Genomic DNA, 288358 nt, shown 5'->3' with positions numbered 1-288358 from the left:
ATATTTTTATCGAAAAGAAGGTCAGGGAGGAGCTTAGGGAGACTGTCAAGGATGTAACATATGAAATCTTAGCTGCTCCTGGTAAGTCGGGTGACACAGTGGTTTCTGAATTGGGACAGATTCGGTGGACACTTACACGGGATCTTCCTGAGTGGAAACAGCAAGTAGTGAACGAAGTCAGAATGCTGAGAAACTGGGTAGAAAATCCGCACACGCATACCCAAACTATAGGGAAAAACTCTACAGACGGTGACGAATGTCAGTCAACTCCTTATGGTTCACCGCCTGATTACATGCAAAACAACAGTTCTTTTGAGCCTCTAGTGGGGAAAGTAAATGATCCGCCCACAATTGTGAGTTTAATGCAAGAGGAAAGTGTGATTAAGCATCGCACTTTTCCTGTTTTTCATCCGCAGAAGCGAGAAATACACCCCATCGTGTTCCTAAAGAATTTTTCCGGCATATTTCCCAGGAGCTGGACAGACAGACAGCGTATTCAGTTCGTCACTGGATTTATTTCCGGTGATGCAGCATTATGGGGAACGGAAATGGCAGACACGTGTAGGAATTATGAAGAGTTTGAGAAAATGTTCTTGGCAAAATTTTGGAGTAATGGGGTACAGCAAAGATTAAGGAAGGAGGTGTATGGTGCGGAAATTTTCAATGAGAAGCATGGAAGTCTCCGGCGATACTTTGAGAAGTATCTAGCAAAAATTAAATTCTGGGATTCTCCGATTTCTTCCAAGGACGTAATTATGATTCTCAAAAGCAAACTCCCTGTGTCTATTAGAGAGAAACCAGTAAATGTGCCCGAAGAAGACACGGATGCATTCCTTTCTGTGCTGGATTCCTTAGATTTAATCAGCGAGGATGTGCGCTCCAAGGTTGGCAGCGGCAAATTCTTCCCTGGGAGCCAGCAGAATGCATCGCACGTTAACTTTAAGTATTAAATGTTAAGTATGGAAAAATTGTTTATAGTGATGGACATTGAACTGATATTTCTTCAAAAAGCTGTAGCAGGAATTTGAGGTTGCACCAAGAATTTCAATTTAATTTTAAGTTAGTATTAAAAAAAAAGTGCTTGCGAGGTGATTGCCCGGAGCTATATAAATATGTAAAGGTGAGAAATGGAGGAGGATGCGTAATTAAGCACTTCTCTCAAGGTACAAGAAGATTTATAGATTTATATTTAGTAATGTAAGTACTTGGAGTTCTGTCGTAAAAGCCCAAATTACCTGCTAAAAAAAAATACATATTCAAAACGTCCAGACAGTGAACAGGAGTGGAGGAAATAGCTTAAAGTGCAGTTAAAGCGTACTGTTAAATGAGAAAACAAGTGGTAAGTGTTCACGCAAGGGGACAATAAGCTGTAGTAAACTAAGTTAGGTGAAATACAGTACAAATAGAGGCAAACCATGAAGCATGAGTAATGTAGCGTAAGTACTCCACGAGGCCATTAAATGCCATGAAAGTAAACTGTTTCCCTGTGACGTGAGCCCAATCTAACGAGTATATGAGGAATGTTAGCTGACGAATTGATTTCAGTAGAATCAAGGTACTAAATGACCACACAGCAAGCCCCCTGTATCATAAACAAGTCCAAGTAAAGATCTTCAGAAGATTTGTAGTGTAATCTAGCGACCATTCAATACCCTAATTGAAGGCTAATCTAAAGAACAAGCAATGCAGTGATATTTAAACTTAATACTGACTATAACCAGAGTAAGACGTAGAAGTAGCGAAGCATGCTGTAATGAAAGAGGTTGAAATTTATATATGTGCCTATGTTTATTATGATAATTTTATTTACATGCAGATTTTATTGCAAAAATGTCTCCTAAGACACTCCTCTTATGAAATCCATTTTCCTTGTGCCCGTTCCTTTTGATCCTGGTTCATTAACCCAGACCAAGGGTCGCCTTCGCTAGCTTTGGTAATGTTTGTTATGGACAGGTTGCGTAAACCCAGTGAAATGTGGGTAATTCCATTCATGCGAAAAATAGTAGACACGCGTTACCCTATTTTTTTAGCAGAGAATGACTGCTGAGCACATGAAGCGAAGAGGGAGACCTATTGTTATCCAGTCTGCCCTCAAATATAAAAAAAAGAAAAAAAAATTGGCAAGCACGAAGGAAAGCACAAAAGAAAGGGTTCAGCGTTAAATGGGTACTCGTTAAGTAGTAGATATGCTGCGTGGCAGTAGAAAATGATCTTGGGTGCACTAAAGAATAAATGCAACGAGTGTCGCGAAAGCTGTAGTTTTCATAATGAGGAGATGAGCCCTTAAAAGAAAATTTGAAAGAATATTTTTAGATTCACTAGTGAAAGTAAACCTTGAGATATAAAGAGTCCATTCATAAAGCAGTTGTTCACTGGACTTAACAAAAGGAGTGACCATTAATTGTAAATATTAGCTCGTAGGTGATCTTTTGTAAATAGTAGAATATAAGTCTTTCAGTACCAATGGAGGAAACCTGCAAATTTGATTGTTTTGTAAATGAACGCTATCAACGAAGGAACTGAGCACGAATGCTGTGTGAAGATGCACACTGAAGTGCGACGTGCATAATAAAAATAACTGTTCAGTGTGTATTAGTGGTAGTGTTGTACTGCAAGTGTAAAAAGAAGTCAAGGCTACGACAACAGGTGCAACGCAAGGTTCCGTGTTGTTATAAATGCAGCGACAGCTAAAATATTCGTCGCCACTAACCTGTAAGCCTCATGGGAGGCAGTTGACAGGGAAGTATGGAGTCAGCTTCAGTGTCCGGCTCCTCCGATGGAAAACGCGCGCGAGGTGTTTATCGATGCACTCGCGTGATACGAAGTTCACAAAAAAAAGAGCGATCGACGACCAGCAGCTCTGTTACAGCCTGAGCGCGAACGGATACTGAGTATTGGAGCTCACGCAACACTGTGCAGCCGCTGTGAGTGGCTGACGTGTGGGTGACGAAACAATCCAAACTTTAAACTGCTAACCGCCATGACTTCAATCGTACATGCTGGAGGAGAGACATTTGCATACTTGTGTGACTACATTTTCATACGTAAATTAAGCAATTTTCTTGATTTGAAGTTAAGATGAGTGAGAAGTAGATTGTTAGATTACTCAGACCTTAAAGCCATTAATACCGGCACTCCTGAACACTGCTAAAATGAATTATAATCCTGTCTCTTGATGGACAAAGAAAATGAATGTGCACTATAGGAAGGCCCTGAACTCCAGACCAGTCCCGATCCTTAACCAATGTGTCCAATAGGTTGTAAGTTGCACTAATAATTTTCCACTTCTTCTGTTTCATATTGTAAATAAAAACCCGGGAAGCCACTTGAATTCCTGGCACCACAGTGGAAAGTACAGATGTACTGCATGATGAACGCCGTAGACAGCTAACACTGAAAGTGAAAGCATCGCCAAGTGTAGTGCTACGTTACTAAACTGTAACTGAACCACAATGAACCAAAAGAGGCTTGAACATTGTCCACTCTAGTTTAGTGAAAATAAGCACTCACTGTACTCATGTATTAGTTGTTAAGCTCAAGAGAATGTAATTTCTGAATTCTATCCCCTGAAGTGTGAAATGAACGTTCACTTATTGTTATAAGCAAATATGGACCAAACTTAAATATGCACATAAATGTTCATCTTGGTATTATGGAATGAAGTGACTGATGAACAAAGAGTGAAAAACTTTATTTTGAAAAATGATAAATATCTGATATATGTTTATAAATGTAATTTCAATTTAGGTACTTTGTACGCCAGTAACATTATGTAAGTGTCACACCAAAAATCACGAATATCTCATGAGGACATGAGGATCGAGGTAATCCTTCGGCATTCCCTCTCTCCTCATGGGAGGCAATGTGATATTCGCTATTTTTGACTTCATTAAAACAGCAAATACGAGTAGTTAATACTTTCAGCCAGAAGGCAAATACTTGTTTATAAATAATGATTAATGTAAAATAAGGCGGCGCATAGCGACAGGGGAATTTTCTAAATAATGTAATTCGTCGTCTTTGGGCGGCAATATAAACAGAAAAATACGGATAGATATGCGATCCTTCACTATTTTGTTCGCTGGAGAACAAATGAAGCGTTGAGCGCAAAAAGGTTCAAAATGGCTCTGAGCACTATGGGACTCAACTGCTGTGGTCATAAGTCCCCTAGAACTTAGAACTACTTAAACCTAACTAACCTAAGGACAGCACACAACACCCAGCCATCACGAGGCAGAGAAAATCCCTGACCCCGCCGGGAATCGAACCCGGGAACCCGGGCGTGGGAAGCGAGAACGCTACCGCACGACCACGAGATGCGGGCAAGCGCAAAAAGACTTGTACTGTTTTTCTTAAGTAAGACGGACGCAGATTTGTGGCGGTCTGATCTAATGTTTTTACTAAATAAATAAAAACGTGTTCCGTCTAAGTTTGAGTGAAGTGTAAGAAGAACTGTTATAACTTATCGTGACGACGCACGGGTGACTCATAAGGACAATGGCTATATAAAAGAGCGCTCAATGGACATGAAACGGACATAAAAAATCTACCGTCATTGTTGTACTAAGCTTAAGGTACGATATATGTTTTAGTTATAATAAATATCTGTTCTGAGAATACTGAATCATTTAGCAGTGCTCATTCCTATCATCTCCTCAGTATTATTTTCATTTTAACTATGCATTTTGCTAAGATTACAGACACCAAGATCAGCAGTCCAATGTGCGTGTTACATTGATAAAAATAAAACTGTTTTATCGTCATCTTGCATCAGCTTTAATATTGAATTTCCCTTTTGTGTGACGTTACAGTTGTTTTTGCGCCCTTAAGAACTTTCTGGTCCCTTAGGAAATTGTTTTGTCATAACAATAACGTCACAACCGAGTATGATCGTACCTACGATCATGAAGTAATTAGAAAGACGATAATGCAATTTCTTAATCAATAGGGCGCTAGTTGTGACTGCCTCAAGCCACGCGAAACTGCAAGTAAAAACTATTCACATATCATAATGCAATATTTTATGACAATGGTCAATCCATGATTCTTACGCCAATTGTGATTGATAAAACAGTAAGCGAAATCTCAATTTCCAACTGTCCGTTGAATAACAACATCACTTTTATTTTGTATCATCGCAAACTTCATATAGCTATGGGGCTGAAGCGGGAATATTCCACGATGTACCGCAACAAATTCCGCATATTTTCAATCGAAACTGGCGGAGAAAAAAATACGTTGCATTATTTACTGGACGTTGCTCGTAGCTAAAACAGGCATAACTTAAAATTTTACCTCGGAATTATGATAATTAAGACTATTACAGGTGTCCAGAATTTAATGGCTCCATGAATCTACTGTGACTTTCACCCCTGGATGCATAAGGTGGTGCGAAAAATCCTCTCCTCTAATCTATCCTAGCCGCGCGGGATTAGCCGAGCTGTCTGGGGCGCTGCAGTCATGGACTGTGCGACTGGTCCCCGCGGAGGTTCGAGTCCTCCCTCGGGCATAGGTGTGTTTGTTTGTCCTTAGGATAATTTAGGTTAAGTAGTGTGTAAGGTTAGGGACTGATGACCTTAGCAGTTAAGTCCCATAAGATTTCACACACATTAACGTTAACGTTAATCTATCCTGTCATCTAATTTTTCCTTAAAATGCAAATACTATAAATTCCTCTTCCATATTTATGCCATTTTTTGTTCAATAAATATAAAAGCTGAATTACACAAACAAAAAATAAGAGAAAAAAGAGAAAATAAAAAGTGTCCGTCTCTTCACGGCAGGTATGGGCAATGGTGTATGTGATGGTTTGGCATTGTAATGGCCTTTCGCTAATTCCTATCCACACTACCGGATAGGATGGCTAAGAGACACAAACGGTCAAAAATATGAAGTTAGGCAGTCGGCCACAAAAAAATAGAACAGCTATTAATAAATGGAAAGAAATAAATTAAAAATTAACCTTAGACGATCTGATGGAAGATAACAGGAAACAGTGACTCTCAAAATACATCTCTTTGCACCCCATGGAATCATGGTGCGGGGAGTTATCGGATATGGTGACAGGAGTGGTCTGACAATTGTTGAATAGCGGATGAATGCTCGCCATTATGTGGCAGGAGTGGTAAAACCTGTTCTCATACCCTTCAAAACGAGGGTGCCAAATGGCATACTCCAGCAGTATAATGCAAGATTCCACACTGCAGTCTACGTCAAAAACCGTCATTGAAGAATGTGCAGATCCTTGAAAGTCCCATAATTTGTCACCCATAGTACATATCTGCGATGGGATGGGAAGATATATACTGTCATACTAGCCTCCCCCACACTGTTTAATGAAAATTTTGAGATAGTTCCTTTTAACCCAACAGAGTAGCCAAGAGCGCTAATGCAGTGCTTCCTGGACTTGGGTAGGAGCGCCGGTCCCGGATCGAATACACCCGGTGGATTAACGACGACAGCCTGTTTTCCGGCCAGCCTGGATGTGGTTTTTATGCGGTTTTCCACATCCTGCTAGTTGGATACCGAGCTGGTCCCCACGTTCCGCCTCAATTACACGACTCGCAGACAGTTGAAAACGTTCACAATGTTTCACGGCTTACACTAGATGCAGACAGCTGGGGTACACTCATTCCATCCCGGGGGGTTCGGGGTGGCTGCAGGAAGGGCATCCGGCCACCCTCTGCCATTAACATTGCCAAATCAGTAATAACACGGTCGACCCTGCCTCACGCGGGACTAAAGCCCAAAGGAAAGGAATTGGGATAGTTCCTTTGGAAAGGAAATGGCCTATTCACCTCCCTTCTCCAATTTTAGCTTGTGGGCTGTATCTAACGATCTTATAGTTGAAGGGATGTTAAACCGTAATATTCCCTTTCTTTTAGAGCTAGTGGACAGAGGTGCGAATATTCTATTGTAACATTTCGAAATTCTTATGTGATTTGGTCGTTGAAAGACTAATTGGATAACGGATCTGTTTCGATTCAATTATTCTTTAGCGTTCCTTCGGTTGTCATGAAAAAAGCCTGTCAGATGTAGCAGACACCAACAAATAGGCAGAGTATTAGCTAAACCTCTAGGTGCAAGTAATTTGTAAAATTCAGTGTCATAAATAATGCAGACATGTCCTGAAAAAATTTAACATCGTTTTCTCAGTTATGTAACTACTAATAATACAAATTACGGATTTAAGTAGTGCAGGTCTAGTTTGATAGGCTTGGTACCATAAGGAGGCAACTTGGGGAGATTCAGCGACTCAGTCTTACGCTACCTCATCACTGTCCACCTGCTTGTACTGCCCTGGCTCTCAGCACGACAGTAGCTCTATGGTATGTGGTCAAATATGACGTGAGCACCTGTAACTTCACAAGAGGTCCACTTCTGCAAGTATAAGAACTGGTCACCCAGCCAGGTAGGTCATCGAAGCACAGACACACTGTCGTCGTGTCTGCTATCGCCTCGAGGCCACCGACGTTCTTCCGTCGTCTGGATGAGCCAGCTGCAGCCTTGATGGGGTGGAAGTTGAACTAATTCCCTCCCAACCCCAAGCCAGTGGTGTATGCAACGCCAGGCGCCAATGTCCAGCCATCAGTCTATGGTATGACACTGTACAAAACCACCATAAATGTGTGTGTGTGTGTGTGTGTGTGTGTGTGTGTGTGTGTATGTGTGTGTGTGTCTGTGTATGCCGGCCGGTGTGGCCGAGCGGCTCTAGTCGCTTCAGTCTGGAACCGCGCAACCGCTACAGTCGCAGGTTCGAATCCTGCCTCGGGCATGGATGTGTGTGATGTTCTTAGGTTAGTTAGGTTTAAGTAGCTCTAGTCGCTTCAGTCTGGAACCGCGCAACCGCTACAGTCGCAGGTTCGAATCCTGCCTCGGGCATGGATGTGTGTGATGTTCTTAGGCTGCCTGCATCTTCTGAAGCTCCACCACACCTCCACTCCCATCTACATCCTTACAGAATCAACAAAACAAATTGTCATTAAGTATAAACTTGCATTAAAATGCCTAGGATTACCTCCTTCTTTCTAGAGCGAAACAATTTTACACACTTGGCACGCGAAGTGATGCATTCACGTAGCGACCCAATGTCACAGAGGCAAGACTTCAAACACAGAAATGTTTTTCTTTTATCAGTATCTCGCAAGTATCGGATTTTCAGAAAGCTAACACGTACTTTTGTGCACCATATATTTCCTTATTAGGTACACATGCAGACGTTGAAAGTATAACGGCAGAGGCTAAAATCAGGACCCAGAGCCGTATCCCAGACTTAGCCGAAGCTAGCAGATGCAGCATTTCAACGCAATGGTCGCTTCCTCTGAGGCCAGACTTTAAGAAGAGTCGATGTTCCTGAAGTACATGGAAGTACTTATCGTCCACTTGACCAGGGAAGATCGACTACAGTGAAAATGTGCGGCAGTGCTTGTCTTGTTCATTGAAAAGCTCACTCTGACCGAAGACAAGGTGATATCATGACGATGTTACAAATTTTCAGGGATGATGGAGAAGGGTGAATGTGCTCAAGTCCGCCTTAGCCTCGAGTGAAGTTCGCCTTAGCCTCGAGTAGCACTGGTACTAAGGGCCCCAACCTCTGAACCTTGAACATGACGTACAGAATCCCGCTGAATTCTCCCCATATCCTTAGTAACGGCGCACGTAACTTGATGTCAGAGAGAGTGAAAATCCTAAGTCTACGATACAGTAATAAATAATTCTATTTACTTGCTCAAGTTTCACAGACTGCTACATCTACAACAGTTGTTCAAAATGGTGCCCCGAACGTCAATTCACGCATGGTGTCATTTCACAAAGTTCTGCCGTACCCTTTCTAACATCCCTGCTACTTTTGAACAGTGCGGCAGTCAGCTATAATTACTGCCAGGAGAGCCTCTTCAGTTTCGACAGGTGTTTCGTACGCAAGACTTACCACCTGGCCCCACAAAAAAAGAATCAAATGGGATCAGACCAGGTGAACGTTCTTGCCACCAAACAGGACCTCCTCTGCCTATCCACTTCTCAGGCAATATATGTTCCAGGTGTTCACAAGCCCTCAGGCCAAAGTGAAGTGGAGCTCCATCATGTTGGAACCACATCAGCTGTCGAATAATCAGTGGAATATGTTCCAGGAACCTGGGTAGTATGTCTTTGATAAACACTGTGGACAGTGCACTTAAGCAAGAAGAAAGAAGAAACGGGCCTAGTACAAATCATTGACTACGCCTGCACAGGCGTTCACTGATAATCTATACTGAAGTCTCTTCACAACTGTAACGTGGGATTCTCACTGGTCCAATCATGGCTACGGTGCCAGTACATTTTTTCCACTGTCAGAAAGATTTCTGCTTGTAACTTTCGACTCAATCATTTCCGGCGCAGGGTTCGGCACCCCAAATTGATACATTTACCTTTCTCCGTCATCCCTGAAAGTTTGTAACACCACCACCGAATCTTGCTGTATAAGTACCTGAGTCAGCAGAGCAGAGCATATCAGGGCTGAACATCAGCGCCATCCATGTACCAGTCTCTGTAGTGGAGCCGACGACGTCAACTAACATAGCTATCTTCGTCACAGCTAGACTGCGAACCAACGAGCACTGTCTGATGGCCTCGCACTCAGGCAGCCCTCTCTATGTTGCAGTCTCACTAAAGGAGACCCTTCCAGCTCCATGGTGCTGTGGTCGACACTGCCTGACGCAACGCTGCAATCAATGGTCCCGGGTTCATTCAACGGGCAGCCCCACTGTCTGTCGCACCAATGAGATACAGGGTTGCAATGCAAGTAGTCTTTGCTCAAATGCCGCTGGACGGCAAGCTGAGCCGAGTACCAGGACCACCGCCACCATGTCAGCATTAGTGGTGTCGGCATTCACCTACACTACTGGCCATTAAAATTGATATACCAAGAAGCAATGCAGATGATAAATGGGTATTCATTGGACAAATGTATTATAACAGAACTGACATGTGATTAGATTTTCACGCAATTTGTGTGCACAGATCCTGAAAAATCAGTACCCAGAACCCGTAATAACGGCCTTGATACGCCTGGGCATTGAATCGAACAGAGCTTGGATGGCGTGTACAGGAACAGCTGCCCATGCAGCCATTCGTGCACCCAGTTTCGTCGTTGAGTACACCATCGCAGGCGCTCCTGTCTGTGATGCTGCGGCAAGGGTAACCGCAGCCATGGTCTCCGAGCTGATAGTCCATGCTACTGCAAACGTCGTCGAACTGTTCGTGCAGATGGTTGTTGTCTTGCAAACGTCCCCATCTGTTGACACAGGGATTGAGACGTGGCTGCACGATGTGTTACAGCCATGCGGATAAGATGCCTGTCATCTCGACTGCTAGTAATACGAGGCCGTTGGGATCCAGCACCAGCACGGCGTTCCGTATTACCCTCCTGAACCCACCGATTCCATATTCTGCTAACAGTCATTGGATCTCGACCAACGCGAGCATCGATGTCGCGATACGATAAACCGCAATCGCGATAGGCTACAATCCGACCTTTATCAAAGTCGGAAACGTGATGGTACGCATTTCTCCTCCTTACACGAGGCATCTCAACAACGTTTCACCCGGCAACGCCGGTCAACTGCTGTTTGCGGATGAGAAACCATCGGTTGGAAACTTTCCTCATGTCAGCACGTTGTAGATGTCGCCACCGGCGCTAACCTTGTGTGAATGCTCTGAAAAGCTAATCATTTGCATATCACAGCATCTTATTCCTGTCGGTTAAATTTTGCGTATGTAGCACGTCATCTTCGTGGTGCAGCAATTTTAATGGTGAGTAGTGTAGTAAGCACCCTACCTCCCAGCTGCGAGCGTGAACTGCAAAGTGAATAGAAGCACCTACAACATCAATATGGGAACATCACATGTATTCTCCTTAGCTACTTTCATGTCATCTCGTTGTCTCTGTAGAGCTGTACCATGAGAAGCAAGGAGACAATGTTGGTTGCTGGCCGGTATCCTCTTTCTAGAACAAAAACTGGGTTCTTTGTTAATAAACTTAACTTAGGTTTCCATGTGCTGTGGTACAAGCTCTCTTCTGTACAGTCCACGTAGCCTCAATGCTGTTGAAGTAGAAGTCGGCTGTATTCACTATAAAGTTTCTATGTGCTGCCTGTCTCTGTGCTAGAGGCTAAATCTGCGGCTCCATCTAGGTGGCACGCCTGAACTCCTCGGCGTACAGACTCGAACTACTGAACTATCTGGAACGAACTAACTAGCTAACTCGGAGTAGCAGTCTCGAAGTAACTGGCTAAACCGACTGGCTAAACTCGAACGAACTGGCCCTCCAGCCCGCGGTTGCTATGTTAAATACTGGCGGCTGAGAGGGCGTTGGCGGCGTGTTTCCAGTGAGTGTTGTCGTTAGCCTCTATCGATACTCTCGTAACCTTTATGCCGCACGGTGTGTTGACGCCAGAGTACGCCAGCACAAAATGCTGGTCCCAGAGAACGATGCGCACTTATACCGGGTGATCAACTCTAACTTACCCGCGAAAGGCAAACGTCCCGCGTTCGAGTCTCGATCCGGCACACAGTTTTAATCCACCAGGAAGTTTCGTATCAGCGCACGCTCCGCTGCAGAGTGAAAATCTCATTCTGGAAACATCCCCTAGGCTGTGGCTAAGCCATGTCTCCGCAGCATCCTTTCTTTCAGGAGTGCTAGTTCTCCTTGGTTCGCAGGAGAGCTTCTGCAAAATTTGGAAGGTAGGAGACGAGGTATTGGCAGAAGTAAAGCTGTGAGGATGGGGCGTGAGTCGTGCTTGCGTAACTCAGTTGGTAGAGCACTTGTCCGCGAAAGGCAAAGGTCCCGAGTTCGAGTCTCGATCCGGCATACAGTTCTACTCTGCGAGGAAGTTTCATATCAGCGCACACTCCGCTGCAGAGTGAAAATCTCATTCTGGAATTCTCTAGGAATGCTGAAAGACAACATTTGACGCCAATGCCTCAACATTACTCCGGACATGTTTAACAGTGCTGTTAACAACATTATTCCTCGACTACAGCTATTGTTGAGGAATAATGGTGGACATATTGATCATTTTTTGTAAAGAACATCATCATTAGTTTGTCTTACTTTGTTATGCTAATTATTGCTATTCTGATCAGATGAAGCGCCATCTGTCGGACATTTTTTGAACTTTTCTATTTTTTTTTTTTTTTTGTTCTAATAAAACCCCATGTCACTCTAAGCATTTGTGTCAATTTGTACCTCTCTATCTACATTGTTCCGTGATTTATTCAGTTTCCAAATTTATACTGACTTTTTGATCACCCGGTACTTGTTCATGAGTAGGGGGATAATAAAGAATAATGTTTACCGACTGTTTTTCTGCAGCCACCAAGTATAGACTCCGGTCTACCTGCGCTTGCCCATCGAACCCAAAATGCTCCTGGTGGGAGCCAAATACCTCTTGACAACATGAAGAATAGCTCCTCCCACTCCGTAACAGTCTTTTCAAAAGATAGTATATTTTAGTGAAAGGTTTTAAATGCACGCCGATTTCCTGGAGGATGTAATAGTAAAGAAGAAAAGCAGTAGGAATATTTGCGGAGTGTTAAATTTTCTGGCACCATTTGCAGGGAGAAAATTTACAGCTTGTATGAAGGGAGGAATTATTCTGATTTTGTGGGTGTCTTATAAGGAAGTACTGCAATATCCAGATGATCTGCTTCAGACATTCTTTCAGTCATTGGCATAAGGCTGATAATCAGAGATTGGTACATAACGCTTAATCACACAGTTTTACTGTTTAGCCTATTTATAACATGGAGGACGATAACAGAAGAGAGAAACCTGTAAGCACACTCAATCTCTACGCACCGAGACCAGAGTTCTCCGTCCAGGAAGTGTAGAGATCAGTCACCTGTGCCCACGTGTACACTCTCACTCTGCTCTGTCAGTCACTTACGGCTGGTACACCATTCTGTGCATTATCTGAGCTTGGATTTATTTGTGATTTTGGGATATTTACAATGGACAGTACACAGTGTACATTATCTGATCAAAAATATGCGGACATCTATAACACATTGGGAATTAATATCATGTGATTGCACCCTTCACGTTTACGATGGATTGAATACTTGGGACACTTTCAATTAAGCTGTCTGAGGATGTCTTTGGAGGACAGAATTCCTCAAGAGCCTAACCCACAGAAGGTTGTTATGGTGGACTGTAGGGTCTGGAGCGAAGTCAGCTATCTATCTCATCCAGTGGTGCCTCATTTGGTTCAGGTCGTGGCTCTCGGCAGATCACTAAATTTCAGGACTGTTACAGTTCACAAACCATTGCCTCACAGATGCTGCTTCATGACAGGGTGCACTGCCACGATAATAAACATCAGTCATCGTCCCCGAACTGTTCCTCTACTGTACGCAGTACACAGTGTTGTAAAATGAATTCATATCCTTCCACATTTAGAGTTTACCCAAATGCAATAAGGGACTATACTGTAATACCGGAAAACCCACCGAAAATTAGGTACAAACAAATTAACTTTAAAAAATTAAATTTTCTTCTTATGAAACAAGATATGTTAGGAAACCGCAGCACCACCTCCTTCGTACTTCACTGTTGGCACTAGACGTTACAGCAGGCAGCGTTCTCCAGGCATTCGCTAAACCCAAACCCTTACATCGCATTGCCAAGGGGTACAGAGCGATTCTTCACTCCAAAACACTCGTTTCTAGTCATCCACTATCCAGTGGCATCCATCTCAAGCATCGCTTAGCATTCGGAATAGTAATATGTAGCTATTGAGGAGCTGCAAGACCTTTGTAGCCCCTTCTTTTTTATTCCAAACGCAAAGCCAATGTGTCAGATGGACTACTGGTAGCTCTTTGGAATTCACGAGTGATTCCTTCCGCTGATTTCGTGCCATGTTCTACAACCAACTTCTGCAACACTCGACCGTCCTTGTCTGTCAGTACAAGAAGTCTAGCTGTTCTTTGTTAGCTGTGGCTGCTCCTCCGCGTTTCGACTTAACGGTAACATTACTAACGGTTGTCCGTTTCCGGTAGCTGAATGGTCAGCGTGACGGATTGTCAATCCTCTGGGCCCGGGTTCCATTCCAGGCTGGGTCGGGGAATTTTCTCCGCCCAGGGACTGTGTGTTGTGCTCTCCTCGTCATCATCCTATCATCCTCATCGACTGCAGGTCACCATAGTGGCGTCAGATTGAAAGACCGGCTCCCGGCGAACGGTCTGCCCGACGGGGCGCCCTAGCCATACGATTAAATAAATTAAATAAATAAACTAACGACATTGTTCAGCTTTAGAATGGTTGAAATGTACCACATGGACTTGTTACTGAGGTGATAACCAATGAACAGTGCACCTTCGAAGTCACTGGGTTCTCCTGCCTCTCTACTGACAACACAGTACTTCCCGCCTCCTCTTATTCTGGCTGTCCACCTCTCGTGCCATCTGTCGGTCAGCTCTGCATTACGTGGTAATGTCCAGATAGTTCTCATCAGATAGTGTATGATTGTCAAGCATTATGGAGCCTTCATTCCTGCTTCTTATCGCCAACAAAGTAGATTTGGTATTGGAAATACGTACTGCTGTATGGTTTGCTCAGTGTGTGTACGGCCTTGGGAAGTAGCAAGAATAAACACTGCTCACGCTACGCTCTCGGGCCCTGAGATACGAGGTGTCCACACTTACGTCACACACGCACTCACGCCAAACCAACACTATTCGAAATAACTGTCCCCCTGTACTGAGTGGTCAACTTATATCGCTACTATGGAGAGAACCAGGATTCGATTCCCGATACTAGTGGGGTACTGCTACGGGACGTGCTCAGGGTCGAGAATCATCTGAGTACCTACCTGAACGAGTAACATCGGATCCACGGTCTGCCATGTCTGCAACACGACCGGAGAGCAGAGCGCTGACCTCATCCGCATGAAGCCGCAAGGCAGAGGATGACACGACGGTCGGTAGGCATTCCTTCAGTCCTCGCGTCCTCCAGGAACGGCTCGTAATTAAAAAAAATAAAGGAGATTACTCACGTACAGCGCAATTCGCTATGTGAGATACGGCTTGTGACAATTGCTATTCACGCTGCCTTTGTTAGTTGTAGCACTGTCAAACAAATAAATGTTCTGTTTCTGTTTTTCTTCTTTTTAGTTTTGAAGGAAGTACAGTAACTCGACGACGTGAGGAACGCACGACTACAGACCAACGGCATATTAAATGCAGTGTCAGAAAAGTATGCAACCTTTACCGTAGCTGTGCCACATTCCGTAACTCACAAAATGATCTTCTCAAGTCAAACACAGTGGATCCGACAACTTCAATAGTACAAAGTTTAATTAAAGATTTTTACACATGATTTATTGACAGACATAGATGACTCCACTTTCTAAACTTTCGTAAAGCTATAGAATTGGATCCATAATAACACCTTCTAACGTAAATACGTTCATATAGGAAATCGACGAATGTAACTGTACTGAAAACATATTGACAAACTGAAAATCGCACTGGACTCAGATATAGACACAGATCATATTGAGAAATGCCAGAAATGGAATATTATAATTCTTATCAATTACCTAGTCGAAATTAGCAGACAGCCTGATTGCCTTTGAGGTATCGTTATTGCATAAAAAAGCTGTAGTAGTATTAAGTTAAATCTTCACAAAATATCAACGGACTAAATAAACTATCAATAGTTCCTAACATAAATATGTTGTGCAGACTTTCAGTATGGAAACATTGACTATGTGGTTACCAAGTCACAATTAGAGTATTTCCCACAATGCAAATTCCCTAGTAGAAACATTGTATTGGGATTAGAAGTGAAAATCTCATATAACGTCAATTGTGGGTAAAGAGAGTGGCAGAGGAAAATTGCGGCTCCTCTGCGAAAATAGTTATTGCAACATTTATGCGTCGTTCTGGAACAGAGTCTACGTATATATCATCTGTTCAGACAAGATAAACTGGAGCCTAATGTGTATATAATGCACGATGCAGAACTGGACTGTCTGACTACCATGAAAGTACTTATTTTGTTTGCTGTCATTTATAAAAGAACTGTCACGTTGTTACTAAGACAGGTCATATTTTCACAACATGAAATTGTAAATATACAAAATGTTAAATTTATCTGATTTCTTCTTGTTTTTAATAAGATTTAACAAGATGGGAGGTTCAAATACTTAACCTAAAAGTAATTAATAAAAGGTAACACCTAAAATTTATGTATAGAAGATAGAAATTTAGGACGACGGAAAAGATATTGTGCCATATTACAGCTGTATGGTATATCATTAATTCTGACACAGATTTTTGTTAGAGATTCCACCACCTAGCTATCTCGGATGTGAGGACTCGGAAAAATTGTCGTGCCTATCGCATTCATGGTAGCATAAAAAATATATATTTAATATTCGTTTGATAAATTTGTGTGTATTCATTTGATAAATTTGTGTGTAAAGACGTGTATTTGTACAGTATTACTCTTATTTTACATTTGTTACGTGACATGTGTGCTTTACACAGGGCGTAATTGGTACATTATTTGTGTATCTTTGACTTCTTTAGTGGTACGTGTTGTGGGCATGGTGAATGTGTTTTTTACAATGTAAAACTTCATCTAAGCTTGGTAACCCATTATATTGTATTTATTATGGTTAGTACTCTAAACATAATAAACAATTATATCATTTACATTTCAAGTATTGTTGTTGTTGTTGTGGTCTTCAGTCCTGAGACTGGTTTGATGCAGCTCTCCACGCTACTCTATCCTGTGCAAGCTTCTTCATCTCCCAGTACCTACTGCAGCCTACATCCTTCTGAATCTGCTTAGTGTATTCATCTCTTGGTCTCCCTCTACGATTTTTACCGTCCACGCTGCCCTCCAATACTAAATTGTGATCCCTTGATGCCTCAGAACATGTCCTACCAGCCGGTCCCTTCTTCTAGTCAAGTTGTGACACAAATTCCTCTTCTCCCCAATTCTGTTCAATACCTCCTCATTAGTTATGTAATCTACCCATCTAATCTTCAGCATTCTTCTGTAGCACCACATTTCGAAAGCTTCTATTCTCTTCTTCTCTAAACTATATATCGTCCACGTTTCACTTCCATACATGGCTAACTCCATACAAATACTTTCAGAAACGACTTCCTGACACTTAAATCTATACTCGAAGTTAACAAATTTCTCTTCTTCAGAAACGCTTTCCTTGTCATTGCCAGTCTACATTTTATATCCTCTCTACTTCGACCATCGTGAGTTATTTTGCTTCCCAAATAGCAAAACTTTACTACTTTAAGTATCTCATTTTCTTATCTAATTCCCCCAGCATGACCCGACCTAATTTGACTACATTCCAGTATCCTCGTTTTGCTTTTGTTGATGTTCATCTTATACCCTCCTTTCATGACAGTGTCCATTCCATTCAACTGCTCTTCCAAGTCCTTTGCTGTCTCTGACAAGTATTACACAAGACATTTCCACATTTATTAATATGTTTAATGACAGTTGATCAATTTCTGTGTTTCTTAATTTTGTCTTATATCTATGTCTGTATATTAATATCACTGTTTGTATCTGTTTCAGCATATGAGTCTGTTTCTGTGTGTCTGTCTGTGTTTGTGTCTGTGTCATCCTAAGTATCCTATTTCCGCGTTAGTGTGCCTGCCCTTATTCCTGTATGTGATTGTTGTAAGGTACGTGGCAAATCATCGGTACTGACATTCAGTACGCGTCAGTCGTCCGTCTGGGGTAGAACTTGTCCTGCATTGTCATACTAAGTTCGGGACCATGTGTGTGCGAGTCTGTCACAGTGTAAAGTGACATGTTCAGAAGTTCCCAGTTCTCCGCAAGTACGTGTAGGTGCTCGGCTCAGATCAAACCGATGGAGGTATTCTTCATATGGACTGTGACCCGTGAGGAAATGGGCCATGACGTGCACGGGATTGATATTTTATAGCCTCATTCGTCCCTTGATGCTTGGGAAGAAGGTGGGACGTGACAACCCATTTCTGTCGTTTTCCCTGTCATGTACTGTTTCGGCAGCGGTTTAATTGAGTCCTTTCTATGATGTCTTCTCCTATAATTGCAGGTGCCTTGTCGCGTTTACCTTTCTTCAGCTAGTATGCTGCTGCTCTTTGACTGACGCTGATATCAATGGGGCACACGGTCATCACCACGGGTTTCGTCTACGTCGATGACGTGCCAAAGGCAGATTTCTTTCGCCACCTCTCCCAATGATGCTGTATGTCTGCTCACAGTCACATAACCGACAAAAAAAATGAATAATTAGAAAAATGTATCCAAGTAAAGCAGCACAAAAACTGGCACAAAGCGTACAAGCTAATGACACATTAAGGAAGGACTTTAAATTACTGTGACTCTTGTGTGGGACAAGCAGAGTGTGCTAAAAGACCGCACGTAAATTTAGATTTGAAAATATGGAATTTATGCCTATATTTTTGTCAGGTACGTTAGAGTCATGATGGAATAGCTACAGAATGAGATAAAAATTACACAGGTAGTAGAGCGGGCCGGCCGCTGTGACCGAGCGGCTCTAGGCGCTTCAGTCCGGAACCGCGCTGCTACTACGGTCGCAGGTTCGAATCCTGCCTCGGGCATGGATGTGTGTGGTGTCCTTAGGTTTAAGTAGTTCTAAGTCTAGGGGACAGATGACCTCAGATGTCACAGTCCCATAGTGCTTAGAGCCATTTTTTTAACAAAGCGGAATAAATATGTGGAAAGTGTACACAACAGTGACAGTAATAACTTAACTGAAGATACGTAAATTGTAAAAAGAGGTTCGTAAAGAAAATTAATCTTTTAGACAAAGAAAGGCGTATTTACTACAAGAATATTTGTTTGAATCAATATTTCAGTTAACACTACTAATAAGTTCGAAGCTTAAGTTGATTTTCAAGTACTATTGCAACATAAGAAGCAACATACTGAAACGGAAGTCTCTACAACCTGTCTGAATCTATCTTTTTAACAAATACTTTGTGAAATTGCATCTGAACAGATATGATTTTTCCCCTATTAAGTATTCATCAAAATTCACATGCAGTACATATTACACATGGTACCGCCGTCAACAGTCGCAGCAACGAAAGCAACAGTAATTACAACCAATATAAATAATCAAGAATAACCACCAACAGTGAGAAGGAAAACCTTACCATTAAATTCCAGAAACAACGCGTAATCATTTGTTTGCAGTCCAATCACAAGGAGTACACAAGTACACATGGAACAGCGTACAACTGTCCAGTCTAAAGAATTTAGGATATTATCGATATGCAATTCCAAAGTATATTGTCGTGACGTTGCAAGGGATCGTACTAAAATAACATTTATTACTAACATTGGCTAGACAGTTGGGTAACGGAGTCCAGGGCAGTAGGTAACACACTCTGAGCTGACAAAAGTTGAGGGATACCTCCTGGTACCATGTCGGACCTCCACTGTCCGGCGTAGTGCAGCAAATCCAAGTGGCATGGACTGCACAAATATCGAGCCATGTTGCCTCTATAGCCGCCCACAATTCCGAGGTCGACTGCGTCAGAAGTGCGTCGAGACGCCCAAATTTCGGGCATTACCTTTCACAACGAACAACGCGGTAACCCACACCCTTTACTTACCGATAGAGAAGAGTTGTGTTTGTGTAGAGTTGTCAGTGCTAATAGACAAGCAACATTGAGTGAATTAACCGCAGGAATCAATGTGGGACGTACAACGAACATGTCCGTTAAGGCAGTTCGATGTCATTTGACGTTAATGGGCTATAGCAACAGACGATCGCCGTGGTGCCATTGCTTGACAGTACGAAATAGCCTGCAGCGCCTCTCGTGGGTTCATGACAATATCTCGTGGCCCCTAGACGACTGGCCTGGTCAGATGAGTCCCAACTTCAGCTAGTAAGAGCCGATGGTAGGCTTCGAGTGTGGAGCAGACCGATGAAGTCATGGCACCTGGTTGTCAACAAGACGCTGCGCAAGCTGGTGGTGGCTCCATAATAATGTGGGCTGTGTTGACATGCAATGGACTGTGTTCTCTGGTCTATCGGAACCAGTCATTGACTGGAAATGGAATTTTTGGGTCCTTGGAGACTATTTTTAGCCATCCATGGACTTCTTGTTCCCGAAAAACGACGGAATTTTTATGGATGACAATCCACCGTGTCACCAGCCCACAATTGTTAGCGACTGGTTTTAAGAACATTCTGGGCATTCGAGCAAATGATTTGACCATCCAGATCGCCTGAATCCCATCGAATATTTGTTGGTCAGTTCGTACCGTCCGCATTGCACTTCAAAGTGGTTTACGATTATGCAAATAGATTAGATTTCGTTTAATATATATATATATATATATATATATATATATATATATATATATATGTGTGTGTGTGTGTGTATGTGTGTGTGTGTGTGTGTGTGTGTGAGTGAGTGAGTGAGTGAGTGTGTGTGTGTGTGTGTGTGTGTGTGTGCAGAAATGTAAAGTTGTGCACTTTAGAAAACGCAGAAAACTAATAATGTATGATCACAATATCAGTGACTTACAATTGGAGTCGGTCAATGTGCACAAATAGCTGCGGTGCAACAGTGATAGAGTTTTAAAGATGTTTGGAAGAATATGATCAAAACTTATTTCAAAAGAGTTTTTAAGTCATTATATATATGAGGGGGGCATGCAACTAAGTGTGTAGAATCTATGAGACTGGAGACAAGGAGGAGGATTATCTACATTATCCCTAATACACCAAGAACAGATAAACGAGAGAACCATCGCGCAGTCGGCTTGATACCTCATGTATCCCAGTTGCTGACCAAAATAACATACACAAGAACGGAAAAGAGATTTGAGGATCTCTTAGATGATGATCAGTTTGCTTTTAGGAAAGGTAACGAGATAAGACAAATTACACTAAAGAAATAGCAAGGAACCTTCACAGAACTTTTGTCTCAGCAAAAGCGTTCGACTGAGTAAAATAGTGATGTTTCACGTCCGCAGACACAGGTGTAGTCTACAGAGAATACTGAGTAATATACAGTGTGCACTGGAACGAAGAGGAAACAACACATTGAGATCACAAAAATCAAGGTACAGAGATACGCACACATACAGATAGCGGTAGTATCGTGTACTCAACGTATGAAAAGGCAGTGCATTGGAGCAGTTATCGTTTGTACTCAGATGATTTATGTGAAATTTTGCCACACTTGATTATGGCCTCACAGTCTTTGACCGCGGAATGTTATTTAAAGCTAGACGCATGGGACATCCCATTTAGGAAATCGTTAGGGAATTCAGTATCCCGAGATACACGGTTTCAAGAGTGTGCCGAGAACATTAGATTTCAGGCACTACTTCTCACCACGGGCAACGCAGGGGCCGACGGGCTTCACTTAACGAGCGAGAGAAGTGGCGTTTGCGGAGAGTTGTCTGTGCTAATAGAGAAGCAACACTGCGTGGAATAACCGCAAAATTAATTTGATGTTCGACGAACGTATCCGCTAGGACAGTGCGGCTGAATTTGACGTGAATTGGCTGTGGCAGCAGACAACCGAACCGAGTGTCTTTGCTAAGAGCGCGTCACCGCCTGTAGCGCCTCTCCTGGGCTCGGGACGATGTCGGTTGGTCTCTAGACGATGGAAAAACCGTTGCCTGGTCAGATGAGTCCCGGTTTCATTTGGTTGGAGCTGATGATAGCGTATGGATGTGGCGCAGACCGCACAAAGCCTTGTATCCAGGTGATCAACAAGGCACTATGTAAGATGATAGTGGCTTCGTAATGGAGTGGGCTGTGTATCTTGGAATTGAATGGGCCCTCTGGTCCAACTGAACCGATCATTGATTGAAAATGGTTATCTTCGGCTACTTGCAGACCATTTGCAGCCATTCATTGACTTCATGTTCCCAATGCGCCATGTCAGTGGGCAACAATTGTTCGCTATTGGTTTGAAGAACTTTCTGAACAATTCGTGCGAATGGTTTGGCCACCCAGACCGTCCAACATGAATCCCTTCGAATATTAATGAGGCATAATCGAGAGACCAGCTCAGGCACAACGTTCTGCACTGGCAACACATTAGCAGCTATGGTCGCCTACAGAGGCAGTATGGCTCAATATTTCTGCAGGGAACTCCTAACGACTGTTCGGTCCATACCACGTCAAGCTGCTGCAACACACCCAGGGAAAGGGGGACCGAAGCGATAATAGGAGGTATCCCAAGACTTTTGTCACCTCAGTATACGGGTGGAATACCAAAAGACAGATGTTCGGATTAAGATGGCGTAAATCGAAAAGCAATGAAGGGAATGAAAACAACGTCAAGAAGCAGATAAAAGCTTTACCGTGAAAGAACATCTGTGATGCGATTCGCTGATGTCACTGCTGTCCTCTGTGAAGGCGAATAATTTCAGAACTTGTTGAATGGGACGGAAAAGCCCACAGAAAACGAGTTGTGAGTAAATCAAAGAAAGATGATAATCATAAGGACTAGCAGAAATGATATTGTTGTAGGCCAAGTGAAGAAATTCTGCTACTTTAGGAGCAAATAGGAAGAAGGTTTGTAAGACGGGCACACGTAATTGTAGGTCTATATCGTTGACATCCGTCTGTTACAGAACCATGGAATACGTTTTTTGCTCATGTACTAGGACTTTTTGGAGAATGAAAATCCACATTGATTCTGCAAATAGAAACCTTGCGAAATGCTGCTCGCTCTGTTCCTCCAGGGGATCCACAGCGCTGTATAATCAGCGCTCAAGTTCATGCCTTATTTCTCGACTTCTTGTAGATATTTGACACTTTCGCGCAGTGGCGTTTAATGAAAAAAACAGCTTATCGAGTATCGGACCAGACTTGCGACTTGATTTAAGATTTCCTTTGCAGGCAGAACTCAACATGTCGCTCTTAACGAAACAAACTCGACAGATGTAAAGGTAATTTCTAGAGCACCTCAAGAAACTAGGATAGGAACGTTACTGTTTAGAAGTATGTAAATGATCTATCAGAATGCGTCGGAAGCTCTTTAACGCTGTTCGCAGGTAATGTGCATGTGCAAGGAGACAGTAACGATTTGCAGAAGGACCTATTGAGAACTGATGAATGGTGCAGGCTCTGGCAGTTGACCCTGGACGTAAGTAAATGTAACATGATCCTCATATGTAGGAAAAGAAATCCACTGTCGTACGGTTACACTACTGATGACAAATTGATGGAAACATTAACCACCATAAAATATCTAGGTGTGGAATGACGACACGAAACAAATAGTGGGAAAAGCAGATGACAGACTGAGATTCATAAGAGAAGCTTAAGGAAATGTAGTTCACTCTCTAAAGACGTGGTTTACACGGTGCTTGTTCGACCGATTTTTAATATCGTTCATCAATCTGCGATGCTTAACATGAAGGACTCTTAGAAGAGAGGGAAACAGAGAAAGAGAAAGAGAGAGAGAGAGAGAGAGAGAGAGAGAGAGATAGAGGGAGAGAGAGAGAAAATACCCATCTACATCTACATTTATACTCCGCAAGCAACCCAACGGTGTGTGGTGGAGGGCACTTTACGTGCCACTGTCATTACCTCCCTTTTCTGTTCCAGTCGCGTATGGTTCGCGGGAAGAACGACTGTCTGAAAGCCTCCGTGCGCGCTCGAATCTCTCTAATTATACATTCGTCATCTTCTCGGGAGGTATAAGTAAGGGGAAGCAATATATTCGATACCTCATCCAAAAACGCCCCTCTCGAAACCTGGCGAGCAAGCAGAACGCCTCTCTTGCAGAGTCTGCCACTTGAGTTTGCTAAACATCTCCGTAACGCTATCACGGTTACCAAATAACCCTGTGACGAAACGCTCTCCTTCCGAGACTGAGTTCCATAGATGACACTTAGGTGGATACCATTTTCTCTGATTTCCAGAAAGCTTTCGATTGGATATTGCACCATGTTTAGTGAACAATGCACCAGCTTACGGAAACAACTTTGTGACCTGGTTCGAAACTCGACACATCATTGTTCCATAGTCCACGGAGCGATAACTCCAAAGCTGAAATAACTTCAGAAGATACCCAAGCAAGATCTATAGATCCTTTACTGTTCACATTACATATATAAATTACCTGGCGAATAACATACGTAGACTGCTAAAGCAAACCATGGATGCCTCTGTTGTGTACAGCGAAGTCTCAACGGCAGTCTACAGCGAAATGCAGGTAGAAATGTGTACATCTTCGCTTGCTGCAAGACCTGGCAGATGAACCTCAACGTAAATAAATGTAATGTATTGCTATTAAATATAAGAAATGATGCATGAAAAGCATTTCTCTTAAGACTCATCAGTATTCGATTTCACCACTGGTGGTAAATTTATGGAAAATAGTAACAACCGCAAAATCTCTGGAAGTAACCATCCCAAGTGACACAAAGTATAAGGGGCAGTCATATGAAAACGGGACAGGTAGGAAAAAGTGACTAAACCGTTTTTTTTAAAAATGGTAGGCGGCGGCGGTGAATGGACCGGGTGTTGACGTTCGTTGAGTTACAACACCCGGTCCATTCACCGCCGCCGCCTACGATCATGGTATGAGGGTCTGAGGATGACCAAAACCTGACTGAAACAAGTTTCCAACGAAATAAAGGTTTTTGCGGTCGAAACTGTGTCCATTTTTAAAGTACATTTAGCCAGACCGCTGTTTCTCCACGAGAAATGTTCTCGAAAATTACTGAAAACTGTTTTTTATCTCAAAAGTAATCGACATAACTGTTAATACATTTATCGCAATTTGAGACAACACGGTCAACGCCCTCGTGGAAAAATGCTTGTGGTTTCCTACGGAACCATGATTGCATCCAGGTGTCAACCTCTTCGTCCGAAGCAAATAGACGTCCAAGAATGTTCTTTGGGGCTTAAAACATATGGAAAACGCATGAGGAGAGATCTGGTCTACGGAGGATGTGCAAGGGCTTTGCAGCGAAACTTCTGCTGCGTAGTCGAGACAACTTTGCCAACACGTAGGTCTGCCCCGCATCTTCTGTACTGTGCCGAATTCTCCACATGTGATTTACATATTTTTGGAGTCCTGAAGAATGACATTCGTGGTCGTCTATTTACATCGGACGAAGATGTGTACGCCTGGGTGCAGTCACGGTTTCGTAATGTAATGGTCGCCTAGTCGTAGATATTGCTATAATCGCACTATTTCACTCCCATTTACGGAGCTTGTTAGCACTTGATGTTAGGTTGCCGCCATTAAAATGCACTGTAGTAATCGCTGCTCCTTGCTGGATCGCTGCTGTGTCTCGATGCTGATACTGGCTCTAAATCTGGTTGTCTAGGGATAAAAAGATGAGGTCCCGTGTTTTTGATGTGCTTTTGATGATAAATAACGAGCGAAACCATCAAATATTTAGACTTCAAATATTTATTACTCTGGTGGCCATCTTAATTCCACTGTCCACCAAAGACAATGACACATCACAAAGTAGTACTTCTTTTACATGTTCTTTGCATTGTTTATCCACCTCGAACAATAACACACAAACACACTTTACCAAAGTGACATTTCGACTGCGCTCCAACCCTTCCTGCTGCTTGTATTTATGCCCTTGTCAAAGAACTACTAAAAAGAGATACAGTTTATAAGTCGCATGTACATCTGTTATTGTAATTTGTGCAGAAAAGTTATTAATTTACATCGAGTGACATAATTTAACAGGTTATTAAAATGACAGACAGATTTGTTGACTTGACAGAATAATTCTTTGTTTAAAAAGGCCGTTTTTTAGAAGTTTGTCAGTTGACTTCTCTAATTTGCATAAATAAGTAAATAACATGAATTATTAAGAATTACATTGGTTTTTGTCTAAAATAGGAGTGTTTACGTGAATACTGAGTGAAAACGGTCCTAGTGAACAAATAGGTTTCACTGGGCGATTTTTATTTAAGGAGATCCAAAATACTTGAGTTGGCCACTATTTTTCGTACTTCATATTAATTATTTAAGATGAACTTAGTGTTTTTGCATGATGACATTTGCTGTATCAGTGATCAAGTGATATTAACTTTTGTGTGGTCAGTTATTCAGTATAATTTAATGGGTTGACTGTTTATGGAGACATGTTATGCAATCATTGTTAACATACACAACAACTTTTCTATAATCATAAATACTCGTTAAACTGGTTGAATTTGGAGGTTATCGCATACTTCGGTAAAGTAAAGCCTTTAATTGGTTCCGTTATAGTAGGCAAGCGCAAACGTTTTTCTGTGAAGGCGTTAACCGTCTTGTCTCACAGAGGGATAAATGTGTTAATAGTTACGGTGATTAGTTTCGAAATAATAAACAGCTTACTCACTTTTTTCCAATCTGTCTCGTTTCCATTTGACTGCTCCTTATATGACGACCGCATAAAACTTTTGACAGGAAGCATACGGCAGGCTGAGATTCACTGGAAGAATCCTAAGGAAATTTTACTCATCCACGAAACAAGGAGCTTAGAAAGCAGTATGTTGAGTATTATGTGGAATAATTTATACTGCTGCAGTCACTTTTACTAACATTTTATTAGCACAATGCATTTCGGCAGCATGCTCCCATCATCAGGTGCATTATACAGTTACTTATACATCAGCTGATGGGTTATGTAGATTAGCTGTGTGTGGCAGTGGGGTTAAGAATCTAAAAATAAACATTTCTCTTGGCAATTTCATTTCTTGGTCCACGGTGCACAGTAACAGGTAAATCACAACTTAGCATTTTCACAAATGTTTAAGAACCAGGAAGAAAAGCCACAGTCAGTCAGCTGAAGAAGTCATTGCGACCGTAATAACACTAGGATAGTGGATTTGCCAAGTTAATTTGAGTTTACGCTAGCCAAGTTCTCACTGTAAATCGGTGTCGTAACATGTATCGTTTTAGTACAATTCACCGAAAGAGAACAGAATTTGCAACTGCAGGCAACGAAGAAATGCTATAATTACGCCACACTGAGTATTAATTTGGTTTTCTGCTCCATGACCTTCACTGTTCACATGTAAATGAGAGGCATTGCGTAACATGCGTCGACTGTGATATGACGCTATAGTGGAACAAAAGGATGTTAGTGTCTCACATTTCCGCTCGAGCTGCCAGGCCACTGTGTTCTCAGAGTGATGTAACACAGAGCGGAAAGAGCGACTCTGTGTGTGTGTTTTTAGATGTTCTTCAGCGCCAGCAACAGGATCCTACAAAGTGTGGTGTTCGTGTTGCCTTTTCGCAGAATTCACTACACTTAAATGGTAGCTTATATTGTGGCTGATGGCATACAGGCAGTAATTTTCCTGTCGCTTCATTTGCGAGAGGAGCAGAAAAAGGAATGACTTGCGTGGTACAAGGTGTCCTCTGCCGTGCACTGTGTTGTCGGTTTCGGAGGTCGTACGTGGCAGTAGATGATCAAATCGTGATTCTGTGTCCACAGTATGTTGCTGTGAATCATCGCCATTTTACCCACTATCCTAGTGTCCAGCATAAATACAGTGTAGCATTGTTCAGTATTAATTTTGTTGTAATAATTTTGAACTCCATATGAAATTATCGTAATTTTTAAATTTATTTCGTTTAGGTACATTTGCCATGCAACCAGCACCTTTCACGGATGGTACGTCTGAAGATACAAAAACTTCTGTAAGGACAACCTACACTCATGTTAACTAATCGTTAGAAAGTAGTTACAATAATAGACATAATAGGAAGCGATACTGATTTTGTTCTGTCGTGCACAGTCACAAGAAAGTATAAGAGAAAAAAAAAAAAACTTACAAAATATTCCCAATGCAAACACAACAGTTCCTTCTCACTGTCACCTTGTATAACACACATTTTTTATGAACGAATTGGCCCTCCACGTAATTGGGGACACTCCTGAATGCCGTTAGGTGTAGCCCTCATCAAACTGTCCAGATAAGGCTGTGGGATATTGTCCCATTCCTCGACAACGGCCTCTGTGATGCTCTGTAACGCTGTAAGGTCTGGTGAGACAGGACGACTGCAAACCGCTCGCTTTGCCATGGTGCATGCATTCTCAACTCAGTTGAGACCTGGAGAACATGGAGGCCATTTCATCCGATTGATTCTATGTCCCACTAGGAGAGTTTTCACAAGATTGTGATGAAGGGAACTTGCATTGTCGTCCATCAGCGTGAATCCCGTTCCAAAATGTTCACCAAATGGAACTACAATGCGTGCAAGGATGTAGCCCCGATACTTAATACCAGTCATCCTCCCATGTATTAGCACAAGGGGTTTCCTCCGACCATAAGTGACTCTACCCCAAAATATGACTGAACCGCCTCGATAAGAGTGGCGGTGTACGATACATTTGGGATGTAAAATTGCTCTCGTTGGTTCCGCACACAAACATCAGGATTGTTATGGTGCGGACCACCATGTATCTCGTCACAAAAGAATGTTGTGTCCCACTGTTGCCTACTATAAATCCACAAAGAGTGGTTTCGTCCCCTTGCCACATGAGCCCCTCTCCTTATCCGATTTAGAGGAGGAGCCTTGAGAAGCGATCCGGCACGTAATTCCTGCTCGTGGAGCCTATTTTGTATTGTATGTGTTGTCTCCTGCACTCCTGCAGCTGTTTTGAACTGCCGCCGTAGACACCTAGCGTTATACTCAGGGTTTTTGTTTGCAGTTACATGTAGATTTCTGTCCTGCACACCTTTTTTTTCTGCGGTTACTTCTGTGACGATCCTCAACTGGTCCTGTCGCTAGAAACTTGTTCCAGATTCTAGAGCAGCTGTTCCCAACCCAAGGTCCGCTGCCCACATTGGGCCGTGGGCGTTGGCCAAGAGTCGTAGACAGGGCATAAATTATGGGGCCATTGTGCGTTTCAGTCATCTGTTTATCAATGTCAGCGAGTACAGAATCAAATAAGAGCCATATCAGTCGGCTAAAAGCATACACCCCTACAGAGGGCGCAACAGGGCTCATAGCGTAAACACATAACATTTCACAAAAAATGGTTGACATGACTCTGAGCACTATGGGACTTAACTTCTGAGGTCATCAGTCCCCTAGAAATTAAAACTACTTAAACCTAACTAACCTAAGGGCATCACACACATCCACGCCCGAGGCAGGATTCGTACCTGCGACCGTAGCGGTCGCGCGGTTCCAGACTGTAGCGCCAAGAACCGCTCGGCCACCCCGGTCGGCAACATTTCACATTCGGCTCGTAATTCGTCGAGTTGGTAGTTTCTGGGACACAGTTCACAAGAACTCACTTGAATTAGCTCGTTTAATATCCAGACAACAAAGAAGAAAGGAAGCTCAGATTATTGTAGATTGTTAGAGAATGAGCTTGGCTCAGATTTCTTACTATTGGAGGGCAGGGAAGCGGCATCTGCACCGCTGACAGCAGGAAACCAATGTCTGGATGACCGACCCAAGAACTAAACCCGGGTCTCTCGAATGCCAGTTGAGGGCATTAGCCACCACATCATCTGGCTCAATTTCGGTAGAGATAATGCTGAGTTACTATTTACTGGATTTTCTTCATATTTGGTTGCTAATAGAAATTGTATTTGAGCATACTTTTAGAGCCGATATTGACATAGATACTGGCATTTTCACTTGTACAATAATTTTTATAGCTCAGTTGTTGCAAAATAATGAGAGAAAAGTGTTACTGAACTTCGCCTGTAATTTTCAGAGGTAAAATTTCAGAAGTCAATGTGTATATTACTTATGCGCTTTACAGTCGACATTCGACACCTTTGGGTCTCGTTCACTATATTCGACAGTTTTGTATAAAACTGCAACAGAGGAAGCATTAACGTCATCATGTACCGTTTGCAGACGCGGATTTAATGAGATTTGGAAACTTCAGAGACATAATGGAAACAGTATGGTTGACTATAATAACTGAGGTTTTAGTGATTTGAAAATACTATTTTCTATTAATTTCCTTAAAAATGCCTAGGTCTACTAACAATGGAGACAGAAGAACTCCCTACCAACTGAGGCGAGTTGTCGTGTAACTAGAATTTAACGTTGTGGTTTCCCAGTGTGTCAAAATGCATCTAGCAACGACACAGAATTTCTGGCAATATAAGGAAACTCGTTAAAGAGGGAATACGTTAATATGGAACGGAAGAGAATGAGTCACAGGTAGATACGACGACGGCGAGAGCACGTTTGGATTGTCTTGGTCACGCCACGGACGAGTGCGAACACCGCCATTTAAATTCCTACAAGAATAATATCTCCAAACATGTCGGTGGAATCACGGGCAAGTCACGGTACTGCTGTGTCAGTTATATGTGGAAATACACCATTCGTCAGTTATTTTGTGTTGTATCTTAGGGTTATATCTGCTGTTAGTTACTGGTACTTCACCTCAGTATGAACGCTCGTTTACGGACAGAACGAAGCAGTGCTGCGATGAAGGAACTGTGGCAATAGATTCTGTATGCAGTGTGATCGTCAAAGTCCAGTCTAAGTAGTAGCAAAATCGCAAAGAAGACTAAAAGATATTTTCGTAAATACAACTCCAATTTTTCAAATCTCGGATTTGTATGTTATGGTGCCGAGGTAGAACCTACACTATGTGATCAAAATATCCGGACACCTGGCTGAAAATGAATTACAAGTTCGTGTCACCCTCCGTCGATAATGTTGGAATTCAGTATGGTGTTGTCCCACCCTTACCCTTCATGACAGCTTCCACTCTCGTAGCCATACGTTCAATCAGGTGCTGGAAGGTTTCTTGGGGAATGGCAGCCCATTCTTCACGGAGTGCTGCACTGAGGAGAGGTATCGATGTCGGTCGGTGAGGCCTATCACGAAGACGCGTTCGAAAACATACCAGAAGCGTTCTACAGGATTCAGGTCAGGACTCTGAGCAGGCCAGTCCATTACAGGGATTTTACTGTCGTGTAACACCTCCACCAAAGGCCGTGCATTATGAACAGGCGCTCGATCGTGTTGAAAGATGCAGTCGCCATCTCCGCATTGCTCTTCAACAGTGGTAAGCAAGAAGGTGCTTAAAACATCAGTGTAGGCCTGTGCTGTGATAGTGCAACGCAAAACAACAAGGGGTGCAAGTCCCTTCCATGAAAAACACGACCACACCATAACATCACCGCCTCCGAATTTTATTGTTGGCACTATACATGCTGTCAGATGTTCATCGGGAATTCACCATACCCAGACCCTGTTATCGGATCGCCGCATTGTGTACCGTGATTCGTCATTCCACACAACGTTTTCCCACAGTTCAGACGTCCAATGTTTATGCTCCTTACACCAAGCGAGGCGTCGTTTGTCATTTACCAACGTAATATGTAGCTTACGAGCAGCCGGAGGACCATGAAATCCAGGTTTTCTCACCTCCCGCCTAACTGTCATAGTACTTGCAGTGGATCCTGATGCAGTTTGAAATTGCTGTATGATGGTCTGGATAGATATCTACCTATTACACATTACGACCGTCTTCAACTGTTGACGGTCTCTGTCGGTCAACAGATGAGGTTGGCCTGTACGGTTTCGTGCTGTACGTGTCCATTCACGTTTCCACTTCACTATCACGTCGGAAACAGTGGACGCAGGGATGTTTAGGACTGTGGATATCTCGTATGACACAAGTGACACCCAATCAACTGACCTCGTTGGAAGTCTGTGAGTTCCGCGGAGCGCCCCATCCTGCTATCTCACGATGTCTAATGAACACTGAGGTCCCTGATATGGAGTACCTGGCAGTAATTGGCAGCACAATGCACCTAATATGAAAAACGCATGTTTTTGGGGTGTCCGGATACTTTTGATCACATAGTGTATGTCTTAGTGTGTGACTTGGCTCGAAACGCTATCCAACGGATGTATCAATGAATCACAAGTTGGAATGCATCGATTAACTAAACATCCAGTGTTTAGGAAGGTCTTTATTTGTTTCAAGCTATCAAAAGAAATTTTTCTACGATTAAATCCACTATGTAAAAGCCCCCAGAGTGGAACATACTAACTTTCTTATGATCTGTTTCTAATTGCAAAGAAGACGTCAGCTCACACCGTTGGATAAGAACTTAGCACATCTGCATTAAAAGTAATAAGTAATGCAGTGTTTGATGGAAAATATGTACAAAAACTAAGTGAAATTCCGTTACCAAATACAAATTTGAAGAGAAGAATTGATGGTATGTCGGAAAATCTGAAATAAGCTGTCATTACAGCTTTCAAACAAAGCGAATACTTTTCGCTGCAGCACGATGCGAGTACAGATGTTGTTGGTCAGACAAAGTTATTAGCTTGGTCGATACGAGTTGAATGGCAGTACTGAAGAAGAACTGTTTTGCCGTAGTTTTCCAACAAAAACAACTGTCCAGGCGGTTTTCAAATCTGTTGACAAATTTATGAAAGACAATAAAGTAGATTCGAAAGAGAATAGATCTGACAACTGATGGGGGCACGTGCTATGTCTGTTATTCATACTAACTTCATCGCCAAAGTTAGGTCAGTTGCTTCCTTGGTTCAGGGGACACAGTGCAACATACACAGAGAGGCTTTAGTAGTTAAAGATATGGACGATTGTCAAAAAAGCTCTTGAAGATGCAGTAGAAATCATACATTTTATAAAAGCAACACCTAAAAACTGGAGTCTGTTTTGTGTTTCTCGTGATGAATTGGGCAGTGAACACACACAGCTTCTACATCGCTGTGAAGTTCAGCGGCTGTCGACGGGTAAAATATGGACAGGATTTTACTTATGGTTGGAGTTTGAGATGCAAAAGTTGCATGTTAATTCTTAGAGTGTATGACTTATGAAAACTGATTCACACTGTGGGATATTTGGCTGATATTTTCGGTGTCCTTAACATTCTTGTCCCGGAATGAGTGAGATCAGGTATGTCATACCCGAGGTGTTTTGAAGCTCTTATTACTGAATGTCATTGTTGCAACACAAATCTTGTTGTAACAGTAGCTGGACGTAAGGGAGAGGGGGGGGTTAGATGCAGTGTTGAGTTTATTGTTGCGTCAACGCCATAGGGATCTTTGATTTATTTTTAGATTTTATATTTCTCAAGATATCTTATGAAGAAAATGAACGTCGTCTACAAGAACTACTAGAAGGAGTTTTAGAAAACTGTCCAAATTCCATTTCCTGTAACTCCGAGAGCAATGAAGAGATTGACAAAGTTTCTCAAGGAAGTGAAGAAAGTGATTTGGAGCAAGGGAGTATTTTGTATGATTCGAAAGATACCAAATCTGCCTTAGTGGCTCCTAGTCAATTACCTGAGATACTTAGAATTTTTTATACGTCCTAAGATGGTACAAAATGGGTAAAGGATTGTCCTAGGCAAAGTGTTCGTATTCGTTCAGAGGATATTATTATCAATTCTCAAGGTGTGAAAGGTACTGCAAAAGATACCAAAACAGAGACTGAATGTTGGAGTCTCTTTATAACAAACAGTATGTTGAATGCTGTACTTACATACACAAATAATCGAATAAGGAATATCAGGTGAAAATATCCAAAAAGTAAAGAGCAGTAGCACATGAACGATGCTACTTTGGAGGATTTTAAGGCATTTGTGGGACTTTTGCATATAGTGGGCCTATACCGCTAAAATAGACAAAACTTGAACGATTTGTGATGTACAGATGGTTCTGGAGTTGCAGTCTTTCAGATTACACTGTTACTCCAGAGGTTTTAGTTTCTCCAGAATTGTTTGAAATTCGATGATAAGAACACATGGGACGAAAGGAAAAAGACTAATAATCTGGCTGTTACAAGAGATATTTTTGATAATTTTGTTGAAAATATTCAACAACACTATATGCCGTCTGAGAACCTTACTATTGATGAGATGCTGTTATCTTTCCGAGGGAGATGTAATTTCTGTGTATACACGCCGAACAAACCAGCCAAATACGGCATAAAAATATATGCTCTTGTAGATGCGAAGACATTCTATATCCTCTAACTGGAAGTATACTCGGGGAAACAACCACCAGGACCTTACCAGCTTAGTAATAAAGCATATGATATTAGAAACCGTTTAGTGAAGCCCGTAACGAAAACAAATAGGAATTTGATGTTCGATGATTGGTTTACTAGTTACCGCCTTATGATCTATCTCCTGAAAGAACATTCATTGACTTCTGTCGGCACAGTCCATAAAAAAAAGGCAAGTGTACCTGCGATTTTCAAAAAAGGAACAGAAGTATATAGTTCTCTATTTGGGCTCCAGAATGACGTAACATTGGTATCCTTTGTCCCTAAAAAGTAAAGTTGTGCTCGTTATGTCAACTTTACACCGTGATAAAATCATAGACCAATCAACAGGTGATAAAAGAAAACCGGAAATGATTAGTTATTACAATGCAACTAAATCCGGTGTCGACGTCGCAAATGAATTGAGTGCCACTTATGATGTTGCCCGCAACAGCAAACGGTGGCCTATGACAATTTTTTGTGGTATACTCAATATGGCTGCCATAAATGCCATCAGAGTCCACAGAGAAAATAACAGAGGTGACGAAACGCGCATGAAACACCGAGATTTCATCCATAATTTAGGATTGAATCTGATAAATGACAGTTTTCGCATTAGACAAGAAGGGAAATTAGAAAGAGGATTGCTGATCAACTGGGAGAAACTTCATCGCCAGTTCCAAAAAAAGACTGGTATATATGTCAGGTGTGGTGACTGTACTGAAAAAACTGACAGGAAATCAAAACATTTTTGCTCGAAGTGTGAGAAGCCAATATGTATGGAGCATGAGCTTTTTATATGCAGAGAATGTGCTGATCTGTAGGTGTAATTATAGTGCTGAGCTAACTGATCTCATTAGACCTTTTATTTTCTTTTTCTATTTTATAATTAGAAGATAATATTATTATGTTAATTAATCAAAGAAACTGTAACTTTGTTCGAATTTTGTTAGAAAAAATGTTAAACTTCTGAAACTTGTACTTTTTATGAGAAGGTATAGACAGTTCATTATTTCATCCAAAAAAGGTTTTGTATCTTAAACATAGTATTTTCCATACTCATCTTGTTTAATAGACACCATTATTAATATTCTAAGTAAAAAATACTTAATACACGACTATAGTATCAAAAATTCGTCATCAGATTCTCGGGTTACTCATACCCACGTCATAACTGGTGTAACAATTTCTACCTCATTCACGTCAGGTTAATTATGTAGGGCAAAGACTTTCACAAGTTTGTTGTGTACGACAACGTAGAAGCAAATATAACGAATCTTTAGCGAGGGCTTAAAAAGTGGAACACCGTTTCTTCTACGTATTTTCACTCTTACAAGATTTTTTGCAAACCAATGAAGTCAAAATCGACTAAGCGAAAGCTACACCCGAAACAGATCACCTCAATAATTTGACCACAATATGACCACCAGAGATAATTGAAAAGTACATATTTTTATAAATTTTATGCAAATATTTTGAAAGGCGGTCACACTCAAGCGGACAGAAAGGAAAAAAGCTCCTATAGAGTTCTCAGATTTGCCATCGGCAACTCAAAATCAACGCTACACCCGAAGTTTATTCGTCACGATCACCTACTACATGGAATCATAGTCAAAAGAGAATACATATCACGCAGGAAAGGTGAAGACGTCCGAAAGAGATATTTTCCAGTTTTACTGTAGACTGTCCTGTCGACTAGTATCGTTCTTTTTCTTTGTTAGAAAGAAAAGAAGCTTTTCTCCGCAAAATTTGTTACAGTTATCACATGTCGAGCACATGTTTCGTGTTCGCGACAACAAATCAGCGTGCAACATAAACATGGCACATTTTTTGAGTTTTCAGTCCACCTCCCTCCTTTCCTCTCAATCGTTTCTTTCGTATTCTGTGATTTGAATTTTCTGAAAATCGATCACATAACCTTCTTGTAAGTGGAAACGAAGGCAGCGATCTAACTAAAAAATTTAAGTCTTGACTATATAAAGTGTTAAATAAAACTGTCCAGTATTTTGAGAGGTGGTAGTACTCACCAAAAGAAGAAACAAAGTCTAGTAAACATGGGTTCTAAAATGTGTACCTTAAGATCTATGGGCACTTGTTCATCTTCGATACTATGAAAGAGATCTCTTCTAATGCAAGTTCTTTGCTTCCCATGTTTTAAGAAGTATTGCGGGCCAAAACAAGTAAAAAATGTCCAAGAAAATGGGCTCTAAAACGCATTCCTTAAGAGCTATGAGCAATTGTTCTTCTTAGATACTGTGAAACACATCTATTGCAGTGAACACGTGCTCATAGCTCTTAAGGTATGCATTTTAGAGCCCATGTTTACTGGACTTTATTTTTGGTTTTGGTGAGCACTACCACCTCTCAAAATACTGAACACTCTTTTTTAACACCCTGTATACTTCCTTTTAGTGTGATGACGCAATGAGTGAATGAACCATAGAGCAGAAGCACCAGTGACTAGTAAACAACGTATACTAAAATAATAGATTTTTTTGCTGTTTAGAAATTCTATGGTGGGTGGAACGTATAAATAATGAAAAGGTAGTGAAACGAGTCGAATCGGTGAGAAAAGAAACACAACTTGACTAAAAGAAGGGATAGCATCATACACACATTCTGTGACACCAAGGAATAGTTGATTTGGTTTTAGGCAGACGTGTGCGTGTGTATGTCTGTGTGTGTGTGTGTGTGTGTGTGTGTGTGTGTTGGGACACAGGGGTGGGAGGGGGTAAAAGTTGTAGTTTTCGGTAACTATACAGATATGCAATGATGGAGAGACCAGCTGTGGATAGTCTACCGTGGAGGACTCCACCAATCAGTTGAAGACTACCGCATCGACTTGGTACAGTCGTTCCTAATGTCATTTCTTCTCTGTGTTATCAGAATGTGTACTGACATAAATCATTACTTGTATCATTCTATATAGGAACCTTGCAAAACCGTATACACGAGAGATTCTGAAAATAAGTGAGTACGGTCGACAGGGGATGTCAGATTGATTCCGTATTTTTAGATTTCCAGAAAGCTTTTGACATCGTCACAAGAGATTTCTAATGAAATTGCGTGACTATGGAGTATCGTCTCAGTTGTGCGACTGGTTTCTTGGTTGCCTGTTAGAAAGGTCACAATTCATAGTAACTGACGCGAAGTTATCGAGTAAAACGGAAGTAGTACGTGGCGTTCCACGAGGAAGTGCTATACGCCCTTTGCTGTTGCTGATCTAGATAGATGATTTATGAGACAATCAGAGTAGCCCCCTAGGATTGATTGGAGATCATTCTGTTATTTATCGCCTTCGAAAATCATCAGATGATCAAAACCAATTGCAAACTGGTGTAGACAGATATCTGCGTGGTGCGAAACGTGGCAATTGACTCTAAATAACGAACATTGTGAAATGTCATCCACATGAGTACTGAAAAGAAACAGCTAAATTTCGGTTACACAACAAATCACACAAATCTGCAGGCTGTGGATTCAAATAAGTACTTAGGGATCCCTCAGTGCTATTAGGAATAAATTAAATTTATAAGATCGCATAGACTGAGAATTACTGGTTCAACACTTAAAAAAATGGAACTGGTCTCGCAAAGAGACTGCCCACTGTGTGTTGTCCGTACTCTTCTGGAAGACTATTATGGGATCCGCATCAGATATGATTGACGGAGAATATCGAAAAAGTTTAAAGAAGGGTAGTTCGTTTTGTGGTAGCGCAGAATAGGGCAGAGAGTGGCGCAGATATGATACGCGAATTAGGGCGTTTTTTATTTACTTTTGAATACATTATGGGAGTGATAGTGATCAATGTGTTACAAGTATTTACTATTAAAAACAGTCTTGATCACGATTTATTTATTAAGGTGACCGGTTTCGAACACTACTGTGGTCATCTTCAGACCATTGAGTAGGAACCTCTTTCTGCTGGAGAATCACTACTCATCATTCTCCAGCAGAAAGAGGTTCCTACCCAATGGTCTGAAGATGACCACAGTAGTGTTCGAAACCGGTCACCTTAATAAATAAATCGTGATAAAGACTGTTTTTAATAGTAAATAGGACGTTTTTGCTGCGATAGGATCTTGTGAAATTTTAATCACCTGCTTTCACCTCAGATTGTTAAGTTATTGTGTTCGCGCCCACGTACGTAAGGAGAAACGATCATCATAATAAAATACGAGAAATCAGTGCTCAAACGGAAAGACTTAAGTGTTAGTTTCTCCTACAAGCTGTTCGTGAGTGGAACGGTACAGAAATAGCTTAACGGTGGTTTGATGAGCCATCTGCCGGGCACTTAAATGAGAACCGCAGAGTAACTATGCAGATGTATATGTAGCAAGGCGCTTGTTTTTTATCTCGTAAAATATTATAATGTAGTGACTCTGGTGACGATCGTCCAACGTCCTTCTACACTCTTAAGGAATGTCAGGCAGCACTGCGACGTCTCAGGTTATGTCTAACGTTCGGTGAAGTGGAATGGCATGTTTGGCTGGGACACCCCATAGGGTAAGTTCAGTGCCTTCATTTGAAAGTTTTCCCTTCTTCATGGGTGTTGGCACTTATCTCTCGCGAAAGATGAGAGTTATGTTGTAAAATAAAACGCTGCCTTTGGTTTGCCTTTTCTGTGTGTTCCTTCCAATTTAAATGTTTGTAATTGTAATTCCTTGTTATTTAGTTGAATTTACGGCCTTTATATTTGACTGATTTATCCTGTAATCGAAGTTTAACGGATTCCTTTTGGCACTAATGTGGATGACCCCACACTTTTCGTTATTTAGAGTCAACTGCCAATTTTTGACCCATACAGATATCTTTTCTCAATTGTTTTGATCTTCTAATGACTTTACTAGTCGATAAAAGACAGCATCGTCTGCAAACAACATAAAACGGCTTCTCAAATTGTCTCTTAAATCGTTTATATAAATAAGGAACAGCAAAGGGCCCGTAACACTACCCTGGGGAACGCCAAAAATCACTTCTGTTTTACTCGATGACCTTCCGTCAATTTCTACGAATTATGACCTCTATGGCAGGAAATCACGAATCCAGTCACGTAACTGAGACGATATTCCATGAGCACGCAATGTCGCTACAAGCCGCTTGTGAGGTGCAGTGTCAAAAGCCTTCTGGAAATTTAGAAATACGGAATTAATTTGAAATCCCTTGTCAATAGCTCTAAACTCTTCGTGTGAGTGAAGAGCTAGTTGTGTTTCACAAGAACGATGTTTTCTAAATCCGAGCTGACTGTGTGTCAATAGACGGTTCTCTTTGAATTAATTCATAATGTTCGAATACAACATATGTTCCTAAATCCTGCTGCATATCGACTTTAATGATATGGGCCTGTAATTTAGTGGATTACTTCTACTACCTTTCTGAATATTGGCGTGATCTGTGCAACTTTCCAGTTTCTCGGTATGGATCTTTCATCGAGGGAATGGTTGTATATGATTGTTATGTTATTACTGGTCTCTGTTAACAGTTATTACTCACGCTGTATGTCCTCATTTAATCTTCAGTCGTACCACCTGTGTAAAAGGTATTGGTTACATGGTGAGTGCAGCAAGCAGCAATAAATAAAGAAATTACAATAACGTCAAAATAATTTCATGTATTTTACATGAACAAAGCTACACTGCATTGTTACATGTTAAGTGGGAGCATTATGATAAACAAGAGTGAAGATTTAGCGTGTGACTCCTTTATTGATGGCGACGAGGAAGAAAGGAAAGAAGAAAGCACGGTGTCGGAACCTAGCGTAGTCCTGTGGCGTGAAACAAAGGGGTCCTGCCGAGCTTAACGTGCCCACCCGGACAACAACTCAGCGACACTAGTGTGATATGACCCTACTCCATGAGATACTGCGGACATGTTTGGAATTTAATCCAGGACATTTGCACCAAGTCTGGTGACCACGTACACTGCTCCTTCCATCTCTTGCACTTGCAGGCCGAACACTAGCTAAGAGAAGGTCTCCCACCCGCAGCATTCAAACTGGCGCTAACGTAAGTCGGTAAATCCGGCTGGTGAGACAGGTTATGACGTTGCTTTCGTATTACAATCGATCAATGAAAAGATTCGCACCTAAATGGTGAAGCTGAAACCCAAGTGTCTCAAAATGTGTAATCTCTCTGCAGATACTACCGTCTATATCGGCACAGTTATAATCTGCGGTTGTTGCCGTGTGAAAGCTGCTCATCCAAAAAGCAGAGACCAGTCCACCACTGTACTGACTGCACTAGACAGCTAACATATCTATGACAACATTCTTGTTGACTACAAGATAGCAGCTGATTTAGTGTGTTTCTATCTTTCTGAAAATGTGATTACGACAATTGATAAAGTACATCACAGAAAGGTTTGTTCACCCCTAATACTACGAATGTTGACAGAGGAGAAAATAGACAAGAAAAACATTAGCTTTCAATTTATTTAACTACTGCAGAATTGGAAGAGATGGTTTCTTATGACTTGGGTGAGAAACGGGTTCTCTTCGAACGTGAATCTACATTCTCTGTCATATCAAATGTATAAAAATGAAGTCCGCTCTCTCTCCGCTTAGTCATCCACCTCCTTGTGAACAACGCAGGCAGTATTCGCTCTCGCACGCTTCTGTTTTCCGCACGAACTTCTTTCCTTATTGGAGTTGCATGATAAATGAAATTGTCGGAAGAGAATATAACGTTGCTGATAGAACTACAAGGTGTCGTAAATGCTTATGGTATCAATGAGATCCAGACAACATAACGAACAAAAATAAGTGGCTGGGAAGAAAATTGCCCAAGCAATCAAGTGACCAGTTGGAATGTGAGAAAGACGATAAATTCATTTCTTTTTTCCAGGAATGCACAAGATGGAGCTAGCTTCCAAGTTATTTTAATTTAGTAGCCTAATTGTTTTATTCTTTATTGTACGTTTTACAAGTATGTACATATTTGAGTATTGTTTGGCTAAGTTTTAGGTTGTAGGGCACAGTATTTTATTTGTCAAATAAGCGTAAGTACAACAGCTAGTTCTATTTTTATAAGCGCAATATCTTGCCAATGCACAATGCATTCTATATTTAAGTTCCTGCAACTCTTATACGGATACTACTATGTAGCACATTCAGTATCTATGTGCCGCTTATTTAATAAACTGTACATGGGCTATTTGGCTTCATCTGAAAAGCTAGTTTGATGAGAACGTATCTGTTCCCATGTAAATTGTATTGCACGATTTAACTGTGAATATTTATATTTTAAGAAAGTCTTTCTATAAGTACGAAGAGAGAGTAAAATACAAATCCATACATATTTTAAAAATGGCTGTAGGTGCCACATCTCCTCCTAACCTATTGAACCGACTTCAAACAGACCTGTTACACATATCCGTTATTGTCAAGCAACAGCTGTTTGGGGAAAGAACGACCTACCTATCATTGTTCAGGAGATATGACGTCATAAATACTGAGGTACGTGAGAAACTGCCGCATCATTCATGACGTCTAAATTTATCATTTCTTTGCGACTAACTTCATTCGCAACGTATATCGGGACAGTATCTGATGTGTTGGCAGAAGAGCCAACACCGTGTTGCTAGAGGAGGCCGAAATGCACGCGTTTAAATACACGCAGACTAGCGTGAGGTCTGGAACAGGACAATGTCTTGAGAATTGCAATAAAGTACGAAAATCTTGTAATACTTAACTTTAATCCATAATTGGAGAACACCGCTCTTGATGATACAAAAGTATATATAAACTGGTAATGGCGCCTTGCTAGGTCGTAGCAAATGACGTAGCTGAAGGCTATGCTAACTATCGTCTCGGCAAATGAGAGCGTATTTGTCAGTGAAGCATCGCTATCAAAGTCGGCTGTACAACTGGAGCGAGTGCCAGGACGTCTCTCTAGACCTGCCGTGTGGTGGCGCTCGATCTGCAATCACTGACAGTGACGACACGCGGGTCCGACGTATACTAACGGACCGCGGCCGATTTAAAGGCTACCACCTAGCAAGTGTGGTGTCTGGCGGTGACACCACAGTATCCACATATCCTGCTGAACGTACCTACACAAATATGTCATTGCACGGCACATATTTCAAGAGGTATGACGTCATAAGCAATAAGATGCGTGAAAAATACCGCGCCATGCACATTTAATCTTTACTACTGAGTCACTCCTGCAGTCGAGACAACTTAAGAAAATCCCTTACACTAGGCAACGCTTTTGACAGCTTTTTACTGCGAAACACAGGCTGCTGTAGACGGGAATAGCAGCACCTATGGACAGGCGTTGCCATAAAGACGTTTACAAAATCACGTTGCAGACACGTGAAGCAGCAGATTACAGAAACAGTTCGGGGTCATCTCACACCGAGAACACTGCAGCATAACATATACGGCTTCGTTTCCAATAGCAGACTGGCGGAATGAATACCAAGGCAATGCTAAGCTTGTCAGATAATATTGAGACAAAATTTGAAGCAATGTGGCTCCACACTAGCACCAACTGACTACTAGGACATGTATCTTTTTGGTGAGAATATTTTTTAAAAATATTTAACTTTTTTAACTTCTTCATTTTTCATCTTTTGTACCTTATTGTTGCATATAAAATTCTGTCGCTCTTTATGTGCCTCTAATCTTACCTGCAGATATCTGATGGCGGCAGCAGCCAAACGGCTTAATAAATAAAGAAAATAAATTTTCATTACGTATCTAGACGATTTCATTCACAAAATATTCACAGTGACATCGGACTTATACGGGAAGTTCAATCCCATTATTGACAAGAAGAGGTTCTTCTTTCTATTAAAAAAAAAGGAACAGCACAATTTCCTTGAAATTTACAAATATTTATCTGCAATCTTTATTAATGTAAAATTATAAATATACGAAATACCAGATCATTCTCTTGGCCCACGTAGCAGGTAGCTTAATTACATCACCGATGTGTTGCAGTTATAATGGAACCTCTTGATGTGATTTTTCAATAAATAAAAATCGTTTTTCTCTCGGTTACCCTATCTCTCCTATAAGTAACTACGTAGCGGTCTTGTGTGTGTGTGTGTGTGTGTGTGTGTGTGAGAGAGAGAGAGAGAGAGAGAGAGAGAGAGAGAGACAGAGAGAGAGAGTGAGTAAATCAAAGATCGATTGCAAGCATTCGAACTACTGAGTTGAGCGACTGCTACAGAAGGAAGACTATCCGTTCGTCATAAACAAAATTTCCGCGTAGTAAAAACTGGACCACTTCACCGATAGATCTGTACCTACAGATTGGAAAATTGCGCAGGTCGCACCAGTGTTTAAGAAGGGTAGTAGGAGTAATCCATCGAACTACAGACCTATATCATTGACGTCGGTTTGCAGTAGGGTTTTGGAGCATATACTGTATTCAAACATTATGAATCACCTCGAAGGGAACGATCTATTGATACGTAAACAGCATGGTTTCGGAATACATCGTTCTTGTGCAACGCAGCTAGCTCTTTCTTCGCACGAAGTAATGGCCGCTATCGACAGGGGATCTCAAGTTGATTCCGTATTTCTAGATTTCCGGAAAGCTTTTGACACCGTTCCCCACAAGCGACTTCTAATCAAGCTGCGGGCCTACGGGGTATCGTCTCAGTTGTGCGACTGGATTCGCGAATTCCTGTCAGGAAGGTCGCAGTTCGTAGTAATAGACGGCAAATCATCGAGTAAAACTGAAGTGATATAGGATGTTCCCCAGGGAAGCGACCTGGGACCTCTGCTGTTTCTGATCTATATAAATGACCTGGGTGACAATCTGAGCAGTTCACTTAGGTTGTCCGCAGATGATGCTGTAATTTACCGTCTAGTAAGGTCTTCCGAAGAACAGTATCAGTTGCAAAGCGATTTAGAAAAGGCTGCTGTATGGTGTGGCAGGTGGCAGTTGACGCTAAATAACGAAAAGTGTGAGGTGATCCGCATGAGTTCCAAAAGAAATCCGCTGGAATTCGATTACTTGATAAATAGTACAATTCTCAAGGCTGTCAATTCAACTAAGTACCTGGGTGTAAAAATTACGAACAACTTCAGTTGGAAAGACCACATAGACAATATTGTGGGGAAGGCGAGCCAAAGGTTGCGTTTCATTGGCAGGACACTTAGAAGATGCAACAAGTCCACTAAAGAGACAGCTTACACTACACTCGTTCGTCCTCTGTTAGAATATTGCTGCGCGGTGTGCGATCCTTACCAGGTAGGATTGACGGAGGACATCGAAAGGGTGCAAAAAAGGGCAGCTCGTTTTGTATTATCACGTAATAGGGGAGAGAGTGTGACAGATATGATACGCGAGTTGGGATGGAAGTCATTAAATCAAAGACGTTTTTCGTCGCGGCGAGATCTATTTACGAAATTTCAGTCACCAACTTTCTCTTCCGAATGCGAAAATATTTTGTTGAGACCAACCTACATAGGTAGGAATGATCATCAAAATAAAATAAGAGAAATCAGAGCTCGAACAGAAAGGTTTAGGTGTTCGTTTTTCCCGCGCGCTGTTCGGGAGTGGAATGGTAGAGAGAGAGAGTATGATTGTGGTTCGATTAACCCTCTGCCAAGCACTTAAATGTGAATTGTAGAGTAATCATGCAGATGTAGATGTAGAACATAAGCACTTTAGGCTACCACATCAAACTGATTAAAAGTCTCTACTCGTTCCGAGATTTAAACTGCTATTTACTTTATCAGGTTATTTGGAGTGATTCAAGTTTTCGTATTTGTTTTCTCGTTTAGATATTATCCTCAGCATTACTTTTCATTGGTAGCCAGAACCACCTCCTGTTTGTAGTGACGTAATAGGTTTCGTGTGGAACAGTTCCCATGAACTAATCACAAACAGCCTGACATGAGAGTATTGCTCAATCCACTGCTCCTTCTTTCAAAACTGTTCTGAAGCAATCAAGGTACCACAGTCGATGTACTCGTACAAGGACGAAATAGCTCGATACAGATAATTTGTCTCATGCAAAGAGCTATGTTTTTAATTAATACTGAAGTTATTAAAGCAGCGACACAAATGCATCAATACCTTATGAGATTCTTAATTCTGGAAAATCTGACGTCCAACTTTGTAGTCTTTGATTAAAATGTAAACTGCAATCTTTACGCTGTGTACGTATTCATACGGTACACAGCAGTATCACCAAAGGGTGCCACCATGCAGGCAATAGGGTTCATAAACGAGCTCTGTATACTCACTTTCAAATCGTCAGCAGGTCCTATGACGTCATCTCCGAACTCGCTGCCTCCGTTACGTCGGAGACACGACGCGCTGGTCTCTACAACTGATCTGTCCTTGTAACATCAGCCAGCTGGGCCTTGCTGTGCTGGTGCTCCAGGCGACCGAAAGCAAGACAAAACTACAGCCTTAATGTTTTCCTTAATACATACAACTCTATTCTATGGTTAAAAGATATTATCCCCTTGCGTAAAATGATGAGCTACACAACTGGCCATTAAAATTGCTACACCAAGAAGAAATGCAGATGATCAACGGGTATTCATTGGACAAATATATTACACTAGAACTGACATGTGATTACATTTTCACGCAGTTTGGGTGCGTAGATCCTGAGAAATCAGTAACCAGAACAACCACCTCTGGCCGTAATAACGGCCTTGATACGCCTGGGCATTGAGTCACACAGAGCTTGGATGGCGCGTACAGATACAGCTGCCCATGCAGCTTCAACACGATACCACAGTTCATCAGAAGTAGTGACTGGCCTATTGTGACGAGCCAGTTGCTCGGCAACCATTGACCAGATGTTTTCAGTTGGTGAGAGTTCTGGAGAATGTGCTGGCCAGGGCAGCAGTCGAACATTTTCTGTATCCAGAAAGGCCCGTACAGGACCTGCAACATGTGGTTGTGCATTATCCTGCTGAAATGTAGGGTTTCGCAGGGATGAAATGAAGGGTAGAGCCACGGGTCGTAACACATCTGAAATGTAGCGTCCACTGTTCAGAGTGCCGTCAATGCGAACAAGAGGTGACCGAGACGTGTAACCAATGGCACCCCACACCATCACACTGGGTGATACGCCAGTATGGCGATGACGAATACACGCTTACAATGTGCGTTCACCGCCAAGTCAAATACGGATGCGACCATCATGATACTGTAAACAGAACCTGGATTCATCCGAAAAATGGCGTTTTTCCGATCGTGCAGCCGGGTTCGTCTTTGAGTACACCATCGCAGGCGCTCCAGTCTGTGATGCAGCGTCACCGGTAACCTTGCAAATGTCCCCATCTGTTGACTCAGGGATCGAGACGTGGCTGCACCATCCGTTACAGTCATGCGGATAAGATGCCTGTCATCTCGACTGCTAGTGATACGAGGCCGTTGGGATCCAGCACGGCGTTCCGTATTACCCTCCTGAACCCACTGATTCCATATTCTGCTAACAGTCATTGGATCTCGACGGATGCGAGCAGCAATGTCGCGATACAATAAACCACAATCGCGATAGGCTAAAATCCGACCTTTATCAAAGTCGGAAACGTGATGGTACGCATTTCTCCTCCTTACAGGAGGCATCGCAACAACGTTTCACCAGGCAACGCCGGTCAACTGCTGTTTGTGTATGAGAAATCGGTTGGAAACTTTCCTCATGTCAGTACGTTGTAGGTGTCGCCATCGGCGCCAACCTTGTGTGAATGCTCTGAAAAGCTAATCATTTGCATATCACAGCATCTTCTTCCTGTCGGTTAAATTTCGCGTCTGTAGGACGTCATCTTCGTGGTGTAGCAATTTTAATGGCCAGTAGTGTAGTAAAATAGTCCCCCATTCGGATCTCTGAGCAGCGACTACTCAGGAGAATGTCACAAGGAGAAACAAAATTGGCATTTACTGATAGGGCAGTGGAATGTTAGATCCGTTAATCGTGTATGAAGGTTAGAAAATTTTAAAAGGGAAATGGATAGACTGAAGTTAGATATAATGATGCTTAGTGAAATTTTGTGGCAGGATGAACAGGGCTTCTGCTCAGGTGAGTAAAGAGCTGTAAATACATAAACAAATAGAGCCAATGCAAGGGTAGGGCTAATAAGGAAATAGGAATGCTAGTGACTTACTACCAAAAGCATAGTGAACGCAGCATAATCGTAGCCAAGACAGGCACGTAGCCAACACCTGCCACAATAATACAACTCTATATGCCAGAAAAATATGGTATGGGGTAAAGGACTGATAGAGGATCCTCCTGGCAGAATTCTGCACAGAGCATAATTTAATCATCGCTAACACTTGGTTTAAGAACCATGAAACAATGCCGTGTGAGTGGAAGACGCCTGGACAAACTGGAGGGTTTCAGATTTATTTTATAACGATAAGTTAGAGATTTAGGAACCATATTTTAAACTGTAAGACATTTTCATGGGCAGGTACGGTCTTTACCATAATTTATTGCTTATGAAGTATAGAGCAAAACTGAAGAATTTGAAAAAAAAAGAAAAGAAAAAAATTGAGTGGGGGGGGGGGGGGGGACCTGGATAAGTTGAAAGAACCACAGGTGTCTGTTAGTTTCCAAGGGAGGATTGGGCAACTACTGACTCCAAAAGGAGAAGGAAATACAACAGAAGACGAATGCATAGCATTGAGAGTTGAAATAGGGAATGCAGCCGAGAATCGCATAGATGAAAAGACAAAGCCTAAAAGAAATCCTTGGATATCACAGGAGATGCCAGATTTAACTGATTGCGCCGTCCCCAGCGAAAATTTTGAGAAAAAAAATCTAAACGCAAATATTAAAAAGATTTAATATGGACGAGAGCTTTTATCTCGATCCGAAATATTACATTGAGTGCGATACTAGCCCCACAGGCGGCACAAATTTTTCTCATTTGTATTATTATTATTATGTAAAACGTTGATTTCAATGTTTGAGTGCAAAGATTACTAATTATGCACAATATAACCTATGTAAGTTTAATGCGAAGAACAACAGCGTTCAGTTGTTCATATACTATGTACACTCCTGGAAATTGAAATAAGAACACCATGAATTCATTGTCCCAGGAAGAGGAAACTTTATTGACACATTCCTGGGGTCAGATACATCACATGATCACACTGACAGAACCACAGGCACATAGACACAGGCAACAGAGCATGCACAATGTCGGCACTAGTACAGTGTATATCCACCTTTCGCAGCAATGCAGGCTGCTATTCTCCCATGGAGACGATCGTAGAGATGCTGGATGTAGTCCTGTGGAACGGCTTGCCATGCCATTTCCACCTGGCGCCTCAGTTGGACCAGCGTTCGTGCTGGACGTGCAGACCGCGTGAGACGACGCTTCATCCAGTCCCAAACATGCTCAATGGGGGACAGATCCGGAGATCTTGCTGGCCAGGGTAGTTGACTAACACCTTCTAGAGCACGTTGGGTGGCACGGGATACATGCGGACGTACATTGTCCTGTTGGAACAGCAAGTTCCCTTGCCGGTCTAGGAATGGTAGAACGATGGGTTCGATGACGGTTTGGATGTACCGTGCACTATTCAGTGTCCCCTCGACGATCACCAGTGGTGTACGGCCAGTGTAGGAGATCGCTCCCCACACCATGATGCCGGGTGTTGGCCCTGTGTGCCTCGGTCGTATGCAGTCCTGATTGTGGCGCTCACCTGCACGGCGCCAAACATGCATACGACCATCATTGGCACCAAGGCAGAAGCGACTCTCATCGCTGAAGACGACACGTCTCCATTCGTCCCTCCATTCACGCCTGTCGCGACACCACTGGAGGCGGGCTGCACGATTTTGGGGCGTGAGCGGAAGACGGCCTAACGGTGTGTGGGACCGTAGCCCAGCTTCATGGAGACGGTTGCGAATGGTCCTCGCCGATACCCCAGGAGCAACAGTGTCCCTAATTTGCTGGGAAGTGGCGGTGCGGTCCCCTACGGCACTGCGTAGGATCCTACGGTCTTGGCGTGCATCCGTGCGTCGCTGCGGTCCGGTCCCAGGTCGACGGGCACGTGCACCTTCCGCCGACCACTGGCGACAACATCGATGTACTGTGGAGACCTCACGCCCCACGTGTTGAGCAATTCGGCGGTACGTCCACCCGGCCTCCCGCATGCCCACTATACGCCCTCGCCCAAAGTCCGTCAACTGCACATACGGTTCACGTCCACGCTGTCGCGGCATGCTACCTGTGTTAAAGACTGCGATGGAGCTCCGTATGCCACGGCAAACTGGCTGACACTGACGGCGGCGGTGCACAAATGCTGCGCAGCTAGCGCCATTCGACGGCCAACACCGCGGTTCCTGGTGTGTCCGCTGTGCCGTGCGTGTGATCATTGCTTGTACAGCCCTGTCGCAGTGTCCGGAGCAAGTATGGTGGGTCTGACACACCGGTGTCAATGTGTTCTTTTTTCCATTTCCAGGAGTGTATTTTTGTTTCTCTTGTCTGATGTGGTAGAGGTCGGACATGTTTCTTAATTGCTGACGAATGTAAGCTCATTTGTGATATTAATTCTGCAATATAATAGTTTAAATTTATTGTTCGCCTTTATTTGTAGAAGGTGAGCCCTGTGTCATGCCCGTTTCCGTTTAAAATCAGTATTCTGAGTAATTTTCAGCTCAACAGTTGCAGCCGCCGCTGCAGCAACAGACACCATTACGTGGCATTTTTAATTCACGAATTTAGTGGAAGAGAAGAGATCGCCCTCTCCAAACATAACAAATATTTTTTCCACAGTCGCGTGACGCAGCGGAAGAAAACATACTTTTTAAGATTTTTATTTTCAGTTACTAGCTGAGATCCAGATTCACGACTCGTATTTCAATTATTTGTTAACGGCGGTAAGAAGAATTCTCTCGCGTGTGTGGGGTGTTGCAAATTATAACAAAGAACTCATGCTTGTTCAAAATATTTGCCGAGACAAATACAAAAATATTATTTCAGTTTTCAGTTTAAATGCAGTGTGTTTCTAGACTGGCTCATATTAAAGTAACTATAATGTGAACAGAAAGTTTGCTCATCTTTATTTTATTTTAGTTTTTTCCCCAGGCTCTCTACAGCAGCAACCCAACTGCCTTGGACAGCAGTATGGCTAGGGTGAGTACTACAGCACCCGCCGTCGTCACCGCTGGGGAAAGCTCATCTTCTGGGTTCTGATGCTCTCTGCAAGAATTCTGGTAGCCATAGGCGCGGCTGGCGCTTGATGCATGGCGCCACGTTGTGCAAACAGGAATACGCATTGCTGAAAGTGTTACCATCGTTGGGAGTGGACGTCACAGCCAGCCATGCCACCAACATCCAGCTTCCACTGTTGTCAGTGGGGCCTCCATGCTGCATGCATGAGGGGGTGTGTCGCGACATCACAGCACTAGGAATATTGTAGCGTAAGTTGCATAAAAGCATTTTCCTTGCAGCTGCGTTTTCCTAGCTATACATCGCTGCACCTCAATTTCTACACTGTTGTGTTTTTTCGTGTGTAGAGATCACAGACTCTAGGCAGGAGATCAACTTGAATATGAGAGTAGTTTAGTTTAGCCGTCAGAACCGGTTGAGGTTTCTCAGTTTCTTGGTAATACCAGGGAGCTATACCCGCAACCCCGGAGATGCAGTCAGTGTCATTTGTTAGTTAATTTCGTCTTAGGTCTTTCAGTAGTCTGTTACCTTCTTCTCGAAGTGTCATATCATCCATCTCATACTCATCTACTATAATATTACCTTATATATGTCCGCCCCCGCCGGCCGGAGTGACTGAGCGGTTCTAGGCGTTTCGGTCTGGAACCGTGCGACCGCTACGGTCGCAGGTTCGAATCTTGCCTCGGGCATGGATGTGTGTGCTGTCCTTAGGTTAGTTAGGTTGAAGTAGTTCTAAGTTCTATGGGGCTGATGACCTCAGATGATAAGTCCCTTAGTGCTCAGAGCCATTTGAACCATTTGTCCGCCCCCGGTAGCTGAGTGGTCAGCGCGACAAAATGTCAATCCTAAGGGCCCGGATCCGATTCCCGTCTGGGTCGGAGATTTTCTCCGCTCAGGGACTGGGTGTTGTGTTGTCCTAATCATCATTTCACCATCATCGACGCGCAAGTCGCCGAAGTGGTGTCAAATCGAAAGACTTGCACCCGGCGAACGGTCTACCCGACCGGAGGCCCTAGTCACACGACATTCATTCACCTTCTGTATTCCTTCCACGTCCCAGCTTTCCCTTCTTTGCTTAGCACTGGCTTCCCACCTGACGTCTTGATATTCATAAAAATGCTTCTGTCTTCTTAAACGGGCTATTTAATCTTCCTGGAGGTAGTTTCTATCTTTCCCACACTTATACATATTTATGTAGACTTACATAACCCTCCAGCCTCTGCTGCTTAGCCATCTTGCACTTCATATCAATTTCATTTTTAGACGTTTGTGTTCCGTTTGTCAAGCTTCATTCTCTGCATTTTTACGTTTTCTCCTCTCATCACAAGCGACCATCAACCCTTTAACCACAAGGAACGAGCTTCTTATTGCTTCATTTCCTATAACAAATTCAACTTGCACCTGGTGCTTTATGATTTGCGATTGTGCACCAATTGCACTGTCACTCGACAATTTTTTACTGGCAATACTGGCAAACATCCCCCAGGCTGTGGCTAAGCCATGTCTCCGCAATATCCTTTCTTTCAGGAGTGCTAGTACTGCAAGCTTCGCAGGAGAGCTTCTGTAAAGTTTGGAAGGTAGGAGACGAGGTACTGGCAGAAGTAAAGCTGTGAGTACCGGGCGTGAGTCGTGCTTCGGTAGCTCAGATGGTAGAGCACTTGCCCGCGAAAGGCAAAGGTCCCGAGTTCGAGTCTCGGTCGGGCACACAGTTTTAATCTGCCAGGAAGTTTCAATACAGGTATGTGATTATTTTGGCTTATGTACTTGTAAAGTTCTAAACTCAGGACGTTAGTTGACGCACCTGTGTCTTCTTTTATTTGAATCGGTGCACCGTATATTTCGGCTTGTAATATCACTTGCAGAACATCTTTATTTGTTTGTTTACATTTTTGAGGTCCATTTACTTATTCCTCCTCTATTTTCACCCCGTCATTATACCTCAGCATACAGAGATTGTTATTGTCATTATAGAACGTGCCCTCACTACACCATCTCACAGCCAACAACGGAGAGCGGATTGCGGCTGTCTTTAGTTTGGCGGGTGAGTGACATTGAGTTGACAGTTATCTCTCACCTCCACTATCCTCACACAGTGACTCTGGTTGTTGCTGCTGTGGTTGGGTTGGCTGTCCTGCCTCCCCGATGGTGCAGTTTGATATCGCATTGTTCTGATTATGTGGCGGGCTGATATAGCCTCCAGCCATGTTTTGTTATGGACCTGAATTTGTATTCCACTGTGACGCTGCATTTTGTTGCCACTGTGCTGGTGATTCTTTATATCCGCGCCACTGGTTCCGGTTATTCCGCCACTGCGGATTGCCGTTACCATTCTAACCATTACTTATGCACCCGTCATGACGCCTTCTGTTTTGATCAGTATAATCGTTATTATTGTTTGGCCCCCGAATCGGTTGGCTATATTCTTGTCTGTTACGGTTACCGTTTAGTACTGGGTTATTATTATTGAAGTTGTAATCAGCTTTCTGCTGGTTACAACCTTCATGATTCCACTTATTTTCACTTTTCATAAACTCTATTAACAAATCCACGAAGTCAACTATGTCCATGAATTGTTCAGTGTCGTTCTCGGGTACGTTGATAAAATATTTCTTAATATCACCTGCTAATTTCATCTTCATCAGTCTGATCACATCACGATCAGACATGGGTTCGTCCCAATACCTAATCTTATTTATGTATTTTTCAAAGTACTTGCGCAAAGTTCCTACTTTCGGATTGTACATTTCAGGGCTGTATAGTTCTTTACGCAGTCTATCTTGTACACTGTCTGACCAAAATTTCTGCAAAAATGCGCACTCGAATTGATGCATGGTGTGGCTTATTTCAGATACATCTGTTTCCCACAGTGACGTGTCACCTTGTATATAAGAGACTACGAATTGTATGCGTTGCCTTTCTGTCCAACTCCTGGGAAAAATATTACGAAAGCTCTTGATTAAAAACAACTGAGTGGATATTACGCTTCTCACTATTGAAAGTCTGAAAGGTTCGATGTTTGATCACATTATCCTCAGCCGCGCGGAGTGGCAGCGTGGTTTGAGGCGTATGTCACGGACTGCGTGGCCCCTCCCGCCGGAGGTTCGAGTCCTCACTCGGGCATAGATATATGTGTTGTTCTTAGCACAAGTTAGTTTAAGTAGTGTGTAAGTCTAGGGACTGATGACCTAAGCAGTTTGGTCCCTTAGGAATTCACACACGTTTCAACACATTATCCTCCTTCTGGTACAGTGGATTGCTACTGCCCGTTTAGTTTCTTAATTCGTGTTGTGAACTACATGGTCTTGCATATTGTTCATGTCTGTTATTGACAGCTGGTTGTGTCTGCGAGTAAGCGCTTTGCACACTGTTTATGTTGTCGTAACTATCTGTACGTGGAGTCTGATTGGCTGTCAGTCATCCATTCTTTACTTGGTTTTCTAGCTTAGATAGCCTTCGTGTGACATCTCGTTGAAAAATTGGTAACTCTGCCGGCACACGTGACTTTATCTGCGCTAGTTAGACTTGTATTGCGACAGCGCTGGCGTCAGTGTTTACGCTCAGAGCCGCTGTCGCTTGCTCCACTGTTGACTTAACGTCGCTCTCTATCTTTGATGAGATTTCGCGATTTTTAAGTTCTAGCAATTCGTCAAGTTCCTTCTCAACTTTGGGTGCTTGGCCTTCTAAATACTCATCAAAGTTTTGAATTGTCTACACGATTTGTTAGGTTCTGAACATCGTCTTTGAGACTGGTATGAGATATTTGCGATTTCTGCATCTCACTAAACAAAATTTGCACAAGATCGGGTATCTCCTTACACACATCACGCATCTCAACAAGTTCATTTTGTATACCACTTAGTTTTGATTCTGTACGTTGTTCCCGCTCACTGAGCTTTTGAGCTAAATTTTTGGTCTCTTTCTCTATCTCTTTGTTGCTTATGCTCATGGAGCATTTGAGATAATTTCTACTCTCGCTCACCGAGCATTTGAGCTAATTTTTTATCCTTTTCTCGTTCTTTCTGTTCTAAAATTCGTTGCTTTTCCCGCTCTTTCTGTTCTAAAATTCGTTCCTTCTCCCGTTCTTTCTATTCTAAAAGTCTTTCCTTTTCTCTATCTCTTTCCTCAAGAATTCGCAAAAATTCTGCGAAAGTATCTGCGATAGGCGAGCACACAGATGCCCCACCTTGTCTAACACTTGGTTGCCCCCATCTGCACATGCAGAGGAGTCACTAATATTTCATTGTCATTCTGCTGTGGAGCATCATTTGGCGTCCACAGACCCTAACCCCCCCCCCCCCCCCCCCCCCCGCCCTCTCTCTTCGGAAGGTATGTTTTCCGAGGCGGTGGCATGGGATTCGTTTCCATTCTGAGTATGATTTTCACTGTCCATGTCGAGCAAATTTTGCTCGTCCGGTAAAAGTGCTTTAGTCTTCCCTACTTTACCTATAGTGCATTCAATTCGACACAATTACAAGTTCAAACATTAACACAAATGTACATATATCCCTTCCAAAATAAACATACAAATGCATACACAAATACACTCTCTTCAATTTTCACTACTTACTGTTCTGTACCAAAGGGATCTAATGTGTGTATGGCTTGAATATTTCGCACACAAATCTTTAGCATTCTTGCACAATAAGCCTTAGCTTTTCCTTTTTCTTTCAATCAATTTCGTTTTCTTTTTATAGTTTTTCTCTTCTCCGGTTAGCCTCAGCGTATGGTTTGGTGTACTTATAAGAAAATTTACACAAACAATTTACAATGGTTATGTATATAAATGTGCAAAATGGTTAAGCAGGGATGGCTAGAGGACAAATGTGAAGATGTAGTGCCTTATCTCACTAGGGGTAAGATACATACTACCTACAGGAAAATTAAAGAGACCTTTGGAAAAAAGAGAACCACTTGCACGAATATCAAGAGCTTAGATGGAAACCCAGTTCTAAGCAAAGAAGGGAAAGCAGAAATGTGGAAGGAATGTATAGAGGGTCTATACAATGGCGATGTACTTGAGGAAAATATTATGGAAATGGAAGAGGATGTAGATGAAGATGAAATGGGAGATATGATATTGCGAGTAGAGTTTGACAGAGCACTGAAAGACCTGAGTCGAAACAAGGCCCCGGGAGTAGACAATATTCCATTAGAACTACTGACAGCCTTGGAAGAGCCAGTCATGACAAAACTCTACCATCTGGTGAGCAAGATGTATGAAACAGGCGAAATACCATCAAACTTCAAGGAGAATATAATAATTCCAATCCCAAGGAAAGCAGGTGTTGACAGATGTGAAAATTACCGAACTATCAGTTTAATAAGTCACAGCTGCAAAATACTAACGCGAATTCTTTACAGACGAATGGAAAAACTGACCTCGGGGAAGATCAGTTTGGATTCCGTAGAAATGTTAGAACACGTGAGACAATACTGACCTTACGACTTATCTTAAAAGAAAGATTAAGGAAAGGCAAACCTACGTTTCTAGCATTTGTAGACTTAGAGAAAGCTTTTGACAATGTTGATTGGAATACTCTCTTTCTAATTCTGAAGGTGGCAGGGGTAAAATACAGGGAGCGAAAGGCTATTTACAATTTGTGCAGAAAGCAGATGACAGTTATAAGAGTCGAGGGACATGAAAGGGAAGCAGTGGTTGGGAAGGGAGTGAGACAGGGTTGTAGCCACTCCCCGATGTTACTCAATCTGTATATTGAGCACGCAATAAAGGAAACAAAAGAAAAGTTCGGAGTAGGTATTAAAATCCATGGAGAATAAATAAAAACTTTGAGGTTCGCCGATGACATTGTAATTCTGTCAGAGACCGCAAAGGACTTGGAAGAGCAGTTGAGCGGAATGGACAGTGTCTTGAAAGGAGGGTATAAGATGAACATCAACAAAAGCAAAACGAGGATAATGGAATGTAGTCGAATTAAGTCGGGTGATGCTGAGGAAATTAGATTAGGAAATGAGTCAGTTAAAGTAGTAAAGGAGTTTTGCTGTTTGGGGAGCAAAATAACTGATCATGGTCGAAGTAGAGAGGATATAAAATGTAGACTGGCAATGGCAAGAAGAAAAATTTGTTAACATTGAGTATAGATTTAAGTGTCTCAAAGTCATTTGTGAAAGTATTTGTATGGAGTGTAGCCATGTATGGAAGTGAAACGTGGACGATAAATAGTTCAGACAAGAAGAGAATAGAAGCTTTCGAAATGTGGTGCTACAGAAAAATGCTGATGATTAGATGGGTAGATCATATAACTAATGAGGAGGTATTGAATAGAACTGGGGAGAAGAGGAGCTTGTGGCACAATTTGACTAGAAGGAGGGATCGGTTGGTAGGACTTGTTCTGAGACATCGAAGGATCACCAATTTAGTATTGGAGGGCAGCGTGGAGGGGAAAAATCGTAGAGGGAGACCAAGAGATGAATACACTAAGCAGATTCAGAAGGATGTAGGTTTTAGTAGGTACTGGGAGATGAAGAAGCTTGTATAGGATAGAGTAGCATGGAGAGCTGCGTCAAACCAGTCTCAGGACTGAAGACCACAACAGCAACCACAACAACAACAACAACATGTATATACATAATTACAAGAGTCATAATAGTACCGAATTCGAGCCCCACGTTGGGCGCAAGTCTCATTGTAAACTAAAATGTGTGGGCGTGAGACTTTTTAAAGATTGTGATTTGGATTTAATTTTGAATTGAATTGAAATTACTTTTTAGATTTTATTTATACTTTTGAGTTTATGCTTTTAATAACTGGCTGATTAATAAACATCCTCCCCCTCCCTCCCTCTGTCTTTTTTCCCAGGCTCCTTCTCTGCCCCCTTCCATACTGTTTTCCACTCCTACCCTCTCTTTGACTCATGTCTCTCCCCCAAGTCCTTTTTCTTTCCCCACCACTGCTTTCCCCACTCCATCTCGCATCCACCCTGCCCCCTTGTTTTCTGTCTCCTCTCCTTTCATCGGCTCCCCCCTTTTTCTACTTTTCCTCTCCTCCTTCCTTTCTCTCCCCTCATCTGTCTAGGTCCCCCCTCCCCTCCATCTACATTTGTACTCTATAGTACAGTGTTTTTCGTGAGTGTTCAGTGTTGTGCGTCCTCCTTTTTAAGTGATGCGAACAGAAACCAGACTATCGTCGTGTTTTTTAATTGTGCCTGTCTAGTTACTACGTGTTTTAATCAGCATCACACATCCTTTGTTTTTTATATTTTCTTCGCAACTTTTCACCATATTCGTTTTAAGCAGCCACTGTTTTATCACCTATGTTTTTATTGTTATATCTCCTCATTATGTGTTTTAACTTTATCCCTCTGGGAGGGAATTGAAATACACCAAGAAAAAAATATCTTCCAGCTCAGTACGTCACATCGGGACTCAGTTCGCACTGGGCCTCAATGCGTCGCACTGTGCTCTAGTCTTCCACAGTGATAGTCATCGCCTCGCATCTTAGCTAGGTGAGAGGGAACATTAGTCATTGTATATAGTTGTGATACACACGCGGACAATATTCAGGAATTAGCACCCATTATTTGATTGCTCTCAACCACAGAACTTCAAATTGGCCAATAACGAAGTAAAGTACTCAGTTGCTTCCTGTGATGAATTCTATTTTAACGACATGTGCATTTTGTGTTGTAGTGAGAGGAAACCGGCCACCCACTTATCATACCACCCTCTGGTTGTAATTGTATGTTGGTTCAAATAGCTCTGAGCACTATGGGACTCAACTGCTGAGGTCATTAGTCCCCTAGAACTTAGAACTAGTTAAACCTAACTAACCTAAGGACATCACACACATCCATGCCCGAGGCAGGATTCGAACCTGCGACCGTAGCGGTCTCGCGGTTCCAGACTGCAGCGCCAGAACCGCGCGGCCACTTCGGCCGGCTTGTATGTTGGTGTTGGTGTAAACACTTACACCAACATAAAATTATAACCAGAGACCCAGACATGGAAATCATAAGGGTAAGCAACAAAAAACACCTCTCCTTACAAGAAAACTACCACATCCAAAAAACATAACAGAAAAGAAACAACTCCTAACGGATCAGATCAACTTGGCAAACCACACACTCTTTAAACTGATTGACCACTTAATATAACATTAAAAGTACATATATAACCACAGGCTCCATTTACCACTTCCATTCCCTCCCATATTCCTATAATCATTGGCCAGGCCCATCCCTGTCTTTCCTTTCCTCCCTCCTATCCCCCCCCTCCCACCTGCTTAAAAGAAAAGAAAAGAAACAGAAGAAAATCTCTCTCTCTCTCTCTCTCTCTCTCTCTCTCTCTCTCTCACACACACACACACACACACACACATACACATACAAATTCGTTTCATAGGTTGGCAACACTCACCAACTCAACGAAAACAAACGAGTAGGCATAAATACTGTGGCTGTGAAGAATGGAAAAACAGTTAAGAAAGTCAATTGTGAATAGTGCAACACAAAAAATAACGCAGAATCCCAAAATCTGCCAAGTGCAGATGTGAAATGAAGCCTGTCAACACCAACCGTCGCGTTGACTTTCAATTGGACACATATGCTTCTGTAACTTTGCTTAATTGTGCCACGTACCAACAGTTAGGCACACCACGCCTGTCAAAATCTAGCACGCATCTCACTGCATACTGCAACGGACAGGAAATCCCAGTACCTGGACAGTGTAGTTTGCCTACTACTTACAAATCTCACGCTACGACAGTGAAATTTACTATGTTGCAAACGAGAGACAGCGTAAATATTTTTGGCTTAGATTCGTTTGATTTGTTTGGTCTTAGTATCCGAGACAATGCACCTTCAGTGACTGCTTTTAATCCAAAAGACAGTGTAGCTAATTTGCTTAAGGAATTTCCTGAACTCTTTTCTGAAGACTTGGAAAAGCTAGTAATTATGTAGCGCAAATTACCCTAAAAGACAATGCACAACCTAAGCTTTTCCGGGCTCGACCCGTTCCCGTTGCTTTACGAGACAAAGTAGCCAGTGAATTAAAAGAATTTCAAGACAATGGTGTGATTGCTCCAATGCAAGCTAGTCAGTGGGCAAGTCCATTGGTTTTGATGCCCAAGCCTTCCGGTCGCATTCGCATTTGTGTTGACTTCAAAACTACAGTCGATCCACAGACAATAATTGACACTTATCCATTGCCTCGCCCTAAAGGAACTTATGTACAGGCTTGGAGAGGGCCCTTACTTTTCTAAGATAGATTTGCGTGGTGCTTATTTGCAAATACCACTAGATGAAGAATCACAAAAGTGTGTATTGTTATATTTGCGTTTGCCCTTCGACAGTGCCTCCACACCCGCCATTTTTCAACGTTACTTGGAATAGCTGACGGGCTCACTTACCGTTCTGTTCGAACTACCTTGACGATATTGTCGTCTCAAGCCGTACGCCAGAGGACCATATTGCCAAATTGCGTACTCTTTTTCGAGTGTTGTCAGATGCAGGACTCAAGTGTCGTCTCGAAAACTGACTTTTTTCAGACAGAACTTCAGTATTTGGGTCGTGTGATAAACAGTCAGGGTGTACACAACCTGCAAACTCATTTGCTTCCAGTCCGTGTCCTGCCCGTTCCTCGCAATGTACCTGAACTGGAGTCAGTGCTAGGCAGGTTGACATACAACAATCGTTTCATTTCAAACGCTTCACAGATCGCGGCCCCATGTCATCGCTTGCGTAGGAAATACGTGCCTTTTGTGTTACGATGCATTTCAGAAACTCAGAAACGCCTTGCTCAGGGCAAACGTTTAGTACAATGTGATCCTGACAAACCAGTGAGTTTTCAAGTAGACGCTTCCTCTCATGGAATCAACGCTGTGCTTTCGCACAGAATTGGAGCAACAGACAGACCTATTACTTTTGCCTCATAGTTGTTAACTCAAACTCAATGCAATTATTCACAAATTGAAAAAGAAGCTCTCGCTATTGTGTATGGTGTGACAAAATTGCATCACTATCTATTTGGTTGCAAGTTTTATTTAGTGACAGATCACAAGCCGTTGCATTCCTTGTTTCCAACACGTACTGCTCAAAAACTGCAACGCTGGGTTTTGCTTCTATCCCAGTATCACAGTATCAGATCTACGGCACAGCATGGAAATCCTGACACCCTTTCTCGCCTTCCGATCGGCCCCGAATCTCTGAATTGCTGCAGACTTTTCCACTGAATTACAGAAGAACTGCACAGGCCACGGAAGCGGACACTGATCTGAAGATTTTGTTGCATTACATTCGCACGTCTTGGCCCCCTCCTTGAACCTTATTCAGAAATCAGTAGTGCGCCGATACTTTGCTCGTCGGCATAGCCTTTCAGTACAACAAGATGTGATCCTAATAAACTCCGACAGTGGACAATCGCATGTGCTCATTCACAGAGTGTTGCAAAAGAATGTGATACAACTGCTTCACCAAAGACATGTCGCAACTGTACGCGCTAAACAGTTAGCGCGCTGGCACTGTACTTGGGAAGACGTGTTCACCCATATTGAACAGATGATGTCACAGTGTCGTGCATGCGCAGACAATCAATTAGCTCCGCCACAGACATTCGCAGCTTAGCCTAGGACTCAGTCACCATGGCAACGAGTGCACATTGACTTTGCAGGACCATTCCGGAGCACTCGCTGCCTTATTGTGGTATCCTCTTTTGGCAAGTTTCAATTTGCGATGCCTATGAACTCTACCACGTCACGTAGCACCATCCAAGTATTGTCCTCAATTAGTTTGCATTGAAGGATTGCTTGAAGTCATTCTTACGGACCTCAGTTCACGTAACGTGACTTTGAACAATTTTGTGAACAAAATGGCATTCGTCATCCAACAGGTGTTCCGTTCCACGCCCAGTCCAACGTAGAAGCAGAGCGTTTCGTACGCACTTTTAAATGTTTCGCACCTCTCACACACGAAAACAGGCGCTGCAACATTTTCTCGCCTTCTGTCTCTCACACTCACGCGACGGACCATCACCGGCGGAACTTCAGCACGGGCACCGCCATTGGACGCTGCTTCACTTGCTCCACCCACCGCAGCAACCGTAGTCGCCGATTGTCCGCAAGTATCGCTTTGCACCGCGTGATCTTGTTTATTTCAGGGTTTTTGGGGTGACACCAGCGCTGGGAGCGAGGCGAGATCCAGAAAGGCAGCGGCACATGTGTTGTGGCCTTCAGTCCTGAGACTGGTTTGATGCAGCTCTCCATGCTACTCTATCCTGTGCAAGCTTCATCTCCCAGTACCTACTGCAGCCTACATCCTTCTGAATATGCTTAGTGTATTCATCTCTTGGTCTCCCTCTACGATTTTTACCCTCCACGCTGGCCTCCAGTACCAAATAGGTGATCCGTCCTCATTAGTTATGTGATCTACCCATCTAATCTTCAGCATTTTTCTGTAGCACCACATTTCGAAAGCTTCTATTCTCTTCTTGTCTAAACTATTTATCGTCCATGTTTCACTTCCATACATGGCTACACTCCATACAAATACTTTCAGAAACGACTTTCTAACACTTAAATCAATACTCGATGTTAACAAATTTCTCTCCTTCAGAAACGCTTTCCTTGCCATTGCCAGTCTACATTTTATATCCTCTCTACTTCGACCATCATCAGTTATTTTGCTCCCCAAATAGCAAAACTCCTTTACTACTTTAAGTGACTCATTTCCTAATCTAATTCCCTCAGCATCACCCGACTTAATTCGACTACATTCCATTATCCCCGTTTTACTTTTGATGATGTTCATCTTATACCCTCCTTTCAAGACACTGTCCATTCCGTTAAACTGCCCTTCCAAGTCTTTTGCTGTCTCTGACAGAATTACAATGTCATCGGCGAACCTCAAAGTTTTTATTTCTTCTCCATGGATTTTAATACCCACTCCGAACTTTTCTTTTGTTTCCTTTACTGCTTGCTCAATATACAGATTGAATAACATCGGGGAGAGGCTACAACCCTGTCTCACTCCCTTCCCAACCACTGCTTCCCTTTCATTTCCCTCGACTCTTATAACTGTCATCTGGTTTCTGCACAAATTGTAAATAGCCTTTCGCTCCCTGTATTTTACCCCTGCCACCTTCAGAATTTGATAGAGAGTATTCCAGTCAACATTGTCAAAAGCCTTCTCTAAGTCTACAAATGCTAGAAACGTAGGTTTGCCTTTCCTTAATCTTTCTTTTAAGATAAGTTGTAAGGTCAGTATTGCCTCACGTGTTCTAACATTTCTACGGAATCCAAACTGATCTTCCCCGAGGTCAGTTTTTCCATTCGTCTGTAAAGAATTCGCGTTAGTATTTTGCAGCTGTGACTTATTAAACTGATAGTTCGGTAATTTTCACATCTGTCAACACCTGCCTTCTTTGGGATTGGAATTATTATATTGTTCTTGAAGTCTGAGGGAATTTCGCCTGTCTCATACATCTCGCTCATCAGATGGTAGAGTTTTGTCAGGACTGGCTCTCCCAAGGCTCTCATGTATTGGCACATATGTATCTAACTGCAGGTCCCTATGGTTTGCAGCGCCGTCACCAGAATCAAATTAGCGTTTGTCGCTTGCCCTGTGGTTCTACGGCTTTTCTTCCCCAGATTCACGGCCTCACTGGACCTCGCGGCCGTCGCAGCCGCTCGCTCGTACCGGCAGTGCAACCCAGGACGAGCCAATGGACGTCGCGCCATCGCCTCCGCCGTCGCCGCTCTCCGTCATGGTGGACCTGGACCCATACCACGGCCGTCGCCGTCGCCGTCATCGCCCCAGGAGGCGTCCTCATGATTGGACGTATATTCTAGAGCAGTGTTTTTGGGAGGACGTTCCTCCGCTCTAGTAAGCGAGATGGCGGAGCACGGCCGGGAGTTGCCGGCCGGAGTGGCCGTGCGGTTCTAGGCGCTACGGTCGCAGGTTCGAATCCTGCCTCGGGCATGGATATGTGTGATGTCCTTAGGTTAGTTAGGTTAAGTAGTCCTAAGGGACTGATGACCTCAGAAGTTAAGTCCCATAGTGCTCAGAGCCATTTTTTGAACGGCCTGTGACGCTGCAACGCATGGAACTGTTCCTATACGATGTATTGTCTAGTGGAAATATGTATTGTAAATACTATCTTTAACTTATGTAATATTTAACACTGGCAAGTCAGGGCATATTTAGTTAACGTTGAAGTTATAGAGATTGTTTTGTCGTGCCGCTGGGCGCGGGAGCGCGCCAGCGGGCAGTGGTAGCAGTGACGCCGTGCTCGGAGTAAGACGTACAGTCGAGTGCTGCTAGTCCTAGCTGTGTTACATCTAACGGCTAGTGTGTGGATCTAAGTACGACGGGAAAGTAATGGTCGGCATATCTGGAAGCAAGGCCGGGGAAGTCATTGTGGATTAATGGGCATAGTGCTGAAGAAAGGAGGGCTTAAAAGTGAAGCGCACTGTGGGCCCAAGTCGCAACAGTAAAAGCCCGCTGTTATATTGTGTTGCCGGCGCGGACTTCCTTCGATCCGCCGATCACGAGAGAAGTGAGATCTAATTAATTTTCGTAGGATAAAATTGTAGAATGCTTGCCAGTGACTGTACTTTTCTCTAAAGTTGAAAAATTAATAACAAGCACTTTATAATCGGAGTGTTGCAGTTACATTCGACCCTACAATAGCACCAAGTAGGATCCTTCCGATCCTTACCTTATTGAACCGAGTGTGTCACACCATTATCAAGAGCATATATGTTAATTATCAAATTATTTGCGTGTCAGACTGGTTTGAACGATTGGTTATTGTAGCTAATTGTTGCACTTAATAAGCTTACGCTAACCGTAGTAATTTAATAACAGACTGAAGTAATAAATTTGATCATTAAGATTTATTTCAATGCATATTCAGCTGAAGTTAGTTCAAGAAACTATAAAGCTTATTCCAACTGCCAATCGCCCAATTAATGAATTATTATCATTCAAAACATAGTTAATCAATTATTGGCATTATATTTCATTATCAGTAGATTAAACTGTGCAAAGTACGTAATTTTAAAGACAGAATGACAGTCCATTATTCAAAATCTCGATTGATAATTATCTGTGTTGTCAGCATTGCGCTTAGCTAACAAATTATGAACAAAATAACTTACTTATTGAAAGTTAACCGTTAATGTTTAAGTGTAGTTAGATTGTTATGACATTATTTTATGACTACTGAGCCTGACACAACACTTACGTAAAAGTTCCCATTGCACCTGCTGCGCTACAAACAGGTAAACTTTATTTTTGACACAATTATTCACGTACTTAACAGTACTGTCGCTCATCAGATGAGCTGGCGACCGACTTTCTAATTGCATTTACAACTTAGTCATGTCTTTCGGCAAAATTTCCACTGCCAAAATTTATTTCCAATTATTTCCATTATTTCATTTACCGATCGTTATTGAATGAAATTACTCATTCAATAACGATCAAGTTATAACGTCTCCTGTTTCCCGGGGAATAATCATTATTTAGTTCGGTTTCTGATGCCTTATCCCAACATGGGTCAAAATTCATAATGCACGGTCATTGTTAACTTGTAATTTCGAAAATACCGGGAAGCAAGGGGAGGGGGGGGGGGGGTTATAAGCCGTCCTCCACAGCTACGGCTCCGGTCTCATCTCTACGTCCAGCTTGCTGCCCCTCATCTCTGCACCCCGCACTCCCCCACCCTGTTGTCGTTCGCATCTCCAGTACACATCAACGGTGCGGCTTTTCTGGGGGGGGGGGGGGGGGGGGAGGAGGAATGTGCTGGCGTACGCTTTGACCAGGACACCAGTCGGCACTAGGAAACATTGTATAGCAGGCGCTGAACTAAGCGCACCTATGACAAGAGAAGACCAAGACACGACCCCAGGCTATGCGCCGATAACGCCCCCTGGGCAGCGTGCATATAGATCGAAGCCACCGATCGAGATGTCTCAGTCTCTCAATTCAATCTCAGTAACTGAGTACGTCGCATAGGGGCTCAGTTCGCATTGCACCTCAATACGTCGCACTGTGCTCCAGTCTTCCACAGTGATAGTCGTCGCCTCGCATCTTAGTTAGCTGTAAGAAAACGTTAGTCATTGTATATACACTACTGGCTATTAAACCTGCTACACCACGAAGATGACGTGCTACAGACGCGAAACTTAATCGACAGGCAGAAGATGCTGTGATATGCAAATGATTAGCTTTACAGAGCAATCACACAAGGGTGGCGCCGGTGGTGACACTTACAACGTACAGACATGAGGAAATGTTCCAACCGATTTCTCATGCACAAACAGCAGTTGGCCGTCGTTGCTTGGTGAAACGTTGTAAGGAGGAGAAATGCGTACCATCACGTTTCCGACTTTGATAAAGGTCGGATTGTAGCCTATCGCGATTGCGGTTTATCGTATCGCGATATTGCTGCTCGCGGTGGTCAAGATCCAACGACTGCTAGCAGAATATGGAATCGGTGGGTTCAGGAGAGTAATACGGAACGCCGTGCTGGATCCCAACGGCCTCGTATCAATGGCACTCGAGATGATAAGCATCTTATCCGCTTGGCTGCAACGGATCGCGCAGCCACGTCTCGATCCCTGAGTCAACAGATGGGGACGTTTGCAAGACAACAACCATCTGCACGAACAGTTCGACGACGTTTGCAGCATCATGGACTATCAGCTCGGAGACCATGGCTGCGGTTACTCTTTACGCTGTATCACAGGCAGGAGCACCTTCGATGGTGTACTCAACGAGGAACCTGGGTGCACGAATGGCAAAACGTCAGATTTTTCGGATGAATCCAGGTTCTGTTTACAGCATCATGATGGTCGCATCCGTGTTTGGCGACATCGCGGTGAACGCACATTGGAAGCGTGTATTCTTCATCGCCATACTGGCGTATGACCCGGCGTGATGGTATGGGGTGCCACTGGCTACACGTCTCGGTCACCTCTTGTTCGCATTGACGGCACTTTGAACAGTGAACGTTACATTTCAGATGTGTTACGACCCGTGGCTCTACCCTTCATTTGATCCCTGTGAAACCCTACATTTCAGCAGGATAATGCACGACCGCATGTTGCGGGTCCTGTACGGGCCTTTCTGGATACAGAAAATGTTCGACTGCTGCCCTGGCCAGCACATTCTCCTGATCTATCACCAATTGGAAACGTCTGATCAATGGCGGCCGAACAACTGGCTCGTCACAATACGCCAGTCACTAATCTTGATTAGCTGTGGTATCGTGTTGAAGCTGCATGGGCAGCTGTACCTGTACACGCCAACCAAGCTCTGTTTGACTCAATACCCAGCGTAACAAGACCGTTTATTACGGCCAGAGGTGGTTGTTCTGGGTACTGATTTCTCAGGATCTATTCACCCAAATTGCGTGAAGATCTAATCTCAGGTCAGTTCTAGTATAATATATTTGTCCAATGAATACCCGTTTATCATCTGCATTTCTTCTTGGTGTAGCAATTTTAATGGTCAGTAGTGTAGTTGTGATATGAACACGGAAAAGATTCAAGAATTAGTACGTGTTATTTGATTGCTGTTAACCACAGAACTTCAAATTGGACATCATTGAAGTACTCAGTTGGTTCCTTTAGAAAATTGGATTTTAACCACGTGTGCGTTTTGTGTTGCAGTGAGGGGAAAGCGGCCACGCACTTATCATACAACCCCTTCCTTATCCAGCGAGGAACTACAAAACATTACAAGAGGACGCAGCCACAACAGACGATACCGTCCCTCGTAAAGGTAAACTCATATATAAATAGGACGGTGACGGAATCCTCAGAACCATAGTGGCTAGTGCTACGAACCAGCGAAAACACCGTCGCCACGGAGACAAGTCTGTAGTAACGAGGCCTGCACGTGTGAAAGTGATATGGATAATAACACCTGTCGTGGAGACCCACACAGTCATTTGGCGTACCCCATGCTGGCGGGCTACCTGTCTAGCGCTGATAGAGAGGTCGTTTCCTACAGTGTTTGCCGCTTCCTATCTGCACCTTCAAGTGGGTACGACTCCCTTGGAACGTATTTGAAGCCATATGTCTACAATACTTCCTTGCGCCTTATCTCAGAGATCGTTTCCTGCAGTTTTTGCCCAATTAGCAAACCGCCCCGGATAAAACCTTGAAAACGAGTAAACACACAGTTTGTGGAGCGCAGTGTGTTGAAAATCGGGTCTGTATGTACGAAATAAGCAGGAGCCAAAAAACGGGAGAACTAAAAAATGATTTCTAATATAAGAACTATATTTTTGATTGCGTAAAAGCGATTTGTAAGAAAGAATTGTTACAGTGATCAGAGGCGATGCTTTAAATGAAGAGACACACGTTTGGGCCAAACAAGACTTCTTACAGACGCAAAAGGCGGCATAACACTCTTACTACTACTTATCAATATTACGTAAGGATTGGTCAGTCAGCTCCAGATTGAACAAAGCCACCTTCCGCCTAGTCCTGAAAACTGACTCTGGTGTCAGCAATAGACAAGGATGAGCTTAAGGATGCAGCCAGAAATGTGTTACATGATCAGTTTTCCTACCATTATTAGTGTTTAGATTTCATGACGTCTCTCTCGTCCCTTATGATTTAGCTTCTTCTTTACACTTCCGTTAATCTCATTTTTAAAGAACGTGCCCTGCTGGTTCGGCACTATCAAGTGAATAAATTGGAATACTACATCAAAATTTTATTGTCTTAAACCGTTTATCGTGAGTGGAAAATTATCCAGAATTGATGAAAATGATGTTGCTGTGCCCCTGTTACTCTGATTACGATACAAAGTTTCTTTCGACATGCATGCATGTCCAAATGAACCTTGTATCGTAATCAGAGTAACACGGACACAGCAATATCGTAAGTAGCTGCCGATACTGGGCAGGCGACTTTCAAGTACGACGTATAACCTGTATAGGAATAAACATTATGGATGTAAAAGTACAGGTCGTAGATGCATGGTTGACGACATATGGAAATTTGAGTCTGGCTATGAATCGTGCACGGATAGCCAAATGGTGCGCCAGTACGAGAGCTCAGTGTGTTCGGTCAGAGGGCTGGCTGCCATCTGTAATGAAAAACTGAGTGAACGGATCAACGACGAACTTTAACAGGTGTCATGGGACATCCGCCCCGATCGTATCCAACGAACAACTATAAAGAAATTGAGACCTTAACTTTTCCCGGTGAATTGAATGTTCAAATAACTTACGGGTTTGCTGCCGGGTGACGTCGTCGAACACCGCCGATATTTCGACAGGAGCACACCCTGCCATTCTCAAGGCACAAATGCAAGTAAGAAGAAATGTGCAAGCAAATTTAATACCTCGGTTCACAGAGGAGAAACAAGGAAGACACCACACATACCACAAGTGTCAACACAAACAAAGATAACCAACATCAGAAATATCGATAGTTACTATTAATCAACAGGTGAGGTAGCACTAATTCTGTCCCTCTGTTTTTTGATGAGAGACAGAACCGGATTCCAAGCAGGATTTAAACAAAATCCACCATCTCTGTTATTAAGGTTGCTTGATAGTCTGATTTCAACACCTTCCTTAATAACACTATCCCAATAGCTGGACGTGCAAGCCAGAATCTCCGTGTTGTTGTATTCCATAGGATGACCGATGTCAAGGCAATGTTCTGCAATAGCGGATTTGCTCGGCTGTTGTAAGCGTGTGTGACGCTTATGTTCAATGCACCGGTCTTCCACAGTCCTGAGTGTCTGACCAATATGCCACAACTGCAAGGAATACGATAGACCCCAGCCTTACGCAAACCAAGATCATCTTTTACGGACGCCAACAGGGCCTTAATCTTAGGTGGTCGAAAAACACATTTCACATCATATTTCCGCAAAATACGGCCGATCCTGTTGGAAATGCTTCCTGGTAAGGCAAAAAGGCCGTAGACTTAGGAGCCACTTCGTTTCTATCGTCACTCATCCGTTGCACAGAAGGCTGATGGCGCAACGCACATTTGATCTGCCTCTCACTATAACCATTCCGACGAAAGGTGACTTCGAGAAGTGATAGCTCAGCTGCCAAACTTTCAGGGTCTGAGATAACGTGGGCCCTGTGAACCAAGGTGCGAAGTACTCTTTCACGCTGAGCTGGATGGTGACAACTATCAGCTCGCAGATACAAGTCAGTGTGGGTACGCTTCCTATAAACAGAATGTCCCAACGTACCATCAGTCTTCCTTTTGACCAACACATCAAGGAAGGGAAGGCACCCACTCTTTTCCACCGCCATAGTGAACTGAATATTCGGGTGGATTGAATTCAGATGTTCCACAAACCGGTTTAAATTCTCACTACCATGAGGCCAAACAACAAAAGTATCATCTACACAAGTTTCATGGTCGTCGATTGCAGGGATTGCGTTTGAATGACTCTGATATTTTAGTCAGTTTTGATGTGGTTTCTCTTTTCACTCGCGTTCCTCTCTCTGATTCGTTGCAGCTAATTGGTGTCGAGTTAATAAATTTGTTCCGACATGTGCTGACTTCCACTTACTTTTTATTCAATGGTCAGTACTATGAACAGACTGATGGAGTTGCAATGGGAAGCCCGTTGCCACCTATTGTGGCCAATTTGTTTATGGAGGACTTTGAGGAACGTGCATTGGAGACAGCAACCATGAAACCTGCGTGTTTTTTCAGATATGTAGACAATACTTTTGTTGTTTGGCCTCATGGTAGTGAGAATTTAGACCGGTTTTTGGAACATCTGAATTCAAGCCACCCGAATATTCAGTTCACTATGGAGGTGGAAAAGAATGGATGCCTTCCCTTCCTTGATGTGTTGGTCAAAAGGAAGACTGATGGTACGTTGGGACATTCTATTTATAGAAAGCCTACCAACACTGACTTGTATCTGCGAGCTGATAGTTGTCACCATCCAGCTAAGCGTGAAGGAGTACTTCTTAGTCCGCAGCTCGTGGTCGTGCGGTAGCGTTCTCGCTTCCCACGCCCGGGTTCCCGGGTTCGATTCCCAGCGGGGTCAGGGATTTTCTCTGCCTCGTGATGACTGGGTGTTGCGTGCTGTCCTTAGGTTAGTTAGGTTTAAGTAGTTCTAAGTTCTAGGGGACTGATGACCATAGATGTTAAGTCCCGTAGTGCTCAGAGCCATTTGAACCATTTTTAGTACTTCGTATCTTGGATAACAGGGCCCACGTTATCTCAGACCCTGAAATTTTGGCAGCTGAGCTAACACATCTCGAAGTCACCTTTCGTCAGAATGGTTATAGTGAGAGGCAGATCAAATGTGCATTGCGCCATCAGCCTTCTGTGCAACGGATGAGTGACGATAGCAACGAAGTGGCACCTAAGTCTACGGCCTTTTTGACTTACGCAGGAAGCATTTCCAACAGGATTGGACGTATTTTGCGGAAATATGATGTGAAATGTGCTTTTCGACCACCTAAGATTAAGGCCCTCTTGTTGTTTGTTGTGGTCTTCAGTCTTGAGACTGGTTTGATGCAGCTCTCCATGCTGCTCTATCCTGTGCAAGCTTCTTCATCTCCCAGTACCTACTGCAGCCTACATCCTTCTGAATATGCTTAGTGTATTCATCTCTTGGTCTCCCTCTACGATTTTTACCCTCCACGCTGCCCTCCAATACTAAATTGTATTGTTGACTCAGAACATGTCCTACCAACCGATCCCTTCTTCTAGTCAAGTTGTGCCACAAGCTCCTCTTCTCCCCAATTCTATTCAATAACTTCTCATTAGTTATGTGATCTACCCATCTAATCTTCAGCATTCTTCTGTAGCACCACATTTCGAAAGCTTCTATTCTCTTCTTGTCTAAACTATTTATCGTCCACGTTTCACTTCCATACATGGCTACACTCCATACAAATACTTACAGAAACGCCTTCCTGACATTTAAATCTATACTCGATTTTAACAAATTTTTCTTCTTCAGAAACGCTTTCCTTGCCATTGCCAGTCTATATTTTATATCTTCTCTACTTCGACCATCGTCAGTTATTTTTCTCACCAAATAGCAAAACTCCTTTGCTACTTTAAGCCTCTCATTTCCTAATCTAAGCCGGCCAGAGTGGCCGTGCTGTTCTAGGCGCTACAGTCTGGAACCGAGCGACCACTACGGTCGCAGGTTCGAATCCTGCCTCGGGCATGGATGTGTGTGATGTCCTTAGGTTAGTTAGGTTTAATTAGTTCTAAGTTCTAAGCGACTGATGACCTCAGAAGTTAAGTCGCATAGTGCTCAGAGCCATTTGAATCATTTTTCCTAATCTAATTCCCTCAGCATCACCCGACTTAATTCGACTACATTCCATTACCCTCGTTTTCCTTTTGCTGATGTTCATCTTACACCCTCTTTTCAAGACACTGTCCATTCCGTTCAACTGCTCTTCCAAGACCTTTGCTGTCTCTGACAGAATTACAATGTCATCGGCGAACCTCAAAGTTTTTATTTCTTCTCCATGGATTTTAATACCCACTCCGAACTTTTCTTTTGTTTCCTTTACTGCTTGCTCAATATACAGATTGAATAACATCGGGGACAGGCTACAACCCTGTCTCACTCCCTTCCCAACCACTGCTTCCCTTTCATTTCCCTCCACTCTTATAACTGCTATCTGCTTTCTGTACAAATTGTAAATAGCCCTTCGCTCTCTGTATTTTACCCCTGCCACCTTCAGAATTTGAAAGAGAGTATTCCAATCAACATTGTCAAAAGCTTTCTCTAAGTCTACAAATGCTAGAAACGTAGGTTTGCCTTTCCTTAATCTTTCTTCTAAGATAAGTCGTAGAGTCAGTATTGCCTCACGTGTTCTAACATTTCTACGGAATCCAAACTGATCTTCCCCGAGGTCGGCTTCTATCAGTTTTTCCATTCGTCTGTAAAGAATTCGCGTTAGTATATTTCAGCTGTGACTTATTAAACTGATAGTTCGATTAATTTACATCTATCAACACCTGCTTTCTTTGGGATTGGAATTATTATATTCTTCTTGAAGTCTGATGGTATTTCGCCTGTCTTATACATCTTGCTCACCAGATGGTAGACTTTTGTCAGAACTGGCTCTCCCAAGGCTGTCAGTAGTTCTAATGGAATGTTGCCTACTCCAGGGGCCTTGTTTCGACTCAGATCTTTCAGTGCTCTGTCAAACTCTTTACGCAGTATCGTATCTCCCATTTCATCTTCATCTACATCCTCTTCCATTTCCATAACATTGTCCTCAAGTACGTCGCCCTTGTATAGACCCTCTATATATTCCTTCTATCTTTCTGCTTTCCCTTCTTTGGTTAGAACTGGGTTTCCATCTAAGCTCTTGATATTCATGCAAGTGGTTGTCTTTTCTCCAAAGGTCTCTTTAATTTTCCTGTAAGCAGTATCTATTTTACCCCTAGTGAGATAAGCCTCTACATCCTTACATTTGTCCTCTAGCCATACCTGCTTAGCCATTTTGCACTTCCTGTCGATCTCATTTTTGAGACGTTTGCATTCCTTTTTGCCTGCTTCATTTACTGCATTTTTATATTTTCTCCTTTCATCAATTAAATTCAATATTTCTTCTGTTCCCCACGGGTTTCTACTAGCCCTCGTCTTTTTACCTATTTAATCCTCTGATGCCTTCACTATTTCATCCCTGAAAGCTACCATTCTTCTTCTACTGTACTTCTTTCCCCCGTTCTTGTCAATTGTTCCTGAAACTCTGTACAACCTCTGGTTCTTTTAGTTTATCCAGGTCCCATCTCCTCAAATTCCCACCTTTTTGGAGTTTCTTCAGTTTTAATCTGCAGCTCATAACAAATAGATTGTGGTCAGAGTCAACATCTGCCCGTGGAAATGTCTTACAATTTAATACCTGGTTCCTAAATCTCTGTCTTACCATTATATAATCTATCTGATACCTTCTAGTATTTCCAGGATTCTTCCATGTGTACAACCTTCTTTCATGACTCTTGAACCAAGTGCTAGCTATGATTAAGTTATGCCCTGTGCAAAATTCTACCAGACGGCTTCCTCTTTCATTTCTTTCTCCCAATCCATATTCACCTACTATGTTTCCTTCTCTCCCTTTTCCTACTGACGAATTCCAGTCACCCATGATTATTAAATTTTCGTCTCCCTTCACTACCTGAATAATTTCTTTTAACTCATCATACATTTCATCAATTTCTTCGTCATCTGCAGAGCTAGTTGGCATATAAACTTGTACTACTGTAGTAGGCGTGGGCTTTGTGTCTATCTTGGCCACAATAATGCGTTCACTATGCTGTTTGTAGTAGCTTACCCGCATTCGTATTTTTTTTATTCATTATTAAACCTACACCTGCATTACCCCTATTTGCTTTTGTATTTATAACCCTGTATTCACCTGACCAAAAGTCTTGTTCCTCCTGCCACCAAACTTCACTAATTCCCACTGTATCTAGCTTTAACCTATCCATTTTCCTTTTTAAATTTTCTAACCTACCTGCCCGATTAAGGGATCTGACATTCCACGCTCCGATCCGTAGAACGCCAGTTTTCTTTCTCCTGATAACGACGTCCTCTTGAGTAGTCCCCGCCCGAAGATCCGGATGGGGGACTATTTTACCTCCGGAATATTTTACCCAAGAGGACGCCATCATCATTTAGTCATACAGTAAAGCTGCATGCCCGTCCGTAAAAGATGATCTTGGTTTGCGTAAGGCTGGGGTCTATCGTATTCCTTGCAGTTGTGGCATATTGGTCAGACACTCAGGACTGTGGAAGACCGGTGCATTGAACATAAGCGTCACACACGCTTGCAACAGCCGAGCAAATCCGCTATTGCAGAACATTGCCTTGACATCGGTCATCCTATGGAATACAACAACACGGAGATTCTGGCTTGCACGCCCAGCTATTGGGATAGTGTTATTAAGGAAGGTGTTGAAATCAGACTATCAAGCAACCTTAATAACAGAGATGGTGGATTTTGTTTAAATGCTGCTTGGAATCCGGTTCTGTCTCTCATCAAAAAACAGAGGGACAGAATTAGTGCTACCTCACCTGTTGATCAATAGTAACTATCGATATTTCTGATGTTGGTTATCTTTGTTTGTGTTGACACTTGTTCTGTGCGTGGTGTCTTCCTTGTTTCTCCTCTGTGAACCGAGGTATTAAATTCCCTTGCACATTTCTTCTTCCTTGCATTTGTGCCTTGAGAATGGCAGGGTGTGCTCCTGTCGAAATATCGGCGGTGTTCGACGACGTCACCCGGCAGCAAACCCGTAAGTTATTTGAACATTAACAAAATGAGTTAAGCAAAAAAAAAAAAAAAAAGAAGAAAAAGAAAAGTAAGGTGACTGCTTGCGCTAGGCGGGAAATCCGGCATAATTTTTTATTGTAGTCATATCATTCTACAGCTGATAGTTGTCCTTATTCGCAATTGAGAAAAAAAATTTAATGTATAAAATTGGTGAATGCTTGTGAGGACGCTGCCCATTTATTTTCAACTTATTAAACTGAGCGCAAATGCGGTCGTACTTCAATTGAAGATGGAAAGGGAAATACCGTGTGGGTAGGGCCTCGCGTCGGGTAGACCGTTATCCTGGCGTAAGTCTTTCGAGCTGACGCCACTTCGGCGCCCTGCGTGTCGATGAGAATGAAATGATGATGATAAGGTCAACACAACACCCAATTCCTGAGAGGAGAAAATCTCCGACCCAGCCGGGAATCCAACCCGGGCCGTTATGCATGGCATTCCGTCGCGCTGACCACTCCGTATTCAAATACAGAGATGTTTAAACAGACAAAATACGGCGCTCTGGTTGGCAACGCCTATATAATACAAAAATTGCCTGGCGCAGTTGTTAGATCGGTTACTGCTGCTAAAATTGCAGGTTATCAAAATTTAAGCGAGTTTGAAAGTAGTGTTATAGTCGGCGCTCGAGCAAATGGATACAGCATCTCCGAGGTATTGATGAAGTGGCGATTTTCCCCTACGACCATTTCACGAGTGTACCGTGAATATCAGGAATCCTGTAAAACATGAAACCTCCGACATCGCTGCGACAGGAAAAATATCCTGCAAGAATGGGACGAATGACAACTGAAGACAATCGTTCAAGGTGACAGAAGAGCAACTCTTCCGCTAATTTGCTTCAGATTTCAGTGCTGGGCCATCAAAAAGTGTCAGCGTGCAAACCATTCAAGAAAACATCATCGAAATGAGCATTCGGAACCTAAGACCCACTCGTGTACCCTTGATGACTGCACGACACAAAGGTTTTCGCCTCGCCTGCACCCGTCAACACCGACATTGGACTGTTGATGGCTTAAAACATGTTGTCTGGTCGGACTAGTCTCATTCCAAACTGTATCGAGCGGATAGACGTGTACGGGTGTGGAGATAACCTCATGAATCCATTGACCCTGCATGTCAGCAGGGGAATGTGCAAGCTGGTGGAGGCTCTGTAATGATGTGAGTTCAACTGGCTCTGAGCACTATGGGACTTAACTTCTGAGGTCATCAGTCCCCTAGAACTTAGAACTACTTAAACCTAACTAACCTCAGGAGATCACACACATCCATGCCCGAAGCAGGATTCGAACCTGCGACCGTAGCGGCCGCGCGGTTGCAGACTGTAGCACCTAGAACCGCTCGGCCACTCCTGCCGGCGATGGTGTGAGACGTGAGCAGTTGGAGTGGTATGGGACCCCTGATACGTCAAGATACCAGTCTGACAGGTGGCATGTACGTAAGAATCATAACTGGTCACCTCCAAAAAATGTTCAAATGTGTGTGAAATCTTATGGAACTTAACTGCTAAGGTCATCAGTCCCTAAGCTTACACACTACTTAACCTAAATTATCCTAAGGACAAACACACACACCCATGCCCGAGGGAGGACTCGAACCTCCGCCGGGACCAACCGCACAGTCCATGACTGCAGCGCCCTAGACCGCTCGGCTAATCCCACGCGGCTGATCACCTTCATCCATTCAGGTCCATTATGCATTCCGACCGACTTGGACAATTCCAGGAGGACAATGCAACACCTCAAACGTCCCGAATTGCTACAGAGTGGCTCCAGGAGCACTCTTCTGAGTTTAAAGACTTCCTCTGGCCACCAAATTCGCCAGTGATGAAATTTATTGAGCATACCTGGTATGTCTTGCAAGGTGCAGTTCAGAAGAGACCCCTACCCCGTCGTACCCTTACGAATTTATGGACAGCCCTGCAGGATTCATGGTGTCATTTCCCTCCAGCGCTACCGCAGACATTAGTCGAGCCCATGCCTCGTCGGGCTACGGCACTTCTGTGTCCTCGCGAGGGCTCTACATGATATTATGCAGATGTACCATTTTCTTTGGCCCTTCGGTGTAGCTATCCACTGTGCTCCTCAAGAGTAATGTACTGTCAACCGCACATCGTTTTCTTTTCCCGCTGTGCAACATAAACGGTAAATTTTACGTGATAAATTTATGGCTGACTTCCATTCGAGGTCAAAATGACTTAACTGGCCAGTACTCATGTCCTCAACGTTATTGAAGCTCCGTCTTGCTAAACATTGCAGGGGTTACAGTGTAATGTTGATGCATTAAGTTGTTCTAAAAGCGGTGCTGATATTCAAGACAATAAAAGCGGGTTAAAAGCTGTGAGCTATCTGGGGAAGTTAACCTTGCATTACTGAGCAACTGTTTCACCACGTATCCAGTGTAGCTTACCAAATTCCCAACCGGACTAACATTAATTATAATCTTTTAATAGTCATCTTACGACAACCGGTGATATATATATAAAAAGAGAATTTAAATAGAAAGAAATAAATCAGTTTATATTTGGACATTTATTTTAACATTGATCATTGTTCCGTTAAAATTTCAGCATATTAAACTTGATTCATAACTAAACTGGTTCCTTATTTAGGATTGTGAAAATGTGAGTTTGTAATCTTACAGAACACATCAAATATGGAGCCAAGATTGGGAGACTGCATAGAACACCGCATTCATAAAATAACACACGAAGAACGTTGAAACATATGCAAGAGGAAATTAACCACAACCAACCGATTCAATTTTCACCCAAAGAAGTTACGTTCGTAGCGCATCCTGTCTGTCATGAAATTACCACATACTGGTATACTAAATTCATACTAACTCTCTGTGAAATCTTCCCGAAAAAAACAGCTGAGGACTACTTTGATGATTGCACCACATGCTTCACGTGGTCAACTTGGTTTACACGAAGAGTGTAACTCCACAATAATTTTGATAATTAAAATAAATTACATCGAAACGCAATTTACAAAAGAAAGCCCTCGGACTGGTTGTTATCGTCTTACTATTAACCTGATGGGTCAGACAACTGTATAAGCACGTGGTATTGGTCTCACAAAGTACACCCCACGTGGGTTGAACATAAAGAAAAGTTGCTATATTGAAAAATATTGTCAAGACGAGACGTTATAATCTCACGCACATTCACATTTAAGATTGATGATCTTAGTTAGAGTTACGGATCGTCAACACGTGGTTCCACTTTACTCCCAAAATAATGACAAACCAACAACCAGAAGATATTCTGAACTTCACACTCGAATTACACTGCGTTGCAATTTAAGATAACATTAGATATTTTAGATCTAAACCTGAAATAAAGGTGATTAAATTTTCAGTTAAGCTGAACTTAAGAAATCCATTGTCCTACGGACACAGATACAAACGGAAGTGACCAGAGAGGCAGCTTCCTATACCAACATGAGAAGGGACGGACAGGACCATACTAAGAATAGAAACCTCTTTGCTTTTAGAAAGCGTAGATACCTGTTCCGACGTTGGTGCTACTGTTCTCTAGCAGACAGGCTTGTCTGCTGCCATCAAGCATGCAACAAGAAATACATTGGCTCATTCGTCCTTTCACACAGAAGGGAAGGGGGATGACAGTATCTTATCATGTACGGTATATAAAAGAAAGCAGATGTAGGTTCCATATGAGACTGTGTGACATGAATTACATATAAACTGTGTTTTAAAGTGCAGTAGTGCGACAGATCGTTCTTGTTTATGTGTAAAAGTAACACGTTCCACTGTCCAGTCTCCTCCCAGATAGTCAGAAACACCACAGTAAATTTAGAAGTGGAACGTATGCCGTAAATGACAACAGATTTAAGAAATTAACATGAAAGGAATCCAACAGAGACCTTTCAACAGTACGCTATAGTCGCTGTGCTCCTCGGCGCTGTTAGCGTTTGTCTCGGCTGCAACATAAACGTTCCCGTATAGGCAGACTCCCTCCCGTAGGAAGGGCTCCGTCGTCGCCTGCGCCCGGTTGTGAATGGAGAGCAGAGACTGCGGGCGTTTGCGTGGCCGTGAGGCAGGTCGGTCGCCTCCGCTTGGCACCGTTCGCGCACTGGTGGAGGTCGCGGTCACAGAGGATTGGAAGCCTTCGCGATCCGTGAGGCAGCGCCGGCCAGTGTGTGTGCGGAAGCCGGCCGGAGCGGACGCTGCTGGCAACTCCGTGTGTCGTCTCTAGCCGGGCAGGTAAGCCTACCAGCAGCCGGTCTGCTGCTAGCCGGCACATGTTACTGACCTTACAAACGCGCGATATACGTCCGTCTGTTTCATTTGAGGAGGTTAAGAAACCGTTTTTTTTTAAATTCTTTATTTATAACACAATAATAATAATTATACAAGATTGACCCACCACCTTATTCATTAGTGGGTCCTATGTTCCTACTTTATACAATAGCAGCTTCTACATTATACTTAATTACAGACAGTTATGTGGTTAGTACTAGGCAGACTACTTCTTATTCTAAGTTAGCTTGACTTCTAGTTACTACGAAAGGGTTAGTACTAACTGCCTGCAGCGTTACAATTGTGCCAGTGTAATTATATAAACCTACTTTGGAAGCGTTGCCCATAGAGCTAATCCCTATGGGCGTGCCCCTGGCACAAGGCAGGCGAGGATGGTTTGTCGCTGCAGGTTCCTAATTTACTATCCTATTCTAATTGCCTAAATCTACTTCCTATTCTACGTCATAGTTGGTGCGTTGTCCTATTCGGGATTACCCCAGTCCCCCTAGTCCCGGTCGTGGCGGATTCCAACTGTGAAGTCGACCTATCCACGAACGGGCGGTATGGGACCGGAGCTGTGGTCGCAATCAGTGTTTTTTATTTAACTAGGCTTGTAGGTCTCTCAAAAAAGCTTTTAATACTTTTTGTGATACCTCGTTGGCTAGTATGTTTAGTCTTTGAAAAGTCTCCTCTTGTCTCAAAAGGTCATAAGTATTTGTATTTGGTAGTTGTCGTCTAAGTGTCCCGGCTACATCATCGAAAAGGGGGCACTCGTAAACCACATGGTCAGGAGTACCCTCCGGTGCACCACAGTCGCACGCAGGCGTCGCCCTTTTCCCAAACCGACTTAGATAAGTCGGATATGGGCCATGACCGGTGAGGAGGTGGATCAAACCCCTAGTTGGCTCAAAATACTTCATTTTTAGTCTTTCCTTGACGTCTGGTAGGAACTGAAAGGTTCTTCTACCAGTTTCATCTAGCTCCCACATCTCCTGCCATAGATCTATCCCTCTTTCCCTTATCTCTCCCTTTTCCCTGACTATTACCCCCATAATTTCCTCTACCTTCGTGTTAATACCCTTTCTGGCCCAGTACCAAGCGGCCTGCTCCCTAATCTTAATATCTAAAGGGCAGAGCCCCATTATGATTAGCAGTGCTCCACCCGGAGAAGTTCTATATGCTCCTACGGACCTTAATATCACGTTTCTTTGTACTCTCCTCACCGTCATGGCAGGCACCACCCTCGTGAGCCTGTGAGCCCAGACTCCTGAGCCGTAACCCACTATGGATGTCAGTATACTATTGTGGTAGAGTTTGATTAAATGAGGCGGAAGGTGGAATCTCTTGTGTCCTATAGAAATCAGGTTATTTAATAATTGTAGGGCTTTCTGGGTTACGGTTTCTATGTGCCTTGCTAAAACCGTTTGCTACAAATTTACTATCGTTGCATTGTTCCACAGAATCGGCCATAACTGGCCGGATCTGGTCCGCCATTTGCTTAAATCCTGCTCGCGGAAGAAATTCGTGGGAGAGAGAGCGAGGCTCTGCCCGGTACATATTTTCGAACATTTCCGACGATGTCGGTTCGCCCCGCGTTTCCAGTTCATGACGCAGATAAGTGAAGGGCTTGCTTAGTCAGCGGATTTTCAGTGCCATTTCATCGCTGCTTAAGAACAATGAGAGACACCTTTACAGCCTGACAAGGAACCCCTTGAAACCGAGGTCGCAAGTTCAGTCTTTAGGAAGGCTCGTTTGAAAGTTTTTTGTTAACAATTATGATGAAAAAAATAGATGCTAATGAATGTAGGTTAATTCATACAAAGAAGAAGACAGCAACCAGCCACTATTAATACTGCTATTTATTTAGGTAAATAGCGCCGTCACCGGTTTCGAACTGGCAAGTTCATCATCAGACAGTTGTTCACATGATTTCCAAGATACACTTTACATTATCGTCCGTTTTCGATTTTTATTCTTCCACTGTGGCGAAGTATTTTTTGTGTGTTGTTGCCATACGGTAGAAAACAGTGTTAGAAGCGCCCTGTGTGAAAATAACTGACCTCCAAACGATGAAATACAGAGTAAATGCCGGCCGGTGTGGCCGAGCGGTTCTAGGCGCTACAGTCTGGAACCGAGCGACTGCTACGGTCGCAGGTTCGAATCCTGCCTCGGGCATGGATGTGTGTGATGTCCTTATGTTAGTTAGGTTTAATTAGTTCTAAGTTCTAGGCGACTGATGACCTCAGAAGTTAAGTCGCATAGTGCTCAGAGCCATATGAACCATTTTTAAGTTCTAGGGGACTGATGACCTTAGAAGGTAACTACCATAGTGCTCAGGGCCATTTTTTGAACCCCAGAGTCAATAAATATGTGAGGTTAAGTGGCTATGGTACTTACATCGAAAATTCCGCGCGATTTTGTTGCGAAGCTGCAGGATTGTAATTTCGAATATTCCAAAATATATCCAGCACTTATGTAATTTATACATCACCATATTGTGCAAAGCACCACACATACACACACACACACACACACACACACACACACACACACAACAAAAAGAATTTGCCACATGTGAAGTTATCACAAAGATTGCAGATTTACAACTACAACAGTGTCAGAGACGTTCTCTCTCAGAGATATCACAATATACGGATTGCTTTGATTTCACAGTATGACTGTTTTTAAAGAAAAACATAACATAATGAAAATTAAAATACAAAGATAAACCTTACATTATGAGCATATAATATTACCTAAATAAACAGCAGTATTAATAGTGACTGGTTGATATCTTCTTCTTTGTAAGAATTAACCTACATTAATTGTACACATATCTGTAATATTATATTCTCATAATGTAAGGTTTATCTTTGTGAAAATACCTGATTTAAAACAAAATACCTGGGGAGTACGCAATACACAGTAGTTCAACAAATTCTAACTTTTGGCCAGTGGTTTGTATGAAAATGTGAATCTCCGACTAAATCGACTGCGCTGATCATGAATCAGAACCCTGTTGCTCTACAGCAAGTAAGATTTTTGCACCGTTATCATCATATCATCATCATGATCATTATCATCGAAATATGTACCCAGTGAAATCGGATAGCAATAACAGGAAGACGGAGGCGTTATGGAGCAATAAGATGGTGGAAAAAAATAACGTCAGAGACATGTGAATGAGAAGAAGCAAATATGGTGATTTGGGACACTTACCAGGTGAAAGTATTACTTCCGTTTACACTTTTTCGAGAATGAAACCTTGATGTCCTTCGTTTGATGTGTCACTGTCATTCACCAGCAGTAGTCACACATTATGCTTATCTCAATGACCTTGATAACGACATTCCAGAGGCTTACGTTCTTGATGGAACCGTTCAGCATGTTCCTCCGATGTGTTACGCAATTTGTGCCGAAAATAGTCTAAGTATGATATTAGAGAACGTAGTTTTATGGCGACCTTGCATCCTAACTCTTTAAACGACTGTGGCAGGTCTTATACTGTTTCCTTTTAATCAGGCCGCTTATTCTGGCTGTGAAGACAATGCACAACATTTTTTAAACTTCTGCAAGCTTACTGTTCTATTTCCGTCATTGTACTTTCAAAGTGTTCAGCAGACAGCGACTTACATATATTGAGTCCAAGAAACGTCCCTTCTTTCAACTTTGCGGTCGATAGATTTTGGAATTGTCTGCACAGGGACTGGAAAAAATTTCCCGTTTTTTTCTAATGCTTTTGATGTGCAGTGGAGGCACAAAATGTGATCTAGATTAATCAAACGCTCATTCACAATGTGCTTCGATCTCACTGATAGGTTTTCCCTCTTAGGCCATTCTCTCCTACTACAGATCTCGTGATATACTTTACTGTCCCATTCACAAATATAGGAAGTCACCTTAATGTGTCGTGTTTATTGGCCGAATAAAATTCCAATCACTTAGTCACAACACCCAAGCCACTGGTGTTCTTCACATTTCGAATGAGTGCTTTAATAGTACTGCATGTATCTTTTAAGTGTACGGACACGCAAGTGGAACCGATGTTAATTCGTTTCCAGTATGTACCATTACAAAAAAATGGTTCAAATGGCTCTGAGCACTATGGGACTCAACTGCTGAGGTCATCAGTCCCCTAGAACTTAGAACTACATAAACCTACCTAACCTAAGGACATCACAAACTATGATGACCTCAACCCACAGGAAAAATAATTATCAAAATCTGAACTGTGAAGTCATTCAAAATTCTAGTTGGAAAACCAAACTCTTTGTTTTACTTCTCAATTGGTCACGATCCCACTTTGTTTATGAACTGAAAACTCTAATATTCACGAGAAACTGCTCTCAAATTAGCCTGAACCGACAAAATTGTGTATATATTCTCTGAAACTTCAATGACAAGACAATATCTGAAAGGAATTAGAAAAAGTGACAAAATTTCGTGAATCACACACAATACTGTTAATAATTTTATGACCACTGGGGGGGTTCACCATTCATCTACCGACTTTTGAGTATAACCAGTGTCTCTTAATACTACGACTCGTAGCAATACAGTATCAAAAACTTTTATTACTGGGTAAACAGTCCCTACGTGATTTGACAGCTGACATTTATAATACACGCTCACGTCAGGAAATGCACCAATACGGGCGTAGCAGCTTTTATGTTATTGGTCAGAACGCAAGCAATTATGGCGGTCGCCGTAACAGGCAGTTTTATAAAGACATCGGCAAGATGGTACCTACTAACTGGACAATACAGAGTATCGCGTAGCTCACAGTGTACATTCGTGGTTCGAAGAACACCAAGATGTGTGTAACGGACTCCCTGGCTACCAAATTTCCAGATCTAAGCGTAGTCGAGAATCTATGCAACCATCTCGTTTGGGCTGTTCACGCTATGGATCCTCAACTGAGAAACCTGGCATAGCTGGCCCCTGTCGGTGCCTTCCACAACCTCATTGACGCCCGTCCTACACGTCCGCAATGCAAAAGGCTTCCAACAGTTGGCCACATTAATGTGACTGGACCGTTATTACATCAACGACTCCCCCGAAAGAAAGAAACAATAGTCATAAGCAAAAATTCTCCTCCAGTCAACAGGATATCACAATTTAAGACCATTTATAATTTTAAACAATGACATTCATACACCTCCACAACTTTCTCAGCAAATAAAAGAATGCAATCAACCATAATTTTAGAAAAAGCGCTATAATAAAACAATATGCTTAAAACTCATAACCAATAAATCCCTCACTATCGATTCATGGAAAATACTGCCGTGACATGAACTGCATTAAAACTCTACAACACAAATTTTTACATAGCACAACAACCATCAACTTTTACGAACATGGCCGTGCGGTTAAAGGCGCTGCAGTCTGGAACCGCAAGACCGCTACGGTCGCAGGTTCGAATCCTGCCTCGGGCGTGGATGTTTGTGATGTCCTTAGGTTAGTTAGGTTTAACTAGTTCTAAGTTCTAGGGGACTAATGACCTCAGCAGTTGAGTCCCATAGTGCTCAGAGCCATTTGAACCATTTTTTTTTTTTTACGAACACAGTTTACAAAAGATATGCGGTATTGCTCATGAACTGTCATATGTCCGAGCTCTGATTAAATACAGGAGACCAGCAAGACTGGAGCCATCACGCTCACGAACTCTTGAAACAATCATCTTGCCTTAGGCCTGAAACACTAGCTGATTTCTGGGTAATAACCAAGGCCACCCAGAACTTTGGCGTATCCAACGAGGTATATGTGGGTTCACAACTCCCAACAGGCAACCTTAACAAAGCGATCACTCGACGCTAGCCGGCGCCATTGACGATACGGAGAGTTCGGAGTAAGATAAGATCGAAAATTGCATCCGAGACGGCGTGCTGTAGAAAGTCAGCCTCGCTTTGGATGTCGTCAGGATTTAGAAGTTTGGAATATTGGCTTTCAATTACGGTATGAATTTGGACATGGTACACATTCCAGTCTGCATGGGAATAATTCTGGATATGTCAGGGTGGATAATGAGGAGTGAGACAGATTGGGTTTGGCACACAGCATGAGATCTGCAGAAGGACCTCAAGAGGTCGTGGGACACATAATGCCAGGACAAGTGTGGTCAGGGATATGGATATCGTGGCCATTGAGGATGTTGAAAAAACTGATGCGACCGCCGTTTTGCGGCGGGTCTGCCGGAGTGAAAGTTAAGGTTGGGTGTGATTATGTATGTGATAAAGATTCAAACTACATGGGTTAGGAAATTGTAGTGGATGGAATGGTTAGGTTGGGTGTAGATAGGGGCAAGGAAAATGTATTTTAGGGGAGAGATGGCGCGGATGAAGGGATCAGTTGGATCATTGAGGAGCAGTTGGGGAGTAGAATGGGTGATTGGAGAAGGACGATGGCAACTCCACCATGGGCAACAGGATTGAGATTATCAGTACTTTGTAAGATGTAAGGAAGGAGACATGTATAAGGAATTGAGTGGTTGGATAAGGTTTTCGTTGAGAAAGAGGCCATCGATTTCATGTCGTCGGAGGGTCTGGATAAGACGATGTTCATCAGAGTGGAGGGAAATAATATTTTGGCATAGTTTGGATAAGGTTTTCGTTGAGAAAGAGGCCATCGATTTCATGTCGTCGGAGGGTCTGGATAAGACGATGTTCATCAGAGTGGAGGGAAATAATATTTTGGCATAGTATGTTGTATGTCTGCTGATCCATTTTCAATAAAACAATAATGTGTTTGAGAGGTTGTTATGGATAGAAAATGAACTGAGCTTCATTTTGGGAATGTCATGTAGGTGTTCATATGGAAGATGGTGTGGGTGGGTGGCAAGGTTCAAATGGCTCTGAGCACTATGCGACTTAACTACTGTGGTCATCAGTCCCCTAGAACTTAGAACTACTTAAACCTAACTAACCTAAGGACATCTCACACATCCATTCCCGAGGCAGGATTAGAACCTGCACCGAAACAGCCGCGTGGTTCCGGACTAAAGCGCCTAGAGCCGCTCGGCCACAGCAGCCGGCCGGGTGGCAAGGGTTATTTGTTGTAGGATGTGGGGTTTTCAAAAGGGTGTATAGTTTGCAGTATTAATTATTAATGTTACTGAGCGGATGTTGTCTTCAACGGTGGACGGAGGATGGAGACAGTTGTTTGTGTGGTTTGGTGTATTAATTGTGCGTATGTGGATGGTGAGTTCAGGCTTTTGAGTGTTTGTTCGAATAAGTGTGAATTTCTAAAGGTCCAAACTGCTGAGGTCATCTGTCCCTAGTCTTACACACTACTTACTTAAACTAACTTATGTTAAGAACAACACACACACCTATGCCCAAGGGAGGACTCGAACCTCCGGCGGGAAGAGCCGCGCAACCCGTGACATGGTGCCTCTAATCGCGCGGCCACTCCGCGTGGCCACTCCGCACGGCTCAGGGTTTTGAGAAGAGGGTTTGGATTTGCATTTCTGGGAATAAGTGGTGTGAGACTGGTCGCTGGTTTTGCAGTTGTGTGGGGAGTTAAGGTTTGGGCATTGTTTGTGAAGATGATTTTGCTTGCAGTGAGGACAGGCGGTTGGGTTCCTGCAATTTTCTTTTAGGTGGTCATTGTATTGGAGGTATCGCTGGCATTTGACGCTTGTGGAGATGATCGAAACGCTTCCACAGGAAGCTTCTTCCGCTAACTCAAGGTGCCATGTTTGATAAGTGTTTCTGTGTTGTCGAGTGATTCTGAGAATACTCATACTAAGAAGGAATTTGGAAATTTATTGTAAGTTCATATGGGACTGAACTGCTGCGGTCATCCGTTAATCTAACTTAAACTAACTTACGCTAAGGACACCACACACACACACACATGCCCGAGGGAGGTCTCGAACCTCCGACGGCGGGAGCAGCGCGGACCGTGGCAACGTGCCCAATACCACGCGACTACCCTGCGTGGCTACTAAGAAGGGAGATCCATTACCACTTTGAATTTGGGGCGCCTTGCGCATATTCATTCCTGGTTGCGAGTTGAGTTCACTCTCGATCTCTCGTCGGTGTACATTGAGTTAACCTTTTTGATGACTGCTGTGAATGTTGGGGGTCTTTCCATTGGTGAAATGAGGAACGAGCGGCAGTTGTGAAGTGGCCCTGCTCACACGCTGCCTGGTGCCGACTGAGGTGTGCCAGTACTCAGTGCACCTACGGCCGCTGTGGGGACTCAGGCGCCTGTGTGGGTTGCTTTGCGAGAGCTGTTGTCCCGTGGAGCTGTTACTGCTGGTAGCCAAGTCGCTGGGTGTCTGTACCGTTCTTCTCTACTCATGTTGGTCGGTCTCTTGGCTGTTTCTATCATCTCTCTAATCTTCCTCGTCAAGGTAAATGGTTGTTCCGCCAATCGCTGGCTTCGTGGAGTACTATAGGTTTGCCGCTCTCGTCCCGGTGCTCCGCCACCGCTAACCCGGTGTGTTGCCTTAGGCTGATGTATCTTTCATGTTCAGATAAACTTGTGCTAATCTGTTGCTTCGTCTCAACTACATATACTAGTCTGAGCCGTGGCGGTCGTTACTGGCGAGCCAGTCTCTTGGATGTCCATTATCGATCCTTCGATGTTTCTTATCTTTGCTTGTCTCGTTGTTTTCCACTTTCGCGGGGCGAGTGGCTACCTGCTGAGGCGCCGCGAGGTACGAGGTGGGAAGCGACCACGTATACGTGGAGTTGGTTGTACGCGGTCTGCCGGTTCAACATGAAGGATATGTGTTGGCTGCCTGCCTGTCTGCTCTCCTGATTTTGCTCGCCGTGCCTTGCGACCGCCTAGCTTGGGTTGCTTGCCTGGTGTATCCTACACGAGCCATACCGGACGTCCAGCAGAAGTTAAGCAGCCTTGTGTTTCTTTAAAGAAAAGGAGCAAATGTATAAGACCTTTTGTAACCAATTTTGGTGGCCTCCTAAATGTGGCCTTCGCGTTTACACTGCCTTTGGGGAGAGCTAATTCTTTTAGATTTAAATAGTTGGGGTTCCCTGTCCTTTATAATATTTTGGGGGTTTTATTTCAATTTTCTCTTTGGGGTTCCTTCCTTGTGCTTGGTTAAATGTTTACTTGTATAGCGGGAAGTGATTCCTGGTTAAAACTCGGAGAGGGTGTTTGATGTTACTGCCGCTTCCGGCATTTGTCTTTTCCATTAAGTTTTGTCATCCCTTCGAGCTGCCTCGTGTCACTCCTCGCTAATTAATGCTGATTTATGTGTACTTAATTTTGAATTGGCCATTTGAATTAATATTTTGGAGCGCAGTATAGTACTAAGGCAACCTCATTGTATACCACCTTGCGCCCCGGTCTAGTACCTTAATTTTCAGTGGCACGAGTTAACTCCACTACCGGTCTTTCTGATGTGCTCCCTTCAAAATCTTGTCTTGTATAAGTTTGCCCCATGTGTGTCTGGGAACACAGAGATGAGCTTTAGTGTGACTTCAGTGCTAGTCAGTTAATGGAATCTTCATTTCGGCTTGGCTTCCACTGAAGAGTTTGAGTGGAGCGTAGTGTGTTTGATTTGTTATTCATTTAATTACTGTAAGTTTGTTTATTTAATGGGGAGCAAGACATTTAAAGACTGTTGGTATTAACTCCCCTAGTTGCGGGGTGTTGCCAATTCGTTCCAAATGGCCTACTACTTATTCAATGGCAAGGCTGTTGATTAGTTGGTTACTGTACAAATTCACGCTATTTATTTGTTACCAAAATTGTTGAAGTGTCTGTGTCGTGATTCAATCACTAGCTACGTGTTGGAGCTATATTGGTATAAACCTTACATTGCCTCCTTAAAATTTGTTGCCAGCAGAAACCCTTAAGACAAATAAGTTTTGTCACTGCTTATGTTAGCCTTTACTGGGAGCAATATGTCATGTAGTTAAATTTTGTCTTAAATGTGTATTTCTCTGATGTAATAAACGAGTGACAAAAGAAAAAAAGCAAAGGGGCCTGGTCCTTCCCATTGTATTCGGTTTGTAACACGTATCATTATTGCTCCCCATTAAATAAACAAACTTAGAGTAGAATCAGATTTTCACTCTGCAGCGGAGTGTGCGCTGATATGAAACTTCCTGGCAGATTGAAACTGTGTGCCCGACCGAGACTCGAACTCGGGACCTTTGCCTTTCGCGGGCAAGTGCTCTACCAAGCACTTGCCCGCGAAAGGGAAAGGTCCCGAGTTCGAGTCTCGGTCGGGCACACAGTTTTAATCTGCCAGGAAGTTTCAAACTTAGAGTAATTAAATGAATAACAAATCAAACACACTACGCTCCACTCAAACTCTTCAGTGGAAGCCAAGCCGAAATGAAGATTCCATTAACTGACTAGCACTGAAGTCACACTAAAGCTCACCTCTGTGTTCCCAGACACACATGGGGCAAACTTATACAAGACAAGATTTTGAAGGGAGCACATCAGTAAAACCGGTAGTGGAGTTAACTCGTGCCACTGAAAATTAAGGTACAAGACCGAGGCACAAGGCGGTATACAATGAGGTTGCCTTAGTGCTATACTGCGCTCCAAAATATTAATTCAAATGGCCAATTCAAAATTAAGTATACATAAACCAGCATTAATTAACGAGGAGTGACACGAGGCAGCTCGAAGGGATGACAACACTTAATGGAAAAGACAAATGCCGGAAGCGGCAGTAACATCAAACACCCACTCCGAGTTTTAACCAGGAGTCACTTCCCGCTATACAAGTAAACATTTAACCAAGCACAAGGAAGGAACCCCAAAGAGAAAATTGAAATGAAACCCCCAAAAGATTATAAAGGACAGGAAACCCCAACTATTTAAATTTAAAAGAATTAGCTCTCCCCAAAGGCAGTGTAAACGCGAAGGCCACACTTAAGAGGCCACCAAAATTGGTTACAAAAGGTCTTATACATGTGCTCCTTTTCTTTAAAGAAACACAAGGCTGCTTAACTTCTGCTGGACTCCGGTATGGCTCGTGAGGATACACCAGGCAGCAACCCAAGCTAGGCGGTCGCAAGCCACGGCGAGCAAAATCAGGAGAGCAGACAGGCAGGCAGCCAACACATATCCTCCATGCTAAACCGGCAGACCGCGTACAACCAACTCCACGTATACGTGGTTGCTTCCCACCTCGTACCTCGCGTCGTCTCAGTAGGTGGCCCGAGAAAACGTCAACTGGCACTCGCCCCGCGAATGCGGAAAACAACAAGGCAAGCAAAGATAAGAAACATCGAAGGATCGATAACGGACATCCAAGAGACTGGTGCGCCAGTAACGAGCGCCACGGCTCATAGTCCTCATTTCGTAGATTCGAGCGGTTTTTAGCTTGTCGATTTCATCTTTCGTTGAGTCAATAATATCTTTTACTTTTTTGTTATTTCGGAAAATTGCTTCGATCCTGCTTGGCTCAACGAAAGATACAGTCGACAGGCCATATACAGCCGTAGTCTACGAAATCGGCACCGAGTGTGGACTAGCATATGTATGCGAGACGGGGCTAACGATTAGCAGAAGGGTATCTGAACATGAAAGACACATTCGCCTAAGACAACACACCAAGTCAGCGGTGATGTAACACAGGGACGAGGCCGGCAAACAGGAAGTATTCCGCAAAGTCCATGTACTAGCGAAACAGCCACTCACCTTGACGAGAAAAGTTAGAGAGAGGATAGCAATATGCAAGTCACCCGCCAACAGGAGCAGAGAAGACGGGTAGAGACTTCCAGCGTCCTGGCTGCCAGCAGCAACAGCGCCACAGGACGACAGCTCTCGCAAAGCAACCCACACACGTGTGTTGGAGGCCACAGCGGCTGCAGACATGCAGAGTACTGGCGCTGCGTCGCAACTGCCACCCGTGTCTCTTCGCCTGTTTTCACCAATGGCAAGAAATAAAGCAAGATCCAGTCCCACCAATAACAAGAAATAGAGCAAACATCAATAAAGAACGGATACAATCCCTCTTCCTCATCCTCAGTACCCTATCAGATCACGAAAATAGCTTGTTCCACTAGTATATAAGAAATTATGTTTTTCTCATTCAACATCTTGCACCAACTCATCCGCTTCTCACACCTTCTTCTCTTCCCACAGCACCTTCGGATTCGATACATTAATCGCAAAACCCAGTCCCAGCGTCCAAATTCCTATGCGCTAGTAACCAATGGCCTTGGGAGAGCCAGTCCTGACGAATCTCTACCATCTGGTGAGCAAGATGTGTGAGACAGGCGAAATACCCTCACACTTCAAGAAGAATATAATAATTCCAATCCCAAAGAAAGCAGGTGCTGACAGATGTGAAAATTACCGAACAATCAGTTTAATAAGCCACTGCTAAAAAATACTAACGCGAATTCTTTACAGACGAATGGAAAAACTAGTAGAAGCCGACTTCGGGGAAGATCAGTTTGGATTCCGTAGAAATATTGGAACACCTGAGGCAATACTGACCCTACGATTTATCTTAGAAGCTTGATTAAGGAAAGGCAAACCTACGTTTCTAGCATTTGTAGACTTAGAGAAAGCGTTTTACAATGTTGACTGCAATACTCTCTTTCAAATTCTCAAGGTAGCATGGTTAAAATACAGGGACCGAAAGGCTATTTACAATTTGTACAGAAACCAGATGGCAGTTATAAAAGCCGAAGGACATGAAAGGGAAGCGGTGGTTGGGAAGAGAGTGAGACTGGGCTGTAGCCTATCCCTGATGTTATTCAATCTTTATATTGAGCAAGCAGTAAAGGAAACAAAAGAAAAATTCGGAGTAGGAAATAAAATCCATGGAGAAGAAATAAAAACTTTGAGGTTCGCTGATGACATTGCAGTTCTGTCAGAGACAGCAAAGGACTTGGAAGAGCAGTTGAACGGAATGGACAGTGTCTTGAAAGGAGGATATAGGATGAACATCAACAATAGCAAAACGAGGATAATGGAATGTAGTCGAATTAAGTTGAGTGATACTGAGGGAATTAGACTAGGAAATGAGACAGTAAAAGTAGTAAAGGAGTTTTGCTATTTGGGGAGAAAAATAACTGATGATGGTCGAAGTAGAGAGGATATAAAATGTAGACTGGCAATGGCAAGGAAAGCGTTTCGTAAGAAGAGAAATTTGTTAACATCGAATATAGATTTAAGTGCCAGGAAGTCATTTCTGAAAGTATTTGTATGGCGTGTGGCCATGTATGGAAGCGAAACATGGACGATAAATAGTTTGGACAAGAAGAGAATAGAAGCTTTCGAAATGTGGTGTTACGGAAGAATGCTGAAGATTAGATGGGTAGATCACATAACTAATGAGGAGGTATTGAATAGGACTGGGGAGAAGAGACGTTTGTGGCACAACTTGACTAGAAGAAGGGGTCGGTTGGTAGGACATCTTCTGAGGCATCAAGGGATCACCAATTTAGTATTGGAGGGCAGCGTGGAGGGTAAAAATCGTAGAGGGAGACCAAAAGATGAATACACTAAGCAGATACAAAAGGATGTAGGTTGCAGTAGTTACTGGGAGATGAAGAAGCTTGCACAGGATAGAGTATCATGGAGAGCTGCATCAAACCAGTCTCAGGACTGAGGACCACAACAACAACAACAACAGTAACCAATCAAGGTACATGTTGCACCAATACATCCTTATTTCAGCTTCATGCACCTTCGTGTCTTATCCATCCTCTCCCATCGGATTTTCAACCAAGCCCCACTCACCAACAATGAAATCCAGAAACATATCCCTCTTTCCAATCCTGATCACAACGCTCCACCTGATACTATTCTTCCGTTTTTCCTTTTTCCCCCTTTCCCCTTCACCCACCTTCCTGAGTTTTAGCCACTACCTGCGGTTGTATGGGGCCCATAGTCACACTCATCATGACAAGTATTTTCACGTATCACCATCACCACCATTACACTTTGGCATCATTCACATTAAACCAGAGACTATATTCTAATTTTGATATAAAATTGTCAAAGAAATTTTTAAAACCATCAATATTTTGATCTATGTTCTTCTTACGAAAACCTGTTTTGTTGTCACTTGTTTTCATGTAAAAATCTTAAACATTATCCACTACCGTGTTTTTAGAAAATCCTCTGTTATTGTTTCTTTTTATACAGTTTAACCATCTTTCAAACATGTTGTATGTAATCTTTGTATGGATTTTATCGGTTGCCATCCTGTCCCCTTTGAGGAACTGAAATAACAATAAGGAAAAAAAAACTCTCACTCAGGAGTAAGCAAAATATCTTAAGGGTCTACTCGGTTTTCTCCTAGTTCAAGTTGATCTTACAATAATTGAGTGAGTTCGTGATATTTATATATTTAATTAAAATAAATTGTGATAACAAACATCGTACATGTCTACGATTTCACGTGTTTTACCCTCGGTACAGACTGTATTTTTCTGAATTTTTCTCATAAACATTTATTTTTGGAGTACGAAGACGAAATGGTGATCAGAAAAAATGGACACGTGACCTTTATCTGGAGTTGGATGAAGGACCTGACACCGAAAGACTCCCAGATAAGTAACATAAGTGTAATACGAACTACCGCACTGTGATCTCTTGACACGACAGGCAAAAATAAACGAATAATGTTACCAATAACTGGAAAATTATTTTTGTGACTTATTGCGTTAACACTTTCGAGAAAGAATATTTCTGTGTGAAACCCAACGGGCACGCGCGCTCATTTATATCTACAAACATAATAGTTACGCTACAGCACGGAACATGGTGCAGAATATCTTTTGTCCTTTCCGATTCCACAGGCAAATGGAACCAGGGGTAAAGGATTGTCTGTGCTTCTTAAAGAGCCCGGAATTCTTGTGTACCACCTTCGCGGCCCTTACGCAACATGTATGTTGGTGGCAGTAGGATCGTTATGCAATCTGACGCAAAAGCTTGTTCTCTAAATTTTCTCAGTAATGTTTCACGAAAAGATTTTCCTCGGGGAAATCCCATCTGAGTCACCGAACACTTCCGTAATACTCGAGTTTTGAGCGAATGTACCTCTAACAAAGCTACCAGCATGCCTGCGAATTTCTTCGACGTCTTTCTTTAGTCTGACCTATTAAGGATCCCAAACACTCGAACAGTACTCAAGAATTGTTCGCTTAAGTGTTATATATTGCGTCTCCTACATGATATACGCCTTCCTAGAAATCCCCCAATAAACCAATGCCGACCATTTCGCCTTGGCTAGGAACGACCTTGAGGAAGTACTCCTCTTTGAACGGATGAAAATATTCGTTATTTTTTCAAGTAAAATGAAAATTAATGCTAAACCTGATGAGATAATTTTATTTCTTACACTGTTGTCATCAAGAAATCGATCTGTGTCCACACCGTCGCTCCCTGTGATCGCCGCAACAGGTGTCACGATCCGTAGTAGCCAGAACATTTGTCATCTGCTGGAACTCGCGAAGCCCTGCTATTGGAGGTGTAACAAAATAGATTTGTATACGTCCTTTTGAATATATTTTCTGTCATCGTATGTCAGACAATCGAAAACTATTACAGTCTAACAAAATGGTGCAGTGTTGAAACAAATGCCATTTTCTTCACCCACGAAAATCGAGATAAAAGCCTGGGCCGAAATTAGACTTTTGAAGATATCGCAAAATCGCACCATCGCTGATAGAGAATGCAGTTCAGAAGGCCGGCATCAAATTCGTCTCAAAATCTTATCTACAGTGCTCTAGTTATGTTTTCTGCCAATCTGAGAAATATGCTTGGAGAAAAACGTATAAAATGTTGTGGTTACGTTTTTCGTAGTTACATTTCCAGTCATCGGTCAATGGACCATACAGCAAAGCTCCCAGATGAAGGGGAGACCCTCCTCTATCCTCCTCTGTCTTCTACCAGGCTATGGTGGTCCTGTGGACCTCTTTGGCAGCTGCTGTTGTCCACTGTTCGATGCCCTTATCGTCCGATTTTATGCACAAGTTGTAACAGGCTGGTCCGATCTCAGTTTGAGCACGTCAGTAATTTCCATAATGCCTGTTAGACCGTCACTGAAATTACATGTCGACTATTTTATCCCACTGTGAATAGTCTTCAGTGAGACTTTTTTACAAATCGCTTCGTAACTCGCTAACGGAGTTTCTGACGAACTTCTAAGGAACACTACCATAAAGTAGACAACGTAGAAATCACTTTAAGACAAAAAACATCGGTATGTTGAATTTTTCTAAGAAGACTATCCCCATAAGTGCTAGTTCCATTTCATAACGATTTGCAACATTACACCGAGATATTTAATCGATGTGACTGTCAATCAGTGCACCACTAGTAGTGTGTTACAATATGACTGTTGTTTTTTTCAACTAATATTTTTCCACATTTAGAGCAAGCTTCCATTCATCACACCAAATAGAAAGTGTCAGTCGTCTTGTATCGTCCTACAGTCTCCCAAAGACACTTTCCCATTCACAATAGCATCATCAGCCGTCATGTTGCTGCTCACCTTGTCCATCAGATTTTTTGTGTCTATATAGAAGCAGTGAAATAAAGGGGGTCCAGCGCACTTGATACAAATTAATGTTCTGGCTAAATGGTTCAAATGGCTCTGAGCACAATGGGATTTAACTTCTGAGGTCATCATTCCCCTAGAACTTAGAACTACTTAAACCTAACTAACCTAAGGACATCACACACATCCATGTCCGAGGTAGGATTCGAACCTGCGACTGTAACAGTCGCACGGTTCCAGACTGAAGCGCCAAGAACCGCTCGGCCACTCTGGCTGGCAAATTGATGTTCTAACTGATTAAATGTATGACAGCTGATTGATTTATGACCTTATTATATTGTTATGCTAATTGCTCAATGACTCCCTGGGAATACCTATTGTTATGATAATTGATTTGTGATCCCTGTGGATATTTCGTCCTTCTGAGAAACCCCCCATCTCTCCCCCTGTCCCCCGCCCCTCCTCCTAGCCCCACTCATCTGGGAAAAGGGACACTTTTTTTGTCTCTCCTACCCAGTTCACTTCTGAGTCACATCTCTCATTCCTGGGAAATCCCCCAGCCCTCCCCTACCCTTACCCATCTGGAAAATGTGCTGAGCTGCTGGACAAAAAGGGCATAGGGTACAGTCTGCCTTCATTTGTGTATTACCTTGTTGCCCTACAGCCATCCCCACTTCCCACTGCCACCTGTGCCCACTTGGAAAGTAGTGGGAGTAAGCGCCAGTTCATCCTGGAGAGGAAGGATATCACAATACGAAATTCAAATCAATGTCAGTACTATATCGTTCAATTCAATTTGCATATTCTCTATTTAATAAGTCTGTGAGAGCCAGGGCTCCCCCACTTGAGCAGAGCTCACATCTGTCACATCAGTACCCCACTGTCCTTACTGCTCAGATGCAGCGAGGAATGGAATGATACACGGTATATTAGCCGCTGTTTTCGGTCGCCCATACATGTGTCTGTCGTCCACCCACTATCACGGAGTTTGAAAACCGCCCAGTGACGTAATTCCGGATCGTGATACTAAAAACCACCGACCGTGGACTGGATATCGCCCACCTTGGTCTCACAGTCTCAAACAAAGCATCAGGTGTCGGCATCCTGTTGATTGGGAAATTCCAGACTCGCTTCCTGTCTCTGTCTCTCTCATGTGGTTTCCTCCTGTTTGTGTGAACACACCCATCAACCAACATGTCCAAACGTGCAGACGGAGGTTTCCGTCCCTCCTCACTAAAGATACTGTGGGACGTTGTTAGAGACTGTGCAGAAATTGTTCTGTAGGGTACTTGTTAGCTGACACCACTTGGTTGTGATTGGTAGAGAATACAGATAAGCACATTGTAAATACTGTTTGTTAAACAGTCTTGCACAGGGTTAAACACTCGATCCATTCTGTAACTGTATATTGCAGTCCCCAATCTCGTAACGCAGTGCTGTTTATCTAAGGAGGGTATAAAGTTTATAGTAGTCACATGTCCGGAAACTTTATAAAAATTTATAAGGTGGGTGCCAATAACTTCAGGGTCATATGTGAGCTTGTGGCCCGACATATATAAATTTATTACGCTACATTTAGTGGACATCTACGTTAAACAGTCTATTCCAACCGTCTTATCGCTGTCCAAGATCAGTTACTATTTCCCTGGTTCCCAGTGCTACCACATAGAGATTTTCTTTATTTATCTTGCTGTCAGCATTTTCCTGCATCAAGCAGACATGTAACTACTCTCTCACTCGCCCTCAATTTTCCCTCATTTGGTCGTATCTTCCCTCAATTTATACGTATTTTCCGTCAATTTTCTAAATTTTACCGAATTTATGTCCCTTTTTCCATATTTTTTCTATAGGTATATATTCATGCTGTTAACATAACCAGATTGACTTGATTTTATATAGATAATATTCGGCAGTCTACTAAAAACTCCTGAGAATTTCCATCTGCTAATGATCCACATGCATGCATTTCGAGTGAGACCAGCTTAAAAGTAATCGAAATATGTAGCTGAAAGTATGGTAACCCTCGTTTCGTAGCTATACGATACTGAGAGAGTGCTGCATGTGAAGGAAACAATTCAGTGTCCAACGTTGATACATCAGAGGGCATGTCCACAGACTAATGTAGTGGTGTAGTTGACGGAACCTCAAAGTCTGGAAATAGTTCTGCATGTTGACTTGATTCCCATTCCGATGTGTAGGGAGTTGACGTGTGTATGGAGCTGATTTCTCCTGCTGCTCCTGCTGCTACTTCAATTTTCCGTGAGTATATGCTCTTACCAGGTGTAGTCTGCTATTTCTATTTATACCATACATCTGATGCATGCCTCGAGCCCACCCAGGTCATCTTCAATCCGTAGATAAAACATATGTACATGGATCGCTATTTGGGGTTAGAGGGCTGACGTTATTCTGCTGTAAACATAACGCAATTACGTGTGCTGGGTTCCCAGGTGGGGACCTCTCTCCCGCACTCCACTGGCTCCGAATGTGTCGCCTGTGATGGCAGAATGTCCCAGGGCAGTTTCTCATATGCACGCGGGAGACACTGAGTCATGTCATGTAGGCAGTGTAACAGTGTTAATGATATGACCACATTTACATAGCACAAAGTAATAGATGGGGAGGTTTAGCGATGATACAGAAATTGAGAACCATGCTGCAATGTCGCTGGCTGATGGCATCAAGAGATCGGCGTTTTGCTGGCGAGAAGTTGTCGAGGGAAATGGTTTTGAAGTCGAGTAATTCGATAAAATGCGTTGAAATTAGGGTAAAAACATGATAAAATTGCGAAATTGGTGGAGAATGCGTAGAACTGAGGAAAAATACCACAAAAATTATTGTTGTAGAGTTCCAACCTCGGCAGTTGGCTCATCCATCATCGATAACAGTATCATAGACCACGTTCATAGTTTTACAGAGTTGGATGTTATGAAATAACGAGGAGGGAGGGATTTGAATTGTACCTTGCTGTCGGGTGTAAAAATGTCCGTTTGTTTTTCCGACGTGTAACTAGATAGTGTGAAAGCCGCTGTTCTGTATTGATATTTATGAATCTGAAATGTATGTCACACCCACATGTATGGCAATATATTTACATGACTGCCACACAAACTAATTTTGAGTTCTTGGGCTATCAGATGCTGCTGGAAGTGGATGGCAGCAGCAGAGGGTGTGTGTCAGGGCCAGCGAATAGAATAACGACGGTCTGCAGCGGCCTCAATGGCTGCCAGTCACTGGGCACGCCCAGTTACAGCTTCTGCTTCTCTGGAAAGTGCTTATTGTTATCATCACGAGGACCATAACGCGCTGTTGATAGTTACATGAAGTGTTTTGCTATGTTCCAGGGGGCGGCATTTCCTGGAAATATATTTGATTTCTGCAGACCTGAAGCGGTATATCATTCAGCCAAACACCAACCAAAGCAGACCATTGCTGGCAGATGGATCTCTTTGTGTACCATCAGTGAAAGTGTAGAACGGGCCTGAGAAAGGAGAACCACTAGCTATGGGAGGATCCAGCTGCAGACCGGAAGCGTTATATTATTCTCAACCCAACACTGACCAAAGCAGAGCACATGCAGTGGGTGGAGCTCTTTGTGTGCAGTTAGCGACAGGATAGAGCAGGCCTGCAAAACCGGTATTCCTACCTACAGGGGGAGGAGAGGGAGGGATGAGGGGAGGTGGGAGGGGAGGTAAGATCTGTTCGAAGCTGCTTGGTCTCTATCCACACATCAAGATGAAGACACATACAGTGTTCTGGTGAGAAACTTGTTTTTCGATAACTGTGTGATATTATTACAGTGTTTCGTCTTCTTGTAGAACCGATGGTGGAACGGACTCGTAGTGTAACTTAGTCATTGGTATTGTCGTTTCTTTTTTTAAGATTCGCTCTCATGTAAGAGAATTAAGTCTCTCTCCTCCTAACGCACTGTGGCAGCACTCACAAGAAAAATACGCCTATCCATTCCGAAATGTTCACTCGATACGGATTATCATGTTGTCACTTGTACCTGCAACCATTAAGTTATTGCTGAAGTCTTCTACCCACCACAGTGTGTGGAGCTTCTTAGTTGAATGTATTTTTAAGGACGACTGGATGGTGTTAAGTGCTTATATTGTAGCATATTCAAGTAAGATTCAATGTCCTTGCTTCAATAATCGTTGTAGCAAGCATACGTTGATACTGGAAGCGCGTAATTGTGGCATTATGCAACCCCCTCTCCCCTACATTCTACCATACCTCTTAAACTTTCAAATCTCATTTGCCCTAACCGATAGATTGGTCATAGCTACGATGAACGCTGGACCTCTTCCCCACGCGATATTTGGCGTTTGCATAATCTCGACATACTGTCGGTTGTAACAGCGGCCAATATACTTAGAAACAACATGTTTTAGTCTTTTAGTCTACAGGTGCACAGTTCTGTCCTCAGACCATCCCCTGGCACCCAGTCGTCAGGCTCGCTTCGCTAGTAGGTATGTCAAATAGTATTTGTGTCAAATAGTATTCGACACATTTACGTGGGAAGCGTGTTCGACGAGTGCGTGTCAGGGGCGGATGAATTGAGGATGGCACTATGTACCGAAACAGGCAGCCTCTAGGTAAAATAAAAATTTCGACTATAGACTGAAACATATTACTTCCAATGTGGGATTTGGATGAAGGCAAACATAAAAGGTATGGATAACCTAAATGTGCTGATAAATCCAACCATGGACATCATTGCTCTCAGAAAAAAATCTTAGAGATAAACGTGAGAGGGCGCTTAGCAGTTTTGGGTATCTTCTTCGAAATTTCATGCTATTCCATGACAAGAAAAATTGATACCTATTTTGGCTTACATCTACGCAGTTTTAGAGAAAAACTAATTTTTTACGAAATTGTTCACGTTTAAAGGTTGTGTGGAAGACTTCATGAGTAGTGACAAAATTCGTGTTTTCCTTTCTTTATCAGTTATGTTTATAATAATTCTGGCAGACAAAGGATAGGATACGTCTGGACGATATTCCCCTGGAACAGAGTACGGTGCAGCGGTGCAGACGTTTTCAGACGTGCTAATGATGTATTGAAAATGGCTCAAAGAACACTTATTGATGACGTTATGAGGGGTAGAATACTAGTGAGACTGGAGGCTAGTCAAACACAGCAGGTCGTAGCGCAGGCCCTCCGTGTGCCACAAAGTGTGATCTCAAGATTATGGGCACGATTCCAGCAGACAGGAAACGTGTCCAGGTGCTACAGTGCGGCATGTCCACAGTGTACAACACCACAAGAAGACCGATATCTCACCATCAGTGCCCCCAGACGGCAACGGAGTACTGCAGGTAAATTTGCTCGGGACCTTACCGCAGCTACTGGAACAGTTGTCTCCAGACACACAGTCTACAGACGAGTAAACAGAGATGGTTTATTCGCCCGGAGACCTGCAAGGTCCATTCCACTGACCCCTGGTCACAGCAGAGCCCGCAAAGCCTGTTGTCAAGAACATAGTACATGGTCATTGTAACAGTGGTCCCAGGTTATGGTCACGGACGAGTCCAGGTATAGTCTGAACAATGATTCCCGCCGGGTTTTCATCTGGCGTGAAGCAGGAACCAGATACCAACCACTTAATATCCTTGAAAGGGACCTGTATGGAGGTTGTGGTTTGATGGTGTGGGGTGGAATTGTGATTGGTGCACGTGCACCCCTGCATGTCTTTGACAGAGCAACTGTAACAGGTCAGGTGTATCGGGATGTCATTTTGCACCAGTATGTCCGCCTTTTCAGGGGTGCCGTGAGTCCCACCTTCCTCCTGATGGATGATAACGCGCGGCCCCACCGAGCTGCCATCGTGGAGGAGTACCTTGAAACAGAAGATATCAGGCGAATGGCCTGCCTGTTCTCCAGATCTGAACCCCACCAAGCACGTCTGGGATGCTCTCGGTCGACATCTTCAAACCCCTATGACACTTCACGAGCTCCGACAGGCACTGGTGCAGGCATGGGAGGCTATACCCCAGCAGCTGTTCTACTACGTGATCCAGAGTATGCCAACCCGTGTGCCAACGTGTGCGTGGTGATCATATCTCATATTGATGTCGGGGTACATGTGCAGGAAACAGTGGCGTTTTGTAGCACATGTCTTTCGGGACGGTTTTCTCAACTTATCACCAATACCTTGGACGTACATATCCGTGTTGTGTGTGTTCCCTATGTGCCTATGCTATTAGCACCAGTTTTGTGTAGTGCAACGTTGTGTGGCACCACATTCTGCAATTATCCTTAATTTATGAGCATGAGTGTAGTTCGCTATGGAGCTCCGTCACCGTGTACGAAAATCAGCGAATTACGTGACCTGTGCGTAGACATGTAATGCCACATATCTCCACAAACCTACCATCAAGCTTTCGGATCTGTGATACGCAGAATCAGTTATATATTTCGTTCCAAAGACGGGCAGACAAGCTATTAAGCAGGTGGTCATAATGTATTGTGTCATCAGTGTATGTGTTCTGATGCTTACCAGTCATTGCCACTTGAAGGAAACGGAGTGCAGAAACCTAAATAGCTCTTTGTAAGATCACCAACGAAACATGTTCTCCTGAGACACAGGCGTATTGCTGTGATCTTCCTGAAAATTGACTGTGAACGCTTTCATCTACATCTACATCTACATACATACTCCGCAAGCCACCTGACGGTGTGTGGCGGATGGTACCTTGTGTACCTCTATCGGTTCTCGCTTCTATTCCAGTCTCGTATTGTTCGTGGAAAAAAGGATTGTCGGTATGCTTCTGTGTGGGCTCTAATCTCTCTGATTTTATCCTCATGGTCTCTTCGCGAGATATACGTAGAAGGGAGCAATATACTGCTTGACTCCTCAGTGAAGGTATGTTCTCGAAACTTCAACGAAAGCCCGTACCGAGCTACTGAGCGTCTCTCCTGCAGAGTCTTCCACTGGAGTTTATCCATCATCTCCGTAACGCTTTCGCGATTACTAAATGATCCTTTAACGAAGCGCGCTGCTCTCCGTTGCATCTTCTCTATCTCTTCTATCAACCCTATCTGGTACGGATCCCACACCAGTGAGCAGTATTCAAGCAGTGGGCGAACAAGCGTACTGTAACCTACTTCCTTTGTTTTCGGATTGCATTTGCTTAGGATTCTTCCAATGAATCTCAGTCTGGCATCTGCTTTACCGACGATCAACTTTATATGATTATTCCATTTTAAATCACTCCTAATGCGTACTGCCAGATAATTTATGGAATTAACTGCTTCCAGTTGCTGATCTGCTATATTGTAGCTAAATGATAAGGGATCTATCTTTCTATGTATTCGCAGCACATTACACTTGTTTACATTGAGATTCAATTGCCATTCCCTACGCCATGCGTCAATTCGCTGCAGATCCTCCTGCATTTCAGTACAATTTTCCATTGTTACAACCTCTCGATATACCACAGCATCATCCGCAAAAAGCCTCAGTGAACTCCCGATGTCATCCACAAGATCATTTATGTATACTGTGAATAGCAACGGTCCTACGACACTCCCCTGCGGCACACCTGAAATCACTCTTACTTCGGAAGACTTCTCTCCATTGAGTATGACGTGCTGCGTTCTGTTATCAAGGAACTCTTCAATCCAATCACACAATTAGTCTGGTAGTCCATATGCTCTTACTTTGTTCATTAAACGACTGTGGGGATCTGTATCGAACGCCTCGCGGAAGTCAAGAAACACTGCATCTACCTGGGAACCCGTGCCTATGGCCCTCCGAGCCTCGAGGACGAATAGCGCGAGCTGGGTTTCACACGATCGTCTTTTTCGAAACCCATGCTGATTCCTACAGAGTAGATTTCTAGTTTCCAGAAAAGTCATTATACTCGAACATAATATGTGTTCCAAAATTCTGCAACTGATCGACGTTAGAGATATAGGTCTATAGTTCTGCACATCTGTTCGACGTCCCTTCTTGGAAACGTGGATGACCTGTGCCCTTTTCCAATCCTTTGGAACGCTACGCTGTTCTAGAGACCGACGGTACACCGCTGCAAGTAGGGGTCAAGTTCCTTCGTGTACTCTGTGTAAAATCGAACTGGTATCCCATCAGGTCCAGCGGCCTTTCCTCTTTTGAGCAATTTTAATTGTTTCTCTATCCGTCTGTCGTCTATTTCGATATCTACCATTTTGTCATCTGTGCGACAATCTAGAGAAGGAACTACAGTGCAGTCTTCCTCTAACTACAGCAAATCGTCGAATGTCAGAATTCATTTCAAATTGTGGGATATTTGTAACGTGATAAAGAGAAAACAAAAAAATAACGAAAAATTGTTTAACAATTAAGAATTGAGTGTTCATAGAGCCACTACCGCTTAGAACCAGAGGTTTAACACCGCTTAAGTAACATCGTTTGCATAGCCTTCAGCAGAAAGGCTGGGGCTGCGAATCACCTGCCAGCTGGATTGGTGCCAGAGCCACGGGGGAGACCCAGAGTGCTAAATGCGGTTGTAAATAGCATGCCCTGCGTAGTCATGTGTTGTGGCGTGCACGTACGTGGACGTGGTTACTAAAACGTTGCCCCCTTCATTAAGGAGGACTTGAATTCAGATATTCGCACTGTCATTTAGTTGTAGGGTTCCCTTAATTCCACTGTACTACTTCTTGCGTAGACTTTTTACTGTGATTTCCTTCCCAGTCCTTAAACTGTGAATGCTTTATCCCAACAGTATTCACGTCGACAAAGAATAAAGCTGCTTCATTTTTTCCTTCCTTCGGCATATGTACCGGGTGATCAAACAGTCAGTATAAATTTGAAAACTTAATAAACCACGGAATAATGTAGATAGAGAGGTAAAAATTGACACACATGCTTGGAATGACATGGGTTTTTATTCGAATAAACAAAAAAAAACAAAGTTCACAAAATGTCCGACAGATGACGCTGGACAGCAAAACGTGAGTGACTGCGCATGATAATCGTGTATAAAAGGAGCTGTAATGAGAGAGAGAATCAGATGCGCCAGCAGTCGCAGCATGTTGACGTTACCTGAAAAGGCGCTTTTAGTGAAGTTGTATTATCAGAATGAGGAATGTTCTAGTTCAGCGTTACGATCCTATCGCCATAGGAAGGGGATTCGAACGGGTAAAGGTCCGTTGACAAATACAGCTGTGGCGAGAATGATTTCGAAGTTCGAAGCCACGGGTTGTTTAGACGATGGACCCCATAGTGGCCGACCGAGAACAAGGCGTAATGCTGCTGAGACAGTTCAGGAAGAAATGGAGAATGTTGCGGGTTCGTCTATGCACGGGGAGCCGGCCGATGTGGCTAAGCGGTTCTAGGCGCTACAGTGTGGAACCGCGCGACCGCTACAGTCACAGGTTCGAATCCTGCCTCGGGCATGGATGTGTGTGATGTCCTTAGGGTGGTTAGGTTTAATTAGTTCTAAGTTCTAGGGGACTGATGACCTCAGAAGTTAAGTCCCATAGTGCTCAGAGCCATTTGAAACATGCACGCGGAAGTCAGCGCTCGTGCAGTCGCACGTCGCACCGGCATACCATACACTACTGTTTGGTTGGCACTTAGGCGTACCCTCCGATGCTATCCGTACAAAATCCATCGGCATCATGAACTGTTACCTGGCGATTTAGTGAAGCGGAGGGCATTTGCGGTGTGGGCGTTGCAAAAGATGGCGAAAATGACGGTTGGTTGAGTAACGTGTTGTTGACAGACGAAGCTCATTTCACGCTCTGAGGGTCTGTCAACGCCGACAACTGCAGGATTTGGGCTACCGAAAATCCTAGAACTGTCATGGAAAGTCCATTGCACGACGAGAAAGTCACGGTGTGGGCTGGATTTACCACGTCTACCGTTATCGGGCCTTTTTCTTCGAGGAAATGCGTGATTCTGGTTTTGTAACTGATACCGTGACGGCTGAGAGGTACGCCGATATGTTACAGAATCGCATCATCCCCAGCCTGGCTGATAAACATCTGCTGGAACGTACGATGTTTATGCAGAATGGCACTCCACCCAATATTGCTAGACACGTGAAAGATCTCTTGCGAGCGTCGTTTGGTGATGATCGTGTGCTCAGCCGCCACTTTCGTCATGCTTGTTCTCCCAGGTCCCCAGACCTCAGTCCGTCTTTGGGGTTACCTGAAGTCGCAAGTGCATCGTGATCGACCGACATCTCTAGGGATGCTGAAAGACAACATACGTCGCCAATACCTCACCATAACTCCGGACATGGTTTACAGTGCTGTTCACAACATTATTCCTCGACTACAGCTATTGTTGAGGAGTGATGGTGGACATATTGAGCATTTCCTGTAAAGAACATCATCTTTGCTTTGTCTTACTTTGTTATGCTAATTATTGCTATTCTGATCAGATGAGGCGCCATCTGTCGGACTTTTTTGAACTTTTGTATTTTTTGGTTCTAATAAAACCCCATGTCATTCCAAGCATGTGTGTCAGTTTTGTACCTCTCTATCTACATTATTCTGTGATTTATTCAGTTTTCAAATTTATACTGACTTTTTGATCACCGGTATATTTCTGGCATTTCACGGAGAAATAGTTAAATTATTCGCATACTGTACTGTTTTTAGTGGGTACCAGAGCGTGGTGACAACGTAATATCCAGCACATGACTTCACTACAAAATGCCAATGAACGCAATCAGAAATATGCTACCTTCTATCTTCACATAGTAACTAGTGCGGCTTTAACTGCTATGAAAGTTTAAACTGATTTTACCGACAGAAACGAGTTAAACCTTTCCACAGTATAATAATGATTGTTCGGGTTATGTAGCATTCACTTTAATATTTTTCGCTAAAAATTTGGTCAGAAAAGCATCGTTGTTGATGATTAGGAGACTACAGAGCATGCAGAGTATGCTGTTCAGATGAAGAGGAATGGACATCTCTTATAAAGCACAGTCACAAATGGTGGGCGGTCAGACATAGGTATAAGGAAGGTAACTGCGAAGAAACCTTGCATAAAAGTACTTCAGCTGATCGACAGGAGCAGGATGGTCAAAAATGTTCAGGGAAAGACAGGAACACAGCAATACAAATCCCTAAGGAATGACATAAATAGAAAGTGTGGAGCTGCCAACGCGAGATGTCTGCAGGAAAGATGTGAAGAAATCGAAAAAGAAATGGTCTCCGGAAGACCTGACTTAGCATATAGAAAAGTAAAAACAACATTCAGTAAATATTAAAAGTTAGGGTGGTGCGTTAAGAGTGCAACGGGAATACCATTGTGACTCGCAGAACCGAGAACGGATAGGTGGCAAAAGTACATTGAAAGCCTCTATGAGATACGACTTGTCTGCCGAATGGATATAAGTAGAAACTGGAGTCGTTTTAGATCAAACAGGGGATCTAGTATTAGTCCAAATGTAAGAGTTCCGGAAGATTTGAGGTCACATATGTCAAAAGGGATAGATAAGATTCCATCGGAATTGTGCAATCATTGGGGAAGGTGGCAAGCAATCGATTATTCAAGTATGTGTGTAAAGTCTATGAGCCTGCCGACGTACCATCAAATTTCTCCGAAAAAAATCATCCGAACAATTCCGAGGATCCGAGCATATCAAGAGCAGATAAGTGCGGGAACCATAGCACAACCAAGTTTTTGTATGTCCATCCTTTTGACAGGAGATCTTGGGGACGTCGGCCGTTTACTATTGACAGAAAATGAAACGCCTACATCCTTCCTTATGATTTCATTTATTTTGAAGCCACCAGTTCTGGCGCTTCAATGCGCCATCTTCAGGCTGTAGTTGATGCTGGATGGGTTGACACGATCCCTATACAGGGTATTACAAAAAGGTACGGCCAAACTTTCAGAAAACATTCCTCACACACAAATAAAGAAAAGATGTTATGTGGGCATGTGTCCGGAAACGCTTAATTTCCATGTTAGAGCTCATTTTAGTTTCGTCCACCTACGCTCAATGGAGCACGGTATCATGATTTCATACGGGATACTCTACCTGTGCTGCTAGAACATGTGCCTTTACAAGTACGACACAACATGTGGTTCATGCGCGATGGAGTTGGACATTTCAGTCGAAGTGTTCGTACGCTTCTCAACAACAGATTCGGTGACCGATGGATTGGTAGAGGGGGACCAATTCCATGGCCTCCACGCTCTCCTGACCTCAACCCTCTTGACTTTCATTTATGGGGGCATTTGAAAGCTCTTGTCTACGCTACCCCGGCACCAAATGTAGAGACTCTTCGTGCTCGTATTGTGGACGGCTGTGATACAATACGCCATTCTCCAGGGCTGCATCAGCGCATCGGGGATTCCATGCGACGGAGGGTGGATGCATGTATCCTCGCTAACGGAGGACATTTTGAACATTTCCTGTAACAAAGTGTTTGAAGTCACGCTGTTGCTGTTGCTGTGTGTTTCCATTCCATGGTTAATGTGATTTGAAGAGAAGTAATAAAATAAGCTCTAACATGGAAAGTAAGCACTTCCGGACACATGTCCACATAACATATTTTCTTTCTTTGTGTGTGAGGAATGTTTCCTGAAAGTTTGGCAGTACCTTTTCGTAACACCCTGTATATACCGCATTAGTGGCCAACATAACTGGTTACGCAGACTACCTGAAAACTTAGGTGTCAGCACTCCAACCATCAACTGGTTGGCTGTTAATATTTTCAAAGCTAAACTGATTGTCAGTTATTGAGATCGCTCTGAAGGAACATTTTAAAACATTCCTTGTGAACACTTATTACAAGAGAACTCACACGGCGGAACCATAAGATCCAGCTAAAATTCACCAATAATAACTCAGTCAAATACAGCAACGCACAGCTTAGTACAATAGGTTGTTCAGATTATAACTAATGACTTAGAAATTTAATTATAATCAAAGAATTGAACCAGTTAACATCTAATTCTAACCACAAGGCCCTTGTTTTGTTTAACGGCAACCTGTGCCCTAGTACAATTGTTCCGGCTGTATTTACAACCTGGAACTCATTCATTGGAACGTTAATGATCGGGTGTAAACCAAAAAGGAAATATAATGGTGGGACAAATTTTCAAATGACAAATAGTGTCTTAGTACAATACTACGGCCTATATTCACAACCACCAAAGAGCCGACCGAGTAAGACTCTGAGGGTCTACATCTACATGGATACTCTGCAAATCACATTTAAGTGCCTGGCAGAGGGTTCATCGAACCACCTTCACAATTCTCTATTATTCCAATCTCCTATAGCGCGCGGGAAGAATGAATTCCTATATCTTTCTGTACGAGCTCTGATTTCCATTATTATATCTTGGTGATCGTTCCTCCCTAGCCGCGCGGGATTAGCCGAGCGGTCTGAGGCGCTGCAGTCATGGACTGTGCGGCTGGACCCGGCGGAATTTCGAGTCCTCCCTCGGGCATGGATGTGTGTGTTTGTCCTTAGGATAATTTAGGTTAAGTAGTGTGTAAGCTTAGGGACTGATGACCTTAGCAGTTAAGTCCCATTAGATTTCACACACATTTGAACATATTTTTGTTCCTCCCTGTGTGAGTCGGTGTCAACAAAATGTTTTCGCATTCGGAGGAGAAAGTTGTTGATTGGAATTTCTTGAGAAGATTCCGTCGCAACGAAAAACGCCTTTCTTTTAATGATGTCAATCCCAAATCCAGTATCATTTCTGTGACACTCCCATATTTCGTGATAATACAAAACGTGCTGCCTCTCTTTGAACTTTTTCGATGTACTCAGTCAGTCCTATCTGGTAAGGATCCCACAGCGCGCAACAGTATTCTAAAAGTGGACGGACAAACGTAGTGTAGGCAGTCTCCTTAGTAGGTCTGTTACATTTTCTAAGTGTCCTGCCAATAAAACGCAGTCTTTGGTTAGCCTTCCCCACAACATTTTGTGTGTGTTCCTTCCAATTTAAATTGTTCGTAATTGTAATACCTAGGTATTTAGTTGAATTTACGGCTTTTAGATTAGACTGATTTATCGTGTAAATGAAGTTTAGCGCGTTCTTTTTGGCACTCATGTGGATGACCTCACACTTTTCGCTATTTGAGGTCAACTGCCACGGGTCGGGTACAAACCAGTAAATAATAATAAGGAAAGGCAATATAATAGCGGGAAAAATTTTTAAACGATAACTAGTGTCTTAGTACAATTCTACGGCCTATATTTCCGACCAAAGAGCCGACTGAGTAACTCTAAGGGTCGGGTACAAACCAGAAAATAATAAGGAGGCCAGGTAGACAATGACACAAATCACCACGAGGATTACAGAATGTTACTCCCCTTTATCAGCATGCAGTTCCATAGAGCCGGCCGAAGTGGCCGTGCGGTTCCAGTCGCTGCAGTCTGGAACCGCGAGACCGCTACGGTCGCAGGTTCGAATCCTGCCTCGGGCATGGATGTGTGTGATGTCCTTAGGTTAGTTAGGTTTAAGTAGTTCTAAGTGCTGGGGGACTGATGACCTCAGAAGTTGAGTCCCATAGTGCTCAGAGCCATTTGAACCAAGTTCCATGGATCCACGGTGTGTCGCGGCGGTTACTGAGTGGTGCCGATGAAAGGCAGGTAGGAGAGGGCAGCCAGGCCACGAGCGGTCGTCCGACACGAATGTTGCCAACCAACTGACGGGATGTCGGCCTACTGCTTGTAGTCGACGCTGACCCCGGTGAAATACTCTGGTATCTTCGCTCTGCGAAGGCTCCCCTTGCGTAGCTCGTGGCTTCGGCCACTCGAATCTCGTGACCACCTCTTGTCGCGACGCTACCGCCAATCCCCGAACTCCGTGCCCCCTAGTCGGGCCCTCGAGCCCCGTATATCAACAGAGACCTTCTAATGCTCGGTTTACACTAGCAAGTTATTGCAGCAATGTACTTGCGCGGAAGCACTTGCCGCGCGATTTGCGAGTGTAAACGTATCGCCAAGTCGACCTGCGACCGTAGCAATTTATTGCGGAAGTGACTTGCTGCATGTTTTCCGCTTCCAGTGTGAACACCACGCAAGAAGTATCTGCAAGTAACTTGCAGCTTTTAAGATTTATTTCTATTTCCTGCAAGTAGGAAGCGCAAGTTATAGTAAGTATGTCGTCTGCATAACACTCATATTTAACATTTTACTCTATGTGGTGACTTAATTTTATGCAACCAGCTTACGTATGTATTACATGCAAACAAATTTCAGAACTGGAGGAGAAACTGGAATGGATGAAGCAGGTTACAGAACATTTCATTAAAGCCGTGGAGAGCTATCCAGAAATATGGAACGTGCATAACCGAGACTGTAAGGATAGCGTGAAGAAGATGAGCGCATTAAATGAAATCTCGTCGATATTCGACCCATCTGCGAAAGAAGTACATAGAAAGTAGCATAACTTGAAGAGACAACCCCTTTGCCACCTACATCCGCTCGCTTGTTGTTTTAGGAGTCTAGAAAAAGACGATGTGTAATTATTACATGTTCTATTTAATTAGCTTGTCAATTTCCACTTTATGAGCATTAGAAAAAAAAAACATTTTTATAAGCATATCATTCTGGAAAATGCAGTTTATTTCAATAAAAAATTAATTTCATTGCTGTGTTTTCACATATCTTAAAATAATTTTCCCTTCGCAAGACGTTAAAAATGGCTCTACATACATCGGGTACGATTAGAGAAATCGAGCTGACGGGAATATGAAACATGTACATTAGGGACCTGTATGAGTCTCCTACAAAGAAAAGATTTCAAAATTCATACTTTTTTTGGTTGTATGTTTCACATAAATAAATGAAATACCTATTTTATTCGTAGCACACTGGTAGCTATAAATCATAGAGTGACTGGCAAACGTTCCTTTGCTGAAATAGCAGTACGGAAGTTTGTGTCTCGTTTTGATATGACGGGCGCTAATAACACCAACAAATACTCCACAGCATTTGAGGACATTCTGCAAAAGTTTTCAAAAGTATCCATACTATCGATACTAAGTTCTTGCAAAAGCTTATTATAGGCACCATTTTGCGATCTTCTCATTATGTTCTCTCTAACCCAAATACTTCTGTTTTTGTTTTTCACGTTTTCCATTACAATTACAAGAGCTGCAGCATATCTCACCCGCCTACTTGTCATTTTACACATCGGCTGTCACTCGTAGTGGTACTGCAAGCATATGTAAACAGTATCATCAAGTTGTTGACGCAAGTTTCTTGCCAAAGAACTTGCGCAAGTATCCTGCTTAACTCTTCCGCTGCTGTGTAAACACAGCTGCAGGTGGCTAGCAATAACTTGCAGTAATAACTTCTGCAAGCGACTTGCTAGTGTAAACCCAGCTTAAGGGCACAACCCACAGATAACAACTCTTCCTCATAGATATTGGCAATGGGGCCGCAAGTGGGATAGTTCATACTACACCTGAGCCAGGGGCGTCACACACAACAGTCCACTAACACAATGGCACCGCGGCTCACTGGGATTGGAGCGATTCAGACTCGTGCCTCTCTGCAATCCACGTGAAACGACGATGAGGCTCAAACAAGATATTACTACTGATATCAGGCGACTGCGCTCAAGGTCGCGGAAGGGAAGGTAACTGTGTGAAGGCTGACTAACGCTACACCACAGTGTGTAAAATCATTAGAGAACATAGGTACACTAATGTGACTCGCCGTGATTTGAGAGAACATTTGGAGGATGGTTTTCTGTAAATAATTACGTAAAACAGCTAATTTATTGAATAGATATTGTAGTATTTTTAGTTGTATAGGTGTTATACACATGATGATTGCAAATGTATTTTAAAGGCAGTAGTAGTTGATTATCACTTAAACTTTCGGGGCTGATAGGCCGTGGTCGAAGTATAAAACTCTCTCCTGAGGTTTCGTCTGCGACTGCGGGAGACATCCTCGGAGGTAAAGCGGCGAACTGTGAAGAGAACTCGAGAAAGCGCTGATTATATAGGCAGTACAGAGGCCGCCACTGTCGATCACGTGGCGTCGGCTATGGGATTGTCTCTGGTAATGCCAACATTCTCGATTGAAAGTAATCGATCGCCACGCTTGCGGTGCAACTCTGATATCCAAATTTTATCCAGTTTAACACCTTCGTCTTTCCTGTTAAAATTATTACGATGTTTATCAATCTCGATAGCCTCTCTATACAAGCGTGCATAATAATGCGAGGTTTTTGATATGACGCTCGTCTCGCTGAATTTTATTTCATGATCACCTTCCTGGTAAACATGTTATGCTACGGCCGATTTATCCGTGTGACCCAGGCGGCAATTCCTCTTATGTTCAACAAGACGGGTGTTCACACTTCTCTTTGTGGTACCGATGTAAACCTGTCCACAACTACAAGGAATTTTATACACCCCCGGTGTAGCCAAAGTGTGTCGTGCATCTTTTGCCGACCTTAAAAATTCTTTTATTTTCCTAGTGGGTCTGAAAATAGTTTCCACCCCATACTTGCCTAAAACTTTCCCAATGCGATCTGTGACCTTACTAATGAACGGAAGAAAAACTTTGCCCTTGGGCGACTGTTGTTCGTCGTTAGTCCTGATTCTCTGCCTAGAGGGAAGTGCTCGATCTATATCCTTGCTAGAAAAGCCATTCTTCACGAAAGTTGACCGCAGATGTTCAATCTAATCTTTTAAATAAACAGGTTCACAAAGTTTGTACGCCCTGTGTACCAAAGTTTTCATTACACCTCTTTTTTGTCTAGGGTGGTGGTTTGAATCTTTATGTAGATAACGATCAGTATGTGTGGGTTTTCTATACACCTTATGGCCCAACGTTCCGTCCCGTCGTTTAATCACAGACACATTCAGGAAATTCAATTGCCCATTCCTTTCCGTCTCCATAGTGAATTGGATTTTCGGATTAATGCTGTTTAAATGTGTCAGGAAGGCATCCAACTCCTCTGCTCCGTGTGTCCATACTACGAACGTGTCATCGACATAGCGATACCATCTGGCTGGTCTCTTACTGGCAGTCTGCAACGTTCGTTGTTCAAAAGTCTCCATAAATAAATTAGCCATAGCAGGACTGAGAGGACTGCCCATAGCCACCCCGTCAATCTGTTCATAAAAGTTATTATTGTATTGAAAGTAGGTTGTGGTGAGGCACTGTCGGAATAATGCCACAAGATCGGTAGGAAAAATATCCGCTATGCATAAGATAGCTTCGTTTACCGGGATCATGGTAAATAACGACACAACGTCAAAACTGACGAGGATATCATCCGGGCTCACGCTCGTTTCGTTTAACTTGTCAATGAAATGAGCTGAATTTTTAATATGACTGTCCGTCCTACCAACATAAGGCTGCAGCATTGAGGCGAGGTGTCTACCTAACTCGTTGTGTTGAGCCACCTATAGCGCTGACAATTGGCCTAACCGGCATCCCAGGTTTATGAACTTTGGGTAAGCCATAAAGTCTAGGTGGGTACGCTTCTGTTTTACAAAGCAGCTTCTTATCGTCGGAGCCAAATGAAGACGCTTTCACCAGTCGATTCGTCATTCTTAAAACCTTCATAGTCGGATCTTTCTGGAGTTTTTGTAATTGGAGGGTTACCAAAATATCATTGATTTTTCCAAAAATGTTTCAGATGGCTCTGAGAACTATGCGACTTAACTTCTGAGGTCATCAGTCGCCTAGAACTTAGAACTAATTAAACCTAACTAATCTAAGGACATCACACACATCCATGCCCGAGGCAGGATTCGAACCTGCAACCGTAGCGGTCGCTCGGTTCCAGACTGTAGCGCCCAGAACCGCACGTCCACTCCGGCCGGCTGATTTTTCCATGATAGTCCTTACTGTCCAGTATGACGGTGGCATTACCCTTATCTGCATTAAGAACAATAATGTTTTTATCTGTATTTATATCCCTCAGCGCCTTCCTTTGAGCCTGCGACAAATTACTTTTAGGTGGCTAACATGTACGTAAAATCCTAGCTGTTTCCATCCTAATTACGTCAGCGGACTGCGGTGCAAGCTGACGGATACCTGCCTCCATATTTGCTACAATGTCTTCTGTGGGTACGTTTTGGGCCGTCACAGCAAAATTGCCTCCTTTCACTAGTACAGAAATTTCAACTTAGTTTTAAATGAAGACAATACCGGCCGTGAAAGCTTACATTGTATGAATAGTTGATTAATTCCGCGATAATTCTTGATTCTCATGACAAATGATTTTCATCCCCACATGAATGTTAAGGTGCATAACATTGAGCACAAAACTGTACAGCAGAATTCTTCTGAATCAATAAATGTCCATTTTCAAAGGAATTTCACTTTCTTTTTTACCTTCAGATTTTAGTACTAACATTGATGTGCTCCATATTCATTTCGATATGTATAAAAGGCAAGTAGTTGTGGAGAAACAGTGAAAGATTTAACTGAACTAAAATCAAAGTTGAAAATTATGCTTGGTTTTTAATCTTCCAGGTAGAATAGCTCAGAAACTGGTTATCTGGTTTAAACATGCATGTGGCTTTCTATGAGCACAATTTCATTAGAAATATTATTGTCGTAACATATATCTTCGAAAAATGAACTTCTTTTCGTAAAAATTGAATAAAAGGTAAGGAAACTGAATTAACAAGAGGGGAAAGGGGATGCTCACCCCCAGAGGTGTTTTTTGCTACTACTCCTCTATGAGTGTTTTCCCTAAGTTTCAGAACTTCGTCAGTTACTTCTCCCATGTTTCCTCATACCAGAAGTACGCCTGCTTACGTAACAGGCCAGCTGCTCGACTGCTCGAGCCTCAGCTGTTTGCTACTCCCACCACTGTCCACTGCTTCCTACGTCCTGACTGGTTTGATATTGTCTACCGCAATTTCCTCTCCTGTGGAGACCTCAATATCTCAGGTAGCACTTACATAAAACGTCCTCGATTATTTGCTGGACATATTCCAAGTTCAGTCTTCCCTGACAAATTTGCCTTATACACCTCCCTGTAAATCCATGGAAGATGCTTCCTGACGTCTCAACACATTTGTTATCGTCTTGTCCCTTCATCTTGTCACTATTTTCCACATTCTTCACCTCTTCTGCTTTGAAGAGAACCTCCTCAGTTATTATCTGGCCAGTCTAACAAATTTTCAACATCCTTCGATAACACAGCGGAGTGGCAACGCGGCAAGTCCTCTTTTGGAGGCCTCGGGTTCGGTTCCCGATATTTACAGCGACTTTTCCTTGGTAGGAGATCTAGGATGGGTGAATTTAGTCTCGTGATGTCGACTGAGGGGCTACCTGATTGAGAGGTAGCGGCTCGAAAGTCGAAACGTCGGTAACGGGCAGGAGTGTGCTCTGCTGAGCACGTATCCCTCCATACCGCATCTGTTGATGCATGAGTGAGCATGACACGGCGGTCGGTCGACTGTCGGGTGGTCTTCGGGGCCTGATGGTGGGGTTCCCTCTTTTTCATTTTCTATAACATGTAATAAACTCTTAAATTCTCCCCCTTTTTTCCAGTTTTCCTAGAGTCCACGATACACCTCTAAACAGCGCTGTGCTCCAGACACAAGTTCTCAGAATTTTTTTTTCACAGGTTGAAACCAATATTAGATACTAATAACTAATTCAGTGCAGGAACCAATACATACCGCTCATCTCCAGATTTCGCAGCCTCCTAGGACTCATGTCTTCATTACTACATATGGAAGACTTATAGCATCAGTTCATCTCTATGCTATGCTCAACACTAGCTTCCGGAGGTCAGACGAAACGCACGAAGTACCAGTTTTCCCTAACAAAACCCAGTTTTGCAGACTAAAGCCTTCGCAGCCTAATCTTGAACTTTACATGAATAACCAGTTTCTCAAAGACAATGGATAAATCAAACTTTTAGCCTTCTCATATGGCAATAACTTAATAATATTACAGTTTTCAACACTACCATCAGCTGTAATTTTATAATAAGTGTGTTGACAACCGTTTTCGACGATACGTTTCACCTTTAAAAAAATGGTTCAAATGGCTCTGAGCACTATGGGACTTAACATCTGAGGTCATCAGTCCCCTACAACTTAGAACTACTTAAACCTAACTAACCTAAGGACATCACACACATCCATGCCCGAGACAGGATTCGAACCTGCGACCGTAGCGGTCACGTGGTTCCAGACTGAAGTGGCTAGAACCACACGGCCACACCAGCCGGCGTTTCACCATCATAACTCCCTCTAAGTACAGGGTGAATCACCTAAAACGTATTCCGCAAATATTGACGTAAATGAAAAGTGACATTGATGTGCGGTTTGCACAGAATTTATTGGTAGTCATGGGCTCGTATTGTTAGCCAATAAACAGACTGTAATAATACTTAAAAGGTGTATTTTTCCTCAAACACAAACCTTTTTTGAAAATGGAACAGTGCGTATTGACATTAACAAACTAAAAGCAAGGTAAAATAGAATGCCACTGGTGTTTGTTGCCGGATTCTGGTTCGAGTCGTTTACGAGATATAGTACTTTGAAAAGTTTCCTTAATGACACACGTTTGTGCCATTCGACCTGTGAAGTGGGAGGGTACAATGTTTGCTCACAGTGTGCTTGTGTGTTCCTTGTGTGCATTGCGACTTGCTAGTCAGTTAGTGTACAACAGATTAGCCGAGCGGTCTACGGCGCTGCAGTCATGGACTGTGCTGCTGTTCCCGGCGGAGGTTTGAGTCCACTCTCGGGCATGGGCGTGTGTGTTTGTCCTTAGGATAATTTAGGTTAAGTAGCGTGTAAGCTTAGGGACTGGTGACCTTAGCAGTTAAGTCCCATAAGATCTACTAAAAAAAAAGTGTACAACATTTCAAGGAGTAGGTCGTGAGTGGACGATGAGATTTATCAATGCAGAAAAATCCGGCATGCTCATGGCGTATGGAGAGTGTAGAAAGAATGCAGTTCTTTCTTGTAAGGCGTGTGCGGCAAGATTTTCCAATAGACATCGACCACCTCAGAAGTTATTTATCAATCTTTTCAACCAGCTACATGAAAGTGGTAGTGTAACACCTAGATAAGGTAACAGAAGGAAGAAAGTGACGGCAAAAAAGGGGGATACTGATATTCTTGCTGTTGTTGCAGTTGGTTCGCACGTTAGCTTCCGCGCAATCGCCCAAGGAAGTGGCATGAGTCCTTTGAGTGTCCTACGCATTGGTTCAAATGGCACAGAGCACTATGGGACTTAACTTCTATGGTCATCAGTCCCCTAGAACTTAGAACTACTTAAACCCAACTAACCTAAGGACATCACACACATCCATGTCCGAGGCAGGATTCAAACCTGCGACCGTAGCAGTCACGCGGTTCCAGACTGTAGCGCCTAGAACTGCTCGGCCACCGCGGTCGGCTGTCCTACGCATTCTCCAGTGACATAGGTTCCATCTCTGTCACATCTCTCTCCATCAAGAGCTGCGTAGAAACGATTATGGGAATCGTATAAGCTTCTCTACATGTGCATTAAGACAGGATAATCCAGGTGTATCATGTACTTGTTGTATCTTGTTTAGTGATGAAGCTACATTTACCAATCATGCCCAGGTAAACCGCCGAAACAAACACTACAGGTCAGTTGACAAACTCAGTTGGCCCCGTCGGGTGGAACGTCAGCGTCTATGAACTGTGAACATGTGGTGTGGGACAGCGAACTATCGACTCATTGACTCGATTTTAATAGATGGAACTCTGAAGGCGCACAAGCATAGCGGCCTCCTAACAGATGCTAGAAGACGTTCCTCTACAGACTAGGGGAAACCTGTGGACCAACATGATGGCTGTCCAGCTCATAGTGCACGAAATACTATAGCATGTCTTTACGAATTGATTCTATATCGTTGGATTGAACGAGGAGAAGCTGTGCCTTGGCCGGCCCGTACTCCGGATTTGCCGCGTGTAGGCTTTTCTATGGGGGGGGGGGGGGGGGAGGGGAATCTGAAAGACGCTATCTTCAACGACATACCAGCTACACGCGATGATGTGCAACAACGTTACATTGCAGCCTGATCGACCATCTCCTCTGAAACCGTGCCATGTGCGCACCAGTCGGCAAGCGTGTATTGCTGCTGCCGGTGGTCATTTTGAACACAACCTGTGATGGTCGCTTGTCTCGTTGCAGGTCAGAATCTACGTCACTAGTATATGAACTTGTGTTATTCTTTAGTATGCTATCACAGGTACTGTACAAGTTTAGGTGAGGAAACTTTTGAAAAGACGATATCTCGTAAACGACTCGTACTAGAATCCTACAACAGACACCACAGACACCATGATTTTAGTTTGTTAATGTCAGTAGACATTGCTCCAATAAAAAAGTAAGTGTTGTTACAATCTGTTAAATTGCTAAGACACTACTGGCCATTAAAATTGTTACACCAAGAAGAAATGCAGATGATAAACGGGTATTCATTGGACAAATGTATTATACTAGAACTGACATGCGATTACATTTTCACGCAATTTCGGTGCATAGATCCTGGGAAATTAGTACCCCGAACAACCACCTCTGGGCGTAATAACGGTCTTGGTACGCCTGGGCATTGAGTCAAACAGAGCTTGAATGGCGTGTACAGGTACAGCTGCCCATGCAGCTTCAACACGATACCACAGTTGATCAAGAATAGTGACTGGCGTATTGTGACGGCCACCATTGACCAGACATTTTCAATTGGTGAGAGAGCTGGAGAATGTGCTGGCCAGGGCAGCAGTCGAACATTTTCTGTATCCAAAAAGGCCCGTACAGGACCTGCAACATGCGGTCGTGCATTATCCTGCTGAAACGTAGGGTTTCGCAGGGATCGAATGAAGGGTGGAGCCACGGGTCGTTACACATCTGAAATGTAGAGTCCACTGTTCAAAGTGCCGTCAATGCGAACAAGAGGTGACCGAGACGTGTAACCAATGGCACCCCATACTATCACGTCGGGTAATACGCCAGTATGGCGATGACGAATACACGCTTCCAATGTGCATTGACCGCGATGTCGCCAAACACGGATGCGACCATCATGATGCTGTAAACAGAACCTGGATTCATCCGAAAAAATGACGTTTTGCCATTCGTGCACCCAGGTTCTTCGTTGAGTACGCCATCGCAGGCGCTTCTGTCTGTGATGCAGCGTCAAGGGGAAACGCAGCCATGGTCTCCGTGCTGATAGTCCATGCTGCTGCAAACGTCGTCGAACTGTTCGTGCAGATGGTTGTTGTCTTGCAAACGTCGCCATCTGTTGACTCAGGGATCGAGACGTGGCTGCACGATCCGTTACAGCCATGCGGAAAGATGCCTGTCATCTCGATTGCTAGTGATACGAGGCCGTTTGGATCCTTCACGGCGTTCCATATTACCCTCCTGAACCCACCGATTCCGTATTCTGCTAACTGTCTTTGGATCTCGAGCAACGCGAGCAGCAATGTCGCGATACGATAAACCGCAATCGCGAAAGGCTACAATCCGACCTTTATCAAAGACGGAAACGTGATGGTACGCATTTCTGCTCCTTACACGAGGCATCACAACAACGTTTCACCAGGCAACGCCGGTCAACTGCTGTTTGTGTATGAGAAATCGGTTGGAAACCTTCCTCACGTCAGCACGTTGTAGGTGTCATCACCGGCGCCAACCTTGTGTGAATGCTCTGAAATTCGTCTGTAGCACGTCATCGTCGTGGTGTAGCAATTTTAGTGGCCAGTAGTGTAGTTTGTGTGTAGCGAGCGAGAGAATATGAATATCTTCCACATGATATTTGAAGGTGTTTTGGGTTGCATCAAACCTATAGGTAGGAGAAGCTGATTCACCCTGTATATACGGTAAACTTACTAGAATAGAGCTCTAATGACAGAACTAGTTAAGACATCGGCGAATAATTTCTGTAGTACTAGAGAAGTAATAAGAGTCACTATTAACAGTTGCACAAGAAGTGGTAGAAGTGAAAAACTGCTATCTTTCCCTACATTGATACTTCCATCTACTAACAGATTTGATGCATTAGGGTGTGTCTTATCAAGCGATCCCCTGTTTCAGTTAAGTTTTGGAATGAATTTCTTTTTCCGCCTGTTGGGTTAAGTACTACCTCATTGGCTATTTTATCTACCAATCTGATCTTCAGCATTCCACCATAGCATCACATTTCAAAAGTTTCCAATGTCTTTTTGCTCTCGCAATTATCTCCCATATTTCACTTTTGTATGAGGAAACACTCAAGATAATTACTATAACGAACGACGTCTTAATTTGATATTACTATATTTTTATGAAATGTTCTTAGTATTGACAGCCTGTATTGTACATCCTTCTTACTCCTGACATGTCACTTTACTTCTTAACTAGTAGAATTTGTCCACTACTTTCACTGTCTCATGCCTCAATCTAGTTCTCTCAGCATTAGGTGACTTACACTACGTGGCATTATCTCTGTAATATTTTAATTCGTCTTCATATTATAACCTCCGCTGAAGATGGTATCCATTCTATTCAACCAGTTCTCCAAGTGGACTCACTAACAACAGCAGTTCTGTTCTTTTTCTTCTCTCTGACTATTCATTTCTCATCCGCATTTCTCCTCGGTTTTTTACCGCTTGGCGTAAGTTCAAGTCAACATCGGGCATCCTTAAAATACTGCTTTTGTTTCATGTTGGTTTCAATCCCAGTATTTAAACTCTTATCTGAGAATCTAAAAGAAATATGGGCGGACAACGAACCAAAATTAAAATTTGATCAATATCAGTAGCATCTCTGAGACAGAGGCATTATTGTTGCTTCAACACAGTGCATGATGTAACGTACTCAGCGTCTTCAAACAAACCACTGGTGGATCATATTACGTGATCACATGTGTCTCAGTACACTTCGTCAGCTGTGATAGTAATTATAGTTGTAAGAATCTCAGAAACTGTTAGGCTGACATGCGAGAGTTGCATAACCAGTGGCATCGCCTTAGGCAACGCTTTGTCACTGGATGTACCTCGCAATGCATAACATTTCAAGGACAGTCTGAAAAACTGATAGTAATTATAGCGCGCTTGTCAAACCGCGCGCGCGCGCGCGTATGTGTGTGTGTGTGAGTGTGTGTGTGTGTGTGTGTGTGTGTGCGTGCGTGCGTGCATGTGCGTGCTTTTTTTGGTGATAGTAGAGAGGCGGGGGGGGGGGGGGGGGGGCGGGGCGGATTAAAGATAGAGAGGTAGTGCTTATAAGCACCAGTTGCGACAATGAGAATCAGATAATGGACTTGATCATAATATGAACAGTGTGGTTGTGGAAACCAGTGATGGTCTGTTATTAGAGAAATGGAGGTGTTGTATTTTTCTTTCTTTTTTTTTTCAGACAAACCGTTAGCAACCTCACTCTATAATGCTTATGCTCTCGCCGAGTTTCCGTAATAGTTTGGCCAAGCGTTTCTGTATACCAAACTGTAGAGTTACTTCTGTCGGTATTACGTTTATCATCTTCTGTTCCATCCTACAAACTGAACAAACGGAGCTGTTACCATATCTGTACTGGGAATGCGAAGCCCAGACGTTTCAGAACTATTTTTCGTTTGTTCTACGTACCCATTTTCGCATTCGTACATCGGAACGCGTGCAAAAAAATGGTTCAAATGGCTCTGAGCACTATGGGACTTAACAGCTGAGGTCATCAGTCCCCTAGAACTTAGAACTACTTAAACCTAACTAACCTAAGGACAGTACACACATCCATGCCCGAGGCAGGATTCGAACCTGCGACCGTAGCGGTCGCGCGGTTCCAGACTGAAGCGCCTAGAACCGCTCGACCACTCCAGCCGGCTAAACGCGTGCAGCTAAAGTCGATTTTAAATTTCAGTGTGATGTCTTCGATAACTTAAGAATACTGTGAATAATGAGACAAAATTACGGAAGCCAAGTATTTGGCCATTGCAGTTTTTTTGTTACCGTCTTTAATCTAACTGGGGAATTATCTGTGAAAGAGTTACATCTTTAAATAACTACAATAAACAAACTACTCTTTTGTGGAGATATTTACAGAAGAAACCTTCTCCAGTTTGTGCAAGGGTCTCTTTGTAATCAAGTGAGACGGTAATACCTAAAATCTACCCAAGGACAAATCCTTAGTCAGAATTGTTATTCGCAAAGGGCTGGTCGTATACACACCCTGAAAACCGAAAACACTGGGCATACCTCCATGTCAATGATTTCCTTCTGGGTTAGTTTACTAGCAAGCGTAGTTTAATTTTTACAATTTTTTTTGTTTTTATTAAATCGCCTATGTATCCTTATTTGACTATTTTCTATAGCCTTTCTTTGTACAGTGTCAGGCCTTCACATGATAAACCTCAGGACTACGTCCAGAGAAGTATTCAATTGTTCTATCACACGCAGGATGATTCACATATGACGTAAGCCCTACCTCCGGCTTTACGTGGAAATACACCTGTAGGCAAGCTGCTCGGACGGTGGTTTCTTTATTTGTTAACAAACATGACAATAAATTATACGAGTACGAGTTAGGAGAGCTCTTGAGAAAATCGTAGCCCCATTTAGCAAGCACTTCGAACTTAGGTAGTAAAATGTGCTCACTGAACTGTGCAAGCTCATAGCGAAATCTTACAAAAGTAACGGTAGTACACTGACTGACGAATCTAGTTACTGATGCTCTAGGTCAATACTGCCACTGTCTATTGCACTCTGTGCATAACAGAGGTTGATCAAACTCTTTGTAACGCATAGCCAAGTGACATTAAGAGGCTAATCAATGCAGCAGCCTGTCTCGAATGTAGGTATTTGAGACTTTGCACGTAAATTCATGCCAAAAGAAAAGGTTGGGAATAAAAGATAAAGAAAATTAGACATCAGAGTATGGAATTGCATATTGGTTCAAATGGCTCTGAACACTATGGGACTTAACATCTGTGGTCATCAGTCCCCTGGAACTTAGAACTACTTAAACCTAACTAACCTAAGGACATCACACACATTCATGCCCGAGGCAGGATTCGAACCTGCGACCGTAGCAGGAATTGCATATTACTGGAGGGACTGTAAGTCGAAATAATCCATATGCATGTAGCTATCTAAGACAGTATAGTTACGGCGACGAAATTTTGGAAAGCGTTTACGGCAGGCTGAGGTATCCTTGAACAATTTTAAGGAAGCACAACTATCTTATAATGTACCATAATCGGTCAAAGGAAGAGAATACCGCGTGCAGATATCACATTCCACGAAAATTTCTTGAACTCTCTCTCTCACTATCTCTCTTTTCTTTTCTTTTTTTTTTTTTTTTGGAATCGTGTATCTTCTGACTGGTTTAATGCGACCCGCCACAAATTCCTGTCTTATGCCATCCTTTTCATCTCAGAGTAGCAACTGCACCCTGCAGCCTCAATTACTTGCTGGGTGTATTACGAGCTCTGTTTCCCCCCCCCCCCCCGCCCCCCCCCCCCCATAGTTTTTACTCTATACAGCTCCCTCTAGTACCATGTAAGTTATTCCCTGATGTCGTAACAGATATCCTACCATCCTGTCCCTTTTACTTCTCAATGTTTTCCATATATTCATTTCCTCGGCAATTCTGCGGAGAACCACCCCTTTCCTTACCTTATCAGTCCACATAATTTTCGACAGTCTTCTGTAGCACCACATCTCAAATGCTTCGATTCTCTTCTGTTGCGCTCCTCCCACAGTGCATTTCTCACTAACGTAAAATATTGTGCTCCAAACGTACATTCTCAGAAATTTCTTCCCCAAGTTAAGACCTATGTTTGACACCAGAATGTTTACTGTTGTGCTGAACAAAGTAATGGGAAAACCTTAAAAAGGTATGGACTGCACTGATACAAACGCATTAAAACTTAGTATGGTAAACTTAAGACGAAATTCTATTTCAACAAACAGTGTCTGTAATACGAGCGTGTCTTAATCATCACAGGAAACTTAGACATTATGCAATTTTGGCGTCGAAATGGCCTGCATCTAAAGAGTGACAATTATGGAACTATATTGAAAAAAATGTAAATTAGTTACAAACTACGACGTGCACATATTTTATTCAACATGTAAACGTCACTACAGATATCAGGAATTAGGTTATAACATGGTCGATGTGCTTGCCATCCTTGGCGATGATGTGGCGCAGACGAATAGCGAAATCCTGCATGACCCGCTGAAGTGTCGGAACATGGATGCTGGTGATGACATTCTGAATGGCTGTTTTCAGCTCAGCAATGGTTTTGGAGTTATTGCTGTACATCTTGTCTTTAACATAGCCTCACAGAAAGGAGTCGCAAATGTTCAGATCCGGAGAATATGCCGGCCAATCGACGCCCATGCCAGTGGCCTCTGGGTACCTCAGAGACAGAAAGAGGTCCCCAGAGTGCTCTTCCAGGACATCAAACACTCTCCTACTTCGATGGGGTCGAGCTCCGTCTTGCACAAACCACGAATTGTCGAAATCAGGGTCACTTTGGTAAATTAGGATGAAATCATCTTCCAAAACTTTCACGTACCGTTCGGTAGTCACTATACCATCAAGTAATAGCGCACCGATTAGAAACTGCACACCATAAACTCACCCGTTGAGGTTGAAGAGACTTCTCGATCGCGAAATGCGAGTTCTCAGTCCCTCAAATGCGCCAATTTTGCTTACTGTCGAACCCATCCAAATGAAAGTGGGCTTCGTCGCAAAAACCTAACCATGCATGCGCATACTAATTACCCTCATGCCCTCGGCCAACTGTGCAGTTTGAACGGCCTAACGCAAACCATTCAGACGTTATGACGATTTTATTACGTATAGTTCAATAATTGGCACCCTGTATGCGTTTACCTGCGTCATACTGTAATATGGAAAGGTGGAAGCTTCAGAAGAATCACGAAAAAACCTAGTTCCATTGTGTCACAATTGAGTATTCACAGAAAACAGAAAATGATCCTGCTAGAAGACGAAAAACACAGGTAGTATTAAGCGTGCAATATCATAGGATTTCCAACCTTATACTGCGGGGTACTGGAAGTAGCGTGAAAACGTATGATGGAGAAATTTTCTTAGGTTTTTCATTACTGATTTTGATGTGGCTGCCTTTAGCTCCGTCATAAAGGTAAAAATCTTTATCTGCTTTGAGACTGGAACTGAATGTCACAGCTAGCGAACAGTTGCAGTTGTTTTCTCCCCCATTGCCCCTGTAGTGGCTAATACAGATAATTCTCAGCGTAAAAGATGAACTTAGTTGTAATTTCTGCTTTAACGCCTTTCTTGCACTGAAAACCATGAATACTAAAGTGAAAATTCACTCATATTATTGACTGGAAATGAATATAAATTATAAGGAAAATTTAGCAGGACAATTCATTACCATCCAGGAAATAACTTGACAGTTGAAGAGTTGCCAGATATTTTCTGCTGTTTTACCAAGTCTATACAATAATAATAGCAGGCGGAATGCGTTTCCTCAGGCTATGTGGTCCCTGAGTGGATTTGGAAGTAAAGGGTACAGTTTGCGTCCCTGAAGTGGCTGCCGAAGGCCAGAAAACCGAATGTAAAAATCAGTGAGTGTTATTCCCATTTCTTCAGCTAGCTTAGGGGCTGGGGCGTAGTTAGTTACTAATGAACTTAGATATACCGACTGCAAATTAACCATCAGTTAATAACTGCCACAGCTATTTTTTTCTTTTTCTCTGTAGCGCATTCACCAAACTCCGCCCTTTTTTTTTCTTTTTTTTTCCGTCTTCAGTGGTGCCGTGAACATCACTATACACTTAAACAAGGTTTCCTTAAGGACACAGTTACCGTCGCTACTCCCAAAACAGAGGATCGCAAATGAAAAATCAGAGTACTGACTGCAAAGAGTGAACATCCAGAGCAATTTTGTTACTTACAAATTAGTTTTAAACTGCGGAAGAGTAGTGTGCAATGAAACCATTTGTAATGATCGAAAATGTGGTCTCACAAAGCCGTATGTGAATGAAACCAGCGAATGTGTGCAGCGCATGTTCGATTCCAACTTATGTAGAGAGGGAAGCAGAAGTAGTTTTCCTCAGAACGTGGAATAAGCAACACTCAAAATGCTGACAGTAATGTCCACAATGTCACCCCAAAGGAAAACTGTCAGTCTATAAAAACCAAATGAACGAAACTAACATGGTGGTAAATCAGGAATGTATAGTGATTAAATGATCTGTTAATCTTGTTTATCGCCTCCGCAACGAGGTGACAAGACTTCGGAAGAAATTAGATTATCAACAGAAAGGTGTAGCATTGGACATACTCCTGCGAATAACTAGCACACGTTTGATCCGCCTTTGTGGGCTACAGAACTGTAGATGCTTTTCACCACACACTGTTGAGCAGTTCATTCACTGCAGAAATTATAATCCGGCTGACAACTGCTATTAAGCCTGATGATGACTTGGCATAATAAATCTATAAAATGTGGATAGTCTCCACACTTTCCACATTTCAGACAATTTTAGCCGTGATGGTAATTTACACACTTCAAAATTCCACCCGCTGTATGCCTCGCGGGCAATGACCGCGGTATTGTTCCTGTGTAGTGTTCACTGAGTTTAATCAAAGTTATTTCCCACAGAAAATAAAACCACAATAACTAACAATTTTATGCTTGGCAATGCGAGAGCAGAAATATACCGTGGGTGCAAAATAATTTAAGCTTTGAAAGCATTTGTCCAGAGCGCGGGACTTCGATATCAGTGCAGTATTTAGTAGGACTTAAGAATTCCTATGAGTGGTAGTCTTCAGTCTAGTTCAGACTTGTCTCCTTGTGAATATCAGCACTGGTCCTGTTAAGTGATTTTATATAGTCAATTTTTATTGATGGGGCACTACATGTCCTTAAACAATTAATGATTTTAAATATTTTATCTAAATTTATATCGAAAACTTAGGCTTAGAGATACGGCGCGGCTGAACGTAAGTACTTCAATGTGTTTGTCATCGATTACATATCTCTGTTCTCGTTTTACTTGTTTCTGCCAGATGGATCAGAATATTTCAGTCAGTAACATTTCCCATTGCTGCATTGAAAGCCATTTCATACACTTTTTTAGTCACATGTAACGACATTTACCGCTTGGAACTGGTTATGGACCTCGATATCATAACAGTACATCACTGCATAATTTCCGAAAATCAGCAATCAACAATTTGTAATAAAGGAGATTACGTTTTGATTTACAACAGTACAGAAAATATTTACATTACCTGCATTTAATCAATTCTCAATTTTTCGTCCTCGTAATTGTGCGATTTATCTAAAATTCATCGAAATTTGTATTCAAAGCCGTTGATTTGATATGTTTCGCTTTCGATCGGGAAATTAAATACAATGAAGCCACATGCCTCTACCATCCCCTCCTCACTATATTTCCGTCGACTGTCATGTGGGTTACGAAGCAAATTGCTATTGTAAACAGAGCACACACAAGACATTTCGTGTAGCATCGGGAAAATGTGGTCTGAACTAGTGCGCTTGCCCTTATCAGTTTTCCTACAAGGGTCAGTGAGTTGCTCTTTTGACGTAATCACCGCGCATAAATTTTGTTCGTAGTATTGACGTTCCATCATGATACAGCAGTACCAGTTAACAAGAGTATGAATTTCATAACGGGTATGAAAATGTCCAGTAACGCTGAATGGAGAACTTGTGGATTAAGAGAACGAACGAGATTGCACAAGTGGTTGAAACATACATACTTAATGGTATAAAAGTAGCTCACAGAAGATATTTTTGAAGGGGCTTCATTTTCCTACTGGACAGTTATGAAATGTATTTATTCAACACGATCGTGATTTCTGCTTATTGTGCCATTAGCAAGTGATAGCTCTGCATGAAGTGAGTGAAAACATATTGTTCTTTTTAAAAGGAAATTTTTGCCAACCATGTTTGCATATAGCATATGTGCGACGGAAGTCCTCGTCATTTATATAAAAGAACATACCACTTCATGTAATAATTGCTACCTAATCACTGTTATCTGCGCTCATAATTTTTCGTCAAACGAGGCACGTAGTGGAAGCGTAGTGGCAATTCTGCGCAGATACCAATCTGGTCTCCTTTTTATAGGACCTAAAATCTTCCTCATGATAATCCTGCTACTTCTAGTTTGCCTAACATATAATTCCATGCTAGGTGCCATTTGCGCTGAGGCATCCTAGTTTCACTGCAGTGTTGTATTGTTTTTTTATTTATTTATTGACACGCACTTCTTATGGCACACTGCGGTGGCAAAAGTCATGGGATACCTCAAAATATGAGCGAGCGGTTCTAAGCGCTTGTCTGGAACCGCGCTGCTGCTACGGTCGCAGCTTCAATTCCTGCCTCGGGCAAGAGTGTGTGTGATGTCCTTAGGTTAGTTAGGTTTAAGTAGTTCTAAGTCTAGGAAATGATGACCTCAGATGTTAATTCCCATAGTGCTTAGAGCCATTTTGTACCTAATATCGTGTCGGACCCCCTTTTCCCCCTCGTAGTGAAGCAGCTAGACATGACATGGACCCAACATGTCGCTGGAAGTCCCCTGCAGAAATATTGAACTAAGCTGCCTCTATAGCCGTCCATAATTTCGGAACTGTTGCCGGTAGGGTATATTTTGCATGAAATGACCTCTAGATTATGTCTCATAAATGTTCGATGGAATTCATGAGCACATAATTCCCTCGAATTGTCGAGAATATTCTTCAAACCAGTCCCGAACAACTGTGGCCCAGTGACAAAAAAATGGTTCAAATGGCTCTGAGCACTATGCGACTTAACTTCTGAGGTCATCAGTCGCCTAGAACTTAGAACTAATTAAACCTAACTAACCTAAGGACATCACACACATCCATGCCCGAGGCAGGATTCGAACCTGCGACCGGAGCGGTCACGCAGTTCCAGACTGAAGCGCCTAGAACCGCACGGCCACACCGGCCGGCTGCCCAGTGACATGGTGCACTGTTATTCAGAATAATTCCATCGTTCTTTGGAAACATGAAGTCCATCAATGGCTGCAAATGGTCTCCAAGTAGCCGAACATGACCATTTTCGGTTATTGATCGCTTCAGTTGTACCAGACGACCCAGCCCATTCCATTTGACATTGTCCACACCATTATGGAAACACCACCAGCTTGCACAGTGCGTTGTTGATAACGTGGGTCCATGGCTTCACGGATTCTGCACCACACTCGAATCCTACCATCAGCTCTTAATAACTGAAATCGGCACTTATCTGACCAGGGCACGGTTTCCCAGTAGCCTATGGTCCAACCGGTATGGTCAAGAGTTCAGGAGAGGCACTGCTGGCGAGGTCGTGCTGATAGCAAATGCATCGCGTCCGTCCTCTGCTCCATAGCCCATTAACTCCAGTCCTAAAGGATACGTTCGTCGTATGTCCCACACTGATTTCTGCGTTTATTTCACGCAGTATTTCTTTTCTGTTAGCGCTGACAACTCTATACAAACGCCGCTGCTCTCGGTCGTTAAGTGAAGGGCTCTGCGTTGTTCGTGGTGAAAGGCAATGCCTGGAATTTGGTATTCTCGGCACACTCCTGAACCTCGGAATACTGAATTCCCTAGCGACTTACGAAATGGAATATCCCATGCGTCTAGCACCAACTACCATTCCTAGTTGAAAGCCAGTCAGTTCCCGTCGTGTGGCATAATAACGTCACAAACGTTTTCAAATGAATCACCTGAGAACAAAAGACATCTCCCCCAGTGCACTGCCCTTTTATACCTTGCGTACGCGATACTATCGCCACATGTTAGTGCATTTTTGATTAGTTACAAATTTGTTTTCTCTGCAGAGATTCGTTAACATATTCTATTGGTTATCTGTTCTAAGAGATTAATTTGCCCAGAATGAGATTTCACTCTGCAGCGGAGTGTGCGCTGATATGAAACTTCCTGGCAGATTAATTTTTATTTCTCCATCTACTTGATTTTTGGATATTACAACAAAATCGTCTGCAAATGGACGTTCAATATTTTCTTTGCTTACCACATTTTATTTTGGTAAGAGGGTGGATGTTAGTACTGTTGGATGGCATGGTTTCATTCGTCTCACGACGCCAACTTCTGCTGCACCTCCAGAGTGTGTATCATTTACTGACACATTAACTATTTCCTTTGCTTTCCTGTGTGAGATGACACACTAGCTGTTCATTTCGAATAACAGCTTGAATTTTAGTACTTTCTGTGCACTATCTTTTAGTTTTTTAACAGTTCAGTCTGTATTTAGACCTTTGAGAGTTCCGTACTTTTCTAAAATATCGTAATGTTCTTTAGGAGACACGATGCTTTCTTTTTTTCTGTAACACTTCTTAATTCTACAGAACACTCGGTCTGGAGACATGTACCTATGGCCACGAACAGGGAAGAAGTCACGAATATTATTGAATTTTGTGCTGTTTTCCAAGACCGCTGTAAGCATCATCATCATACAGCTGTTTTTATTTTGTCTGTTGGATGAATCTGAGAATAGATGTATAATATTGGTGCCGTCATTTAGTTGTTTTCTATCTCAGTCAGAAAGAAAGTCCGGCAAAGCCGAAGCAGCTGCAGTGCATCCTCTTGAAGATTCTGTTACCACGTAGAAAATGTTTCTTTCCCTTTTGTGCTTCTAGGTATGGGTCACGATGCACAGATTGTATAACCATACTTCAAATGGTTCAAATGGCTCTGAGCACTATGGGACTTAACATCTGAGGTCATCAATCCCCTAGAACTTAGAACTACTTAAATTTAACTAACCTAAGGACATCACACACATCCATGCCCGAGGCAGGATTCGAACCTGCGACCGTAGCGGTCGCGCGGTTCCAGACTGTAGCGCCTAGAACCGCCCGACCACTCCGGACGGCTAACCATACTTGTCTAGCATAGAAAACCTCATTGAATGATAGTTTTGGAATAGTCTGGTTTTGTTGAATGTCAAAGCAAATCTCAATGACAGAAGCACTATCTCCCTACTGTATCATGAAACCGCTTTGCACGAATTTTATGTAACCTGTGTCTAGTTCGTAGTTCATTTTTCTTCTGCAGATATGATTCAGCTTTTATTTTCATTAAGCCAACCTTACAAGTGGATCAGGTATCGGTGTAAGGTGTCCTGAATGACAGATTGAAATATTTGTAAAATATATGTTTGCATTTCGGTAAGGAACATTGTTTCAGTCCAATTCTTTTTCTTTCGTCATATGATCGCTTGAACATTTTATAGACTGAAGGGAAATAACATCTCGTAGGCCTTCCCCTTTCACGGTAGCTCTCTCTGCATTTATACTTTTTTACATTATTCTTAATGGAAATAGTTACCTCCTCATGATCCTTTTCTGTTCTGTCGCCTCCTCTCCTTTCCTTTGGCCACCATCCTCCTTCATGGAACCTGCTTGCTACATAGGATAACCCGTCCCTTGACCTGCCATATAGTCCCTGAAAAGTGGCATCACAAACAGGCACTACTTCACTATTCTTTTCTCTAATGGTGTACTTCAGTGTGACTATTATTCTCCTGTTTGCATTCTACTCTGCGCTGAGGTGAAAAAATATTAAAAACTTTTAACAGAAACTTATCTTGATCCATTTTATTGAATGATGCCATGGATGATGAAAGTGAGAAATATCTTCATAGCAGAATTCAGCAGATTTGCATTTTTTTTTTTTCATTTTTGTAGCTTTTGAAGGCGAAGCCTCAAGTTCATGATCGCATTTAATGATAACTTCCTTTTTACAGTTTTTGTTTTGCGTTTCAGGTCCATGTAATATGATCTTGAATAGGTATTTCCTCCCTTCGGAACATTCTTTAACCTGTGTGCCGTTTTCAGAATCACAAGAATCATCATCCTTTCTGATTTCGCGTGCAATATTCTTTGTAGACGTACGCGTGAGTCTCAAGTGAATACTTGTCTAAAAGTAAGTTGCAGGTGCTCCGATGTCAATGAAGTCTCGTTGCAACACTATTACTGCCGGTAAATATTGTTACAACAATGAGAAACATCGCTTAAACCAACCAGCATACTCCATTATTGTTAACTGCTTGTTACGGAAAGAGGGCCTAGGCACGAAAGAGTAATTATATTGCATTTGTCGACTTTTGCTGTTACTGTTAGATTGCATACAGCGTGTTTTGCTAAAACCTTTCGATTTTGATTGTTCATGTACACGGCAGTAGTCGATTTTTGCTAAAACATGGTTCAGGGGTTGATGTAAAATATCAACATTATGCCATTACCACACCTAACTCAGTTTTGAAGGTTTTTTTGCATACATCGAATTTTGAGAAAAATTCTCCTCAACTGTACTTGTTTTTGCCGGAGGTTATGTGGCCTAACACAAACCGGCTTTCGACTTGGGCAAAGCATAGAACATACTTTTGTTGCCAGAAAGGGAACAGTTTAACCGTATTATGCTTGAAGAGTACGCTTTGTAGGCACGCATGCATTCGGCATCGGATTCTGAATCGTTAATAATTGTGATTCGGTACGGGAAGAGGCGTGACGCCGTTGACGCATTTGTTTCGTATTTAGTTTACGAAGCGGCAGTTCTCGAAGCGGTCGGTATCCACCAAAAATTTGCGCTTTTTGCATGAATATTTTAACATTTCAGGACTCAGCGAAAACACTGCAACACATAGTGAAATCGTATCTTTAAACGAAAACTACTCGGCAGTTAACAAACTTGTTCAAAGAACGGGCCTTATCTACCACCGTTTTAGCGGTGATAGTGTACTGTTAGCCTCCAATACTGGAAAACAAAAGCATAGCAGTGTAAGTTTGAAAGTAGGCTAGTTCAACAGGTAAAACAAAACTAAAACAATGTATATACTGAAAATATGATAGTACAGATTAACGATGAGTTTAGAGAAGCAGAGGATGAATGTATTTAGGGCCATTGAAGGAAATGACTGACTGGGTGGAAAGAGAGCGCAAAAACATCCTAGCCTTTTCGTAAACTGAGTAGCTATTTCAAAACAATTCTACGGAAGTTTCGGGAAGGGGATGATTGGAACCAGTGTTGCCATTTTAATTCATGACAGCGCGAGATTGGCATTTAATGCAAAATTCATACGAAAACTGTGCATTACTCTGCTAACAAGGAAACGATTCGTGATATGAGCCACTGAGGAACACGGAAACAGATTGATCAGGGGACGGAAGACGTAATTATTGCCAGTAATGAAAATAGCATGGAGATGGGTGGTACTAATAGGTAGGTGAATGGATGGTAGGAGGAACGAGAAGGCTGATTGGTTGATCCGAAGCGTTACTGCAATGACGAACAGGTAGTTAGATACTATCAGAAAAAAAATGTAGCAGGAACAAGAATGAGACGTGACACGATTTTTCTTCCTTCAGGGGGACGAATTTCTAAAATGTTACCTAAGGCATGTCGACCGCTACGTCTTTGTCCCTACCAAAATAATCATGGACCAGTTGATGGGCATAATCCGCCAAAATAGCAAGCATACACATTAAACGCATTTACTTCCACAGGAACTGGGGTATAACTACAACAGGCTAATGAGCATACACGCATGGTAAACCAAACCACCAAATACAACAACAGAATGGACAATCTGGCAAAAAAATTATGTCACGATAAACAAGTACTGAAATTACGAGAAATCAAAGAACCGAGCACCAGACTTTTCAGTGGCTCTGTGGACCAGACACAGAATGTGAACGGACGATCAGTAAAAGACGAGTAACGTGCAAAAGCGTAAAATTAGCAGTACGAGCTGCTACTCTAGGTGCATACCTTTAGAAAAATTAATACCCTAAAATAGTTTAGTAATCTTTTCTAAAAACTATACATAGTAGAAATTCTTGGTTATGTCCGCTTATATTCTTCGTAGACCTTGAAATCCCTCTTTCTTAATTTGTTTTTACATTTTCAATTAATGTATCCGTTGTTGTTGTTGTTGTTGTGGTCTTCAGTCCTGAGACTGGTTTGATGCAGCTCTCCATGCTACTCTATCCTGTGCAAGCTTCTTCATCTCCCAGTACCTACTGCAACCTACATCCTTCTGAATCCGCTAGCTGTATTCATCTTTTGGTCTCCCTCTACGATTTTTACCCTCCACGCTGCCCTCCAACACTAAATTGGTGATCCCTTGATGCCCCAGAACACGTGCTTCCAACCGATCCCTACTTCTAGTCAAGTTGTGCCACAAACTTCTAATCTAATTCCCTCAGAATTCGACTACATTCCATTATCCTCGTTTTGCTTTTGTTGATGCTCATCTTATATCCTCCTTTCAAGACATTATCCATTCCGTTCAACTGGTCTTCCAAGTCCTTTTCTGTCTCTGACAGAATTACGAACCTCAAAGTTTTTATTTCTTCTCCATGGATTTTAATACCTACTCCGAATTTTTCTTTTGTTTCCTTCACTGCTTGCTCAATATACTGATCGAATAACATCGGGGAGAGGCTACAACCCTCTCTCACTCCCTTCCCAACCACTGCTTCCCTTTCATGTCCCTCGACTCTTATAACTGCCATCTGGTTTCTGTACAAATTGTATATAGCTTTCGCTCCCTGTATTTCACCCCTGCCACCTTCAGAATTTGAAAGAGAGTATTCCAGTCAACATTCTCAAAAGCTTTCTCTAAGTCTACAAATGCTAGAAACGTAGGTTTCCCTTTCCTTTATTTAGCTACTAAGATAAGTCGTAGGTTCAAATGGCTCTGAGTACTATGCGACTTAACTTCTGAGGTCATCAGTCGCCTAGAACTTAGAACAAATTAAACCTAACTAACCTAAGGACATCACACACATCCATGCCCGAGGCAGGATTCCAACCTGCGACCGTAGCGGTCGCTCGGCTCCAGACTGTAGTGCCTAGAACAGCACGACCACTCCGGCCGGCTAAGTCGTAGGCTCAGTATTGCCTCATGTGTTCCGATATTTCTACGGAATCCAAACTGATCTTCCACGAGGTCGGTTTCTACTAGTTTTTTGCTTTCGTCTGTAAAGAATTCGCGTTAGTATTTAGCAGCCGTGACTTATTAAACTGATAGTTCAGTAATTTTCACATCTGTCAACACCTGCTTTCTTTGGGATTGGAATTATTATATTCATCTTGAAGTCTGAGGGTATTTCACCTGTCTCATACATCTTGCTCACCAGATGGTAGAGTTTTGTCAGGACTGGCTCTCCCAAGGCCGTCAGTAATTCTAATGGATGTTGTCTACTCCCGGGGCCTTGTTTTGACTCAGATCTTTCAGTGCTCTGTCAAACTCTTCACGCAGTATCGTAGCTCCCATTTCATCTTCATCTACATCTTCTTCCATTTCCATAATATTGTCCTCAAGTACATCGCGCTTGTATAGACCCTCTATACACTCCTTCCACCTTTCTGCTTTCCCTTCTTTGCTTAGAACTGGGTTTCCATCTGAGATCTTGATATTCATACAAGTGGCTCTCTTTCATCCGAAGGTCTCTTTAATTTTCCTGTAGGCAGTATCTATCTTACCCCTAGTGAGATAGGCCTCTACATCCTTACATTTCTCCTCTAGCCATCCCTGCTTAGCCATTTTGCACTTCCTGTCGATCTCATTTTTGATACGTTTATATTCCTTTTTGCCTGCTTCATTTACTGCATTTTTATATTTTCTCCTTTCATCGATTAAATTCAATATTTCTTCTGTCACCCAAGGATTTCTACTAGCCGTCGTCTTTTTATCTACTTGATTCTCTGCTGCCTTCACTACCTCATCCCTGAAAGCTACCCATTCTTCTTCTACTGTACTTCTTTCCCCCATTCCTGTCAATTGTTCCGTTATGCTCTCCCTGAAACTCTGTACAACCTCTGGTTTAGTCAGTTTGTCCAGGTCCCATCTCCTTAAATTCCCACCTTTTTGCAGTTACTTCAGTTTTAATCTACAGTTCATAACCAATAGATTGTGGTCAGAGTCTACATCTGCCCCTGGAAATGTCTTACAATTTAAAACCTGGTTCCTAAATCTCTGTCTTACCGTTATATAATCTGTCTGAAACCTGTCAGTATCTCCAGGCTTCTTCCATGTATACAACCTTCTTTTATGATTCTTGAACCAACTGTTAGCTATGATTAAGTTACGCTCTGTGCAAAATTCTACCAGACGGCTTCCTCTTTCATTTCTTACCCCCAATCCATATTCACCTACTATGTTTCCTTCTTTCCCTTTTCCTACTGCCGAATTCCAGTCACCCATGACTATTAAATTTTCGTCTCTCTTCACTATCTGAATAATTTCTTTTATTTCATCATACATTTCTTCGATTTCTTCGTCATCTGCAGAGCTAGTTGGCATATAAACTTGTACTACTGTGGTAGCCGTGGGCTTCGCATCTATCTTGGCCACAATAATGTGTTCACTATGCTGTTTGTAGTAGCTTACCCGCATTCCTATTTTCCTGTTCATTACTAAACATACTCCTGCATTGCCCAAATTTGATTTTGTGTTTATAACCCTGTATTCACCTGACCAGAAGTCTTGTTCCTCCTGCCACCGAACTTCACTAATTCCCACTATATCTAACTTTAACCTATCCATTTCCCTTTTTAAATTTTCTAATCTTCCTGCCCGATTAAGGTATCTGACATTCCACGCTCCGATCCGTAGAACGCCAGTTTTCTTTCTGCTGATAACGACATCCTCTTGAGTAGTCCCTGCCCGGAGATCCGAATAGGGGACTATTTTACCTCCGGAATATTTTATCCAAGAGGACGCTATCATCATTTAACCATACAGTAAAGCTGCATGCGCTCGGGAAAAATTACGGCTGTAGTTTCCCCTTGCTTTCAGCCGTTCGCAGTACCAGCACAGCAAGGCCGTTTTGGTTAGTGTTACAAGGCCAGATCAGTCAATCATCCAGACTGTTGTCCCTGCAACTACTGAAAAGGCTGCTGCCCCTCTTCAGGAACCACACATTTGTCTGGCCTCTTAACAGATACCCCTCCGTTGTGGTTGCACCTACGGTACGGCTATCTGTATCGCTGAGGCACGCAAGCCTCCCCACCAACGGCAAGGTCCATGGTTCATGGGGGGGAGGGGTGGGGTGAGGGGGCTTAATGTGTCCATCTACGTTAAATTTTCTTTATTTTAAACATGGTTTCTCTGGTACCAAAGGCAGTAATAGTAATAATAATAATAATGTAGCAAAAATAATACATCAAAAAATTGCCATACAACAAAAATTAATAAAACAGCACGTTCCCAGATACAAGTATGCACCACAAATATACTGGAAAATGATTAATACAAATTATACTGGAACAGAACCATTATAACAGATAAAACAACACCACATAACAAACCTGACATCATACTCACCAATAAAAAGAAGAAATTAACTAAACGAAATATCCATACCCAATACAACAAATATACAGAAGAAAACAGGAGAAAAAATTGAAAAAATACATCCAACTGGCTGAGGAAGTCAAGGGCAGTGGCATCAGGATAAAGTTGACATTATACCAATTATACTGTCAACTACAGGAGTCATACCACACAATATCCACCAGTACATCAACGCAATACAGCTACATCTAAACGTATATATACAACTACAGAAATCTGTAATTATTGATACATGTTGAATTACCCGAAAGTTCCTAAATGCATTGTAACATATACCGTACAGTTAAAAGGAAGTCACGCTTGATCAAGGTCCGCGCCACTTTCCGTTTATAACCAGACATAACGTCTGAGAAAGGAGAGAAACAATAATAACAAATTGTTCATACTCCTTTAGATATTAACACTTTTTGGATGTGAAAGAAGTGAAGAAAATATCAAAAACAGAAAAAAATAACAGATAAACTTTCAAATGGGAACACACAACAGAATATACACTGAATGACATTTTCACTCTGCAGCGGAGTGTGCGCTGATATGAAACTTCCTGGCAGATTAAAACTGTGTGCCGGACCGAGACTCGAACTCGGGACCTTTGGCTTTCGCGGCCAAGGACACTACCAAATGAGCTACCCAAGCATGACTCACGACCCGTCCTCACAGCTTCAATTCCGGCAGTACCTCTTCTCCTACCTTCATAGCTTCCAAACTTCACAGAAGAGTGTCTATGAAGTTTGAAAAGGTAGGAGGCGTGGTTCTGGCGGAACTGAAGCTGTGAGGATTCGGCGTGAGTCGTGCTTGGGTAGCTCAGTTGGAAGAGCAATTGCTCGGGAAAGGCAAAGCACCCGAGTTCGAGTCTCGGTCCGGCACACAGTTTTAATCTGCCAGGAAGTTTCAGAATATACACTGACACGGGGAAACCTCCTAATATCGTGTCGCACTTCCTTTTGCCCAGCGTAGTGCAGCTACTCGACGTGGCATGGACTCAACTGGTCGTTGTAAGTCCCCTGCAGAAATATTGAACCAGGTTCCCTCTATAGCCGTCCGTAATTGCGGAATTGTTGCCGGTGCGGAATTTTATGCACGAACTGATCTCACGATTCTGTCCCACAAATGTTCGATGGGACTCATGTTGGGCGCTATGGGTAGCCAGATAATTCGTTAGAATTTTCCAGAATGTTTTTCAAACCAATCGCGAACAATTGTGGCCTGGTGGCATGGCGCATTGTCATCCATGAAAATTCCATCGTTCTTTGGGAACATGAAGTCCTCAAATGGCTTTAAATGGTCTCCAAGTAGCCGAACATTTCCAGTCAATGAGCGGCTCATTTGGACGAGAGGACCCAGCCCATTCCATGTAAACACAGTCCACACGATTATGGAATCACAATCAGCTTGTTGACAACTTGAGTCAATAGCTTCGTGAGACTGCGCCACAGTCGAACGTTACGATGAGCTCTTACCAATTAAAAATCAAAACTCGTCTGACCAGTCAAGGTTTTCGAGTCGTCTAGTGTCCAGCAGATATAGTCACGAACCAAGGAGAGGCACTGAGGGCGATGTTGTGCTGTTAGCAAACGCACTCGCGTCGGCCGTCACCTGCTATAGTACATTTTTGCTACATTTGGCCGCACTCGCCTAACGAATATGTTCGGCGTACTTCCACATTGGTTCCTGCGATTCTTTCAAGCAATGTTGTTTGGGTGTTAACACTAACAACACTACGCAAATGCGTTCCTCTCGGTCGTCCGTGATGAGAGGTAATGCCTGAAATTTGCTATTCTCGGCACGTTATTGACACTGTGGATCTCGGAACACTGAATTCCCCGAGTTGTGAAATGGAATGTCCTATGCATGTAACTCGTGATACCATTCAGCGTTCAAAGTCCGTCGTGTGGCCGCAATCACGTCGGAAATCTTTTCACATGAATCACCCGAGCACTTATGACAGCTCCGCCAGTCTACTGCCCTTTCTTAACTCCTTTAAGCGATACTACCACCACCTGTATATGTGCATATCGCTATCCCATGAGCTTTCTCATCTCAGTGTATGTAACTCTAAACCATTTGGTACAAAACTACATCTAATTTAAACAAAGTTATCTTACATCAACGAGTAAATGATGATCCTTCTGACTCAGAAGTAACTGTTAGGTCTAAATATGTAAACTATATATGACGGTAGTATCTGTTCCCGAAAGAACAGTTACCGTGGATGACCATGCAGCTTTGCTACAAATGAAATGATAATTAAATAGACACCCTAGCTGCAAGCAGGCGTTGATACACTTCATTGGGGACATGTTGAAAATGTGTGTCCCGACCTTGACTCGAACCCGGGATCTCCTGCTTACATGGCAGACGCTCTATCCATCTGAGCCACCACGGGCACAGAGGATAGTGCGTCTGCAGGCACTTATCCCTTGCACGCTCCCCGTGAGATCCACATTCCCAACATGTCCACAACACTACATTCGTAGTGCGCCTAATAAGCAGGAGATCCCGGGTTCGAGTCCCGGTCGGGGCACACATTTTCAACATGTCCCCAATGAAGTGTATCAACGCCTGCTTGCAGCTAGGGTGTCTATTTAATTATCATTTCATTTCTAGCAAAGCTGCATGGTTATCCACGGTAACTGCTCTTTCGGGAACAGATACTACCGTCATATATAGTTAAAAATATGGGTTCCCGGCCTTTGACCTTCTTGTGCGAACGCACACGCTATGCCCGAACTCTTACGGGACTTGGTAGATTAATCTGCCACGAGTAATGAGTATGATGGGCAAACATCTATTAGGCGCACTACGAATGTAGTTTTGTGGACATGTTGGGAATGTGGATCTCACGGGGAGCGTGCAAGGGATAAGTCCCTGCAGACGCACTATCCTCTGTGCCCGTGGTGGCTCAGATGGATATAGCGTCTGCCATGTAAGCAGGAGATCCCGGGTTCGAGTCCCGGTTGGGGCACACATTTTCAACATGTCCCCAATGAAGTGTATCAACGCCTGCTTGCAGCTAGGGTGTCTATTTAGTTATCATTTCATTTCTAAATATGTAACAATAAAATAAACATATTTTGGAATATGAAGAACAAATCGGTATTTCATTACGTAGCAATGGGCTTTGACAACAGCTGCTCATATATTTGGCACTGAATCCACAAGCTTTTGTTGTAGTTCACTTGGTAATCCTGAACATTCACCCAATAACGCAGCATCAAACAGATGTCAGTTCACTGTCTAAGTGAGAAGCAGTTGTTAGCATCTCACTTAGACAGTGAATTAACATCACGTTGTTCCAGTAAGATGGACGTAGAGGAAAAACAGGCAAAATTTAAGCAGATTGCTTCCATTCAATTTCTTGTTGTCCAGTCTGGTATGGCAGTTGAAGTCGTTCGCACAGGAGAATTGTCCAAACATGTTTCATTTGGCCATTCATTTCTTTTAGATAACGAAACAAAGCAAGTCACGATTACGTGGAAAACTGAGTGCGGAAGTTTCTGAAACTGCCTACGTCTGCCAGTATGCTGACAGTTTGTAACAGATAAAAATTACACTGAAACGCGAAAGAAACTGGTATAGGCAATGGTATTCAAATACAGAGTAATGTAAACAGGTAGAAGACGGCGTCGCGGTCAGCAACGCCTATATAAGACAAGTGTCTGGCGCAGTTGTTGGATCGGTTACTGCTGCTACAATGGCAGGTTATCAAGATTTAAGTGAGTTTGAACGTGATGTTATAGTCGGCGCACGACCGATGGGACACAGCACCTCCGAGGTAGGGATGAAGTGGGGATTTTTCCATACGTCCATTTCACGAGTGTACCGTGAATATCAGGAATCTAGCAAAACATCAAATCTCTGACATTGCTTCGGCCAGAAAAAGATCCTGCAAGAACGGGACCAACGATGAGAGAAGTGCAACCCTTCCGCAAACTGCTGCAGATTTCAATGCCGGGTCATCAACAAATGTCAGCGTGCGAACCATTCAACGAATTATCATCGATATGGGATTTCGGAGCGGAAGGCCCACTTGTGTTCCCTTGATGACTGCACGACGCAAAGCCTTACGCCTCGGCTGGACCCGTCAACACCGACAGTCGACTGTTGATGACTGGAAACATGTTGCCTGGTCGGACGAGTCTCGTTTCAAATTGTATCGAGCGAATGGACGTCTGTGGGTATGAAGACAATCTCATGAATCTATGGACCCTGCGTGTCAGCAGGGGCCTGTTCAAACTTATGGAGGCTTTGTGATGGTGTGGGGCGTGTGCAATTGGAATGATACGGGACTCCTGATATGTCTAGATACGGCTCTGACAGGTGACACATACGTAAGCATTACGTCTGATCACCTGCATCCATTCATGTCCATTGTGCATTCAGACGGACTTGGGTAATTTTAGCAGGACAATGCGACACTCCACATGTCCAGAATTGCTACAGAGTGGCTCCAGGAACACTCTTCTCAGTTTCAACACTTCGACTGGCCACCAAACTCACCAGTCAAGAACATTATTGAGCGTATCTGGTATGCCTTGCAAAGTGCTGTTTAGAAGAGATCTCCACCCCTCTCGTACTCTTAGGAATTTATGGACAGCCCTGCAGGATTCATGGTGTCAGTTACCTTCAGCAGTACTTCAGACATTAGTCGAGTCCATGCTCCGTCGTGTTACAGCACTTCTGTGTGCTCGCGGAGGCTCTGCACGACATCAGGCAGGTGTACAACTTTCTTTGGCTCTTCTGTGTATATTATGTCTTCAGCCGATCAACAGTTATTAAATAATACTTCAAATTTGTTCTGTTTTTGATCTGTGTTGTTGACAAATGTGAAATAGAAAACCAAGCAGTAAACAGTGCGACTGCTTTGCCATTTAAATGCGACGCTGTCGCAGTTTGCTCCGCTCAGACAGGGTGGAGCTGGTATGGGGGAAGTGTGCCAGCTAGGCTGAGTGCTATGGCATTTCAGCCAGGGTACGGGTGATGAGTCGAATTGTTGGCCACACATGCCTTAGACCAAACTGTAGCATTCCATATTTGATGTTTTTTTGCAAACTCTGTTCTGACCTTCGAATTTTTCTTTTCTTTTTTTTAAAAACAATTATGGTTGGTTTATGTAATGGTGGCCCACGATTTGGATCAACTGCTACTAGGCGATGTTTTACGGTACACACACGTACGTTGAGTCCATGAAACTGCTCCAGATCATCCCTAATTTGTGGAATTGATTTTCTTTGATCGGCAGTCAACTGCTTATAAAACATCCTGCTCTGCTCCTTGTTGTATTTCGAGGATCCAACCTTGGCTAATTGACTACTGGTCCCTCCTGTTTTTGTCGTCTATTTCACAGGCTTACTAGTTGTAGTGATATGCCATAGTGTCTAGGAACGCTAGTCTGCTGCTTTCCCTACATGAAAGCATGCGAAGCAGCTTGTCTTACATCAATCAAGTATTCTTTGTGTTTTGGCATACTCCTAGTTGTTTCTACAAATAAACGAATAGGTCTCAATGGTTAAGTGAAATTAGTTAATGAATACTGTACCGCTAAAGCAAGGTATTAAACACTTTTCAGCTAAAGAAATATATAATTACATTGTACTTGTATGACCTTGCTTGTTTACTAGGCATGTAACCAGAGTGGCGTGAAGCTCTTGATGGAGTGATACAGTTATATGCATTGCTCTGGTGTGATTGCATGCGTACACAACTGACGACATAACACCGCAACTACAAAATAGCTTTGAGCGCTACTGCATGTGCTTACCAGTTGAATCAGCGATTTCTTTGAATCGCTGGAAAAGAAGTCCGAGATGAACATATAAAATCTTTTTCTAACTGCAGTACAGTACTTCGTTATGAAATATTACAATATTGCAGCCATAATATTAATTCGTAGTCGACTTATTTCTGAGTATGTAAGTTTTCCCATCTTCCGCACGATGCGCCCTGTGTGGATGTTTCATACAGCTCTACAGTCACATTCTTAGAATGAAACCTTCGCATTTCCCTACGCACAAAATGGTGAAGGAACCTATTGGCAGAGTATGGCAATGCGTCATTGTTCTCTTGTTCTCTCAGACGTACAACTTTAATTATATTGGAACAAACTACATCATTTTTAACAAACCTTGGAAACAGAAAATGCTATGGATCAGGACTTAACCATGTTAAATATTAATTTTCGTTTCGCATAATATTACATCACAGGCTGCTCTATCTGTCGGGCACATAAAATTAGGATTAATGTTGTATCCATAATGAGCAAAAACAGTTTTTCATTGCTAGTGGATTTCTGTGATACCCCATGAACAGTGTGCTTGGGATGACTAAATTAATACAATTCTGGATTTCTAATTATTATTATATATTATAAATATGATGTGAGAAGTCGTAGTCTGCTTTTGAGTTTTTAGACACTTATGTGCTAGTGTTAACACTACTATGCAAAGTTAAACATAGTATTACAATCATGCTTTTTACTACTTTCTGCAAGAAGAGAAATATTGTTAACGATATTTAACATGGCCGAGTGTGTGTTTGTGCGTGAGTTATGAAACAGTTGTAAAAGTACTAAGATTTTAAGAGTTATTTATAGAAAATTGCAGCGTAATAATATCAGACGTATTTCATCTAACTCTTCTGCATTCTCTAGCTACGGCAAGTTTTCCCCGAAAAGATTCCATAACTTGTCGAACAAAAATAGCGCACTTTCTTTTATCACCAATAACATTAACCAAGGGTACTGAAAATGTGTTTCACCTCCAAACCAGATCTGTATCTACATCTAAATGCATACTCTGCGAGGCAGCGTTTGGTGCATAGCGGGGGGTACACTGCACACTTTCACAGCAGACGCTCTATCCAACGGGTAGAAACAATTGGAACATATATTGTATACATAATTATACAAACTACGTTTTCCACTGTTGCTAGACATCATGTGATATTCCAGGAGCACTGTGCCTATGTTGACAATATCAATGCATCGCAAAAAGATCTTCAGTGGTATCAGAAAACGGCACCTAACGATTCTTACGAAAGACACCAGTGAATCACGTAAGCTACTATTATAGGGTGGTCCATTGATAGTGACCGGGCCAAATATCTCACGAAATAAGCATCAAACGAAAAAACTACAAAGAACGAAACTCGTCTAGCTTGAAGGGGGAAACCAGATGGCACTATGGTTGGCCCGCTAGATGGCGCTGCCATAGGTCAAACGGATATCAACTGCGTTTCTTTTTTCTTTTTTTTAATAAGAACCCCCATTTTTATTACATATTCGTGTAGTACGTAAAGAAATATGAATGTTTTAGTTAGACCACTTTTTTCGCTTTGTGACAGATGGCGCTGTAATAGTCACAAACGTATAAGTACGTGTATCACGTAACATTCCGCCAGTGCGGACGGTATTTGCTTCGTGATACATTACCCTTGTTAAAATGGACCGTTCACCAATTGCGGAAAAGGTCGATATCGTGTTGACGTATAGCTGTTGTGTTCAAAATGCCCAACGGGCGTGTGCTATGTATGTTTCTCGGTATCCTGGATGACGTCATCCAAGTGTCCGGACCGTTCGCCGGATAGTTACGTTATTTAAGGAAACGGGGAGTGTTCAGCCACATGTGAAACGTCAACCACGATCTGCAATAAAAATGTTCAAATGTGTGAAATCTTATGGGACTTAACTGCTAAGGTCATCAGTCCCTAAACTTACACACTACTTAACCTAAATTATCCTAAGGACAAACACACACACCCATACCCAAGGGGGGACAGGAAACCTCCGCCGGGACCAGCCGCACAGTCCACGACTGCAGCGCCTAGAACGCTCGGCTAATCCCGCGCGGCCACGACCTGCAACAAACGATGTTGCCTAAGTAGGTGTTTTAGCTGCTGTCGCGGCTAATCCGCACATCATTAGCAGACAAATTGCGCGAGAATCGGGAATCTCAAAAACGGCGGTGTTGAGAATGCTACATCAACATCGATTGCACCCGTACCATATTTCTCTGCACCAGGAATTGCATGGCGACGACTTTGAACGTCGTGTACAGTTCTGCCACTGGGCACAAGAGAAATTACGGGACGATGACAGACTTGTTGCACGCGTTCTATTAAGCGACGAAGCGTCATTCACCAACAGCGGTAACGTAAACCGGCGTAATATGTACTACTGGGCAACGGAAAATCCACGACGGCTGCGACAAGTGGAACATCAGCGACCCTGGCGGGTTAACGTATGGTGCAGCTTTATTGGAGGAAGGAGAATTGGCCCTCATTTTATCGATGGCAATCTAAATGGTGCAATGTATACTGATTTCCTACGTAATGTTCTACCGATGTTACTACAAGATGTTTCACTGCATGACAGAATGGCGATGTACTTCCAACATGATGGATTTCCTGCACATAGCTCGCGTGCAGTTGAAGCGGTATTGAATAGCATATTTCATGACAGGTGGACTGGTCGTCGAAGCACTATACCATGGCCCGCACGTTCACCAGATCTGACGTTCCCGGATTTCTTTCTGTGGGGAAAGTTGAAGGATATTTGCTGTTGTGATCCATCGACATCGCCTGACAACATGCGTCAGGGCATTGCCAATGCATGTGTGAACATTACGGAAGGCGAACTACTCGCTGTTGAGAGGAATGTCGTTACACGTATTGCCAAACGCATTGAGGTTGACGGACATCATTTTGAGCATTTATTGCATTAACGTGGTAGTTACAGGTAATCACGCTGTAATAGCATGCGTTCTCAGAAATGATAAGTTCACAAAGGTACATGTATCACATTGGAACAACCGAAATAAAATGTTCAAACGTACCTACGTTCTGTATTTTAACTTAAAAAACCTACCTGTTAACAACTGTTCGTCTAAAATTGTGAGCCATATGTTTGTGACTATTACAGCGCCATCTATCACAAAGCGAAAAAAGCGGTCCAACTAAAACATTCTTATTTCTTTACGTACTACACGAATATGTTATAAAAATGAGGGTTTCTATTTTTAAAAAAGCGCAGTTGATATCCGTTTGACCTATGGCAGCGCCATCTAGCGGGCCAACCATAGCGACATCTGGTTTCCACCTTCAAGGTAGACAAGTTTCGTTCTTTGTAGTTTTTTCGTTTGATGCTTATTTCGTGAGATATTTGGCCCGGTCACGATCACTGGACCACCCTGTACACACACTTTCGCTGTCCTTCAAGTTATCTTCATTTTCGTTTCACTCGGGTGACTTTTAAGTCCTCCAACTTGTCTTTGGGCCTGCCAGTAACACTATATTGATATCTTTTTTCGAATGGGACTATATACAGTAGCAATTTCTTCTCTTAGTATAAACGTTCTGAATTAGAGGAATTCAACGGTGTTTCGTTATAGAAAATCTGACACGTATTTTTTGAGAAGAACTGTTTTGAACAATAAACATGTTGCTGTCTCACACAAGAGTTCATGGTTTCAAGTAGCAGTAAGGAAAAACGCTTTTCTTGAGGAGAAGTCAATGTCGCACAGCCAAAACACAGTTGTAAAAGAGGCAGAGTGGAAATCTGGTTTAGCATTCTGTCACTCCGGTACTCTGAACTTGTAATCGTCATCATTATCATCATTTATGACTGATTATGCCGTTGAGCGTTCAGTCTGAGGCATAGTCCCGCTTATGAAATTCCTCCATGATCCCCTATTCAGTGCCAGCATTGGTGCCTCTTCTGATGTTAAGCCTATTACTTCAAAATCATTCTTGACCGAATCCAGGCACCTTCTCCTTGATCTACCCCGACTCCTCCTACCCTCTACTGCTGAACCCATGAGTCTCTTGGGTAACCTTGCTTCTCCCATGCGTGTAGCATGACCCCACCATCTAAGCCTGTTCACCCTGACTGATACATCTATAGAGTTCATTCCCAGTTTTTCTTTGATTTCCTCATTGTGGACACCCTCCTGCCATTGTTCCCATCTACTTGTACCTGCAATCATCCTAGCTACTTTCATATCCGTAACCTCAACATTTTTGATAAGGTAACCTGAATCCACCCAGCTTTCGCTCCCATACAACAAAGTTGCTGGAAAGATTGAACGGTGTGCAGATAACTTAGTCTTGGCACTGACTTCCTTCTTGCAGAAGAGAGTAGATCGTAGCTGAGCGCTCACTGCATTAGCTTTGCTACACCTCGCTTCCAGTTCTTTCACAATGTTGCCCTCCTATGAGAATATGCATTCTAAGTACTTGAAACCGTCCACCTGTTCTAACTTTGTTCCTCCTATTTGACACTCAACCTGTTTATATTTCTTTCCCACTGACATTACTTTCGTTTTGGAGATGCTAATCTTCATACCATAGTCCTTGCATTGAACAGTGGACGTTACATTTCAGATGTGTTACGACTCGTGGCTCTACCCTTCATTCGATCCCTACATTTCAGCAGGATAATGCACGACCGCATGTTGCAGGTCCTGTACGGGCATTTCTGGATACAGAAAGTGTTCGACTGCTGCCCTGGCCAGCACGTTCTCCAGATCTCTCACCAATTGAAACCGTCTGGTCAATGGTGGCCGAGCAACTGGCTCGTCACAATACGCCAGTCACTACTCTTGATGAACTGTGGTATCGTGTTGAAGCTGCATGGGCAGCTGTACCTGTACACGCCATCCAAGCTCTGTTTGACTGAATGCTCAGGCGTATCAAGGCCGTTATTACGGCCAGAAGTGGTTGTCTGGGTACTGATTTCTCAGGATCTATGCTTCCAAATTGCGTGAAAATGTAATCACGTGACAGTTATAGTATAACATATTAGACCAATGAATACCCGTTTATCATCTGCATTTATTCTTGTTGTAGCAATTTTAATGGCCAGTAGTGCATGTAAAGACCTTTAATTGTTTGCAAAAGTTTGCCTCCCGTAGAACAGACAATATCATCCTCCTAGGAACCCGGTCATATGCCTTTTCTTGGCTTTGTAAGTAACATAATTTTGCATCCAGCCGGAGCGACCCAGGATCAGGGCGCTGCAGCTGCGAGCGTTTTGCGGCGCTGCTCTGAACGCCACGCGATGCGCTGCTGCGCCTTGACCTGTGCCCGCCGGGTGACACTGGCCCTGCCGCCACGAGCCCTTGGGAGGCTCAAGGCTGACCTATCCGATCTGCCCACGTGTCGAACGGGGCCAAGACCGACCGCGCCGCGACATCTCTTCCTGTTTGTCGCTGAACGCCGTCTTGCGCAGTGTAAATATGTGCGGCGCCTGTCCGTGTGTGAATCCTAATATGTTTCCCAGGAAAACACACAACGCTCACTCTTTGTATTTGTTGGTGAGTCTTCCGGGTTGTGTGGCAGTGATCCAAGAAACTTCTCGGTTCCCCACATTTCGTACAGAACTGTGCCGGACATAGTCGGTGCGCGCCGTTAGGTCTTGCTGACTCACTATTAGTGCTCTCGAAGGAAATGAAATGTTAAGACAGGTATGAAAATTACCGAACTACCAGTTTAATAAGTCACGGCTGCAAGATACTAACGCGAATTCTTTACAGAAGAATGGAAAAACTGGTAGAAGCCGACCTCGGGGAAGATCAGTTTGGATTCTGTTGGAACACGTGAGGCAATACTAACCTTACGACTTATTTTAGAAGCTAGATTAAGAAAAGGCAAGTCTACTTTTCTAGCATTTGTAGACTTAGAGAAAGCTTTTGACAATGTTGACTGGAATACTCTCTTTCCCATTCTGAAGGTGACAGGGGTAAAATAGAGGGAGCGAAAGGCTGTTTACAATTTGTATAGAAACCAGATGGCGGTTATAAGAGTCGAGGGACATGAAAGGAAAGCAGTGGTTGGGAAGGGAGTGAGACAGGGTTGTAGCCTCTCCCCGATGTTGTTCAATCTGTATATTGAGCAAGCAGTAAAGGAAACAAAAGAAAAATTGAGAGTAGGTATTACAATCCATGGAGAAGAAATAAAAATTTTAAGATTCGCCGATGACATTGTAATTCTTTCAGAGACAGCAAAGGACTTGGAAGAGCAGTTGAACGGAGTGGACAGTGTCTTGAAAGGAGGATATAAGATGAACATGAACAAAAGCAAAACGAGGATAATGGAATGTAGCCGAATTAATTCTTGTGATGCTGATGGAATTAGATTAGGAAATGAGACACTTAAAGTAGTAAAGGAGTTTTGCTATTTGGGGAGCAAAATAACTGATGATGGTCGATGTAGAGAGGATATAAAATGTAGACTGGCAATGGCAAGGAAAGCGTTTCTGAAGAAGAGAAATTTGTTAACATCGTGTAAAGAATTAAGTGTGAGGAAGTCGTTTCTGAAAGTATTTGTATGGAGTGTAGCCATGTATAGAAGTGAAACATGAACGATAAATAGTTTGGACAAGAAGGGAATAGAAGCTTTCGAAATGTTGTGCTACAGAAGGATGCTAAAGATTAGATGGGTAGATCACATAACTAATGAGGAGGTATTGAATAGAATTGGGGAGAAGAGGAGTTTGTGTCACAATGTGACAAGAAGAAGGGACCAGTTGGTAGGACATGTTCTGAGGCATCAAGGGATCACAAATTTAGCATTGGAAGGCAGCGTGGAGGGTAAAAATCGTAGAGGGAGACCAAGAGATGAATACACTAAGTAGATTCAGAAGGATGTAGGTTGCAGTAAGTACTGGGAGATGAAGAAGCTTGCACAGGATAGAGTGGCGTGGAGAGCTGCATCAAACCAGTCTCAGGACTGAAGACCATAACAACAACAACAACAACGGTGAGTCTTCCGGGTTGTGTGGCCGTGATCCAAGAAACTTCTCGGTTCCCCGCATTTCGTACAGAACTGTGCCTGCCTGACATAGTCGGTGGCGCCGTTAGGTCTTGCTGGCTCACTATTAGTGCCCTCGAAGGAAATGGAATGCTAATCCCAACCTTTTGAAGTATTTAATATTATCACGATCAGCGAACTACACAGGAAACATAGGAAGTAACAGCAAGGTTTACCTCATCTGTTGACACATTCATACTATAATTGACTAAAATTCTCAACTTCTTTGGAGTACAGCAATCGATAATTTAGAACTTATCGGTAGAAAATCTTATTCGAAACTTACATAAAAGAATATTTACTTTTAGTTACAGAATACTGTGTTTACGATGGACCTTCAGTAACTAAAGATACAAATTGATGTAGAAATGAAACAATTTGTATGACCTGTTCTGTACTTTCATGGGCGTTGCTGGAATGAACTGAGAACAGCTGACGGATAAAAGTGCTCTCGGGGGAAATGGAATGCTAAGGCCAACCTTTTAAAGTACTTAATATTATCACGATCAACGAACTACACAGGCAACATAGGAAGAAACAGCACGGTTTATCTCATCTGTTGACACATTCACACTATAATTGACTAAAATTCTCAATTTCTTTGGAGTACATGAATCGAGAACTTAGAACTTATCGGTAGAAAATCTTATTCAAGACTTACATAAAAGAATATTTACTTTCAGGTGCAGAATACTGTGTTTACGAAGCGAACTTCAGTAACTAAAGATACAAACTGATGTAGAAATGAAACAATTTGTATGAGCTGTTCTGTACTTTCATGATTTAATGTTGGCGTCACTGGGATGAACTGAGAACAGCTGAAGGATAAAAGCTGTTTTGTTCATTATCCAATATTGCATTTTACGAAGGAATTTTCCTTTGAACTTTCCACATTAACGAAACAATGTTCAGTGATCCGTTCTTTTTTTTGTTTCTGAAGATTAAAAACCGGCTAAATCCTTTTTCGAATGATTTAACATTATGGTGAAACTTGTACTAACCATGAAAGCTTCCGCGAGTGAGTAGAACAGTTCAAAAACGGTCGAACCTCAGTGATCGACGGGCAACGTCCTGGTCGCCCGGTTGAAGTGTCAACTCCTTTGCTTGAAACCCGCGTTGACGGCATTATTCCTGAAGTAGGACTATTATAGTTGAAATAGAGAAAAAACAGTTGCTGTAAGCGTAGGCACAGTTCACAACGTTAATATTAATAAGCTAATGTACAGTGAAATAATTGCCAGATGGGTCCAGAAAGATTTAATAAAACGTTTATAAATTAATCTGATGTGCCAAACCGAAGATCCATTTGTGCCATGTATGTACATCTCCATCACACTCCGCAAGCCACCTAATGGTGGCCAGTTACTGAGACCTCCAACACGGTTCCATTACCGAATAGCGGGTGGGAAATGTCAGTGCCTATTTAAAATCCTTGGTTTATTTTCGTTGTTCAGTTTAAAAAATAAGTGAAGCACTCATATACTCCTGAATATTGTCTTTCTTCTTTCGCCCGCCTTCACGTAAGAACGCATTTCCCTGTTACTTATGCTGTTACAAACAATAACAATAGTATTCGGATGTATTTGAATCATTATTTTATAGTATTCCTATGTTACTCATTATATGTCCGCATTTTATCTCTGTTTCAAATTGCGTTGGGAAGCGGTTGATTTGGTGACGTGTCGATTAGCGTGCCATGTCGATTAGCGTGCCATTCACGCGCCATTATATGCAGAGTTTCATTCTTTAAAAGTCGAACTGTGAAGTCTATATTTCTTGTCACGAAGTCCGATCAATGTTTTTTGTATAACGCAAAACATTTAGCCGTATTGTACTTATACTATCAAGGCCCACCGTCACCAAGCAAATCTGCTCCCCCAACAACGAATCTGAACCTGACCGCTAAAAAATCAGACAACGGAAAAGTTTCATTTTGATTTGGAAGTTTAATCAAAACTGGCTCTTAAAAGTGCCGTTGTGGGGTCGCTGCATGTCATTTTGGCCGTTAGAGATACGAGATCTAGTTCGACGTTGGTAGCCTTTAACAGTCCGTTGCATTGGATGCATCATCTTTGACATTGTCTACACGTTGCTTACGACAGAGTGTGGCTGGAGGACTAATGTTAAAGCTAAAGCGAACAGCTCCATGCTTAGGACTAGCAACACTGCTGTCCAACATGTTGAAAAATCGATATTTCCGAGTCTGTCTTCATGACAAAACTAGCAAGTCGTATAAAGTGAAGAACGGCCTGCGACGAGGATCAGTCCTGGCCCCACTATTGTTCAACCTCTACATAAGTTACATGCCAGAAACTATATCTAGGAAGTTCTGCTACGCTGACGATACCGCCACTGGGTATCAAAGTAAGCACTTAGAGGAGGGAGAAAATGTGCGCACACATGACCTTAGAATATTCGGTGACTATTACAGCAATTGGAAATTGTGCCCTAACCCTACAAAAACTGAAGTGACAGCTTTCCACCTCAACAACCGATTGGCAAACCAGCCACTAAACGTAACTTTCTGTAACAAATCAGTTAAAACCAACACCCATCCTAAGCATATTGCTGTCACACTGGACAGATCACTTACGTACAGGACTCACCTCACATCAGTAGCAGAAAAGTTAAACACCACGAACAACATGATCCGGAAACTAGCTGGAACTTCCTGGGGTGCACAAGCTGATGCTCTGCGTACAGCGGCCTTATCTCTCTGTGGCTGAATATTGTGCACTTGCCTGGTAGAGGAGTGTGCATGCCAGTAAGGTAGACGCTCAGCTGAATGACACCACGAGAATTGTAACGGGCACCCTGAGATCAGCCCCACTACCTTGGCTGTCTCAGTAGCATCGCCCCACCACATTTGAGATGACAAGAAGCAGCGGCCCGCGAACGGGAAAAGATGAATGACGAAAAGCTTCCCCATAGGCTGCCCGCCCAGGAAATACTGCTCAATCCACCCTGCACGCGTCTCAAATCAAGAAAACCATTATAGACAGCTCGAGAACCCAAACCATTCAAGGTTGAAGATGTGTGGGAATACCTAGTAAGCAAGAGATCCTGGTTCGAGTCCCGTTCAGGTACACATTTTCACATGTCGTCGCTGATTACGCATAAAGTCCCGATGCAACTGATATCATTAGTTCCCTCCGTTTCCTTTCCTTCCTCCCGCCCCCCTCCCCTTTCAGTTCACATAATATGCGAATTACACGTGGTCTCCGTCCTTCCAGACATATTCGAAAGGACAGACACCACGCATTGACATACTATCTTCCTTTATCATGCTCCTACTGTGACCCCGACTCCAAATAATTTGTTTTCGGAATAACTGAGTACATTCAGCACTTTTCAACTACGTTTCTTCCTTTACAACACAACACATGGCAACAATGGTTACAGACGTGAAAGAACGGTACGAAAGGGAAGGTGATCCGTTTCCAAGATTTTAATGACCGATATAACTTGGGTTCACCATTTTGAACTAGAGTTAAGAAGACAAAGCATTCAATGGAAGCACACCAGCCCACCTGTCAAACAAAGTCACAACGCAAGCATCAGCACGGGAAGTCATACTGATTGTCTGTTGGGCTGCCCAAGGTGTCGTTTTCTTAATTATTTGGAACATCAGCGTGCCTATTACTCAGACATGCTGATGAACAAAGTAAAGCCAGTAACGAGAGGCAAACGTCGAGGATTTCCAAATAATAAAATGAAATGAGCGTTTGGCGACATTCACCGGGAGGCCCCTTACGGAGCAGGTCCGGCCGCCTTGGTGTAGGTCTCATTACATTCGACGCCACATTGGGCGACCTGCGCGCCGGATGGGGATGGAATGATGATGAATACAACACAACACTCAGTCACTGAGCGGAGAAAATCCCCGACCCGTCGCGCTGACCACTCAGCTATCTTTCTTTTTCTTCATTTTGTTCGTTATGGTTCGTTATATTTCGTCGTAGCGGACGTCACATGAAATCCGTTGAAGTTCGTTGTTGATCCCTTCACTCAGTTTTTTTTTTTTAATTACAGAGGCCAGCCAGCTCTCTGACCGAACACACTGAGCTACCGTGCCGGCTTATCGGGGCGGACGAGGATCTCAAAGAAAAGGCGTGATATTGCTTGCCCCCCCCCCCCCCCCCCTCACCCAGCTGACCCGAGAAACCATTGAAAAAATGGGTTAGGACATACAACCTCATCCTCCCCTACTGTCCAGAATTGGCTTCCTCGAATTTTCCTTTGTTTGGCGCACTCAAGGAAGTATTACATGGAGAAAAGTTCCGCAATAACGTGGGCCTCAAAAAACTTGAGGCAAAGTGGCTCAAACAACAACACAAAGACGTATTTGCATCATATGTAGGGAAACTACTTTATCGTTGGGACAAGTATATTAATATTGGTGAGGATTGTGTTGAAAAGTAGTAAGCCTAATTTTCTAAAAATACAGCTTTTTTCTCCGTCAGTTTGTCTCTGTCTCTGTCCCTCGTAGAACAATCCCCAAGAAATAAAAATAAGATACTGAGATTAATTTGGAAGCAGAGTAAAGATGATAGCGTATGAAAAGATGAAAAATACTTTGGTAACGTAGGAAAGAAAGAAAAAGAAAAGGAAGATTTTAGGTTGGAACTCGATTCTAGCTGGATAATCTCAAACGAAGGAAATAAAGAGAGTCCTGTGTCCCACCAGTTGTGTCTGCGTGCTTCTGATGTTACCGTTAAATATACTCTGGTGATCGACACTAATGATGAGGTACCCCTATGATGAACGTGGCAGATTAAAACAATGTGTTGGTTCAGGAATATCCTGAAAACTAACCTAACTTGGAAAATGCCTTTGTGGGTAGTTGCTCTACTGAGGTATCCACGCGCCATCCTGGACCTCCCTCAGAGTTTTGCTTCAGTCGGTACGCCTCTCCTTTGCAGAAGTTGAGCATACCGTGTGGAGCTAACACAGGATTTTAATATTCCACGAAGATTAAAAGCAGAGTGAAATTCCATTCTGCAAATAATCCTTTAGGCTGTGACTAAGACATGTCGATGCAATATCCGTACTTTTCTAAGTGCTAGTCCCACAAGATAGGCAGGAGAACTGAAGCAGCAAAGAGGGAAGACCTCTCCCAACGTCAAAAAAAATGAGATGCATTGATAATTTTATGATTGTTTCTTTCATGTTCAATGGCCTACAAATCCTCTACAAGTTAAACTCCAACCTTCCTACGTCTTATATAGTGTATTTTAAAAGAATCTAAGTTACTACAAAATTATAATCTGTAAGACCCGTTTGACGTGTTAACGATCTGTATTATTATTATTATCTCATGTTCTGTTTCCAACACAATAACAAATGTCTTACGCCGATACATAGCACATGTTTTTGAGAACTTCTTGTGAGAAGAGTAGTGGTCATTTTGATTCGGGACAAACTTAGGAAGTTTATTACACCCTCCTACGTCTTCTGGAAGAAATGGTGATACTAATGTATTCTCGTTGTGGAGCTTATTGTTTTCGTAACCCCCATGAATCATGGACTTTGCCGTTGGTGGGGAGGCTTGCGTGCCTCAGCGACACAGATGGCCGTACCGTAGGTGCAACCACAACGGAGGGGTATCTGTTGAGAGGCTAGACAAATGTGTGGTTCCTGAAGAGGGGCAGCAGCCTTTTCAGTAGTTGCAGGGACAACAGTCTGGATGATTGACTGATCTGGCCTTGTAACACTAACCAAAACGGCCTTGCTGTGCTGGTACTGCGAACGGCTGAAAGCAAGGGGAAACTACAGCCGTAATTTTTCCCGAGCTCATGCAGCTTTACTGTATGGTTAAATGATGATAGTGTCCTCTTGGATAAAATTTTCCGGAGGTAAAATAGTCCCCTATTCGGATCTCCGGGCAGGGACTACTCAAGAGGATGTCGTTATCAGCAGAAAGAAAACTGGCGTTCTGCAGATCGGAGCGTGGAATGTCAGATACCTTAATCGGGCAGGAAGATTAGAAAATTTAAAAAGGGAAATGGATAGGTTAAAATTAGATATAGTGGGAATTAGTGAAGTTCGGTGGCAGAAGGAACAAGACTTCTGGCCAGGTGAATACAGGGTTATAAGCACAAAATCAAATTGGGGCAATGCAGGAGTAGGTTTAATAATGAACAAAAAAATAGGAGTGCTGGTAAGCTACTACAAACAGCATAGTGAACACATTATTGTGGCCAAGATAGATGCGAAGCCCACGGCTACCACAGTAGTACAAGTTTATATGCCAACTAGCTCTGCAGATGACGAAGAAATTGAAGAAATGTATGATGAAATCAAAGAAATTATTCAGATAGTGAAGAGAGACGAAAATTAAATAGTCATGGGTGACTGGAATTCGGCAGTAGGAAAAGGGAGAGAAGGAAACATAGTGGGTGAATATGGATTGGGGGAGAGAAATGAAAGAGGAAGCCGTCTGGTAGAATTTTGCACAGAGTTTAACTTAATCATAGCTAACACTTGGTTCTAGAATCATAAAAGAAGGTAGTGTACATGGAAGAATCCTGGAGATACTCTAAACATTCTGCGTGGTGTCTGTTTGTTCTATATCCTGTCTCCCTACCACTTTCGCGCAACGACGCTCTGAACGTGTTTTTTAGGGAATTCACTAGTTTGAACCTGGGACCTGTTGCTGGTAAGGAGACGCCAGACCACACGTGACATGTAGAATTCAGAAAATTTCAGTGAGACTAGCGATGATATAACCAAATACATAATGATTTCAGCGTCAGCTCCACTGCACTCCCTGTAAGGGAATCTTAATACTAACTTAATTTAGTGGAAGGGGTTCAAGGCTTTCCTATTTTTAGTTAGCTGGTAAAATAACGTCGAAAAAGCAGTTAAGTTTACCATTGGAAATTTTATTCTACTCACAAAACATCGTTTATAAATTGCACTTTTGATAAAAGGAAATGTTTTAATACAGGATGGTAAAAACCAACTGCGTTCAACAAAAATGTGAACGAATATTCCCTGAATGGGTTTCCAAGTTCTACAATGGATCGAAGGATGACCTATGCCATATCACATCTATAATCTAGGTTTAAATTAAGTTTCACAGGAGAGAAAACTATCAAAATGGTCTACAGTGACCCTCAATTATCTTTAATTACTTATCTAACTTGTCGTAAATTACAGTGGCTGACGTGGCTTCTCAATAACTATAAAACAGAAAAATCATCGCGTTTCAGATTTTTACTTCAAGTGGCAAATGTGAACACCATGAGCTTTAATTGACGATCAACACTAGTATTACGCAAAAAGGGGATGTAACAGATGAGACTTCTGCAGTTCTGAGTGAAGCCTTATGCGCTCAAAAATGCGGCATCGCGTGCGTTCATTACCTTGTCGGTGTTCGTCAGAGGGCGGCGGCCGGCGCAGCTCCGTGCAGCTCGCCCTCTCGCAAGCAACTCCCTCTAACTTCTCCTTACTACAATTTACCGAAGTTGGTTTAAAAAAAAAACTATCTGGCTGTGTTTTCATCTGACCAATCAGGATCTCAATGTTAACCTTAAGCTCCACCTACAAAAATTCTGTCTATCCAATGAGAAACGTTATACTTTTCGTGGTGGGGCAATATTTTTAAAGTTTGCAACGTAACAGAGATGCGCAAAAGTCTCACGCTAAAACTTGCAGCTGGTGTGGTCCTTTCAGCGTTATCGTAAGATCTATACTGTTCTTCTGGAGGGCTCTATCTTTTAACATGGGCTGGGGGGTGGTCCTAACGTAAGAGAGACGCGAAAAAGGTCTCACGCTATAACTTGCGGGTGGTGTAGACCTTTTTGTGTTATCGTAAGATCTATACTGTTCTTCTGGAAGGCTCCAGCTTTTAACATGGGCTGGGGGTGGTCTTGACGTAACAGAGACGCGACAAAGTCTCACGCTAAAAAACTTGCGGGTGGTGTGGTCCTAGCAGTTAGCTGGGCCTTCTCACTTAACACGGTTCTGTTCTCAGCTTCTGTTCTCGTTTCTCCCCACGGAACTGCGTCTGTCTCACAGTGGGAAGGTATGACATGCATTTAGGCATTCTTGTGTTAGTCTGTGGTATTCCATTTGCTCACTCGTTACTCGTATTACTTTGGTTAATTTAATGTCACGATTTATTCGGAGCTATGTGACATACTACTGGATTTGCTTATCATGTCAGGGTTTTCATGGAAGGTGTTGGATTTGCCTGACACCTTACGTATCACCACCCTTCGAACTTAATTTTTGCACTGAAGTTAGGCAATGATTGAATCGTTGTCAAAGTCAGTCAAAAATTATTGATTTATCTAAATTTTGTTGCCTACTGTTCAGCCATGTTATTCTGTTCTATGCTAGTTTGTATTACTAATTTATATTTTTATATTCTTCTGCATTATAATTAAAAATGACAAGAGAAGGATATTTTTATGCTATTATTAATTTTTAATTATTTTCTTTCTTTATTTAAGTGTGAAGTTTGTTTTTTAAAAAGTTCTCTTAGAAATATATTTTTTTTATAAATGTAGTAATTAAGTAAAATCTATTCCTAACACATTTTCTAAATACCATGTACAAGTAAAATGTTTTTGTTTCTTGACACTCATTTCAACATTGTGACACTAACAAATAAGAATTATTTCCAAGAATTGCTTTGACATACACAAGTGTTAAAGTCACACTACTGCTATTAAAGAGCACGCTGATGCACGAAACTGGAGGAAACGTCCACAAGTATTGAGATATTATCCTAACAAATGGTACAAATGTTAAAAAAAAAAACAAGGGAAAACATCCAACAAGATAAATTTTTATTCTTTGTTTTTGTAAGGAGAAAATAAGTAAAATATAGTTATTCTTTTATTTTTTATGAGGAGAAAGTAAGTGGCATATAGTTTTAGTGTTTATTATGCCTTACCTTTGTTCTTTATATACTGTCCATTTCAGAACTAATGACTTATTTTTATCGATAGTCTATTTTTTATTTAAGTCCATAGTCAATGACTGTTATTTTGTAGTTTATTAGCTGTCTGGTGTGCTTAACTTATTTAGTTTTTCACACGTTTCTTTTACACAATTTCTACATCACATAATTTGATTTCTCACATTCACACAATCCTATGAATGTTCAAGCATGAGGTTGGCGAATGTTTTTGCACGAAGGTGATGGACTTGAGCGAGATGGATGTGGGCAAGTATTTGATGTACAGCTTCGTTCGTCATTCCTTGTTGGCTTTGCAAGTATGTGTTGCTGTTGTGGAGGTCCCATAATGGAATGGAGCTGTGAGTGCAGAATCTCGTGGTTTACTGGCTTTCTATGCGTGAAAGTCATCGTTATGTGTCGCTGAAAGCTGTCGTTTTTCGTTGTAATACTCCGCAGACGACTAATTTACAATAGGATAGGGATTTGGGAAGGTATGTCATCTATTTTTCACCCATCTTCTTTCTTGATCTCAATCTTGCGAATCTTCAACTTCTGTTCTTCCTGCTTTTTCACTGCTTCTTTCTTGATTCTTGGTTCTTCTCTGGGCAGGATATGGAAATATTTATTGATAACTAGTCGCTTTGAAGTTCTCCTCCTAGTAACAGTTTGATAAATTGTTTGGGCATGTCATTTTTACTTTGTGGACGTTTCCTCCAGTTTCGTGCATCAGCGTGCTCTTTAATAGCAGTAGTGTGACTTTAACACATTTTTTGCCAGTGGTGGCTTGCCCAAGCGGTCTTCTCATTGGGCCGCTTTTTGCTCGCTCCGTTCATGCGGGGCGATCGGAGACCCAGCGTTCGCTGTCCCGTCGCGTCACTGCAGGGTGTTCCGTCCCAACAGGGTTCCACCTAGTGCGCAAATTTATTGCCCACTTCAGTTACAAGGGCCTTCTGTTGGTCTCACTGTCCTTTCCCTTCTCTCGATGCTTCTGCCTTGTAGGAATCATGTCTTGCTAATTACATCCTTTTCTTTCTTGATACTTCTCGTGTTGCAACTTGTGGGTCGTTGCATCTCATCCTTGCTGGAGTTTTTACAATGGTTCTTACAAAATGTTTTACTTATAGTCATTAAAATATGTCTAGTACCTACATTATTTTGCGCCTTTTTAAAAGCTTTACAAATTTCAGTGCCCTTTCTATGTTACAATTCTAAGATATTTTGAGTCTTAACTTATACAAGAAACCTCAAATTCGTTTTTTATTTTTGTGTAGTGTCGTGGTGTATGGCATTTTAGTATTTCATGCTGTTAGACTATCTATGCTTTATCCCTTCACCTTAATCTATGGTACTATTGGTGTTATAATTGAAAGTGCTTTCTTTTTCCCACCTACCTCTCTCTCCATTCTTCTTTCTCCTGACGATCTTATCTGCAACATAATCTTGAAATATTGTGCTGATTATTTACCAGTAATAAAATTAATCTTCAAACTTGTACTGAAAGTGTTTAACACTGCCAGTCTTAGGTAAAAATACCTCTGCTTTATCTCGTAAAATACCCTCTAATTCTCTTTTACTGTGTTCTGAAATACCTTGAACTTCTTGCAATTTTTTGTCTATTTCTTTATGGACTTCTAACATGAGTTGAGGCGATTCCCCCTTTTGTGCATACCATTCTAATTCTTCATCCTCTTCATCTCGCGTCATTCTTAATTGTTTTTTTATAACTGGTGTTTCTTCTAATTTAGCTTTTGCTCAAAGAGAAGTGTGACATTCCGAATGTTACGCTACCTTTCCCCATATCTATCATCGTTCGTCTCTCATTTAAAAAATCTGCCCCTAGAATCAAATCTACAGGTAGTTTAGATATAATCACGAAGTTGGCTTCGATCTTTTGACCTTGGCACGAAAGAGTTAACCTTGTTTGTCTCGTAACTTCCGCAGCATTGTTTCTAATAGGACCTCTTACTTTAATCTTACGTGTTTTCAGAACTGGCAATTCCTCATTGGCATTACACTGCATGAATAAATTTTCTGAGATCGCAGTCAGTTCACTTCCGCTATCAATTACAATATTGACTGGGATATGCTTTACCATGGCCTTCACAATTGGTTGAATTTGAAAGTGTTCGTTCTGTTCTTCTTCTTCTTGCATCAACGAATCCTCCACTGAATCATACATGAGTCTTTTTAGGAATTTCCCTTGTGAATTCGAACTTTCTGTAGGATAAGCCTCGACTGCTACTTCTCTCTCTTTTATTTCCTCTTCTCTATTTCTTCCTTCATTTACGCTTTCTTCAACATCCTCTACTTTTTCCTCATCCTCGTCTATCTTCTCCTTCTTCGTCGCTACTTCCACATAATCGCATCTAAATGCTCTAATTATCGCTTCATAACTTCCTTCATTATATACGTTGGGTTGTGTGCCCATTCGTAACTTATTTTCAACTTCTGTCGACTGCGCATTATCCTCATTGAATTCGCTTTTCCTGGTTTCCATCTCAAATAGCTCTGCAATACTCATTACTTCGTCCTTTCCTCCTACATTCGTTGTGCGTGCCTCTGGTAATTCATCTTCCTCGTCAGTATTCTCCCAATTAATTTCGTCCCAACACGATATTGTTATATTCTTGTCTTCGTTTTCATCTGGTCCCTGCGGATTTGTTTCTTCCTACTTCTCTTCTCGTGATAAGATTTTTACTTCTCTGTTCAAGGCGCTACAATTGTCCTGGGTCGGTGCGTCATTCTCTTTGGCATGGGCGCTTAGCTGTCAGTTCGAACGTTTATCGGGGTTTGGTGGTCTTACCTCCACCTCTTCTATCTTTAATCTCTTTTCTTTTTCAGCTTGTTGATAGCGGTTTCTTTGTTGATAATTTGTCGGTCTATTGGTTTTCCAGTACCCGTTCCGATTGTCGTTATTCCCTCTGTAATAGTTGTTGCTGCTCCTGGGTGAATTATAGTTATTGCCATATTCTCTTCTAAATCCATAACCGGTTCTTTGTTGAAATCTATTGTCGTTTCTTGGTGCGAAGTTATCACATGGTTCGTAATTATAGTTTCTTCGTACCGTGTCTTGTGGATTCCACTGCTTTTTGCTTTCGTTTTCACGTGCGCTTCGTCTTTTTCTCGCGTCATCTTCCGAAAATATGAACTCTAGTTCCCTTAGAATACCTTTAAATGCTTCGACGTCATTGCCTCCGCGACCTACTAATGATTGCTGGTATTTCAATGGTAGCTCCATCGCGCATAATTTAATCAACTCTTCGTCACTGTACGGTACATCTAAGCATTGATTTTTCTTTGCCATTAATTCGAAAAATTTTACGGGACTCTTCTCTCCTGAATTTTCAAAATATGGGTTCTGTAATAATTCGTACTTCACTCTGTTCTGTGCTTCGCTGGACCAATATCGTGAGAGAAACTTCTCTCTGAAATCTTCGTACGATCGGCATGTCGCTGCAACATTCTGCATGGTTTCTGCGACTGTTCCTGACATGTGTGCACATATAAAGTCTAATTTGTGTGCTAGCGTCCAGTGTTCTGGTAATCCTACTCGGAATTGATCAATAAAAGTTCGTGGATGTAATGAGTTTCCTTCTCGAAAGTGTTGAAATTTTCTGACTGTGAGGAAATGATCGTTGTCGTACTTCGTCATAGTTCCATATGATATTCGTGATTCTTCGCAACTTTTGTTTATGATCATTTCTCCCGTCGTTCTTTCCGGCTGTGGTAGATCCATTGGATATTGTCCACTGTAACTTTCGCCTACCCTTGCGTAGTATCGTTGGAGTGGTACGCAATAATTTTCTTCCATCGGTTGTGAACGTGTAGCTGAATGCATTGCACTGTACTCTTCGCGACCTGGCTTTCCATTGTCACGTATGTTACTTTCCGCCTGTGATTGGAATCGCAAATGCGTCATATCTTCGTTAATTGCTTGTTTTTCCGGTGCTGTTACAGATATGGATGTGGTTGCAGACTCTGTGCTTGTTCTATCCTGTTCACTACGCTCTTCAATGGTTTGCAACAACTCTGTTGCCAATTTCTGAAATTGTCGCTTCGTTTGCGCTTCTATTTTGACTATGCGGTTATCATATCTTTTCAGCGCTGCTTTTGTGATACGTTTGTGTAACACACCGTTTTCAACAACTTCACGCGCTGTACCTGCTGCTTGCCTAGTAATTACGTTTATCTGTTTCTCTAGTTTCTTGACTTCTCCCTGGGTGTTGTTACGTAATGTTTTGATCTCGTACTGAATATCATTACGCAATGTTTGTACGTCCGCTTGTACCTTGTCAATGTCTGTTCTCAATTGATTGTGACCTATTATTAAGTTTACTATCACTTCTCGAGATTCTTTTGCCTTGTCTTCAGTATGACTTAGGTGTAACCGCATTTTTTTGTTTTGTTCTTTAATCTCACGCATTTGTCTCATGGTTTCTAGAATTTGAATTTTAATTTGGTTCGCTATGTCTTTATTTTGCCTTGTCATGGTTTCCGTAATTTGTTGTAATAATTCTGCCAGACTGGTGGGTCCTATTGCGTTTTCTTCCGACGTCCTACGCTCTGTGTTTTCGCCCAAGTGTTGGTTCGCAACCGATTGCATTGAACTGTGCTGTGACGCGTTTCTGCTCGCATTCCTTGTACTCTGTAGTGAGGGAGCTCTGATTACTTGTACTATGGGTTCTACGTATTCAAGACGCAAGTTAGAATCCTCATCGACTGTCTCTCTACTTTCCCGCCCCTCTGTCGTATGCTGACTTAAGTTTTCTGTGCCTTGACGTAAATTATCCTCGTTATGGTGCGTTATATGTCCTATTTCTCGCGATACTGCATCGTCTGTTGTACTATCCTCTATTCTCTGTCCATTTTCATGCTGGGTCTCTACCTCAATTCGGTCAAGGTCTCGATCTGCCATTGCTGATCTTTCCGAATCCCTTATTTTCTGTTTTAAAAGCAATTCACGCGCCCTACTTCGAGTCAACATGCGCTCATACGGTCTCACGCGTTTCATAAACTTTTTTGTTCACACGACTTGACACTACCAAGACTGACAATCCATTCACTCACTTGTTGGGTCAGAACCAACTTGTCAACGATGTATCCGCCACCTGTGGGCATGCATTGAGAAGAAAACTTAATTCTAAAAAATGGTTCAAATGGCTCTGAGCACTATGGGACTTAACATCTATGGTCATCAGTCCCCTAGAACTTAGAACTACTTAAACCTAAGTAACCTAAGGACAGCACACAACACCCAGTCATCACGAGGCAGAGAAAATCCCTGACCCCGCTGGGAATCGAACCCGGTGTCCTGGGCGTGGGAAGCGAGAACGCTACCGCACGACCACGAGCTATGGACTAAACTTAATTCTAACAATTATTAAAATTCATAACTTAATTATGCTATTGTTCCTGCCAGACCCACTTTCTATTGAATACTTTTACTATCTATCGCTGCAGCTACTGTTTTCGACTATGTATAACTTTAGAAAAAAAAAATTTTTACTATGAAAATTTTGAACAGGATATTTTTCTGACCTAGTTAGTCATGTGGTCGACCTTCAATCATGGTATTTTACCATCCTGGCAGGGTCGCCATTTTCTAAGCATTCTGCATGATGTCTGTTTGTTCTATATCGTGTCTCCCTACCACTTTCGCGCAACGACGCTCTGAGCGTGTTTTTTAGGGAATTGACTAGTTTGAACCTGGGACCTGTTGCTGGTAAGGAGACGTCAGACCACACATGACATGTAGAATTCAGAAGAGTTCAGTGAGACTACCGATGTTATAACCAAACACTTAATAATTTCAGCGTCAGCTCCACTGCTCTCCCTGTAAAGGAATCTTAATACTAACTAAATTTAGTGGAAGGGGTTCAAGACTTCCCTATTTTTAGTTTGCTGGTAAAATAACGTCGAAAAAGCAGTTAAGTTTACTGTTGGAAATTTTATTCTACTCACAAAACATCGTTTATAAATTGCACTATTGATAAAAGGAAATGTTTTAATACAGGATGGTAAAAACCAACTGCGTTCAACAAAAATGTGAACGAATATTCCCTGAATGGGTTTCCAAGTTCTACAATGGATCGAAGGATGACCTATGCCATATCACATCTATAATCTAGGTTTAAATTAAGTTTCACAGGAGAGAAAACTATCAAAATGGTCTACAGTGACCCTCAATTATTTTTAATTACTTATCTAACTTGTCGTAAATTACAGTGGCTGACGTGGCTTCTCAAAAACTATAAAACAGAAAAATCATCGCGTTTCAGATTTTTACTTCAAGTGGCAGATGTGAACACCATGAGCTTTAATTGACGATCGACACTAGTATTACGCAAAAAGGGGATGTAACAGTTGAGACTTCTGCAGTTCTGAGTGAAGCCTTATGCGAACAAAAATGCGGCATCGCGTGCGTTCATTACCTTCTCCTTCTCCTTACTACAATTTACCGAAGTAGGTTTAAAAAAAAATATCTGGCTGTGTTTTCATCTGACCAATCAGGGTTTCAATGTTAACCTTAAACTCCACCCACAAAAATTATGTCTATCCAATGAGAAACGTTATACTTTTCGTGGTGGGGCAATGTTTTTAAAGTTTGCAACGTAACAGAGACGCGAAAAAGTCTCACGCTAAAACTTGCAGCTGGTGTGGTCCTTTCAGCGTTATCGTAAGATCTGTACTGTTCTTCTGGAGGGCTGGGGGGTGGTCCTAACGTAACAGATACGCGAAAAAGGTCTCACGCTAAAACTTGCGGGTGGTGTAGCCCTTTTTGTGCTATCGTAAGATCTATACTGTTCATCTGGAGGGCTCCAGCTTTTAACATGGGCTGGGGGGTGGTCTTGACGTAACAGAGACGCGAAAAAGTCTCACGCTAAAAAACTTGCGGGTGGTGTGGTCCTAGCAGTTAGCTGGCGACGTAGGTGTCCGTCCATCCCCTATCGTAGGGCCTTCTCGCTTAACACGGTTCTGCTCTCGCCTTCTGTTCTCGTTTCTCCCCTCGGAACTGCGTCTGTCTCACGGTGGAAAGGTATGATATGCATTTAGGCATTCTTGTGTTAGTCTGTAGTATTCCATTTGCTCACTCGTTACTCGTATTACTTTGGTTAATTTAATGTCACGATTTATTCGGAGCTATGTGACATGCTACTGGATTTGCTTATCATGTCAGGGTTTTCATGGAAGGTGTTGGATTTGCCTGACACCTTACAATACTAGAAGGTATCAGATGGATTATATAATGGGAAGACAGAGATTTAGGAACCAGGTTTTACATAGTAAGACATTTCCGTGGGCAGATGTGGACTCTGACCACAATCTATTGGTTATGAACTGTAGATTAAAACTGATGAAACTGCAAAAAGGTGGGAATTTAAGGAGATGGGACCTGGATAAACTGACTAAACCAGAGGTTGTACAGAGTTTCAGGGAGAGCATAAGGGAACAATTGACAGGAATGGGGGAAAGAAATACAGTAGAAGAAGAATGGGTAACTCTGAGGGATGAAGTAGTGAAGGCAGCAGAAGATCAAGTAGGTAACAAGAAGAGGTCTAGTAGAAATCCTTGGGTAGCAGAAGAAATATTGAATTTAATTGATGGAAGGATAAAATATAAAAACGCAGTAAATGAAGCAGGCAAAAGGGAATACAAACGTCTCAAAAATGAGATCGACAGGAAGTGCAAAATGGCTAAACAGGGATGGCTAGAGGACAAATGTAAGGATGTACAGGCTTACCTCACTGGGGGTAAGTTAGATACTGCCTACAGGAAAATTAAAGAGACCTTTCGAGAAAAGAGAACCACTTGTATGAATATCAAGAGCTCAGATTGAAACCCAGTTCTAAGCAAAGAAGGGAAAGCAGAAAGGTGGAAGGAGTATATAGAGGTTCTATACAAGGGCGATGTACTTGAGGACAATATTATGGAAATGGAATAGGATTTAGATGAAGATGAAATGGGAAATACGATACTGCGTGAAGAGTTTGACAGAGCACTGAAAGACCTGAGTCGAAACAAGGCTCCGGGAGTAGACAACATTCCATTGGAACTACTGACGGCCTTGGGAGAGCCAGTCCTGACAAAACTCTACCATCTGGTGAGTAAGATATATGAGACAGGCGAAATACCCTCAGACTTCAAGAAGAATATAATAACTCCAATCCCAAAGAAAGCAGGTGTTGACATATGTGAAAATTACCGAACTATCAGTTTAATAAGTCACAGCTGTAAAATACTAACGCGAATTCTTTACAGACGAATGGAAGAACTGGTAGAAGCCGACCTCGGCGAAAATCAGTTTGGATTCCGCAGAAATGTTGGACCACGTGAGGCAATACTGACCCTACAACTTATCTTAGAAAATAGATTTAGGAAAGGCAAACCTACGTTTCTAGCATTTGTGGTTTTAGAGAAAGCTTTTAATAATGTTGACTGGAATACTCTCTTTCAAATTCTAAAGGTGGCAGGGGTCAAATACAGGGAGCGAAAGGCTATTTACAATTTGTACAGAAACCATATGGCGGTTATAAGAGTCGAGGGGCATGAAAGGGAAGCAGCGGTTGGGAAAGGAGTGAGACAGGGTTGTAGCCTGTCCCCGATGTTATTTAATCCGTATATTGATGAAGCAGTAAAGGAAACAAAAGAAAAATTCGGAGTAGGTATTACAATCCATGGAGAAGAAATAAAAACGTTCAGGTTCGCCGATGACATTGTAATTCTGTCATAGACATCAAAGGACTTGGAAGAGCAGTTGAACGGAGTGGACAGTGTCTTGAAAGGGGGATATAAGATTAACATCAACAAAAGCAAAACGAGGATAATGGAATGTAGTCGAATTAAGTCGGGTGATGCTGAGGGAATTAGATTAGGAAATGAGACGCTTTAAGTAGTAAATGAGTTTTGCTATATGGGGAGTAAAATAACCGATGACGATCGAAGTAGAGAGGATATAAAATGTAGACTGGCAATGGCAAGGAAAGCGTTTCTGAAGAGGAGAAATTTGTTAACATCGAGTATAGATTTAAGTGTCAGGAAATCATTTCTGAAAGTATTTGTATGGAGTGTAGCCACTTATGGAAGTGAAACGTGGACGATAAATAGTTTGGACAAGAAGAGAATAGAAGCTTTCGAAATGTCGTGCTACAGAAGAATGCTGAAGATTAGATGGGTAGACCACATAACTAATGAGGAGGTATTGAATAGAATTGGGGAGAAGAGGAGTTCGTGGCACAACTTGACAAGGAGAAAGGATCGGTTGGTAGGACATGTTCTGAGGCATCAAGGGATCACAGATTTAGCATTGGAGGGCAGCGTGGAGGGTAAAAATCGTAGAGGGAGACTAAGAGATGAATACACTAAGCAGATTCAGAAGGATGTAGGTTGCAGTAAGTACTGGGAGATGAACAAGCTTGCACAGGATAGATAGAGTATCATGGAGAGCTGCATCAAACCCGTCTCAGGACTGAAGACAACAACAACAACGAAGAAATTATTGTGGTGGAAATCTCCGATGCCAGTTGGTATCTCAGTGGTACAGGATGCACCAAGAATGGAAGAAGAGATATATTGTTACAAAAATATATGTAGCATGGTTTTCCTTTAGCGCTAACCTTTATTATTGTTACTACAGTTATTTTGTTACAAACACACACAGACGCACACACACACACACACACACACACACACACACACATACACACACACACACACAGAATCGTCACAATCATTATTACCATTATTTTCCTTGCAAGGATCAGGCTTCTTCCTGTCCCCAACTCACAAACTAACTCATTCCCATCTTTTTGGAGGTCTTCCAGTATCTCTTTCCCCACTCAGCTTCTAATTCAAGCTCTTCAGCGTAATTCTGTGGCCTGGCATTCTCATGAGCTGTCGTCTCCAATCTTTAACACATTTTTGAATTGTTTCATTCATGTTGAAACTATATAATTCACTTTTAGTGTCTTCATTTCTAATCGTGTCGCTTTTTGTCCATCTTTTTCTTTATTCTCGTAACCCAGCCTCCGGCTTCCATAGAATAACACAGGAAGCGCCATCACTTAATAGAATTTCATGATGATCTCTTTTTTCTACTTTATGCCCTACCGTTCTGCTAATGGTGACACAGACAGATTGGAATTTGTGTATCTCATTTTCAGTACCAGACTCGAAATCAAAACTTATAGCACAGCCTAAATAAGAGATTTGAGAGACTTGCTCTAAGACTGAATTATCCAAGAGTTTTTAATCCGACAGGATATTTTCTTCAGAAATTCGTTATTTTCGTTTTACTACTACAAATTTTAAAGTTGTATCTATAGCATATTTCGTTCAATTGGTAGATTAGTCGTTGGAGATCATCTTCTTTCTTTTGAATAATAGCAATATCATATGCAAATTGAAGTACCTTCAGATATTCCTTATTCGTCATCTCAATTCCTTTCTTTTTTTCCACTTCTATTTACAAAGAGTGAAGTCAGTGTAAATGTCAAGAAGAGTGTGTGATAGTCCACACTCTTGGCTTACAATTTGATTAGTAATTATTTCTTCTAATCGATTCCTACCTCTGTTTATTACAATACGTGTCTGTTTCTGAAGACTTCTCACAATAACCATAATCAGTGAAATGATACCGCGCTATCAGTCAGGAGATACGAGAATGACAATTATTTGACACTTTGCCCCTCTAACATGGAAAAGAACTACTCTGTCAGTTATGGTGTATATGGGGTACACAAAACTCCTTCGCCGTTCGCTGCCGTTCTCCTTGGAATAAGAAATGCCAGATGGTGAAAACTTCCAGAAACGTTGCACCCTTAGTTCTAGATGTTTTTTTTTCTCATATTACCAGTCATAACTATTAAAAAATTGACTGTAGTATTAGAATGTATCTGGCAGTTACCCGTGATAGCAAAATACGAGACGGAAGAAAAAGTCGCAGCACCAAAAAATATTTCATGCAGAGTAAGTGATTACCATTACACTAGCAAACGTTGATGTACGTGCGAGATAAGCCATTGTAAATGTGAAATGCGGGCGCATTAATAATCTGTGTAAACCCCAGAATGTTGAATGAAAGCATGCAAATATGCATGCATTGCGTTGTACAAGTTCAAATTGTTCAAATGGCTCTGAGCACTATGGGACTTAACTTCAAGGTCATCAGTTCCCTAGAACTTAGAACTACTTAAACCTAACTAACTTAAGGACATCACACATATTCATTCCCGAGGCAGGATTCGAACCTGCGACCGTAGCGGTCATGCGGTTCCAGACTGTAGCGCCTACAACCGCTTGGCCGCTCCGGCCGGCTGTTGTACAAGTGGTGGTTGTCAGTTTGTGGGATGGAGTTCGATGCCTGTTGCACTTGGGACGGTTGTTAATGCTGCTTACAGATGAAGTAGCAGTTGTAGTCCGATGGTGTCCCTTATGTGCTTGCTTGGAGACAGATTTGGTGATCGAGCAGGCTGATACAACATTTGGACACTTTGTGGGGCGTGTCAGATTACAACAGCGGCTTGTGGTTGAGCGTTATCCTGTCGGAAAACACCGCCTGGAATGCCGTTAATGAATGGCAGCACAACAGCTCGAACCACCACACTGACGCACAGATTTGCAGTCATAGTTAGAGGGACAGCCACGAGAGTGCCCCTGCTGTCATAAGAGACAGCAGCCCGGACCATAGCTCCAGGTGCAGGTCTAGTGTGCCTAGGCCGCAGCCGACCGTTGCGGCGGTTGTAGGCGCTTCTGTCCGGAACCGCACTGCTGCTACGGTCGCAGGTTCGAATCCAGCCTCGGGCATGGGTGTTGTGTGATGTCCTTAGGTTAGTTAGGTTTAAGTAGTTCTAAGTTCTAGGGGATTGATGACCTCAGATGTTAAGTCCGATAGTGTTCAGAGCCATTTGAACCTAGTCCGCAGACAGGTTGGTGGCACACGCTCAACTGGTCTCCTTCTAAGCAACACACGGCCTTCACTGACACCGAGGCAGAACCAGCTTTCATCAGAAAACACAACAGACCTTAATCCTTTCCTGCAATGATCTTTCGCTTGACACCACTGAATTCGTAATTGGCGGCGGTTTGGGATCAGTGGAATGCACGCCAGGAGACGTCTGGCTTGGAGCTGTCGAAGTAACCGATTGGTAACAGTTGGTCGCGCCACTGTGCTGCCAGCTGCTGGTCATATTGTTGCTGTACATGCAGTACGATGTGCCAGATCCAAACGCCGAACAGACGGTCTCCCTCCCAGTAGTGACACGTGGCATTCCGGAACTCAGTCTCCTTGCGAGCGTACGTCCTCGTGACCACCGCTGCCAGGAATCGTGTCCATCAACTACATTTCTGCCAAGTCCTTCTGGAGTATTTCTACATCTACATCTACATACATACTCCGCAATCCACCATACCGTGCGTGGCGGAGGGTACCTCGTACCACAACTAGCATTTTCTCTCTCTGCTCCACTCCCAAACAGAACGAGGGAAAAATGACTGCCTGTATGCCACTGTACGAGCCCTAATCTCTCTTATCTTATCTTTGTGGTCTTTCCGCGAAAGTTGGCGGCAGTAAAATTGTACTGCAGTCAGTCTCAAATGCTGGTTCTCTAAATTTCCTCAGTAGCGATTCACGAAAAGAACGCCTCCTTTCCTCCAGAGACTCTCACCCGAGTTCCTGAAGCATTTCCGTAACACTCGCGTGATGATCAAACTTACCAGTAACAAATCTAGCACCACGCCTCTAAATTTCTTCTATGTCCTCCTTCAATCCGACCTGATAGGGATCCCAAACGCTCGAGCAGTACTCAAGAATAGGTCGTATTAGTGTTTTATAAGCGGTCTCCTTTACAGATGAACCACATCTTCCCAAAATTCTACCAATGAACCGAAGACGTTTTATTTTACGCATATTGGTTTTCGATCAGCGGTTAGTCAAATTTGATGACGTCATTGGTCAAAACGAATGGATGATACGGCCTTGTCAATAAATCCGGAAAATCCATGCAACCATCGTCAGGGTGTTCCACTCACTACTACGCAGATATAAGTGATTCAGTTGCTCATGAAAATAAGGTGTGGCCGCGGTGGCTGAGCGGTTCTAGGCCCTTCAGTCCGGAACCGCGTCACTGCTACGGTCTCAGGTTCGTATCCTGCCTTGGACATGGATGTGTGTGATGTCCTTAGGTTAGTTAGGTTTAAGTATTTCTAAGTTCCAGGGGACTGATGACCTCAGATGTTGAGTCCCATAGTGCTCAGAGCCATTTGAACCATTTTTGAAAATAAAGCAAACAAGATGTTCTGTAACGAGCCGGTTAACCAGCATTTTAAAATGTTATCAAGGGATGCAATACGTTTCGTTTGCAGAAGCCATTACTGTATAGGTTTTTATTTTTTTCAGATGGGAGCATCGCGGAGGGAGCAGATGGTGGCCATCGCGCTGTTGCTCCTGCTGAGCCTGCTAGAGGCTACACGTGCTGCGCACGTGCTGATGGTGTTTCCCGTGGGCTCGCCCAGCCACTGGAATCTGGGGCGAGCTATGGCCAAGGGTCTGCACGCACAAGGGCACCGCATCACCGCCGTCACGCCCTTCCCTGGGCAAGGACCGCCAAATAACTGGACAGATGTCGCGCTACCCAACACCATGTCTTTCTTTGGCCGTAAGTATGTTGTTAGCTACCAAATTCTGTCTGTCTCTCTCTCTCTCTTTCTTTTCCTCTTCCTCACCTCCTTCCGTTACCAGCCTATTAAACCGAAGCATCAGAGGCCGCTTACCAAGAACGTACCTTAGATTATTTCGTTGCGAGAATTTTTCTTCAGAACTGCGTGGTACAGTAAAGGGACAGTCTTCAGTAGACTGTTCCCCAATGTTCTTTCAGTGTGCAAAGTATCACATTGGCCTGCAACGTTCATCGAAAACACTGCAATGGTTACTAATGCATCAAGAACAGGTTATGGAGAAAATTAAGAGTTAGAAGACTTAAAAGGTTCTGGTTGAATATCCAGTACAGTGAAGCACGTACACATATCTATGGAGGCTATTTGGACACTACTGGTCACTATCAAGTGTGCATACACAAACAAAAGGCAATCACTTTTTGTTAAAACATCTAAAAAAACTGAAAAAATTGGTGACTGTTTTGTGAAGTCATTTGTCTAAAGGTGTTGTTGTTGTGGCCTTCAGTCCAGAGATTGGTTTGATGCAACTCCTCATGCTACTTTATCCTGTGCAAGCTTCTTCATCTCCCAGTACCTACTGCAACCTACATCCTTCTGAATGTGCTTAGTGTATTCATCTCTTGCTCTCCCTCTACGATTCGTACCCTCTACGTTGCCCTCCAATACTATATTGATGATCCCTTGATGCCTCAGAACACGTCCTACCAAGCGATACCTTCTTCTAGTCAAGTTGTGCCACAATGTCGCTTCTCCTCAATTCTATTCAATACCTCCTCGTTAGTTATGTGGTCTACCCATCTAATCTTCAGTAGCATGACATTTCAAAAGCTTCTATTCTCTTCTTGTCTAAACTGTCTATTGTCCATGTTTCCTGCCCATACAAGGCTACACTCATGCAAATACTTTCAGAAAAGGCTTCCTGACCCTCAAATCTGTACTAGATGTTATCAAATTTCTCTTCTTCAGAAACGCTTTTCTTGCCATTCGAGCCAAATTTTATATCCCCTCTACTTCGATCATCATCGATTATTTTGCTACCCAAATAACAAAACTGACCTACTACGTTAACTGTCTCATTTCCTAATCTAATTCCTTCAGCATAACTTGATCTAATTCTTTAAATGAAACAAATAGTTTAGTGTTACCAGTCACTGTTTATTTATCTCCACAACGTGTTTCAAAGGGTTAAACCTGTATGATCAGGTGAATTTACATTTGTTTGTATGACTAAATATTTATTGTAAATGTTAAGGTGTGTGTGTGTGTGTGTGTGTGTGTGTGAGTGTGCATTGAGAGTTTAATAACGTAGGCAGTTGCTGAAAACAGAGATGATACTATTGTAAATATTGTCATTTGTTTTGTTTGGTGTTTGTATATTTGGAGTGTCTCAAGAAGGTCTAGTTTTTTGCCTTTTGGTTGGATGTGAAGGATGCTGATACTAGTTACCATGGTGTTTTGTTTCATGCAGATGGATGGCTATTGCTGATATGTGGTATTTTCTGGTTTTTAGTGCTACCACGTGGTCTCTGAATCTAATTTTAAATGATCCGCCTGTCTGCCCTATGTAGAAGCAGTCACAGTTCCAACATTCGATTTTGTACACACCTGTATTATGAAGTGGGTTTTGTGTGCTAATATTGTGGGGTAGCTTCTGTCCAATCTTATTGTCTGTGGTAGAGATGTGCTTATGCCTTTTCGTTTGAAAACATTGACAATCTGATATAAAATGTTACCTAAAAATGGGATTGTGTGGAAGATGTTGTTTTCTTTTTGTTTCTTGTGATATGATTGCTTTGCCACTATTGAGTGGCTTAGGGTGTCTACTATGGAGCTGTTATAACCATTTGCCATAGCTGTTTGTTTTATTATTTCAATTTCTAGTTCACATTTCTCTTCTGAGTGTGGCACTTGGATCGGTGTATTGATCATGTACCGGAATGCTGCCATTTTGTGGGCTATGGGTGACAAGAGGAGTTGTGAATTGTAGTATGTGTTGTAGTAGGCTTCCGATAAACTTCAAACTGATGTCTGTTATTCTTTATTATAATGGTAAGGTCTTAAAAGTTTATACTGTCACCTACTTGGTGCTCAACTGTGAATTTATCGACATAAAAGTTTTCTGGAAGTGGTACCGCATCATAACGTATAAATCTACTGCCGCTGCATTATGACGCGGTACCACATCCAGAAAACTTTTACGTCGACTGACTCTGGCCACGGAAGCCTAAGCAATTATGTGAATTTTATGTTTTCATGTGAATTCTTGAATAATTGATTCAACTCATTGATGTTATCTTTTGTGCCTCTGATTAAAATAATGGTATCATCTACATGTCTGTAGTAGTAGATGATAGTTTTGAGGAGGCTGTGATTGGAATTCAGGATTTTGTCTTCTAAATTACTTACAAATGTTTCACCTGACAATCCAGAAAGGTCTGAGCCGACTGCGAGGCCATCTGTTTGTAGATTTTATTGTTAAATTTATAATGCAGGATGTTTATAAATGAATATCTGGGTTTTAACGCTTTATAATATTTATTGCATTAAACTTACAGTTAAAATGATATGCCAATTGAAATAACAACTCAAACAGTTTTACCAAGAACCTTATAAACGTTCAACGTGAGCACCATTTATCACACGGCACACATCAAGTCCATAGCCGAATTCTTCACAAACGATGATAAATGTGTCTTCAGAGATTGTAGCAACAGCTGCTTCAATCCGGTTTCTTAATTCAATGAAGTTTGCTGGTAGCGGAGACACGAACACACGATCCTTGATGAAGCCGCAAAGGAAAACATCGCATGGGGTTAGGTCGGGTGAACTTGGAGGCATGCAAAGCAAGCCCTGTCATTGGACCCCTTGCGGCCTATCCAGAGCTTGGGTACAGTGAATTTCCACCAGTCGCTGTTTGGAAAGTCTTAAGAAAACGCATACTACTACGTCCTTACCGTTTACAGTTATTAGAGGCTCTAAAGCCGGCAGACCATCGATTACGTACCAACTTCGGAAACGAAATGTTGTTTCATCACGATGAAGATTTTCTGGATCATGTTGTCTTCAGTGATGAGTCGAGCTTTCACCTTAGTGGACATGTTAACACTCACAATGTGCGCATCTGGGGCTCAGAAAATCCTCACGAGGTGGTACAGGTGCAACGAGATTCCCCTAAAGTGACTGTTTTTTTGTGCCGTATCCCGACGGAAATTTTATGGGTCTTTCTTTTTTGGTGAACCTACTGTAACTGGCACTTCTTACCATGAGCAATGGCTCTTCCCTCAGTTGAACTTCATTTTCCAGCAAGATGGTGCACCACCTCACTGGCATGCCGAAGTACGCGACTCGTTGAACTTCACTGTATCCAAGCGCTTTATAGACCGCAAGGGGCGCAATGACAGGGCTTGCTTTGCATGGCCTCCACGTTCACCCGACCTAACGCCATGCGATGTAATGTAATGTAACAAATATTATAAAGCGCTAAAACTCCGATATTGATTTATAAACACCCTGTAGTTGTGTAAAAGTGCGAATTCGAGCTGGCCCATTAGTAGTAATGTGAGTTGAAGGGAATTCTTTTTGCTTTTGTGGGTTGCCATTGATTATCTGTAGTGTGGGGTCTATTGGCACAGAGGGATAAAGGTTTTGTATGTCAAATGAAACAAGTGTGGCTCAATCAGGTACTTACATGTTTTTAACATGTATAAATTCTACTGTGTTTTTTAAGTGTTCTCCCATTATTGAATGTGTATGCTTCTTTGAGAATTTTGACGAGCATTTTGTTGAGTTTGAATGTTGGGCTGTTCCTGCAGTTCACTATCAGGCCTGCAGTGAACTGTAGGATGCAGCATAAAAGACCGTCGTTCGAACTGAATATTTCTCGTCGGTTTGGGATCTGTATCAGTTAGGATTGATACGGGACCCAAAGCAGAGTAGCACATTTCGGTTACAGGCTCGTTTAGTGTCCATGAAAGCGTCACGAAAATTATCAACCAATACCAGTGGAAGGCACTAGAAGAGAATCATTCTACATCTCGCAGAAGTTTACTGTTGAAGTAGCGACAGAGTATATTTCTAGAAGGAATCAAATATATTGCCTTGAAAGACCATGAATACAAAACTAGAGAGATTTGCAACCCACACAGAGACTTATCGGAAATCAGGCTTCCGTGAACCACTCGCGACTGGAACAGGAAAGAGGGAACGTGACACTGGTACGTAAAGTACTCTCCGCCACACACAGCAAGGTGGCTCTCGGCGTGTAGATCTATATGTAGATGTAGATTCAGTGTAGCTTGTGATAATATTTAAAAAAAACCTGCCGAACAGTTCACTAGCAAATAAATTGTTCAAAGAAGTATCGCACAAATCTTACTCGTAGTACGTTGTTACTACCCCCCTCCCCCACCACCGAGCTCAAGGGTTGTAATATACGCTGCTGGCCATTAAAATTGCTACACCAAGAAGATGACGTGCTGCAGACGTGAAATTTAACTGACAGGAAGAAGATGATGTGATATGCAAATGCTAGATTTTCAGAGCATTCACACATTTCTCATACACAAACAGCAGTTCACCAGCGTTTCCTGGTGGAACGTTGTTGTGTTGCCTCGTGTAAGGAGGAGAAATGCATACCATCACGTCTCCGGCTTTGATAAAGGTCGGATTGTAGCCTATCGCGATTGCGGTTTATCGTATCGCGACATTGCTGCTCGCGTTGGTGGAGATCCAATGACTGTTAGCAGAATATGGAATCGGTGGATTCAGGAGGGTAATACGAAACACCGTGCTCGATCCCAACGGCCTCGTATCACTAGCAGTCGAAATGACAGTCATCTTATCCGCATGGGTGTAACGGATCGTGCAGCCACATCTCGATCCCTGAGTCAACAGATGGGGACGTTTGCAAGACAACAACCATCTGCACGAACAGTTCGACGACGTTTGCAGCAGCCTGGACTATCGGCTCGGAGACCATGGCTGCGGTTACCCTTGACGCTCCATCACAGACAGGAGCGCCTGCGATGGTGTACTCAACGACGAACCTAGGTGCACGAATGGCAAAATGTCATTTTTTTCGGATGAATCCAGGTTCTGTTCACAGCATCATGATGGTCGTATCCGTGTTTGGCGACATCGCGGTGAACGCACATTGGAAGCGTGTATTCGTCATCGCCATGCTGGCGTATCAGCCGGAGTGATGGTATGGGGTGCCATTGGTTACACTTCTCGGTCACCTCTTGTTCGCATTGACAGCACTTTGAACAGTGGACGTTACATTTCAGATGTGTTACGACCCGTGGCTCTACCCTTCATTCGGTCCCTGCGAAAGCCTACATTTCAGCAGGATAATGCACGACCGCATGTTTCAGGTCCTGTAAGGGCCCTTCTGGATACAGAAAATGTTCGACTGCTGCCCTGGCCAGCACATTCTCCAGATCTCTCACCAATTGAAACTGTCTGGTCAATGGTGACCGAGCAACTGGGTCGTCACAATACGCCAGTCACTACTCTTGATGAACTTTGGTATCGCGTTGAAGCTGCATGGGCAGCTGTACCTGTACACGCCATCCATGCTGTATTTGACTCAATGCCCAGGCGTATCAAGGCCATTATTACGGTCAGAGGTGGCTGTTCTGGGTAATGATTTCTCAGGATCTGTGCACCCAAATTGCGTGAAAATGTAATCACATGCCAGTTCTAGTATAACATGTTTGTCCAACGAATACCCGTTTATCACCTGCATTTTTTCTTGGTGTACCAATTTTAATGGCCAGTAGTGTAATATATCGGAACGACTGACAGGTACGGTTTGGGAGAGAGGAGTGGCTCACGCCCAAGCATGCAGAGAAACACCGGCAAGTTTGTCACTGACTTTATTGCATCGCAGGTACATAATCGGCCTTCCCTTGATCCCGGTGATGGAGCTGCGCGGCATGCATACGTGGGTCAGCGCCAATGCCATGGCCGGAATTTGCGCATCGTCGTCTGGTCATGGAGCCTTGCAGACGCATCACTCCTAGTCACACGACGGCTAAGTGGTCGCCGCGTGTGCTGTGCGAAATTTACAAGAATTCCACAAATTCACGTCTGTATTTATTCGTGGCGCAGCATCATGCTTTTTTAAATCATGAACATATTTCACAATTCTGTTTAGGCCACATGAAAATTAGTTCCAATTTTGGACACCAGGGGCAAATCTGGCACTGTGAATGTAAGAAAGAAGTATAGAAATGATTCCACATGTAACGGATTAGGAAAAGGAAGTGGGCAGAAAAGGTCAAAGAAGTGACTAAGGTATAATGTTGATTTTATTATCAACTGTTGCTTACATACTTTGTTCAATCTGAGCACCAGAGAAGTCGATGAGATGCTGCATCCATAAAACGAGGTGATCAACAGTCGCTCTCGGCAGTTCCAGTAAAGTCTGAGCAACGTGTTTCTGTAAATTGGCCTACAGGTCAGTTAGAGGCGAAACGTGTCCCCTGGTAAACGCGTTGTTTTAGGTATCCCAAGAGCTAAAGTATCGTGGATTCAGGGTAGATGATCTTGCGGACCATGCATTTTGAATACCCTGTGCAGATGACACATTCGTGGAAGGTTGCATTAAGGAATCTTCCACTGGGCGAGCGACATGTTGTGCTGTCCCATCGTGCATGAAAACAGTGGTTTCCACACAGTTGCACTGTTTCAAAACAGGAATCACACACTGTACAAGGAGGCTTCTATAACACGCAGCCGTCACAGCGTGCTTGACGGGCCCTGTGGGTGAACTGTCTTCAAAGGAGATAGGACGAGACTGAAAGTGCTTGTGATTACACACCACACAGTCACATCCGGCGAATTCAATGGGCCGTCCGTTGCGGCCGAGCGGTTCTAGGCGCTTCAGTCCGGAACCACATGACTGCTACGGTCGTAGGTTCGAATCCTGCCTCGGGCATGAATGTATGTCATGTCCTTAGGTTAATTATGTTCAAATAGTTCTAAGTTCTAGGGGACTAATGGCCTCAGATGCTAAGTCCCATAGTGCTCAGAGTCATTTTGAATTCAGAGGTTCTTTGTGCACAATACGTGGCTGAACAGTACCCGAAATACTGTAGCTCTGACAATTCACTGCACCCTGTAGTGTAAAATGTGGCTCTTCACTCCATGGAATATCGCCCAGCTACATGTCAACAGTTTCAGGCCATGCCAGAAACCCAAGGGCAAATTTAAAACATTGCTACGGATCATGAGGTTTCAGTTGCTGCACCGTCTGGACATGCATAGCTACCAGTATAATACAGACTGCAAAATTTCCTGTACTGTTAACCATGGGATGGACGAGTCTTGCGACGCTGCAGGAGCGCTAGCACTACCTGGGGCATGTGCTGCGTGGTCAGTTACAGCAACAGCAACGTTGTCAGTAACTTCGACCGGGATAGGGTGCCTTCCTCTTCCAGTTGCACAACAAACTCACCCGTCTTTTCGAATTTCATTATCATCTCCTTTAAGGGGGGACGTTGGTGAAATTGACCAAAAAATGTCAATTTTCGATTTAGTTTTTATTTGTTAGTACAACTCATTGACATTAAGTTCCCAAAGTTTCAATGTTGAAATCGCATCCGAAGTGCCTGAAACTTAATTAAAAGTGTGACGCGGCCTCACTGCCACGCCCACGTTTTGAAGCAGCACTTCAATAAAAGCTCAGTGGTCAACGATTCTGTGTATTACTTTCAACCAAACGTGTGCGGGATACATCAAGCCCATTTACAGGTTTCTCGCCGAGCCTGCACTTCTCAAAAAGTGTGTTCATGGCAAAACTCAAAATCCAAATGAGTCTCTAAATTCACTCATATGGAAACGATGCCCTAAAAACACATTTGCATATTCTACAGTTGCCAGAATTGCAACTTATGATGCAGTTATTGTATTTAATGATGCGACCGTCGGGATGATGGAGGCATTAGAAAGAATGGGCTTCAAGATAGGAAATTTTATTCAAGATATTCTGAGAAAAATAGATTTACAGCGCGTCTCTGCAGCTGAAAAGTCAGTTGAAGACCGAGTAAAGGAAAGAAGACAGACAACAAGAAACCAGAAGAGAAGCCTTGAAGGGAAAGACGACCCAGAGTACATATTTCTGTAAACCTAATAAACGTTGTCTGAAGAGAAAATTTTGAAATTCTGATTACAAGCTGAGATATGGAGCAAAGTGCTCGGAATTTTGCATGAATTTAAAAATGTACTTGTGGAATTATAATTTAAAAATTATGAAAATTCTCCTATTTGACCTATTCCAAAAACCTCATAAGAGAAGCTTACAACATGTAAAGAGATGAAACAGAGAAATTTTTGTAGAAATCTCTTGAATACTTCCTGAGAAAAAGTAACATATATTATTTTTTGAAAATGAAACTTCAAATTTCATTCAAAAAAAGTTGAATATGTATAATGAAAGGATTTTATATGTAAATTTGTTACTTTTATGTAAAGCGTGGTACAAAATCTCATTGCGATATTTCCAAAACTGTGGATTTTGACAATTTTTTAAATACAGCGTGTTTTTCATCAACGTCCCCCCTTAAACTATAATGTTATCGGGTGCCTCCACAGACTCTTCAGTCGGCGACACTCTCTCAATGCATCACCGTAATTACTGTCGTTCGCATGAAACAGTTTCGTTCACAGTGTACGGACCCTCCTCTCCATAGACATACTGTTCACACACGGTATGGCTTGTCAAATGGTAGATACGCTAATGCGTTAACGCGGAACCGCTTTACGCTGGACAACAAATTCCAGTTGTGGCCTACGTCAGGCGCAAATCTGGTACTGTACACTGTTTGTATGACGGTACGATACCATGCTGTCGTTTGACAGGCCGTAACATCAGTGAGCAGTATGGCTATCGAGAAGAGAGACCGTGCGCTGTTACTGAGTCTGTTTTACAGTGCTGCATTGAGAGAGCATCGCCGACTGAAAGGCCTGAGGACGGGAGTGGTTTAGAGAAGACATGGCTGAGCTTGATGTGGCAGCTGGAAGAGGAAGGCGCACTACCTGTTGATGAGGATGCTCTCGCTGTAACTGACCGTGCAGCACACGTCGCAGTAGAGCTAGAGACTACACAGTTTACGAGACTTGTCCATCCTAGGTTCAACAGTAGAGAAAGTTATGCGATCGATTTTACAATGGTACCCTTTCAAGGTCCAGATGGTGCAGCAACTGAAACCTCATGATCGGCAACAATGTTTTAAATTTTCTCTTTGGTTTTTGGTACGAATCGAAGTTGATGACATGTAGCCGGGCATTATTCTATGGAGTTAAGAGGGTGCAGTGAATACTCACAAGGGGAGGCCACGACGTTTGGAACGCGGATTTACTGCAAACATCGTAGAACTCCATGAGGACAACAAAATGTGTAAACAGTAGCGCGTACTTTTAAAGCTTTATTGAGAAAATCGCAACATAATTTCGGTCGTCAAATATATACCTGTGCGTGGCCGTTATTATCATGAAGCGGCGGCAGCCGACTGGTTAACGTTCAAGTTCCGTAATCGCTGGATCGCAAGATCGAGTCCCGTTCGTCAGTTTTTTTATTTCTAACACAGTCATTTTCTTTACTATTTATATTACAGTTGATCTGATGGGAAAAATACTTGTAATCGGATGAACTTTTATTAAATTTACAATGCTATTTGGCAGTCTACAAATTTTTTTTATCACAAATAATATAATATTCATAACTATAACCAGTAAACGACCAAACGCATAAACTGATACTGAAAATGTATGCTTGTCCGTGTCTTCAAAATTGTTCGTATTTAATCGAAAGAGGACGACAAATTGCTTCTCGTGAAGGCGCTATTAAAATACACTCGATGCTGCATGACCCATTATCAGCGCCGATATTTAAGGAAATGCTGCGTTATGTATGGTTTGCTTCCAAATTATCGGCTGAAAGAGAGGTTTTTGAAAATGTTAACGAGGTTTGTTTTTCCACGGAAAACCTCAAAAGACCTTGCATATGCGGAAACATAGCATTTATTCAATGCCGCTGGTGCCGTTCAACTTTTCTGTTTTCCATGTTTTTACGAAAAATACCATCCTGCAACTTGTACTCGTAATGTCGAAAGCGACGATTAATTGTACATCTTTCGAAAGCCGTCTGTGCCGGCCAAAACTTGGAGGTAACAAGTCGTTTCGGGCTCCTTCCAGGTATAAGGAATTTCTCAAATCACGAACAAGCATACATTTTCAGTATCACTTTATGCGTTTCGTAGTTTACTAGTCGATAGTTATGAATATTATATTATTTGTGATAATAAAAATTGTAGACTGCCAAATAACATTGTAAATTTAATAAAAGTTCATCCGATTACACGTGTTTTTCCCATTATATCAATTGTAATATAAATAGTAAAGAAAATGACTGTGTTAGGAATAAAAAAGACTGACGTACGGGACTCGATCCTGCGATCCAGCGATTACGGGGCTTGAACGCTAACCACTCGGATGTCGCCGCTTCCTGGTGGAGGAGGAGGAGGAGATTAGTGTTTAACGTCCCGTCGACAACGAGGTCATTAGAGACGGAGCGCAAGCTCGGGTGAGGGAAGGATTGGGAAGGAAATCGGCCGTGCCCTTTCAAAGGAACCATCCCGGCATTTGCCTGAAGCGATTTAGGGAAATCACGGAAAACCTAAATCAGGATGGCCGGTGACGGGATTGAACCGTCGTCCTCCCGAATGCGAGTCCAGTGTGCCAACCACTGCGCCACCTCGCTCGGTCGCTTCCTGGTAAAAATGGCCACGCACGGGTATATACTTGACGACCTAAATTATCTTGCAATTTTCTCAATAACGCTTGAGAAGTACGCGCTACTGCTTACACATTTTGTTGTCCTCATGGAGTACTACGAGTGTAGGAAGTTTACAGTAAATCCGCGTTCCAAACGTCGTGGCCTCCCCTTGTCAGAACTGCCGAACTGTTCTGCACAAAGAGGTATTGCACTCGCTGGACGTGACTGTGTGGTGTGTATTCGCAAGCGCCTTTATTCTCATTCGTTCTTCCTTGAAGAGAATTCACCCATAGTGCCTGTCAAGTATGCTGCGACGTCTGCACGTTATCAAGACCTCCTTGTACAGTATGTGACTGCTGCTTTGGAAGAGTGCAACGGTGCGAAAACCACTGTTTCGATACAAGATGGGGCAACACCTCATCTCGTTCGTCCAATGAAAGATCTACTTAATGCAATAATCCACAAACGTGGTATTTCCACAGGTTATCCAGATGGATGGTCCCCTTACTGTGGCTAAGGAAACACTAAATGCTGAAAGGTATGAATCATCTTACAGCACTTTGCACTGTGTACAGTAGAGGGACAGTCTGGAGACGATGATTGTATTAGCAGTCACAAAGCAGCGTCTATGAGACAATGGTTTGTGGACAGCAAAATTCCTTAAACTGACAGGCCTGCCCACAGATACGACCTGAACCCAATGGAACACCTTTGGGATGAGTTAGAACGTCGACTTCTCTACAGACCACAGCGCCGAAGATCACTACTCCTCTGGTGTCAGCTCTTGTAGAATCATGGGCTACTCTACTTTCAGACATTGACACATCATAGAGTCGCTAGCAGAGTCGAAGCCACACTCCATATTAATGTCACTATTAGGTGCCGGACGTTGTGTCTTTTGTATACTATAACTACCTGACATGCCTATTACAAACGACTGATTTCCTATTTATCTTTCCAGATACAGCTGGCCTGTTTGACCTTGGCACCGCCAGTGATTTTGCAGTACTCCTCAAGTTGCAGAAATTCGGAACATACTCCTGTGAAACTTTTCTGCAACATGAGAACGTGAAGAAACTGTTTAGCTCCAACGAAAAGTACGATGTCATGATCATAGAAATATTCTTCTGTGAGTGCTTCCTGGCCCTGTCTCACATATTTAAGATACCAGTGATCCAGTTCGCCACTTTCTCTCCACCTGCGTGGATGGGCGACGTCGTCGGCAATCCAAGTCCGCCCGCCTACGTCCCCGAACCATTCCTGGAATACTCCGACCACATGACTTTCTTCCAGCGGCTGCACAACACGGTGTTCAGCGCTTACTGCAGGGTAGTTCGAAATTTGTACTACATGCCCAGCCAGGACGCCATCGTAAGACGGTACGTGCATGATCCTACCTTACCCAGTCTGCTGGAGATAGAGAGGAAGTCGTCGATGGTGTTGGCGAACAGCCATTTCAGTGTGCTGCACCCGAGGCCGCTCCTTCCAGCGATGGTCGAGGTCGGAGGAATGCATGTCAGCCCTCCCAAGAAGCTGCCAGAGGTGAGTGACAAATTAAATGCCAGATGTCCCTTTAGTGATGTTGGCATACTTAAATCCTAGCTTTGATACTTCACTGTATCGTTTACGCAAAAAGTGGCGTTACTTCCCATCTACCTAATAGACAGCTGTGTGAAGTATTCTTCCAAGAGCGTGTGTATGATGAGAAGGCCACACGTATATTTGAGCTGAGATTTAAGTGCCATTCACCGTATACGACCTGCGTACATGAAGCAGTGATATTATCCTACAGAAGCGATGTGAAATCAACCCGGCAAAGCTGGCGATTCTGTTTGCATAGCGTACCCCGTATCACATCTGACTACCATACACACTATGTGATCAAAAGTATCCGGGCACCCCCAAAACCAAACGTTTTTCATATTAGGTGCATTGTGCTGCCACCTGCTGCCAGGTACTCCGTATCAGTGATCTCAGTAGTCATTAGACATCATGAGAGAACAGAATGAGCCGGCCGCGGTGGCCGAGAGGTTCTAGGCGCTTCAGTCCGGAACCGCGCGACTGCTGCGGTCGCTGGTCCGAATCCTGGCTCGGGCATGGATGTGTGTGATGTCCTTAGGTTAGTTAGGTCTAAGTAGTTCTAAGTTCTAGGGGACTGATGACCTCAGATGTTAAGTCCCATAGTGCTCAGAGCCGTTTGAATCAACCAAGAGCAGAATGGGGCGTTCCGTGGAACTCACGGACTTCGGACGTGGTCACTTCCGTCATACGTCTGTATGCGAGATTCAACACTCCTAAACGTCCATAGGTCCACTGATTCCGATGTGATAGTGAAGTGGAAACGTGAAGGGACACGTACTGCACAAAAGCGTACAGGCCGACCTCGCTTGTTGATTGACAGAGACCGCCGATTGTTGAAGAGAGTCATAATGTGTAATAGGCAGACATCTATCCAGACCGTCACTCAGGAATTACAAACTGCATCAGGATCCACTGCAAGAACTATCAAAGTTAAGTGGGAGGTGAGAAAACTTGGATTTAATGGTTGAGCGGCTGCTCATAATCCACACATCACGCCGGTAAATGCCAAACGACGCATCGCCTGGTGTAAGGAGCGCACACGTTAGACGATTGAACAGTGTAAAAACGATGTGTGGAGTGACGAATCGCGGTACACAATGTGGCGATCCGATGGTAGGGTGCGGGTATGGCGAATGCTCGGTGAACATCAACTGCCAGCTTGTGTAGTACCAGCAGTAAAATTCGGAGGCGGTGGTGTTACGGTTTGGTCGTGTTTTTCATGGATGTGACTTGCACCAATTGTTGTTTTGCGTGGCACTATCACAGAAAAGGCCTACATTGATGTTTTAAGCACCTTCTTGCTTCCCCCTGTTGAAGAGCAATTCGGGGATGACAACTGCACCTTTCAACATTATCGAGCACCTGTTCATAATGCACGGCCTGTGGCAGAGTGGTTACAAGACAATAGCATCTCTGTAATGGACTGGCCTGTACAGTCCGATCTGAAGCCAATAGAACACCTTTGGGATGTTTTGGAACGCCGACTTCGTGCCAGGCCTCACCCACCGACAACGATACCTCTCCTCTGTGCAGCACTCCGTGAAGAATGCGCTGCCGTTTCCCAAGAAACCTTCCAGCATCTGATTGAACGTATGCCTGCAAGAGTGGAAACTGTCATCAAGGCTACCCCCATACTGAATTCCAGCATTAATGATGGAGGGCGCCACGAACTAGTAAGGAATTTTCAGCCAGGTGTCCGGATACTTCTGATCACATAGTGCACTGTATCATATTTCGATTCCCTATACTTTCTACGATATTTCTGTAGTAGAATTGGAACAGTTTTCTTCCACTCTCGTACGACCAGTTGGGAAGCAGCCTGAATGAGACGTATCGGTTCAGAGATCGTAAAGCAGTCAACTACAGGGGTGGGGGGGGGCAGGGGGAAGGGGGCGGGGGGGGGGGGAGTGCTGACTACATGCCCATCCGTGCCTCTCCTAAATGACGCTGAGAGAAGTCATCAGGACCTGACCGCAGAATTAGTTTTTCTACCCTTTTTGCTGGAATGTTGGAAACAAATGCATTGCATACAGGATCGTTCAGATTCCCTGTTATTTGGTGTTCTCAGTTAATATTTGGTTCTCTTAGTGTGTTATCACTGGATCAGATCAGAACTTAGAAAGGGTTATGTCAGAGGTTCCAATGACATCGGTAACCCTCTCCCAATTCGTCTCTCGGCGAACACATACGTAATATATTCCAGTAAATGTTTTGTGAAATACACTCTAAGACAGGAAAAACGATGGACCACCAAGGAATTATCCACACTGGATGGAAATCGATAGACATTCTGCACATGTAGAAATAAACAAATGATTTCAATTTCAGAAAAATTGGGTAATTTATTCAAGAGAAAGAGCTTCACAAATCGAGCAAGTCAATAGCGTTTTGGTCTTCCTCTTGCCCTCATGCAAGCAGTATTCGGCTTACAATTAGTATTGAATTGACAGAGATGTTGGGTGTCCTCCTGAGGGGTAGGCTGCCACTCGTTCTGTCCGACTGCTGCGCTGGATGAAAGGTGTGACATAGCATATAGAAAAGTCAAAACAATCTTCGGTGAAATTAAAAGCGAGGCTGGTAACATTAAGAGTCAAATGGGAATTCCACTGTTAAATGCAAAGGAAAGAGCAGATAGGTGGAAAGTGAAATGTGCATTCTTATAGGACAACTATCCAAGAAGTTCCACCCAATAATATCCAAACAGCAGACTCTGTACACTATTTATTAAATTACCAGTACTAATCTCCTTTAAATAACTTACAAAACTTAACAAATGGTTAAAGAGTGAGCTTTAAAAAAACAATAACGGCAGCTTGCCACCATAAAATCAGGAACCTTTTACAATAGTGCTTTTAGAGTTTATCCAAAAGACAAAATCCAATAATAAGTTAACTTGGCATTACAATTTAAAATGTTTTATAAAAAAAACTTTAAGATAATGGCGCTTGGCACCATAAAATGAAAGAAGCGCAACACACAACCAATAAATATAATAACAAAATAATTTGATATAACCAAAGGGCGCGGGCAACTCCCAACGCAATCACAGAAGAGCGAGCTCTCAACACTTCGGAACCATCCCACTAGAAACAGTCCCCGAAATAAACCGCTGAGAGCTCCCCGACATGCCGCCCACAACTGCCCATCACTTACGCGCCTTGGTTATGTTCTGTAACACACGACAGATAATATCAACACAAGATAAAATTCAAAAAATACAGTATAACATCCCGACAGCACATGATAACCACAGCGCCGCTAACTCGGGCGCTCTTAACAAGTGCCGGAAGCCAACACACACAAATCTTAATAAACAATTCTCGCTTCCTAAAACGAAACAATAAAAGTCAAGCGCACAAGAATAGTCAAACCACAGTCTTATAAGTGCCTTAACGACACCAAACGCGACTATTCCACCAAGTTAATAATAGCACAATAAAAAAAATACAGAACATACCACTAAATGCTTTTACACAACCAAATTGACTAGATCGTGTTGTTCAGGTCCCAGAAGATCCCATATACCAAGCAGCAGTAATTTACTATGTATATACTGTACAAAACCGCCCTTCTTGGGCAGACTTTACCTAACACATCGACTGCCAAATGTACCATACATGAACGCAACTCCGGGCAGGACTCCAGTTGAGCAAATAAATTAGTACCAACAAATATCGTAACGAGCCACACACACAGCAAAAGGTTCCAACAACACCGTCCCACATCAGAAAAGTTCAGAAAACGCTGCTGGAGCTTCCATAGGAAAATCTGAAGAGCCAACCGAGCCCACACCATAACCTGGCAGACGACTCCAAAATTCAGCAACTAGTTGTCTCCGGGCCAGAGTATCACAGGACCCCACCGGTCCTCCACATCAGACAGGCAGAAAGAACAAGTACGCAGACTCCAATTAATCACCATCGCATGGCCAGCACAGCGGCGAGTCGCCTCCGCCCCAGACCACTCTGCTCATATTGCGAGGCAGAACACCCTTAGCGCTAGTCACTAGCAGGTCAGGCAGAGCGAACTTCACGTTCCGTCCAGTCCCCGGAAAACCAACTACCCTCTCGCGCCGGCCACCGCAAAAACACGCCAGCGACGTCATAGCAAATCGCCACCGGAGCGCCACCCGCACTAGGACAGCGAACTATAGATTACAGTGCGCGCTCTGAACAAGATCACAGGTTAGCGGCGCGCGCCATATCAGAAAGAGTACATTCAAGGCCTCTTTGAGGAGGAAGACTTGTCTGATGAGGCAGAAGAAGAAACAGGAGTCAATGCAGATGATACAGGGGACCCAGTAATGTAAACATAATTTAAAAGATGTCTGGAAGGCTTGATATCAAATAAGGCAGAAGGCATAGATACCATTCCATCAGAACTTCTAAAATCATTGGGGGAACTGGCTACAAAATGACTATTGAAGTTGGCTTGTAGAATATACGAGTCTGGCGATACACCATTTGACTTTCGGAAAAACATCACCCATATAATTCCGAACATTGTAGGAGCTGACAAGTGCGAGAATTATGGCACAGTCAGCTTAATTGGTCATGCATTTCAGGAAAAGTATACTCAAGAATAGAAAAGAGAATTGAGGATGTGTTAGGTGACGATACGTTTGGCATTAGAAGAGATAAATGCACCAAAGAGGCATTTCCAACATTGCGGTTGTTAATGGAAGCAAGACTAGAGAAAAATCAAGGCATGTTCATAGTCTTTGTCGATCTCAAAAAAGCCTTCGACAACGTAAAATGTGAAGAGGAAAATGCAAAGGTTCAGTCTAGATATAGTGGGGGTCAGTGAAGGTAAATGGAAATAAGACAAGGATTTCTGGTCGGATGAGTATTGGGTGATTTCAACACCAGAGGAAATGGTAAAATGGAAGTAGGATTCGTCATGAATAGGAAGATAGAGAAGAGAGTGTGTTACTGTGAATAGTTCAATGATAAGGTTTCTCTCATCAGAGCCCACAGCAAACCAACACCGACAACGACAGTTCAGGCATAAATCCCGACGTCGCAAGCAGAAGATGAGGATACAGAAAATGCATATGAGGATATTGACGGGTAATTCTGTATGTAAAGGCAGACGGATACTTAATAGTCATGGGAGACTGGAACGGGGTTGTAGGGGAAGCAATGGAAGAAAAGGTTACTGAAGAGTTTGGCATTGGTACAAGGAAAGAGAGGGAAGAAAGATTAGTTGATTTTTGCAGCATATTTCACCTAATAATGGCGAATACTCAGTTCCATAATCGCAAGAGGAGGACGTATACTTGCAAAAGGCCGGGAGATACGAAAAAATTCCAGTTTGATTATATCATGATCAGATAGAGATACTGGATTGTAAGGCATACCCAGGGTCAGATACAGACTCAGATCACAATTTAGTAGTGATGAAGAGTAGGCTGAAGTTTAAAGAAATGGGATACGGATGTACGAAGGAATAAAGAGATATGATTGATACTTCTAAAGATATAGATACTGCATGGAATAGCTCAATAGACAGATCGGTTGAAGCGGAATGGACATTTCTAAAAAGAGCAATCACAAAAGTTGGAAAGAAAACCACCGGTACGAATAAAGGAAACTGCGAAGAAACTATGGGTAACAGAAGAAATACATCAGTTGATCGATGAAAGAAGGAAGCACAAAAATGTTCAGGAAAAGACAGAAATACAAGTCGCTGAGGAATAAAAATAGTAGGAAATGCAGGGAAGCTAAGACGAAATGGCTGCTCGCAAAATGTGAAGAAATCGAAAAAGAAATGATTGTCAGAAGGACTGACTCAACATATAGGAAAATCAAAACAACCTTCGGTGAAATTAAAAGCAAGGATGGTAACATTAAGAGTGCAGCGGGAATTCCACTGCTAAATGCAGAGGAGAGAGCGGATAGGTGGAAAGAATACATCGAAAGCCTCTATGAGGGAGAAGATGTGTCTGATGTGATAGAATAAGAAACAGAACTCGATTTAGAAGAGATAGGTGCTCCAATATTAGAATCAGAACTTGAGAGATTTTTGGAGGATTAAGACCAAATAAGGCAGAAGAATTTTTAAAATCATTGTCGTAAGTGGCAACAAAATAGCTGCTCACGTTGGTGTGTAGAATGTATGAGTCTGGCGACATACAATCTGATTCTCGAAAAAATATCATCCACAATTCCGAAGGCTGCAAGAGCTGCCAAGTACAACAATTATCGCACAATCAGATTAAGATCTCATGCATCCAAGTGGCTGACAAGAATAATATACAGAATAATAGAAAAGAAAATTGAAGATGTGTTGGATGATGATCAGTTTGGCTTTAGAAAAGGTAAAGGCACCAGAGGGGCAGTTCTGACACAGCGGTTGATAATGAAATCAAGGCTAAGGGAAAATCACGCCATGTTCGTCGGATTTGTCCACTTGAAAAAAGCCTTTGACAATATCAAATGGCGCAAGATGTTCGAAATTCTGAGCAAAATTGGATTAAGCTACAGGGAGAGACGAGGTATATACAACATGTACAAGAGCCAAGAGGGGATAACGAGAGTGGAAAACTAAGAACGAAGTGCTGGGATTCAAAAGGGTGTAAGACAGGGCCGTAGTCTTTTGCCCCTACTGCTCAATCTGCACAGTGAAGAAGCAATTATGGAATGATGGAAATAAAAGAAAGATTCACGAGTGGAACTGAAATTCAGGGTGGAAGGATATCAGTTATAAGGTTCGCTGGTGAGATTGCTATCCTCAGTGACAGCGAAGAAGAAACATAGGATATGCTGAATGGAATGAGCAATCAACTGACTACGGAACAGGGATTGAGAGTAAATCGAAGAAAGGTGGAAGTAATGAGAAGTAGCAGAAAGGAGAACATTGAGAAACTTAACATCAGGATTGATGGTCAAGAACTAGATGACGTTAAGGAATTGTGCTACGTAGGCGGAAAAATAACCGTTGACGGGAGGAGGACGGAGGACATCGAAAGCGGACGAGCATTGGCAAAAGAGGGCATTCCTGGCTAAGAGAAATCAAACATAGACCTTAATTTGAGGAAGGAATTTCTGAGAATGTACGAGGGCAGTTCAATAAGTAATGCAACACATTTTTTTTCTGAAACAGGGGTTGTTTTATTCAGCATTGAAATACACCAGGTTATTCCCCAATCTTTTAGCTACACAACAGTATTTTTCAACGTAATCTCCATTCAATGCTACGGCCTTACGCCACCTTGAAATGAGGGCCTGTATGCATGCACGGTACCATTCCACTGGTCGATGTCGGAGCCAACGTCGTACTGCATCAATAACTTCTTCATCATCCGCGTAGTGCCTCCCACGGATTGCGTCCTTCATTGGGCCAAACATATGGAAATCCGACGGTGCGAGATCGGGGCTGTAGGGTGCATGAGGAAGAACAGTCCACTGAAGTTTTGTGAGCTCCTCTCGGGTGCGAAGACTTGTGTGAGGTCTTGCGTTGTCATGAAGAAGGAGAAGTTCGTTCAGATTTTTGTGCCTACGAACACGCTGAAGTCGTTTCTTCAATTTCTGAAGAGTAGCACAATACACTTCAGAGTTGATCGTTTGACCATGGGGAAGGACATCGAACTGAATAACCCCTTCAGCGTCCCAGAAGACTGTAACCATGACTTTACCGGCTGAGGGTATGGCTTTAAACTTTTTCTTGGTAGGGGAGTGGGTGTGGCGCCACTCCATTGATTGCCGTTTTGTTTCAGGTTCGAAGTGATGAACCCATGTTTCATCGCCTGTAACAATCTTTGACAAGAAATTGTCACCCTCAGCCACATGACGAGCAAGCAATTCCGCACAGATGGTTCTCCTTTGCTCTTTATGGTGTTCGGTTAGACAACGAGGAACCCAGCAGGAACAAACCTTTGAATATCCCAACTGGTGAACAATTGTGACGGCACTACCAACAGAGATGTCAAGTTGAGCACTGAGTTGTTTGATGGTGATCCGTCGATCATCTCGAACGAGTGTGTTCGCACGCTCCGCCATTGCAGGAGTCACAGCTGTGCACGGCCGGCCCGCACGCGGGAGATCAGACAGTCTTGCTTGACCTTGCGGCGATGAAGACACACGCTTTGCCCAACGACTCACCGTGCTTTTGTCCACTGCCAGATCACCGCAGACATTCTGCAAGCGCCTATGAATATCTGAGATGCCCTGGTTTTCCGCCAAAAGAAACTCGATCACTGCCCGTTGTTTGCAACGCACATCCGTTACAGACGCCATTTTAACAGCTCCGTACAGCGCTGCCACCTGTCGGAAGTCAATGAAACTATACGAGACGAAGCGGGAATGTTTGAAAATATTCCACAAGAAATTTCCGGTTTTTTCAACCAAAATTGGCCGAGAAAAAAAAAGTGTTGCATTACTTATTGAACTGCCCTCGTACGTTTGGAACACAGCATTTTATGGTGGTGAAACATGGACTGTTTCAAACCCGGAACAGAATAGAATAGAATAGAAGCGTTTCATATTTGGTGCTAGAGACGAGATTTGAAAATTAGGTGAATTGATAGCGCGAGGAATGAGGAGGTTCTGTGCAGAATCAGAGAGGAAAGGAATATGTGGGAAACGCTGACAAGAAGAAGGGACAGGATGGTAGGACATCGTTTAAGACATCAGGGAATAACTTACATGGTACTCGAGCTGTAGAGGGTAAAGACTGTAGAGAAAGACAGAGACTTGAATACATCCTGCAAATAATTGAGGACGTAGGTTGCAAGTGCTACTCTGAGATGACGAGGTTGACACAGGAGAGGAATTCGTGGCGGGCCGCATCAAACCAGTCAGAAGACCGATGACTTAAAAAAAAAAAATTGCTGCCCTGCCTTGCTGAAACCAGATTCCCCAAAATAGTCACAAATGTTGTTATTTCAGTACAAACCAACCTGTAACAAGTTGACTGTTGACTGGTTCATCGAGGCTGAAGTAAGTCAGTCTTAAAAAGTGGGCCAATCGAATACAGTACCCTACAGCAGATTAACTTCCAGTTCTTCAAATAAATTGGATTCTCCTTGCAGCAAAATATAAATTTCTGTCTTTATGCGACAGTAAACGGCACATCTCTACATTTTAAAGCTGTCGTATACCAATTACTGCGCCTCAAGTATACCTTATCAGCAAACTTCACATCTGGAAGCGTTTGGAGGCTCTGAAACAGGTGAATAGCGTCTGAACCCAGAAGTATAACGTTGCATGGAGGAGAATGATTGAATTCCGTAGAAAATATCGAAAGAGGGTAATTTCGTTTTAACAAAAATTCCTTAATTCATAGTATATACGGACATTTAAGTAAAAGGACGTTACTGTTAACTTTTGCAAGCAGTGAGGGAATATCAAAGCATAGTGATCATGAGAATATTTATATATCACACTTCTTATTCCATGCTGAGATCACTTCTTTCAAATTTGGTTACGAATCCTTTTGAGCGCACGTTGATACCTACATGATTATACTAGGCGAAAAAAAAATATTTTTTTTATTTACAAGAACAATATACACCGTTTCTGTAATACAATTCATTCCTGGATTCAAGTATAATCTTAAAAGTTGTGTACCAAACTTAGTTTCACTGTAATAAGAGATTCTGTAAACGCTTGCTGCAGCCTATGTATTACAGGATGGTCTTTCAATAATGCACATATTTTTACAGCTGTTAATATGTATGTAAGAGGACGTCTGTTTAGGAGCTTTAAAGTTGATGTTTTTTCAGCACGCATGTGAAGTTCCGAGGAATTCAGGTAAATGACAGAGCTTTAGTGAGCCACTAAAACGGCGTCTACATAAGACACCTGTTTAGAAACAACGTGCTGTAACTTAATTCTTGGTAACGGAAAGAGAAATCGTAGTGAACAGCCATAAGCGTCAGTGTGTAGCGTGTAGCGTGTACAAATGGTGCAGTTGACAGTACAGTCGGGTGATGGGTCAAGAGAGTTAACGATTCAGGAAGTGGGGAAATTGAGCTCAGTGATCGGCCACGCTTACAAGGGAACCTCCCCATCGCACCCCCCTGAGATTTAGTTATAAGTTGGCACAGTGGATAGGCCTTGATAAACTGAACACAGATCAATTGAGAAAACAGGAAGAAGTTGTGTGGAACTGTAAAAAAATAAGCAAAATATACAAACTGAGTAGTCCATGGGACACATAGGCTCCATCATGGAGAATGTGGGCCAAGGAGCGCAGTGGTCCCGTGGTAGCGTGAGCAGGTGCAGAACGAGAGGTCCTTGGTTCAAGTCTTCCCTGGAGTGAAAATTTTACTTTCTTTATTTTTGCGTAGTTATTATCTGTCCGTTAGTTCATTGACGTCTCTGTTCACTGTAATAAGTTTAGTGTCTGTGTTTTGCGACCGCATCGCAAAACCGTGCGATTAGTAGACGAACGGACGTGCCTCTCCAATGAGAACCGAAAACATATGATCGCAAGGTCATAGGTCAACCGATTCCTCCACAGGAAAACAGATCTGATATATTCTATACGACACTGGTGACGGCATGGCGTCACATGACAGGAATATGTTGTCGACCCACCTAACTCGTACACTTGGCGAATGGGTAAAAAGATTCTTCTACCTTGCCCGATTTAGTTTTTCTTGTGGATGTGATAATCACTCCCAAAAAAGTGACGAAAACATAAGTTTGTCACATAAACTGAAAATAAAAAGTTAAACTTTTCACTCGATGGAAGATTTGAACCAAGGACCTTTCGTTCCGCAGCTGCTCACGTTACCACGAGACCACAGCGCTCCCGCATTCCAAGTCTCCTTGATGTTGCATATCTTCCCATGAACTACTCAGTTTGTATATTTTGCTTATTTTTTCACAGTTCGACACAACTTCTTCCTGTTTTCTCAATTGATCTGTGTTCAGTTTTTCAAGGCCTATCCACTGTGCCAACTTATAACTACATCTGAGGGGGGTGAGATGGGGAGGTTCCCTTGTTAGAATGTTAATTCACAGCTGCTGCTCCAAAATAGTGAATCGCGTGGATGCCATTATTCGCACAGACTGGGCCATCACGACTGAACAGTTAGCTTCATAGCACAGGTTCGCAAGCTTTTTCTCTCTCTGAACACTTTTAGAATCTAGGTATTTTGATGCAACACCTTGTTTATTTTGAAGTTAAATAAAATTTTAAAAAGTAAAAAAAACCTTGTTTTATTCAGTGATTATTTCCATTTTAAATCAAAACTAATAATTCACAAATCATAATAAAACTAAAAAATAATTAGTATCGCCAAAAAGTCGAAAAAACGCTATACCATTAACAGTTTCTCGCGGAACACGTATTCACTTCCCAGGGAATACCATTGGTTCGAGGAACACAGTTTGGGAAACTTTGCTCTACAGCTATTGGTGAGCATTCGAAGCGCACGTGAAATGACTGAGACTCTTGTGTGTGTGTTTTGAATTCCTAAGGAACCAAACTGCTGAGGTCATCGGTCCCTAGACTTTCACACTACTTAGACTAACTTACGCTAAGAACAAAACACACACACCCATGCCCGAAGGAGGACTCGAACCTCCGACGGGAGGGACCGCGCCATCTGTGACATGGCGCCTCAAACCGCGCGGCCACTCCGCGCGGCGAGACTGTTGTATACTGAAAGAAAATGCTCACGCCACACCACAGGATTCAAAGAAAAGGCATTTCAACTGAACTGCTGGAGCATATTGACACCAATGGAGAGGCCCTTCTGTCACAGTTCGCTACAGGTAGCGAAACGTGGGTGCATCAGTTTGAGCCATAGACAAAAATGCAGTCACCGAAGTGGCACCATCCGCAGTCACCATTTAAGAAGAAATTCAGCTGCCTCTGCTGGTGAAGCTATGACGACAGAGTTGTGGGATAATAGTGCTGTCATTCTAGTCGAAGTGTTACTAAAAGGGCCAACCACTGATTCAGAACCGTATGTATATACTCTCAACAAACTCAAGAAACGTTACCGTCTGATAAGAATCCCAAAGGAATTTTATCAAACACGACAGCGCCCCATGTACGTCTCAGAACCAGGGAATTTGGTTCGACATTATTGTCTCGTCTACACTACAGCCCAGACCTGGCTCTCTCGGACTACCGTTTGAGCCAGTTAAGAATTCCCTGTGGGAAACACTTTAAACACGATGACAACGTAACTTGTGCTATGAAAACAAGGTTACGAGCAGAGGACGAGAGCTTTCAGTAACTACTTAATCGAGGGGCAGCAGAGGCTTTTTTAAACCTCATTAAAGAACATGAGTGGCAGGATGTTCATACATGATAAATATGCTTTAACGAGTAATCTAGGTGGATGATGATTGAGATAAGGATATCATGTAGAAAAAACTGGGAACTATATCGAATCGTTGAAAGCTGCAGCAGACTATTACTAACATTACTGTAAATTACTTAAAAATATCATTAGCGAGTCCGAAAGCATGTGTTATGTAATCTGAATAACTAATTCTGAGGATAAAATTCAAACAATATGGCCAGTCGTGAAAAAAGTGTCTGGCCAACAGCACAATGTGGAGGATATAAAGTCAGTATGTAGTAAAAATGTAAGTGAGATGTGTGTAGAGTTCCTGAATATAGCAGGTAAAAGAAATAAATACTTAGTTCCTACAGGAAATCATATCTCCTAGAAAATGGCTTTCCAAGACAGCATTCTGAAATATACCTCCGTGATACGGGCGAGGGGAGACTGAATCAATAATTATATAGCCGAAGACCAAGGGCTCTCACGGATACGATGGAGTATCAAGCAGGATACTAAAGCACTGGGCTGCATATGTTAGCTCTGTATTTAGCTACATCTGTAATTTTTCCTTTAGGAGTGACCAGCTTCATGAGCGATTAAAGTAATCAAGAGTGAAACCGCCTTAGAAGAAAGGAGAAAGGGGTAATATATACAATTTTAGACATATTAGTATGCCGTATGAATTTGCTAAAGCTATTGAAAAGGCTGTATGTATCGGAGTGACAGATCATTTCAGTTCACATAATTTGCTACATGGTTTTAGAAAAGTTTAACAACTGAAAATGTTATATATTTTTCTCTGTAAGGCAATGGGTGGATTAAATGAAAAGATGTGAACATCAGAAATCTTCTCCGATTTGACTAAGGTGTTTGCATGTGTTGATCACAGAATATTACTCCAGAAGTTAGAGCGTTATGGAATAAGAGCAGCAGTTCAAAATTTGTTCCTCTCCGATTTTAAGAATATACAGTGAAAAGTCATTGCCTATAGTAATGAGAAAGACTACGACGGGCAATGCGCCTCAGGCGTCAGTGCTTGGACCCCTGCTGTTTCTGATATGTACTTTCTATGTACCTTATGATGCAATACGTGGCGATGGCCTTGGAATATAGCCAAGTCTGTCTGGCGTGTGCGAACTTGCAGGAGTTTATGATCTTGGCAGTGATGAGTCACCTAGCACAGAAGTTCTCAAACTTTTTCCTCTGGGTCCCCCTTCGCGAGGAAAAATTTGACAGCCCAGCAGCCTTTTTCAATTACAAAAATACCCATTTTTATGTTTTCTTTTCCTTATTCTCTGTTTTACAAAATTCAGTTTAGAAGCATTTTACGCAACAGAAACCAAAACTACATGAATTATTATAATGAAAACACGGAAAAAATTGTTTACTTTCATCAAATTTTCATTCAATCAAGAACTATGAAATGGACAATACTTACAGTTCATCAGACAAGGATTTCAAGAGCATTAAAATTTAAATTACAAAGTACGTCGTTGCGGATGAGCGCTCTTTTGAGAAAAAAGTTTTTCAACATTTGGTGCAATAGCAGGAACAGCCCCTCGAAGTTATTTGCTTAATTTTAGCTTTGAAGTGTAGTTCGACATCAGAGCTGCCAAAACTGAAAATCCAGTCTCGCAAAAGTATGTTGTCGCAAAAGGAATCGGAATCTTCATTGCTTTTTGGCTCTGGGTTGGGAATTCCTTGCTAATGTGTATCCAAATCTCCAAAAAAAGACACTTTATTGAATTTACTCTACAGTGAAGTGTCACGAATGACATCAGTAATTTGTCCTTACTTCTTTATATTCTAGACCTGATGGTGTAGCTGACCTTTTGAATGGATTTTAATCTAATTAAATTTATCAAAATCGTCGCTGAAATACTTTTCGAAGCGAAGTTTGAGTGTTGCAAGGTGATGGAGAACGCAAGCTTTTATCTTCATGGAAATATCGGATTATGTGCGTCCTCTAACAGTAACACTAGAGTAGAGAACAAATTTAGTATGCCACTTCCCATTCGAGTTTGCCACAGCTCTATTTTTTTATGGACGCCTTAACTTTTTCGTTTCAAGATAAGATAATTGCCTGATTATCTTGAAGAGTTAAGAATATTTATTTTCTCATGAAGTTAAGCAGTTTTCAACAGAAAATAGGCGTCACTGAAACCGTCTGCCATAGAGTGACTTTTCGCCTTTATGAAACAGAATACCTCATTCCTCAGTACAAACATTCTTTTTAGTGCTATATCCCTTGAAAGCCATCGGGCGTTACTAAAACAGAGCAGGTGAGTGTGATGTGGAACCATCTCCTCCCATGGCACTTTACAAAGCCTTAAATTTATAGATTTTGTCTCAGTAATATTAAAAGAGTCTGAAACCGTTTGCAGCACTTCATGAAGTGGTGGGAAGTTCTTTAGCAGCCAGAGCATCCAGATGTTTCATGCAGTGAGTCTGTACTGCAACATGAACTGCAGCCTTACCTTTCACTTGCAACCCACCATGTATTCCAGATACTGAGCAAGCTCCATCGGTGCATACTCAAATGCACCTATCCCATGTTGCCCTGTTTTGATTATAAAAAGAGTATTGATAATGTAAGAAAGGTTTTGAGCTGTAACTGCTTGCAGTATCGAGTCACAGAAAAGCAATTCGTCTCGAATGTTTAAGTCATCAACGAAATGAACATAAGCAATCAAATGAGGATCTTTATGAATATCAGTCGCTTTGCCCACTTGAAGTGCAAAACAATTATTACGCAATTTATCAATTAACTGCTCGAGTAAATCGTCAGAAGAGTCTAAAATTCTTCTACGCACTATGTCATTAAAGAGAGGAATACTTTTCAGCTCTTGACCAAATGAGTCGCCAAACATCGTTAATAACTACATCAGTCGCTGCTAGGAGAACCAGAGTTTCTGTAACCGTGTGTGGTTTCTTGCATTTAGCAGTCCTATGTGAAATCTGGTAACAGGCTAACTTAGAAGTCACATTCGTCATTTTAGCTAAGCTCTTCTGGTTAGACAATAAAACATTTAGTTTGGTTTTACCGTTAACAGAGGATGTTTGGTTTAAGCATATGTCTTTAACTTGTTAGGCTACATGCTGTTAGCAGCTAAAATGGTTAAACGAATTAAACATTGGGGACGTTCGTCGCCAGTCATTGTAGTTTACGTGAAGCCTAGCAATAAACGGTTCTCATCATAAATTTTCGTTTTCGCGTCGCCCCTTCTTGTTTTCGCCTTCGGAGTATATACCTCCCCACCACCGGCAGACGGACCACTGGTGTCTTCATTTCGTTCACTAACCAGGAAGCGCTTCATGCTGCAGTCAAGTCTTCCTCGCGAAGTCGGAAAGGCTGTAAAGAGGAGACGTCGAGGTACACGAGCCAAAGCTCGCACTGCGCATTTTAGTTACGAACACAGTCACAGTGCAGCCGACAACGGGCGATTCTGCCGACGGCCGGCCCATTTCAAACAACGCTAAAAGTATGACGGCGGTTTCACAGTCGTCGACCGAACGACGTTGGACGAAATTCAGTCCAGATCAACAGCACCTTCTTTGTTGGAAGGAAAGGATAAACGTAATTGTTTGTTACTAAGATTTTTTTAAAAATATACCGCCCCGCCCCCCTTGCACTCCAAGGGTCTTTCCTGTTTGACGTGTTGCATACACTGCGCGAAGTGGACTCCCGTTCAGTTTCGAATAAATACTGCGGCACACGTGAAACATGCACGTCCCTTTCTTGAGGCCGACTGAACCTCGCTTGCGTATCCAACTTTCGTTTGAGTTGTTTGGTCACTTCCTTCCTGGACCAATATACCTAGTCAACGTTTGTAAATGCGTACGTGGCACGAAACCAATTGGGCAGAATTACAGAAGTATAATGCTTCAAGATTTTAACCCATTATATTGTGGAATTCTAGCATCTAGTTCTGAATCTAAAAAAAACAACGGTACTCTTCAGTCAGGAGCGAAATATTTAACTTTTATGTGTACAACAAAAGTCTGACTTTTTGTAAAATAAAGAGAAGATAGGAATCTAAATAAGTTGTTTATATTCCAGTTGAAGTCTGCGTTACCGTTCTTTTATTCCACGTGGGATCACCTACGTTTTTTATCTCCTGATGCAAAATGAGCTTTCTTCCCAACTCATTGAGTGCGAATGCGGTATGTTGCCGTATGCTGCGCTAACATTCTATGGAAATAAAATAGCCGAACTGTGAGGAGCTTGTATATAAACCCTTTTCTCCCCCTTCCCTTTCCTCCTCCTGTCTAACATTCTTCCCCTCATTCCCCCCCCCCTCTCGCCCCCTTCCTCTCCCACTTTGCCCCTTCCTCCTCCTTCCCCCTTCCCTCGAAAAGTTTCTGCGACCAGCCTTGACCGATCAATAGATTCCATAAAGGACTCGTTATCATTAAAAAAACAGTGTCATCTTCCTGAAGAAACGTAAAGAAAAAAGCAATGTCGCTACCAAGATAAACACTTTTCTGTCGTGAAGAAGAGTCAACCCCGTCACTCCCGAAGCTAAAAGCTCCTCCTGTTGCTTCGACAAATTTATATTGTGCGCATGATCTTTGAAATACTCTTGAGAAAAGGTATGACTATATGATTCACAGTAGTCTTGAAACGTTGTCGGCATGCATATCTCCTTTGTTGTCGTTTGCGTGTTCGTCACCGTATGAGTCTTCACTCAATGTCACATTCTCTTGGGTCACTGACATCGTCAGTTCTTCATTGTGACATACAAGCCTTGTAGCCTTGTAGAATGTTACACAATTTTCGTTGTTTTTGCGGTAATTCAATCTATTTTCGTATGGTCTTCTGATAACCTACAAATCGCGCAAGAGCAAAAGACAAATGACGTAATCTTCAACAGTCCAGTCAAGAATGTAGTAAAAGTGAATGGCATACGGGGAGGATCCAATTCTTGTCCTGGTCTAAACCTTATACCCGAAATCAGGTTAGTGTTACAAAGACTATCATGTTTTCTTTTTTGAAAATTCGCTGTTAGCTCTTCACAGATATAAGAAATCGTATTTACACTATTAACGCAGATACGAGCCTTTTCTTCTTCTGAATTAATACAAACTATAAAAACTGAAACAAGCAGACACTTGCATCAATTGTTAGAGCTGAGATGCAAATGGCAACAAACACAGCGTGATTCTGTGTGTTAAAGCGTGATTCATCATCGCTGATGCCAAACAATCACTTACTGGAGTTAGGATTCTGAACTAAGGGTCATATGTGATGATTTCTTGCACATATTTCGATTTTTCAACAATTAAATCTGCGGAATATCTAAGTTAAGTCACAGCAGAATCTTTAACATGCAGCGTATTCAAGGACTTCGAAACAAGGGAGAAAATCGCAAGAACACTAAGCCCAATAGCGTTAGAATGATTTCATTTTTCCTTATTTGTAACAAAAATATATTCACCAGTGGTATAAAATCGTATGTTCCAGTAATATGTCGTGCCTCGTCATAGTCAGTCCAGCAAAGCACTCTTCTACGCACCCTCCTCTTCCTGATTGAACAAAAATTATCGCATAATTATAGTCCAACAGTTTTGACATAACAGTCTAGAAGAACGAAACTTGTGGTAGTGAAGAGGAATTATATAATTTCATTAGCGACCCTATCCCTTTTAAGAATTCTGACGAAAATTAACCTCAGAAAACAGAATTGTTTTGTTTGGCGGTTCGCTGCTCGTCACGTTGGTGCTATCATTCAAACGTTTTCTTGATGTACTGCCAAAGCGTTAAATTCCAAATTTTGGCTGTAGTTCAATATTAATTCTGTTGAACGGTCCACCGCATAAATGACCACAAGGCGTTTCTCGATAACTCTCTTCACGCTGCCATGGATTGGCCTACAAAGAGTAAAGGTTTCTGTTAGAGTTTCAGTACGGTAGAGTATTTAACAAGATCGAGTAGTTGCATATGGATATACGGTTCATAGAAATTTTTGCACAAGTTTATAGCAAGTATAGTAAGTTTAAAAAACCAATTCTGTGAGCTCTAAAACATCCGTCCACTTAACTAAAAAATATCACTGGTAGTTTTAGACAGGAGGCCGCATTGCGCACCAACGAATGCGTTAAAGCGCTGCTTGCCGATTATACTTTAAGTGCCAACGTCCGTGCTAAATTTCCTGTTTTTCCCCCTCACTGATGATTTACGTTTGAATAATTTATCTGCACATTTTGTCAGCATAGCTTACTGCTAGATATGCGGTATAATTTATGATTTCCAAATAATTATAAAAAATAAAGTAAATTAATTTCGTAGCCAAGAAAGTTGAGAATCCCTTATTATACTTTTACAAAATTTGTTGCAAATATTTTATTTCACGTTGATTTTACGAAGGTAAACGACAAGTTTGTTTCGGCATTTGTGCCATTTTCAACTCCTGTTGACATTACATTTATAAATCATTTTATTCTACGTCTATGTAACAGTTATATGAGATTTTTGTCTTATATTATACTTACGTCTTGGAACGTAATTTCTTTTGTTTTCTGCGTTGTTAATATAGATCACGTATTTACCTTCTATAGAAATATCGAGCTACTTTAACAAATGATAGGTCGTTCTACTGATGCATTGTGTTTACAAATAAATTATATCTTAGGTAGTCAAATTTTTTTTGCCAGAGTTAATTTTGCATTATGTAGATAAGTGATCTTAATGTTGTGTAACTTTTGTTTAGCGTGTGTTCATCGCTTTTCTTTTTCTATTATGATAATAAAGTGTACCCGATAATTTTTATGTTTGAGATCCACGTTTTCGTTTAGGATTTCATTCAGATATCTATTTGTGTGTGTATAAGTTTCTACTTCTTCCAAAATGTTCCTAGTTTCACCCTTTGGTCATGTAGAATTCTCAAAGCGTTTTCCGTTGTGTTCACTGTGTGGTTTTTATTTTTTAGATGTAGGTAAAAGCTAGACAGGAAGCTTTCGCAGTCTTTTGTGTGTTCTTTAAATCTTATACTAAAGCTTCGTCCCGTTTGTCCAATGTAAAAACTATTGCGGTCGTTATAGGAAATTTTGTATACATCTGGATTAGGAAAGGTAATGAAGTCACTTTTTCCTGATCTCAGCGTTATTTGTAAGTTGTTGCTAATTCGAAATGCTTGTTGAATTTTCGTATTTTGAACGATTTATTTATTTTGTGTGATATGTTGCCAATACTTTTGTTGGTACATATATCGGTTTGACTTTGGTTTCTTATCTCTTTTCAATGTCATTTCTTTTTGTATGTTGTCTGCTTTAGATTTAGTATGAACTTGGTAGATTCAGAGTATTATATCTGGATCGTAATTTCTTTTTTATGCTGCTTATTGTAGTGTTGCAATTTCGTTATTTTATTACTTTTTCTTCAAGTGGTAAATTAATGATTCTGTTGATCATTGATTTGAATTATGCATACTCATGCGACTTGAGGTGGGATGAATTTTTATTGATGATGATGTCTGTAGTTTTAGGTTTTCTGCAAATTGTAAATTTGTGTTGGTTATTGTCATTGTTTATCTTTAGGTCTACTGCAAATTTTATTTTTGGGTGCAGATTGTTTAATTGCTGATGAACTGTTCCTATATCCTTTCTTTTCGTCTCCATAAATGGATATGACAATGATATACAAACAAGCTCATCCCGTACGTTTGTAAAAATAACAAGAAATAAAATATTTGCAGCTAATTTTGTAAAAGCATAAAGAAGATGTCATATTATGAGCTTTTGCAAGCTGCAGGCCCAGCAGAGAAGTTACTTGAGATTGTCTGTAAGAGGTAATATGTCTCTCTTTTATAATCCTTAGTCTGGAGACACTACTTTGTATTTGAGGTGGATTTTAATTTGCAGGATCTCCAGAAATTCTTGGACGGCGCGAAAGATGGGGCAGTTGTATTCAGCCTCGGCTCGAACCTGCGGAGCGCCGACCTGGGGGAAGACAAGAGGACGGCCATACTGACTGCCTTCTCCAAGTTAAAGCAGCGCGTTATCTGGAAATGGGAGACAGAGACACTGCCTGGAAAACCGGACAACCTCATGGTTAAGAAGTGGCTGCCACAGGCCGACATTCTCGGTATGTAATTCTTAGAGATTTAATATGTTTGCACTTAACGTTTAGTTTAGGTAGTTTCATGTTTCATGACTCATTTGCACGATAGATCGTAATTGTGTTTCTAGATCCTCCTCACTCACACGCTATTACAAAATTTTCGAAAATTAAAAAACGATTTTCCAAAGTTCTCTCGCACCGTGGTTACGTTGGAATTCATTATCCTCAGCTTCAATTACTCTGAAGATGCGGGAAGGGGGTCAGTAAATTATTTTCATTTGTAAAAGTCATTATAAGGATTTTAATTTATCTTCCTTCTCGACCAGTATCTATTATTGTTGGTACGGTAGTATTGGTGAATAATATTCTCCTGTCTGGATTCAAAAGTCGATTCCTGGTGTACTGATACCATACATCAAATGAAAAATATGCCGATATAAGCTTCCGAATGATCTTCGAAACAATTTTATTCCGTATTTTGGAAATACTTAGGAACAAATATATTAAGAAACTCTCACCGAATGCTTCCAACAATCACTTTCAGCTCATAACACATTGCTACACAACTAACTCGATGAAAACAAAGATAACGCAAAAGCGACCAAAGATGAATATCTTGAAATAGAAATACATTGATTCTTAAATATCGATTGTGCGTTCAGAACAATTTGCAAACGATTAATGATTTACATTTCAAATGTATTTTTCAATTATTTTTCAAAACAGCAGCAGAAAAATTAAATATAATCCTAATAATTTTAAAATCGGTCACTAAATTTTGAAAAATGTACAACTAACGAAAATAAAAAAATCACCTTCTACTTCTGTTTATAAAAAACGTCATTTTAGTTATGTCACCTAAACCACGCTGAAATTAAGTTTGCCATTTGTGCACTGTTGACTCGTGCTGTGAATGAGTATGTATTGAATTCTCCGCTACATGACGAAGGAAGGTGCAGTGATCAGCTCCACTACATTCATATGTAAACAGTAGTGGACTAGTAGTTCCTATTCACCATCTTTTAATTAGTATGAAAATAATTAATTCTACGGGATAACAGTAGTCAAGGAGAAACTTTAATTTGTTTCCAAATATAACTTCACTGTCACTCAGGCATTTTATATCATTCTATAAGTAATCAAAAATTTTGGTGGCAATGCACCCCTTTCTTCACTAACGACGATCTTAATGTGGGGTGATGATTGTCTTGTGTTGTAGTTATGTACATCAGTTTTCCCTTTGCAATGTAGTGGATTATTTCCAATAAAGTTCATGAGGAAATACGTATACTGTAAAGCAGTAGTCAGAATGACCAACTCTTCAATCAGATGCCTATTACATGATCGTGGGTGAGCATTACATATTATTCTTACAGCACTTTTTGAGCAATGAAGATGTTCTTCACTAAATATGAGAAACCTCAGGACATTAATGGATGGAAATTCAGTGTTGACTTACAGATTCCTCTCTCCAAGATTTAAAATTCGGAGCGCAAATGTGGCTGAACTGAGTTAAATTATGAACTCAGAAATAGGTGTTTCCATTTTAAATACCACCATAGAACCTAAAAATTTTGAAATTTATTCTCTAGTTATTACTTCCTCACCACGTGTTATAACTGTCAGTGGTGTAGTAGCTACAGATCTGCAGAAATACACGGGGGTATATTGTACTTTTGAAATTGGGAGTGAGATAATTTTCCGTGAAACGCTAGGTAATATTTGAGTAAAATCATTTTGAGTATTAGTCCGAATCATTATGAAACAAAACCAACTAAAATTCCGACATTCCGATCGTTTTTACAGCGGTCCTCTTCAAGGCGACTATTTGTTTTAATTGTTTCATAATTATGTTGCCTAATACCCAAAATGATTTTACTGATGTTGTCATTTGCCGTGGAAACCTATGAACGTAAACGAAATTATTATTTTTATTTATTTTTTGTCATACTGTGATGTTTTGTTCTACAGTTATTCTGAAATTCAATGCTTATGGCAAAAGATTTCATAAATAATAGTCAGTACTCATTCAGCCTATGAGTTAATCATAACCGAAATTACCTTAAATCATTTTAAATTAGCGATTTATTTTATGTAACGTGTAAGGTGAGTAAATAAACGTCTTGGTCGGTTCTATTCAAATATACGGCGCTGAATGTTGCCCACCCTTCTACTTTTGAAAGTATTCCAAAGTAGCCATTTTCCTGTGCATTACGTGCTCCTAAAGCAGAAAATACTATCGCTTTATTATTATTGTCGTAAAGATGAATGGAGCCGTAAGAATGTTTTACATTTAATTATCTTCTACTATTGAGTGCGTACTTCTGAGCCAGTTGTATTGCACGAAATTATTATTTTGTTGACGCTGAACATCCTTTCATTGTTGTTGTTGTTGTTGTGGTCTTCAGTCCTGACACTGGTTTGATGCAGCTTTCCATGCTACTCTATCCTGTGCAAGCTTCTTCATCTCCCAGTACTTACTGCAACCTTTACATTAGTATAAATTAAATAGTACCTGATTGTTTCCATATAACCACTTCTTACGACATGAAACTAATTATTGTGTATTATGGACTACGCTCTGCGATCTTAAGCAATGAATTAACGTTTCCTCTCAGCGCAGAAAAAATTGCTCTCAAAGAATAAGAATCAGCATGAAGTTTCATTTTCAAAAAATAATGTATGTTACTTTTTCTCAGGAAGTATTCAAGAGATTTCTACAAAAATTTCTCTGTTTCATCTCTTTATATGTTGTAAGCTTCTCTTATGAGGTTTTTGGAATAGGTCAAATAGGATAATTTTCATAATTTTTAAATTATAATTCCACAAGTACAATTTTAAATTCATGCAAAATTCCGAGCACTTTGCCCCATATCTCAGCTTGTAATCAGAATTTCAAAATTTTCTCTTCAGACAACGTTTATTAGGTTTACAGAAATATGTACTCTGGGTCGTCTTTCCCTTCAAGGCTTCTCTTCTGGTTTCTTGTTGTCTGTCTTCTTTCCATTACCCGGTCTTCAATTGACTTTTCAGCTGCAGAGACGCGCTGTAAATCTATTTTTCTCAGAATATCTTGAATAAAATTTCCTATCTTGAAGCCCATTCTTTCTAATACCTTCATCATCCCGACGTTCGCATCATTAAATAGAATAACTGCATCCATCTCCCTACAAGGCCGCGCAGCATTTCCGGTTTTGAAAATGTGGCTTGAGATGTCGCATTGTCCGTGCATAAACTTAACGCTTTAATTGAAACGAACGATAGGGTACTTAGCTACAATAGCTGGAATCGTAGTACGACGTGCATTCAAATTCTAAGGCCTCCAATTTTTTTGCTAATTGACTACTCACCCGAAATCGATGAAACTGGCGTTACTTCTCGACGTAATCGCCCTTCAGACGTACACATTTTTCACAACGCTGACGTCATGATTCCATGGCAGCGGCGAAGGCTTCTTTGGGAGTCTGTTTTGATTTCTCCTTTCCCAGTCCTTGCCCTCTCTCCCCATATCCTGCCCTTTGGTGTACTGTCGACTCCGCCTCTTCCCCCCTTCCTTCCCCCCCTCCTCCATCGACCCTCACCTCTCTTTCTTCTCTCCCTCCTCTCTGACCTCCCCTCCCTTGGTAGGCCCTTCAAATTTTAATGCAGTTACTTCGTCGAATTTTGGTACTCGCCGTGTATGTAACATATGTGCTACGTCTTCATCGAGTGCCATTTTAGCTGTATTTGGATGTTACGTAAACGTGCCTCGTCAAACTACCTCTTTTTTGTACATTTTAACTCCAATTTTTTCCCTTCTCCTGTGTAAATTTCATCTTTTATCCCTGTGTTTTATGTATGTACTGTTCTCCTGTGATATTTTATGTAATCCCTTGGCTGAAGAGCGGAGAATTGTTTCACTGCCAGCCCAAGCCTACCCCCATGGGACAGGGGAATGAAAAATGACAATAAAGAGAAAAAAATCGCGAATGCTGCTTCGATAGATGCGACGTTAGGGTGCCTCCTCTTATTGGTAACTCTTTCGATTACGCTCCAAACATAGTAGTCAAGGGGGTTCAAATCCGGGCTACTCGAATGGCCAGAACTCATTTGAACAGAACGTGTCAACGTTATCCGAGAGCCAGTTTTGGATTAAATGGCTCGCATGAGGTTGTCTGCTATCCGACGAATTGTTCGCTCGCTGACATTCAATACTGACGCCAATTTCCTCAGCGATTGCCCCGGGTCCCCCAAAATCGGTGCCAGAGCCTTTTCGATGACTGCCGCAGTTCGTGACAGGCGTTTCCTCGAACGACGTTTCCTCGCCGGGTTAGGGGAACCTTCCCCAGACTTCTCTGAAGCATTACACTTGGCCAAAATACCATAAACAGTTGATTTCGGGTACCCGAAGAAACTAACTATTTCAGTGAGCGAACGCCCAGCGAGAAGACTTTCGAAATCGCGGTTCTTCGGTTGTACTCCGCAGTTGTCTGTATCATCTCGGCGATTTTGAGGTTCTGACTGTTTGCTAGATGTCTATGGCTTTCAAAAACACCAATCGCGACCTCCGGCGGAACTGCGATATGGGGGTAAATTCAAACTGAAATTTGTCTGGGTTTAAGCGCCGCATCCTGTGCAGCGAGAACGCAGGTAGCAACACTGATGTAACACGGGCGCCTTCATTTTCGAAGTGTGCGAACCGCCATATTAGACTCTTACTCGCTCCGTTCCTGGTCTCTAGTTTGATAGAAAGTAAGTGGGGTGCGACGTAAATCGCGAGACAGGGTAGATAGACTCTGGAGATGGCGTGTCCCAGCTGTCACATTTAAACAGAAAACTGAGCCACTGTGATGGCGGGTTGTACCGTCAACGAAGTGACAGAGGCTATTTCTAGGGTTAGTAAGGCAACAAGTAAACTGAAGTGTTAGTGCGTGTGAAACTGTCATGGTAGTGGCTGTTTGAAGGAGGTGCAAGGGTTGAGCGGCCGAAATGGCAGGAACCGAGGTAGCTGCGATTTATTTCACAGCTACTGCAAGCATAAAAGCAGAGTAGTTACAAAATACGCAAGAGTACTATATGAAAAAGAGACGAGGAAGGACGTGTAGACAATAACAAAAGATAAAGAGTCAACGTGTGATCTTTGAAAATGAACTGTCCCTCAGGTCTAAGGTATCACACCATATTTATTTCTGTACAACATAGTCATACTTACAATTCGTGTAGCACATGACAAGTCAATAAACATGGTAGAAAATTCCAAGTTTTTCAGTGTAATGAAATTAATCCTTCATTAATGCTCTTTCACAATTCGTAAGGAATAGCGATGTCTAGCCCTGCAACAATAGAAAAAGCGACCTTCGCTACTCAGAATCAAAGCTGTCAGTGCGTCAGGAAGTAGTTAGTATAGCAGCGCCTGTAAGGTAGTAATTCAGGTTTAAAACCCAACTTAAAATCATTTCTTCCAGGCAACTCCACTCTTATCCCACACACAAGCTTTTATTTAATAACTGGCACCGGTAGCCTGAAAAAACGACTAAGCTAAGTGTAGTTGTATGAACAGGACTGAAAGACGTTGGCTAATGTTATATTAAGCCCAGTATGCCATATAAGAAATTAAAATACCCAATATGTACCCGCCCACTGAAATTAATTAAGTATGCGTATCCTATAAACTGACACTTTCCACATAATTTCCTTAAAAATTGTTCAAATGATCTATGGAACACGTAACTAACGAATCAACCTTTTCCTTTTTTCTGGGTCATCAGTATTCTGACTGGTTTGATGCGGCCCGCCAAGAATTACTCTCCTGTGCTACCCTCTTCATTTCAGAGTAGCATTCGCAACCCACGTCCTCAATTATTTGGTGGCTGTATTCCAATCTCTGTCTTCCTCTACAGTTTTTGCCCTCTACAGCTCCCACTAGTACCATGGAAGTCATTCCCTGATGTCTTAACAGCAGATGTCCTACCATCCTGTCCCTTCTCTTTTTCAGTATTTTCCACGTATTCCTTTCCTCTCCGATTCTGCTCAGAACCTTCTCATTCCTTACCTTATCAGTTCACCTTCGCCTGTAGTACCACATCTCAGATGCTTCAGTTCTCTTCTGTTCCGGTTTTCCCACAGTCAGTGTTTCACTACCATACGACGCTATACGCCAGACGTACGGTCTTAAAATTTTTTTCCTGAAATTAAGGTCTATGGTTGACACTAGTAGACTTCTCTTGGCCAGGATTGCCCTTTTGTCCATTCCTAGTCAGTTTTTGATGTCCTCCTTGCTCGGTCCGTCATTCGTTACTTTACTGCCTACGTAGCAGAATTCCTGATAAGTTTCTCGCTGTTCTCATTTCTGCTGCATCTCATTACTTTCGTCTTTCTTCGATTTACTCTCAGCCCATAATCTGTACTCATTAGATTGTTCATTCCGTTCAGCAGATCATTTAATTCTTCTTCACTTTCACTCACGATAGCAATGTCATCGGCGAATCGTATAATTGATATCCTTTCACCTTGAATTTTAATTCCACTACTGAACCTTTCTTTTATTTCCATAATTGCTTTTTCGATGTACATATTAAACAGTAGGGGGGGAAAGACTACATTCCTGTCTTACACCCTTTTAATCCGAGTACCTCATTCTTGGTCGTCCACTCTTATTATTCCCTCCTTGCTCTTGTACATATTGTATATTTACCGTGTCTCCCTATAGCTTACCCCTATTTTACTCAGAATTTCGAACTTCTTGCACCATTTTACATTATCGAAGCCTTTTTCCAGGTCGATAAATCCTATGAAATTGTCTTGATTATTTTTTTAGTTTTGCTTCCATTATGAACCGAAACGTCAGAATTGCCTCTCTTGTGCCTTTACCTTTTCTAAACCCGAACTGATCCTCATCTGGCACATCCTCAATTTTCCTTTCCATTCTTGTCAGCAACTCGGATGCATGAGCTGTTAAACTGATTGTGAGAAAATTCTCGCACTTGTCAGCTCTTGCAGTGTTAGGAATTGTGTGGATGATATTTTTCCGAAGTCAGATGGTATGTCGCCAGACTCATACATTCCACACACCAACGTGAATACTCGTTTTGTTACCACTTCCCCCAATGATTTTAGAAATTCTGATGAAATGTTATCTATCCCTTCTGGTTTATTTGACCCTAGGTCCTCCAAAGCTTCTTTAAATTCTGATTCTAATACTGTGTCCTCTACTTCTTCTAAATCGACTCCTGTTTCCTCTTCTATCACGTCATACAAATCTTCCCCCTAATAGAGGCTTTCAATGCATCCTTTCCACTTATTGCTCTCTCCTCTGGATTTAGCAGTGGAATTCCCGTTGCACTCTTAATGTTACCACGCTTACTGTAAATGTCACCTAAGGTTGCTGAGTCTGTCCTTCCGACAATCATTTCTTTTTCGATTTCTTCACATTTTCCATGCAGCCATTTCATCTTAGCTTCCCTGCATTTCCTATTTATTTCATTCCTCAGCGCCTTGTATTTCTGTATTCCTGAGTTTCCCGGAACGTTTTTGTACTTTCATCGATCAAATGAAGTATTTCTTCCGTCACCCATGGTTTCTTCGCAGTTACCTTCTTTGTGCCTATGTTTTTCTTTCCAACTTCTGTGATGGCCCTTTTTATAGATGACCATTCCTCTTCAACTGTACTGCTCACTGAGCTATTCCTTATTATTGCTGTATCTATAGCGTCAGAGAACTTCAAGCGTATCTTGTCATTCCTTAGTACTTCCGTATACCACTTCTTTGCGTATTGATTCTTCCTGACTAATCTCTTAAACTTCAGCCTACTTTTCATCTCCACTATATTGTGATCTGAGTCTATATCTGCTCCTGGGTACTCCTTACAATCCAGTATCTGATTTCGGAATCTTTGTCTGACCATGATGTAATTTAACTGAAATCTTCCCGCATCACCCGGCCTTTTCCAAGTATATCTCCTCTTGTGGCTCTTGAACAGAGTATTAACTAGCTGAAACTTGTTACAGAACTCAATTAGTATTTCTCCTCTCTCATTCCCTCTCCCAAGCCCATATTCTCCTGCAACCTTTTCTTTTACTCCTTTCCCTACAACTACATTTCAGTCCCCCTTTACATACTGTATTACCCTTTCAATATCCTCATATCCTTTACATACTGTATTACCCTTTCAATATCCTCATATACTTTCTCTGTCTCTTCATCTTCAGCTTGCGACGTCGGCGTATATACCTGAACTATCGTTGTTGGTGTTGGTTCTGATGAGAACAACGCTATCACTGAACTGTTCACAGTAACACACTCTCTGCCCTACGAGCTACCTTCCTGTTCATAATGAATCCTACGCCCGTTATACCATTTTCTGTTGCTGTAGATACTACCCTATACTCATCTGACCAGAAATCCTTGTCTTCTTTCCATTTCACTTTATTGACCCCTACTGTATCTAGACTGAGCCTTTGAATTTCCCTTTTCAGATTTTCTAGTTTCCCTACTATGTTCAAGCTTTCGACATTCCACGCCCCAATTCGCAGAACGTTATCCTTTCGTTGATTATTCAATCTTTTTCTGATGGCCACGTCGCTCTTGTCAGTCCTCTCACGGAGATCCGAATGGGGAACCATTCCGGAATCTTTTGCCAATGGAGAGATCATCATGACACTTTTCAATTTTTACAGGCCACGTGTCCTGTGGATACGCGCTACGTGTCTTTAATGCAGTGGTTTCCCTTGCCTTCTGCATCCTCATGTCGTTGATCACTGCTGATTCTTCCGCCTTTAGGGGCAGTTCCCCACCCCTAGGATAAGAGAGTGCCCAGCACCTCTGTCCGCTCCTCCGCCTATATATATATATATATATATATATATATATATATATATATATATATATTTTTTTTTTTTTTTTTTTTGCAAAACCGGTGACAGAACAATGGTGACTTCTTATGCCGGAAGTCTTCGATCGCCAATGCTGATTATTAATCAAAATTTAAGTAGTGGCGGGATTGGAATCCTAGAGCGAAGCCGGTTTGATTACTAATCAAAGACGCTACCCCTACACGACGGGTCCCAAGACTACCACTCCCCAAACAATCGTCGTAGACGATCGGATGGATGTCCACTGACAGCGTTGAAGAGAGAGTGCCAGATTTTTTTGTTAACGAAATACAATTTGAATTATTATTTTTCTTGGATTTTAGGAGTAACGCTTTGATTGATTAAGCAAAAGAATACAGAAAAAAGCGAGTGTCTCAGCAGGACACACCTTAAAAGCCAGTGAAATTCCCGTCGAGACTGATGAAAAATACTTGCGGCTGCAATAAGTTTTAATGTTTTTATACTTTATAAGAGTCGAGGGGCATGAAAGGGAAGCAGCGGTTGGGAAGGGAGTGAGACAGGGTAGTAGCCAGTCCCCGATGTTATTCAATCTGTATATTGAGCAAGTAGTAAAGGAAACAAAAGAAAAATTCGGAGTAGGTATTAAAGTCCACGGAGAAGAAATAAAACGTTGAGATTCGCCGATGACATTGTAATTCTGGCAGAGACAGCAAAGGACTTGGAAGAGCAGTTGAACGGAATGGACAGTGTCTTGAAATGAGGATATAAGATGAACATCAACAAAAGCAAAACGAGGATAATGGAATGTAGTCGAATTAAGCCTGGTGATGCTGAGGGAATTAGATTAGGAAATGAGACACTTAAAGTAGTAAAGGAGTTTTGCTATTTGGGGAGCGAAATAACTGATGATGGTCGAAGTAGAGAGGATATAAAATGTAGACTGGCAATGGCAAGGAAAGCGTTTCTGAAGAAGAGAAATTTGTTAACATCGAGAATAGATTTAAGTGTCAGGAAGTCGTTTCTGAAAGTATTTGTATGGAGTGTAGCCATGTATGGAAGTGAAACATGGACGATAAATAGTTTGGACAAGAAGAGAATAAAAGCTTTCGAAATGTGGTGCTACAGAATAATTCTGAAGATTAGATGGGTAGATCACATAACTAATGAGGAGGTATTGAATAGAATTGGGGAGAAGAGGAGTTTTTGGCACAACTTGACAAGAAGAAGGGACCGGTTGGTAGGACATGTTCTGAGGCAGCAAGCGATCACAAATTTAGCATTGGAGGGCAGCGTGGAGGGTAAAAATCGTAGAGGGAGACCAAGAGATGAATACACTAAGCAGATTCAGAAGGATGTAGGTTGCAGTAAGTACTGGGAGATGAAGAAGCTTGCACAGGATAGAGTAGCATGGAGAGCTGCATCAAACCAGTCTCAGGACTGAAGACAACAACAACATACTTTAAAAGCGCGTGCGCACGGGCTGTAAGATACACTAAAGATGTCCTTGGAAAACCCAATGGAAATTTACTGTAAAATGTCAGAGGAATCAGCGCTTGGTTTGACGTACATATATACCAAGTTTTTGTAGTTGCAGTAGCCGTAGTAGCAGCAAGATATTTTTGCGATTTTTGCCAAAGACAGTTTGATAGCTTTTTAGGGGTTGCGATTACATTGAGGAAGCGTGAGTGGGCTAGACCAGGTAGGACCTGTGATAGCCAACAGAGCATGGTACATGTGTGACATTTCAGTCGCTTCTAAGAGCGACAGTTTTCGTGCAGTAGTCTGCGTGCGCTCGTGAATTTAGAAAAAAATTTCTACAGCAGATTTTGCTGGCTCTAGCTACATCGTGTTGTTAAAGACTTAATAAGCCCTTCAATAAGTTCGACAATTTTTCGCAGTGTGCTTAATATTACTCCATGGTACAATAAGAGTAATCAGAACTTTAAATTAATTTTCAAAGAATCGGGGCGATAACTCGAGCACTGAATCCTAGGAAAGACTATCAGCTGTTACTCCCAACGTTTGAAATGAGAGATTTATTTAGTAAACTAATCCCATGCTGCGTCGAGAACGATGGTTTCCAGAGACTATCAGGGCAGTAATCACGCGATACGACGATTGTGTGACCAACCCTGTAGATACGAACGACGTCAACGAACTGTAAAGCCGTTCACATGCTCTTTTATGTAGCCCAAGCATGCATTGTATCTCAACACATATTAAACGGTCGCACCTTGAGTATAATGCCCAATAAAGCAGCTTGTCAATTTCCTACAAAGAATTTCAAAAGTGTTTCCGCAGTTATGTTTCGTACGACACACAAAACATGGTAATTCGTGCGTAGCATACACAGGGTCGCTTAATTTCAGTCTACAGTGTTGACTGTACTCTCTCCGCTAACTTTACAATCCATTTAGTGAAACTGTCCCCATAATTTTAATACATTCCTAGTAGTTTACGGCCATGGCTTTATTCTGTTCTATGACCTCCAGCACTCTGTATACCAGTCTTTCATCACGTTACACTATTTTATAGGAAAACCAACATATCCTAAGATGTAACTTTCTGATTTTATATAGTATTGCAATGGGTTCCTTAAAATATAAATCACTGGTTTTATATTATCCGAAACCGTTAAACAGACATTACCATGTAATGTTCACATTTCTTGGTATTTTTCGATATGGTAATGTCTGGGTGAAAATATACCTTAAATTTCACTACCCACGGGTTCAGTAGTTTCATATGATATATGGTGTCTGGAGGCACTGACAGTAAAGTAATGTAGTTTTAGCAGAGCGAAAAATATTTTACAGTTTGTTGATCAGTTCACACAAGGAGCAGATGACACGCACAGAACGTTCTGCTGCTTCTCGGTTTCATAGTAAGGCTGGGGCCAGCTTCCATACATAGAATTCACTTTCGTTTGATATTATAGATAATTTGCGTGTAAACAGATTACTTCTGTCTTCTCTATATTCCTAAACGGCTGACATCAGGTATGGTGCCAGACATGGGTTACCTATCTAAAGAACTGTTGGGGCAAGAAGCTGCTATCTTGAATAACATTAGCACAATGGCAAAGAAAATTGAGGATCTGATAGATGACGATCATTTTAGCTTTAGGAAAGGTAAAGGCATCAGAAAGGCAGTGCTGACGTTGCGGTTGAAAATGGAAGCAAAACTGAAGAAAAATCAAGACAGTCATACGACTTGTCGACCTAGAAAAAGCGTTCGACTATATAAAATGGTGCAAGATGTTCCAAATTCTGAGAAAAATTTGGGTAAGCTATAGGGAAAGACGGGAAATATGTAGTATGTACAAGAACCGAAAGGAAACAATGAGACTGGAAGACCAAGAACGAAGTGTTGCCGACCGTTGTAGCCGAGCGGTTCTAGGCGCTTCAGTCTGGAACCGCGTGACCGCTACGGTCGCAGGTTCGAATCCTGCCTCGGGCATGGATGTGTGTGATGTCCTTAGGTTAGTTAGGTTTAAGTAGTTCTAAGTTCTAGGGGACTGATGACCTCAGATGTTAAGTCCCATAGTGCTCAGAACCATTTGAACGAAGTGTTCGGATCAAAAATGGTGTGAGACGGTGATGTATTCTTTCCCCCCTACGTTCATTCTATACAGAGATTTTGTCTTTCGCCCGTACTCTTCAATCTACATATCAATGAGGCAATAACATATATAAAAGAAAAGTTCAAGAGTGGAATTAAAATTGAAGACGAAAGGATATCACTATAAGATTCGCTGATGACATTGCTAACTTTAATGAAAATAAAGAAGAATTACAGAAGTGTTGAATGAAATGAACAATCTAATGAGTACAGAATGTGGACTGAGAGTAAACCGAAGAAGGAAGAAAGTAATGAGAAGTAGCAGAAATCAGAACAGCGAGAAACTTAACATGAGAATTGGTGTTTATGAAGTAGACGAAGTCAAGGAATTATGCGACGTAGACGGCAAAATAATCCATGATGGACGGAGCACAGGGCATCAAAAGCAGACTAGCATTGGCAAAGAGGGCATTCCTGGCTAAGAGAAGTCCGCTAGTCTAGTATCACACATTGGTCTTAGAGGAAAAAATTTCGGAGAATGTACATTTGTAATACAGCATTGTATGGTAGTGAAACATGGACTGTGGGAAAACCGGAACAGAAGAGAATGGAAGCATTTGAGATGTGATGCTTCAGAAGAATGTTGAAAATTAGGTGAACTCATCAAGCAAGAAATGACTGGGTTCTCCGCAGAATCGGCAAGAAAAGGAATACATAGAAAACACTGAGAAGAAGAAGGGACAAGATGATAGGACAACAGACGATACTATGTGGAATTTCAAGAGCAAAGAAGATTTCAGGGAATAACTGCCATGGTACTAGTGGTAGCTTCAAATGGTTCAAATGGCTCTGAGCACTATGGGACTTAACATCTGTGGTCATCAGTCCCCTAGAACTTAGAACTACTTAAACCAAACTAACCTAAGGACATCACACACATCCATGCCCGAGGCAGGATTCGAACCCGCGACCGTAGCAGTCGCCCGGTTCCCGACTGAGCGCCTAGAACCGCTAGACCACCGCAGCCGGCTAGTGGTAGCTGTACGGGGTAAAAACTGTAGAGGAAGGCAGCGATTGTAATTCATGCAGCGAATAATTGAGGAAGTAAGTTGCAAGTGCTATTGTGAGATGAAAAGGTTAGCTCAGGAGAGGAATTTGTGGCATTAGACTAGTTCTAAGACAGCCAAAGAAACAGGGGGTAGGGGGAAAAACGTTTGATTTCAGTATGTCATACTGTTATTGACAAGGTTTAAAATGCTGTCGTAATCTGTTCAATACGAGCTACAATCCTGCGTTTAAGGTTTAACGCAGTAAGTCACGTATTAACTGTGTATATACATCTTCAGGCAGCGTTCGTTACTCATTGCGCGCTGATTACCCAGACTACATGCATCCAGCGTTTGAGAATGAGAGCACTTAGCGACTGCGAACAAACTTTATATACAATTTAAAACTGTTTCTAAGCTTTTTCTCGCTATCACACAATACAAAATGTTGTAAGAAAAAAGGTTTAGTACATTTTTGCTGTTCATACAGTAAAACTGCCTCATCAGGTATGTCGTTTCTATTTTTTACTTGTTTACTACTAACTCTATTCACAACGTTTTACATGCTGTATCGACATATACGAGGTGTGGCTACAGAATGAGTGGACTGATGGTGTCACAGACTAAGTACGCATGCGATAAAGGTGAGCGACCAATAGCTGTGGAGCATGATGCCTTCTTAGTGAAATGCGGCATCTCTGGCGTCTGTAGACAAATTAGTGTATAAGAGCTACTATTTTCTTTTGGAAAAACGATAAGTGTAATAACAGAGCAACGAACTGACGTGAAGTTTCAAATGAAACGTGGACAAATTGCTACTGAAACCTATCTCTTACTAAAAGAAGTGTACGGCGAAGATTGTTTAAAATGTACAGGAGTAGTTGAATGGTTCAAGAACTTCTAAGATGACCGAGAAGACACTGAGGACGACTCACGCTCTTCAGCACCAAAAACAAATCAAAATATCGAACAAGTAGGTAACCTGGTTCTACCTGACCGTCGGTTGAGTTTTCGATCGACTACTGAAACTGTAGGAATTAACGAAGAATATGTAAGGGAATTTGTATATGGCCAATTTAACACGAGAAAAGTGTGTGTGAAACTGGTGACAAAAATTCTCACGCTCGAACAAAAAAAAGCTCGTGAAAGTATTTGTACTGACATTTTGAATACCACTGAAAATGCCCACGTGATAACATGTGACGAATCAAGGTTTTCATTTATGATATACATACTAAGCGCCAGTCTATGCTCTGGAAGGACCCAACTTCATCGAGATCGAAAGTAGCGCGAATGACCAAATCGAGATTCAAAGCGATGATGATCGTTTTTATGTTTCGATATTCTTAGAACTATGTGTCTTCACTAGGTTCCTGAAAGTGAAACTACTAATCAACATTAGTATCCTACAGAACATAGGGTCCATAGCTAAGGAATGGCTCTTACACCTCTTATAATTTCTGCTGGTCTAACAAGACGGTATCTACGCTATGGTTGAAGGCCAAGGTAGTAGCCATCCCAAAGCCAGGTAAATCAGGAGATGATGCCAGGACCTATCTTGCAATATCGCTGCTGTGTTGCCCTTTCAAACAATATGAACGTGTTATCTGGAATAAAATAGGACCACAACTAGAAAGCCAAATCATTCCACAACAAGCACGATTCAGACCCGGTAAATCTTGCACTGGCCAGGTCCTCTGCCTAATACAATACATAGAGGACGGTTTTAAGAAAGGACAAAAAACTGGTGTGATGTTTTTCGAAACCGAGCGGTTCTAGGCGCTACACTCTGGAACCGCGCGGCCGCTACGGTCGCAGGTTCGAATCCTGCCTCGGGCATGGATGTGTGTGATGTCCTTAGGTTAGTTAGGTTTCAGTAGTTCTAAGTTCTAGGGGACTGATGACTTCATAAGTTAAGTCCCATAGTGCTCAGAGCCATTTGAACCATTTGAACAACACAAGGTGACAATAATTACAGACGTGAAAGAACGGTGATGATCCGTTTCTTAACAAGATTTTAATGTGTGATATAACTTGGGTTCACCATTTTTGTTTTTCGACTTATCAGCGGCATACGACACAATAAACCACAAAATCCTCCTAGGAAAAATTTTCAAAATGACGGGAAACTACCATCTTACTGAAATTGTGAGATCACTGATCTCCAACAGAAGATACTATGTGGAATTTCAAAGAGCAATGAAGTCGCTGGAGGAACCAGAAGAATGGGATCCCATGAGGTAGTGTTTTGTCCCCTCTACTTTTCAATCTGTATACAAATGACCAACCAGTTGGACCAACGACAAGAAGTTTTATCTATGCTGATGACGTAGCCATTGCCTGCCAATCCAGATCAATCAAACAGACTTAGAGAAACCTAACAGGTGCCTTAGAAGTACTAACTGAATATTACAACGGGAACCAGCTTCGTCCGAATACAGCAAAGACGCAGACTTGTTTATGTCATCTGAACAATAAGAAAGCAAACAGGGAATTACAATTGGAATGGACCTCAGTTAAACTTAAACACAGCCCAAACTCAGTTTATCTTGGAGTCACGTTAGATCGAACATCGTGTTACAAGAAACATGTAGAAAAAACTAGAGCGAAAATCAACACACGGAACGTATAAACCGCAAACTTACCAACTCACACTGGGGAACAAATTCTGAAATTCTCTGTGCAACATCCCTGGTACTGCGCTTTGCTCCATCTGAATATGCATGTCCCGTATGGAGAAGATCGACACATGCCCAGAGGCTAGATGCGGCACTGAATGACTCATGTTGATTAATTACGGGATGCCTGAAGCCTACAAATCGTGGTTTCCTTTATACGTGTTCTGGAATAGCCCCCCCTTCCCACAGATCAGACGGCAAACGTTGGAGATGGCCGAACGAAGCAGGCAGTGCGAAGATAGTAGACATCCCCTATACGCACATCAGCCAGCGGTGGCAAGACTTAAATCTAGAAAACATTTCATAAAAGTTGAACGTCCACTAAACGAAAGGCAGTCTATAACCAGAGAATCACTGTGGGAACAGAAATAGGATAAAGGCAACCTGAAAATATAGAACATTAATAAGAAAACTTCCTACTGGATCACAATTGGAATGGAGAGTCTGGAAGAGCTTAAATAGACATAGGTGTCTGATAGGAAGATCAAAGGATAACCTGTTCAAGTGGGGATACGTTAAAGAAGAGCCCTGCCAATGTGGAGCAAAATAAACGATGACACACCTGTTGACCTGTCCATCCTTGCTGGCCCTTTGCGCTTTCCAAAACCTGTGGTTGGCCAACGACGCTGCAGAGTAAAGTGCCGAAAACTGGAGAGAGATATGAGCTTTGCTGTAGGCAATAATGACGACTTACGATATGTGAAGATCATTATGTATATATAAATTTATAACTATTATTTAGTTGTATTTGTAACCTAGTAGATATAGTCTAATAGTTAATTAAAGATGTAGCTCAGACACGATTAAATAAATAAATAAAAACATTAGTATCTTGAGGTTCTTGCTCAACTCAGTGAAAAAATAAGAGACAAATAATACAAATTGTGTCATGGCTTCTGCATCAAGACAACGCACTGGCTCATACCGCATTGTCTGTTAAACGGTGTCTAGCGAAGCACAGAAACCCACTGTTAGGTCACCCACCTTATTGGCCTGATCTAGTACCATAAAATATCGTTCTTGCAGAACACAACTAGCTCTTTATACTCACGAAGTAATGAGTGCAACCGACAGGGGATGTCAAGTTGACTGCATATTTTTAGATTTTCAGAAGGCTTTCGACACCGTTCCTCACAAGCGTCTTCTAACCAAACTGTGTGCCTATGGAATGTCGCCTCAGTTGTGCGACGGGATTCGTGATTTCCTGTCAGAAAGGTCACAGTTCGTAGTAATAGATGGAAAGTCATCGAGTAAAACAGAAGTAATATCCGGAGTTCCCCAAGGAAGTGTTATAGGCCCTCTATTGTTCCTGATCTATATTAACGATGTAGGAGACAATCTGAGTGGCCCTCTTAGATTATTTGCAGATGATGCTGTCATTGGCCGTCTTGCAAAGACATCAGATTACCAAAATGAATTGCAAAATGATTTAGATGAGATTATCTGTGTGGTGCGAAAAGTGGCAATTGACCCTGAATAAAGGGAAGTGTGAAGTTATTCACGTGAGTACTAAAAGAAATCGGCTAAATTTCGATTACGCGATAAGTCACACAAATATGAAGGCTCCAAATTCAATTAAATACTTAGGAATTACAATTTCAAATAACCTGAGGTTGAACGATCACATAGATAATGTTGTGGGTAGAGCAAACTAAAGACTGCGATTCATTGGCAGAACACTTAGAAGATGCAACAGGTCTACTAAAGAGACTGCTTACACTACGTTTGTCCGCCCTATTCTGGAATATTGCTGTGGAGTGTGGGATCCGCATGAGGTGAGACTGACGGGTGACATCGAAAAAGTACAAAGAAGGCTCGTTTTGTATTATCACGAAATAGGGGAGATAGTGCCACAGATATCAGACGTGAATTGGAGTGGCAATCATTAAAACAAAGACGTTTTTCGCTGCGACGGGATCTTCTCATGAAATTTCAATCACCAGCTTTCTCCTCCGATTGCGACAACATTCTGTTGGCACCCACCTACATAGGGATAAGTGATCATCACAATAAAATAAGAGAAATCATGGCTCGCACAGAAAAATTTAAGTGCTCGTTTTTCCCGCGCGCCGTTCGAGAGTGGAACAGTATAGAGACAGCTTGAAGGTGATTCATTGAACCCTCTGCCAGGCACTTAATTGTCAATAGCAGAGTAATCACGTAGATGTAGATGTAGATGTGACTTTTGCCTATTTCCCAGGGACAAATCCCCATTAAAAGGAACAATATTTCAGTCATTTCAAGCAATGAAAGGAAAAGCCGCATGCGTCATCACGCAGCTCGCAGAGGAATACTTCCAGCACTGTTTCCGTCAATAGAAAATTCACGTGGACCGTTCTAATGATAGAGGACGAGAGTATATTGAAGGCGACAATAACTAAATATGTATGTTTTTGAAATAAAATGTTTTACAGCTACAGTGCCGTTATTTTATAGCCATACCTCGTACCACTGAATGTATCTGCAAAATAAAATTATTGTACGACACATGGTGTGGGGTATGTGACGTTTTGTACATGGGAGTTCGATTCTCTAAAGAATTGTGGACGAAGCTTTATTGGGTATTATGTAAACTCTATGTTACTAAAAGCTAGAAAATTTGTTACGGTGCCATTTACTGCATACGTTTTTCCTGTGAATTTTCAGCACACAAGAACCTGAAGGTGTTCATAACTCACGGCGGTTTGCTGAGCACATTTGAAGCTGTGTATCATGGCGTTCCCGTGGTTGGGGTGCCGGTGTTTGGCGACCAGGAGCTGAACATGATCAGGGCGGAGGAGAAAGGCTACGCGCTGAGGCTCCAGTTCAGCAACCTCACGGCGGAATCCTTCTTCTGGGCCATCACAGAAGTGCTCCACAACCCCAGGTAAAAGAACGTCCCACTTTGTATCCGACACAGTTATTGAGGGAAACAGTATAGTGCTGGAGTGCCTTTGCTGGCAGGCTTTTGGAGAGTGACTACAAACCCCATTCGGTCATAATGGTTCATACACGGCTTTCCCAAAAAGCTTCACGTAGAGCAGAGTTTATTTAACAAACTGCAGTGGCTGACAGTTCGCGATTTTTCTCAAAACACAACTTTTATTTATGTATGTTTACAAGGCTGATGACTGAACAACAAAAGAAAAGTGACAATAAGGATGCCAGTAAAAGTTTCCTAATTGAGGCAAACAAGAAGTTCACTTCTAATTTTCCACAAAGGTTCGTGGTAACATACACACACTATTAAAAGTCCAATTCAGCGGTCGAAGTCCACGAGGTCGGCTGGTTCTAGCCCCTAAATAGCTGTCTCCAGCCAATCAGGTTTTGGCGTAGTGATACTTCCTGCAGGCCGTGGCTTGAGCTCCCCCAGCGGGAAGTAGTGCTCGGAATGTCTGTTTCCATTATCTTTTACGTAAATAGCCAGTGTTTACTATGGTGCTTTTGGTACTCCTTCGACTTAGACAACCCTGTCCCTGTGGTGTAATATGGGTTGCTGTCCCTCAGGGGCTACCTTTGCTCCAGCATAACACAAACCCATTGATTCCTAGCCTTTTTCGTTATTTACTCATGGCTTTGTTCTGTTTCCATTTAGTGTGCATTACATCTACAACTACAATCTGAAAACCACCTTTCGATGTACGGCGAAGATCACTTGGCCTACTATTGTCACTTCCCTCCTACCCTGTTCCAACTGGAATTGTGCACTGGAAAAAAGGTTGTTGGAAGCTTCCATGTGAGCTCGAAACACTTATTTTACTTCCACGTTATTTTCATGAGGTAATTGTAGGAGGATGCAATATGTCGATTGATTCGCGTTTAAGCTCTGGTTAGTGCTATTTTGTAAAGTCCCAGTGAAAGTCACTGAAGTTCTGATGAATCATCATATAGGAGAGTCACTGTTTATCGTTCATAATACAAATAACCCTGCCACTTCAGCCACCTTGAGCTGTAACGGTACTTCCTTAGTAACACCTTATTACCAGATTTTTTTACGTGTTACCAATCAAGATTCTTCCTTTCATCACCTTCCCACTACTTACTTGTCATCTACATTAATTTCATACTTCATATTATCTAATATTCAGCGTAACTCTGACGCCACTAGAGTCTTTAGTCCACTGACTACATGAAATCACACTTCCTTTCGAATCAAAAATTTTGCAGTGCCAACACAAATATACTCAACATATGGCCGTCTTACAGAGAACGTGCTGCCCGGTGGATACGATGTGCTTAAAAGTGTAACATGAGGTTGCTGAGGATTACGTGGATAGACTACGTAACTAATAAAGTTACTGTAATGCGGCGAATCGCCGAAATAAGGGAATTTATGGCTCAGTTAGATAAAAAAAGAAGTTTGGGCTTTATATTGTTCAAGTAAAATCTCTATTTTATTTCATATGAAACATCTTTAAATTTTCAGTAACTATTAATTAAAAGATTTTCTTTAATGGAGTAGGTATTATTATATTTTTGTCAAAAAGTCTGCTGCATGACTAGAGGACTTAGAATATGAGCACTACTTAACGCCACTATCTTTGTCACTCCACGTAGACTACAAACTCTTACGTGTCATTGTGAGCGTTACTTGCGTCGTTCATTTTACAGCTCTATGAAAAATTAACTTACATATGTTTCTAAATTCTAAAGTCGCAGCAGTACTATAATATGCTATTTAATGTCCAGGCGCATTTCGCCTTTTGATAGTAAATACATATCTCCTGTGAATTTCTCTGAAATTATAATTTTTTACATGTAATACAGATTCGAAATAGTTAACTCCATATTTTTCACGTAAATATTTCTTAATTACTTGTCTGTCCATCAACGTCAGTGTTTCAAATCATGTGGTCAGAATTCAATCCGATCTTCACGTCATTTATGGAAGTTCAACACATACTCAAGTCGAAACTTTTTGCCTTCATATTCTCACGCTTTGTTTCTCTGTAACTAAATGTCAAACATGTGACCGCTAATCTGGCAATAGCTTCTCCTCTTTAATCGCCAAAGTCCTCATACTATAAATCTTATATTGTTGCCAGATTACACAGTGAAGTGTTTCACATTACTTTTTGGTTAGTGTAAAAAAATGTGCTAATATAAAATGAAGATTTCTGCCGGAATATATGCCAAATTACCGTAAGTTAAATGAAAGTATGACTCTCATCCTGCAGACATAGGAGCGAAACACAGATTTTGGCGTAGTAGACATGTTACTGGAATATTTATGTAAAAATTATGTGATTCTAGAAAACTCCACTGCCTTCATTATAAAACGCTGAAACATATTAAATGTTATACTGCAGTAAGAGAAAGGCGTTTGAATATTTATGCTCTTACTGTGGAACACAGCAACGCCAAAAAACTTGTTGACGTACCATTTACATCCACATGTAGAATTGTAAATATACTGTGGTATTTCTCTCAGGTTTGCAGTCGGATCTTAAAATGTTGTTTACACAATATTTTGACGGTCCATTTGGACGTCATCTTCACGTGACACATCGCAGTTGCTGAGTCACTTCGAACTGTTGATACTCTGCTTCCAGCAACCCCCATTTAAGCCAGCAGACAACTGTTGATCTTCATCGGTGGTGGTACTGCCAGGGTTTTTACCAGTGGGGGTAGCTCTCCGCTGGTCTGTAGAGGGTGTTTGAATATTATGAGTACAAACAAAAGGCGATGAATAAACGACAATGAAATCTGTTGTATATACAAAACAGAGGATATGTATGAGTGTATGTCTGGGATCTCCTCTGAAACCCCTGGATCGATTTCAACGAAATTTGGTAGGCCTCATAAGTATTACCACTGTCGGGTTTATAACCTCCCAACTCAAACAGAAGTGAAGACAGGGCAAATAAGTGTTTTTCCAGCCCCTGTCAAGTAGACAGTCCTGCACAGCTGGCATGTTGCGTTGAGACAGTATCAGCCTGCCAAATCAACGTGCTCTGCAGGGCAATCTACATGTCGTGGTTTCCCAGGTTTCGACATGTAGGCCTCCATGTGTAACAGACACTGTATGTTGTGTTGTAACAGTAGGACCTGCTTTACAGACCTGATTTGCATGGTAGTCTGTTTGTCAGGGAAAAATAAATGATTTTTTGAGCCCCTGATGTAGACTTCCGTCCATGACAGACGTGTTAGAGTAGTATTGGCTTGCTTATTGAGCTGTACTACATAGGGGCTGCAAGTGCCGATGAGTGCGGCTGAGGACATGTTGATATGAGGGGATGGACAGTGCAGAGGAGAGGAGGGAGAGATGCATGAGGCAGGTGTAAGGTGTAGACGGGTAGTGGACAGGTAGAGTAGGAAGAGAGGGAGATTGAGATAGTGAAAACAGAGGTGGATATAGTCAAAGGAGGAGGGAGGAATATATGGAAGAGGCAGAGAAAGAAAGAGAGAGAGAGAGGATGAGGTAGACAGGTGAAGATGGTAGAATGAGGTGGCAGACAGAGGAAGGAGAGACCCCTCATCTGATTTTCTCGTGCTGGATGCCTGTGTGATGGTTAATAGCGTTTCGATAAAATGAGTGTCGGTTGTGGATCGTCAATATCATGGCCTCCACAGGTCCTCCGACTCTTACTTATTGGCTGTTTTCATTGGGCGATATTAAAAAGCTTTGGGGTTTTCCAGGCCCTTCGAGAGCTTCGATTAACTCTTGGAATTCATTGTGAGAGGCTGTCAGTGCGTTTTCAAAGCACCCGAGCTTTTTGAATGTGTGCAGAAGTCGATTAGGAGATGTCCTGACGCATGCCTCGACGTGATGGGTGGGCATGAGGATAAACACATTACAAAAGATGTTCCATAAGTGTGCATAAGCAGACTGGATCGTTGGGGACTACGTTAGAAGATGTTCATGTTCTCAGTCACAGAGTGTCATATCACGGAAACCATTGGCTTGTAGAACTATGTTTATTAGGATTATTTGCTTTGTTGTTGTCCTCTGCTCGCCCTTTTCCTTTGTACCTACAATACAATCATCCTATATAGGACCGCCGGTTCCGAGAAGCAACAGTCTGTCGAGACTGAGCAACGTTTTCGTATCATCTGGAGATAACTGCCAAGTGAATGACAAAAATATTGTCGGCTTGAGGTGAAGATCCGGCAGCAAACACGAGAAGTTACTCTGCCAGGAAAGCTTACGAAATTATAATATTTTTTTAATTACAGAATTTATCCAGTTCTAGACCAGTTAGAACCTAAGACTATGATACATCCTTCTTTTTCTTCTCATCTTCCTACAACTTCTCCATGTGTTGGCTAGTGCTTGTCTCTGTTCATTTGACATCACTCTTCTAGGTTGCAGTTTTCTTGTATAGGAAATTTTTCAAAAAATGGCTCTGAGCACTATGAGACTCAACTCCTGAGGTCATTACTCCCCTAGAACTTAGAACTAGTTAAACCTAACTATCCTAAGGACATCACACACATCCATGCCCGAGGCAGGATTCGAACCTGCGACCGTAGCGGTCGCGCGGTTCCAGATTGTAGCGCCTAGAACCGCACGGCCACTTCGGCCGGCAGGAAATTTTTCAGTATTGATCAGTAGGCTGAAATTTTCCCTGTTCTGTATGGTATTTTCTGTGATGTTAAGTCTTATCAGATGTCGTCTTGTCTCTTCCAGCTATCCTGTGTTTATGACTGAAAATCGAGAATTATCTTGGTTTGCCTACTGTCATTCATTCCATGAATATTGCGGTGTTAGCGCCCCTGGTACTGAAGTATGGATGTAGCAAAGTTGTTCAGTATTCAGTTAATCAGTCTTTCACTCAACTAAATATTTGATTTAATCGTTCTTGACCATGTTTGAATTTCTGTTACCAAAGAATGTAAGTTACAACTAAATCTTTGAAGTTTTCTGATAAGCATTTAGCCTGTTAGTACTTTGACAGACCCTACCTTGAGCAAAAGCAAATTGTCCTCATAACAATATTAACTTCACCGAAAATTGTAAATGATAAAACCTACCGGCGGAGGTTCGAATCCTCCCTCGGGCATGTGTGTGTGTGTTTGTCCTTGGAATAATTTAGGTTAAGTAGTGTGTAAGCTTAGGGACTGATGACCTTGGCAGTTAAGTCCCATAAGATTTCACACACATTTGAACTGTTGAATTTGTTAAAACCTATCGTTGGAATGGGCAACGCTTAAATGATCTGTAGATGAACTGTCAAATTTCCGTAAATGTCAAATGTCGAAAATTTTGAATTTCTGCATTAAGCATCAGTCATAGCAGGAAAAAAAATTCAATAATCTCTTGCAATATCAATAATTACTGTAAGTTTCTTGGATGAGAAATCAAATAAAATAGTCTTCGTTCCATTCTGATTTTATTACATCGAAGCAAACACACAGATGTTCGTAACAGTTCTTGCTAGCAAGACATTAACAAGCATACTGATACATAATCTCCTTACATGAAGCTCAATTAACATAACGATATTCACTATTTTCGTAAGTAATTGAATAGACGGCCCAGAGCAGCAGGAAGTAAGGAAGATTGGGCTTAACGTCCAGTCGACATCGAGGCCAGTAGAGACGGAGCGCATACTTTGATTGTGTAAAGCATGGAGAAGAAAATTGACCGTGCCCTTCCATAGGGACAGTCCAGCCATTTGCCTGGAGGGTTTCCGGAAATCACGGAAAACGAAAATGTAGACCGCCGGACGTGGGTTTGAATCGTCGCCCAGTGTGAGAACCACTGCGATACTTCGCTCGGTACAGCGGTAATACTCGTCGGCAGAATCTTCTTCTCCAAGCTGGCCGTCGATTAGTTTGTGGCTATGGTCGATTTGTTATCTACGAAGATGCTGCCGTCGGCGCATTGTAGCACTCTTCCTCATGGCATGAAACAAACAGAAACAAACATAAATGTAAAAAAAATTTCAGAACGACATTTTTAAATAAGAAAAAAAATTCGGAAACCAATAATTATACCTATCGTACCATTATATCTTCTCTCCTGCACACACTGCCGCTAAATTCTGTTACACCACAATACGACCGTAAAATTTTAATATCCTCTTCCTTATTTTGTCTGTGATTATGTTTCTGTATAAATATTCGATTCTTCTCTTCATCAGTTGCTATCTTTCTTCTTTTGTGATAATAAATTTTTTGTTTAGTATTTTCATTTCTTTGCATTCCAGTTCTTCTTATTCACCTCTTTTATTCAGTATAAGGCACTCAGATCCCTATAGTGATTCAGTTTTAATTACTCTTGCATAATGTTTAGTTTCTGCCTGGAACGATAATTAACATTTATTATTACACTACTGGCCATTAAAATTGCTACACCAAGAAGAAATGCAGATGATAAACGTGTATTCATTGCACAAACATATTATACTAGAACTGACATGTGATTGCATTTACACGCAATTTGGATGTATAGATTCTGAGAAAACAGTACCCAGAACCACCACCTCTGGCCGTAATAACGGCCTTGATGCGCCTGGGCATTTGATGGCGTGTACAGGTACAGCTGCCCACGCAGCTTCAACACGATGCCACAGTTCATCAAGCGTAGTGACTGGCGTATTGTGACGAGCCAGTTGCTCGGCCATCATTGACCAGACGTTTTCAATTGGTGAGAGATCTGGAGAATTTGCTGGCCACAGCAGGAGTCGAACATTTTCTGTATCCAGAAAGGCCGGTACAAGACCTCCAACATGTGGTCGTGCATTATCCTGCTGAAATGTAGGGTTTCGCAGGGATCGAATGAAGGGTAAAGCCACGGGTCGTAACACATCTGAAATGTAGCGTCCACTGTTCAAAGTGCCGTCAATGCGAACAAAAGGTGACCGAGACGTGTAACCAATGGCACCCCATACCACGACGCCGGGTGATACGCCAGTATGGTGATGACGAATACACGCTTCCAATGTGCGTTCACCGCGATGTCGCCAAACACAGATGCGACCATCATGATGTTGTAAACAAAACCTGGATTCATCCGAAAAAATGACGTTTTGCCATTCGTGCACCCAGGTTCGTCGTTGACTACACCATCGCAGGCGCTCCTGTCTGTGATGCAGCGTCAAGGGTAACCGCAGCCATGGTTTCCGAGCTGATAGTCCATGTTTCTGCAAACGTCGTCGAACTGTTCGTGCAGATGGTTGTTGTCTTGCAAACGTCCCCAACTGTTGACTCAGAGATCGGGACGTGACTGCACGATCCGTTACAGCCATGCGGATAAGATGCCTGCCATCTCGACTGCTAGTGATACGAGGCCATTGGGATCCACTACGGCGTTCCGTATTACTCTACTGAACCCACCGATTCCATATTTTGCTAACAGTCATTGGATCTCGACCAACGCGAGCAACAATGTCGCGATACGATAAACCGCAATCGCGATAGGCTACAATCTGACCTTTATCAAAGTCGGAAACGTGATGGTACGCATTTATCCTCCTTACATGAGGCATTACAACAACGTTTCACCGGGAAAGGCCGGTCAACTGCTGTTTGTGTATGAGAAATCGGTTGGAAACTATCCTCATGTCAGCATGTTGTAGGTGTCGCCACCGGCACCAACCTTGTGTGAATGCTCTGAAAAGCTAATCATTTGCATATCACAGCATCTTCTTCCTGTCGGTTAAATTTCGCGTCTGTAGCACATCATCTTCGTGGTGTAGCAATTTTAATGGCCAGTAGTGAAAATCACTTTTGGGTGAGTTTGTATGCTGATTCCATTTTCTTTAATCTTTCTTTACTTAAGTCCATGTTGCCCACGTTTGATGGCGTCAATTCTCCCAAATACTTAAACCAAGATTCCTAATCCTCGTAAAATTTAAAATTGTAGTTGGTAGCATTTCTTGGTTCCCACAAATCTGGTAGTGTCAGTATAGGGTATAAAACATGACACTTTGTAATTATTTTGTGTGTGACATGCCATTGAAGACCTTATCATTGTAATTATCTAGTGCATAAACTATAAATTTTGACTTCCCTTGGATAAAATATGGAATAGTAAAATTTACATTTTCCCTCTTTAGTGTTCTAGGGTAAAACTTGTCAACTCTTTTGAAGAATGAGATTTTCACTCTGCAGCGGAGTGTTCGCTGATATGAAACTTCCTGGCAGACCGAGACTCGAACTCGGGACCTTTTCCTTTCGCGGTCAAGTGCTGTACCATCTGAGATGCCAAAGCTCGACTCACGACGTGCCCTCAGAGCCTGAATTCTGCCAGTGCCTCGTCTCCTACCTTCCAAACTTCTCAGAAGCTCTTCTGCGAATCGGCACTTGCCCGCGAATGGCAAAGGTCCCGAGATCGAGTCTCGGACCGGCACACAGTTTTAATCTGCCAGGAAGTTTCAACTCTTTTGAAGTTTCTGTGTTTGTATATATTTCCTCTGTTGTGCTTATGCTCAGTGTATTCTGCTTTCTCAGTTTTGCATCTCTTTTGTCCTTAGACGTTATTGCAATATAGTCAACAAAAGCGAGACATTTCACCTCGAATCTTCCTCTGCCATATCTCATGTTTGTTCCTTCGATGTTTTTCTCTTGTAGTTCTTTATCTCATTCGCTTTAGATCTTCATTATTACCAAACTGAAGAGAGTCGGAGAGTGCCTATCACCTTGCCGAACTCCTGCGCTCGTTACGAAGATTTTCTGTCCGCCTATTTGTCTACTGAATCATAGGCTTTTTCCAAGTCAGTAAAAGTAACTACTGCGTTAAGGTTCCCTATTATCCTGATCCTGAGGATTATTTTCAAGTTAAAAATGTGCTCTGAGCACGATCTACTTTTTCTGAACCTCCCTTTGAACTTACCAACTCTGTATTCTGTTTGGTCTTCTATCTTATTCAGTAGAGCACTTGATAGATGAGGAGTGTTCAAATGAGAAGGTACGAAACGTAACAACCAAGCCGGTTGAAATCTGCATATGCCCCTTTGGGATAACCCGTAGTGAGATATCTAGGAAAGAGAGTGTAGTGTCGTCACCTACCTCTGAAAAATTCAAAGCCGTTCTCACGGTCTTTTTCGATATCCGCGGTCGGATACTTGTGAAAGCCACGAGTATGGAAAAACCATTAATAGAGACGTGCACTGTGAGACACTTCGTAACCTACGCAAGTTCAAAAATGGTTTAAATGGTTCTGAACACTATGGGACTTAACATCTGTGGTCATCAGTCCCCTAGAACTTAGAGCTAACCTAAGGACATCACACACATCCATGCCCGAGGCAGGATTCGAACTTGCGACCGTAGCAGTCGCGCGGTTCCGGACTGCGCGCCTAGAACCGCTAGACCACCGCGGCCGGCCCTACGCAAGTCCATCAAGAGCAAACACCCTGAAGTGCTCAAGGAGGGATGCTTCTGCTCCACTAAAAAGCGCGTCCACACGTCTCCAAATTTCAATACGCGATAACAATACAGATATTACTGGTAACAGTGCCACTAAAACAGAGTTACTAAATACGGTTTCCCGAAACTGCATCACCAAAGAAGAGCCGGCCGGAGTGGCCGAGCGGTTCTAGGCGCTACAGTCTGGAACCGCCCGACCGCTACGGTCGCAGGTTCGAATCTTGCCTCGGGCATGGATGTGTGTGATGTCCTTAAGTTAGTTAGGTTTAAGTAGTTCTAAGTTCTTGGGGACTGATGACTGATGACATTTGAACCATTTTGAACCAAAGAAGACGACGCAAATATTTCAAAATTACAACCCAGAACAACTGCCAACGTGACTGACTTAGAACTAGACATCCTCGGTGTAGCTAAGCAGTTTAAATCAATGAAGGCAAGGCCTCTGGTCCTAACTGTATACCAGTCAGATCCATACCTAAAAACTGGAAAATTGCGCAAGTCACACCAACACCGTAGAAAGGAAATAGGGGTAATCCGCTTAATTACAGGCCAATATCGCTAAAGTCGATTTGCAGTAGGATTTTGGAACATATATTATGTCCGAACATTATGAGTTATCTCGAAGAAATCGATTTATTGACAAATAGCCACACGGATTCAGAAAATATCGTTCTTGTGAAACACAACTACTTCTTTATCTTCTGAAGTGGTAAGTTCTATTAACAGGGGATGTCAAATTCATTCCATATTTTTAGACCCCAGAAGGGTTTTGATACGGTACCTCACAAGCGACTTCTAATTAAATTGCGTGCCGATAGATTACCGTCTCAGGTGTACGACTGGATTCGTAATTTTCTGTCAGAAAGGTTACAGTTCGAACTAACTGACGGAAAGTCATCGAGTAATACAGCAGATATATCTGGCGTTTCCCAAGGAAGTGTTATAAGCCCTCTGCTGTTCCTTATCTACGTGAACGATTTAGGAGACAATCTGAGTAACAGCCTTAGATTGTTTGCAGATGATACTGTCATTTACATTCTCATAAAATCATCCGATAATCAAAACAAACTGCAAAATGATTTAGAAAATATATCTGTACAGTAAGAAAAATGGCAACCGACACTAAGCAATGAAAAGTGTGAAATCATCCAAATAAGTACTAAAAGGAATCCGCTAAATTTCTGTTACTCAAATGTAAAGGCTGTAAATTCAACGAAATACTATGGAATTACAATTACGAATAATATAAGTTGGAAAGATGGCATGTTGTGGATAAAGAAAAGCAAAGACTAGATTTATAGGTGGAACACTGAGAACATGCAACAGGGCTACTAAAGAGATTGCCTACACTATGCTTGTACGTCTTCTTCTGGAGTATTGCTGTGGGATCTGCATCAGAGGATGGACGGAGAAGGTCGACAAAGTTCAAAAAAAGGCAGTTCGTTTTATACTACCACGAAATAGGGTAGAGAGCGCCACGGAATACGTGGATTGGGGCGGCAGTCATCCCAACAAAGGTGTTTCTCGTTGCAGCAGGATATTGTTACGAAATTTCAATCACTAACTCCGTCCTCAGAGTGTAAAAATATTTTGTCGGCATCCACCTATGCAGGGGGAAATGATCAGCGTGATAAAATAAGACAAATCAGATCTCACACAGAAAGGTTTAGGTATTCGTTTTTCCCACACGCTGTTCGAGAGCAGAACGGTAGAGAAATAGCTCGAAGGAGATTAGATGAACCCTCTGCCAGGCTGTTAATTGTGAACTGCCAAGTATGATACAGATGTATATAAATGTAGGAGTGTGATGGCTAAGTCCAAGTGGAAGCAATTTGAGCACCCGCCCTATAGCCCAGAAACGTCGTCCTGACACGTGTTTGGCCCGCTAAAAGACGTCTCTAATGGAAGCGCCTCAGCTCTGACGACGAGTTGGACATAGTTGAGGACTGGTTCCTGTCACAGCCACAGGAATTCCGGAAACAGGGAATTCTTCGCACCATGAAACAGTGGGATAGTTGTGCTCAGGCCTCTGGTAATTACTTTTGAATAAAGACTACATTCATACCCACAGTGTTATTCCATATCCTTTCATTTGATCACCACTCACAGTTCTGAAGGTGACTGAAAGTAAAGATATGCCTCGGTAATTGTTGGTTTCTGCACTATCTCCCTTCTTACTATTGGATGGACCATGGCTTGTTTCCAGTCGTCCGTTTTCTTCATTTATTCCAGCAATCTTTAATAACATCATAAAAAGTTTGAGCTAAATGTAAATGTCGCGTAGACCGTTCGCCGGGTGCAAGTCTTTCGATTTGACGCCACTTCAGCGACTTGCGCGTCGATGGGGATGAAATGATGATGATTAGGACAACATAACACCCAGTCCTTGAGCCGAGAAATTCTCCAACCCAACTGGGAATCGAACTCGGGCCCTTAGGATTGACAGTCTGTCGCGCTGACCACTCAGCTACTGGGGGCGGACAAGTTTCAGCTGCTCGTTGCCCTCCCAGTTTCCACATCTCAACTAATATCCCGTCTTCAGCTGTCGATCTGTCTTTTTCTTTCCAGCTGGCCAAATCAAAATATTGTATACGTTTTCCTCCAATTTCTGTTTTTGTTCGATGGCGAACGGTGTAGGCTGGTACCAGTTAACATTGTGAAGTGTTCCTTGATTGACTAAATTATTACCTCTATTTCCTTTTAACATAATCACATTCTCAATCTACACAATGTACCATTAACTGGAAGTATTTGGCCCACAGCTACCGGATGAAGGCGCAGCAGCTGTCGCGCCTGTTCCACGATAGACCCCGCACGCCGCTGCAGGAGGTGGTGTACTGGACGGAGTACGTGGTGCGCCACAAGGGAGCGCCACACATGCGGTCGGCCGCGCTGGAGCTGTGCTGGTACCAGAGGCTGCTACTGGACGTGCTGGCGGCGGCGCTGGCCGCTGCCGCTGCAGTCCTCTGGGTCCTCAAGGTCGCCCTGCGGACTGTCCACAGGCTGATTGTCGGCCGGGGGCCAGACAGCCCCAAGAAGAAACTCAAAAAGAAATAGCAACACTTGTACCAAATAAGAACAAAATTCCTGAGGTTATTTTTAAATATATCGTTATTTATACAATATGCGACTACTCCTGTTCTTCCACCAATGACTTCATCCAAGCTCCTAAAGCAGGGACGGCCAAAAATTTGGCACGCAAGCAGTGGCCTGGTAAACATGCCGCAGCTGTCTCGCCTGACTGCACGCTCCACCCACCGCTCCACCCACCGCACGCCGTGCTGTCTGAGCACGAGGCAGTGGAAGAAGGATAAACTTCTTTTTCCTTTATTGCATTTCAATTCCCCATCGGGGCGAGCTGGCAGCAGCATATGCGCTGCTCTTCAGCCGAAAGACATAGAACAAACAATAGAAGACATTTAAAAATATCAAAGGAGAAAACATGGTGAACATAGATATAAAAAAGGGGGAACATCATGGAAGACAATAGACAAAAAAGGGGTGACTGTGAAATGGAGATAAAAACCGTAAAAAAGTAGCACACACAAAAAACCACTGGGACAATTAAAAGAACACAAGGCGCAGTATGATCGGGGCATAAAAGTATCGACAGATGGCGTAGCACATTACAAACACTGACAGTAACACTAAGTTCAAGACCAGCACACAATTAAAGTCGCACCTCTCGACGCACAGGAGAAACAGCACTAAACACAACACTGACGTGGCACACTGACGATGATCAAAATGGGGGATCTGCCAGGTGCAAGGAGATGAGGGAAACTGGAAGAAGGGAGGGAGGGGAAGAGAGGAGGGGGAAATGGGCAGGGGGCGCTCCGAAGAGGGCCAGGTAGGATGGGATGTGGGAGGGAAAAAGGCAAGGATGGGGTGCAGGGTCTCAGGGGGGAGGCAAGGAGGAAAATACGTTCTGGGAGAAGGAGGGGAGAGGAAAAAGGGGACCCTGGGGAGGGGGGAGGACAAGGACAGGTTATAGTTGGAAGGAAGTCTGTATGTCACAGGGAAGTTCGTCATCGGGAAGGAGGAAGCGTTGGAAATTGCCCTGATGAAGGAGATGGAGGGTGTGGAGGTGGACAGAGGGTAATTCAGTCGCAGTGCATACGACTTCATTTCATATTTCACTTTTCTCAACAACACAGATAACAAACAATATGATTTTTCAGTATTATTTAATTATTTGTGGTGCTCTGAAGACGTAGTATAATATTGATCAGCTATAGACTGTCGGCTTATGTGCCGACGCAGACAATTTCACAAATTTTCGACATCAGGTTGCAACTTCATTTTGACTTATTTAGTTTCATAATCCAAAAAACCCTTTCACATGTTTATCGAAATATGTTGTCGTATTTGCAATCTCATTGTGGAGACGTGGAAATTCTCTTTGAGAAAACTTGGAACACTTGGACAGTTCTAACACTTTGCCGTCCGCACGTCTTGTACAAATTTATTCACTTAACGCCGGCAGCTTCAATTCGGATCACTTGGCTTGTCGCCGGCCATTTGTCACCTTTCCGTTGATGACAAGCTTCAAACACATTGACTTTTGCGCCCCTTAATTTTTCTGGAAATCCTCTATTTTTCCGTATCGTTCCATAAACTCGAATTTTCTTTTCAAGTAACTTCTCTGCAAGTTCTACACTGTTATATAATTGTCCATGTAGATGTGATGCCACTTTCCATAAGGTGTCAATAGTTCCATCTCCGTTTTTGCTAAAGGTTGTCCAACGCCGGAATATATCTTGAATGAGGAAATGTATCCTGTACTCGAATCACTCAGCATGCGAATGAGTATGCCATATTTCGTAATTTTCGACGGATTGTGAACTTTAAAATTTAACTGTCCACGCCACGGTATCATTCCTTTATCAGTTGAGATGTTTTGACTTAGGTTAAATGTTTCTTTAAACTTTCTGGAAAATAATCAATTACGAATTGCACTTTGAAAAGCCGGTCGACATTTTCTGCTTTATTGTTGTTATCGGAAAAATGTAAAAATTATAATATTTGTCTGAATCGGTTGCGGGACAACGTTTTGCGAAATATCGATGTGTCTATCAACAGATTTGTTGACCAGTAATCATCGATCCTTACTTTTTCTTGAATTCCCATAAGGATAGCAATCGCAAACCATTTTCTAAGTTCGGGGCCCGTAAAGTCGGCAAATTTGGCATTTCTTTTTCATCCAGTTTCCTTCTATTGCAATTTTGACTGTAATACTTGTTGGTTTCGTTGCTAATATATTTAAATACATCGTTCCCAATATGTACTTTTACGATATCCACGATGCTCTGCGTATCTTTGGGAAATACGTGTCGACTCGGAGATCCTTCAAATTTATTATTGGTCCTCAGTAAATCGTCTCATTCATCCGAATCAGTTGGCAACCGTAGAGTTCGCCGAATTCTGAATTCTTCTTGGATGTATTTCACTATCTTGTGTCGATTCTGCTTCACTTTCATTTTTTTTATATTCCATGACTTCTTCCCAATCGACGTCCGGAACGTCAGACAAGACGACCGCGAATTCATCTAAATAATCGTATCGTCTCTTTCGTCTGCCATGATGAAGGTGCACAAGTACTTATAAAAACAAAAAACTTGTTGACGCGTGTAGCTTACTGTTATCTAAAAAAAACACCAACAGAATGAAAAAGATACTGAAGTGTTGTCACCAGCCACTGCGCGATACTGTGCACACGACACCACTGTGGTGTCGCCGGTCGGCAAGTGTTAACATAAAAGAACTTCTCTGTTAAGTGAGAATTACACTGCAGATCAATCACGTCCATCTGCGCCTTCAATTGACAGGGGGAATCGGATCGAAAACAACTGAGAACGTATGTAAGATTGGCAGTGTCCTCAAAACGTTTAGAAAACTATGCTTGTAATTGTTTCAAGGCCACAATCAATTTTTCAAACTTTGCGTTTTTTTAACGCCGGTGTACGTGCGGAAATAGTGTTTTGCGTCAGAAGTTGGCCCTTTCCACAATAAGATTTTCTTTTTAAAAGCATCCCCATCAAATCAGAAATAAGATGTTTCTCACCTTGCAATGACTTACCGTGGGCAGTGTGCAGCCAAGTCCTCTTAAAGTGCGAGGTGTACAATCCATTCCGAATGTTCCAATTTTCTTTCCTGCTTTTCTATTTCCTTCATGAATTTAGCAATGGCGGGTTTTAAATCGCAAATCAGTTCCAACAAAGCATGCCCCTTGACTTAACCAACATACTTTGCAGTAATATATAAAATATCCACGCTCTTCGTTCAGTTCCATCGAAAACTGTAGCAACTGACAAAGGAATAAAGCGTGCGAATTCAGAAAACTTACTTCTCGTACCACCAATTCCATAACGAACAAATTTAACACAAAGTTCTTCTTATGTACAAAAGGATGAATCCCGTCAGTTGATCTTTGTAAATTTTTAGTCTTTCATCATTAAATCTTTAAATTCTTCCTGTATTACTATTATAATGTCGTTTCATTGCAAATTTATGAGACCGTACATCACATAATAGATAATGAGAATGCTTATCCATCTCTTCTATCATTCCCACTCACTTTTAAAGGTTTTGACGATAAATCGCTAGACTGCCTCTTTTTATGCAAACAGGCCTTATACCTGTGAACTTTTTATGTCATGAACAAATAGCAATGGGTAAACTGCACTGACACCACGATTCTGCCAAAATGAAGAATGTCGCGGCGATCGAAAAACACAGCACGGCAAGCCAAATGAAATCTCAGGCTCTACAGTTAAATTGTCTTGAATTCATTTTAGTTTTTATTCTGGCACCTAAATTGCTAAGTGTCTTATGTTTTTTTAGCTCTGTTACTTATGATACATATTTCAGATACTTGAAAATGACTAGACAGTCGAAACTGTCCAGTAGTGTAAAAGACAAAACACAGGAGGACCTTCTAACCAAAGTTACGACAGAAAATATGATAGATTACCCTTCATAAAAGATATTTACGGTGTGGATCGCGTTGCAACTAAAATGTTGGGACGGCAAAGTTTGCTAACACGTAGGACATTTAAACCGCGACTCTACAAACCGCCATGCAATAGTTGTCACAAAAACTGCCTTTTCCTTCATGTCACAACAATTTTTCGGCTATTGCATTTTGTTCTAGTTAAGTATTGAGTCTTTTAATATTATAATGTCTACATAGTCAAGTCAAAAGTTATCGACGATGGAAATGTGCATTCTGTGTACACATCTGGCACTCTGCCATTACGACGTTGCGATCGTGAATGCACCTCCTAAAAACTCTCTGCAACAAACTGGGCCGCAACCACCATCACTGCTTTCTCTCTCACCGAGCGAGGTGGTGCAATAGTTAGCACAATGGACACGCATTCAGGAGGACAACGATTTAAACCCGCATCTGACCACCCTGATTTATATTTTCCGTGATTTCCCTAAATCGCTTCAGGGAAATGCCCGGATGGTTTCTTTGAAAGGGCACGGTCGACTTCCTTCCCCATCCATCCCTAATCCGATGGAACCGATGGCTTCGCTGTTTGGCCCTCTGGCGTTAGGAACTTGCTTACTCTGTATAAGAAATAGTAGTAAATAATAATAGTGATGCTGTCACTGTTGGTTTGTAATATTTACTGACAAAATGCAACCTAACGCTAGATTGCGTACTTAGGCTATCCTGTGTGGCCGTTTTTTAGTACGACTTAAAAAGAGAAAGAGAGATTATTAATTGATCGCCGATGCGTCGGTTCTCGATTATGTTCAGGAGACGTACGGATTGATTACGCCAAGGGGTTTTCTTAATTGATCTTTCGACCAGGACTGCCTTCAAGCAATCAGAATCTTCGATGAAAATACGTAAGGGACCTATCTGAATATAAAAATGGAAATGAAAGCAAATTAGTGGAATTTCGTAAGAGAAAGATTAATAGATCGGAAGTTGAACACATTAGTGGTCTCCCAAACACAATCGAGACACCGCGATAAAGAGCGAACCTGTAACAAAGCTCATATACAATTTGAAGATCATTTATGGTTAGTGAAAGAAAAGAATAAGAAGAAAATTACTGCATCGTAAGATAATATATTGTGAACAGCCGGCCGCGGTGGCCTAGCGGTTCTAGGCGCTTCAGTCTGGAACCGCACGACTGCTACGGTCGCAGGTTCGAATCCTGCCTCGGGGATGGATGTGTGTGATGTCCTTAGGTTAGTTAGGTTTAAGTAGTTCGAAGTTCTAGGGGACTGATGACCTCAGATGTTGAGTCCCATAGTGCTCAGAGCCATTTGAACCAAATACACAATAAATACATGATTTACATCTGATATTTCTTTTGTACATGGCGCAGTCCAATAATCGCTGCTTTGTCAGTCCGTTCCTTCTTAAAATTAAATGTCCTTGCGTGTGCGTAAGTACATGATATCCTCACCCGAGTTACCGAAACGTTTGTTCGTCGCTTCACATAGTTTTTACACAAAATAAAAATACAACTTGACACTTGTAGCAATGCTATGTAGTACGTCTTAACACGTCGGCGACCAAAAGTACCCGGGATAATGAAGTCTCTAGAATATTTCTTAACAAAAGATAGATTATTCTTTCTTCTGTTTCTCAGCTTCTTGCTATCAAGTGCTGCGGCAATGATTTTAAATATCTGCGCCCAGTGGGTCATACTGCTTATTTAGAGTATTTAAACGCTGGTCGCGCGTCTTGGTGTAGGCGCACATTATAAAAATATTTCGTCTCTTTACTCTCGCGCTGTGATGCAACATTTTTACGAACTACAGCTCGTTGGCTGTCCTTTTCTTTTATGACAAATATCTCATATGCTAAGTATCTGAAATCCAATAACATTACACTCCCCTCCTTCCTGAATCAGTCAACCAACCAACTTTCACTCTCTTTGGCCTCCCTGATCTACCCTCCACACATTGCGCCTTTGTAGACGAAACCGACTCGTCACAAAGTAGAACTTGTTATAGTCCTACGATTAGTCTGTATTCACCTCAGCTTTGAACACCTTCCTTTGACCAACAAGGCTGAAAGGCGACTCTCAGCTTCATGGAAGAAGCTGACCTACAATTACGCATGAATAAGATGAAAAGAGTTTTTGATTAATTTTGCAACTGATAAAGGGAAAGTATGCATTCCAGCAACAAGACAACAGTGACCGAGTTCATCAAGCAAAAGGTATTCCAGGCAGTTAAATCTATGGTCTGAAATTGTACAGGTCACAGTTCTATGTGGCCGGAAAATCCACGTACTAGCGATGTCTTTAAAGCAATCAGTTCTGCGAGGCGATACCAGGTAGCTCCTTACATACTCTTGTATTTCTCCCTGTCCGCTCCGATAGCTGAGTGGTCAGCGTGACGGATTGCCGTACTACGGGCCCGGGTTCGATTGCCAGCTAGGTCGGGGATTTTCTCCGCTCAGGGACTGGGTGTTGTGTTGTCTTCATCATCATTACATCCCCATCTGGCGCGCAGGTCGCCCAATGTGGCGTCGAATGTAATAAGACCTGCACCGAGGCGGCCGGACCTGCCCCGCAAGAGGTCTCCCGGCCAATGACGCCAAACGCTCATTTCCATTTCCATATCTCTCCCTAAAAATGTTTTCGGGATTTGTTGGCCGGGAGTCCCCAACCGGGGAAGTTCGGCCGCCTGGTTGCAAGTCTTATTTCAGGTGACGGCACATTGGGTGACTTGCGCTTCGTTGATGATGATGAGGACAACACAACATCCAGTCCACGAGCGGAGAAAGTCTCCAACCCGGCCGGGAATTGAATCCGGGCCTACTATATAGTAGGCGAACACGTTACCACTCACTCAGCTAATAGGGACACAGCACAAGTAATTAACAATGATAACTCACAGACTCATATAACTTCTATGCATGACGTCTCCTTAAAATAGCAATTAATGTACCAGGTGATCAAAAAGAAGTCAGTATAAATTTGAAAACTGAATAAATCACGAAATAATGTAGATAGAGAGGTACAAATTGACACACATGCTTGGGGTTTTATTAGAACCAAAAAAATACAAACATTCAAAAAATGTCCGACACATGGCGCTTCAACTGATCAGAATAGCAATAATTAGCATAACCAAGTAAGACAAAGCAAAGATAATGTTCTTTACAGGAAATGCTCAATATGTCCACCATCATTCCTCAACAATAGCTGTAGTCGAGGAATAATGTTGTGAACAGAATCGTAAAGCATGTCCAGAGTTATGGTGAGGCATTGGCGTCGGATGTTGTCTTTCAGCATCCCTAGAGATGTCGGTCGATCACGATACACTTGCGACTTCAGGTAACCCCAAAGCCAATATTCGCACGGACTGAGGTCTGGGGACCTGGGAGGCCAAGCATGACGAAAGTGGCGGCTGAGCACTCGATCATCACCAAACGAAGCGCGCCAGAGATCTTTCACGCATCTAGCAATATGGGGTGTTTTTTTTTTTTTTTTGTTCTAATAAAACCCCATGTCATTCCAAGCATGTGTGTCAATTTTTACTTCTCTATCTACATTATTCCGTGGTTTACTAAGTTTTCAAATTTATACTGACTTTTTCTTCACCCGGTAAATGAAATTCTGAAACATCAATACATCATTCTAATAAAGCGTCCTTCCAGCAAGATTGAAGAGACATGGTCGTTTTACAAGATGGCAGCTGTCGCTTCCTACATGTGACGCAGCGAATGGCGGTCAGCTTTACTTTCGAGACTGATACCTTTCTAATCCTTGCTGCCTGAGAGTTACGTGCTGAATTAGCAGCTAATTCTGTATGGTGTCTCCAAAACGGCAGCGGATGGCTCGCTTATGACGTCAGAGTTGAGTGGACCAGGTGTTAACTCCTCCGTCGGCATCGATCCAATGCTGGCTACTACTGACAACTCGTATCTCACTCTCACACAGTGGCGAGCTGCCGCCTCTGGTAACGTTTTCCCTGCTTCTGACACCAAGCACACAGTCTTCTGCTCGCACCAAGAAGCAATCTTGCTGGTCGTCCTTCACCCTAATTTCTTACATCAATAATTTAGATGCTGGTATGGTTCGAAAGATTCCATAAATTTAGTACTTGTTTTTTGTCTAAAATAAAATATTACACCGTTATTTAGTAATAAATATGCGAGTTTACGCGATATAAGAAAACATCTCTGAATTTGCCTCTCAGGTTTTCCACCAAAGACAAGCCACCTGTCTGACGTTGGTGACACTCGCTCCACTATTTCTTTGTATGCTGTGTGAAGGACTCGAGAGCATCCATTTCTGTACTTTTAACAGAACAGCGCCAGATTTTACAATTTTTGAGAAGAAAGCCAAAATATAGTAGAACAGTTACAGGGTGAATGTTAGCTTACACTCAGGATTAAAAAGTGTTTATCTTAAAAAGGACCATCCGATTAGTAATAGTCACAAACATTTGGCTCACAATTTTAGACGAACAGTTAGTAACAGGTAGGTTTTGTAAATTAAAATACAGAACGTAGGTACGTTTGAACATTTTACTTCGGTTGTTCCAATGTGATATATGTACATTTGTGAACTTATCATTTCTGAGAACGCATGCTGTTACAGTGTGATTACCTGTAAATGCCACATTAATGCAATAAATGCTCAAAATGACGTCCGTCAACCTCAATGCATTTGGCAAGACGTGTAACGACATTCCTCTCAACAGCGAGTAGTTCGCCTTCCGTAATGTTTCGCTTTGACAATGCGCTGACGCATGTTGTCAGGCGTTGTCGGTGGATCACGATAGCAAATATCCTTCAACTTTCCTCACATAAATAAATCCGGGAACGTCAGATCCGGTGAACGTGCGGGAAATGGTATGGTGCTTGGATGGCGAGTGCAGCTGCCATGAGATTGCTATTCAATACCGCTTCAACCGCATGCGACCTATGTTCCGGACATCCATCATGTTGGAAGTACATTACCATTTTGTCATGCAGTGAAACATCTTGTAGTAACATCGGTAGAACAGTACGTAGGAAATCAGCATACATTGCACCATTTAGATTGCCATCGATAAAATGGGGGCCAATTATCCTTCCTTCCATAATGCCGCACCATACATTAACCCGCCAAGTTCGCTGATGTTCCACTTGTCGCAGCCATCGTGGATTTTCCGTTGCCCAATAGTACATATTATGCCGGTTTACGTTACCGCTGTTGGTGAATGACGCTTCGTCGCTAAATAGAGCGCATGCAAAAAATCTGTCGTAGTCCCGTAATTTCTCTTCTTCCCAGTGGTAGAACTGTATACGACTTTCAAAGTCGTTGCCATGCAATTCCTGGTGCATAGAAATATGGTACGGGTGCAATCGATGTTGATGAGGCATTCTCAACACCAACGTTTTTGAGATTCCCGATTCTCGTGCATTTTGTCTGCTACTGATGTGCGGATTAGCCGCGACAGCAGCTAAAACGCCTACTTGGGCATCATCAATTGTTGCAGGTCGTGGTTGAAGTTTCACATGCGGCTGAACACTTCCTGTTTCCTTAAATAACGTAACTATCCGGCGAACGGTCCGGACACTTGGATGATGTCGTCCAGGAAACCGAGCAGCATACATAGCACACGCCCGTTGGGCATTTTGACCACAACAGCCATACATCAACACGATATCGACCTTTTCCGCAATTGGTAAACGGTCCATTTTAACACGGGTAATGTATCACGAAGCAAATACCGTCCGCATTGGCGGAATGTTACGTGATATCAAGTACTTAAACGTTTGTGACTATTACAGCGCCATCTGTTACAAAGTGAAAAAAGTGGTCCAACTAAAACATTCATATTTCTTTACGCACTACACGAATTTGTTATAAAAAATGGGGGTTCCTATTTGAAAAAACGCAGTTGATATCCGTTTGACCTATGGCAGCGCCATCTAGCGGGCCAACCATAGCGCCAACCTGTTTCCCCCTTCAAGCAAGCCGAGTTTAGTTCTTTGTAGTTTTTTTGTTTGATGCTTATTTCGTGAGATATTTGGCCCGGTCACTATCAATGGACCACCCTGTATATATGCATAGAACTGAGTGGGTTTGATGCTGGTTCGAGCGCCTTAGACCGCGTGGTTGCTGTTTTCTGAATGGTTGTGATGTTTCTCTGCCAATCGGAAATTAACATATTCGCACATATTGTGAGAACCAGAAATTTCTTTTTTAATGAGAGAGGAGGAGAGTCGGGGGTTGGATATCTTAGTGATATGTATTCTGATATTTCAGTACTAAATGTGTCAGATCTGTGGAAGTGTGGAAGAGGATACGTTTTCATGGACGACGTGAAATTCAAAACACTTGGTGACACTTTCTAAATTCCGTGTGGCCTATTGCGTATTCAAAAACATAAACATTTTGTTACGCGGAACTGATTATAGCAACATTTCAGCGAGATATTCTGAAAGAAAGAATCCGGTGTAAACTTCGGTGAAAGATAGATAGTAATTAGCATAAAGTAGCTATGTTTATGAATGATGTGTGCATGTGGACTTTCCAGACTTTGTACACCTTAGGGTAAGGCTTAGTAGTCAATGGTGTATGCAAGTCTGCCGTAATAGAGTGTAATTTTGCGCACTTAAATACTGTCATTTCACCATTCCTTCCACTTCCAAAACATTTTTTAGTGTGACTTGTGGGTACGAGGTATACAGCTGTTTTCTACGGCTTTTTCCAGCTGAGGACTTTATTTCAGTAACTTCAAGGAGGCGTGAGTCTGAGAAGAAATTCACCACAAGGTGAGTGGGACTTTGCAACTTGATACATCGGTGCAGTACCTGATACATCAAGATCTGCATAACTTTTCGGAAAATAATTGGGATAACCAAAACAGAAATAACAGTACAGGAAAAATGCGTTTTTGAACATTGTTCCAAACAACTAAAACTGCTTTAGTGGAAACGCTCTGGCAGATTAAAACTGTGTGCCGGACCGACTCTAGAACTTAGAACCTTCGGCTTTCGATCGCTAATGGTACACCGATTGACCGACTCAAGCGCCCATTCTCCCAGCTGTACTTCCACCAGTAGCTCGTCTCCTGTCTTCCGGTTTCTGTGCTTTAGCTGGACATATTTTCTGTAGCTATTTTGTATTATATCCACGCAAGCACAGGATTCATACCTTACAACTTCAAAAGTAGCTTAATTTGGATCTGAAAACGGAAATACATTGTAGCTATCTCGTTTATATATCGACGTGGCATTTCCCTACGTTTACTACATTATGTTGCAAGAAAAACAACGTGATTTCGATACTTCTCTTAAGCGTTAGTGCAACATAGTATGGCATTTTCTTAGCACCAAACTATAGTATTTTATTAATTAAAACTTCCGGTCTGAATTGCCATGGTCCATATATACTCCTGGAAATTGAAATAAGAACACCGTGAATTCATTGTCCCAGGAAGGGGAAACTTTATTGACACATTCCTGGGGTCAGATACATCACATGATCACACTGACAGAACCACAGGCACATAGACACAGGCAACAGAGCATGCACAATGTCGGCACTAGTACAGTGTATATCCACCTTTCACAGCAATGCAGGCTGCTATTCTCCCATGGAGACGATCGTAAAGATGCTGGATGTAGTCCTGTGGAACGGCTTGCCATGCCATTTCCACCTGGCGCCTCAGTTGGACCAGCGTTCGTGCTGGACGTGCAGACCGCGTGAGACGACGCTTCATCCAGTCCCAAACATGCTCAGTGGGGGACAGATCCGGAGATCTTGCTGGCCAGGGTAGTTGACTTACACCTTCTAGAGCACGTTGGGTGGCACGGGATACATGCGGACGTGCATTGTCCTGTTGAAACAGCAAGTTCCCTTGCCGGTCTAGAAATGGTAGAACGATGGGTTCGATGACGGTTTGGATGTACCGTGCACTATTCAGTGTCCCCTCGACGATCACCAGTGGTGTACGGCCAGTGTAGGAGATCGCTCCCCACACCATGATGCCGGGTGTTGGCCCTGTGTGCCTCGGTCGTATGCAGTCCTGATTGTGGCGCTCACCTGCATGGCGCCAAACACGCATACGACCATCATTGGCACCAAGGCAGAAGCGACTCTCATCGCTGAAGACGACACGTCTCCATTCGTCCCTCCATTCACGCCTGTCGCGACAGCACTGGAAGCGGGCTGCACGATGTTGGGGCGTGAGCGGAAGACGGCCTAACGGTGTGCGGGACCGTAGCCCAGCTTCATGGAGACGGTTGCGAATGGTCCTCGCCGATACCCCAGGAGCAACAGTGTCCCTAATTTTTGGGTAGTGGCGGTGCGGTCCCCGACGGCACTGCGTAGGATCCTACGGTCTTGGCGTGCATCCGTGCGTCGCTGCGGTCCGGTCCCAGGTCGACGGGCACGTGCACCTTCCGCCGACCACTGGCGACAACATCGATGTACTGTGGAGACCTCACGCCCCACGTGTTGAGCAATTCGGCGGTACGTCCACCCGGCCTCCCGCATGCCCACTATATGCCCTCGCTCTAAGTCCGTCAACTGCACATACGGTTCACGTCCACGCTGTCGCGGCATGCTACCAGTGTTAAAGACTGCGATGGAGCTCCGTATGCCACGGCAAACTGGCTGACACTGACGGCGGCGGTGCACAAATGCTGCGCAGCTAGCGCCATTCGACGGCCAACACCGCGGTTCCTGGTGTGTCCGCTGTGCCGTGCGTGTGATCATTGCTTGTACAGCCCTCTCGCAGTGTCCGGAGCAAGTATGGTGGGTCTGACACACCGGTGTCAATGTGATCTTTTTTCCATTTCCAGGAGTGTATAAAACTTCTACTCCTTCCTGACGTTTCGTTGCCTACTCCGGGCAACATCTTCTCAGGTGAGTCGGTGACTGGCTGCTAGGCGCTGGAGATCTACAAGCATGAAAATAATTTTAATAAAAAAGAAGAAGGGTTAAAACTAGACAAAATCTGGTGGTCGACTTTGTACCAACGAAGTGACAATCGATTAACTGTAATCGAGAGAGATGGCACTAGCCAGAGAGAGTTTTAAAGTCGAAAGCACGTGATGAGTGGTGGCGCCATCCAAGCGCTCTATATAAGCGGGACCTCCAGCGCCTAGCAGCTTGCACAACAGTCAAGGACAACAACACCCGTCATGTCACCCCCAGATTCTCACCACATCAATTAAGAAGGTGAAGCGCATAAAGCGCTAGAACTTCGTTCCCAGCTGAGGGTTCAGCCCTCCATCATGTGCGTCGTCGTCGTCTAGCAGCTAGTCGCCAACTCACCCCAGAAGATGTTGCAGGCAGTAGGCAACGACACGTCAGGAAGGAGAAAAAGTTTTGTATATGGACCACGGCAATTCAGACCGGTAGTTTTAATTTATGAAGACGCCAGCCATGGAAGCTTACATGTTGTGATATAGTATTTTACTTACCAAATAATGGACTTTATCTTAGCAACGATAAAATCTAGCATGGCGTTGAAGGCATTTTTGCATTGTAAACTAGCACTACAAGAGAACAAATGTATCATGTCGATCAGGATGCTGCACATACACAATAGTGACAATTTGCAGACGGTTATGACCAGTTATCACACCTCAACTCCTACATAGTTATTGCCTCCCTGCACCCCCGCCCACCCCCCTCCACTCTACCAGCAACGATTCCCCTACACTCCCATAACATTCTAGCACCTCGGATGACCACGCGATCTGTTGACTTTTGGTTGCTATCATCTCGTGTGGTCTTGTTTACGGTAATAGGAAAGAATGTTCCAGAAGAAAACCATCTACGACAAGTGAAAAATCCCAGAATGATAACCTAATTAGTCCTTATGCTTTAACCTACACTGAAATTCCTTTTTTTATTTAAATATAATGTGGTTCTCTGCCTGTTTTATGATATAAAACTGTAAGAGCCCAAGCAGTATAATGCGACATTTCCAACTGCTAGATGAGTAGTTAGTTTCAATGCTGAAAAACGAAAATCCAAAATTCTTGAGCTAAGACAAACCAAAGAGAAGAAAATTAAGTATTCAAGTAGGTAAATACCACTTTTTGTATAATTATTATCGTTACTAATAACGCAATATGTGATGTCACCCATGATGTAATTCCTCCTTGCAACATTCTTACTGGAAGAAAGTTATGCGATTCATAGTGGTGCTGCAATAACATTAAGCTACTGCATATCTCACAAAACAGTAAAAGTAGGGTCTCCTTTCAGCACACCACAATTTTATGTCCACAGAAAATTCCTCTTTGCGAAATAGTTTCTATTTCAATGTGAGCAGTTTGCAGGCGTACTAAAAAGCTCGGCTGAAAGAAAGAAATACAGATTTATTTTCTTCTTCTTTGATCTGGACCAACCACTGATGTATTTAATGTGATTGAACGTGTTTATTACAGGTGTTGACGCTGCTTCAAACTGATGTGGTCACAGTACGTTAGATAACAACGACCTAATATATATTTTCTTGCTTAGAAAACATATCGACAAGCATGACCTTTGTTGGAAAAAGTTTTCTTCGATTGCGATTTATGGATCTCCTGGAATGATTAGTCACAAGTTTAGTATCGTCTCTTTGGTTAGACTAAACTTGAAACAAGCTGGTATCCAGTAGGAAATACACTGCATTCTTTATTGCTAGGAAAATGTGACAATATAAATGGCGTCATCGATGTAGCTCTAAATCAAAAATCATAATCACAGGTCGCTCACATCTTTCCAGAAAAATCTCGAGAGTGACAATGATTGTGTGCAGCAAGTTGCTTGAATAGAGATGTTGTTTCCTAAGTTTTTCTTCAACATGTGGAGAGAGACAAAGCGCAGATCATGGATATGAAAGGAAATCCAACCAAAAGACTGAAGACTTGCATTTCTAACTGAACTGATCAAGCACCTGAACGACTTTAACACAACCTGAACGACTTTAACACAAATTTGCAGGACAAACATTAACTAAGTACTAAAATATTTAACCCCATTTTAATTACAAGACCAAATTCCTGTTGTGCAATTTTCAGGTAGTTCATGTGTTGACTTTGCAAAGTTACAGCAACTGTAAGAGGGAAAAAAGCTGGAAAAGGAACCAATGATCGAACATTTCGACAAATTTATTGCTGTACAGCTAGCTCTGGCATATATCATTGTGAATTTCTGACACTTCTTTCGCAATTGTGAGATTTTGGTATCCTGACATGCAGATTTATACAAGCTTCCAGAATTTGTTTTAACTTCTCAGTTATTCGCATCTCTGGTGAGCGGCATTTTATGTCTAGCACATTTTTATTAATATTGGAATATGTGTCAACAACACTGAGTGGATGGTGAGGGAATTATAGCATCTCACAGTTCAGTTCATAATAGTTTGAGTCTGTTTGTGGAAGTATAAGCTGCAGTCAAATGAAAACGAGACAGATGGTTAAAAGGTAAGTACACTTTTTGCTACTTCAGAAGTAATTGCCGTAACTGTTAATACATTTATCCCATTACGAGAGAAGACAGCCATTGCCTTCATGAAAATTTTTTGCAGTGGTCTTCAGAATCATACATGTACCTCTTCATAGAAAGGAAATCGACAGCTATGAATGTCTTTCTTCAAGTCTACAAAAATATGGAAATCACATGGGGAGATATTGGAACTGTGTGGAGGATGTGTATGGGCTTTCCAGCGAAACTTACACAGAGTGGTCGATCCACCTTCGCAACATGTGGGTGTGAAATTCAAAATATGATTGGAAACTCAAAGTAGGCCATCCTCCTACCCCTCTGGCATCACTGCGGAAGTAGGGCAGTTTTCCTGAGTGTGAAATGCAGGAAATTTAAAAAATGCGAGACCGCCAATTGCCCTCTTGATGTGAAGTTTAAAAACCCTTGAGGGCGACTTGGACATATTAGGACGATCTGTATGATGACACAATCAAAGATGGCGAAATAAGCATACTGGTACAGTATGTATGACATCACAATCCAAGATGGCAACCTGGGCATATCAGGGAAGTCTCAGTAACGTCACAGTCCAAAAAACAAACCAAGATGGCGACTGAGGCATGTAGAGACAACCATTTTGAGGTTAATCAATGAGTTAACAGGAAAGGTTGACGTAATGGAAAAGAAGGAAAATGAGAGTGTATACAGATCATTTACTGTTAGGAAGTCTGAACACTATATATGTACCTCTTGTGGCAGCATAAGCTGGTTCTTCTTGAAGGTTGAAGACCTTCCTATTACTAAAATGGGGGAACATCAATTACTGTATAAAAATACAGCTGGTTGTAATATTTGTGTGTAGCCATTCGATTAAAAAAAACTGAAACACTCCATACATATTATTGCCATCTAAAAATTCGGCAATAATTTGAAATTCTGTAAGATACTTGTGGCGAAGCAAGCACTGCATCATATGAGAGATATATAGATGGGTCGGTATACCAGGACATACTCCAGTTCACTGCTACTAGCCCCACATCATCACATCAAGCATGTGCATAGCATACAGGCATTGCACCATCATGGTAGGATGAAATTAAAGTTGCTTTTCCAAAATTTGTCAACATATACTTCAGTATATTAATGTTTAAACTGTTAAATCTCAGAGTGATCTACATCTACATCTACATCTATACTCCGCGAGCCACCTTACGGTGTGTGGCAGAGGGTACGTATTGTACCACTATCTGATCCCCCCTTCCCTGTTCCATTCACGAATTGTGCGTGGGAAGAACGACTGCTTGTAAGTCTCCGTATTTGCTCTAATTTCTCGGATCTTTTCGTTGTGATCATTACGCGAGATATATGTGGGCGGTAGTAATATGTTGCCCATCTCTTCCCGGAATGTGCTCTCTCGTAATTTCGATAATAAACCTCTCCGTATTGCGTAACGCCTTTCTTGAAGTGTCCGCCACTGGAGCTTGTTCAGCATCTCCGTAACGTTCTCGCGCTGACTAAATGTCCCCATGACGAATCGCGCTGCTTTTCGTTGGATCATGTCTATCTCTTCTATTAATCCAACCTGGTAAGGGTCCCATACTGATGAGCAATACTCAAGAATCGGACGAACAAGCGTTTTGTAAGCTACTTCTTTCGTCGATGAGTCACATTTTCTTAGAATTCTTCCTATGAATCTCAACCTGGCGCCTGCTTTTCCCACTATTTGTTTTATGTGATCATTCCACTTCAGATCGCTCCGGATAGTAACTCCTAAGTATTTTACGGTCGTTACCGCTTCCAATGATTTACCACCTATGGCATAATCGTACTGGAATGGATTTCTGCCCCTATGTATGCGCATTATATTACATTTATCTACGTTTAGGGAAAGCTGCCAGCTGTCGCACCATGCATTAATCCTCTGCAGGTCCTCCTGGAGTACGTACGAGTCTTCTGATGTTGCTACTTTCTTGTAGACAACCGTGTCATCTGCAAATAGCCTCACGGAGCTACCGATGTTGTCAACTAAGTCATTTATGTATATTGTAAACAATAAAGGTCCTATCACGCTTCCCTGCGGTACTCCCGAAATTACCTCTACATCTGCAGATTTTGAACCGTTAAGAATGACATGTTGTGTTCTTTCTTCTAGGAAATCCTGAATCCAATCACAAACCTGGTCCGATATTCCGTAAGCTCGTATTTTTTTCACTAAACGTAAGTGCGGAACCGTATCAAATGCCTTCCTGAAGTCCAGGAATACGGCATCCATCTGCTCGCCAGTGTCTACGGCACTGTGAATTTCTTGGGCAAATAGGGCGAGCTGAGTTTCACATGATCTCTGTTTGCGGAATCCATGTTGGTTATGATGAAGGAGATTTGTATTATCTAAGAACGTCATAATACGAGAACACAAAACATGTTCCATTATTCTACAACAGATTGACGTAAGCGAAATAGGCCTATAATTATTCGCATCTGATTTATGACCCTTCTTGAAAATGGGAATGACCTGCGCTTTCTTCCAGTCGCTAGGTACTTTACGTTCTTCCAGCGATCTACGATAAATTGCTGATAGAAAGGGGGCAAGTTCTTTAGCATAATCACTGTAGAATCTTAAGGGTATCTCGTCTGGTCCGGATGCTTTTCCGCTACTAAGTGATAGCAGTTGTTTTTCAATTCCGATATCGTTTATTTCAATATTTTCCATTTTGGCGTCCGTGCGACGGCTGAAGTCAGGGACCGTGTTACGATTTTCCGCAGTGAAACAGTTTCGGAACACTGAATTCAGTATTTCTGCCTTTCTTCGGTCGTCCTCTGTTTCGGTGCCATCGTGGTCAACGAGTGACTGAATAGGGGATTTAGATCCGCTTACCGATTTTACATATGACCAAAACTTTTTAGGGTTCTTGTTTAGATTGCTTGCCAATGTTTTATGTTCGAATTCGTTGAATGCTTCTCTCATTGCTCTCTTTACGCTCTTTTTCGCTTCGTTCAGCTTTTCCTTATCAGCTATGATTCGACTACTCTTAAACCTATGATGAAGCTTTCTTTGTTTCCGTAGTACCTTTCGTACATGATTGTTATACCACGGTGGATCTTTCCCCTCGCTTTGGACCTTAGTCGGTACGAACTTATCTAAGGCGTACTGGACGATGTTTCTGAATTTTTTCCATTTTTGTTCCACATCCTCTTCCTCAGAAATGAACGTTTGATGGTGGTCACTCAGATATTCTGCGATTTGTGCCCTATCACTCTTGTTAAGCAAATATATTTTCCTTCCTTTCTTGGCATTTCTTATTACACTTGTAGTCATTGATGCAACCACTGACTTATGATCACTGATACCCTCTTCTACATTCACGGAGTCGAAAAGTTCCGGTCTATTTGTTGCTATGAGGTCTAAAACGTAAGCTTCACGAGTTGGTTCTCTAACTATCTGCTCGAAGTAATTCTCGGACAAGGCAGTCAGGATAATGTCACAAGAGTCTCTGTCCCTGGCTCCAGTTCTGATTGTGTGACTATCCCATTCTATACCTGGTAGATTGAAGTCTCCCCCTATTACAATAGTATGATCACGAAACTTCTTCACGACGTTCTGCAGGTTCTCTCTGAGGCGCTCAACTACTACGGTTGCTGATGCAGGTGGTCTATAGAAGCATCCGACTATCATATCTGACCCACCTTTGATACTTAACTTAACCCAGATTATTTCACATTCGCATTCGCTAATATCCTTCCTAAATACATCTCTTTGAGAAAAAAAAATAAGTGGTGCTAAATAATTAATCCAGAAAACCAAAAACCGTTCAGAGTGTGCAAAGGTGTCTCAAACTCAACTGTTACAAGTTGATCAGAACAAAATTTTGGTCAAAGTCGGAATTTTTACGAAAAATTGAAGGCACTAAATAGTAAGAATATGAAAATTTCGTATGAAGCTTCAGTTCGATACAAAACCATTAACTGTGCAGCCCCACTACGCTACCTCTAATAGTTTTCAAGTAATTTACTGAAAATAAAATTTGGAACAAAAATGTTCTTATTTGTAGTAGATTAATTATCTGTTATATTAATGATAGACAGTTCTCACTGCAGCACTTGATTACATCTATTAAATAATGAAGATATAATGAGTTTCAAATAATGTGTGTGAAATCTTATGGGACTTAACTGCTAAAGTCATCAGTCCCTAAGCTTACACATTACTTAACCTAAATTATCCTAAGGACAAACACACACACACACACCCATGCCCCAGAGAGGGCTCACTCGAGCCTCCGCCGAGACCAGCCACACAGTCCATGACTGCAGCACATTAGACCACTCGGCTAATCCTGTGCAGCAACAAGTTTAAAGACTTTGATGTAAATAACAGTCATACAAGGTCTCTTAAAGATGTAGTTCAGAGGTCATGTTCTACTGTCAGTTCTGTTCTAAAAAATGTAGATGGCAAAGTTTATATGAAGTGAGGTAAATCATTTTCTGTGATTAAAGCCTACTTAACTCCATCCATACAAAAGTTGCGAAGCTTTTCAATTGATGCATAACAGTGTTATAAAATGATATATGTGTCCGAGAAAGTGGTCATTTGGATGCTACTGCTTCGAGACAGAGCGGATGACAGCAGGTGTTATCTTCAGCCATCCTCTGCACCCATATATAAATATGCCTGAGAGACAGTGATGACTTCACTTCAGTCAAACGCCGGCTTACGTTCTGTCTAATGTGACATCACAGCCAGGCTGCAACTAAACACATGTTTTCGCTACAAATAGGAAGCAAACTCGTGAGAACTGTATACAGTCCTGGATTGCTTAGATTTCTCGGAAGTAACTGTTTGTGTGCCACTCGTAATGTTACCACAACAGCGTGACATTGTTTTCCACTTTTGGGTCAAGCAATTGACTTTGATTATCAGAAGTCAGGACGAAAGATCATTTAATGGGAACTTACCATAGAGGTGGCCTCTGAACTGGCCATAGTGTTGATTATGATAAGACAATCTTTGTTATTGTTATTATTATCAGGATTATTACTGTGTCCTACATGTGAAAGTTATCAAATACATCGATAAATTAGAACTCAAAACTTTCATTCATAATCATAGTTCCTGATCCAGTTGAGTAAATAGAGAATAGAAGCATTTCTGTCAGAGGGCAGAAGAAGAATGCGGACTTGAGACTGGAAATTATAGTCAATATGTTCTCCATTGCTTCTTGGCTGATCGCAAAAATAGTTTTCCCACATCTGAAGAACAGATGGCGCCGCCTCCCACATACTGTATCACCATTTATTAATTTTTCAAAACGAAAACTGCGGTTACAACATAAATTAAAGAAGTTTGCAAGCTACATACACCCATGTGTAATAAAGCTGGTTTCTGAAATACCATTTTTGGAAAATAAGCTGTACACTATGTTCTATCATAGTATTTTCAACATAACTAATTGAAATATCTAAACATTCTTTATTAATCTAGTTGTTTATTTTACTTTATATGTTTTATGTCCCAAATTCTTATTTTACATCTTTTGTTTTTTGTTTTCTGGTTTAAAGTTTCAGATATGTGCATCTTCTTAATTGAAAATAAGTAACTCATTATTATGATACAAAGTCCCTACAATAAAGATAATATGCAAAAAAATGCTTAAGACATAACGTTTTCTTTGACTGTGCACATAAAATGAACGAAATTTCTTACATAGTATACATGATGGAAAAAATGCGATGCAAATTAAAATTCAGCAGGATTTCCAGTTGCCACAGGCGATCCTCTAAATATTCTGATTTATATCAGACATATTTCAGTATGTTGGTAAGCTTTGGCGACAAGAATTGTTTATGTACTAGTGTCTGGAGCTTAAATATATTGTTTGTCAAGTGGAGACTAACATCAAAATCATTCAACAGAACCAGATCTGAACATCTTCTCACAAGTTCGTTCCAATATCGGAAGCTATATATATATATATATATATATATATATATATATATATATATATATATAATGTCTGTACATTTGGCGTCGACTCCTTTGAGATCATCAGATGAATAAGTTCCTTGTCCTCAGGTCTTATGGTCAAAACGGTTTTTCACACAGACCAACTGCCTAATGATAGTTTTAAAATAAAGTAACAGTGAGTTTTGACCGACAATATCTTTTTGATGCAGCAAGTGTCCTTGTGATAGCATCGAAATCTAGTAAACAAACGTCTGGCCACGTCAAAAGATATTGAAAAGATATTTTCTTTCCCAATGAATAAGGAAAAATCCGTATTATTGTTAGATTCTTAGGGCTGGCAGTCTGAAAGAATTGTGTAGAACATTGTGCCTTAGGAGATGCAACTTATTCATCTGTTGATCCTAAATGCCTTGATGGCATGGGTACAGTCATGGAAAGTATATAGCTTTTGATGCTAGAAGAAATTTGTGGGGAGATACTCTGCTCTAGTTCTGTTGAATGAGTTTGAAGTCAGTCTCCACTTGAGAAGCAGTTAAGCTTCAGTCAAAGTACACAATCAATTTTTTTCGCCAATGCTTACCAATGTACTGAGATTAGCCTGATACTAATCATTATATTTATAAGATCATCTGTGACCATTTGAAATCATGCTGAATTTTCCTATATATTGTGTTTTCTGTCATGTATATTATGTGGATATATTTCGTTCATTTTATGTGTGTGGTGTAAGAGAACGTTATATTTTAAGCAGTTTTGCAGATTATCGTTATTGTACTTATTTTCTATCATAATAATGAGTTACTTATTATTTTCAACTGGCAAAATACATATATATGAAAGTGTAAACTAAAAAAAATGTAAAATAAGAATTTAAAACATAAAGCAAGTATAAGTAAACTAAACAACTAAACTAATAACGAATGTTCAGATATCTTAATTAGGTATGTTGAAAACACTCTGATAACACACTGTCTACAGCTTATTTTCCAAAAATGGCACTTCAGAAATAAGCCTTATTAGACATGGAAGTATATAGTTCGAAAGCTTCTTTAATTTGTGTTGTAACAAAAGTATTCATTTTTCCAAGTTAATTAATGGTAGAGTGTATTTTGAAAAATTTCAAATTATTACATAATTCGATTATACAGTTTTCAAGAACATTAATTATTTATCAATTTCTAAATGACAAATCATCATTTCGCTTATATCCCCTCCAAGCCTAATACACCAAATATCTATTTTACCTGTTAAAAGTAAAATTGGGCAAAAACAAAAAATATTTATTGTGTTATTTTGTCCCCTCTACTCACCTGCCAAGTTTCATCAAGATTGTTTATTGACACTTTTGAAGGTTCCCTTGTAAGATTCATGCAGACGCCAATAGAGAAACTTGCTGAAATGATGCATCAAGGGGATTTACATATCACTCAAGCTGCATTTCCTAATGATGCTAATTTCAGCCTTTAATGAAGAAAGTAGTTTTCCAATAAAAATACCTGGAGTCTACGGAGAAATTCAGAGAAACCATACTGCCTGATATAACCACTTTCTTTATTTAGAGGCACTGTAGTATCATATGCCGAATATGGGCTGTGTCAAGTGTTTGGCAGGAGCTTAACACCTCTAATTTAGGGGAGAGTGTGAAGCTTTGTGTGGACAGTGATGTATGCTTCCTTCCAGACATTTTCGAAAGATATTAGAGTGCACACCCAGAAACATACTCTTTGTATTCTATATCCTGCTTTTGTGGGATGCCTTGCTGAAAACGACTATGGAGAATGCCCCATCACGAAATTCACTTGTGAAGAGATGTTATGGCGCAAGAGATTATATTGCTGGTGAAATTTTAAATGGGCCACAATCTTTAATGAAGAATTCACCGCTCCAGAGATGAGTAAGTTTTTGGTAGAGTTCATGAAACTTGTTTATGTGGGTATATGTATTTTAAACCCGTATAACTCCACATGCACCACTTCCATTATAAGTATGTGAAAATTCATTTCACAGATCTAAAGTTACTTTATATACTTAAGAACTGATACATCTACTGTGTGAAGGGCTACAATCCATACGAAATAATAAGGTGTCATCATAAAGCATATGATGTACCTGGACATATAGCTGATAATTCTTACAGCATAAAGCTTGGTAACAATAAGATTATCACTTTGACGAAAGATGAGGCGAATGGGTCACTTATTGTGGAGTTTGTAGGCCTCTGCTCGAACATGTACCCATACAATACAGACACAGGTGCTACCTATAGATAGGCTTAAGCTGTGTGATGTGTGCCTCAATTGAATGAGTAAGAGTAACTGATGAGGTACATGACGTTGGTGGTGATGGGTAACGTTCCTCACACACACACACACACACACACACACCACACACACACACACACACACACACACACACACATGATACAGTCATTTACACTTATGAGATAAACTTGAGACACACTTCTCGCACTTCATGAATGAAATGTGCTATGTTGCATGAAAGATAGGAAAAACTAATCCATTATGCAGCTGAGCCCATGCCTCAGGGCCTGTCAGCTTTCATCCCCTGTGACATTACTTACTAAGGATGAAGTCTCCTGGAAGTACTATGTGGTTTTGTTGATGGTGCTCCATGTACTCCTTCACATATGATGTGACAAGCTAATATTCAATCATGAAGACGCGAGGTGCATACTGTATGGCAGTGGAGAACTGCTCTGTTGAGAGATGATGACAAGTGGGCCATTTCTGATGGGATCAAACCCCTACCGTATGCACACTATTCACTTGAGTGATAGAATATATTCATGTGCATGTTGTATATATGACGAAAATGAGTAACCATATGTAGAATAGTGTGACTCACTTATCATAGTGTATATATAGAGGTTTATATGTATATACGAGGGCAGTTCAATAAGTAATGCAACACTTTTTTTTCTGAAACAGGGGTTGTTTTATTCAGCATTGAAATACACCAGGATATTCCCCAATCTTTTAGCTACACAATACTATTTTTCAACGTAATCTCCATTCAATGCTACAGCCTTACGCCACCTTGAAATGAGGGCCTGTATGCCTGCACGGTACCATTCCACTGGTCGATGTCGGAGCCAACGTCGTACTGCATCAATAATTTCTTCATCATCCACGTAGTGCCTCCCACGGATTGCGTCCTTCATTGGGCCAAACATATGGAAATCCGACGGTGCGAGATCGGGGCTGTAGGGTGTATGAGGAAGAACAGTCCACTGAAGTTTTGTGAGCTCCTCTCGGGTGCGAAGACTTGTGTGAGGTCTTGCGTTGTCATGAAGAAGGAGAAGTTCGTTCAGATTTTTGTGCCTACGAACACGCTGAAGTCGTTTCTTCAATTTCTGAAGAGTAGCACAATACACTTCAGAGTTGATCGTTTGACCATGTGGAAGGACATCCAACAGAATAACCCCTTCAGCGTCCCAGAAGACTGTAACCATGACTTTACCGGCTGAGGGTATGGCTTTAAACTTTTTCTTGGTAGGGGAGTGGGTGTGGCGCCACTCCATTGATTGCCGTTTTGTTTCAGGTTCGAAGTGATGAACCCATGTTTCATCGCCTGTAACAATCTTTGACAAGAAATTGTCACTCTCAGCCTCATGACGAGCAAGCAATTCCGCACAGATGGTTCTCCTTTGCTCTTTATGGTGTTCGGTTAGACAACGTGGGACCCAGCGGGAACAAACCTTTGAATATCCCAACTGGTGAACAATTGTGACAGCACTACCAACAGAGATGTCAAGTTGAGCACTGAGTTGTTTGATGGTGATCCGTCGATCATCTCGAACGAGTGTGTTCGCACGCTCCGCCATTGCAGGAGTCACAGCTGTGCACGGCTGGCCCGCACGCGGGAGATCAGACAGTCTTGCTTGACCTTGCGGCGATGATGACACACGCTTTGCCCAACCCCTCACCGTGCTTTTTTCCACTGCCAGATCACCGTAGACATTCTGCAAGTGCCTATGAATACCTGAGATGCCCTGGTTTTCCGCCAAAAGAAACTCGATCACTGCCCGTTGTTTGCAACGCACATCCGTTACAGACGCCATTTTAACAGCTCCGTACAGCGCTGCCACCTGTCGGAAGTCAATGAATCTATACGAGACGAAGCGGGAATGTTTGAAAATGTTCCACAAGAAATTTCCGGTTTTTTCAACCAAAATTGGCCGAGAAAAAAAACTGTTGCATTACTTATTGAACTGCCCTCGTATATCGGTAAGTGTATGAGAGTGTGCATGCACATGTGACTGCGTACTATGTACATGAGTTAGTGCGTTTTGCACATTATGTGTGTGAGTTACATTCTTTTTGCACATCATTTGTGCAAGTGCAGACTGCATGTGCTGGCTAGAGTGCACACTATGTGCATTACACTATTGTCTGCACACCAGCTTAAGTTCACTGCTCTTGGCCATACCAAAGAACATCTTACTTAGTTTAATGTTATGTCTCACAGGGAAACTGTAACTATTCCATGTGAACTGTGTTTAAAGTGTGTGAACAACAAACTGCATAAGTCCACCAACTGTTTGATATTTTGTAAATTGAGCTGTGACTGTTCTAAGCATCAACACACACACACACACATACACACACACACACACACACACACACACACACACACACACACACACACACACACACACATATATATATATATATATATATATATATATATATACACACACACACACACACACACACATATATATATATATATATATATATGTGTGTGTGTGTGTGTGTGTGTGTGTGTGTGTGTGTGTGTGTGTGTGTGTGTGTGTGTGTATGTATGTCTAAAGATGTTATCTGAAACATTAAATCTATTTTTAAGAAAAATATAAAAATAACAAATCTAGTTGATGAAAATATAGTCATTCACTTTCTTTCATTCTACCCTACCATATGTGTAATAGTATATAACATGCAGCTGCATCTACATTGCGCACATCTCTTTCTATAAGAAGGGATGTATTGAAAGTGCTCCTTTTTACAGAAGGCAGACACATCTGCATTTGCTTGCATTGAAAAGACTCATTTTCACTTCATTAACAGTGTGCACTTTGTCGACTGCATGCATTAGGTAGACACATATACATTAAACGTAACTTTTCTATCAGAAAAGATTCATTTACAGTGGACTTAACACAGGCAAGTCAGGAGGTGGACAAATGATGGTCCAATCTGGTCTAGCACAGCACAATGCAGCAGTGCAGTAGAGGCCCTGCCTGTTTGGCGTCTGGAGGCTCTGAAATGCCCTGCTGCACCGGTGAGTGGCGCTCCACGGTAGAAAATCATCATCATTTAAAGTATATGGTTGTCAACACTCATCACCACTGTGGGTAATCAGATAGCGATGGGATAGGAACAACTGCATTTTGTGTAAATAAATGATTGATTGATTTGCGCAAAATGCAGTTGTTCCTATCTCATTCCTATCTGATTACACATGACTGTGATGAGTGATGACAACCATACACTTTTAAAGTTGGGCCAAGTTCTCCATTTATGAGAACCAGTGATCTTCTCATCATTTAAAACTTACAACAAGTGAATTATTTATTTTCTCGACGTTTTGAATCTCAGGTAAGTGCTTTTTTTTAATTTTCTGTCTTTTAAACTTAGAAGAAGTGAGCTGTTGGATTTCAAACTTAATGTAACTGGGATGGGTTGAATTGTTTAAACTGTGGCGTTAGAGGAGTGAATTGTTTAAAATTAGGACAGCTGAAATAGAAACATTTTAAACTTAAAGCAAGTGAACTGTAATACCATATAACTCGGAAAATCAATGATTTTTGAATTTCCCACCATTTTAAACTTAATATGGAATTCTGTATTTAGAACACAAGTGACCTGGCAACCAACTGGTATGTCTAGGCACCATCTTGGAGCGCCATCTTGGATCACCGTCTTGGATAGTGGCATCATAGAGATTGTCCTAATACATCCAATTCGCCATATTAGATCGCCATCTTGGATTTTGAATTTCACATCAATATGACAAGTGCCCATCTTGTATGTTTTGAATTCCCTATCATTTTACTCTTAAGACAACTGCCCTGCTTCCAAAATCATGTCAGAGGGATGGGAGAAAAACCTGTATTACAATGAAGGTATTTGAATTTCCCACCTTTATTGAATTTGTCACTATTTTATACATAAGGTAATTGGGCTACAAGTGGGGAATTCTGACAATGTTGCATAACATCATTGATGATGTCATAGAGGGAAGTGGTAGGGGAGAAGGAGGTGTAGCAAGAGGGGGAGGGAGAACCTGATAACAACGCAGACTGTCGCAGAACTGTCTCAGATATACTGCTGTCACCATTTCATACAGTCACAACCCATAGAGTAATTATGACCCTCGCTAAAAACCATTGGCCAAAACAGTGTGCACTGGAAGGGAAAAAAATGTGTGATTTATCAAGAGTATTGACACACACATACGGGAAACCAGGGAATACGAGTATTAACAAGAAATGAAGAGTAGGAGTCCTCAGTTGTCAAAAGTAAATTACTTAGGCCAAATTCCGAAGAAAGGAAAACTAAGAAAAAATTTATAGATGAACCTACTTCAGTGAGAGATGTCCAGTCGACTTATGTGACAGTGGTGACAGTGACACGAGTTTGAAGGCTTCCTATTAATCTGTGAAGAATAAGAAAATGAAGCTGATGATATTTCATGTAATGTAGACACAGACTTGCGAGAATCACTACATTCTGAATAGACAGTTTTGTTGAAATTTGAAACAAAAAAACAATAAATCACTTTTTTGAAGAAGATTGTTTCTCCAAATTATGGAGACCCAACCACAAAGTGTCTTGGAAGATTTGGCAGAACATTTATATGACCTTTTGTAAATGATGCAAGTGATATTTCGCAAGAATGTTTTCTCAGATTACTTCGAGAACCAGCCCAGGAAGGCACGGTGAGCAAACATTACCTCTTCATTTCAGTGGCTACATCACCAGTCAGTACCAAATAATACTAAAGTATCTGTAAATCAATGAATTATGAAGTTGGAATTATCACCATACTTGACATTCTGAAGAAGACTGACATTCAACTGCCTGTAACCTTTCCTGCCATAAATTTGCTCACTTGTATGTTTAGGCAGCACTGATAGGCACAATGTTAGAGACGTTTACTAGAGCTATGTTACTATTCACTGTGTGTCTTCAAGTACGCTGGATGTATAAATTCTATCCAGATAACTGGTAGAGTGACTGATGATGAAGGTATATGCTACTCGTCACCATTTATTTTCTCCCATGTAAGAGGGTTTCAGTGCAGTCTGCACTGATGCCAGATTTCTAATGATGTCATCGTGCAGTGTAGCCAGATTCCAGTCCTCCTCCCCCCCACCCACCCTCTTACTCCCCTCACACTTCCCCCACTTCTATGATGCATGGTGAACAGAGGCCTATTGCCCTATGTATAGAATGGTGTGAAATTCAAAAATAGGTGGAAAATTATAAATAGCTCAGTTGTGCTATAGGGTTTTTCCCTCGCCCTTTGCACACTACACCTCACTTGTGCTAAGTATAAAATGGGGGAAATTCAAAAGTTCAAGACGACAAAATGGGGTCACTAGTGCATCCTACGAGGTTGCCAGGTCACTTAATCCAAAATGACGATCGAAGATTACTGACCTGAAAACTCTGACACAACAAGCACAGTTGTCAGGTTTACCATGATTTTCCTCAGCCTTAATGCGCCAGAATCCAACGCCGTGGAGATGGAATGTGGGTGCAGCTTGCGTGCTAAGTATAGAATTCAATATGATCACTGAGTTTTCTCCTGCTGCCACAGCAAATAAATGGTGGAAAATTCAAATAGCCCAGTTTAAAGTGATATGCCAACAATTTCTCCTATTCCTCTGGTTTCAAAATTCACTGATACAGTTTGGATGTTTAAACAATTGTCACTAAATGATGAGAAATGAAAAAAGTCACTTGCTCTGAATTTAAAATGGTAAAAAATTAAGAGTACCTAAATAATGTAAGTTTAAAACAATGGGAATCCCACTGGTGCAGCTTACATGGTTAGTAGAACTAGACCACTTGTACTAAGTTTCAAACTCTATAGCTCAAAAGAGCAACTTGCATTGTTGTCAAACTATTGACCCTGTCATGTGTGTATAGTAAAATAGAAATGGGGGAGATATGCAGTTTCAAGCTATTTCATTAAACATGTGCCACTCACAGAACTCGCAAGGACTCCACCTGACCACACAGTATCGACTCCATTCCTATATGCCTGGCCATGCACCACATCATGCCTCTCCTTGTAGGGTCATCGCTGCCACAAGGCGCTGGCTAACATACTTTCCTTGTTCCTTTGTCCACTGCACTCACTGTCTAATGACCAACCGGCTCAATCAACTGGCTGCAGTTCAGCATAGCTACACAATGCACCATTAGATTGAGCGTAATGTCATATACTTTGGAACATGGCTCAGTCTGGCTGCAATGCTGCAACATAACCTTCATTGCTAGCATGGTATAGTTAAGGATGATTACTGTCGCTTATCATGTCCTACAGCTCCTGCAAACCACCCTCTGTAGTAATGGTTTAAGAGATTTGTGTGGTCCACGAAATTACAGGCCCCTGCGATTTATTTATTGTAGGGTATTAATAATTTCTAGCAGAAGGTTTTAACCAACCGGTAAAAATTTGAATGCAGCAGATAATGCAATATTTTTTTCTAGAAACACTATAGAAGACACCTATGGAGGGCTTAATAGGCAGCAAAGCCTTTATTTACATTCATGGCCCAGCATTCGACTGTGGTACTGACTTTCAGCTATTCTTTACGATGAGGGGAGGAATATATCAGTGGAGGCTATAGATTAATTGATATTTATTCAATGCTGGTGGCATTTCAACAACTAGCCTTGTATCTGTTGGAATATACATCATCACAACTGGTCTATCTAATTAACATGATTCACTTTGGCCACATAATTGCGGAAAGGGTAAGGGGAGCTCAGACCCGGCTTCAGTGTAATTTTATCCAGGTGCACAATTATACCTAAACCCAAGCTTATTACATTTAATTGGTATTGGTTCCACAGAACATGTTCAACAAAGACGCTACAAGCAAACTCGGTCTTGGCGGAAGAGTATCTGGCTAAATACTTCAATTTTTATTCAAACGTAAGCTGAAGAGGGGGTACCAAGTAGTGCACTTGACTATGACTGCAAATTTTGGTTGAATGTTGCGTTACTGAGCTGGGGGGGGGGGGGGGAGGGGAGAACATTTCTATCGTATGGCGGGAAAATTTTGCAAGTCTTTATTGCATCAATGGGCATTAAAATCTGAGCCTTCCCAGATGCAAGTGATTAAGTTTGAGGACCATGGAGCATGGCCTGACCAAGGCACAAACGCAAAATTCTACTGAAATTTGACTAAATTATGAAAATAAACTCTCTTATAGGGTTCAAAAATGGCTCTGAGCACTATGGAACTTAATGTCTGAGGTCATCAGGCCCCTAGAACTTAGAACTACTTAAACCTAGCTAACCTAAGGACATCACATACATCGATGCCCGAGGCAGGACTCGAACCTGCGACTGTAGCGGTCGCACAGCTCCAGACTGTAGCGCCTAGAACCGCTCGGCCACTCCAGCCGGCTCTCTTATGGGGGTTTTGTGTTAATATTACACCTGATTTCAACATCTGGACTGTATTAACGAGCAGATTTGAGACAATCTAACACGTTTGTCAACATAACCAAAATTGAGAGCTGCGTCTCCACGCCAGTCCAGCGCCGCTACCGAGAAACAAGTGGACCTGCGGACACCTTGCCTAACCATTGTTCATTCAAAAGGTGGTGGAGTGGATGGTTCGCCAACTTGAAAGAGCAAATATGGGTGCCTTCACGACCTCTCTGACCTGACTTGCTTACCTTCTTTGCCAAACTTGTTCGTGTTTGGAGGGTTGGTACTATCCTACCACAGAACCATTCTACTCATGCAATGCTACGACCTCTGACCAAAGCTTCCTGCTACATCATATAATATCTCATTCATATAGTCCAAGGTTGCACAAGGCAAAGAATTCAAGGAAATGTGGCAAACACAAAATAAAAAATCAATGAATAAATAAACACCGATTGGTCCATTCTCTCCTGCTTGTTACCCATGGATTTACTTCTGCAGAGTAAAAATACTCTCGCTATAATTCTCCTGTACCGGAATTTAATGAGAAAAATATGGTATGGGACAACAAGTTCCATTTCGATGCTAACAGCAGCCATTGAGAGGCTGAATGCCGGATGCCTTTACCTCCTCATCCTACAGTATATGGCTCTAATGACTCTAATGATGCGACTGCAACCTGTGCTCCACTGGACGTCATGTAGTCTCATTTCCACCCAAGGGCACCATGTCTGTGCTAACATGATGTCTATCTCTGGCACGTTGGGACATGGAGAACATTTCAACATACACACATCAAAAAAAGTTTTGCATCACTCTGGTTCCCAGAAATTCTGAAGTTAGACTTTGACTGTGGATGCTGTATCACAGACATAGTCCCTTTGAATACTCAAAGATGTCACTAGACCCCCCCCCCCCCCCCCAAGATGTAAACCACCATGCGTGAGCAGCACCTATTAGATGGAGAGGTCCGACAGCCGATCATTTCCAGTCATTCCACCAGGAAAGGGTTACATGGCTTGTGTTGTCTGTAGTTCAACCATGCCTAGATGGTCAATACCGCAGGTAGATCACGTCCACATTGTCACTTTGTGCCAGCAAGGGCTCTCAACAAGGGAAGTGTCTAGGCATCTCGGAGTGAATCAAAGTGATGTTGTTCGGACATGGAGGAGATACAGAGAGACAGGAACTCTTGATGACTTGCCTCGCTCAGGCCGTCCAAGGGCTACTACTGCAGTGGATGACCACTACCTACGGATTATGGCTCGGAGGAACTCTGACAGCAACGCCACCTTGTTGAATAATTCTTTTCATGGACCCACAGGGCGTCGTTTTATGACTCAAACTGTGTGCAATAGAATGCATGATGGCGAACTTCACTTCCGACGTCCATGGCGAGGTCCATCTTTGCAACCATGACATCATGCAGCGCTGTACAGATGCGTCCAAGAACATGCCGAATGGACCACTCAGGACTGGCATTATGTTCTCTTCACCGATGAATGTTGCATATGCCTTCAACCAGACAATTGTCAGAGGCGTGTTTGGAGCAACCCGGTCAGGCTGAACACTGTAGACACACTGTCCAGCGAGTGCAGTATGGTTGAGATTACCTGCTGTGTTGGGGTGGTGTTGTGTGAGGCTGATGTACACTGCTGGTAGTCATGGAAGGCGCTGTAATGGCTGTACGATATGTAAATGCCATCCTCCGATCAATAGTCGAACCATATCGGCAGCATATTGGCGAGACATTCGTCTTCATGGGCGACATTTCGCGCCCTCATCGTGCCCATCTTGTGAATGACTTCCTTCAGGGTAACGACATCACTTGACTAGAGTGGTCAGCATGTTCTCCAGGCATGAACCCTATCGAACATGCCTGGGATTGACTGAAAAGGGCTGTTTATGGACGATGTGACCCACCAAACACTCTGAGGGATCTACGCCGAATCACCGTTGAGGAGTGCTACAATCTGGGCCAACAGTGCCTTGATGAACTTGTGGATAGTATGCCACGATGAATATAGGCATACATCAATACAAGAGGTCGTGCTACCGGGTATTAGAGGTACTGATGTGTACAGCAGTCTGGACCGCCACCTCTGAAGTTCTTGCTGTATGGTGGTACCACATGCAATTTGTGGTTTTCGTGAGAAATAAAAAGGGCGGAAATGATGTTTATGTTGATCTCTATTCCAGTTTTCTGTACAGGTTCCGGAACTCTCGGAACTGAGGTGATGCAAAACGTTTTTGATGTATGTGGGTGCTTTCACAGACACATTCCTAAGGTCTTCATCCTGTTCTAATTTTAGAACTGGACGAAAACATGTCCAAACAGGAAACAGCCTACTCCTCTAATGGACTGCATTGTCCCAGTGAAGTCTCTGTAACGTGGAGCAACCACATACTTTTTATATAGGGCTGCATTAGACTTTAACTAACATCAATTTTTTGTTGTATGTAGTCTTTGGTGTGAATGAAATGTTGCAGTGCTCATACCCAAAGTGAATTCTACGACGTTGGATAGTACAGGTAGCATAAGTGAAGACCTACATAATAGTGCATTGGTATAAGGTTTACACCCTATACAACAATGATGCTGGGTGATAAAAACCCTTGGTAGGTTTCTGGAGGTATGAGGCATCAAATGTTTATGAAATCCTCGTCCATTTCCGGTTTGGCAGTTGCTGTTTTACATGACCTCAACAGAATGCATAGTAAGCGTTAAGAGATTAGCTTTGCATCAGATGGCATGCTAGGTAAGAGACCATTTGGTAGTGGTGCTAAACACATATTGTAACTGGAAACATGAACGAGATGATGATTTGAATCAACAGTGAAGGCATCTGATGTTCTCCTCACAGCATAGACAGGGCTACTTGATGGGGAACAGCTGATGTAACGCTATTGCACTCTTGTGTAAATGGTTTAGGGTGCTGCGTCCGCAAAAATTTGTTAGCAGTGTCAAGTTCACTTGACAGCAGGAGCATTTTCGTGGTTATCCCACGTACCATAACCACAAAACTTTCAGTCAAACTAATGATTCGACCTGTTGTGCTGTCATTCATGAACAGACTTTCCAGAGGATGTTCTCCAACATGATAACGCTAGCACACACACCACTGTTGTAACCCAACATACTCTGCAGAGTATCGACATGCTGCCTTGGCTTGTTTGATCACCAGATCTGTTTCCAATCTAGCACATATGGGATATGATTGGATGACAACTCCAGCATCATCCACGAACAGAATTAACTGTCCCAGTATTGGACAACGAAGTGCAAAAAGTACGCAACTCCATCCCACAAAATGACCTCTGATACCTGTACAACACTATGTGCACAAGTTTGGATTCTTGCATTCAACATTCTGGTGATTAGATCGGTTTTTAATGTACCACTACTTGACATTTGTATTGGCTTATCTCACACTTACATTTGAGAGAGGACAAATCACTCTCTCCCTTATTTTTATGTTCAAGGCTATTCTTTAATGTTGTTTCATACACCAGACATCATTTACTGTGAGACAATAGGAAGTTATCAACATGAGCAGGCGTTGAGAGGAGCATTACATCCTTAATCTTGCAGTGGACATTTGTAGCTTGGAAGCCATGTGCAGCTGTTAGGGTAGGAACTCCACAAAGCACTTCTTAGTGACAGAATGCTGATCCCAAGAATTTCTAGCATCAGTGTGCAGGAAACGCTTTCAGGTGAGCCGGTGAAAACCTGCGTATCTGGATCTACCTGCTACGCGTTTCTGATCGCTGTAAGGACAGGGACACCTGAGGAGCCGGCCGGAGTGCCCGAGCGGTTCTAGGCGCTACAGTCTGGAACCGCGCGACCGCTACAGTCGCAGGTTCGAATCCTGTCTCGGGCATGGATGTGTGTGATGTTCGTAGGTTAGTTAGGTTTATGTAGTTCTAAGTTCTAGGGGACTGATGGTCTCAGAAGTTAAGTCCCATAGTGCTCAGAGCCATTTGAACCATTCTGAACACCCGAGGAGGAAGTAGGTCATCGGGCCAAGGCGTTCCGACAGTATTGTAAACGCCCATTGTGTTCAGAGCTGGCGTCCATAAAAATCCTCGAGTTTCCATGTTCACCTTCTACTGGACGTTATAGACAGACCTGTTGGATGGTGTCACCTATCTGCCTGCTGAGTTTTTTGGGAAACCTTGGGCCTTCAGAAGAATTTTAGGATGGAACACAACATTTATGGTGGCTCTGAATCGGTCTATGTTGGAACACAAAAGCACTTCTCTTAGTTTAACCAAGGTCCCAGGTAAGATATGCTGTAACGTTTGGCCCATCAAGATAAGGATCTACATGGTAAGTGTTTTGTTCACTTTAAGCCTCGACGGAAACTCTCAAAACACGCTGCCTAAAGTGGCCATTGGAAACACAGTTCAGAAGTGTAACATCTCCTTCTCCCTGTCTCCTCCTCAAGGATCGGGTGCTTCTCCACCGGTGAAAAGAATATTATTAACTTTGGTTAGGATTGATCCAGAAGTTGAGCAGAGTTAGAGGGAAAAAATGGTTCAAATGGCTCTGAGCACTATGGGACTCAACTGCTGAGGTCATTAGTCCCCTAGAACTTAGAACTAGTTAAACCTAACTAACCTAAGGACATCACACACATCCATGCCCGAGGCAGGATTCGAACCTGCGACCATAGCGGTCTTGCGGTTCCAGACTGCAGCGCCTAGAACCGCACGGCGACTTCGGCTGGCGTTAGAGGGAAGATGTAGTACTCATGGAGTCTTGTGATTTGCATGAAACCTGTGTAGGGCAGTTGCGGTGGTGCGCTTTTCGAGTTGGTAGAGTTTTTATGAAGAGAGACAAGTGGAAGAATTGCTTCTTCCAGTTAAGAATCGTGTCTTGAGAGGAGTTTCAGGTTTTGACTGTTGTTATGAGTAGGTTGTTCTTGGAACGGCCATCCTGAGAGTGACTAGGCACTGGCACTGGTTTTGACTGTGGAGCCTATGGTAAAATTTTAGGTGTACCGACTGTTTAGACCTCAATCATCTTGGACGACAATCTTATTTGTATCGGGTCTGCCGCCTTGACGTTTGATATCCTTGTGCACACTGCCATATAAATAAGTCAAATTGGCCCATGGTACGACCGGTGAACGTGAGTATCATACTCAGAATCTGCCGAGATTTCTGGGCTCCATTAGAAAGTAACTGTGATCCATCTCAAGGATCGCCTACCTGCGACTCTGCATACTTTGTACCAGTGATAACAAATTACAGGCTCTGCATATCGCTACTCTGCAGACATTTGCGCCATGACCGTCACCTGAGACAGCGCTACACGTCAAGAAAGTGGTATAGCATTGCTGATGCGACTTATTAGGGCAAACAGACTCACAGTCTCTACACTTGCTCTCAGCTGCACCAACCTAGTGTGTCTTCTGTGTAGAATAAATCCATCAAGGTCTGTTTAGCGTTAGATAATTTCAGATTGCATTATCCATGTTTTGAGTCAAGGTAAATAGATTAAGCAGATAAACCTTAGTCTTTGTCAACCAAACAACAGCCAGTGGAATATTAATTATTTGTTGCTTCTGTTTGTGTTGCCAACAGTTCATGATTTATTTATCATATCACTTAACTTACATTGTTTGTCCTATTTTATGATTGATAAACTCATGTCATTTTCATAAAAGATTAATCCTGTGTTGATATATAAATCACCCTTCACTAATTGACCACAGTAATGACAGGGTCACCATTTCATCAATTTTTCTCAGCATTCAAGTTTTACTTAAGAGTCTGGTAAAAGTGATAATCTCCAGTGCAGACCAGCAATAACAACCACTGTCAGAGGGCAGAATCAGTTTAGCAGACACATGGTGAGGTGGACAAGTGAAAGGCTTATAAGTTAAAGCGATTGCTGTCAGGATGTAAACTTACAGTTGCCTGTAGTGTTTCAAATCAAACCCCAAGACCAGAGTAGTCTTGCACATTAATCTGCAATCTTGCAATGGAAATCACTTAAGTATGTTACCTAGACAAATGTACTTTCAAAATTTCATTAGTCCACACTAATTAGTTTTTGGTATTGCGATTTTTTCCATCAGTGTAATTACAAGAAGAAAAATGCTATACACATGTCAGTTAGTAATTCCTACTCACGACCTTTCAAACAATACAGCAACTGAACGGAAAGAGTGGTCAAGGAGAAGCTTTCTGAGACTTTGCTGTCTGTCACACATTTTATATCAATCAGTTAGTGATCAAAAATTTCTGTTGCAGCATTGTGTACCACTTTTTTTGCTGAATACAATTGTAATGTGGAGTAATGAATGTCATTTTTCCTTCTGGTATTGTAATTATGTGCATCATTGTTCCAGTTGAAGTGTAGTGGATTATTTACAACACACATCATGAGGGAATAAACATACTGTGAATGAATAGTCAGAATGCCCAACTGCTTGAACAGATGTCTTGGGTGAGCACCACATATTATTCATAAAGCACATTTTTGCGTAACAAAGAGTTTCTTTCTTAAGGATGAGTTCCTCCAGAACATTATTCCATGTGACTTCCTTGACTGAAAATATGCAAACTATGTCATATTACTTGTCTCTCCCCAAGATTGCAGTGATTCGAAATGCAAATCTGCCTGAACTAATTTGTTTTAGGGGTTTCAAGATGTGCTTTTCCAATTTAAATTCTCAATAATAAAGACACCTAAGAATTTTGAAGTTTCCAACATATTTAGTATTTCCTCACTACATATTACACTTGGCATTGGTGTAGTACCCCTAGATGTACAGAAGTGAATTCGTCGTGTTTTTTTTTTTTTAAATTGAGGATGAGACCAATGATAGTGTACATATTCTGTTTACCATTTCTTCTGTTTCTCTATGAATGTTTGGACTGATTATAATATTATAATACTATTATCGCCTGCAAAAAGAATTAATTCTCCCCATCGTATATTAGACAGCATATCATTTACACATGTAGGGTGTTTCAAAAAGAACTTTACAACTTTAAAAATTCATACAAATTTATTGAAAGAAGATACAAAGCTGGATTTAGTGTTATTTTGTTGGGAAACACGTGAAGATTTTTTTCCTTAAACTAAAGATGTTGTATGAGGCTCTAGTTAGTTATCCTGCACACATCCCACCAAAAGTCAGTTCCTTCCCAAACTCGCTGTTGCGTTGCAGGTGTAACTTACTCAGTAGCAGAGTAAATTCTTGTTCTAAGTTTAGGTAGAGAAGCTGTCACAGAAGGTACAAACACGATAGCCTTGATGAATCTCCATAAAGAAAATCGAGTGGTGCCAGGTCCAGGGAACATGGGGGCAATGCAATTGGTGCATCACAGCCAATCCATTGACCTGGAAAGCGGTCATTAATAAAATCCTGGACGTCAGTCAGGTAGTGGGATGGTGCACCATCTTGCATGAAGTAAACATTTCGTTCTTGGTCATCTTCATCGATCTGTGGTATCAAAAATTGTTGCAACATATCCAGGTACACTATTCCATTGATGGTTCTTCTCACAGAAAAAAGGGGCTGTACACTTTGTTCTTTCTCAGTGAACAAAATACGTTCAGTTTAGGGCTATCACGAAAATGTTGCAATGTTTCATGTGGATTTTCACTGCCCTAAATCCTGCAGTTATGTGTGTTAACGCCAGAAAAGAAGATTTTGTCCAAGAAATATTCAGCCTCATGTAATCGATTTAACATATCCAGACAGAAGTTCATGCAAGCAATTTTATCACTGTGTTTTGTTGCTTGTAGAATCGTCAATCTGTATGGTTTGAAATACAAACTTTTTCTCAACACACGCTAAACAGTTGTATGTGGGATTTTCAGTTTGTGACATGCAGCCCAGTCGATTTCGTAGGTCTGCTGACAAAACGTTGTCTCACTCGCTCAACAACGTCGTCGGATGTGTTTGGGAGTCTTGACGATTTCTCATGTTTTACCGATCACCCTGTTTCTACAAAACATTTATGTTACTCATAAATTATAGGCCTACTAGGAGGATATTTAGCGAACTTGGTGCGGAAATTACGCTGAACTGTTGTTGCAGATTTCGATTCTTCAAAACAAAACACACAGTTAGCAAGCTCGGATCCAGCGAAGGTAGTAATCTTTAACGCAACTGCCGCTAGCGGTCCTTAAGGTGTGATTCGGCACTGGCGAACTACTCGAGACAAAACCTGATGTACTTCCCTACAATTTGACACTTCAATTACCTCTGTAGGTACTATTAATTAATTTATACGAATTTTCAAAGTTATAAAGTCGTTTTTGAAACACCCTGTACAAGGAACAATAGTGGACCTAAGACACTGGGTAAACAATTCTTTTCTTGCTTTGGGCTTCCCCAAAGAAAACATTATCAATTAGGCTCCTATTTTCTTTATCCACTTGTGCTGGAAAGTTAATTACTGAAATCAAACTGTAGGATCCTATTAGAATCGTTTAAAAAATCTACACTGAAGTCACCACAGACTATTAAAAGCTTGCTGCTGTCTGACAGTTCAAAATTTCCCAGTGGTGATCTCTATACAGTTGCAATTAAAGGTGAATTATTTTTCAGTATTAATTCAGAAACACGAATTTACATGAGGTATGTTCAAAAAACTCTGGAATATTTTTCCGAAAATTTTTCTACACTTACCATTACTTATTGTGCATGGTCTCTTTAGAAATATTTATTTATTTATTTATTTATGCATTTATTTTACCTGGCAAGATTAGGGCCTTCAGGCCCTCTCTTACACCTAACCAGGCATACTCAGATTCAACAAATTTCAGTGTCTACAGAAAATTAGGACATATAACATGTTATACAGTATTAATGTTAAAGAAAAAAAATAGAGATTATAAAAGTAGTACAATGATAATTATAACAATCAAAAAATAATTATAACAATCAAGAATAATAAAAATAATAATAATAATGATAATAATAATAATAATAATGACTATGTATATGAAAGTAAACATAATTTTCTTATATGAGTGTCAGTCCTATTGCTAGTTGGTAATTTTCTCGTTATATTCTTGCAGCTTGTGAGTTATTCTCATCAAGCAGAGACATAAGACGATGGAATGGGGTGAAAGAGATATAGAAGAGGTAGATAGGTTAGAGGAAGAGAAACAGAATGGTAAAATTCGATGCTATGATGGAGAGGAGAAAGAAAAAGATGAGGGGGGGGGGGGGGGGCACAACAATGGTGGCTATACCGTCCCTAATATGTAAGTCTTAAGTTCCCTCTTGAATGTTGAGTGGTTTTGGATAAGACGCAGATCACAGGGGAGCGCGTTCCATAGTCGTATGGCTGAGATGGAGAATGACACGGAGAAAGATTTTGTGTTATGTAAAGGTACACCCAAGATGCTAGACGTATCCGATCTGGTATTGCGGTTGTGGAATGATGATAGGTGTTTAATGTGAGAAGATAAGTATTGGGGGCACCAGTGGCTAAGAAATCGATGAAGTAAGCACATCGTGTGGAGATCGCGTGCCTTATGTGGGCGTATCCAACCTAGCTGGGAGTATGAAGGACTGATATGATCATACAACCGTATGTTGCATACGTATCTAACACAAGCATTCATCACTAGCTCGAGGCATCTCGAATTTTCATTATTTGTGCCATGTTGAACTACATCACAGTAGTAAAGATTAGGCAAGACTAGTGTTTGGACTAATTTTTGTTTAACATGGGTTGGAAATATTTTTCTAAATTTTTGAATTGCATGTAGGGAGGAGAGCGATTTCCGGCAAGCTGTGACTGTTTGTTCTTCCCAGTTTAGGTGTTCATCCAAGATTATTCCAAGGTCTTTTACTGTTTTTTGGTATGGTAGTTGGGTACCATTGAGGAGTATTTGAGGGACTGTTTCGCGAAAGTACCGACTGATTAACTTTGGATGAGATATAAGTATGACCTGGGATTTCTTGGGGTTTAGTTTAAGACCTAGGTTCTGTGCCCATCGAGAAACAGAGCAAAGATCTGCGTTCATACTCGCTACTGCGTCAGCAATGTTCTTGGGGCTTGCACTTATGTACAGTTGGATGTCGTCGGCATATAGATGGTAGTTGCAGGAGTGAATCACTGAAGAAATATCATTAATGTACAGTGAGAAGAGTAATGGACCAAGGACGGAGCCTTGGGGAACTCCAGAGCGCACGTTTTTCCGTGATGACTTTTCCGACCCACAAATGACTTGTTGACTTCTGTTTTTGAGGTAGCTGTCGAACCAGTGTATTGCGCTGTTTGAGAAATTCAGCTGCTTCATTTTAATTAGTAATATATCAAAGTCAACTGTATCAAAAGCCTTGCTAAAATCAAGCAGTGTTAGGATGGTAGCTTCACGTCTGTCCATAGCATGTTTAATGTCATCAGTTACTTTGATTAATGCAGTTGCTGTACTATGGTGCTTTCGAAAGCCTGACTGATATTTGTCGTGCATGTTATGAGTTTTGAGGTAATCCGTCAGCTGTTCATGGACGATGTGTTCTAGGGCTTTAGATATTGCAGGAAGTATGCTGATCGGCCTGTAGTCACCTGGCGACTTAGGGTTGTCAGTCTTGGGTATAGGTTGAATTAAGCTTTGCTTCCACTCAGTAGGATATGTACTACTGACAAGAGACAGGTTGAAGATGTCTGTGATAACTGGAGTAACAGTGTTTACGACGTTCTTAATCATGCCAATGCTCACTCCATCATTTCCTACTGCCTCGGAAGAGATTCTCATAATTGCCTTGTGTACTGTGCCGGTAGTGACATGTTTTAGGAAAAACTTGTCTCTCGAGAGATTGATATCTTGGGGCTGGTAATTTGTCGCTGCGTGGCAGTTTACGGCTGTTGAGAAGAAATCGTTTAATTCTTCTGCAGACGCTTGATAAACAGCGTCAGATCTTCGCTTCCCTATACCGAAACTGCGCAGCTTTTTCCACAGTGCAGCAGGTTTTGATATGCCGCATACGACAGAGCGGGCATGTCTGATTTTGGCATTCCTCACGCTTTGCTTCGTTCTATTTCGGAGTTTCCTATAAGCTTCGTACGCCTCGGGAGTTGGGTTACGCTTGAAGGCCCTATGTGCAGCATCACGTTCATTCATTAACTGGCGTAATGCAGTGGTGAGCCACGGAGCGGGAGGTCTCTTTACCTTGACAGTGCGTTGAGGAGCATGTTTATCATACAGTGCAATAATTTTGCGACATAATTCCCGAATTTTTCCGTCTAAAGTCGGTTCATTGCTTATATCATGCCAAGGGATGTCTGAGCAATCCTTTTGAAGAGCGTCATGGTTAACATTTTTTAGGTTTCTGTAGGTTACCAGGTGAGATTTTTCTTTGGTAGTATGTACTGAGTAATTTAAGAAAATCACGTCATGAGCAGAGAGTCCTGGAGCGGATGTCTGATTGGCGCGAATTATTTTATCTGGTCGCTTTGTTGCTATTATATCTATGAGTGTATGGCTGTGTGGCGTGTGATGAGTTGGGTCCAGCGGTGCTAAACTCATATCATTGGAGTGGAACAGTCTCCTAAGTTTTTCTGCAGAGGGAGATTTTAACTGTAAGTCGATGTTTGTGTCGCCCATAATGATTATGTGTTCATACAGTGTCACGAGCGAGGACAGGGCAGACTGAAAGGAGGACATAGCACCGACGTTTGGAGGTTTATAGATTACTCCAATTAGCAGTTTCTGATTTGATGTATTTATTTCGAAAAACAAGAACTCTGCTTCTCCTTCGCCCTTTGCATCCGATGTGCATAGTATAATAGGTCTCAGATCAGAGCGAATATAGGCACCCACATCACCCCCGCGTCGTGTTTCACGATCTGCCCTTAGGAGAGAGTAACCAGTGATTCGGATAGCGTCGGAAGAAATGTTTGGTTTCAACCAAGTTTCAGAGACGAGGATAATATGGAACAGCGATTGGCAGAACAGGTCACAGAACTCGTCGAAGTGAGCCGTTAGCGACTGAGCGTTCGCGTGGGCCACAAAGAGCCCGCCGCCGGAACCGGTCCGTCCCATTGTGGCCGCCTGTAGGACCGAGCGCGCTCCGTCTACCTGCTGGCCGGAAGAGGGACAAAAGCTGGGTTTCGCGGGGGAAGACATATTTACAGGTGTGTCCAAGGTCGTGACTGACTCAAGCGTCTGTGGGCTAAAGGTGAAAGACAGGCTGGTGGTATCGGAGAAGGGAGCGAAAAGAAAGATGGAAAGTGGCAGTAGTGGTTACGATAAAGATAATAGTAGTAGTAGTGGTAGTGACGAGGATGAAAATAACAGATATAGAAAGGCGGTTTTAAGGAGATTCCTGTTAATGGAGAATGTTAATTCCCGTTTGACTGACAATATGAGTATAAATGAGCACTTATGATAGGCAACTAAAGAAGCAATATTTATGTGAAACAATTGACTGATTTTAAATAGAGTACTTATGGTACATATAGAAATAACAAAGCAATATTTACGTAAAAAAAATGAAAAGAAAGAATAAAAATTAACTTATATTAGACAGGGTAAAATATGAGACTGTGTCTCGCGAGATTTCGCTCAGTCTTTCAGTTCGGACGTGTTCGTCACCGTTTTCCTCCCTCCTTCCGTCTTGACTACGATCCTGCCATCCTGGGTCCATACATTTTGAAGGCCGAACTGTGTGATCGCAGTGTTCAAAACTTTTAGTCTTTCGCGCGTCAGATCTTCCCTCCTCTGCAATTGATAAACCGCTCCCATGTCATTTCTACTGCTGGAAACAGTCTTGGTATATATCTTGCCGGATCACGTGAAGTGCTGTCTGAATTTTCTTTTGTCTCATCTATCGTTGGAAATCTTCATCTTTTCAATGCGGTCTCCAACTCTGGAAATAAAAAAAGTCAACAGAGGATAGGTCTGGAGGGTATGGAGGATGTGGCAGCAGAGTTATTTCGTTTCTTGTACAATAGTCATGCACGAAGAGGGATGAATGGGTGGGTGAGTTGTCGTGAGCAAGAGCCATGAATTCTATTGCCGCATTTCAGACCATTTTCTTCTCACATTTTCTCGCAGGCATCGAAGCATGCCCCGATAGTACCATCGACTAATAGCTTATCACGGTGGCATGAATTCATGATGAACTAATCCTTTAAAGCCAAATAAAACTATCAGCTTGACTTTGACATTGAACCTGAATTGGTGAGCATTTTTTTGCTCATAGAGAACCTTTCCCACTCCATTTTGAAGACTGAGCCTTGGTCTAAACATCATAAATGTAGACGGACGTCTCATCACCTGTTATGGTTATTTTGAGGAACATCTCGTTTTTATTTCCAAAAGCTCTGCACAGAATGCGAGGGGAAGGTCATTCTGGTCTAGACTCCTGAGCTGTGGGACGAACGTGGCTGCGACATGATGCATTCGAAGATGCTGTATCAGGATATTATGACATGATCCAACTGACATGTTACGTTCCCCTCCTATCGCTCAGACTGCCAGTTTTCAATTGACATTCACAATTTTGTTGACATTCCTGACAAAAGCATTGTCGGCAAACGTCGAAGAACGTCCTGAACGAGGGTCATCTTTAACTCCTGTCTGGCCATTTTTCATCACTGTAGGCTTCTGGCATCATTTGGTGTGCCTCTATAAATGCTTTCTCGATTTTCACAAAAAATTTAATGCAGGCAAGTTGCTCCTCCAACTCTGACATTACGTGGTGGTGGTGGTGGTGGTGGTGGTTAGTGTTTAACGTCCCATCGACAATGAGGTCATTAGAGACGGAGCGCAAGCTCGGGTTAGGGAAGGATTGGGAAGGAAATCGGCCGTGCCCTTTCAAAGGAACCGTCCCGGCATTTGCCTGAAACGATTTAGGGAAATCACGGAAAACCTAAATCAGGATGGCTGGAGACGGGATTGAACCGTCGTCCTCCCGAATGCGAGTCCAGTGTGCCAACCACTGCGCCACCTCGCTCGGTCTGACATTACGTTCTACTCAATACAGCACTGAACATTAACTAACAGACACTCAACAATGAAACTTCCGGAAGTTACACATTGAAAACAGGTGTGTGCAGGGATACCAACCACATTTCGCTCCAACACAACATTGGCGCGAAATTACAAATGTTACGGAATTTTATTGAACAGACCTCATGTGTGCTGATTCATTAAAAAAAATCTACTTTTCGCAGTGTTTTTGAACTGTTCATATAACAGCTCTTCTTATCCCCATATTAGTTCTATGGAAAGATACGATGAGGTATCGTTCTCATATAAGTAGCTCAGCTTGAAACTTCCCCATTCAACAATTATACAAGACTGTGCTTAGACTGACACACAATATTTTGTTAGCGCAACGCAATCTGACTTTCAAAATTCCCTACTAAAGAATGGCCCTGACAAACATTAAACTATACCTTTCACAAATCACTTACCTCACAAAAATCTTCGCTGCTCAAGCTACTGCAATACAGCGAGCGCCACTACTGCCAGCTAAATAAAAGATTCAAACTACTGAAGGCACTAACTACTGATAGGGGTAGTTAGCAAATGAAAGATATTAATAGAGAGCAAACAATGTATTTACCTTAATATCATCACAAGTCATAATATATATATCAGTTCATGACAAATTACAAACCTCCGCCATCTCTCTCCCCACATCCACCACTGCTGGCGGCTCACCTCCAACTGCGCAACGCTACGCGCTTTTTACAGCCAGCTGCCTAACACTACAATGGCGAGTATTACAACAATGCAAAGCAGCCACAGACTGCACACAGCACAGCCAGTGATTTTCATACTGAGCGCTACGTAACGTTGCCAATAAGAAAACATAAACAGCCTACTTAAATAGAGAAAACATAAACAGCCTACTTACATAGCCCCCATGCTCCCCACAAAAAATTTTACAATTTTTTTTTGGGCAGTGGCCAATAATGATTTGATAAAAATTTTTATAATTACAATAACAAAGAAATCAAATGCACACACTTATTGATATTATGTTGGTCAAAAGCTCAAATTTTCTCACAGTCTATAAAGACAGTCCTGATCATTCATCACAGTGAAACTGCCGTTTCTTTTCTCAAAGTCTGAGCAGTAAAAGACAATGCACATGGAAGTAGTGGATTTCCATGCAGTCTTGAAGAAGTAGTGTTGTCCTTCCAACGGAAAGACAGTGCTGACTCTCGACATGCAGACAAGTATCGGGTCACAACAGAGCAAACCCACTGCAGAGTCAGTCGAAGTTTTGATGAATATTGGTAGGTAGGTCATCACAGAGCAGACCCACTGTAGTCCTGGTAGAGATTACGGTATTGGTGGGCCATCAAAGATGTAGACCCACTGTAGTCCTTGTAGAGACGGCCAGCAGCCATCTGTTGCAAATGTGCAGGTGCACAATCACCATCGAAGAGTCTTGCAGACAATATAGCAAGTCCATAAACCACCACTTGTGCACTCACAACGTTTTTGGAATTGTCCTTAGAACCAGCAATGCTGTTATCCAGTCCCTTGCTGAATTATTAACACACGTGCAAACACTAACAGTCCCAACTTCTCACATATTGTCCATATACTATGACCAACAGAAACGTGTGCAGTGAAATGTTACTTAATTTGAAGAACTGGTAACAATTACAATTTTATAACATGAGAATACAATAACAAAGGTACACAATGCATCATTAAAAACATAACAATATAGATAACATTTGTAGTAATAGGGGCTTTACAAAAGAATAGAAATAGACATATACGTCAGTGTTACAAAAATAGTGACATAAGTACATACATAAAATAATGAGAATAGTTTTCGAAACATTAATTTCACACATGAACATTGAAACAGAACAGAATTGTAAACAACTTTACAAAGAAAATAACATATTATTAATGCAACTTATATTTGAGGATAACAGTATTCCTCCTCATAGTGAATATAGCTTAGTATTAGAAGAGAAAAAAAATTCTATGAAACAGTACACAGAGACAGGAAGAAAACAAATACTCAAGGGTACACAAACACATAGTGGGATAACACCAATAGGAAAGGACAGGGTTCGTTTTCAGTGTAACATTTAGTACTGCAGTCCAACCCAAAACTTCATATATCTTTCCTCTTATTTCATCCTTTGTTTCCACCAAAAAAAATTCTAACTAAGCATGCTTTCTGTGTTTATATGTTCACACATTTCTTACCTCATTTTTATTTTCCATTATCTTACCTCATCATTTATTTCTAAGAAAATCCTACCTAAACCTGTTTTCTCAATGCATTTCTTCCAATTCATCGCAACTCATTCTCTTAGAGGCTACCCCCTCTTAAGCTAACTTAAATCTACTGAGCTCAGATGCTAAACTAAGGAACGAGGCAATGCAGCAGCACAAAACAATTAACACAAGCAGCAATGACAAAAAATACAGATTTGCAAAGCTAGCAGCAGCAAATGTAATAACTTATATCAAAACATGACATAGCTCAAGCAGAAAAAATAGTACACTAAAGATAACAATGCAGATAAGGGAAATGTATAATCACATCTTAATGTCTATGTAATTAAAGTGGTGCACCACAAGAAGTTATTCTACCAAAAAGTTACCAATTACTTGAAAAGAAAATTATGAATGCAGTTACTAGTTCCTTCTTATTGTTCTTTCCTTTCCAAGTGCTCCTTTTTTAAAGAATGTGGATCATAAAATAATTATTTAATAGATCTGTTGACAGAAAGTGTTCACATTAGCTAATGCATTTTATTTTATAAAAGCAATGCTGCAACACAGCTGGAAAACAGATGTCAAATGAAATAAGCAACTATGAAAAGCAAAGCATAAAAATATCATTAGTAGTCATGTGACATTTCGTAAGTTAGTAGAAATTCTCTCAACTCTCATAGAAAGACGCTTGTCATAATCAGGTGTGCAGATGTAAAAATATTTCTTGTCATTTTATTAGGCATTTCAGTAAATATCGTAAATTAAGAGCTAGTGTAATCATATGTTTTCAAGTTCGACCGTGTCGTTTTTGCGATGCTTTCTCTAAAGGAATGACAATGGCCAGGATAATGGCCTTCCCTTTCTTTTTTTTTTCTTCCTGTGCTCTGAAAGGCACGCGCTAATGACTTTTTCTCCAGGCGTCTGACACAGCTGGGTGCCCGCGACGCATTACGTGCAGGTGGTCACTTAACTTTCGTACGGAAATATTTACGACAGCAATTTTCGCTAAAGTGACAGTCTCACATAAAAATACTTCACAGGTCAAGAATTAGCGTTGCAAATCTGTAGAAACAAAATCCTATGAATATAACAGTGTCCAAAAAATGTTCAGTGGCATTGTGATACATTCACACATGATTCACACATGTCATAACTCTTAAAGTACGATTCTTGGTTTCCAACATCCTTTTTCACAAGTCAAGAGTCCCTACCCACTATTCATTACCCCTTACCTCATTATACATATACATATTCGTCGACACTTCTTCAATATTTCATCGTGAGAAATACGTAGCATAATAAACATTCCTCAACAACATAATACACATCGTCGTCGTAATAATAACATCATAACACTTCAGTCAAATCTCAAAATCGTCGTAACTTCCTCCAATAATTTCTAAGCCTAAAATAATTCTCTGCTCATGTCAAAAGTGTCAGCTGCCTCAAACGTACTTTAAAAATCATGATCTCATACCAAATACATCATTCAAAGCTCTCATAGTATCACAATGATTCCGAAAAAATATGAACAGTTTACAAAGTACAGACAAAATACAGTTTCATAAGTGTGAAGTTATCCAACGGTGTAATTGCGTAAACATCTGTCACTGATGTAGTAAAAAACATGTTTATCTCTCAGTTAAATGATCAGATAGCTGTGTAATTTGTGTGTTAGAGAAATAAGGTACCGATGTGTAAAGTTGTATAAGCAAATACCATATTAGCTAGGGTTCCTTGTGGTTGCCACACACATGGTACACAAAGTAAGTGTGTACCCCCCTGAGGATTTATGTAATTATACCCTCAGGTGTTACAGATTACAGCAATGAAATGAAATATATCACGGAAAACTTTCTTTGTAATTCAAAAATCTTTAAAATTAAATGTTTTAAGTATAAAATTGATCACTGAAATGCGTGTCCTGTAGCGCTAAATGTGCATCTTGTTGTAAGATAATCTCTGTGGAAGTGTCGTAGTTATTTTCCTCCGAAAGCTAAGTTCTGCAGAAGCCAATGTACTTACCTCATGATAAACAAAAGTGAAATGCTTTGCGTAGAGATATCTTAGTTATTACGCTTATAGTTGTGATGATGAAAGTACTGTGCTGTAACGTATTGTTGTGCTATGGAAAAGGCTGTCTCCTTGTAGCTATACCACAAAAGTTACTACTAAAACCTGTTTTACTTTCCAGAATAAAACAGAAAACTGTGCAGATATAAAACAGAAACACTGCAAAAGCAACATTGTAAATTTTCACTCATTAGTAGCGTCGTGATAAAAATCGTGTAGCTGTCACATAAACTAACCTCTGTGTCATCTGGTATCTCTCAGAAAGCACTTTAAATACAGAATGTATTTTCAGGTAACCAAAATGTTGCATTAAAATCTCATTAGCAGTACTGGTAAATGTTCTAAGTATGTGAGCCTTATAGTCGTTACGTAATCGTACAACTAACAAGCAAGAATGTACACACACAATAACACTGTGACGTCTGTTCACTATAACAATGCATTCGTAATTTCTGTTTAAAAATGTTCCCTAGGTTCTACACTGGATATTTAACTTCAAACGTTGTTGTATGTTAGCAGTTTCTTAAGTCTGACACAGCATACTAGTAATGTAAAGTGAAAAGTTATATGGCAAAGACAAAGTTAAAAAGCAGATTATCTTTCAATAAACGGTTTTACATGTGAAATGTGGTGTAAACCTTTACTCTTCCTAGTACGCAGAGTTTCAACTTCAACGCAATTATCATGCGGTATACGTCGTTAAAGAATACTGGAATTTTTCTTAATGTTAGCATCTATGTTATTTTTCTCTGAGCCAGCCGGCGCACGTGGGTGCCTGCGGCGCGAGTCATTGTCTGTCTCTTTGTTGGCGCGCGTTGTTATTGGGATTAGGAGACCTAACTTCTACAAATTCACTCTGACGAGAAGGCCCTGCCCTGTTTGAATCCCGCCAGTTCTGATGCAATTCAGGTCTGTCGTTACGAATATATCGTCTGTCATCATGTCGGTAGATTCCGTAGTTTCTTCCTTGTCCGTCACGTGGTGGAGAATTTCTCCCTGACACGTGACTGTGCGCCGAACTGTTGCGTCTGAAGTTATTCTGCCTCCCTTGATAATAATTGTTTTGGTTCCCATATTGTCTGTTTCTCTGATTGTCTCTGTGATAGTCATTACTGCGGAGAGGTGATCTTTCCCTGTAATTATTACTACTCTGCCAACGGTTGTCGTACGGGTGGTGTCTATTTTGGTCACGATTTGCGTTGTAAGAATAGACCAGTTGTGTCCGGTTATTGTTTCTGTCGTCACGGAATTGTGACGGATGTGACCTGTAATTGTTGTGTCCTTGTTTTCGCGTTCCGCGATTATCAGTGTCAATTTCTAATTCTTGTAAAAGTCCCTGAAAAGCTTCAATGTCGTCTTTGCAACGTCCTGCTAAAATAATATGCCGTAAATGTTCAGGCAATTTGAGTAAGCAAATGCGGATGAGTTCTGAGGGGCTGTATGCGTTTGAAAGATACTGATTCTTATGCAACATGTCTTCAAAATATTTCATAAGACTCGAAAATTCAGATTGTTCAAAGTGTTTCATCATCATGATGCTATGTTTTACACGGTCTTGTGTAGCTTGAGACCAATATGCTGAGAGGAAGGCACGGTAAAATTCACCTTCACTGTGGCAATCGTGAATTACCGATCGCATTCTTACAGCTGGTTCATTCTCCAAGTAGCCACACATAAATTCTAATCTGTGTTCCAACGACCAGTTGGGAGGAAAACAATGAGAGAATTGATGGAGCCATGCTTGTGGATGAATGTCGTTGGCAGAATTCTTAAACGTTTTGAATTTACGTGTAGTAATGAACAGCTTATAGTCAAAATCATCGTGTCGGCGAGTAGCATCTCGGTCATAGTTACGTCGTTTCGGCGGTTCCATCTCAAAATTCGGCGTACCTTGCCAACTTCTTTCACAATTTCCGAAGTGCCCTGTGTTGTTATTTTGTGTCTGTTCCGTATTTGTATGTCCCTCTTCCCGTATTGGGGCGCGAGTGTCCTCTGAAATGCGTAATTCTTGTACTACTTGTGCCAACTGATCTTGCACTTCCCGGATTTCTCTTTTGTACTGTGTATTGATTTGATTTTGATTTTGTTTGAATTTTCTTATTTGTTCATACTCTTCTGTGTCAGTGAAGGCTACAGGCGTAGTGTTATTCAGATCATCATCTACCTTTGTAGATAAGTTAGTGAACTGATCTGAAAGTTCGGCTACTTTATCCGATAGTGAAATTATTTCCTCTGTAAG

The 288358-nt window shown here is 42.1% G+C and overlaps 1 protein-coding gene across 1 annotated transcript; it reads left to right on the top strand.

Annotated features, from left to right (window-relative positions):
- Positions 1-78430: 78430 nt before the first annotated feature.
- On the top strand, positions 78431-236921 carry LOC126419056 (UDP-glycosyltransferase UGT5-like). The gene is made up of 6 exons (XM_050086131.1): positions 78431-78587; positions 172465-172723; positions 184481-185061; positions 205211-205433; positions 224151-224370; positions 236561-236921. The coding sequence occupies exons 2-6, from the start codon at positions 172465-172467 to the stop codon at positions 236853-236855; spliced, it is 1578 nt and encodes a 525-aa protein (XP_049942088.1). The 5' UTR covers positions 78431-78587; the 3' UTR covers positions 236856-236921.
- The last annotated feature ends 51437 nt before the right edge of the window (positions 236922-288358 follow it).

Source organism: Schistocerca serialis, chromosome 9 (assembly GCF_023864345.2).
Source record: "Schistocerca serialis cubense isolate TAMUIC-IGC-003099 chromosome 9, iqSchSeri2.2, whole genome shotgun sequence".
NCBI lineage: Eukaryota > Metazoa > Arthropoda > Insecta > Orthoptera > Acrididae > Schistocerca > Schistocerca serialis.
The sequence above is the reverse complement of the archived record's forward strand: the minus strand, read 5'-3'. Positions and strand labels throughout refer to the sequence as shown.

Excerpts from the sequence above, each read along its gene's own strand:
- LOC126419056 (XM_050086131.1), top strand. The coding sequence starts at position 172,465 with ATGGGAGCATCGCGGAGGGAGCAGATGGTGGCCATCGCGCTGTTGCTC. Across the intron at positions 185,062-205,210 it reads CTCCCAAGAAGCTGCCAGAG|GATCTCCAGAAATTCTTGGA; the intron begins GTGAGTGACAAA and ends TTTAATTTGCAG. Across the intron at positions 224,371-236,560 it reads GAAGTGCTCCACAACCCCAG|CTACCGGATGAAGGCGCAGC; the intron begins GTAAAAGAACGT and ends TTTGGCCCACAG.